The 259,945-nt window shown below is 39.2% G+C and overlaps 2 protein-coding genes, 4 long non-coding RNA genes and 3 pseudogenes across 24 annotated transcripts, besides 23 other annotated features; 5 read left to right on the forward strand and 4 right to left on the reverse strand.

Moving 5' to 3' along the window:
* Positions 380-45,402, reverse strand: STAT1 (signal transducer and activator of transcription 1). 15 transcript variants are annotated; one of them, NM_001384881.1, is made up of 26 exons: positions 45,249-45,402; positions 44,756-44,909; positions 41,598-41,680; positions 41,107-41,235; positions 40,194-40,338; positions 38,794-38,892; positions 32,305-32,394; positions 30,857-30,935; positions 29,448-29,539; positions 29,087-29,238; positions 26,292-26,450; positions 22,459-22,551; positions 20,846-20,905; positions 18,270-18,299; positions 18,085-18,178; positions 16,850-16,891; positions 15,541-15,624; positions 14,873-14,971; positions 13,614-13,749; positions 11,851-11,900; positions 11,003-11,097; positions 10,087-10,232; positions 8,071-8,256; positions 7,043-7,118; positions 6,061-6,163; positions 380-1,948 (listed from the first exon to the last, which is right to left on the reverse strand). In NM_001384881.1, the coding sequence occupies exons 3-26, from the start codon at positions 41,600-41,602 to the stop codon at positions 1,934-1,936; spliced, it is 2,259 nt and encodes a 752-aa protein (NP_001371810.1). In that variant the 5' UTR covers positions 41,603-41,680; positions 44,756-44,909; positions 45,249-45,402; the 3' UTR covers positions 380-1,933. The 15 variants fall into 15 exon arrangements, with proteins under 15 accessions (NP_001371810.1, NP_001371811.1, NP_001371818.1 ...); NM_001384882.1 differs by lacking the exon at positions 41,598-41,680 and having other exon boundaries at positions 18,085-18,172; NM_001384889.1 differs by lacking the exon at positions 41,598-41,680 and having other exon boundaries at positions 6,061-6,151.
* Positions 23,673-24,989, reverse strand: RAB1AP1 (RAB1A pseudogene 1; annotated as a pseudogene).
* Positions 27,792-27,911: a silencer, noted in NCBI's record as "silent region_12190". NCBI's record gives its function as "represses an Ori minimal core promoter by ATAC-STARR-seq in GM12878 lymphoblastoid cells {active_cell/tissue: GM12878}" and the evidence as "EXISTENCE:reporter gene assay evidence [ECO:0000049][PMID:35858748]".
* Positions 42,556-42,665: an enhancer, noted in NCBI's record as "active region_16869". NCBI's record gives its function as "activates an Ori minimal core promoter by ATAC-STARR-seq in GM12878 lymphoblastoid cells {active_cell/tissue: GM12878}" and the evidence as "EXISTENCE:reporter gene assay evidence [ECO:0000049][PMID:35858748]".
* Positions 42,966-43,055: an enhancer, noted in NCBI's record as "active region_16870". NCBI's record gives its function as "activates an Ori minimal core promoter by ATAC-STARR-seq in GM12878 lymphoblastoid cells {active_cell/tissue: GM12878}" and the evidence as "EXISTENCE:reporter gene assay evidence [ECO:0000049][PMID:35858748]".
* Positions 43,484-43,543: an enhancer, noted in NCBI's record as "active region_16871". NCBI's record gives its function as "activates an Ori minimal core promoter by ATAC-STARR-seq in GM12878 lymphoblastoid cells {active_cell/tissue: GM12878}" and the evidence as "EXISTENCE:reporter gene assay evidence [ECO:0000049][PMID:35858748]".
* Positions 43,584-43,643: an enhancer, noted in NCBI's record as "active region_16872". NCBI's record gives its function as "activates an Ori minimal core promoter by ATAC-STARR-seq in GM12878 lymphoblastoid cells {active_cell/tissue: GM12878}" and the evidence as "EXISTENCE:reporter gene assay evidence [ECO:0000049][PMID:35858748]".
* Positions 44,755-45,074: an enhancer, noted in NCBI's record as "active region_16873". NCBI's record gives its function as "activates an Ori minimal core promoter by ATAC-STARR-seq in GM12878 lymphoblastoid cells {active_cell/tissue: GM12878}" and the evidence as "EXISTENCE:reporter gene assay evidence [ECO:0000049][PMID:35858748]".
* Positions 45,165-45,364: a silencer, noted in NCBI's record as "silent region_12191". NCBI's record gives its function as "represses an Ori minimal core promoter by ATAC-STARR-seq in GM12878 lymphoblastoid cells {active_cell/tissue: GM12878}" and the evidence as "EXISTENCE:reporter gene assay evidence [ECO:0000049][PMID:35858748]".
* Positions 45,395-45,634: a silencer, noted in NCBI's record as "silent region_12192". NCBI's record gives its function as "represses an Ori minimal core promoter by ATAC-STARR-seq in GM12878 lymphoblastoid cells {active_cell/tissue: GM12878}" and the evidence as "EXISTENCE:reporter gene assay evidence [ECO:0000049][PMID:35858748]".
* Positions 45,685-45,884: an enhancer, noted in NCBI's record as "active region_16874". NCBI's record gives its function as "activates an Ori minimal core promoter by ATAC-STARR-seq in GM12878 lymphoblastoid cells {active_cell/tissue: GM12878}" and the evidence as "EXISTENCE:reporter gene assay evidence [ECO:0000049][PMID:35858748]".
* Positions 45,915-45,994: an enhancer, noted in NCBI's record as "active region_16875". NCBI's record gives its function as "activates an Ori minimal core promoter by ATAC-STARR-seq in GM12878 lymphoblastoid cells {active_cell/tissue: GM12878}" and the evidence as "EXISTENCE:reporter gene assay evidence [ECO:0000049][PMID:35858748]".
* Positions 46,773-46,822: an enhancer, noted in NCBI's record as "active region_16876". NCBI's record gives its function as "activates an Ori minimal core promoter by ATAC-STARR-seq in GM12878 lymphoblastoid cells {active_cell/tissue: GM12878}" and the evidence as "EXISTENCE:reporter gene assay evidence [ECO:0000049][PMID:35858748]".
* Positions 51,437-51,886: an enhancer, noted in NCBI's record as "active region_16877". NCBI's record gives its function as "activates an Ori minimal core promoter by ATAC-STARR-seq in GM12878 lymphoblastoid cells {active_cell/tissue: GM12878}" and the evidence as "EXISTENCE:reporter gene assay evidence [ECO:0000049][PMID:35858748]".
* LOC124900514 (uncharacterized) lies at positions 51,774-58,957 on the forward strand. The gene is made up of 2 exons (XR_007087796.1): positions 51,774-52,575; positions 56,874-58,957. It is a non-coding gene; the product is annotated as an uncharacterized LOC124900514 (long non-coding RNA).
* Positions 52,030-52,647: an enhancer, noted in NCBI's record as "H3K27ac hESC enhancer chr2:191885525-191886142 (GRCh37/hg19 assembly coordinates)". NCBI's record gives its function as "activates a minimal SCP1, AML or CMV promoter by ChIP-STARR-seq in primed H9 embryonic stem cells {active_cell/tissue: H9 hESC(primed)}" and the evidence as "EXISTENCE:reporter gene assay evidence [ECO:0000049][PMID:30033119]".
* On the forward strand, positions 52,757-63,545 carry STAT4-AS1 (STAT4 antisense RNA 1). The gene is made up of 3 exons (NR_136318.1): positions 52,757-52,786; positions 62,116-62,328; positions 63,403-63,545. It is a non-coding gene; the product is annotated as an STAT4 antisense RNA 1 (long non-coding RNA).
* LOC107985785 (uncharacterized) lies at positions 54,371-56,888 on the reverse strand. The gene is made up of 2 exons (XR_001739163.1): positions 56,534-56,888; positions 54,371-54,959 (listed from the first exon to the last, which is right to left on the reverse strand). It is a non-coding gene; the product is annotated as an uncharacterized LOC107985785 (long non-coding RNA).
* STAT4 (signal transducer and activator of transcription 4) lies at positions 60,807-182,827 on the reverse strand. 5 transcript variants are annotated; one of them, XM_047445604.1, is made up of 25 exons: positions 182,565-182,827; positions 182,178-182,245; positions 179,307-179,435; positions 177,844-177,988; positions 107,458-107,556; positions 104,329-104,421; positions 100,924-101,002; positions 97,661-97,746; positions 96,038-96,189; positions 93,993-94,151; positions 92,960-93,052; positions 89,941-90,000; positions 89,433-89,450; positions 89,249-89,342; positions 85,721-85,765; positions 72,296-72,379; positions 70,430-70,528; positions 67,395-67,530; positions 65,779-65,828; positions 65,142-65,236; positions 64,721-64,857; positions 64,189-64,380; positions 62,681-62,747; positions 62,203-62,311; positions 60,807-61,097 (listed from the first exon to the last, which is right to left on the reverse strand). In XM_047445604.1, exons 3-25 carry the CDS (start codon positions 179,432-179,434, stop codon positions 61,071-61,073), a joined length of 2,247 nt encoding a protein of 748 aa, XP_047301560.1. In that variant the 5' UTR covers position 179,435; positions 182,178-182,245; positions 182,565-182,827; the 3' UTR covers positions 60,807-61,070. The 5 variants fall into 5 exon arrangements, with proteins under 5 accessions (XP_047301560.1, XP_047301559.1, NP_001230764.1 ...); XM_047445603.1 differs by having other exon boundaries at positions 182,178-182,259; NM_001243835.2 differs by lacking the exon at positions 182,178-182,245.
* Positions 129,580-129,862: a silencer, noted in NCBI's record as "fragment chr2:191963075-191963357 (GRCh37/hg19 assembly coordinates)". NCBI's record gives its function as "represses an EF-1alpha promoter that drives an FKBP-Casp9 reporter gene in an ReSE screen in HepG2 liver carcinoma cells {active_cell/tissue: HepG2}" and the evidence as "EXISTENCE:reporter gene assay evidence [ECO:0000049][PMID:32094911]".
* RNU6-959P (RNA, U6 small nuclear 959, pseudogene) lies at positions 153,181-153,287 on the forward strand (annotated as a pseudogene).
* Positions 159,519-159,678: a silencer, noted in NCBI's record as "silent region_12193". NCBI's record gives its function as "represses an Ori minimal core promoter by ATAC-STARR-seq in GM12878 lymphoblastoid cells {active_cell/tissue: GM12878}" and the evidence as "EXISTENCE:reporter gene assay evidence [ECO:0000049][PMID:35858748]".
* Positions 165,039-165,539: an enhancer, noted in NCBI's record as "H3K27ac hESC enhancer chr2:191998534-191999034 (GRCh37/hg19 assembly coordinates)". NCBI's record gives its function as "activates a minimal SCP1, AML or CMV promoter by ChIP-STARR-seq in primed H9 embryonic stem cells {active_cell/tissue: H9 hESC(primed)}" and the evidence as "EXISTENCE:reporter gene assay evidence [ECO:0000049][PMID:30033119]".
* Positions 181,865-181,914: a silencer, noted in NCBI's record as "silent region_12194". NCBI's record gives its function as "represses an Ori minimal core promoter by ATAC-STARR-seq in GM12878 lymphoblastoid cells {active_cell/tissue: GM12878}" and the evidence as "EXISTENCE:reporter gene assay evidence [ECO:0000049][PMID:35858748]".
* Positions 182,385-182,434: an enhancer, noted in NCBI's record as "active region_16878". NCBI's record gives its function as "activates an Ori minimal core promoter by ATAC-STARR-seq in GM12878 lymphoblastoid cells {active_cell/tissue: GM12878}" and the evidence as "EXISTENCE:reporter gene assay evidence [ECO:0000049][PMID:35858748]".
* Positions 182,565-182,644: an enhancer, noted in NCBI's record as "active region_16879". NCBI's record gives its function as "activates an Ori minimal core promoter by ATAC-STARR-seq in GM12878 lymphoblastoid cells {active_cell/tissue: GM12878}" and the evidence as "EXISTENCE:reporter gene assay evidence [ECO:0000049][PMID:35858748]".
* On the forward strand, positions 205,434-206,353 carry HMGB1P27 (high mobility group box 1 pseudogene 27; annotated as a pseudogene).
* LOC105373804 (uncharacterized) lies at positions 209,101-238,489 on the forward strand. The gene is made up of 4 exons (XR_923707.3): positions 209,101-209,227; positions 231,359-231,422; positions 235,634-235,730; positions 238,405-238,489. It is a non-coding gene; the product is annotated as an uncharacterized LOC105373804 (long non-coding RNA).
* Positions 219,690-220,889: an enhancer, noted in NCBI's record as "BRD4-independent group 4 enhancer chr2:192053185-192054384 (GRCh37/hg19 assembly coordinates)". NCBI's record gives its function as "activates an origin of replication core promoter dependent on BRD2, P300/CBP, MED14 and CDK7 cofactors, and independent of BRD4, by STARR-seq in HCT116 cells {active_cell/tissue: HCT116}" and the evidence as "EXISTENCE:reporter gene assay evidence [ECO:0000049][PMID:35650434]".
* Positions 221,660-221,857: a silencer, noted in NCBI's record as "fragment chr2:192055155-192055352 (GRCh37/hg19 assembly coordinates)". NCBI's record gives its function as "represses an EF-1alpha promoter that drives an FKBP-Casp9 reporter gene in an ReSE screen in phorbol 12-myristate 13-acetate-treated (for megakaryocytic differentiation) K562 erythroleukemia cells {active_cell/tissue: K562(+PMA)}" and the evidence as "EXISTENCE:reporter gene assay evidence [ECO:0000049][PMID:32094911]".
* Positions 235,832-235,951: an enhancer, noted in NCBI's record as "active region_16880". NCBI's record gives its function as "activates an Ori minimal core promoter by ATAC-STARR-seq in GM12878 lymphoblastoid cells {active_cell/tissue: GM12878}" and the evidence as "EXISTENCE:reporter gene assay evidence [ECO:0000049][PMID:35858748]".
* Positions 252,016-252,185: an enhancer, noted in NCBI's record as "active region_16881". NCBI's record gives its function as "activates an Ori minimal core promoter by ATAC-STARR-seq in GM12878 lymphoblastoid cells {active_cell/tissue: GM12878}" and the evidence as "EXISTENCE:reporter gene assay evidence [ECO:0000049][PMID:35858748]".

Below are 259,945 nucleotides of genomic sequence, written 5' to 3' on the forward strand. Positions count from 1 at the left end.
ATACTTTTGTTTGTTTGCTTTTTATGGCACCTATTACAGCTGTTGCCAATAATATTACTCCTCTGACCTCTTCCATTGACATGTCTTAATCTGCCATAGCAATTCTGAATATGTGTAGGGCAGGTAAGGACAACATTTAGGAAAATAGTGTTATTGATCTTATTTTAAAATAAGGATTGAGGTACATGAGAAAAGCATCAAACCAATTCATAACGTCAGTAATTTTAAGAATCTTTATATTAAATACTATTAATGAGAGATTAATAGAATTTTAGAATTTTAATACTTCTTAAAAGTAAAGTCTCTTGGCTAGTGCAGTAAAATGAAACCATGCCGAATTCCCAAAGGGCAAAAAGAACTGACAGCTAAACCTCAGCAATTAGAAACAATATTGTTTTAATGTTGTCTTCTTTGTTTTTTAGTCATTTCAATTGTAAAATCAACTGAAACTTAGGTTCTCGCCATCTATATAAAAACTGAGAGAGGAGGCCTCAGATTGTATGCAGTGCCACGGAAAGCACTGTGTGCATATTATATTTAATGCAATACAGATACTTTAGCTTTAATTTTAAAACAAAACTCAAGAAATCTTTATCTCCACCAAAGAAGAATACAGCATTTGCATGATAATATAGTTGTGGTAGCAGTAGTGGAAAAACAAGATACAGCCACATAGACAGCAGTATGTAAAAGGGAAGAACCTTGTCAAACCCATCTCTTAATCTACTTTTTGTGTCAGTGATAAGGAAGGAAAAAGGTAAAAATACAGTATACTTCACGAAACATCATCCACTCAAAAAAGTGTCTGGAAAAAGTACAGGAGAGAGAATGGAACCATTCGCAAATGTGAAAAACACATATATCAGCGAAACATATGCAGTTCTCAATGCAGTTACATAGGAAATGAGTTTTGAAATGATCTGATTCTCATATTATCTCTGGTGTATTATTCAAGTTGTCAGTTACTGCTTTTTCTACTCCTTTCCCAATTTTGTGGCTAATAGACTAAATACCACCCTAATAACAAAAAGGACAAAGTAGCCCATTTAAGAAACATGAATTAAATTTCTGAGTTTATCTACATCTATGGTTAATTTCAACTTTTGAATGAGTGGTTGTGAATAGCCTAACTCCCTTGGGAGAACTGTAAAAATAATTGTATGTGACCAAGATGAAAGCAGAATGTATTCAGCTTTGGATATCAAACACAACTTGTGAATTTGGAAATGTACATCCTTCTATTGATATTAGCTAGTGTCATTAAGCCATAACAAACAGTAAAGCTAATATTCTCTTCTCAAGAAACAGAATTTGTCTTTGTCTTTAAATAGCCAATGTGAAAGATGTAATAAAATACACATTTTCCCCCTACCAGATCCATGATGGCTACCTTTGAAAGAGGACTGATATAATTGTATATAAACTTGGCTTTGAACTATTTCACAGGTAAACCAATGGAAAACTGCCAGTTACACTTAAAGCAAAGAAAACATGTAAGAATTCTCCCACAGAAATTTACCGTTCCTACGTCAAGCAGTTCCCTAAATAACCACTGATTTATCCAACAACCTATAACAGTTGGGCACTGACTTTATGCATAACATTTGCTAGATGTTGCTTAACTTCTCCTTTCCCAAAGGACCCTCATTCTCGTCCTGATACTTTGGGTGTATCTGGATGTTTTTCACTTGTGAAACCCACTCTTCAGAGAATGCCTTTCAATTTTACCTTCAGTAAGATGCATGATGCCCTTCAGAGTAACTGATGTTTCTGAGTTAGAGAAAAATTCACTTGCTATCAACAGGTTGCAGCGAATTTGCTGGCCTTTCTTTCATTTCCCTAGAAACACAGGATGTGAAGGAACAGAGTAGCAGGAGGGAATCACAGATGAGAAGGAAAACTGTCGCCAGAGAAGATGAAAAAAATTCATGCTCTATACTGTGTTCATCTGTAAAAAGACAAAATGTGGTTAAGTTTATTACACTGATCTTGTGAAATGCAGACTCATACATTAAACATTGCTTGTCTATTCTAGAATGAAGTAGTAGGAAGATACTTGCAATGGCAAATAAATACCGTGGAATAAGAGGGCCTTCAGCATGTACTATGTATTATCCTGGGCTAATCAAGACCTTTTATATCACCTAAGCTGACGGATTATTACTCTGCTGCCCACTGGCTTAATTTTGTGAATCCATCCAGACTGCATAAAGCTTTTTGCTGTTATGCAAGTCTGGGGACAGAGCAACGTGTCAAATCTGCTCATGTGAAACGGGTGAGGAAATGCTGAGCCATATGCCAGAGGGAGAGAGGAAGGAGAGGGAAATGATACACTTCCCCTAAAGGCCACTCAGTGGGTAAAATCAATGACTGTGTTTCAGGTACAGACTAAAGAAGCAGAATTACTAAGAACCCCTTCACCTTCCCCACCAGTGCCTTCTGCCCAGCTGCCTTGACCAGGACAACTTATAGTAAGTAAACTGTTCATCCAAAGGATACTAGCCTGCCAGTGACTTCCTGTCTGACTTCCACACTGGTCTTTCCCCTTAGACCAGATGCTTTCAATCGAGGATGATTCTGTCCCCTGGCAATGGCTGAAGACATTGCTGATTGTCCCATCTGGCTGTGAGGGTGCATGTGCTTACTGGTATCTATTTGGTAGAAGCCAGAGGTGTTGCTGAACCTCCTACGAAGCACAGGAAAGCTCCCCACCCCACCAATCCCCAACAAATAATTCTGAAGCCCCGAATACCAGTAGCACCAAGACTGAGACACATGGCACTAGACTGGAAAGCCTCTGGAGAACTTTTTTTTAATCCCAAGTGCTCAATAGTGTGTGGTACATAGTGGGCTCTTAGGAAAATTATTTTGGATTGAAAAGCACAGTGAAAGTGTTGCCCCTATGTTTCAGTCTAGCTTATGTTTCTCTTTTCTTTTTCTTTCTTTTTTTTTTTCAAATTGGAGACGGAGTCTTCCTCTGTTGCCCAGACTGGAGTGCAGTGGCACCATCTTGGCTCACTGCAACCTCCACCTTCCAGGTTCAAGCGATCCTCCTGCCTCAGCCCCCCTAGTAGCTGGGATTACAGGCACACACCACCATGGCTGGCTAATTTTTGTATTTTTAGTAGAGATGGGGTTTCACCGTGTTGGCCAGGCTGGTCTCAAACTCCTGATCGCAGGTGATCCACCTGCCCCGGCCTCCCAAAATGTTGAGATTACAGGCGTGAGCCACCGCGCCCGGCCTGGCTGATGTTTCAAATGTGTGCTTAATAGGGTGGACCGTGGGGGTAAAGAGAGGGAGGGAGGGGGAGATAGATAGATAGAGGAAGAGAGGAAGCCCAGATTCAGATCCTGTCACTGCGTGACCAGGGCAAGTGGCTTAACCTCTCTAAATCTCAAAGTCTTCATCTATCAAAAGGGGATTAATAGTACCTAGCAGATAGGCTTGTTAAATTAGATGGCATACGTAAAATGTTTAGTATAGTAGACAGAAAGTAGTAGACAATTAATAGCTAGTCCTATCATTATGAGCTTTGGCTAAAGGCCTCTTGGAGAGTAGACTGGTTCTATTACAGTCCCAGAGGAAAACACTGATTACACAGGAAATCCAGACTAAACAAATGCCCAAGTCATACTGCAGAGAACACTGGTGCTCTGGCTCTCTTGGACAATTTCCTCAGGAGCCTATGGTCCTGTTGCTCCTGAGGCTGCACCAGGCGTTGGCCCCTGGTACCACCCTCTTTCAGAGCTGCAACCTCCAGACTTGGCAGAAGACAGCCAGCTTGGGGAGAGCTGCTTCTGTTTCAGAGTATACACTCTGATTCTAAGAGTAGATGCTGGATGGAAGTCATGGCCAAGGGGCAGGACAGCAAACCATTGTGAAGTCAACCCAATTTAGAGACTGATTCAACCGTTGTCTAACCAGTGCCGTGCCTATATTATGAACTCTTTTTCTTTTCTTTTCTTTTTTTTTTTTTATATTATAGCCTCTTTTAGCTCTTTAAGTCTTCTATGGGTTTAATGGGAGGCTTTAGTGGTGTATAGAGGGTGTGTGTGTGTGTGTGTGTGTGTGTGTGTGTGTGTGAAATGGATTTATTTTATTCTACAAATGAAATGAATAAAATCACCTGAAATGGAACGGAATGGCTACAGCGAGTGTCCAAAGACCACAAAACTGTTTCCTGACATGTGCTTAGCATATTTAAATTGTTCTCACAGTATCATCCTGAGAGCAGAGAGAGCAGTCCAACTGCTCCACAGGACTGCAGAGAGGGAACCAATCCATCTATTTTCTCAATAATGGTGATGACAGAGATGGAATGCTGATTGCCAAATCCCAAACACATACGGGCCTCTCACCCAAAGGCCATGATGCCTTTGTCTTAATAACAGAATAAACCCAATCCTGTACAAACAGCTTCTTCAGGGTGCATGTTTTGAATGGGGCAAAGATTAGCTTTTTGTGGGAGGCTTTCCAGGATACCGGACAAAAGCATGCACTAGAGACTCACTAGGTAGATTCAAATATTCTTTCTACCATTTACTAACTGCTTGATCTTAGTCAAGTTACATAAAAGGGGCTGTGTGGGGAGGAGGGGCTCTGTTCCCACATCTGTCAAAGTAGGAATAACAATAACACCTAACTCAGAAGGTGGCTGTGAGGACTGAATGAGTTACTACCTGTGAAGTACATGGTATACTGTAGGTGCTTAATGTCACCTATTAATGGTGGTGGTGATGATGATGTAATTTGCTCAGGAACAACAAAGGAGGTATAAAAAATCCCCCCATTTTACAGTTCCTGTGATGTAACATATTTTCTGAATAGGGCTTTATATTTATTCCATTTTTGTGCCAGGCCTATAGCAGTGTTGGGAGCGAAACTCTAGCAGGATCCTTCTTACATGCAGAAAAGGTTCATTTTACACTTGCCAATAGGAATGAAACTATTTCGCTGCCACAATAGCTAACTGTTTTTCTAAATGGCCTATTTCGTCAACAACAATCAGGAAAGTGTAGGAAGGTACAATCTCTAATGATTGTAGCCCGTGCTTAAGGTGAGGAAAAAAGTCAAAAAATTACACATGAGAAACCTGAATCCAGGCAGATCTTACTGAGGCCTTATCATCGCATTCCCCAAATGTCTGAAGAGTGACGCCCTCTCATTCTCGCTCACCTTTCCCCTCCCTGCCTTCCTCTCTTTGTTGAGCACCTACTTTTTGCCAGGCACCGGGTATACAGTAAGGAAGAAAGGCCAGTAATAACTCAGGATATTTTTTGGAAGCATTAAATAAATTTTTAAAAATGAGCTGGAATAGCTCCATGTGGAAAAGAGCTTAAAATTAAACAGCATCAGCAAAAATCCAGCCAAGCAAGCACAATCTTTAAGAGGAAGGATTTTAGGCTGAAAGGCAAACAATACTAGTTGATATACTAAAAAAGCACCCTCCAAAAGGAAGATGTTCCCTTTTGTGGACAATCATATTCCCATTTCTATCACGAATCTCATTAACTATTTCACTCCTTGAACCTTTTACTCTTGGCAAGCCCTTCACAGCCCCAGGAGCTACTTGTACAAATTAGCTCTCAAATATAAGGCAGATGAAGTAATCTCATTGCTGCTAAAGTATAATTCTCTCTAATTACTGTAACTACCAAGCGTTAGTCCCTCCCTTTCTAAAAATAACACTCCCTCCCCTAGACACAGTGATGAAATCGCATTCCGAAGAAAAACATTTGCTTATCAAAGAAATCTTAGTTCCTTAATATATGAAATTTCTACATGGACAACTTTAAAGGGGAGAGGAGGAAACCTGAATATTAGAAATGTCACTTGTTTTTTGGAAGGTGCTGAATGCGAGGAATAAAAATCCCACTGATGATGTAGGTGGTTTAAATCCAGCAGCTCCAACTTGTCATGGCTCATCTGAGCACTGCACTCTCCTTGGCTCCGCCAGGGCTCCCTCCCGCAGACAGGCCCGGGATCTGCCATGGTGCGCTCCCTGCCTCTGAGCACACACACTTATTGAGAGCTACACACAGGCCAGCCGTGGTACTCACCATACTGTCGAATTCTACAGAGCCCACTATCCGAGACACCTCGTCAAACTCCTCAGGAGACATGGGGAGCAGGTTGTCTGTGGTCTGAAGTCTAGAAGGGTGACTAAAATGGGGAAAAAGAAAAGAGCAATGTCAACATCTGAGTGATGAAAGCACTAGTGCATACTTACACACTTTATCTTTTGTCTGTAATTGAATTATCACGTTATATTTTTATTTTGGGTAAGTGCATACACTTGTAAAATACATTTGCAAAAGTACAGCTCATGGGAGGCTCATGTCCCCAGCCCAGCCCCTTGGGAAATGTTTCACACTCCAGGGATGTGATAAGCAATAGCCAGACTGGAATCTGTGCCGCTTCTGCCTGGGTAAGCCTAGGTGTGAGCATGTGCGGTGCACTACCCTGAGATGACAATGCCTCGTGGCTTACCCTGGACAGAAAAGCACCAGAGAAATGTCTGGGGAGTCCCTCATCCCTACCTTGAGGTTTGAATGCAGATAAAGCTGCTCCACACAGTGTTTTTACATGAAGGCTACATCCATTCACCCCAAGACAGTGCTGCAGGCCAAATAACTGACAATGACATTTCCAAAATTTTTTCTACCTTTTATAAAATGAAACAACAAAATCAAAGCAAGTGGAGACAGTGTATCTCAATCATTACTTTGGCCTTTTCTAGATTGAAAAGAACTACTTTCCCACTCTGATCAACTTTTGCTCATTTTATTTATACTTTTTCAAAGGGTATCAGTTTTGGGAAAATTTATATACCTTAAATACAAATTTGGTTTTTGGCTTTTTTTTTTTTTTTAAAGTAGTAAAATGCTGATAGGCAGTAACACGGGGATCTCAACAAGTTCAGCTGTGATGGCGATAGCAATTACAATGGAAAAGTAAAATACAAGCATCTTCAACAGGCCCCAGCCAGGAGCAAGGCTGGCTTGAGGTTTGTAAACATGTCACTCTTCTGTGTTCACTTACACTTCAGACACAGAAATCAACTCAGTCTTGATATATCCAGTTCCTTTAGGGCCATCAAGTTCCATTGGCTCTGGTGCTAGAAATAAACACATTGTGTACGCTTTCCATCAACCGAAATTCCATCAGAATACAACATCAACTTTTCGGGGGGATTAAAGTTCTACTGTGTTTCTAGACAGCTTAGCCTCCTAAAACTTTAAGGAGCTATAACCTCCCTGCCTGAGTCACCTAAAATTCTAGTGGGAATGCAGAAACAACGAGAAGAAGGATCTGAATTCAGTCTGGAAATAAGCTAGTGTTCAGCAGGACACTAGCTAGGAGCTTTCTCTTTACACAACTTGAAATCTTACAAGAAGTCTGAGCCCAAAATATGCAAAGTTCTATCCAGTTTATTGGCATTAGCCTGGCTAATGAATATTCACAGCTGTCAAGGTAAGCTGGGGACATCTTCATTCCAAAGTAATTGTCCTAATATTGAGATTTCTGATTCTGAAAAACAGCTTTGTTGGTGTGTTCCAAACAAAACAGGTCTAATTCGAACCTTCTCAAATGCAATTCATTGACAACTGAGAAGCAAGAGACCTGTGTTCTCAGATGAGGCCTCCTCTTAATAATTATCTAATAAAAATAGGATCTAGTAAGTAATTGGGCCACCCTAAATGAACCACTTCACTTCTCCCAGGCCTCAGTTTCCTCAACTTTAACGTGAGCAAGATGCCTTCTGTTGGTTTACCACAGTTCCTTATTTAAACCCTTTTCATGTGGAAACAGTGATAGTAACAAATACACAAGACCAGCAATGGACTTTTCCAACATTCCTAAAATAGGAAATTGTCCATTCATTTCTTACTAGCTGTATCAGGCCAAATAATGCATTATGTTTCACCTGCACTGAGTTTATGCCATCTTTTGAAAGCCTACTCTTACCAATTCGAAAGCAAAACACTGCATGGGTGGAGTTTCAGAATAATCACCCCCTCATCAGGAAAGACTGTGCCACGCTGTTACCACCTGCTTGCCCCACTTACCTTCCTTTGGCCTGGAGTAATACTTTCCAAAGGCATGGTCTTTGTCAATATTTGGATACAGATACTTCAGGGGATTCTCAGGAATATTCTCAGCAGCCATGACTTTGTAATTGCGAATGATGTCAGGGAAAGTAACAGCAGAAAGTTCTTTCTTCGTGTAGGGTTCAACCGCATGGAAGTCAGGTTCTAAAAAGGAGAAAAGCTAAGTAAATCCCATAGAACATCCCAAAATGAAAGAGGACAGAGAAATAAAACACTGCAGAGTTGATGGATTTGAGTGAACCTCATAAGAACTAATCACAATCTAAGCATTATAACATATACAGTAGACTGCTTTATTTCTAAATAAATTATAATACTGTCTCAGGGAAAATAAAGGGAGGTATTATTCTCAATAACATTCTATTTGCCATTATTTGCTTAGATTTATAAATCTGGGCAAAAAAGATTTATTAAAAACCTTTAAAAGCCTGCATCTTCAATGATGTGCTGCCCATAGGCACATAAATAACTTACTACTAAGTGGATCATCTTGGCTTAAGCCACAGATTTAAATTACTAGAGATAAACTCACTTTGTTTTTCTTTTCATATTGAAAAATCTAATTTTTTATTAAAATAAATTATGATATATAGAAAACAACATTTCAAATTAAAAATGATCCTATTTGCTACATTTCCCTGTAACCCTTAACGTAATAAACCATGGTTTAATTTACTCCCGTTCTTATTCCCAGACTGAATTCAGATCCTTCTTCCTAGCTGATACAGAATCTCCCTTTGGGTGTCGACCTTCCAGAGGCCACGGTTCAGGTGTTCTGGGGAGCCTGCTGTGGAACATGAGACTATGCTGCCATCCTAACCCTTCCTGGCTGGTAGTGTCCTGCTTGACCTTTCCTGGTTGCCAAGGGTTTTCTTCATCTCTGCTTGGTCTACTATATCTGTCTCTCAGCTGGTTCAGGAAGGGAACAGGATAAGAGGAAAAGGGCAGGTTCTAATGACTACTGCCCACGCCAGACTCTCATCTCAGCCTCCCTGCTTTTTCCTCAGAAGAAAAATAGAACAAGAAAAGTATTCCAGAAAAACAAATAGAACAAGAAGAGTATTCCTGAAAAATAAACAGAACAAGAAAGAATACCGTTCCAGAAAAAAAAAATAGAAGAGTATTCCAGAAAAACAAACAGAACAAGAAGAGTATGGCAGAAAAACAAATAGAATAAGAGTATTCCAGAAAAACAGGAGAAGAGGAATATTTCAGAAAAATAAATAGAACAAGAAGAGTATTCCATTTTGTGTCTACCCACTGAAAGTATAAAAATTACTAAAACAAATCAGTTTTTCCTCCTGCCCTTCAAACAGACCAAACTCTAAACAACAGTGAAAAGTAATCAGTTGGTCTTTATGATTTTTTCATTTACGCTGTTGAGCTTCACCCTCAGAAACCTGCTTCATAACACCAAGGTTTCTGGAGTCTTTTAGCCATGGACTCATTTGATTAAATAGAAACCCCATATATGATAAAGATAAATTTGCAGCTGCTCTGTTTGAAGGCAGGGTAGAGGCTGCCACTCGTCCCAACAGGTCCTGCATCAACTCCCTGGCTGATGATGTGTATGAAGTCTTCTCCCGAAGCCTGTCTCATCTGCACACTCTACTCTGGGATGACCCTAAGAGAATGTGGATGCTTACTCCTGTGGGAAATGTGATTCCTTCCAAGAACGGGTTGCAGATTACATTGACTCACATCCTTGATCTGCAGATAACAAACCTGATGCAAAGGAAAGAATTGGCATTGTCTTTTCAAAACCATCATTTCCACAATATGTTCCAGAGAGTGAACCACAACCACAAACATTTGTGGTGGTTTATTAAATCCTATCGGGGGCTCATTTGGGGTAAGTATAAGATCTGCAATTTCATGTCCCAAACGCACTATCTGTATGAGCTGACTGGCGGCGATGAAGAGGGACTTCACACACATGGAATGGTGGGACTATGTGCTCAAACTCCCACTCACCGCCTCCGTTCTGGGACCGCTCCACCCATGTGAATGTGATGGCCCCTTCCCGGGAGCTCTCACTGAACCGCAGCAGGAAGGTCCCCGGCTGCTGGTCCTTCAACAGGGCACGCTCTCGCTCCTTGCTGATGAAGCCCATGATGCACCTGGATATCGAAGAGATGGACGGATGGGCTTTTAGTTCAATCATGATTTCCATTTTCATGCTAACTTACAAACCAAGAAAATGGCTGGAATGTGAGAAAAAAAACCTACGGTAAAAAACGTAGACTATTTTAAAATCTGTTCAGTTGACACTTAAGGAAGCATTTCACTTATACATGTATATACTAAGGTTTTAAAAAAAGCGATATGAACATGGTGTCAGTAGGATGCTACAGATGCTCAATAACACGTGTGGGATTAATGAGCCTTTTATTGTTCCTTTATTATTTTAAAGGCCATAACAATGTCTGAATGTATACATCTTTTTTACTGGAGAGGAAGACCTAGGCAATATATTTTCATATTTTAGCCCTTCTGATCAAGTTAAAGCTTCTGTTGAAATATCAGCCGATCCTGGCAATAAGTCAAGATAGAAATGATTTACCCAGTTAAAAGGGTTTTTCTTCCTTCCTAGGGGCCACATAGTAGGTGCTCAAAAAATTTTTGTTGAGTGAATGAATGCATGAATGGCACTCAAGAGTTGTTTTTTTTTTTTAATTTAGCTTTGCCAATACATATACTTGTACTAAGAAAGTGTAAGGTTAATGTTATGAGGTTCTACTCTTCTGAAGCCCTGAAGGGGCAGCCTATAAATGCGCACTCCTGTGAGATTCACACACGCCTAGTCAAATACTGAAGCTGGACTCAGGCCTTGTCTCAACCTCGCAGCACTAAAAATATGTTTCAAAATACATCTATCGGTGGCCCTTACCCATCATTCCAGAGAGGGAGCAGGTGTTTTTTAATGAGTTCTAGGATGCTTTCAATCCAAAGCCAGAAGGGAAAATTTTTATCATTTATATTTTCCTGAAAGTATACAAATGCAGACATTATGAACAAAAATCTAAAACAATGACTTACCATGGCCCCTCCCACCATCATTTGCAAAGACTCCCCAGGTGCCAAGGATGGAACTGTCCCATTCAGCACAGCAATGGGATCCCTCCCCTGGCAGGGAATATCAAGTTCCCTCCCCGCTCTTATCAGCATTCAGACCAGGAGCTCTCCAGAGCTCTCCACTTCCCTGGGCCGGGCTCTGCTTCCCTTTCCAAACAGTAGCAAGCTAGCCTGGGGGTGACCTCCAGCGTGACTCACGGAAACACAAGCTGCCCCACACTAGCAAAATCCAGCAGTGCAAGCTGGTCCGCACTGTCTGGTGACTCCAGCAGAATCTAAATGTTCCCCGCAGTGGGCCCCTCTGCTCGAGCAGGCCGTTAAACTCGTCTGGCTGGTCAGGCTGCGCCACCCAGCCCACAACATACATTTCACACAGAAATGGCTAAAACACTGCTGGGCAGGGGTCCAGCGTGAGTGAACAGAAGCCTCATTTCAGATATGAAAGAATGTTATCACTCAGGCAGGTGCTTCCTGTCAGACTCCTGCTCGGAGACCAACCTCCTGCACTGAAGAAAAGTAAACAACTTGCCCGAGGGGCTCCTTGGCCAGAGAAGAACACGCCAAAATAAGCAAACAGTTAAGTAACTATCACAGCAAGAAACATGAGAACCTCAACCAAGAGCAAAAAGGACTTAGAGAGCATAAAACCCAGACAGTCCTCACCTTACAAAACCTCGTCCACGGAATGAGACCATCGGGGCTGGCGTTAGGACCTAAACAAATAAAAACCAGATTTTTCAGCAAACAGAAACTGATTCTAAAGCTTTGGTTGGACGGATGGCTCTTGTATTTGCTCTCAAGGAAAAGAGCCAAACACCCAACAAAGATTGTATGTACACAGTTGACATTTTCGGATACCTTAATGCCAAATTAACTGAGCAATTATAATACGTGCTGTAAGAGGGCGGAATTTAAATGGTCTAAAATATGTATATGTTGGTTTGAGTTTAATGGCAGAAAGGAATGGATGGCAGATTCCTGGGCACCACGATATGAGAGTTTTTAGGGAAAGCGGAAACATCACAAAGCCTTACCATCTGCTCTCTCCCTCCCCAGCCCCCCTTTTCCCTCCCTCCTCTAAAGAGAGGACAGTCCTTTTAATGCCTCTTCATGTTACACTTCCTTCCAAGACCATCAGCTGACTTTGCCTTTTGCACTAAATCAAAGGTGTTCTGCTGGGCCTCCTAGAGAAGCCTCCCTATCCAGTGCCTCTTCCCACTGCCTTCCTCTGCTGCTCAGCAGAGCCCCCTCTCCCAAGGATCCTACAGAATTTTTTTCAAAGTTCAACCTAGGTGCCCAAGATCACCCCTAGATCTTCAATGTAACTGATACTTGACTTTACAAGTTTATTTTAGACATTATTTATGCATTTCCCTCAGCTTTCCTCCAAATAGGACATGGGCTCAGGCAGTCTGATGCAAATCAAAAACCAAGTGAGAGAAACGAGAGGAAGAAGCCCGGGGTTATTAGCTACACAAATTAAAGCAGCCTGGGCGAGAAGAGGCGGTAAGCCCATTATCGGTCTTCAAAGAGAACTACAAATGAGCCATTACAGCTAGAAAAGATATCCTTCTTAACTCTCACCAAATAAAGAAATGGAATAAGGGGATTTTGTACTTGTATTAAACAGCACAAGACCACCACTGTGACAGCTGCATATCCAAGAGAAGAAGGCACTGTTGAAAGTCACTGAGTTAGGAAGAGCCTACTGCTGTTTGGAGTAAATGCAGTGCTGCTCTACAGAAAGCAAATCTGGATACAAGTTGTCCACGGATTTTTAAAGAAATAGTTCAGATAGCCTCACTCACTGAAAGATCTGACCTTGAGACTAGTGGATCTTTGATTTGTTTAGTATGAAGGACTAATAAATGCACTGACATTAACCACTGAAAGGGAATTATCTACCACTGTCTAGACTCTGTCCAATCAGGCAAAACTGCAGATCAAAAGAGGCATCCTCTTGTGGGGACGGCATCCTCTGCTACCTGGGCCCCACCTGAGGCAAGGGCCCTGGGTTTATGCTGCAGTGGGCAAGCCCCAGGACTTTATTTCTCATCATGTCAGGGACTTCCTTTTTTCTCCCCAAGGTTAATGGTTAATAGGCCTTCATCTTTCTCATCCAGGAACTTATTTCAGCCACAAATAATATATTTTACATAATTCATAAAACTTTCCCTTGGGAATTCATCTCAGAAATCTTAATATGAGACAATGAGGAACGGATTCATTTAAATGTTATCAGGTCTATATTTCTTTCTAAGGTGACATATGATTCTCACTTAGCTATAATAAACTATAGCTTGAAAAGCTGACAGATTTTAGTACTTTTTTACCTTTAACAAAATAGCAGAGGGGAAAAGAGCAATTAGAGAGATATTTTTATGAATTTCAATTTTTATAAACATAACAAGTTAATATGCATATACCAAGAAGCTTCTCTCCCAACATGTTCAGCTGGTCCACATTGAGACCTCTTTTGGTGACAGAAGAAAACTGCCAACTCAGCACTTCTGAAAGCTGAGCCCATCGTGCACATGGTGGAGTCAGGAAGAAGGACAGATTCTAGAGAGAAAACACCCAAAATCTAAGGGTTACTACAGAGACACCAGTCACAAGTGTGGCACTAAAACATATGTCCATCCCAAAGTTCAATTCTAGTTTATATGACACACAGGTGCTTTCACAGTAGGGGAAGAGAAATACAGTCAATTTTCATTATTTACAGATGCACATTTGTGAACTTGTTTACTCACTAAAATTTACTTGTAACTCCAAAATCTAAATACATGGCATCTTTGGGGTCATTTGAAGACACACCCGTGCACACACAGCAGCACACAGCAGCAAAGAATTCGAGTCTCTTAACACGCTTCCAACTGAAGCCAAACAAAATGACACTCGCTTCCTGTTTCACCTCTCATAAGAAAAACGTGTCCTTTTTGAAGCCTATTTAGCGCCATGTTTTTTGCATTTTGTGACTGCTGTTGGTGATCCCTGTTTAAAATGGTGCCCGAGCATAGTACCACAGTGTGGTCTACTGTTCCTAAGCATGGGAAGGCTGGGATGTGCCTTATGGAGAAAATACATGTGTGAGGCAAGCTTCACTCAGGCATGAGTTACAGTGATCCTAGCTATAGGTGTAATGTTAATGCCTCAACAAGTGTATTAGATAAGGTGTCTTTAAACAGAAACACACATAAACAATGTTATGCATTGATGGGTTGACAAAAATGTTGTGACCAGAGGCTTGAAGGAACCTAGCCTCGTAGTTCCCTTAGGAGCAACAATTCATTATTTGCTAGTTAAGTGTTCCTGGTGACTTTAAAAAACATAAGTACTTTGAATAATTATAAATGACTGTAATTAATTAACAGTGAGTATCCACACTCTAAGAATGGAGCATGCTTGTTTAGTAGATGTATACATTTTAAAAATAATAACAATAAAGTGGTATGGAATCACTGACTGCCCTAGCTTACCCACATGGGAGAAAAAACGTAATTCTCATTTCAAATACATATCCATGCTTCATATTCCCAGATTTACTCAAAAGCCTTAGAAATACCACAGGAGCTTTGTCACTTCTCCCTTAACAACTGGCCATTGGGGCTATTTCAGAGATGCAGCAGTGAGAGCGTGGGGTCTCTGCTTAACCCTGGGACCAAAGCAAATGTGTTTTCCATACCCTGGGTTCCGCCACCAGCATGTTGTACCAAAGGATGGAGGCCCAACCGCTCGGGAGCTGGCTGACGTTGGAGATCACCACAACGGGCAGAGAGGTCGTCTAAAGGATGACAAAGACCTTGAAATCATCTGAATCACAGAAATGTCACCTTCAGATAACTGCTTAGCCTCAACTAAAAGCAGGGGATTATTTGTAAATTTGTACATATTTAATACTTGAAAATGAGAAGTGTTAAGTTCTGTTCTTCTGTCCAGTTTAACTTGTCTTTGATGTATCTTTCAGTTAAGAAATAAGTCCCTAAAAATAATAATAGCTACAATAATTAATTAAGGGATATGCAATATGAGAAGATGAAAACTGTCACAATGAAAACATAAAATGTGGGGGGAGGGCAGAGCAAAATAAATAAGTCCCAATGCTTAATGTAAAAAAAAAAAATTAACATCAGCGATCTCAACTGGAACTTTTAAGTTATTGAATTTGAAGGTTAATTCAATTGTCTAGCTTTCTGGACCATAAATTAAGGTTAAGATAGTATTAGCTGAAAAAGATCATTTTAAAACAATTAGGTAAATACCTCCAGAACAAACACTGAGAAATAAAAATACATGTAACAATTAAAAGTAAAAATAATGAAGTTTTCCAACTCGGGACCATAAAAGTCTTACCTCGAGGTCAATTACCAAACCAGGCTGGCACAATTGGGTTTCAAAACTAAGGGAGTGAAGCTCTTCAGTAACGATGAGAGGACCCTTGGAAGAGAAAAGGAAAGAAGAAAAGAATATAATTATTCACAGATCCTAAAACTTTCAAAAGCCCAATTAACATTGCAACAGGCCACAGAGATCCTGGGCCCAATCAGTGGCAAGTCTGAAGACTCAATATTCAATCTCTCCCAGATTTAATGATTCTTAGTATCTCAGTGTGCTCTGAAAGATAAGTGTCTGAAGTTACGGCAAGGGTTATAGATTCAGAGCAATGATTGTCAATGGGGAAAGAGCAACTAATGGCTTTGTGACCTAAGGCTTCTCGACCCTCAGCTCTGTCTGCCTGCCCAGTGTGGCTGCACATCTCAATGCAGATGGGTGGGGAGAAGGTGAGAGGACTGGGAGTAAGTGCATACTTGTGATTGTCTACTGCCTACCGGAAGGGCTGACTCACATCAACTTGGCAGGTCACAAGTTGTCTTGGTTTCGGTAGAAATGGATAGATTTCAAAGTGCCTTCATAAGCATTACCTCATGTGAGCCTCACAACTTAGAACTAGAGAGGTGCAACAGCTAGACCCAGGGAGGTCAAAACATAGTTCAGGCGCACACCAGGGCTAGAAGGCATCTTTGCACTGCCTGGGCCTGTGTTTGTCCCGCTGCTCCATGTGACCTCCACTGGTCCTGGTGTGGAAGGACTGCACACTGTGTGTGCATAAATGACGAAAGTGTTCTCAACCAAAACAACTCCAGATATTTCATCCTTTGTCCATAGTTCATTTCTGAATGCATCACAAACCCAACTCCTTAAGGATCACGCTGTAGGAAGGAAACTGATGCAAAGGCAATGCTTTTGGTAGGGGATGCAATGGCCGAAAAGCCCTCTTGGCACACAGCAAGGCAGTCATCAAAGTGGCCTCTCGTTCCAACTCTGACAGTAACTCTGTGCACCCTTAGCTAAATCCTGCAAACTTCTGTGAGTCAATTTCTTCACCCGTAAGATGCGAAGAATACAAAAGCCCACAACAGCTACTCCACTGAGTTGTCCATGAGTGTCTAATGAATTTGTGTGCAAAATCGTTTGACAATAGTAAAGCACAAATGTGGTGTTTTTACTGTTGTCACAGATATACCAAATACCCAGCTCCTTTGCTGCTCTTCCCTGATGGGTCTGAACTCCTCTGTGAGGTGTCCCCAGCCACCAACTGACCTGTCCTTGCTAGACAGACCTGCCTGATTTGGGCCCATTCACAACATAAAGGGACTCTCACCTCATTCGTTCTGGTGCCAGCATTTTTCTGTTCTTTCAATTGCTATAAAACAAATAATCATCTTAGTAAACACCATGGTAATGGTCAAAGTTGCTATCTTCATTTACAAATGAGAACAAAGTTAGGACTAGAAAGAATGACAGACGTGACTTTATCTTTAGAATGCAGAACATGGGACAAATTGGCCCTCGTTCAGGGTCCATGAGCAGAAGCACGTTTCCTCAGTGGCCTCATGGTGCGGACACCAGTCTGGAGGGATCTCTTGGAATCACAACCCGCTCCTCTCCTGTGTTCAAACTTTCCCTGAATGTTTCCCCATGCACCTTCGTTAACTGTTTCATGCCCTGAGGCTCGGGACAGCTTCTCCCTCCCCTTTCCCTCAGCAGAGTCCTCCAGGCTGGGCCCAGTGACTCCAGGTCCACCTGCCCTCAAGTGGACGTCAATCTCTGAGCTGTCAATCCCTGAGCTGACGAGGGAGCAGGCTGGGGCCCTGAGGGCGGCTCTGAATACCCTCAGGCACCTGAGTTGGGCTAAGCTTTCGAGTTAGGTAGAGCTTCCTAGCTACGAGGCTTGCTGGATCACAAAGTGGTCTCTAGTGAAAAAGGATGCCTTTAACCTCCTGCAGGTTCTGGGCCCAGGGAAAGCTTCGGACTCAGCACCCACAGAGCCTCACAGCAACTGGCAGCCCCCATGTTCACAGAGGAGGAAAGATGGTGCACCCACACAGAGCATCCTGCTGGGTCTCCACTGCCTGGGGAATGAGCCCTACTGCCCTGGAGAAAAGGTGGTAGAGTCAGGCTGGCGTGGAGGCAGGGGCTGTGGGCAGGGCCACCAGGAAGGGGAACACGGGGGCTGAGGAGTGAACCCTGGTGTACAGGACCACACTTGGATCACAGTCAGGACACGGGAGCCATAACCTTTGAGAAAACTGCAAGCGTAGGTGAGTGACCGTGGGGATCATGCAGGCAGCAAGTGCAAATCATTTACGTAAACACAGGCTTAGGAAATATTTTTACTGCAAGTGATACAGCCCAGAAAACAGAGTGAACAGTCGTGGGATAAGGAGGAGAAACCAAAATGCCCCAAGTACTGGCGACAGGAAGACACCAGCCACAAAGTCTACAAACCCCAGCAGGGGGGCGTCCTCCACATGGCAATGTGCCAAAAAGGGCTGCTCTATTGTCAAAAGTCCTAAGAAACCAGAGACAACATAGAGAGGAAACTGATGTCCCTACCAGGTGCCGAAATTCAGCCGCCAGACTGCCATTGGTGGACTCCTCCATGTTCATCACTTTTGTGTGCGTGCCCAAAATGTTGAACTTCCTAAATCTATACAATATAGGAAAGAAATGCTGAAAAGTCTTCCAACTATTAAATAAATAAAAATATAGCACAGTATAGCGTAAAGTACGTCACGTACCCTTTTACTGTATTTCTCTCATTCACATCTCTGCAAAAAAAATATATATAATCACATATGCGTATTTAAAATTTGAAATAAGCTTTAACAAAATTATAAGAGTATAAGAGCATAAGAGTGTAAGTGAATGATGAATAAAAAATAAATCTACACCTATGGATTTGCAGCCTTTCATTCACTCCCTGCTTCCATCTACCCATACTAGGTCTGGCAAGTATCACTGAATGACCTTTGGCAAATAAATGGTCTGGGCCTTACATTGTTCATTTGCACAACATACTAACAGTGCCAACATATAGGACATCATGAGGAATAAACTAGTTAATTCCTCACCAGTACACCCTCAATAAATGTAAGCACCAGCACCAGTACACCCTCAATAAATGTTTAAGCTATCGTTATTGTTTATTGAGCAGCTACTTGGTGCAAGGCCCTGCACTAAGCACTGGGGATCCAGCCAACAGCACTGCCCAGTAGTCACAAAGCTCAGAGGACTGCCAATGTGACCATTTAATTCTCATTTTTATTCTCTATGATCTTTAATGCTCTCATGAAAGTACCAGGAAAGTCAGTTATCTGGGGAAAGTGGCAAGTTTAAGTTTTAAGTCTGAGGTTAAAATTTTGAAAGACCTTGCACTTCTATATCCAGTGATTACTTTGTCATGTTCTGGCCAAATAATGTATCCGTGAGCGTCCTAGATGTAGACTAGAAATCATGGGCTCACTCACAGATCTATTAGTTCCCCTTCCTTTCCAATCTCAACCAGAAGTTCAATGCTTTTGTGAATGACAATCACCATTAGCTATGGAAGGGACCTATTTTCCCGTTTGGAAAAAAAAAGAATTTAAAATAAAAGGGATAGTATGATAAAAGCTGACTTGTCAAAGCTAAGAAGACCGTCAGAGCTGGAACCGACAGAAAAGACACAAGGGCCCGAAGCAGCTGAGAGGAGCTGAGCTGACGCAGAAGATGGTAAACTGCAATGGCAACACAACTCTTGTGCTTCCTCCGTTTAGGAAGTAGGATATACTTCCCCATCCCCCGAATCTCAGCTGGCCTTGATTTGCTTTTAGCAACAGGATGGAAGGGAGTGATGCTATAGATGTTCCAAGGCTAGCACTCACAGGCCTTGTTCACTTGGAACACTGTCACCATGGGAAAAGCCCAGGCTAGCCTTTTTGAGGTGCATGAAGAAGGACCTGGTTATCCCAGCTGAGTCCCAGTCATGTAATAAGGCCTTGCTAGAGCACCTGGCTCCAACCACACTAGCTCAGACCAGGACAACCTACAACTCACAGAATATGAGAAATAATGAGTTTTTGAGTTTTTAGCCACTAAGTTTTTGTTTGTTTGTTTTTAGACAGAGTCTCACTCTGTCACCCAGGCTGGAGTGCAGTGGCATGATCTCAGCTCACTGCAACCTCTGCCTCCCAGGTTCAAGCGATTCTCGTGCCTCGGCCTCCCAAGTAGCTGTGATTACCGGTGCACACCACCACACCTGGCTAATTTTTTGTATTTTTCGTAGAGACGGGGTTTCGCCATGTTGGCCAGGCCGGTCTCAAACTCTGGCTTCATGTGATCTGCCTGCCTTGGCCTCCCAAAGTGCTGGGATTACAGGTGTGAGCCACTGCACCTGGCCTAGCCACTAAGTTTTGGGAGTGGTTTGTTAGGAAGCAAAAGCTAACCGATATACCAAAGATGATGGCAGGGAAGACAAGGCACAGACCATGCTATGAGGAAGAATATTCTTATAGGAGTGGGAAAAAGCAAAAAGCCAGAGGAAAATGATCTGAATGATCATAAATCATTTTTGAAACTTGCCAAAACAGTATGTGACACAAGCTAACAAAAACATTAAATATGGGAGGGGTGGGGGGGGAGCCATCTTGTTCCTTAATGAGAGTGGCCAAGTTAGTGCCAGTCCAGGTCTAGGGTCTCAGGGCAAAATAGGATGAGGCTGCTCCACCTGGACCCCCAAGAGAGATGCCCATTCCTGGGTTCCCACTGCCCAGAAGAGACAAGAGTGAATCCCACAGGCTCCACACAGTCTCCCCAAGATGCTGCTGACCTCGCTCCAGAAAAAAACCCCCAAATGACCACAGAATCATGGCAGCCTGGACGTTCAGCCTCGGGTTGGATCAGGGGCCTCTCCTTTGGGGCTGACCTAGAAGGAGGGGGTGGCATGCCAAGTCCAGCCACTTTGAGACTTGCTGATTACAATCTCATATGCACAAAGAGACACTCACTCTTTTGTTCATTTATAGTCTAAAAAGGCACAGGAATGTTGATACCAGCTCCAGGGGAAGCTCCCAACATCCACCAAGGGAGCTGCTGATTTAAATCTGCTGGGGTCATTTGTGATGGCCCTGGTGGATCTGACTAGAAGTCTCTGCTCATGCGCAGCATTGTCAGGACTCTGGGTTCAGCCCTGGGGCCCTAGGGAGGCAAACTTCCACCCAGTATAGACCCTTCCACAGCTAGAAATCTGCTTATTTAGTGGAGGAATCTGTGCTTGAGTAACAAAATCAACATTTCAATAGTACATGTATGTTATATAATGTTAAAGATATCTTACTTATCAAATAAGACTTTGACTTTCAAATTATAATTCAGCTCTTGCAATTTCACCAACAGTCTGGAAAGAAAAATAAAAGCCATTACTTAAAAAAAATTATCTGTTACAATTTATTTATTATGCCAATTCCCTATTAACGTTTAGATAAACTACTCCCCCTCCAGTTTTAGGGTATTACCAACAAAAAAACTGACAGTTTTGTAGATCTACTTAAATTTTTGTAAGTGTATTTGTAAGAATAAATTCCTAGCTGTGGAACCGCTTAGGAAAAATTGTAACACTAATTCTGACAGGATGCCGCCCTGATTTTACATTGCCACCAAAAGTTAATGAGGGTAGCTGTTTACCTCTATAACCTTGCCAATATTCAGTTTCATCACAATTTCGACCTTTGGCCAATTTATATGGGTAAAATAGCAAACATTACTTTCTATTAAAACTTGTATCTAATCTTTGTCCTGTTGGGAGACAATAAAAACTATTGCCCATAAGCAGAAAAAATAGCGTCCCATCTATAGTCACCCCAGGGTAGCATGGAAAGATGGAGGGCAGGTGAGAGGGTGTACCTCTGCTCCACTGAGCTGGAGACTTTGAGAAGGAGACCCCGGGGCTCTGTCTGCTCCGTTCAGTGGAGCAGGTGGATGGGATCAGATTTCTACTGTCCCTTCCAGCTGCTGAGTTCTAAAATTCCACGAGGGCTTCAGTGTGACATTGTACCTACCAGCCAGGGAGGGTTAACCACAGACTTAAATCAGCAACACCCCAGAAAAAGGACCCGGGCCAACTATGAAGGCCAGTCCAGTTCTTCAGCGTCTAGCTACTCATCATAAGAAGAATGCTTAAAGCAATGCAGCCATTCAATGGAAGAAAGTAAAGCCACATATTCCTGGAAACACTTCTACAATTAGTATCGAGGAGAAAGACTACAAAACAATGTATGTAGCCTACTCCGAGTTTTTAAAAAAGAAATATGTCATATTTGTGTGTGTGTGTGTCTCTATATGAAATATTTGTGTAGACATGGAATCCTAATTTTTTAAAAAGGAAACATTATGTCATGTTTGTGCGTGTGTGTTTCCGTATGAAATATATATTTGTGTAGACATGGACAAAATCCTGGGAGGACAGACACTAGGCCATTTACTGTGGTGGTCCACAGATATTTATATCACGGACTGCTTTGAGAAACTGATGAAAGCTATAAATCCATCCATCAGAAAAATGTACATGTTATAAATCCACATTCATACAGCTTCTGGGGTTCATAAGGCTCAGGTTATGAGCCTATGCCCAAGAGGGGTGAGGCAGCCAGGAACTTTTACTCTCTATTACACACATTTCTGCAATTTGGAATTCTGTTTTCCTGTGAACACGCATTACATTTATGATTGGAAAAAAACCAGGAGTGTGTACATATATGTATATCAGTTACATTTCTACTATGAATATATTAATAAAAGACTCTCAGATATTCTCAGTAAGAGTTCATATTAAAGTGCCCCCTGAAAAATTATTTCCTCAAAAGCACCCTATATAACAGTTTTTATAAAAGGAAACTAGGGGTACAAACTACGTGACAGGTGATGTATGGGATGCCATCTTTCCCTTGTTACCTCAACTTCACAGTGAACTGGACCCCTGTCTTCAAGACCAGCGGCCTCTGAGGGTGCGTTGGCATGCAGGGCTGTCTTTCCACCACAAACGAGCTGCAAATACCCAGCAAAGGATAGATAAGTTAGCATTTCCATTAAGGTTGAGGCAATCACAATGATTTTCCTGAAAGAAAAAAGGGGGTTAGAGAGTACGATCTAAAAAATCATTTGAAAGATTCTGACAAGTTGGATGAACAAAGTGATATTTTCTAATTAGTAAAGAAATCCCAAAACCTAATAGGGACTTAACAGAAACAGAATAACTGTAATGATCTGTGAAACTATTACATTGAAACAAACATACAATGAAGGCTAGGCACAGTGGCCCATGTCTGTAATCCCAGCACTTTAAGAGGCTGAGGTGTGAAGATTGCTTGAGCCCAGGAGTTCAAGACCAGCTCAGGCAACATAGTGAGACCGTATCTTTACAATTTGTTTTTTTTTTTTTAATTAGCCAGGCGTGGCTAATTAGTCCCAACTACTGGAGGGTTGAAGTGGGAAGATCACTTGAGCCCAGGAGGTTGAGGCTGAAGTGAGCCATGATCACACCACTGCACTCCAGTCTGGATGACAGAGTGAGGCCCTGTCTCAAAAATCCAAAATAAAAAATAAAAACCCCGTATTTAATTATGTTCATTTACATGTCAGAATTAAGAATAAAATGTGCACTCAAAGTACAAGTAATGTTTTTAAATTTTAAAAAACCCAACATACAGGACTTCTTGTTTGAACATTAGCCATAGGGAACCAAGTACATTTTTTTAAATATTACTTCCAATAAGTACGATATTTATTAAACATATCTTCAGTTGTTTTGTTACATAGTATGCAACAAATTACAATATTCTGCAGCCACAAATTATATGCAGAGTATGAAGAAGCTATTAATCAGACAGTGTAATCTTTCCATTTATAACTCTACAAGGAAGAACTAGCAAATCAGATCTTACATATAACATCTCACTAAACTTTACGCATGGAAAGTGACAGACACTGCTTGTGCTGTTTGATATAAAATGGCTGAACTTCATCTTCAGAAGACTATACCTGACATCTAAACACACCAATATAAACATCAAAACAAAATATATTCTAACCAACCACGAGAAAACAGTCTGATATCAGGAAAATACATTATTTTATAAACCAGCACACAAAGGTTTAAGACAGTTCTGAAAATGAAGTTAGCTGTCTTGAGTCAAGAGAATAAAAAAAAAAAGTCAGTATTGACCATTTACAATCTCTGACCTCTGTGGATATGGTAAGAATCTGTTGTAGTGCAGCTACATACAGTACAATTCAGGCAATTTTGTTTCTTCACTTGGGTTCAGATTGCAAATTTATTACTGTGAGAAAAGGATGGAGGCAAATTTTAGCAGGAACCTCCACCTGACTGCTTGACCAGAGTGCTCTGAATTTTAACACTGGACTTCTCAGCACCACCAGCTGTTGCTCCAGGACCCATTAGCTTCTTAATCTCAGCTGCCATCATCATGGAACACAGTTCTACATTCATTGCATTCTTTCTTTTTTTTTTTTTTGAGACAGAGTCTTGCTCCGTCTCCTAGGCTGGAGAGCAATGGCGCAATCTCGGCTCACTGCAACCTCCGCCACCTGGGTTCGAGCAATTCTCCTGCCTCAGCCTCCCAAGTAGCTGGGATTACAGGCGCCCGCCACCATGCCTGGCTAATTTTTGTATTTTTAGTAGGGATGGGGTTTCATCATGTTGGCCAGGCTGCTCTCGAACTCCTGACCTCAGGTGATCCACCCACCTCGGCCTCCCAAAGTGCTGGGATTACAGGCATGAGCCACCGTGCCGGGCCTTGTTGCATTCCTAGCACTAGTTTCCAAAAACAGAATTCCAAGGGAATCAGCAAATTCCTTGGCTGTTGTGTAGTCTACTACTTTCTCTGTGGTCAGATCACACTTGTTCCCTACCAACAATTTGTTGACGTTTTCACTGGGATAATGATCTATTTTCTGCAGTCACTGTTTAATATTATTGAAGGACTCCTGATCTGTCACATCATACACCACTAGGATGCCATTGGCTCCTCTGTAATAACTGGAGATGACTGTTCGAAACCTTTCCTGTTCTGCTGTGTTCCATATTTGAAGCTTGATTGTTTTCCCGTCTAACTCTATAGTTCTTATTTTGAAATCCATACCAATTGTGCTGATGTAGCTTTCTGTATATGTTATCATCTGCAAACCTAAGAAGGAGGCAAGACTTTCCAACCCCAGAGTCGCCAATCAGAAGTAATTTGAATAAATAATCAATTTGGGATTCATGCTGGACATGTCACTGTAGCTGCCACCGCTGCCACGGCCACCCTTGCTGCTACAGCTGCTGCCCTGACTCTCTGCACCACGGGTAACTGAAGGAAAGGAATGAGATAGGCTGTTCTGGGAGAGTAAATGTCTTCCCCGACTCTGCCCCCTGGAACGCAATCAGCAGCCGCTGCCACTCAGCTATTGCTTCCACCCAAAATCAAGTACATTTTTATCATGTCAAGTTTGCATTAAAAAAAAAAAAACTTGCAATATGAACCCTTCTTTTCCACTCAGTGACATTTATCTATCTACTAAGTGTGTCTAGAGAGCCTACTGTTCACAAGGCACTGCGCTAGGTCCTGCTGGGGGAAAAGGGTGACAAAGGCATGTCTCTGCCTTCCAGAACTTTATGATATTCAAGAAATATAAAGAAATACATAACAACTATATAACAAAAGGCAGAGTAGGAAAGGAACGAAGGGTGACTGTAGGCCACGAAGGGAGATAACATCTGTTTGGGAAATCTGGGAAGATTAAATGATGAGATACAAGGTGAAGCTTTCGGGATGATACAATTTTGAAAGCAGGTACATGAAAAGAAGGCTCTGAGGAAGAGGAAGTATCCTCAGGAGAGCCACAGAAAAGCAAGTATGCGGCATGGCCCCTATAGGAATCAGCAAGAGGTCAAGTTTGCCTAGAAAGGGGCGTGTGTGGACGTGAAGCGTGGAGTGTTCAGCTAGGTCCAGGCTGCAGAAGGGGGGCCGTGAATGCCCAGCTGGGCATTCACTTGGATCAGCAGGTGATGAGGAACCAGAATGGAACTCTGCTCTGGGACAGCACTGGTCACAGGGAGGAAGGACTGGGAAGGAGGACTGGTGGGGAGGCTGGGGAAGAGTCCAGAAAGGAGGATTTGAGAGCCTGAGACATGAGGAGGGGAGAGGAGGAGGTGAGGCATGTTAGGGTCACGGCGGAGACTCAGCCAAAGGGGAAGGAGGAGTGGAAGGTTACTATAGCTTCCAGCCTAGCTGGCCACAAGAGTGAAGAACCACTGGTATAACCAAATAATTCAGGAAGAGTCATTGTCATTAAAAAATTTGAGGCCAGGCACAGTGGCTCACGCCTGTAATCCCAGCACTTTGGGAGGCCGAGGAGGGCAGATCACCTGAGTTCAGGAGTTGGAGACCAGCCTGGCCAACATGGCGAAACCCAGTCTCTACTAAAAAAAATTAGCCAGGTGGGGTGGCATGCGCCTGTAGTCCCAGCTACTTGGGAGGCTGAGGCAGGAGGATTGCTTGAACTTGGGAGGTGGAGGTTGCAGTGAGCCAAGATCACGCCACTGCACTCTAGCCTGGGTGATAGGTGAGACTCTATCTCAAAAAAAAAAAAAATATATATATATATATATATATATATATATAAAAAACACCTATTAAACCCTTGTAAATCATCTGAATTAACGGTAAAATGTTCCTCTGTATAGACCGATTACAGAAGGTACAAATAAATGTCCCTTGAGTTACCTCTGAATGAGCTGCTGGAAAAGACTGAAGGTGCGGTCCCATAACACTTGTTTGTTTTTTGTGATAGGGTCATGTTCGTAGGTGTATTTCTGTTCCAATTCCTCCAACTTTTTAAGCTGCTGCCGAACTTGCTGCAGACTCTCCGCAACTATAGTGAACCTGGGAAGACACAAGACACAGATGTCTCTATGAGAAACAGTCCAGAAGCAGCCTGGATTAAAGGGAATCATGGTATATTAGTCCATTCTCATGCTGCTAATAAAGACATACTCGAGACTGGAGAATTTATAAAGGAAAGAGGTTTAATTGACACATAGTTCCACATGGCTGAGGAGGCCCCACAATCATGGCAGAAGGCAAATGAGGAGCAAAGTCACATCTTACATGGTGGCAGGCAAGAGAGTTTGTGGAGGGAAATTCCCACTTATAAAACCATCAGATCTCGTGAGACTTACTCACTACCATGAGAACAGTATTGGGGGAACCACCCCCATGATTCAATTATCTCCACCTGGCCCTGCCCTTGACACATGGGGATTATTACAATTCAAGGTGAGATTTGGGTGGGGACACGGCCAAACCATATGGCATGGAAACCAACAAGTGGTTATATGCAACACAAAATGTCACCTAGGATGCCATGCTCTGCCCTCTAGGGAAAAACAAAGGGAACGAGGCTTGTGCCAGCAGTAGAAGCTTTGTTATTTGAGGAGTACAACTAACATGCACTGAATGATTACAGCCTACATCAAAAACTTCTACACACCACTGAGGCCTATGTGAGGAGAGATGGGTGGAGGCAGGGCTTCTAGGTGATCTGTGACTGGTGCAGGGCAAAGAGGAGGCCAGAGGCAGGGAAAACAGCAAAGCAGGTGCTTCCAGGTGATGCAAGAGGCAGCAAAGAGCCACTGCAGGTTCTGTCAAGAGAGTGGCATCAGCAAGCAGTGTCTCGGCAGGACCAGTCAGAGATGTGGGGCAGAGGGGCAGGAGGAGAGACAGAGATGGGAGACAAGGCCGGGGACAGGAAGAGAGGAAGGAATGATGATTCTGGTTTCACTCAACTGAAAGGAGAAGGCAGTATGCTCAGTCTAGACCCTAAACATAAAAAGCCAATGAGTAAACCCAGTGATTGCTCTTAGTCTTCCTTCCTTGCAGTCAACTGCTAACAGCAACACAGGCTGGGGAAACGCTGTTTTATTCACTTGCAGTAATGACAGAAGAAAACCTTTTAAAAGTGTCTTCTTCCCTGGGAAAAGTATCTACTTCACTTTCTGATTTTGCTCGATTCCAGTTCAAAGCCCTGGGACAGCAGCCCTTCGTCAGGAAAGGAGAAGGCAGGATAACGGCTGGCTGAGTTCCAGCGGAGAAGCTAAACCAGTGTCCCCAACTCTGCTTGCACACAGAGAAAATGACAGCACAGTGGGAAAACTAGAGGGCATGTGTGTCCCTACAAGAGGCTCCTGTGGTCTAGGAGGACCACTAGGGGGCTCTAAACACCCCAGGGCCTCCCTGGCCACCTGAAGGGCTTTAGGGTTGTATGTATCCCTCAAGGCACATGGGGTGCACTGGGCTCAGAAGCTCTGCTCTAACCCACAAGAAATCTGGGGTACCTACAGGCAATTCACAGAACAAAAATAAATGGCTGAATATTAATTGTGATTTTTTTAAAAACTGGCAATATAGAAAATAACCTCGTGAGATCTCTGGTCCTTGGACCCTTAGCAATTGTCCCAGGCCACCTTCCCTCATGTTCACTCTGTGATTCCAAGTTCAGCTCCTGTTGCCCCTCACCTGGACCACACTAATATGCTAATAGTATTCCAACTGGTCTTTCTGTCTCTATCCTATCCTCCAGGCTGTGGCCAGAGTGCCCTTTCTAAATCAAAGATCAGAGAAATACATCTCCTGCTTAAGAAAAAAGCCTGCCTTGGCTCAGCAGTACAGCTGCGTACATCCCCCATTCCCAGCATGGTGCTGAGAACCTGCACCATCAGGCTCCAGCATCTCCCACCGGGTCCACTTTCCTTCCCATCTCCCTGGACACCCCACTCTCCAGCCACCCAATACAGCCCCTGCAGTCTCCCACATGTGTGCCTTTGCACACGCTGTGCTCTGTGCTGGAAAGCACTTCCCCTTGATCTACGTGGAGTAATCCTAGTGACTTTTGAGTCAGCACAAGGCCACTTCCTCTATGAAACCTTCCCTGGAGATGCTTTCCTTTGTCCTCCACAGAATTCTGATGGCCTTTTGCTAGAGCACCTGGATACTTTTACCACACGAATTATTACCATGTCTACATCCCCCCCTCCACACTGAGAACTCCTTGTTGGCAAGGGCCAAGAATCACTCATCCTTGTGTGCCCAGGTCCTACAGTGCCCGGCACACAGTAGGCATTTAATAAGTATTACTGGATGGATGACTGAATGTTTCCTAAAAAACTATTCTGTAAGCCTAGAAAAATGCCTCAAGCTATCTTGTTTTTAAGGAAACATTAAGAGTCAAGTCATTAAATGTGTTCTATAACGACCATGTCACTGATGTTTTGTACAGTCAAACGACACCCCATGGTACAGGAGTGCTCCAAACCAAGCAGACGTGGCTGAACGTGGCGAGAGTCATGAATAACACTGTGCTTTCCAAGGGAGTGTTTCCAGGGTAAGCAGAAGCTGGACTATGTCAAACTCTATACTAATGTTTTGACAGGGTCCATTCAACTAACACAGCTCAAAGGTACATTTATGTGTTTATGTGGTTAGCCAGTCAGCTGCCAGTTTTCTGCTTTGGAGAATCTTACCAGTTCTGCAGCTGATCCAAGCAAGCATTGGGCGGCCCCCCAATACAGGCGCTCTGCTGTCTCCGCTTCCACTCCACTAGTTCATCATTAATCAGGGCATTCTGGGTAAGTTCAGTGACATTCAGCAACTCTATTATTTTGTGAACTACTTCCTAAAGGCAATAGAAGAAACAAAGTGAAATAAATTCATTTTTAATCACTGAATTTTAAAATATTTTTTAAAAGAAAAGCAAATATCATTTCATTCTCAACTGGGGCTCTAAGCCAGGTGGCTATAATTTTTCCTCTCTTCTAAACTTTGAGTCCATTATTTACAGTGTATAACAAAAGTGGCATGCTATTCTGGAAAGTAAATAACTACCTTTCTCTTATTGTCAAGCATTAAATACATCTTCTTGAGTAACAGCTGTTCTTGTTTCTGATCACTCTTTGCCACACCATTGGTCTCGTGTTCTATAAATTGAGAGACAGCCAGTAAATATATAAAGAAGACAAAACCAACAAAAGCCAAGATTCATATAAATTTAGGATAAATATGACACAAATGCTGCCTAGTGACAGGTCAAAGTTTGGCTTTCTTCGATCTTTAATGAACATGAAAAAAAGTCCTAAGTATAACAACTAGACACACTGAAACAAAATACTTGTTTTCAAAAATTAGCCGGGCGCAGTGGCAGACGCCTGTAGTCCCAGCTACTCGGGAGGCTGAGGCAGGAGAACAGCATGAACCCGGGAGGCGGAGCTTGGAGTGAGCCGAGATCTCGCCACTGCACTCTAGCCTGGGCGACAGAGCGAGACTCCGTCTCCAAAAAAAAACAAAAAAAACAAAAAAAAAACAAAAAAAACTTGTTTTCAGTGACCCATGTAAATCAGACATAGTAGTATCTGCCACTTAAGACACTGTCAGGTAATTACCTAAATAAATGTAAATAACATTAATAATAATGTTATTATTATTATAAAAATAAATGTAAATAATAAAATGTTTTATCTGAACAGAATTCAGATAAAAAATGTATACAAAGCATAGCTGTAGCTTTCAAAGAGAAGTAGATGAGTAGGAAGTGGTAGTTGAAGTTGCTGTCTCTTATACTTTCTACCCAAATCATACTGATAATCTCTGCCTATGAACCATGGTATACCCCAGATGATGAATAGAGTAACAGCAGTACCCTACGTGTCCTACACAATGTACATTCTTGAGATCTTTTCTGTTGCTACTCTCATTAAAAACACGCAACAGTAAGAAAATACAGTAAAACTGCTTTAAAACATGAGAAAAATACTGAGCTTATCTGCTGTGTATACACGTGGCCCTGCAACGTTTGAAGAAACCTGAGATATTAGGGCAGGGGAACTCCACATATCTATCGCTCTGTGTCAGTCAGTGGGCTAGGCGCAATAAATATGGTGAGTAACACATAACCAGTGGTTATCAAGTAGGGGTCACTGACCCCTAGGGGACTTTTGGCAATCTCTGGAGACAGTTTTGGTTGTCACTAGTGAGGGCTCCTGGGTAGTGCTACTGGCATCTGGTGGGTAAAAGTCGGGGATGCTGTTAAACACGCTACAATGCCAGGACAGCCCCAACAACAAATTAGCCCGAAATGTCAATAATATTGGATGTTGAGAAGCCCTGGCCTGGGTTATCAAGGAAGAATTCAGAGTCATAAAATACTCGGCAAATAGAAAGGAGTAATCATCTTCGTTATCTAGTGTGAACAGAAAAAATTGCAGCCAACGGGCACCACTTCAGTTGTGAACCCTTACCTCTGTTCTGCAAGGTTTTGCATTTGAAGTCATATTCATCTTGTAAATCTTCCAGGCTCTTGATTTCATGCTCTATACACTACAAACAAAGATGTAAACATGTTTTCTACTGATCAGCAACTTCCAAAGACTTTAGGCAACAGAGTATTGCTTCTATGGAACCCAGAGAAACACGAAAACAATTCCATCTCCCCCAAAAAGAGATCTGACTTGGACAGTTCTAATCATATACATGAAATAATTTCGGTTTCATTAATAAGTATGTCATAACATTTTTAAAAAAGCAAACGTACAATAATTCTCAAACTGATTTGTATGTCCTTAACCTGGTTCCAGCGCCTAAATTTTGATTCTTCCTCATCATTTTTGAGACTACCTCTGAGATATGATTTAAGAACTCCACTGTGAAGCCCACAGCAGGCGGGGAAAAAGCTCACAGAAAATTTCCTCATTCCTTCCAAGTAAGAAAAGTGACCATACATCCCTGCTTTACCGGGATAGACCTGGTTTCATACTTGCTGTAATTATAAACAGTGCCCTCTTGGCGGCTCAAATGCATCTCCATCTGGACAATAAATTGTATGTTCATTCTACAAATAAGCCTCATTTGTTTGGGATTTGGTCACATTTCCACATATTCTTCTCTGGATTTCCATGGCTATTTCTGGACTGGGCTCACTCGGTTTCTACTTTAATGAAATGTTTCCCTAGGAGACCGCAAGATGAAGTTGCTCCAAAGAATGTGGAGTTTGGAAAGATGCTGTCTGAAGCATGTAAGTCAAGGCCATACTGCTATTACCCAGAGATCCACAGAGGACCAAACCCCTAAGCTGGAAGGCCTTTTCCACAAACACAGGCCTCTGTGAAAAAGAACTCCTCAAACCCTCCCCACACCAGCCCTAACAGTGGAGAGGAGTAAATGCGCACCATCGAGGACGCCAGAGCAGCCCTCTGCTTCCATAAATTGACTTGGAAGTTGTATCCTAAAATTGCTGTGGATGTCTTAATCAGAAATGTATCCAAATTTCTTTCAATAAAATGTATTTTTGTTCCTCTTCCAAGTCTTAGGATAAAACAGATGACTGGGAAGGATGGGCCATGTTTATCCTGGGGCACTGTGATTTGAGAGGTGTGGACATAAAGGCCCATTTAGAGCAGCAACATCTCATTTACTGGGTACTGGGCAAAGTCAACATTTACTGCATGATCTTTCAGGGAAGAAAAAGCTAAACTCAATGTTTGGCAGTTATAAGAGGCCATTCAAAAAGTCTATCTGGTCATTGATTTTGCCAATTTGTTTACTTATAGCTTGAGACTTCTGCAAAATTTTTCTTCCCAACTACTTAAAAGACTGAACTCAGTTACGAGGTTTACACCCCAAGCAATTGAAACCTTTTTTCCCCTACAGAAAGTTTCAGAATAAATGCATGTGTTTACTCAATACTCACCATAACCTTGTCCTTCACATTTCTGACTTTACTGTCAAGCTCTTTCTGTTTGTCTAACATCACTGTGCTCTGAATATTCCCCGACTGAGCCTGTAATGGGAAGGGCATGATTATAGCCATCGTTTTCTTCAGGGTGTGTACTTGCTGGTTACACTCCAAAGTCAAGTCCCCACTTGCCTTCCAGATCTTCTGACATGTACTACAGGCTTCCTGCTTATGTGTCAATATGAAATTTTTCCCAAGGCCCTGGAAAATGCTGGCAAACTGTTAACAAGGTTACAAAAAAACTAGGCTCAATTCATGTCTAAAATAAACAGTATTTCTGGGAGTTTCCATTAATTCATACAGTTGCATGGTACCACGCTGGAATTTAGTTCACGGTTTCTCAGATACTATACACAAGATTACTCTCATTAACTCAGTCCTTATTTATCTTAAAGCTTTCTGATTCAAAGTGTGGTCCTCAGACCAGCAGCATCTCACCACCTAGGATCTTGTTGGAAAATCTCAAGGGCTAATATGATTAGGCAATCAGAAAACCCTATTTTAACACAATTCCGGGTGATCCAGAGGTATACTGAAATATGAAATCACTCCATTAAGGCCATCAATGAAAATCTGCTACTATAAAGTCAATAATGAATATAAACCCAGACTTGCCTGGGAGTATTCAGTCCTATTTTTGATAATCAGAACACTCAGAAGTGACAGGGTCTCTACTTGCTTCATACACCAGATGTACCCTGCACATACTAGGTACTAAGTAAATGTCAGGCAATGCTCTAGGCTCGGGTGTTAGAGTGGTAACCAGTGATCCCTGTTCTCATAGAGATTAAATTCTAGAAAGATGTTATTTTTTTAGAGTTAAATCCCCCACACAGCAAAAACTGTGCTTGTCAACCTTTCTTACACAGTGCCCTATACAGCACAGATTCTACGGGGGTGTTTTTATATGTGCAATTGTATCATCTTTTCTTCATGTCTGGAATTTTCCTTATATTAGAAAGCCTTTCCCTATTGACATTACATCATTCACTCATTTCCCTAGCACTTGCAAGGTTTCCTTTTTTTCTTTTTAACTTTTAGATCGCTGATATATTTGTTTATTCTCATGATCAGAGTGAAGTATGGGTCCACTTTTTGCTTTCACTTTTTTTCCAGTTAGCTTTCCATTTGTCTTAACAGCATTTACTGAAAAGTCCATTATTTTCCCCAGTGCTCTGAGCTGCCAACTTTATCACATGAATTTCCATATGCACACGGGTTTCCTTCTAGATTTTTCTCTTCTTTCCCATTGGCCTTTTTATTCATAAGCCTGAACCCTTGAAGGATGTTTGACTATAGAGGATTTATAGTCTGTCTAGTAGGGCCAGTCCCATTTCATTGCTCTACTTGTTCAGAAGTTGCCTCGCTACTCTTGCATGTTTATTTTTCATAAATTTCAGAACAAATTTGTGTAGCTCCAGAAAACAACTTGTTGGTATTTTTATTGGAATAACATTAAAATTACAAGTTAACTCAGGGAGAGCTAACATCTTTATGATGTTGTTTTTAATTCTTATGCTTCTAATGGTTTTCTCTTGTCTAATTGCATTGGCCAATACCACCAATACGATGCTAAATAGCAGTGGAAACACAGCATCCTTGCTGTGTTTCTGACTTACTGGAGTTTTCCCAGTTAGGTAAGATACTGTCTCTAGAATGGAGATATATATATTTTTTTGTGTTAAAGAGGTACCCATCAATTCCTATCTTATTCAATGTTTTTATGAGGAATGAGTATTGAATTCTGTTAGATCTTTTCAGCTTCTGTGGAAGGAAGTAAATGCTTTTTTCTCCTTGTAGCTATTAATTTAGTGAATTGCATTAATAGGTTGCCCAGTCATGGACTACCCTTGTAACCTATAATAAATCATATTTGGTCATGTCCTTTCTTAATGTAGTATTTAATTCTGATCCCTAATATCTTATTGAGGACTTTTATATTGATACTCATAAGTAAAATTGGTCCATAATTTTTTGTTTTATCTTTATCAGGCATACGTCATCAAAGTTATTCTCTCTTCATAGGAAGTTTTCCTTCATGTTACATATTCTCCAACAGCAGAAGTTCAAAGCATGTGAATTGTATCAGCTGTAAAGTGTGTATTAGAAATACATGAATGTTACTGGTATCCTCTGTAAGTCCAAGGTGCCACATATCACTCAGTGACAAAAGGGGTTTCTCTGGGCGGTTGGAATAAGTTGTCACTTTGAGGAGTTCCATACAGCTTTCTGCCTGTGCAGGGAAATCTTTGCTGTTGTCTAATTCTGACATGGTTTGGATCTGTGTCCCCACCCAAATCTCATGAATTGTAATCCCCATTGTTGGAGGTGGGGCCTGGTGGAAGGTGACTGGATCACGGGGACAGTTTCTCATGAATAGTTTAGCACCATCCTCTTGGTACTATCCTTGTGATCACGAGTTCTCACAAGATCTGGTTAAGTGTGGAGCACCTCTCCCCTGCTTCCTCCTGCTCTGGCCATGTGATATGTGTGCTTCCCCTTCACCTGCTGCTATGACTGTAAGTTTCCTGAGGCCTCCCCAGAAACTGAGCAGATGCCAGCACCATGCTTCCTGTAACAGCCTGCAGAACCATAAGTCAATTAAACCTCTTTTCTTATAAATTACCCAGTCTCAGGTATTTCTTTATAGCCATGCAAGAACAGACTAATACAACTTCTAAGCCAGCAGGATGTGGGCACGGTGTCCTGTGGGCTTTGTAACAGCTGGGACACTACACCTAGAGAGAGGGACCAGGCCACTGGAGAATTCTGACTTCCCAGGCCTCCTCCCAAATGACCAAGGCTCGGTTTAGAGAACAGGGATATAAACAATGGCTGTAAAACAGCAGCTACATCCCCAGCTTCTACATCCCCTTTCTACTGACTTGCTGGGAGATGCTTGGTGGAAAAACCTGGTGACTGTGGCAGGGCCTAAGAAATCTCCTGCTTCCAACTTGGGCAGTAGTCCCTCCAAGTCACTCAAACCCTTGGTGCTCTCTTACCCCTTCCACTCATCCCTCCCTGCTTCCCTCCACCCTGCCCCCATCTGCTAAGCAGATGCTTGGCTGCTCCTGTACACTTTAGTACTGATACCACTTTCACAGTGAGTCCTTAACTTTTTAACTTTCTAAGAAACCAGGAGTACTGAAACCACGGGAATTTCAAACACTGAAGTTGGAAGGGACTTCGGCTGTCATTGACTCTTACTTTCTCGTTTCACTACTGTACCTCTAGAGACCTTGTTTGGATGGGAACTTGGTTACTCCAGACCCCAGAGCAAAGAAAAGTCTTCTGCTCAGGAAGGGGGTCCTTTCCAATGGAGTGAGCAGTTGTCCAAGTAAGGGAATAGGCACTCCATGGGTGTGAGAAGTTCCAGCCAGAAAGCCCTCATATCCCATCCCACAGATTAGAAAACTGAAAAGTGACTTCTCCAGTGAACTAGTTTTAGAGTTGGACAATACTGGGTTTAAATTCCAAACCTACTTCTCATTAGCTCTGTGGCTCTGAGTGAAGTACCTGACCTCTAAACCTTAGTTTTCTCATCTTTAAAATGGGGATAAGAATACCTAACTTCAGTGATAGTTTCGAAAGTATTTACTCAAATGAAATAATGTTTATAAAGTGCTTAGCACAGGGCCTGAAACATGATAAGCACTCAGCATATGGTAACCATTAGTCCTTAAGAACACAAAGATGGAACAGCAAAGGAAGCTTAGAATCCACCTCATGTCTTTCCCTCCCACCTGAAAGAAATTCTCCCCATCCCTTCAGACCCTATGGACCTAAATTTTTGTCTAGACATGCAACTAGCTTTTTCACCACAAAGAAAAAAAGAAAGAAAAAAACTTAGTGTGCTGTAAGACAGCACACGAAACATTTATAGTCTACTACAGTGTGTATAGCATAATATTCTCTTAAATGTATTTTCTAAAAGCTCTTATATTAAAAAACAATGGGAACAATAATTTCCCATCTCGGCATGTCTATAGAATTTTGTGGTCTCTAAATGATCTGAACTAACTCGGAATTTTGCATGTTTTTAACTTGTTGAATCTGTTGAATCCCCATGTACCTATCACAGTTTCAACAATTAGCATTCATGGATGGCCTTGTTTCATCCCTATTCTCCTTACTCTTCTAGTCCCCAAATGGGATTATTTGAAGCAAATACCAGACATCACACCATTCCATACACATATACTTTAGCATGAATAGAATATACACAGTCATGTACCACATAACAATGGTTCAGTCAACGATGGACCGCGTATATGACAGTGGCCCCATAAGATTAGAATGGAGCTTTATGGGGGTACCACCTTTTATCTTTTACACACTATCTGTACTGTACCTTTTCTATGTTTAGATACACAAATAACATTGTGTTACAATTGCCCATAGCGTTCAGTACAACTTCATATTGTACAGGTTTGTAGCCTAGGAGCAATAGGCTTTACCATATAGTGTAGGTGTATGGTAGGTTATACCACCTGGGTTTGTGTAAGTGCACTCTATAATGTTTGCACAAAAACGCGATCACCTAGTGGTGCATTTCTCAGAATGTATCTGTGTCATTAAGTGATGCATGTCTGTATTAATAAAATAAAGTTACTTCAACAAGGGGGGAAATGGTGAAGAAATGTTTCTGACCTACCTAGCCAATAGTTGGCTGGATAACTTTGGAAAGGAGGCACCTATTGTGCCTTTTCCCTTTCCCTGACATCCCCAGACACCCAGAAACTTCCCTCACACCCCAAGAAGGCTTTGCAAAGGTGTTCACGGACTCAGGTGTCCTCTGAGAGGCTCAAAACAATCCCCAGATTACCTACATTTTTAATGGGGAGGGAGCTCAAAAGCTGGTAAACCTTCAAGATCCAAAGCCAGGGGATGAGGTTCATGTGGGAGAGCAGGGGTCACCTACTCTGCTGCCAATGCCATCTCTGGGCCAAGGGGCCAAATGTGAGGATGACATGCTTGCAGCTGGGGGAAACAGGTTGTCCTTCTGCCCATCTTTGCTCCTGGCTGTCCTTTCAAGTCTATTAGAAATACAGAGGAGGCCCACGCATACTACTTTTAGGATGGAAGCCCCATATAATCAAAACTGCCGGCTGAAAATCTCCCAGGTATATGCCAGGTTAGAGACAGGCACACCTCTTTCAGAGGAGACAACCTGGCCAGCTTCTCCTCCAGCGTTGATATACACCTTTGTTCCCTAGGCTGGGTACCAGATGAGCTAGCCAGCTTGAGTTTAGAATAAGCAATATGTATCTTTACATGCTCAGTTCAGCAAGATGCTATCAGTGTGACAAGAAGATGGGAACTATACGCCTAGGGAAGTGACAGGATTACAAGGACTGGGACAAATGCTCAGGCAGTGTGTGGAGAATGGCATCCTCCACCACACCTAAACTCCCTCCCTCTCCACTGTCACACAGTTCACTTCGGTAGTTATTTGTTGGTGAAATGCACACAGGATGCATACTGTGTCCTCTGGCATCCATATAGCAATGGGCTCCTCCAGAACAATCCATAACATGGTGGCTTCACACTGCCTGCCTGTTGGCTTGTTGTCACCACCCCAGTGCTCAAGAAAGGAATACTAAATGCCATAGCAAATTCAAAACTCTGCTGAACCCTGACAACTAGGAAGGTTTGTATTAGGATTAATAAAACAATGATCAAAAATCTTGATACTAGTACAACTCTGACTCATTTACTGTTTGATGCCTTGAATATTTAATAGGTATCTTGATGTTGCTCAAAACAAAGCCCTTGATTTTCCCATCAGCCTCCTTTTCTCTCCACAAACCTATTGAGTCCTACAAAACTCCTGCCCCTGCCCCCTCCTTGCCTTCCCAGCTCCGTGTACAGCATTACCATTTTTCAAGGGGTTCTAGTAGCTGCTGTAGAGCCATCCTTGACTTTCTGCTCTCACTCCTGCATCTAATCCTTCAACATAAGGATCCTTCTATATTGGTATCACATCCAAAGCATAACCTGAATCTGTCCACCTCTTCCTACCTCCACTGATTCTACTGAGCGCAAGCTTCCACTGCCTCTACCTTGGACAGCTGCAAGAACCCTCTATCTGCCTGCTTCCATTCCTGTGCCAGCAACTCAGAGGCCTTTCCTGACCCTGATCTAAAGGAACAACCCCACTCCCAGCCACTCCATGAATTCAGCATGTTATCTTCTCAGCACTTTATGCTACCCAGAAGTATCTTGTTTATATGTTCTCTCTCCTCGTTAGAACTTAATTCCATTAGATTAGGATCTTTCTTAAAGCCTGGTTCTATAAAATCTCTAAATCTGATTCTCCCACTTCTTGGGGCTATAAAATTAGAGAGATATTCATCATTGCTTTGACATGGGCCCTAATAGTATTTGATGAATGAATACATTTTTATTTTATTACAGTTTATGTGTTCAATGAGAAAAAAGTACCTGATTAAATCTCTGGGCGTTTTCCAGAATTTTCCTTTCTTCCTTCAGACAGCTGTAAATGATCATAGACATCTGGATTGGGTCTTCCTGAAAATTATCCTAGATTTGAGTGGTTAGAACAAAAATAAATTAAAATGCAGAATGTTTACTTTATTGTGTATTGTAAGTTGATATGAATTTGTTTATATTCTCCGGGAAACCTCATCTCTCATCTATTAAATTCTATATAAGCTATGTTTGTTAAAATCAAAATATTTCTTTCACGAATTATGACAAAAATTGCTTTAACTTTCTAAGTGCAGGTACCTAACGTACTTTTTGATTTAAAAACAAGTATTTTCACATATGGTTCACATAATATTTTTACTTTAATATCTTTCCATATTTCTTAAGGCCAATTATCTTTGGTTAGGATCCCGAGACAATGCAAATGATATAAAAACTATACATGACATTCCTCAATGAATGCATCTGTTGGTCTAAGCTTTGAACTAGACCAAAGATATTCATCTAGGGTTTTCTGTTGCCATTGTCAAAGCTAGTTTGCAAAACACTACCAATAGCAATAATGGCTCTTTATACAGGTACATTCATGCAAGGTCTGTATGAGAACAAATTTCTGTAAAGTTAATTTGATTTCCCCACTCGTAAATAAAATCATAAATACATTCACAAAGGAAAAAAAACAACTTCCAATTACCTAAGCTGAAAAGTTCAGTTGTATTGTATGAAAGAAGAAAATGATAGCTTTCACCTCCATTAAAACAGAAAAGTTCTGTTATTACACAACATAAATATGATAGCCACCCCAAGGGCATGCTGGGAGTACATCTGAAGAACCCCTAAAACTCTATAGCATGTTCTCTCATGTCTGGATCTTTCTTTGACTTTCTCTTCCAGGAGAGGCCAACTCCACCAGAAGCAAGGCAAGGTGGAGTCTAGTTCCTGAAGTCACCTGACTTCCTTAGGTGAAAGTCAAACCTTTCCTGTTTTATTCCTCATTTGCATAGCAAGGACCTGAACCTAACCACTAATGTTCCCTGGAGCTTTAATGTATTACTATAGATCATTGCTCTTAAAATGTAGCCCCTTTTCTTTGGTTTAAATATTGACAATTTTTAGTAAAACAAAATTATAGCATCACATTTTTCTCAGGATTACTGATACCTAAGAGGTGATACATTTAACCCTAAAAATTCCTTCTGTGTTTATAAAATAAATTGGTATCTTATTTTACTTATGCTATATTTACTGATGCTGTAGAAAACATAAATGGAGTTAGTCTCTATTACTTCTCTAAATACCAATAAGTGTGTGCTCAATTGTATTTGCTGAATGAAGAAAACTGCCTTCCATAAACATGAGAACATTTCAACTAAAATACAAAAACCAGGTCATACCTGAAGATTACGCTTGCTTTTCCTTATGTTATGCTGTAGCAAGAAGTTATTCTCCAAAGAAAAGCGACTATATTGATCATCCAGCTGTGACAGGAGGTCATGAAAACGGATGGTGGCAAATGAAACATCATTGGCAGCGTGCTCCCTAGGAGATTTAACATTTACACATTTCATTCTAGAACTAAATGTCTATGTAAAACAGACAAAACAAATGTTGGTTTCCTTATTGAAATTATTAAAAATAATTTAAGTATTTTCTTAGGTTTATTTTCTTCTTTTGAAACTGACATTGCTTTTAGCAGCAGTTTATGTGGTATTTCTCTTATGTGCAATTAGCACAAAAAATTCTAAACTCTAAGAGATTGTGCATGACAGTGTTCATGGTGACTATCTCTGAAGGGGGAAAAGTCAACAGGGGACCCTTCACTTTCTATGTCAAATACTTTCAGGACGTTTTTAAATTAGCAAATAATAAATTTTAAAGTAGAACACCTATCAGTTAAAAAAAATCCCCTTAATTTTACTACCTTCTTCATATTTCTAATCAATGTTTAACCATTAATTTGGCTTTATTTCTTTTAAATTACTTCTTTCTATAGTCTGGATCCTAAGTTGGAAAATAATCGGTGTCAGTATTCCGTAACTTGTCCAAAGCATTTAGGAATATCTATCATAAATTAAATTTGGCAAAACTGTATAAAAGTGCTTAATGACTAATATACTTAACTTTGTTGAGACACTTTTTGGCTCAACTTTGTTGAGTCATTTTTTAAATCAACAAACTTTTCTACAACAAATAATTCCAGTGGCCATTGATGGAATTCATCTTCCAGTAAACATGGCCCCAAGTCACTTAATCAACCAGTACTTTTAAGGTGTAAACTTCTTCTTCTGTCTAGTGAATTTTCCTTACCAGTCTTGCTTTTCTAACCACTGTGCCAGGTACTGTCTGATTTCCATGGGAAAACTGTCATCATAAAGCTGGTGAACCTGCTCCAGGAATTTTGAGTCAAGCTGCTGAAGTTCGTACCACTGAGACATCCTATAGGGAAAAAGAATATACATTCTTTCTATGTATATGGAAACCATAGCTCCAAAGAAAGCCTTCCTAGCATCAGGTTGTACTCTTAAATATCTTGCTTAATCCAAAACATAGTTTGTCCCAGGAATATTTTATTTAAATGGCATTTATAGTCTAAAGCCTGTTTTTAATTGAGTTTGGGGATGAACTTTTTTTCTCCTCCACGAAACACATCTTCATGTCTTTGCTTATTGTCAACATATCAGGGCAGCCTTCTCTGGCCTCTTTTATTTAAACTGCAACCACCTCCCACCCTGGAAACATGCTCTCTCTTTTCCCTGGTTTATTTTTCTTCATAGTACTTACACCACCATCTGACCTACCACATATTTTATTTTCATTATTGTCTGTTTTCACCACTTGAAGGGATGGATGTTGGTGGAGGATTCTGTGCACTGGTGTATCCCTAGAACAATGTCAACCACATAGTAGGTATCCAATAAATATGCCTTTAAAATGAGTTTGTGATTTTATCAAATAAATACATGAAAAACATTATTTTAATTAGACTTGCTTTAAGACAAATCACAAGACTCTCCCAAAATTGCTCTCCTACAAATCACAGTACATTTGTAATTTAACTCAAATATTTTCAAACTTCTGTTTTATATTTATGATTCATATGGTAAAATTCATTATTTTTCTTATACACATTTAAAAAGATATATTTTCTTCTTTGCCTACTACAAACAATAAATCTGGCATAAAGAAGTAATGATTTTTAAAGATTAAAACATCATTAAATGTAATTTAAAAGGATAAAGTAACACTTAGCTTTTTGGATAACTGTTAAGTCCATTTTTACATAGTGATCCTAAAGATTCAAAATCACAACAAAAACTTGATATAAGCAAGTCCTAAAATTCATTAGGAAAACGGAGAGTCTCCCATGACCATCATGTAACTTAGGATTTATATCAGCACACAGGTGGCAATATGCAGAGCAGACACAAGTGAATCTTGTCCTGCCAGACCTCTGGGGAAGGAGTCTGGATTTTCAAGTAGGGCATGGAAGAGTGTGTATGCATACTTGTAGCCGAGCACATGTATGCAGGCATGAGGTCACGCCTACTCCACAAATGTCCTTCCAAAGGAGTGTGAGGAAATGTCTGGCCTATAAAGCTAGTTATCCTCATATATACCAGTAGAAACGGACCCAAGCCCAGCCCCTTGGCACTCCTGCTGAAGCAATTTGATTTTTCAGTTCAGTTTTATTTTACCTGAGTGGAAAAATCTGTGGCTGTCTCCCTCCCTGCTTGGTAACTAATAAGGATCTACCTAAAGCAGATATGCTGGACCGTCAGGCAATGGGAGCTGCAACGCCTCTTATTAGCCAAGCGAACCCAGGTAACTTACTCCCCTATCAACAAGGTGTGTGTGTGTGTGTTTAGTAGACAGGAACTTGCTCTGTCATCCAGGTTGGAGCGCAGTGGCAGTGGAGCGCAGTTCACTGCAGCCTCCAACCCCTGGACTAGAGCAATCCTCCCACCTCAGCCTCCCAAGGAGCTCAGACTGCAAGTGATATGGTTTGGCTCTATGCCCCCACCCAAATCTTACCTCGAATTGTAATATAATTCCCATGTGTTAAGGGCGGGACCAGTGGAGGTAACTGAATCATGGGGGCAGTCTCCCCCATGCTGTTCTCGTGATAATGAGTGAGCCTCATGACATCTGATGGTTTTATAAGCCACTGGCATTTCCCCTGCTTGCATCTATTCTCTCTCCTGCTGCCCCGTGAAGAGATGCCTTCTGCCATGCAGAACTGTGAGTCAATTAAACCTCTTCACTTTATAAATTACCTAGTCTCGGGCAGTTCTTTATAGCAGCATGAGAACAGACTAATACAATAAACACGAGCCAAGAAGCCTGGCTAATTTTTAAATTTTCTGTAGAGACAGCCTCTCGTTATGTTTCTGAGGCTGGTCTCAAACACCTGACCTCAGGCAATCCTTCCACCTCAGCCTCCCAAAGTGCTGGGATTACAGGCGTGAGCTTCCGCACCCTGCCACAGTTGGTTCTTAAGGCTGGTTGAGCTAGTACATATGTAGCACCTGGCACAGAAGAGGTGAATTAATAAGCTCATGTTTGGGCTGGCCAGGTGGCTCACGCCTGTAATCCCAGCACTTTCGGAGGCCAAGGTGGGCGGATTGCCTGAGCTCCGGAGTTCAAGACCAGCCTGGGCAACATGGTGAAACCTTGTCTCTACTAAAATACAAAAAAAAATTAGCAGGGCATGGTGGTGTGCACCTGTAGTCCCAACTACTCGTGAGGCTGAGGCAGGGGAATTGCTTGAACCCAGGAGGCGGAGGTTGCAGTGAGCTGAGATCGCGCCACTGTACTCCAGCCTGGGAGACAGAGAGAGACTCTGTCTCTAAAAAAAAAAAACAATGAATAAATAAGCTCATGTTCACAAATCTGGAGTCAGTCTCATCTACTCACAAAACCTGTTACCAACTCAGGGAGTGGCATGGCCATCTCCCAGTCACTGAGCTCAAATCTCAGATTTAGGGTTGATTCCTTCCACTCCATCCCAAGACCTGCTCCTTCCTGTCTCCAACATTCTACCTTCCCAGTCCAGCCTCTGCTGCCCACAGATTGGACCACATCAATCTCCTGTGCAAAAATCCTATGATCTGTCCATTCCTAGGCAGATTTCCACCCCACCCCATCTTCATCCATCAACAAAGCAACCCAGTCACCAAATCATTTACTGTTTTTCAACTGTGCCCAACATTTCTGCTTTGCTCCAGCTACTCGCCCTTGGAAACAGCCTCTCCACAAATTTTTGCGTCTCTAAATCCTATAGCATTCAAAGCTATGTACAAAAGCCCCTTCTTTCATAAAGTTGTCTGAGACTTACTCACAATTAAGCTTTCTTTGACTTGCGTCTCACTGAATTCTGTACCTCTATTAGAGCATCGGTTCCAGTTTTCCTTGTAAAGCTCTGTGATGCCTCCAGAGTCCCCGGCGGGGGAAGGTGGGTGGGGAGGGGGTAGAGTAGTGGGGTATTTTGCTTTTTAACATCTTATGGACCTTGGACAGTGCCCTGCATATACTATGTGCTCGAAACAGTTTGTTGAATTGAAATTATGTATATTTCAGACGGAATTAGAAAGTAAAAAGCAAACCATATTATGATCTCACAAGTGTGAGTCCAGCATCCTCATTAAGCAATGGTTGCACAATGGACTGTGCTGGAGGCTCAAGTCCTGTTTCTGTTCTATGAAAATAACTCCTTATCTATACAAACAACATTCAAAGCACAATCAACCACACCTCTGCATACCTACCACAGAACTCTTCAGTACCGGCCAGAAATTTTTTTAAGACTATATTATTTTGGGGTGGGGGGTCTGCAAAAACTAAACATCACTTTTAAACTCTAGGAAGACATTAAGCCCTTCCATCTTTGAACATAGAAACATAATTAAGATTCCGAAGTCATGTACTCATTCATCTGATTCCATGAACATTTACTGACCTGCCACCTTGTGCCCCAACAAGGGCCTGGGGATTCAACCAAAGGAGCAGCTACGCACAGCACGTTAGGTGCCAAGACTGTCGAGGTTATATACACAGAGTGCGAACGTTAACCTAGACAGCTCTCGAGGATGGCATACAGCAAATGAAACTTTCTGCGAAAAGAAGAAAACGTGACTGATGGAAAGGGGTGGAAACGGGAGAAAGTGACGGTAAATGGGAAGGTGCAGTGCCTTCTAGAGGAAAATTATATTTCACAAGTCCTCTTCACTGCCAGAGCACGACTGGCAAGGACAATCGTGCTGAGCAGTGCCATCTCCGAGAACAGGTGGCACTGCTCGCACTTGGAATACTCAGGACGCGTTCTTCCTCTGGGATCACTATTCGCGGGTCAGCACAGACGGCCCGTCCTCGCCCGGCGTCCAACTGCACGGCCCGAGGACTCTGTCCCTGCGCGTCCCACCCCCGGCACCCGGAACCTCACGGCCACTCACTCTGCGCGCAGGATCCGGAAGGGCTAGGCGGGGGCGCGGCGGTGCAGCCTCTCCCGAGCGCGCTGGGTCGCCTCTGCTCGGTCTGGGGTCTGCCAGGCGCGATCCCCCCGGTGCAGCCGAGCCCCTCCGCAGACTCTGCGCAGGAAAGCGAAACTACCCGGCAGGAGAAAAGGCAGCGCTGGCGCCCGGCCCCCTTCCGCCCCCACCAATCACCGGGCGGCTCCGCGCTCAGCCAATTAGACGCGGCTGTTCCGTGGGCGCCACCGCCTCCCTCTGCGGGCCGCTGCTCCGCCCACGCGCTGGGGTATTTCCGCCGGCTTCCGGCGGGGGCCGCCGGCTGGGTGAGCTGCAGCCCAGTCCCGTGTTGCCACGCTGGGAACTGGCGTTCTGTTTACATATCTTAGAGAACGATCAGAAGGACGTGCTGTGTTTGCAGAAGCCCAAACTTGGAGGTCTCTGTAGTAGTTTCATCGCCGAGAATCCAGGCAGAGGACAGATTTGGCGACGTCGTCATTCTAGAAGCTCCCTTTAGCAACTGACCTCCGTGTTGCTAAACCCAGGGAACGCTTTTCTGTTTTTCTCACTTTACTTGACAGCTCGGAAGCATGGGGCAGAGTTGACGCCTTTGTTCTTGAAACACGTTTCTTCCTTGGTCATGATGATAACACATCCTTCTTGCTTTTTCCTGCCTCTGGCATTCTTTCTACATTGCCTCCACCTCCACTATCAAACCATTATATGTTAAGGTTGTCAGGGTCCAGACATTCGTCAGCTTCTTTACCTGGGCTTCTCCTAAACGCTGTGCTGTGATGACCTCACCCACAGCTTCAGTTTCCTTCTAGATGGAGGAGTCTTAAATGCTTATCCCGTCCACACCTCTCCTCTGGGCTTCACACCTACAACTCCCACTTGCCTCTCCACTTGTATGTGCAGTGAGCTCTACAAACTATGTTCAGAACCAAACATCTTTCTCCTCAAACCTGCTCTTTTTCTAGAAATGGCACATGACAGATACCTAGGATTCATAGTTGACATTGCCTTCTCCCTCACCTCGCAACACCTGATCCTCAAATCTTAATTGATTCTTCCTCCTAAATATTTCCCAAGTCTCATTTACTCTGCTCCATCTCTTCTGCTGCCTCCTTCTGCAGTAGATTCCCGAATGGCTGCCTCACTTCAGCCCTTATCTACCTTTTAATCCATTCTCCATACAAGAGTTTGAGTGTTTTTTTTTTTAATTGAAAAGCAGATCATGTCATTTGCCAACCTGAAAATCCTTCCATGGCTTTTCTTTGCTCTTATAAAATTCAGTTTCTTAATACATACTATAAAGCCCTGGTTGCCCGATCTCTTTGTCCAACCCCATAATGTGCCACTCTGCTTTGCTTACTTCAGCATTTAGTTCTTCAAATAAACCACACTCTCCAAACTCAGGGACTTCTCACCCTGAGTTTGGAAAACCCCTTGAGCCAACATCTGCTTCACCCAACTCTTCGCTGGCTAACTCATCTTTTAGATCTTAGTTTAAAAATCTCAGCTTAAATGTCACTTCTCCAGGTAGGCATTGCTGAAGCCAGACAAACTAAATCTTTTTGGACTATATGCTCATAAAATCAATTAGTTCCTTCAAGTAGACGGGATTTGAGTCAAGCCTTGAATAATTAGGCACTTTGGGGTAGGAGAAGGATCTGAATAATTTCCCATGGATATGCCTATATGTGTGTGTATGAGTTTTTTTTCTTTGCACATCTATTTGTTCTTCTTGTCACAAATGCACCCTCACAAAGCAAGTTAGCAGTGAAATTAGACTTCTCTGCCAAGAGATGCCACGGCACCAAAAGTGTCCCTTCTGCTCTTACTCACCCAAGAACCAAGACAATGTTTTACTGTTCTCTGAAAAAAGCTGTATTAATCCATTTTTAACGCTGCTAATAAAGACCTGAGACTGGGCAATTTACAAAATAAAGAGGTTTAATGGACTTACAGTTCCACATGGCTGGGGAGGCCTCACAATCATGGCGGGAGGCAAGGAGGAACAAGTCACATCTTTCATTGATGGCGGCAGGCAAAGAGCTTGTGCAGGGAAACTCCCATTTTTAAAATGATCGGATCCTCGAGACTCATTCACTATCACAAAAACAGCGCAGGAAAGTCTCGCCCCCATAATTTAATCACCTCCCACCAGTTTCCTCCCATGACAGGTGGGAATTGTGGGAGTTATCATTCAAGATGAGATTTGGGTGGGGACACAGCCAAACTATATCAAAAGTTGACTCTAGGAAGGGTAGATTACATGTTAAAAATTTTTTTTCTGGTACTATAAAACTTGCACAGATATTAGCTTCAATATTGATGAAGGAATGGAATAATCCTAACATCTGCAAATAGGATTATTTGGCACTCCAAATCCCAATTTGGATCATCAAGATCTGTGGATGCTTCCTTCCCTACCCCCCTTTATTTTAGCATCCACAGCAATACCTACCATAAGCCTTCATCACTTGAGAATTGGAATGCTATGCTAATCTCTAGGTATACTACCTTTTTCTTGTCTCTTTCTCCTTCACTATATTTGCCAAATTCAATTCCTTAAAATACTGCATTGATATAGTCATTCCCTGCTCAAAAGCCTTAACAACTCTCCTTGCACATATGATAAACACAAATGTTGTCTGCTAGTCTGGATCCTCCACAAAATGTTTCTTTCCTTCTTTCCAGCCTTTTCTATCATTGTCGCATTTCCCAACTAACCTCGTCTAGCTCCAGCACTCCCCCCATGCTTTTAATTTCCTGATTTCTGCCCCTTTGTACATACTGAATGGCAAGTCTTGCTCCTCACTCTCTTCACTTACCAAATTCTTATTCACCTGTTAAAGCCCAGCCCAAATACTATATTCTCTTTCTAGAACCACCTCAACCTGTAGCAATTAATCTGGGGTCTCTGAATGACCAAATAATATATGTGTCTCTATTTATTTGGACAATAACTATACACTCTCTAATATTATGGTTTTTGAAGTGTCCAATCCTTATGCCTCCAAGATTCAATATTCCTGAAGGATAAACTATTTATATTTTCTTACTGTATAACATATTGACTGCTTCAAAAAGCAATCAAACCAAAGCCAAACAAAAACCTAGAAATCCAGAATTTGACAGATACAAATGTGTGACGGTTGCCTTATAACAGTCAGCTTGGAAAGCTATATCTATATATCAACAATGTCAGATTTGCAAAAGACACAAAACTAGAAAAAACAGCTAACACTATGTCTGTAGATTGTACTATTTTCAAATCTCTTCTGTCCCTTCCCACTGCTTGCCATGGTTCACTAAGGGTGGAGTATACCTCTCTGTGTGCTGTAACTCTGACCTTGGCTATGTGACTTGTTCTGGATAAAGGAATATGAACAGTTGTGATGTATATACCATCTGTCCTGAAACTGCGTGTTCTTTGTAATCAACTTGTTCTTGTGTGCTCCTTCCCTCTGCTAGGAGACAGCATGCCTCAGGTTCCCACGCTAAATCAAAATTCTAAATAATCTAAATATTCTAACGGACTGCTGCTGGTCTGAAACCAACTGGATACTATGTATGTATGTATATATGTATGTATGTATGTATTGATGACAGAGTCTCGCTCTGTCGCCCAGGCTGGAGTGCATTGGTGCAATCTCGGCTCACTGCAACCACCGCCTCCTGAGTTCAAGCGATTCTCATTCTTTAGCCTCCCAAGTAGCTGGGATTATAGGCCTACATCACCAAACCCGTCAAATTTTTTGTATTTTTAGTAGAGTCAGGGTTTTGCCATGTTGGCCAGACTGGTCTCACACTCCCGGCCTCAGGTGATCTGTCTGCCTTGACCTCCCAAAGTGCTGGGATTACAGGTGTCAACCACTGTGCCTGGCCTCAACTGGATAACTTTTTTTTTTTTTGAGACCAAGTGTCACTCTGTCGCCCAGGCTGGAGTGCAGTGGCGCGATCTTGGCTCACTGCAACCTCCCCCTCCTAGGTTCAAACGATTCTCCTCCCTCAGCCTCCCATCAACTGGACAACATTTAAAACAATAAATGCAACTACTTGTATTGGATTTAAAAGAGCAACAAATGACAGGGTACACTGTCACCAGCAATCAATCAGAAGCAACAGGTAAGGTGAAATTTCCTATTTGCCACCCCTGAACTGGTGTACAGACAAAGGAGAGTCAAGGACAGTGAGGAATCCAGAAAATACTATTATATGATGAGTAACTGATGTGAAGTCACCGGAGTAACTCATAAGTTCACATGATGTTACAGTAGAAAGACTTAAGAACTACTCCACACTTCCCATTTGGAGGAACTGTATTTTGCTTGGAGAAAAGACAGTATCATTCCTATTCTTCACTCACTGTTTCTTTTATACCCAAATCATCCAGTTCTATTTACTTAGTTTATCTGCCTTGTTGCACAAAGCATTTTAAAGCAACTTATAGCAGAAATATCTACAATAACTAGATAAAGAATACAGTACAGCCTGCAAACCAGGGCAAAAAGATATCAGTTACGTAGTTTTCATTATATGAAACTGAAACTAAGAAGGCTCTCCTGATCAATGATTTTCAATAATGGCCAGATTATTCCCTGCTCTGTTATTTCCCCACCTTGCAGCAGATGTGACATTGTGACATTTAGAGTCTAGGCCTCAAGAGGCCTTACACACTCCGCTCTCAAAACCCTGCCCAGCCTCCATGAGAAGTCCGGCTAGCTTGCAGGAGCATGAGAGACCACACAGACCACAGTTGAATCACAGTAGTTGTTCAAGTTTAGACCTCAGATTTATGAGAGAACCCAGGCAAGATAAAGTGGGGGCCTGACCCAGGTGAACTGAACTCCCCAGCATACCCTAGACTCACAAGCACTGATAAATGGTTGATGTTTTACCAAAGTTTTGGGAATAGTTTCGTCTGTTATGCAGCAATAGATCACTCATAAAGAATTTATGAAATGAAGCAAAACATCCTACAACTGAATTCTAAAACAAGTAAGTGGAACTTAATTAAGTGGAACAGGTCCATTGCCCTTCCCAACCATGGGAATTTCCCCTGGAGTCTCTCATCCTTAAGGAATACTTTATCTGTGTCCTTACCACATTCCTATTAAAAAAAACTTACTGGCTCTGTGCTTTCTTTACAGCCTTGATCTATTTCAAAATGACAGCTACAAATCTGATGAACCAATCTGTAGTAATATGTTTTAACTTTCCCTCTCCTTCCAGCTACCATTTTGCATTTCAGCTATATTGTCCCAATGTTTCTAATAATGTTATAAGCTAAATATCTGATAGTAGGAATTTCTAAAAATTCCAGTCAATGCCTCTTCACCTCTCCTCCTTTCTGTAAGGCTTGCTATTATACTGTGAATGTCACTTCATCAGTGTAAACTGTATTTGTTCATCTGTAATATAATAGAATTGAAATAAAAGATTTCTATCATTTCTTGTAGTTCTCTGGATTTGGGTTTTGTACAGTCACTTACCTGTCTTGGTGTGTGTATTTTCTTTCCAGTTAATAAGTACAAGAGGCCTCCTACATAGCAGCTGGTTAAAATGCAGGGATGCATATCACGGTTTGAACAAAACTGCAATATGTACATGACATATTTCATCCCAATATGGAGGAAAGCTATGAATACTTTTAGGAAAATGGCCATATGCAAGCAAGCTGTGTTCTTTACATGAAGGAAAAATAACACATCGACCAGAATTATATTGACGATTATAATGTAGGGAACACAATCTTTTTTTGGAAGTTTTTATAATATTCTTGAACTTACAGAAATCTGCTATAAGGAAGTGATCAGATATAGATGAAAGATTTATGCAGAATGATGTTCATAGCAGCTTCATTAGTAACAGTGAAAAATCAGAAACTGAATTTTCCAACTGTCAGTTAAAGCACAATTCATATAGTAGAATATCAAAGTTAGGCTCTCAAAGACTATTTAATTTCACATTGGAAAATATCCACGTATAAAATTAAATGAAAATGAAGGAAAGAAAACATAGACAGTATTATCCTATTATTGTAATAATATATAGAAATGTAAATAAATGGAAACAGAGAGGGAGAAGGAAAAATACTCTAAAATGTTAATGTGTCTGGGTAGTAAGATATGTCTATGTAATTTATTTTCAGTGTTTACCATGAGCACTATCACATTCGCGGTCAAAAACCGCTCAGGAACGCTTTGGAGCCCTAGCTTTCCGAGCGCAGGTAGAGCAGCCCGGGCCCGCCCACGCCCCTGGCTTTGCGCGGTGCAGTTTGAACCGCTTCGGAAACAGCTGGCCCGGCGCGCGCGGCGGGAGGGACGCGAGTGCTCGGAAGAGCCGCCCCACGTGCTTTCGGGGAAACTGCCCGGGAGCGAGAAGGACTGGGATTGAGAGGAAACCGAAAAGCGAAAGTTAGAGCCTGCGGGAGCAGTACGCAGGCGCAGCACGCAGGCGCAGCGGGGCTTTCCCGCAGCCCGCTTCCTCCCAACGGTTTCTCCCTGGCGGCGGGCGCACTGCTCGCACGCTCGCCCTGGGGCTGCAGATCGGCTTGCGGGACGGGGTCCCAGAGAGGCCGGTCCACGCGGCCCGCACGCGCGAGTGTTAGCTCTGCACACGACGGAAGGCGGAGGCGCGGGTGGCTGCCGTTTCACCTTAGAGGGAGGGAGGGAAACGTGTCCTGATTTCTGCACCTAAGGTGCTGGAAACCTTACCCTTGCACTTCCACCGTTTCTTTCCTTGTCCTGAAAAGGTCTCTTTTACCCGCTTCACTTCGCTATCTACACAGTTTGCACTTGCACTGACTCAGATCTTGTCCTGTCTGGTAAGCTGTGACCCTCAGCCAGCCTGGGTAGCTGCCCTTGAACCAGAGGTTGGGGTCTGGCAGTTTCTATAGGCGTCCTCAGGCTCGGTCTGCAAGGGGCTTGCCTCTTTCTTCTGGGGTCTTCTCGCCCCCATGCCTTCTCAGTTGTGGTGATTATACCAGAAGGAACGTGGGAGAAGTATAATGGAGAATGCTTAGTCACTGGACAATGATTTCGAAAGTTCGGCTGGCTGAGGAAACAAGAGTTTTGTGTAATGTCTGTGACTTACTCAATGGTTCTAGGAGGCACGAGACTGAGTTTCTTTGGGCTCTGCTCGCCTACTCTTAAGGGGCTCTACCTTCTTAGGGTGAACTCGGCACCCACCTAGAACCTCCAGTGTGTGAAAGGGCCTACCTACCTCATTGGGCCCCAACCTCCAGCCTCTTGTGAGAGTGACGACCAGCCCCAAAATGGCTGCACACAAACAAGACCCTAAGGTACAGAGTCCTACTATGCAAATAGACGTTTATTTTCCCCTGTTAGAACAACACAGGACCAGCTATGTAATTTGCAGGGAGGGCCCGTTGCAAAATGAAAATGTGGGGTCCCTTACTCAAAATTAATGAAGAATTTCAAGAAGGCAACAGGAGAGCATGAAGCCAAGCGTGGAGCCCTTCTGAGTGCCTGCCCTGTGGAAGCCAGACCTAGGTGGGGAATTTGGGGGCATTTCTTGTATAGCAACCTTGTTCGATGTTCACTTAAATGAAGAAACAAATTTTATAACACCACTCACCTGTTTAAAAGCCTCTGCTGGCTTCAATTTGCAATAAGAATCCAGGGCCCGCCAATTTGGGCTCACCTACCCCTCTTACTCATCTTATCTCACCCCATACTTCACTAGGCTCCCCTCAATCCCCTTAGCCTCTTTCTGTTCCTCAGATACCCCAAGTTTTTACCTGCCTGAGCCCTATGCATACATACACTGGTCTTTTGGGATGCTGTTTTCCTGACTGTGTTCATGGACTGCCTCCTTCCCATTCTCTAGGTCTCAGTTCAGTCATCATCTCCTCAAAGACACCCTCATTGATTGCTTCTTCCAGTGACTGTATCACACTTGCAATCCTCATAACACTTGTTAAACCTATCCCTGTTTATTATTTGTCTGTTTTCATCTCTCCTCGCCAGCGTGTAAGTTCACAACAGGAGGGAGTTTGTTCTGTGTTAACAGCCTTTTCCATCCAGTATTCCATGAGACAATTCAGTCTAATCCCCCAGGGTATCTATGTGTGTAATGAATTCCCTGCTCTCCTGTATATCTAGAATGTCACTGTATGCCATCCCTGGGAGAACTGAGAAAATCGTCAAGCAAATCACTTTCTGTGTCTTGTGGTTCAGAAACCCTGGTTAAGCAAAGCAATGCCTGATACAGGCATTTTCAAATATTTCAAAAATATTTTTTGAATGAATAAATGAACGTCACTGACCAACACTGAGATCAGGAATCACAGGTTAATTCAGCCATTCAGATCTCAGCACTGGCTCTAAGACCTATCGAGCCACAATTGAGGGGGGAAGAGAATAATGAGCATGCATAGCGCAAAAAACTTCCCTAAAGGACTTTTAATGAGAGCTCTACTCCTTCACACCCCTTCCAACCTCTCCCCTCTCTCTGCCCTCTCTGGACGGCAGAGTTCTTTCCGTTTGCGGCAGTCTATCAGTCTGTGAGATGTCTAAGAAGATGACTGTCAAGCCTGACATAAGAGTGTTGTGGAGGACTTTTTTTTTTTTTGAGTCGGAGTCTTGCTCTGTCGCCCAGACTGTAGTGCAGTGGTGCCATCTCGGCTCACTGCAAGCTCTGCCTCCCGGGTTCATGCCATTCTTTGTGGAGGACTTTTACTAGGGGCAGAAGTAGTAATGCCCTTGAGTGTAATGGAGAGTTTAGGGGAAATTTCAGGAACACTTGGTTCATCTATGAGTAGGTAGATGTCTAGGATGTTAGGCATGCATGAGATAATACCTAGCATCAAAGGGAAGTTAGAGTGAGCTTATAAACTGTAATTCTAGACAATGTCTATTGGAAGTTCAGGGTGAGGTAGGGAGGAAGTCCTCTCTGTGTGATCAAAAGCAAGTGTGTTTTGGTTAATCAGGATGAAGCATAACATTGGGGGCTGTTTCATGATTTTAGAGTTTGGAGCTGTTAGGAAGAGAATTTCAGCTTAGTTTTGCAGGCAGCCCAAGGAGCAAAGGAAAGGAAGGAACTAATGACTGTTCTTGATGTGTCCAAACACCAAATCATTAATAAATATTTATTCAGGGCCAGATTGTACTAGATTCCAGGGATATAACTGTGAGCAGGGCTGTCTTGGTCCATGTACATACAGAGCTTGCTTAGAGTCTATTGAGGAAAATAGATGATATCATTTACACCAAAGGAGATAAGCACTGTGCCGGGGATGTAGAGGATGCTATGGAGGAAGCGTGGCATGACCTGAGCCATGCGCACACATGCGTGTGTGTGTGTGTGTGTATGTATGTGTGTGTGTTTGGCAGGAAGGCTTTCCAGAGCCTGAAGAATGCGTAAACATTATCCAGGTGCAGGGATATATGGGATGGGGTTGGAGAATTGAGAGGATGTGGCAGGGGAAACAGAGAGAACATGGGCCATCAAAGAAACTGAAAGTAGTTCAGTCAGTCTTGTGTGCAGATGTTTTGGTGGATAAGAAGCTGTTGGGGAGGAGTGAAGAGAGATGAGTTGAAGACTAAGAGGGGACTAAATAATACGTGACTTTGGAAAGATCTGTTGCGAATTGTGGTCTTTATCCAAAGCTGGGATTCTTAACTAGTTTTTGTGACATGGACCTCTTTGGCAGTCTGATGAAACCTGTAAGTTTTTCAGAAAATAATGTTTTTAGTTGAATAAGATAAGATGCATAAGATTCAAAAGAAAACCAATTACATTGAAATACTGATATCGGGCCAACTTTGTGATATATTAAAACCAACTTTGTGACATAGTAATATAAATGATTCTTTTTTTTTCTTTTTTTTGAGACAGAGTCTCACTCTGTCACCCAGGCTGGAGTGAAGTGGCATGAGCACGGTTGGCTGCAGCCAAGACCTCCTGGGCGATCCTCTCACCTCAGCCTCCAGAGTAGCTGGGACCATAGGTGCATACCACCACACCTGGCTAATTTAAAAAAAAATTCTATATATATATATATATATATATTCTGAGTAGAGATGGGGTCTCCTTGTGTTTCCTGGACTGGTCTCAAACCCTGAGGCTCAAGTGATCCTCCCACCTCAGCCTCCTAAAGTGTTGGAATTACAGGCATGAGCCACTGCACCTAGCCATGCACTTATTTACTAATGGCATTAAATAATAGGATTTAGCAGTGGGTCCAATTAATGCAATTTCAAAATTGTGCTTAGCATAAACAATATTTTGAGATGACTTTAATAATTATAATATGATATAAACGTGGTATGGGTTATGGTTTGCTGCCCATATAATTGAAGGAAATTAACTGTAGTTAGAAGTTAGTGGAAGTAAAACTGTAACTTTTGCCATCTAAATTCATGAGCCCTTTGAATTCTGTCCATACACCCCAGACAAGAACTGCTAATGCAGAGCATCATGAGCCATTCAAAAATTTTAAGTAGGGAGTGAAATTATCCAATTTAAGTAGAGCCCTCTGTCTACATATGAAGCTGCATGAAATTGTTTTTTATATTTACTGTAAGGAAAGAGAGAATGTCCTTCCCCATGTTTTTATGGCATCCTCTTTGTGAGTGCTCTTGTAGAAATCTTCTGTCTTATAGTGGTGGTTATACAACTATATGAGTTTGTCAGAATTCATAAGCTGACACACCCAAAAGGGTGAATTTTACTGTATGTAAATTATATGCCAATAAACCAGACTTTAAAAAGTGCATCAATAAAATCAATAAATGTTCCTGGTCAATTTGGAAAAAAAGATATCTTTACTCTGTGTCAGAAATTGGAGTATGTGTGCACAGAGGCCAAATGCTAAGCGTGGACTGTCTGTCTACAGCTAGAGCAGAATACTGGGATGGCTTGACTTTTAATTCTGTTTCTTTTACTGTGGAGAGTTGCATGGGCCTCCCAAACTGCATGAGGTAAAGAAAAATCCCTTGAATTTGCCAGAGGTATATTCATTCTTTATGATTCTTTGGTGGGGTGGGGTTCTTGCCACCTTAGATTTTGATGAAATTCATTGGCTAGTTGCCTTCTTTCAGCATTTATTACAGATGAAGGCATTGATAATCAGAACAATTAGTTAAAGTGATTCTTTAAAATAAATTTGAATAGTCATTAGCAAAATATGTATCTGTGATTGATCTGGGATGAGTGAAAGGAGAGGTGAAAATGTGATTAATATTTTGAAACTAAGAAAACCACGTGCCTTCCCTACTCATTGCTTCCTCTCTCACCATGTGATCTCTGCATATCCCAGCTTCCCTTCCCCTTCCTCCATAAGTGGAATCAGCCTAAGGCCTTCATCAGATGCAGGTACCAGTGCCATGCTTCTTGTAGAGCCTGCAGAACCATAAGCAAAATAAAGCTCTATTGTTTATAAATTACCTAGCTTTGGGTATTCCTTTAGAGTAACACAACACAGACTAAGACAGAAAATTGATACTGAGGACTGGGGGTTGCATTAAGGATACTTGCAAATGTGAAAGTGGCTTGAAACTGAATAACGGGCAGAGGTTTGGAAGAGTTTGGAGGACTCAGAAGAAGTTTGGAACTTCTTTTTTTCTTTTTTTTCAGATGGAGTCTCGCTCTGTTGCCAGGCTGGAGTGCAGTGGCACGATTTTGGCTCACTGCAACCTCTGCCTCCTGGATTCAAGTGATCCTCCTGCCTCAGACTCCCAAGACTGAGACTACAGCTGTGTGCCACCACACCTGGCTAATTTTGTATTTTTTAGTAGAGACAGGGTTTCACCATGTTGGCCAGGATAGTCTCGATCTCCTGACCTCGTGATGCACCCGTCTCGGCCTCCCAAAGTGCTGGGATTACAGGTGTGAGCCACCGTGCCTGGTTGGAACTTCTTAGAGATTGATTTAGTGGTTGTGACCAAAATGCTGATAGAAATATAGACAATAAAGGTCATGCTGAGGAAGTCTCAGATGGAAATGAAGAACTTATTGAAAACTGGAGCAAAGGTCACCCTTGTTAAACAGTAGCAAAGAACTTGGCTGCATTGTGTCTAGGCCCTATGGCTTTATAGAAGGCTGAACTTAAGAATGATGACCTAGGGTATCTGGCAGAAGAAATTGCTAAGCAACAAAGTACTCAAGAAGTGGTGTGGCTACTTTTAAAAGCCTATGCTAAATTATGGGAGCTAAGGAATGACTAGAAAGTGGAATTTATAATTAAAAGGGAAGCAAAGTGTAAAAATTTGGAAATTTCATAGCCTGGCCATGTGATAGAGAAGGAAAGAGCATTTGTAGGCAAGGAATCCAAGAGTTTGAGGAATCTGAGGGTGCTACAGAGCAACCATTGCTAAAGAGATTAGTGTGACTAAACCAGAGCCAAGTGTTACTAGTCAAGACGATGTGAAAAAGGCCCTGAAGGCATTTCAGAAAACTTTGAGGCTGACCCCTCCATCATAGGCCCAGAATCCTAGGATGACAGAATGGTTTGGGTAGAGGACAGGCCTAGAGACTGCTCCCCTGTGACCAGTCTGCTGCTTCCTGTATCCCCACCACTCCGGATGGCACAGCCATGGCTCACATGGCCTCAGTGGCCCCAGGTGTGAGTCATGTCACAGCTCTGGAGGGCATAAGCCATAAGTCTTGCTGGTGTCTACACAGTATTAAGTCTGCAGGTGCCCAGAATGCAAAAGTCATGGAGGCTTGGCAGCTTCCACTTAGATTTCAGAGGATGTATTGGAAAGCCTGGATGCCCAGGCAGAAGTCTGCTGCGGGGCAGAGCCAACACAGAGTGTCCTCTCTGGGGTAATGCCTAGGGGAGCCATGGGATTGGGGCTGCTGCTGCAAGGACCCAAGAATTATAGTCATCAGCAGTGTGCAGCCTCAGCCTGGAAAAGCCATGGGCATTCAACTCCAACCTGTGAGAGCAGCCAGTGGCCTTGGGAGTAGGGCTGCTTGAGACTGTGGGAGTCCACTCCTCATACCAGTGTACCCAGGATGCAAGACATACAGTCAAGGATTATTTTGGAGCTTTAAAATTTAACATCTGTCCTGCTGGGTTTTGGACTTGATGGGGACTGTTACTCCTTTTTTTTTGGAATGATTTCTCCCTTTTGGGATGGGACTGTTTATCCAATACATGTACCACCATTGTATCTTGGAAGGAAACAACTTGTTTTTGATTTCACAGTTAATTCGCCTTGAGTCTCAGATGGGACTTTGGATTTTGAAGTTGATGCTGGAACAAGTTAAGACTTTTGGAACTATTGAGAAGGGATGATTATATTTTGCAGCATGAAGAAGACATGAGTTTTGGGGGGCCAGGGGAGGAATGCTATGGTTTGGATGTTTGTCTCCCCAAATCACATGTTGAAATTTGATCCCAATGTTAGAGGTGAGACCTAGTGGCGGGTGTTTGAGTCAGAGGGTGGACTTATGAATAGATTAATACCCTCCTATGGTGCAGGGCATGAATACAATTCTTACTCTGTTGGTTCTTTTAAGAGCTGGTTGTTATAAAGAGCCTGGCACCTCCCCACTCTCTCTCTTGCTTCGCTTCTTGCCATGTGATCTCTACATACACCGGCTTCCCTTTGCCTTCTGCCATGAGTAGAAGCAGCCTAAGGGCCTCACATGCAGATGCAGGTTCCATGCTTCTTGTGCACTCTGCAAAACCAAATAAATCTCTTTATGAATTACCCAGCCTCAGGTATTCCTTTATAGCAACACAAAATGAAATAAGACACCCCCACAAAAATGATTTTTGGAGTACAAGATTCACAATCTTGAGAAATAACTCTTAACTCTGGGGTCAATAATTTAGTTTTGATTTTCTGAATCTAAATAAAAATAGCCACTTATTGAACTTTTATAACGTGGCCATTGTCCATATTATGGAAAATGAACTACAGATGTCCTTCATTTTGTACCCCCAAATAACAATGATGACTGTGATCACATAGAAAACCTTGGCATTCTGCTACCAGGCTCTAAATTGACAAGTTTTTAAAACTTCTGTGAAATAGGTAGGAGTCCATTGTACTTTTGATAAATTCCAGGGAGCAAAGAGCTTCTGCAATCTATTTTGTCTAAATCCAATTGTTTAAGAGCACTTCCTGGTAGGAAATTACTTCTTTAAAGATAAAACTGTAATAGTCATGCTCCAGTTTAAATTATTTCATCCAATTCTGCTGCCAGTTGATACACGTGTCAGGCAAATTTTAGAAAACCGGGTTTTGTGGAGAGAAGTAGAGACTGGGAGGATGCACCTCCAGTTAGATGCACCCTTCCATCAAACAGATGCCTCCACCCTAAAAGCATTTAGGCGCTCACAAAGGAGTAAAGGAACTGGCCTTGGGGCAGGTGGAGAGTTTGTTCCATAGGAATAATCTAGGAGCCAGTTGGGCACATGTGGGTGGGATGAGATTGCTCAGATGGAATCTCTCTAAGGGAAAGGGCAGGTTATAGTAAAAGCTTTTATTCCTTTGAACTCTTTTCCATCAAACATTAGCCTCTGCCTATTTGGTTTGCCTGGAGGACAGGAGGTGGGCAGAAGGAATGAAATAAGAGCCCTTCAGAGGGGGCTGCCATCTCTGACTCTGCAGTCAGGGCTCATCTTGAAACCTGGTTCTGGATTTTTCTGCAGCTGGCATGGCAGATGCCTCAGTAGCATTACTTGCTCAACAGATTCAGCAGCATCCCCAGGGCTCAGCAGGCATAGAGAGCTCTCCAGGTCTTGAGCACTGGAGAGCTCCATGCTATTACTAAGGACAGCAGCTGGGCAATGGCACCACTAAACATCCAGTAGGGGTGAGGCAAGGACCAAAATAGACTTGCAATTCACATACATTACTATCCAGGAAACCAACTACCCTTCCTCTTTACTAGAGAAAATTGAAGGAATGGAACATCTCATCCTAAACCTCTTTCCCCAGTCTCAGGTTGGATTCTTAGGACCAGAGAGACTATTAGAGCTGGGAAAGATCATAGAACCCACATAGTCTTACCTCTTCTAGAGATGAAGAATGAGCAACCTATGAATAAAATCAGTTACCCAAGGCCAGAGTTGTTATTCTCCTAGTCCTCATTTCATCCTCCTAGTCCTCATGAGTTTTTTTAAATTATTATTTTTTTAACCCATGTGTCTGCTTACAATACCTGTAAAATCAGTGCAGTTTGCCCAAGATACCACCAGGAATGACTCTGGATCCCTCCTCCTTTGGAACCAGCAGCTGTTGAACCCCATAGTTGGAATAACGTTGACATGGCACTAAGGAGGCTTCATAATTCAACCCTGGATGCCCCGTGAATTTCTGCTAATGTCCCATCACGACTTTCCTCTTGGATCTACTGTGATCACCATGCCTGCTAGCGTTCATCATACTGATTGGCTTATTTGGCTTTTCCCTCACGCCTTCTTGCTGAGGTGTAGGTGTGACTTTATTATTCTTGACCTACCCTGAAACATTAACACTTACATCTTCTAGCTAAAATCGTAGTAACACCAGAGAGACAAAATGAGAAATAAACCAAACACAGGCAAGCGAGTCTTCTGTTAATATTGTTATTAACACTGGTTTCTTAAAGTTGTCTTATCTTGCAAGTTTATCTGAAGCTTTGGTTTCAAGCATTTCAGTCACAACACTCCCAATTGAGGAGTGCCACGGGAGTGTGAAGAGAGCTTCAGATGTCAAACATTTCCTAGAACCTGGTATTTACAAAGCTGAAGAAATAAAATGTGGTTATTGGGCAAAGAACAGTCTTTAAACTTTTTCATTTGCTTCCTTTCTTGGTGCGTCAGAGTTTATCCTGTCATTCAGCAGAATAAGGAGACTTCATCTAAAATTAAAAATGAAAATAATCTTTGAGGAAACTACTGGTTTTCAAATCAATCACTATTTCTTGGGCAAATAAACGTCCTCTTTTCTACGAATTACTCCATAATTTTTCTATTACCTAGTTAAAATACTTAAACTAAGTATTTGCAAAAGTAATTGGGGTTGATCAGTCTAAAATAAAAGGTACCTTTCAAGGAGACAGAAAAGTGTTTTAAGAAAAAGGCCTGTTTATCCACCAAAAACATAATGAGGAAATGGGTGCAAAATGTAGCAAATGTTCAGTTAGACATAAATAACTTGACGATTTAAGGGAACTAACATTAGAATAAGCTATCAAAGTAAAGTGAATTTTTCATCTATGGAAATCTTCAAGAGAAGGACTAAAAGCCAGCCAGATAAAAATTTTTTGAGGCTTAGGGTCTCTCCAAGTTTCTATTATATTATTCTGATGTATGTTCACTTTCATGTAAATTGGGGGTTTGAACCCATTGACAGTATTGGTGGATAAGAGCAAATAGCATGCATCCCAAATAACATTATTGCATTAAAGATTATGACTCATTTCTCAAAAAGGAGAGCATTATTATGCCATTGACTGTTATTCATATATTATTGATGAGGCTCCGGGTTCTAGAAATGCAAGTCACAATCAAGAAAAATTGCAATTTGTGATGTTTGCACTGTTAAGATAGCAAACTGGGTTTACTAGATAGTAAGTAACTAGTAAACTAGATAGTATACTAGGTTTATAAATATTGACCAATAAATGGTGTTTGCTAAAGTAGAGAGTGGTGGGGAGTGAGGGGGCCCATGGTGCAAGCAGCGATAGTGTGCTTGAGTAGGGTATAGGAATATTTTGCCCTCTGGTGGTTTCTGGTGGAAACAACGTAAAGCAGTTTAAGTAACTGAAGGTGTCTGCTTTCAATACGCATAATATCAGCAACACGCAGGACCATCCAGACACCTTTTGTGTTATGCTCATGAATTTGTTCCAATAAATGTGTTTTCTCCCTACCCAGGCAGTATTTCAGCCCCTTTGATTCACACACCACCTTTGCATCGTTGGAAACACCTTTGACCAGCAATGGAAAATAAAGGGAACATACTGCAGTTTCAATTGTTGTGGGACTCAGGTTTTCTCTCAACACCGCATACACACTTGGAGACATGGGAAGAAGGTCTGATGGAGAATGTGGCTCTGTTGAATCACTTCGGCTTAAAGAGATAACAAGGTCAATATGGACAAGGATTAAAAAATAATAATAGTTCACGGTGACTTACTATGTCAGGAACTCATTTCTAGGGCTTCATCTATTTGTGACATTGAGTTATCTAATTCATCATTTCATATCAGAACACTCAACTTACTGTGGCATATATGGCATATAAAAGGGGAATTTTATAATTTTAGGCACAATAGATTGTGGTAAGTGTGCCCTGAAGGCTAGCCTTATGTATTAAAGGAAATGGGACATTGCACATTACAATGCTTTGTTCTCAGTTATGTGTACTCTGCTCTACCTTTAAATCTCCTATAGGAAAGCTTTTTATAAAAATATTTCACATGTGACTAACATTACTCACATTGTTGAGATGGGGATAAAAACAGAAGGAACATAACCTTTGTCACCCCTTTCTGTTGGTCTTGAAACTGGAAAACAAAAAGGCACAATGTTGGGGAAAAAAATGTCAATATTATCAATAAAACTGGGGAAAAAAGAGTCTAGAAAAATATTAACAATGATAAGAGGAAGAGAGATAACGCAGTTGTTCGGTGATACACAGAAATGTTTTGTTAAATAGGGGACACAATCTTTTAGATAAGCATAAAATGTGCAAGAAGAGAAAAACAAATCTCTTGGCAGGCCTAATCTGACTTTACATATTAATGCCTCTAAACTGTGTGGGAAAAATTGAGAATCAACTCTATTACCTGTTTTCTACGTTTCATTTATGTTTGATTATAAGGACTGATTGAGTCATGTTTTGGGAGATATAATAACCCAGTTCTTTTCATTAAAATTGACACCAATCAGAATCTTATGATTGCAAACGTTCTTGAAGTACAGATGTCAGTGTTCCCAAAAGTATCATTGTACTGTAGTAACAGTCATGTGCAAACCTCACCTTGGAAAAATTCCCCAAACTTCTCTGGTATACCATGTTGAACTAGTATTTGTTCCAATTTTCCAACCCTAATTTGTTGCATTGATATTTGTTATTTCATTTTTATCAGTTGTTGAAAGTCACTGAAAAGCCACAGGTTTGTTTGATTTTATTTTCTTTTGTATTTTTGTTTATTTCAGAGGGCATGAAGTCAGGTGGCTGCAAGTCTGTGAGTGACAACTGTAGGATATTCTACATGATGGTGCCCAAAGATTTAGTGCTATAGATGAAGATTTTTATGGATTGTATACACTTTCATTAAAGAAACAGAATGGTGAACGTACCTTAAAATTGCATAGTAATTTAACAAATTTTCTTTTATGTATTCAACAAATATTTACTGAATCCCTCTTTTAGCCAGACATTGCTCTAGGTCCTAGGATACAACCAGGAAAGGTAGGCTGGGAGTGTGGGGGAGGGAGAGGATGAAGCAGAGATCCACAGGTCCCCTCCCTAGCAAATGAACAAATACCCTGAGTTGTAAGACTACAGTAAGGTTAAAAATATAAAACTTATAAACCCTGGGGTTCCTTTGCAATATACAGACTTGTTTTACTATTAAAAGCTTCTCATCATTACCCCCTCTTTCTTTTCCTTTCCCTCAGTCATAGACATGAAGCCTGCACCACTTCTGTCTTACAAAGGAGAAAACTGAAGCTCTCCAAGTGGCTATGAGAGGCCCCCATGGCCATGGTGAAGTTTAGTTACAGCTGCTTATTACTCGCTAGTGTTAGAAAGCCCAGCGGTCCCTTTTCAGGAACTGCTGACATACCACTTCATTTCTAAGGCTTTGACCTCCACATGCCCTTAGATCTTACAGAAATCAGAGTAAACAAGAAGGGGAACTTCATTTACTTTGCTCCAATATGAGGTTATTTTCCAAAATCTTAAGGAAAAAAAAACAAAAACAAACAGAAAAACCTAACCTTCGCAAGGCTGAGAGCTGTAGTGTTTACCGAAGGCTTTGTCTTTGGGAATGTCAGGATATAGGTACTTCAGAGGGTTTTCAGGAATGTTTTCAGCCATAATAACTTTGTAGTCTCGCAGGATGTCAGCGAATGGCAGAGCAGACAACCGGCCTTTATTGTAGGGTTCTACAGAGTGGAATCTCACTTCCCCTTGAAAAACAGAAATTGGAGAAATATACAGGTTCCTGTACACATTCCTTGTGACCATTTCTTCCCTGCCCACATTATCTTCATGCCACTGGAGTGACTTGTCAGTTCATGTCACTTCAATGTCAGACCTTCTGCTGTCTGGACAGTATAGATTGTGCATACGATAGACTTTTTGGAATTCATAGGTACCCTGTTCTGAGACAACTGCAACTACTAATATTCAAGCCCACTGAATACATCACAGACAGATCAACACACCATACACTTCCAAAAACTGAAATCCCAGTAACCAAATTTAAGAAAACTAATTTCACATGAATAAACATTAGTGAGTATATACCACTTTCAGAATGGTCCACCCAGGTGAAAGTTATTCCTCCGAGATGGCTTTCACTGAATCTTAATAAAAAGGTGCCAGGCATTTTATCCTTTAGCAACAGCCGTTCCTTCTCTTTGCTAACAAAGCCCATGACATACCTAAAAATAGAACATGCATTATTTCATCTGATCATTATTGGATTTTCACTTATTGCATTTACAAAGACCTACAGTTTGTTTTGAGTGTAATCAAAAGTCATTCTTACCTGAAATACTCATATATAGATTAATATACATAGTGCCACTCCACAAAGAATAAGAAATTGCAACTATTTTTTTCTGTGGTACTAAACATGCTTAAGAGAAAAAGAAAGAAGAAAACCAATAACAACAGAAAAAAAGAACATAATTAACTCATATGAAAAATATAGCCTATAACTTACCCATCAATCCAAAGGGGAAGAATGTGTTTCTTAATTAGATCCAATATTGCTTCAAGCCATGTCCAAAAGGTAAATGATTTACCAGGTAAATGTTCCTACAGGAATAGACAAGCACATTAAGACAATGATTATTTAAGTAATAATGTTGATATAATAATTTAAGTTCAATTTTTCACCAAAATATTATCTTTAAACTGGACAACACCTTAATTTCTTTAAAAAATATTCTTGGCCTGGTGTGGTGGCTCATGCCTGTAATCCCAGCACTTTGGGAGGCCAAGGCGGGCAGATTATGAGGTCAGGAGATTGAGACCATCCTGACTAACACGGTGAAACCCCACCTCTACTAAAAATATGAAAAAATTAGCCGGGCGTGGTGGTGGGTGCCTGTAGTCCCAGCTAATCAGGAGGCTGAGGCAGGAGAATGGCATGAACCCGGGAGGCAGAGCTTGCAGTGAGCCGAGATTGCGCCACTGCACTCCAGCCTGGGTGACAGAGCAAGACTCTATCTCAAAAAAAAAAAAAAAAGAAAAATTCTTATCTGGGAAATTCTCAAAACCCCATGTAGTAATAGACTTAGAAAGGAACATTGTATTAAAAAAATGTATCTAAATGATGTTTCCCCGACCGTTTGTACCTTGCAGAACTTGGCCCAGGTGAGGTGACCATCACTGTAGCTAGATTGGACTGAAATGAAAGAAAAGAATGAAATTTTTCACTGGACAATGAGATGCTTCAATTTTGTGCTCAATTTAGATATTTTGCCTCTTCCCTTTCAAGCATTTCTTAAGCACTTGATATGGGTTTGCAATGTACTGAGTGCTAGGTACAGTACAAATACAAGACATCATCCTTGTTCCTAAGAAATTTATTATCTAGAAAATAAGCTTTTTGGTGGAGGAGCTAACAATGGCTTTAGAAAGCAGGTGGGTATCTAGGATATGTATGGGTAGAATATAAATTGTCAGAGGAGATGAAGGAGGCCACTCCAGAGAGCAAGAGTAATATAGGACGAAGCATGATGGACATGGAGAAGGCTCACGTTGGAGACAGGAAGAGCTGCCTAATGTCGGTAAATGAACATTATAAAACAAATTTGTGTAAGTTAGGTATAGCTAGATTACCAGGAATGTTGCCTATTAAGATGGAAAGAATGGACTAGAAATCTATTAGATAGTAGCCATTGGCTGTTTTGATCCAGAGCAGTGAAAGGATGCAAGAGTTTCCATCTAAATTTTTAAGGACATTATACTCATAAGAATAATTTGATAAAGGTCTGAAAGGATATGGTTTCTATCTATACTACATGTTTAAAAGCTTTAGTCACTCTAACAAATGTTTATTGAATGCTATTGCTGCTTATGAATTAAATAAGGATCAAAACATGTATTTCCATTAAGTAAATTTTGTGATGTTTTCCAAAGTCCTAATGTATTTAGGTACCTATTGATCCAAGAGTAGATGCAAGTGGCAAGCATCCCAGCACCATGTGAGTCAAGCTTAAATCACACATGATTCTACTTCTGCACAAATGGATCTTTGGCCCTAATTTAACTAGAAACGCATATAGATCTAATTTTAACTCTTTTTTTGGTGTTAAATATGTTAAACCCTGACTTGTCAAAATACAGATCTCTTAGAGACTTTTTAGAAAATGTTTGGATTATAGTTGGCACATGTAGTACCAGTGACTCTATTTTGCAAACTTTAGAAATCTCAGTCAAAGCTGAAACTTTCTTGGTATGCAGAATTAAGTATTGCCCAGGTAGTTTAAAACTTCTATTACATTTCCTAGACCTAGTGAAGAAATCAGTCATTTTCCAGTTGGTTAATGTCAATTGAGACGTTCGTATGAACGATCATATGAGGCACCATTAAGGGTTCACCTCATATTTAGTGGAAATATACCCTGGAGACTGGGGTGGGGAATAGACAAGGAGGGGCTTTAGACCTGGACAGGTCTGGCCTGTGGCTTGGTGCTGCTGTGTACTAGCCATGCAGCCGTGGCAAGTCACTTGACTTCTGCACTCCAATCCAGTCATTTATAAAATTGGTAGAATAAGCTGAGCTTTGCAGGACTTTCCTGAGAATTAAAAATAATATAACACTTAGTTCTGTGCCTGGCAATATAGTAGGCATTGAATAAATTATGATTATCATCTTTATTATTAGTAGTAGTAATAGCGTCCTGGTTATTTAAAATGCCTGAGGGCCAAAAACAGAGGCAAATCCTCTCTATCTACCAGCTCTCACCTGTAAGCTTCTCTGCCAGCATATGGAGTTGATCTGAGTTAAGACCACGACCAACGTACGATGAAAACTGCCAGCTCATCACCTCCAGTAGTTGACTCAATGTGGCAGGTGGAGGATTATTAAAGAAAACCAAGTTCTGAAATAGAGTCAAGATGATAATTTGTTAATTATCTTACAGTGGGTAGCTAGTGAGGTGTGAGCAGGGCAAGAGAGGTCTCCCCCTCTCCCCACACACATACTAGGAGTGTTGGGTGACTATTAGGTGATAGTCAGGCAGTTAACTGTTTCTCTAAAGTCATAATTGGTCACAGCTGGTGCCAGGGAACAAGCGTGTCCTAATAGAAAACACCTAAAACTGTTCAGCAGCTTCCCAGTATGATCTCAGGAGTGGAGAGAAGTAACAAGACTTCTGAAGAATGCCAACCCCAAATCAAGAGGTCAAGCTGCACACTTGGCTTCTCAAGTTGCCCGCTTGGCCCTCTTCCAAGTTGTACTTTCCTTTCCTTCCTTTTCTTACTGTTCTAAAGCTTTTTAATAAACTTTCACTCCTGCTCTGAAGCTTGCCTTGGTCACTCCTTCTGTCCTATACTCCTCAGTTGAATTCTTTCTTCTGAGGAGGCAAGAATTGAGGTTGCTGCAGATCCATACATATTTGCCACCAGTAACAATTACGCTTATGACACTGTAATTCAATATATAGGATTCCTAATTTAAAGTCTTTTGGCCAACCTAAGTAAACATAAAATATCATCTCATCTCTGTTGTTCTTAAGACTGATGTGGTCTTTTCCTAAAAGTCTCCTTGTTCTTTGAGTATAATATAATCAGGGCTCCATCTTTCTTCAGAAGCATCGCTTGACATCTCTTTAACTTTTCCGTATCAGTCTACTCATGCAAGAACTTAACATTGTCCAAAAAGTAATTTGACAGATACTCTTTTCTAAAACAATATTCATCCTAAACAAAACTTATATCATATTATTTAATTGGTTTATCGTGGGGTTGGCACAAATTTTACCTTGACCAGACCAATCATCCCAAAGTGCTAGAAATGGTAAAGTCCCAGGCTAGGGAAGGTGACCCTACAATATTATGATTAACCTCAAATACCTATTTTATGGACACCATAGTAGTCTTTTCTTATTTGCTCTACATAATTAAAAAAAACAAAAACAGAGAAATGATCTCGCTCTGTTGCTCAAGCTGGACTTGAACTCCTGGGTTCAAGAAACTCTCTTGCCTCAACCTCTCAAGTAGCTGAAACTACAGGTGTGTACCATTGTGCCCAGCTAAATAAGAGAATATTCTGTGTGATCGACTACAAACGAGATTGTGCCAGAAACCAGGTCAACAATAGTGAAACATAAGACTCTGTCCCAGATTACTGGAAAACAGATGTGTGAAACTCAAGAAACATGTTTCAAGAAGAGGAAAGGAAGAATTCAGAAATCCAGTGCGGTGCCTGGAAAAGGCCGTTGTGAACAAGAGCTAAATTGGGCTTAGATTAATCAAGAAAAAGAACCAATTCAAGAGATTTCAGAAGGTGGGAATGAAAGAGGACACAGCATCCAACAAGGAATGGGCAATAGGAAGAGGAGGAATGAAGAGAAAGAATTTCTAGGGAGATGGTTTTTTGTGAACCTGAGAATGGTGCCTGGAAAAGTGACCAGAAAGCACAGAATACAATCAAGGCCTAAGGGCTTAGGTTTCAAAGCAGGATAGAATTAAGAGGAGAAACCAGGATTAGTTGTTTAGACTGGTTCTGTAACTAGGCTGTGAATCTGTGTTTTAGGAGCTGTATATTATCTATAGCTCTAGATTCTCATCCTAGAGCCATGTAAATTTGGGATGATGGGTGTGACGACTTTGGTGCCTTTCTTACAGAAGGAGGTTGCTGAAGAAAGCTAAGTGCAGCACTTCTCTGTGAGGCTGGAGGACAGAGAAGTATCCCATCACTCCTTCTACTCCCTGGAGTTGGAAGAAAGCTGAACATGTGTAGATCTAATGGGGATCAGCATTTAATCTCAGGGGCATTGGCTGTCCTTTGCCTTAAAGATCAGGCGATTTCTCTGGTAAGTTCTGCTCTTTTTGGGGCACCCTGCACAGTCTTCCTCTCTGCAATTAATTTGTCTCAGATGCTAGGGCACTTGAGGAGGAGAAGGAGTAGGCCTGAGTCATTTTCCTCGTTGTTTCCTTATTAGAACATTGAATCAAAGAGAAAGAACACTAACAGCTGATTCATTATGATCTTGTTCTTACTACTGGGATCTAAAGTAGAAGAATTCTTCCCTTTGGAGGGAACATTTGCTCTGAATTAAGAAGAAATGTTGTTATTTACATCTGACCTATTTTCTCTAGACCTCAGTGGTTTCCAGGACAACACACTGAGGTTTTGAAGGAGGGGTGCAAGGGGAAGTGCTGACTCATCTTTTTTGCCACTCCCTTCCCTGGTTGTCTTATAAGAAGAACACCTATTCACTGCTTGCTTTGTGACTTGAGGCCAATTTTGGGTCAGTGTCACAACGACCAGATAGCATTAAAACCCAGCTTGAGCCTAGGATGGATGAAATCTGTAATCCACTTGAAAATGTGCACTGTCAGAATACGATTAGGCAAGATTGATGAATATTCTACTTACTTACTTGGAAACCAATTCTCTACCTTTGTAGAAGAGACTGCATGGACAAGGTGGGACCAGAGCAGCTGGGGAGGTAAGAAGTTTCCTTCAGCTTAGTTAACAGAGTCATAGGATGGCCCTGGAACTCTCTGGTACGCACATAGTTGGCAGCTGACCAGACCCTCAGAAATAACAAATCCCTGTTACTTTTGCTAGCAGAATTCTCTCAGGGTCCACATATATCAGAACATACTACTTTAAATATGACATGAGAGGAAACATACAACTAGAAATACTACAAATAAAGCAACTCTCACCCCACACCCCACTGGCACACACATGTTTTGATGCAGATGTGTTTGTTGGCAATAAAACAAATCGAATAGCATTAAAGAAGTTGAGGTAGAAATAGAGTCTACCTGGGAATCGTTGGTTGACACGTTGTACCAAATGATGGATGCCCAAGCATTAGGTAACTGACTGACATTGGAAATCATCACCACAGGCAATGAGCTGGTCTGGTTTGGGGGGAAAAAAGCATAGTTATTACAGGTAGTCCCACCTTACATTGATCTTATGCTTGACCCTCGCCTCTAAAGGGCCAATCTCAAGCCAGCCCCACACCTCCAGTCCTGATGTCCATGGTGCCCTGGTCACTGAAATGACTTGTGAAGGCCATGGAACTTTCTGAGCATGCATAAGTAAGGGCACAGAGAGGAAAGAGCAGGAATCCTTTCAGAGTGCTCAGTCAGGCAGCTTCCCAGTATCTCCCCTGACATTGCGGACACATTTATACTTTTTAAATGTCACCCACTGTCTCAAGTGCAATATATTAGAGAGTCTATTGAATTAGCAACAATCTTCTCTATAAGTTAAATAAAAGAATCTATTTTAAGTTTATCTCTGGAATGAATCAGTACCTTCAAATTATGACCTAACACCTAATTAACATAAACACTGGAAGTGGGAGGTTTCTATTGTAAAAATAGGAGAGATAAGCTATGGGAGATAGAGCCGTCTGTGCTATTGTTACAGAACTAACTCAATTTAATACTCTTGGTTCTGTGGTTTTCTACTTTATGAGATAAACAGGCTTTTACAAATTAGCTTGGGAAACTAATCAACTTACAGTACTCTTTTCCCAATAACAGACATCAGATTCCTGTAGATGGTAAAATACCCATTTGAGGAACTTTAACAACTCATAAAAACAGAGGTTTAGGGAAAGGAGGTGAGGAAGGAATCTATGAAAGCTTTTGCAAACATATTACCATCATTAAGATAAAAGAGCAAAGGCAGAATTCTAAAACAATATACTCCACAATAGGATCATATTCAGGGTGTGTGAGATTGTGTTTGTTCATTCATGCACTGATTCATTCACGGTGTCCTGCCTTCAAGGAGCGCATAGTCAATTCATGTTCAATTTAATTCCAAAAGTTTCTTTATTCTTTCTTTGAGTTTAGTGGTGATTGTTTTATGAGGATCAAAGCAACATACTGTAATGTTCCTATTATTTGTCTTTGCTCATTATGTTAGATAAATCTTCCTTCTGTGAGTTTTTATGTAAAGTTAAATTTTTGAAAATATATTACTACAAAAAAAAGAAAATATATCACTACATGACATAAGCTCAAGGATACTTATTTCTCTTTAGGCTTTCCACTGAGTGTTCATGACTCAGGAAATCCCAGAAAACAAACAAACAAGAACTTGAGCAACAAATTATTTAATGTATATAAAGTTCGTAATACTCTTGAGCTTTTTATTTTCTTTTATTTTTTATTTATTTATTTTTTTGAGACTAGGTCTCACTCTGTCACCCAGGCTGGAGTGCAGTGGCATGATCAGCACTCACCGCAGCCTCCACCTCCTGGGCTCAATCAATCCTCCTGCCTCTGCCTCCTGAGTAGCTGGGACTACAGGCACATGCCACCACACCCAGCAAATTTTTGTATTTTTAGTAGAGGTGGGGGTTTTCACCCTGTTGCCCAGGCTGGTCTCAAATTCCAGGGCTCAAGCAATCCACCCACCTTGGCCTACCAAAGTGCTGGGATTACAGATGTGAGCCACTGCACCCAGCTACCCACAAGCTTTTATCATATATATTTAACCAAAATATTATGTTAACTAGTGAATATTTGACATATTGACTTTCTAAATTAAAACAAAATAATGAATATGGAATGTACTAAAACCTAGAAAAGACTGAGCTTACATCTATTAATGCTGACCAATTCTTGCAAATGCCATTAGTAAATAGTGTATGTTCTTGAAACACCTACCTCCAAATCTATGGTCAGGCCATAGAGGCAGATCTGTGTTTCAAACGTTATGGAATGAAGTTCTTCAGTCACCATGTGACAGCCCTAAGGAAGAGAGAAATAAATTGTTACCTCACAAATGCATACTCACTATCTAATAGAAGACTTGTTTCTATATAAATTAATATATTTATTAATAAATTAATAAAGTAAATACCCCCAAACAGTCTCTATTATTGAACATTCCCTCTTATTGTTTTAAAAGTTATATACAGTTTGGAAAATCTTCATTTCCCCAAACAGAATGATTTTAAGTCTTCAAAACAAGATAATTTCTGGCTTTAAAAATTCTGGCATAGTTTTTTTTCAGTTGAAATTTAGACAAGTTTTTCCTTATTTTAATGTTTGAAAATTGGTACTTTTGATTTACCAAATGTTAATAAAAGCAATCCATATATGCATAGGTATACAGATACAAGTCTTAGTGTCACAATGAATCTGTTCAAAAAGAATGCAAGACCTCCTTCTGGTTTAACATGGTAGGTGGAGTACATGTATTTTCCTCTGTTCCCTCCAGACACTCCAATAAGGTAATAGCTGGAGTTTTATTCACTTTCCAATAAAGTAAAACTGTAATCTAGATCCCTGAGTGAAAGGTAGGGGAGTGTAGAGTAAGGGTAGAAGAAAGAACCCAGAGGTTGAAAGCACTGAGCTCCCTGAGGCTGCAGAAAAGAAGACTGCAGACCAGGATGTGCTGTAAGAGCCCCAGCTCAGGCAGTGAGGTCTCCACCCCTCCAGACCTGGGCACAGGAGGGAGGTTTGCTCTTTGGAGTGGATGAGTCAGAGGAATTACAGAGGCTCTCTACATTCTGGGAACAAGGTCAAGCTGCAGTCAGGGGTTAGGTGCTGTGTGTGCTAAAGAGTGGAAGGTCCTGTTAAAGTTTACGGTTAAGCCCATGCTTGCCCCTTCTCCGACATCTAGAGCCAGGCTTAAAAGCTCCTGGAAAGGTATCTGGGAAGTTTGCCAGACCAAGGGAGGTAACATACAGCTACTGCCTTCTATACCCAACACCGTCCTCCAACACCCCTTTGAAACAGCCAGATTCTAATAATCACCCTAAGTCTACAGTTCTCAACACGCACATAGAATTTTCAGGCTGTTTTTTAATGCCCTTCTCTTAATTATTAACAGCAAGCTAATGATCATCAGGCATTTGACAAAGACTTTCACATGAAATAAGAATGCAAAAACAAAAAACTCAGAGGAAAAGCAAAAAGTAAAAATAAATAAATAAATAAAAGAATAAAAAAACAGTGAAAAAAGTCTACTGTATTCAGCTCAGTTTATTCAATAAATATATGGCATGTTGAAGGCGCAGATCAACCGTTTGTAATGGGAAGATAGTGCTTAGATACTGATTTGAACAAACCAACTGTCAAATGGCCTTTTTTGAGACAATAGAGGAATTTGAACAAAAAATAGGATTTTATTAAGGAAGCATTTTAAAAAAATTATTATTTTGGTTTTTGTGATAAGTGTATTGTGGTTAGGTTTAAACATTTCTTATATTCTAAAGATACCTGCTGAAGTATCTATATTATACTGTACTATCTAGAATTTGAGAACTCCAGGAAAAATGTATGTATAGGTGAAAAATAGGTTAAATAAGATAGGCAAAATATTAATCATTGTTGAAGTTAGGTGATGCTTAAATTCATTCATTGTATTCTCTCTTTTTTTTTTTTCTTTTTTGAGATGCAGTTTTGCTCTTGTTGCCCAGGCTGGAGTGCAGTGGCACAATCTCGGCTCACTGCAACCTCCGCCTCCTGGGTCCAAGTGATTCTCCTGCCTCAGCCTTCTGAGTAGCTGGGATTACAGGCATGCGCCACCATGCCTGGCTAATTTTGTATTTTTAGTAGAGATGGGGTTTCTCCATGTTGGTCAAGCTGGGCTCGAACTCCCGACCTCAGGTGATCCACCCGCCTTGGCCTCCCAAAGTGCTGGGATTACAGGCGTGAGCCACTGCGCCCGGCCGTATTCTCTATTCCTGTATATATTTGAAAATGCACATTAAAACACTTTTTAAAAACTATATAAAACAAAGATTACATCAGTGTAACAAGAATAGAATATTATTGTAAGAAACATTCTGAAAATAATAAAGAACCACTTAAAATATAATAAGAGAAATAGACAAGTCAGTAAAAAGATTGGACATAAAGTAGAGGAAATTTCCCAGAATGTAAAACAAACAAAAAAATCCCACAAAGACGTCAAAAATAGAATAGAAAAGATAGCAAATAAAGAATTAATATATGAACTGCAGCAACAAACTAACACAAGTTCTGGAAAGAGAACAGAGAAAATGGAGTAGAGGAAATGTCAAAGACATAAACAAATTGTAATTCTTATATACCACTTATGCAATTGTTACAATCACTTTGGAGAACAATTCCTCAGTATCTAGAAAAGTAGAAGATGCACATTACCTATACGTAACAATTCTTGTTGAATCATCTGATTCTGACTCATCTGCTACCAAATATATATAGGTCAAAGATTTTTTGCACTCATTAAAAAAAAAAGACATGTAGAAGAATGTTAATTGAAGAATGTTTATAGTAGAACTGCTTAGAATGCTAAAATGATTCATCAATAGGAGAATAGCTAGCTATACTGTGTATATTTATAGAGCAAAAAACTATACAGCGTTGGAATAAATGATCCACAGCAACATGAATCAACGTAGGAATGAGTCTCAGAAAATATTTTGTTGAGCAAGAAAAGCAAGTTGTGATAAAATATATACATAAGGATGCCATTTATGTAAAATCTAAATTTATAATACAGAATAATATAAAGTATATAGAAACATATTCATTCATAGAAAAAGTATAAAGGCATTCTTGAAAACAATAAACATCAAAATTCAAGGCAATGGTTATTGGGAGGTGGGTGGGTACAGAGAGGAAAAGGATTAAAGGCGGGGGTGGGGTGGGGGTACCAGGTGTCTTCAACTATATTTGCAAAGTTTGAATTTTTAAGCTATTTGATGGGTGTTCATGCTATTATTCTTTATGTTTTTACATGTTTTCAATAGTCTATAAAAATGAATAATACAAGAAAACTTCTCAAAGTAAAGGACATGAATGTTCAAATTGGAAGGACCCATGAATGGCTGGCACAATAAATAAATGAAGGACCACACCAAAACTCATTGCTGTAAAATTGCAGGAAACCAGTTTAAAAGTTTCAGGAGTGCAGGAATAAAAAGGCATTTATAAATGATTAAGAATCAGAATACAAGATAAGTAGAAGACAATGGAAAAGTGCTTTAAGAATTTGGGGGAATAATGATTTCTAACCCAGAATTCTATATCCAGCCAAACTATCAGTCAACTATGGATGGGAAACACTTTTTCAGATATGCAAGTCCTCTGGAAATTTGGCTCCCTAGTACTTTTTCTCTGGAAACTACTGAAAGAGTCTCTCCAATAAAAAGGAGACAGTAACCTAAGAAAGAGGAAGACATGAACCCAGCCAGGAGAAGGGGGTGGGACTCCCTAGGATAACGGTGAAAGGGAGTTTCAAAAACAAACGAACAAAACAATAAACAAAAAACAACTACCCCACAATTGCACAACAGGATCAGAGGGCAAGTAGCCAGGACTGGAGCCAGAAGATAGAGTGCTCCCAGAGCGATGTTGCCAAGAAAAAAGGAAGAAAGGAACTCATAGATGGACATGTTTGACCAAATTGTAAGGAGTTTTCTAGTTCTGATGGAAAGTTTGGGGCTTAATTAGTGACAAGTATGTAAATTAATCAAATAAAAAACTCAGGGAAACTATTAAATCCAGAGAAAACTAAAAGTAATACAAGAATGGAAATACAATCATAGTATGCTATATGGCTTAGCTGTTAACAATTTTTATATAATCATAGTAAGGTAAACATCGAATACATTGAGTAAACGAAAATATGTTATATAATGATATTGTGAAGATGGGGCAGAATTTCTACATATGGAGAGCTGTAATAAGAAAGACATAGCTTAACCTTTTATAGAAAATCAGAAGTTAGACATATAAAATTTAAAAAAATCAAGAGATATCAGTATTAGCATGATATTTACAGCTCAAAAAATAATCACCTCTGGGGAGGAGTTTGACATAGAAAGAAGTAGGAAATTGCAGTTAGTCCCTGATGAAATTTTATAGTAGGTAAAAAAGGACCAGCAGTATTGCCATCGCCTAAAAGTTTGTAAGAAAAACAGGATCTCTGACTTCATTCCAGGCTTACTGAATCAGACTCTGCATTTTAACAAGAATCCTGGGTGGAATTTGGGAGGAATTATTCTCAATGTGTGTATCCTCATTGTGTTTAATCTCAAAAAGGAGGTGGAAAATTTGGAGATATAAAGCTTCAACAATTTATAAAATGAGCCATGGGAACATGTGAACAAGTAGGATTATCTACACCAGAAAAGTCAGGGTGGGGGGTTGGAGGTGGCAGGGTCACCTGAAAAGAAAGGAAGGTCAACACTAAATATGCATTACTAAGTCAGAATCCTGTTTGCATTTGAAATCAGAAATAATAAAAACAGTCTAATGTGATGATATGAATAACAATTCTGTGATTATGTGGGAAGACTTCCTTGATAATGAGAATGCTACATTTAAGATTCGTTATTGAGAAGGAAGTAGATCTTTGTGATACCTTACATTGCCTGCAGATAGTTATATTGACAAGGGTGGAATCACTTCTTACTGGGTTAGTAGAAAGTTATGTTTAATAAACATTCTGCTTAAAAATCCCTAAACCACCCCTAAAAGTACTCCCAGCACGTCAACACATCAAACAGCCAGTTCCTCTTCCTCAGCCCCTTTATGTTAAATAAGTTGCTCTTTCTTTGGTTGCGCTTGAGACGGACTAGTTGTCTTGAGTATAGGCACCAAGAAGGTGTATTTTTGAACAATAGAAAATCTCACTGCCCACTAGGGAGGGGATGCTTACACTATGCAAAACACGAGACAACTGAAGAATCTACAACTTCCACTTCATGTTCACTAATGGGGGTGCCTTTCACATTATCTCTGAGTTCAATGGTGCAGAACATTTGAGAGGCCTCAGGCAAGTGCACAGATAGAGACCCAATACTGTATATAAAACATTTAACCATTATCAATCAAGTTAACAAACTGTTAACATATGTTCTAGCCTCCTGCCTTGACATATCCTTCACATAACCGAATTGGCCAGGTTTTAGCTCCTTGAAGTCTTACTGGAACATGGTGGCATGGGTAAAGATAGCACAGCCATCTTGAGCCATTGCCTGTCCCCTTTGCTTCTACCTCTGTGAAGGGCCTCGCATGACCAGTGTGGCCTCTAGGTCTCTCCTGTGCCTAGATATGTTTGCACTGAAGGTGTCATCTGTGCTTGGGAGAGTAGACCTGGAGAGGCCTACACAGACCCTGGAAGTGGGCTTGAGGTCTTCTGGGCTAAGAATTCTGGGGTCCTGGATTCTGGGTGAGCACATTGCCTTAACCCCACAGAAGACTTTCTTTGTAGGGAGGACTGCAGCTGGAGGATGGTTGAAGGAAAACTTTCGGAGTGAGGTGCTATGATATTGTGATATAATAAGAAATCTATATTTGGTCCCTGCACCTGGTTACTGAGACAGAGCTCCTAAGACCTTTCTAGATGGAGATGCCAGGTGAGTCTTCTGTTCTAAAAATTTGGTCTTTGATCCTGGTTCCTGACACGGGTTCCTAAGACCTTTGTAATTTCCTTAGTGATAGGATTGTCTGACACAGAGCTCCTAAATTCCTGGAATTTTCTGGCATTTTCTGTCCTAATGAAGTGTATCTTGGTGGGCTTCTAAATAGCCTCAGGATGAGAGTTGGTTGCTAGGGGAACCAATCATGTGATTAGGAGTTGGAACTTCTACCCCACTCCCTGACCTCTGGGAAGGGGAGAGGGATTGAAAGTTGAATTCACCTACAATGGCAAAGGTGATCAACTTTGTAATGAACTGTATGTAATGAAGCTTCCATAAAAACCTCAAAGAACAGATTTTGGGAAGCTTCTGGGTTGCTAAAGACATGGAGGTGCTAGGAGGGTGGCGCACCTGGACAGGGCATGGGAGCTCCACACCCCTTCTCCATGCCTTGCCCTGTGCATCTCTTCCACTTGGCTGTTCATCTGTATTCTTTGTACTATCCTTGATAGTAAACCAGAAAATATAAGTGAAATGTTCCCCTGAGTTTTGTGAACTGCTTTAGCAAATTCATTGAACCTGAGGAGGGAATTGTGGGAACCCTCAATTTATTGCTGGTTGGTCAGAAGTGCAGATCACAACCTGGGACTTGCAATGGGCATCTGAATTGGGGGCAGACTTGTGGGACTAAGTCCTTAGCCTGTGGGTTAAGGTAAAGAGTGTTAGAATTGGGTTAAATTGTAGATGCCCAGTTTGTGTCTGCTGGAGAACTGGTTGTTAGTGGAGAGAAATCCCCACACATATTTAGGTGACCAGAAGGGAGGTATGGAGAGTAAGAGTAGAAAAAAGTTTAGTGTTTCCTCTTATAGGTCCCATCACTCTCACATTCCAGCCTCTATAGTTTAATTTCTTTTTTTCTTTTTGAGACAGAGTCTTGCTCTGTCACCCAGGCAGGAGTGCAGTGGCATGATCTTGGCTCACTGCAACCTCCACCTCCCGGGTTCAAGCGATTCTCCTGCCTCAGCCTCCTGAGTAGCTGGGACTATGGGCGTGCGCCATTATGCCCAGCTAATTTTTGTATTTTTAGTAGGGACAGGGTTTTATCATATTGGCCAGGCTGGTCTTGAACTCCTGAGCTCAAGTGATCTGCCTGTCTCGGACTCCCAAAGTGCTGGGATTACAGGCATGAGCCAACACGCCTGGTCTATAGTTTAATTTCTATGAATAAATATACATACGATAATTCAGTACTGATAGCTTCCTCAGCTCTTTGAGTTATGGAACCTGTGTGTTCACCACCAAATATCAGGGTCTTAAAAGTGTGAGAAACCAGGATTCCACAGACAGAGCAATGACACTCAGTGTTGTCCATTACCTTTGGAAAAAGACTTTACGCTTTATATAATACTTTACTGAACTGAAATGTGGGTGGTGAGAGGGTGATTATTTTCTCAGTGATTCAAAATAATGTCTAATGTTTACTTTAAATCTCTGATGCAATTGTGAGGCACATTTAGAACAAAATCCAGCAAGGAAGCTGACATACTATACACAAGACTGGAGGAAAGACGCTCTGACCAAATAAAGCATTATTAATTTTCACAGCTTGCATGACTGTCATAGTCTTCATTATTTCATCAGTGTAGTCTAAGCTAGAACACTATTCAGTCTCACATTCGCAGGTTCCATTCCTCACAGAATGGAAAAACATCATAGATAAGATGCACCATTAGGGCCGGGCACAGTGGCTCACGCCTGTAATCCCAGCACTTTGGGAGGTTGAGGTGGGTGGATCATCTGAGGTCAGGAGTTCAAGACCAGCCTGGCCAACATGGTGAAACCCCGTCTCTACCAAAAAAAAAAAAAATGCAAACAATTAGCTGGGCATGGTGGCGGGCGCTTGTAGTCCCAGCTACTCAGGAGGCTGAGGCAGGAGAATTGCTTGAACCCTGGAGGCGGAGGTTGCAGTGAGCTGAGATCACGCCGCTGCACTCCAGCCTGGGCAACAAGAGTGAGAAACTCCATCTCAAAAAAAAAAAAAAAAAAAAAAAAAAAAAAGATGCACCATTAATGTTTGTATCAAAGCCATCCTAATCATCCAAGATGATTACAGATACAAAATATCCATATTAATGATATTTACATTATATGGTACATCACATTATATGACACTGAATATAATAGCTGGATTGACTGTATTGTACTTCTAAAGAAAAATACCCATTGGAAAATCTGCTAAGAAACTAGAAAACTGGACAACCAACTTAACCAGGGCTTCACTTGGAAAAAAAAAATACAATCCGATGAAAGGTAGGTCTAGATGTCACCATAGTCTTCTCTGTCTCCTCTGCTCAGTGTCTAATAATACACCTTAGAAACCAAGAATATATTAACAAATGGTAATAGCTTTTTTTTTTTTTTTTTTTTTTTGAGAGATGGAGTCTCGCTCTGTCACCCAGGCTGGAGTGCAGTGGCGAAATTTCAGCTCACTGCAAGCTCTGCCTCCCGGGTTCATGCCATTCTCTTGCCTCAGCCTCCTGAGTAGCTGGGACTACAGGCAACCCGCCACCACTCCTGGCTAATTTTTTGTATTTTTTAGTAGAGACGGGGTTTCACTGTGTTAGCCAGGATGGTCTCACTCTCCTGACCTCGTGATCTGCCCACCTCGGCCTCCCAAAGTGCTGGGATTACAGGCGTGAGCCACCATGCCTGGCCAACAAATGGTAATAGCTTTTAACTTGACAGAAACCTCTGCTAAGAAAAATATGACTGGGATATAGGGTGATTTTCATCCAAATTTCTTGGTCATCTCTTAACAATCCATAATTTATTGTAATGTCCCCCATGGAAAACTATGTGGAATAGAAACAATTAAAATAACCCTTTCATTTAGTGAATATTTATTGAGCATCTATTATGTGCTAGACAGTGGGTTAGATCCTGGGAAACAATAAGAAGAGAGGGAAACAGTGGTCTAATCACATGAGAGATAGCCTTTAATCACAGAATCACAGAATCAGAAGAGAGGAATGTAAAATGACAGCACTGCTTAGCTCATAAAGCCCTCTGCTGCATTCTACAAAGTCTAAGGTTTTAGTAATATTTTTGTACAATTTCTCCCTCAAAAAAGTGTTGCAACTCTTTAAATTAGTTCAGCGAGAAATCAACTTGCTGTGCAAATGCTTGGGCTAGCTGGGGTGTGAGTAGCGCGTCTGTGTTTGAGAACACTGAACCTTGAAAGAACATCTGTTTGGCTATTTTGTTAAATGAAACTCAAGTCACCCAGGCTTTACTAATAGCTTCATTGTGCTTCATGACTTTCCACCACATAAACAAAATTACCTAACACCTCAGTCTGTGGCTAAAACTGTCATTTATCAGTTAAAGCCCACTGACAAAGAGCAAACTGGAGAAACTGCAATTCCAGCTTCTCTATTCAAACAGTTTTCACATTTCAATAATCACTCTCTAGCTGGCTCCCTGCTAGATAAGTACCTCCAGGGAAAGGTTGCTTCCTGGGAATGTTTATTTTACAGGAACAGATTGATGGCCTCAAAGTCTGGCCACTTTCTAGGTGATGAAATTGTTTATTCACATTGACTCTTCCCAGGAGAGAATAGAGTGGAGAGAAAGGCAGTGATTGCTAAAGTTGATTTTATGATAGCGTGTCTACAGATTCCTCAAGGAATGTTGTGAAATTCCAAAGCAAATTCTTAAAGTTAAATTCATTTTTAAAAATCTAAAGCTCCTACCCTATGTTGCACTTCTGAGGATTAAAGAATCTTAGTCAAAGGGACTTCAGAGATTGTCTAGTCCAATGAGTCCAAATGTTTTTTTTTTTTGACCTTGGTACATATTCTTGAAAGTAAACTTCCCACCAGAGTTTCCATCTGTAAATATATAAAATAAAGCTGCCTTGATAGAAACAGGCATGAGGGAGCCAGAGCTCCACATTTCCCCAACCCCCAGGGCAAATGGGGTTCCTGAGGTACCTCTTTGGCATCTCTGGGTTTTCTGGGAAGAAAATGGGTCTTGTGCAACTTCTTCCTTTCACCCAATCCTAAAGCCAGGAGCCCCTGTACGTCCTGACAGCTCAGCTCTTCTTGGGTAATCTCAAACAGTCACAGGGTGCTGCAAATCTAGGGAGGTCTGGAATGGCAACTTAGTGAAACTATCATTTATGACATCTTTGTCCATTGTCAATCATTTAATAACTATCTGATACAAAGTCTTACAACCAAAAAGTAGAATGGAGCGACCCAAAATTGTGTGTGTGCGTGTGGGTGTGTGTGTGATGGAGGTGAAGAGCATTGGAGTGGTAGCAGGAATTCCAGACATGAAATCCCATAAAGGGGCATACACAAATGGTGACCTGAGGTTTCAAGGAACTGGAGCTGGAAGAGGGAAGTGCCAGGGTCCCCTGAAAGGGACCACATCTCCAGCAGAGCACTTGACAGGTGAGCAGAGAAGGAGAAAGATCAGCAGTTGTCTGAAGTTAGGTATCACGTTTTAGAGCCCAGTTTTCCCATCTGTGTAGACACCTGCTCCCTCGAGAGGAGGCTGATCTGTAAATGCCATCACCAACATCTACACAGCCCACCACCACTGACTCACACACAGCTCATTCAGTCCTCACAACAACCCTTAGAAGTGTAGGTTAACATTAGCACCATTTTGTAGATAAGGAAATTGGGAGTTAGAGAGGCTAAGTGGCTTGTGCAAGCTCAGATTGCCTGAAGAGGCAAAAACCAACACTGCTAACTCCACTATGCCACTGAGGCACGACACAAGTGCAAAAGGAGACACAGTAGACAAGAGAGGTCAACAACATTTTCTGAGGAAGCATTATTTTAAATTATGGTGTGAGACAGACATGATTTCGGAGCAGGTGGGTGAGGTGCAGACACTCTGTGAGATAGATGGGGTGAGGTGACGGGGCAGTAGGAGTGCCAACCAGCTCGCCTCTCCCAGGGAAGGTTCTGCGACCCAGAGGCAGCATAGCAGAGGGGCCAGGAGCAGGGACACGGGATCAGACTGCCACGGTTTTATCTTGGCCCTGCCATCAACTGCCCCCACTATCTTGAGTAAGCTGTGTGACCACTCTGTGCCTCAGTTTCCATAACTGAAATAAGTATGAAGCTAATAGTACCTACTTCACAGTCTTGTTGCAAGAGTTACAGAAATCAGTATTAGTGAAGCTCTTAGTGTCCAGTATATAGTAAATGCCACACGAGGATTGTTGAAGACATTCTTAGCAGGCTACAGGTGCTCACAGATAAGCAATAGCAACTTTTTGAAACTTGAAAACGAGGTTACGATATTCTAGCTTCCTGTTTTCCTGTAATTTGTGACCACAATCCCTGGCCTCATGACTTTATGAACTTCACTTTATTGCCCGTTCTTTCCTCACTCTTTCCTAACCTTTGTGTGATCATCCCTACTGAATGGCCAAGCCCCTGATTCCCGGTTTATCTTCCTTCATGTACTTCATGACTAGTCAACTGTTACTGCTGCACACAAGACACGGTTCAATCTGTGGTTTGTTTTTAAATGTACCTAGGAGTCATACTAAAATTCTGCCAACAGGTGGAGCTCAAAGAATAGCTTAAAATAAAATTAACCCGATTCGGCAAACCTGGAAAAAAAGGGAAGAAATAAAATCATTCTGATACGACTGTATGATTTTGCTATTCATCAGAAAATAAGAGGAAATAAATTGAAGGCAATATAAGTAGACAGTGTTAATAACACAGTGGTTGGTTTTTCTACAGTGGAAGATGATTTACCTAGATTTCCGTCTCTAGGGAAATTCAAGTGAAGATTTTCATTTTACATTCATAAAGATGACAATATACTACAAGAGTTGAGCTATTTGGATTTATTTGATTTGCTTTACTTAAGACAAGTTCAGGATAATGATGCTTAGTCTGTTCAGATTCATAAATAATACTCAAGATGTCAAACTGAATGAAATGTTGCAACTCTAGCCAGAATTCCAAGGAGATGTGTGAAATGAGCTTTTATTTAAAATGTGCCAATGTTTAACTAGGAAGTTTAGAAAACCTTTATGGGTTTCTATAAGCTGGGAAGAATATCTTCCACTCAATCGTTTTACTAGAATCTCCTTAAACCCCAAAACTCTGCTCCTGTGATTTCTTTGACTGCAGAGACCTGCTTAGGGAGCTGTGCCCTGAGCAGCGATTCTACCCTGGAAGACTGAGCTCATCTTTGGTGAGGCTATGATGTTTGGCAAATGATCTTTAAGACACAATTAAGGGAATGAAGAATTCTTGGAGGGCAAAATGGTAGGGCATTAAATCTTTTGTGATGGATCTTTATGGTTTTGTGAGGTGTGATAAATTGGATGTCATTGGATGCTGGATTTATAAAGTGCTTTTCCTCCAAACAATTCAAAGATCTTTTTCATGGGAGCTGTGACTATAAAGCCAAGAGTTTGGATCCATATGAACCACCCCAGAAATAAACCTCACTGCTTCAAAACTGCATCACGTAGGTGGTTTTACACCTGCAGCACCTCTGAGCACGGGCTGTTGAGCATGACTATCCTGCTCTCTTAGAGGAAAAAAATGCAGTATTTCCTCATCAGTTCATTTGCCAAACGTCACATTTTCAGGCCCTGGCAGAGCATGTACTCAAACCCAGGTTTTCTAGTTCCAAATATATAGGTCATTGACTTATGCCTTAGTTTCGAGGTCAGCTCAATAGATGTTCTCCAAGGTCATGTCCAGTTCATGATTTGACTACTCTATCATCAACTCAACGGAGTACTCAGACTGCATCAGTTTGTTCTTTCATTCAATTTGTCTAGTGAAATGCAAACATTAGAGAGCGAGGTAATTGATATCTCAAAATAATAGGGTTGTTTTTTACCCCACATATCATAATTTTTCAGCCTGACTTCATATATGTGAGAAAATGAGTGAACAAAAATGAAGAATGACAAAGATATTTCTTGATAATGGACTGACTAAAGAAACTATGGCACACCTATAAAATGTAATGTAATGCAAGCAATGTAAATCATGTTCTCCAAGAGTATTTAAAATTATGGAAAACTGTTCTCCGGGCTGGGCACGGTGGCTCACGCCTATAATCCCAGCATTTTGGGAGACAAGGTGGGTGGATCACTTGAGCCAAGGGGTTCAAGACCAGCCTGGGAAACATGGTGGGACTCTGTCTCTACGAAAAATACAAAAACTAGCCAGGTATGGTGGCACATGCCTATAGTCCCAGCTACTTGCAAGGCTGAGGTGGGAGGTTCACTTGAGCCTGGGAGGCGAAAGCTGCAGTGAACCAAGATCTCACCGCTGCACTCCAGCCTGGGCAACAGAGTGAGACCCTTCTCAAAAAAAAAAAAAAAAAGAAAGAAAAAAAAGATACATTGCTATGTGAAAAAAGCAGGCTATGAAGCAATGAGTATCATATATTTTTAAAGTAATATATAGATAAATAAAAGACTGGAATGATGTATACCAAGATGTTAATAGTTATTTTCTTTGGAGGGTGTTGATAACATATAATATGTTATTTTCATTTTCTCTTTTTGAAAAACTTCCTCATATTGTCTGCAATTATCAAGCTTTACATCTATAATGAGAAAAACATGAATTTGATTTTATATGAAGTCAAGCAGTTTAAAAGCTTTGTAAAAATAAGATATTATAAGATCTGTTTCCAGAAAAATTCTATAGGAGAAAACATTTCCTACCTCATTTCCTTTACCTCCAGCACTGGACTTCATTTCCTTTGGTTGCTTTGTAAAAGAAAACAACAATATTTAGATGGAAAAGCATTATCAGCTACATATTAAGTTGGTCGTACCTGTTGCGGTCATTTTCTTGGCCACAGTTTTGACTTCTAGAACAGCAACATATTTTCAAACTCATTGAAACCTGACACAACTGCCCAGATTTGACAGAGAGGAGTTTCCTGTCTCACCCCATGGGATGCCACTTTAGAAACTTGGAGTTGGCATATCACTAAGACTTTAGCTTTCAGTCAACATTTTCGAAAAAGGAAATCATGCTGGGAACTTTCAGAATCTATACAGCACTCCTTGGCGCCTGGAAAGCATCATTTTAGCTAAGCTGTAGGTGATGATTCCCAATCCCTGAGAAACCAAGTCTAACGAAGACTAGAAAAATAAACTACAGGGCAGTGTGTACCATATAGCATAGTAAGCTATTAAATGACATTACAGGGGAAGAAGACTTACTGACACAAAATAAATGTGCATTGATGTAGATTACTGAATGAAAAAAAGAGGCAGAAAACAAATTTTATAGTGTGTATTATTTGATCCCACTTTTAAAATACATATATAATTATTTTAGAAAAAAGAATGAAATTATAAAAATGAAGAAGTTAATAGCGTTGCAAAGTGGTGGAATTATAGGTGACAATTTTTAAAATTTTTCTTTTTTTTCTTTTTTTTTGAGATGGAGTCTGGTTCTGTCACCCAGGCTGGAGTGCAGTGGCACAATCTCGGCTCACTGCAAGCTCCACCTCCAGGGTTCATGCCATTTTCCTGCCTCAGCCTCCAGAGTATCTGGGACTACAGGCGCCCACCACCAAGCCTGGCTAATTTTTTTTTTTTTTTTTTTTTTTTTTTGTATTTTTAGTAGAGACGGGGTTTCACTGTGTTAGCCAGGATGGTCTCGATCTCCTGACTTCGTGATCCACCCGCCTCGGCCTCCCAAAGTGCTGGGATTACAGGCGTGAGCCACTGCGCCAGGCTAATTTTCTGTATTTTTAGTAGAGACGGGATTTCACCGTGTTAGCCAGGATGCTCTTGATCTCTTGACCCTGTGATCCACCCTCCTCGGCCTCCCAAAGTGTTGGGATTACAGGCGTGAGCCACCACGCCCAGCTGATTTTTATTTTCTATATTTATTTTTGTATTAAAAAGCAAAGTTATTATGCAGAAGATAACCAATGTGAAAACGCTTTGCAAGAGCAAAAGACCACTGTAAAAACTGAGGTTTTGTTATTTTATATATTGTACCTGCTGAAATAAAGACCTAACTGATTTTTGGTGTGTTCCTTGTTCTTCCTTTTCCATGTGACTTTTTTGGGAGACAGACATTTCTAAGTTAAGGGCTCTTCCTACTTTACTTATTACTAAACATGGCCCCTTGTTGAAAGTTCCTGGATGGTAGGAATTGAGCCTAACAAAAAAGAGTGCTAGTTACAAGGATGTTTATAATACATTATTCTTTATTACATTTTATTTATTTGGCAGTTTATTTGACAGGAAGGATTAAAAACAAAACAAAACATACTCCTCAATACTAAAAACCAAACATTTTATCTTTTAGAAAGTAGACATTTTATCTTTTAGAAACATTTTATCTTTTAGAAAGTAGACTTTTATCATTTTAACATTTTATCTTTTAGAAAGTAGACTTTTTGAGGCAGATTCAGTGGCGCCCAAACATTCAGTGAGGCAATTGCTAAATGTTAATAAGCAGAAGGAGTAACATGGTTTCTGGCGAGAAAAATAGTAGGGTCTTTGGGAATCTTAAGAATTATGCAGAATTAGAAAGAAGGCAGAAAGAGAACTCTAGGTCAAGAGGAAGTGGTAAAAGCAAGAAGCAACAGGATGAGGCTGGGTCAGAGCTTTCTAGACATGACAAGGTGAACTGTGTACAGCAGCTATACCAAGGAACATCCTATTTCCCCAAGCTAGCCTCCTAAAATGAAAGCGCTTTTAGCCAGACATGGTTTTGGAGATGTAAAAATGAAACCAGGAATGCCTATCCATTATTGCATGTGTGTATGTGTGTGTGTGTGCCTTTGTACTTCTGTATTTATATATCATAGTTGTACATATTTTTGTGGTACATGTGATATTTTGATACATGTATACAGTGTGTAATGATCAAATTTGGGTAATTGAGATATCTGTAACCTATCTTTTCTTTGTGGTAGGATCATTACAATTCTTCTCTTCCTGCTATTTAAAAATATACAATAAATTATTGTTCCCTTCTACACTATTTTTTTTTTTTTTTTTTTTGGAGACTGAGTCTTGCTCTGTCACACAGGCTGGAATGCAGTGGTGCTATCTCAGCTCACTGCAAACTCCGCCTCCCGGGTTCAAGCGATTCTCCTCCCTCAGCCTCCTGAGTAGCTGGGATTACAGGCAGTTGCCACCATGCCGGGCTACTATTTGTATTTTTAGTAGAGACGAGGTTTCACCATGTTGGCCAGGCTGGTCTCGAATTCCTGACCTCAGGTGATCTGCCTGCCTCAGCCTCCCAAAGTGCTGGGATTAGAGGCGTGAGCCACCGTGCCCGGCCCCTTCTACGCTACTGAATATCAGAATTTATTCCTTTTATCTAACTGTATCTTTGTATCCATTAACCAACTTTCTCTTATCCCCCTGCCCTGCTTCCTTTCCTAGCCTCTGGTAACTACCATTCGACTGTCTGCCTCTAAGAGATCTACTTTTTTAGTTCCCACATGAGTGAGAACATGAAATATTTATCTTTCTGTGCCTGGCTTATTTCATTTAACATAATGACCTCCAATTCCATCCATGTTGCTGCGTATGACACAATTTCATTCTTTCAATGGCTGAATAATATATTCCATTGTGTAACACCTCTCCATTTTAAGACAGATTATCTTTGTAATTATCAGCAAAATATACTGACCAACTACTATGTATACTTAGGTACTATGTCTTCATTGTTTAGAACTCAGACCTTCTGAGTCAAGGTTCAGTGCTCTTTCTACCATTTTAATTCTTCACTGATGGCATGTTTTATTTCTCAGCATGGTTCCTAATTTCTTTTCTTTTTTTTTTTTTTCTTTTTCTTTTTTTTTTTTTTGAGATGCAGTCTCGCATTGTGGCCTGGGCTGGAGTGCACTGGCACGATCTCAGCTCACTGCAACCTCCGTCTGCCGGGTTCAAGTGATTCTCCTGCCTCAGCCTCCAGAATAGCTGGGATTACAGGCGCCTGCCACCATGCCTGGCTAATTTTTTGTATTTTTAGTATAGACGGGGTTTCACTATGTTGGGCAGGCTGGTCTTGAACTCCTGACCTTGTGATCCACCCACCTTGGCCTCCCAAAATGCTGGGATTACAGACATGAGCCACCGTGCCCGGCCGGTTCCTAATTTCAAATAAGAAATATTTAAGCACAAAACATACTGAATTATAAGGCGTATTAGTAAAGATGTCTGATTTTGGGGAAAAAAAAGCCTGTTTAACTTTACTGCCAAACTTACCAAATGTCGAAATTCTACTGAGAGACTCCCATTGGAAGATTCTTCAATAGACATGGCTTTGACATTAGTTCCACAAAGTACAAATCTTCGGTTGCTGGAGAGGAAATCTTAGCTATTTACATGGTCTCAGGTAAAATAAATTTACAAGAGCAGCAACAAAGTTTCCACAAAGTAAATGTCTTACCTTAGAGTTGAAACATTCCTGTAAAACCAAGAAGATTCTTTAAAACAAGCTATTTAATAGATCTAGGAATAACTTTCTATGATAGTTTATTTTATTTATTTATTTATTTATTTTGAGACAGAGTCTCGCTCTGTCGTCCAGGCTGGAGTGCAGTGGTGCAATCTTGGCTCACTACAACCTCTGCCCCCTGGGTTCAAGCGATTCTCCTGCCTCAGCCTCCTGAGTAGCTGGGATTACAGGCATGAGCCGCCGCACCCGGTCTCTATGATACTTTAAAGGATAGTATATAAAATTGATTTCAAGTTTTTATAGTAAAATTTTAAATTTAGGATACCATTGAATTTTGTTAAATGTTTGAACTTCAAAGTCAAATATTTGAAGTACATTCATTATATAATGTTAGATAAGTAAATTTAAAAGTTCAAAATTATTCTATAAAATAAAGGCCATTCATTTTTAAAAGTCTTACATTTGGAATTGTAATTCAAAACGAAATTAGAAAACTTACTTGTCAATTGATGCCTTAACCTTTACCTGATAGTTTAGTTCTGGCAATTTTATTAGTAGCCTGGAAAGAGATATCAATAAAAAAAATCAAAGATAAAAATTAAAAGTGTTTAAAAACCCTTTTTTATATTTAAACATTTAAATATACTATGAAATATGCATATAAATAAACCTTACATTATCTACAGTTATATGTTAGTGTGTTTTAAAAATGTATAATGCCTCTTTAGTTTGCCATGTAACTAATGTTGACATCAGTCACTTAATAGCATTATTGGCAAACATTTGGAAGTGTTTCCATATTGCTTCAGTTGATGTTTGCTGGATAATACGTTGGCCAGGTCAGAAAAAAAAAAGCTATATATTTTGGCTAAAGCTCAAATGTGGGTTAAATGTACAGATATAAAAAAATTCTTATATGGCTTCATTTTATCCTCATATTACAAAAAAGCACTTTGTGAGCTTTAATGATAAGTGTTTTATGGTGAACATACTAAGACAGAACTGTAGTAAAATATGGAAAATCCCAACTTGAATACATTTGAAACACTTTCAAAACACTATATTTAAGTAACAGCAAAAACGTTCATTAAAAAAACAAACTTCAAATGAACAAGTAATTGAAGTTCAGTATAAAAATTCCTTTAATTCCTTCTGGTGTCAGCCCATCCTTTATTCTTTTGCTTTCTCCAGCTCCTCAGATTTCTGTCCTGTGATGTAACCTACCTGTGGGTTCAGTGCAGTTTCAGAGATAGTCATTCAATCCCTCACACATTCATTCATTTACTCATGCCCTCATCCTAAACTTTGCTCATTCACTCAGCATGCACTGAGCTCCTCATATTTATGCAGTACACCCTTAGGTACTAGAGAACTGATGTAGCAAAGACTGCAGAAGGGAGAAACGTGGACGTGGCTCTACATAAAAGGAGGGAGTCCAGGCACACAAATGGAAAACAGAGAATATGGCGATAAGCAGCTCACTGGCATTAGAGAAATGAAATCATAGCTCATGGGCAGCCCAAACAAAAGGGTGGGTAGAATGTTGCAAAGGCTCTTTAAAAGTCCTGTACAAGGCACAAGATTGGTTCAGGATCTGGAGTATGTTGAGTGTGCAGTCATTGGTGGTGAATGGTGAGAAGGGGGCATAGTCACATAAAATCAGGCCAGATGTTTTTCCTCTCCACCTTCCTTTTTATACCACTTCAGGAAGGATCTGATTCACTGCAAGATGCTGACAAGTGCCATGGAGTCCAAGGTCATTCTTCCTTTTGAAACAGGAGGATGCAAAAGTATGGCAAAGAGGGGTTTTAGGAAAACCTTGAGTAAAGGATCACCTATCAAGATGGTGGGGAATAGGGTGCAGAGGAGGAGGATGGGTACCCAATAGGTAGAAGAGGAAGACAGAGCCTTCAACCAGGGGCTAATGTTCTATGTCCCTGGCCATCAGTTCACACAACATGCAAGTGGTGCTGATTCAGAGTGCCTCTTCCACTTAGAATTTTTTTGCTAGGCAATCCCTACTCATCTCCCCTTTTGTCCCAGAGAGCATCTTAGACTTACTATATCATCTATAGGAGTGTCTCAAGGAAAAGTAGAATGTCCACCACTTCTCCATCTTATTTCACTCTCCTCCGAGTTATACAGAGATGTCGGAATGAGGAAGGAACAATTTTTGAGAAGAATGCTTATTTTTTATTTTACTTTATTATTCTGTTTTATTTTTTGAGATGGAGTCTTGCTGTTGTTGCCCAGCCTGAAGTGCAGTGGCGTGAGTGCAGTGTACTGCAACCTCTACCTACTGGGTTCAAGCGATTCTCCTGCCTCAGCCTCTTAAGTAGCTGGGATTACAGGCATGAGCCAACATGCTCAGCTAATTTTTCTATTTTTAGTAGAGATGGGGTATTGCCATGTTGTCCAGGCTGGTCTTGAACTCCTGACCTCAGGTGATCTGCCTTCCTCAGGCTCCCAAAGTGCTGGGATTATAGGCGTGAGCCACCATGCCTGGCCAACAGTGCAATTTAAAAAGGAACCTGGCCTCTGCCTTTTGTTTTCAGTTCTTAAATCTTGGTGCAAAATTCATACAAAGAAACTGATTAAGAAGTTAATGGTGTCTTAAAAATGCAAACCGAAGACAAATGCCTTCTCTTTAAAAATGGAGTTCCAATAGTGATATGTGATCAGCAACCTTATCATAGAACCCTAAACTGCTCTGTACCATGGCATCACCACCTCTTGACCTGTTAGTCTGTGGTTTCAGCTTTCCAGAGGTGACCTAGTGATTAGGCCTTTAAAACTTTAGTGCTTGGAGTTTCAGGCATGATGAGAACCTTTGAAAGTAAGAACTCAAACTCATTGTTCTCAGCATCATTAGGGAAAACTGTAAGTTTTGACGCTAATGCTAATAGGATCAAATTCACAGAGAAAGCAACAATAACACAAAAGTTATGTCTTTAAATCAGGTACACAATAGGGACATATGGAAAACTGTGGTATTGGGAGTTTTTGTGGAAAGTCTAATAAGCCAGTTACTGGGTAATCTCAGGAGATGAATGTGCCACTGTGTTTCCTGGATAGGATATTCAAAGCCTTCCAGAATCTGTCCCCAATCTGTCCTCTCAATTCTGTCTCTTCCCTGCTCCCCACGATTACCAGACAGAGCCAGGAAGCCATTATTTCTGTATTCTCACTCTCCTACAATCCTCCTCCCCTCTCCCAATCTCTCCAGTCTTTTCTCAAGTCAACCTTTTCAGCAATTAATTTCATTGTGCCTGATATTATGATTCCATACTTTCAGGCTAATATCCCTTATGTCCTCATCTGCACTGTCATGCTCTTGACAAGCAGGGCTCTCATCTTCACATTTCTGTGGGTATTTCCCCAAGCTCAGAGCTGGGCACACAGCAGATGGTTCAATAAAGAACAGCTGAATGCAAGCCACAATGAGAGAAATTGGCCTTGATCATCCAGAGACTATAGCTCCACAAACACACGAAATAGTAGAAAATGTTTTTGCCTACCTTAGTTTTACAGTGAACTGAATTAGGGTTTTAAGTACCAACGGCCTCTGAGGGTGGGTTGGCATACATGGCTGTCGCTCAACCACAAATGAGCTAGATGAAAAGGAAATAAAGCGCATCATTTGAAAACACTGAAAATATTGAGACTGAAAACCACAGAGGAACAGGATGCTATCCACTCAAAGTCCAAATTTTCTACACTTAGAAGATATTCAAACCCCCAATTAAACTCAAATCTTTACAATGACTTTTTATAAATCATTTCACAGCAGTAAATGATTCTTAATTGTTATAATTGAGTCATGAATAAAAGCCCCAGTCCATTTAGTAATTTTTTTTTCTTTTGAGAAGGGTCTCCCTCTGTTGCCCAGGCTGAAGTGCAGTGGCACGATCATAGCTCACTGCAGTCTCAACCTCCTGAGCTCAAGTGATCCTCCTGCCTTGGCCTCCTGAGTATCTAGGACTATAGGGATGTGCCACCATGCCTGGATACATTTTTTATTTTTCTGTAGAGATGGGGGTCTTTTTATGCTGTCCAGGCTGTTCTACAACTCCTGAGCTCAAGCAACCCCTTGCCTCAGCCTCCCAAGGTGCTGAGATTACAGGTGTGAGCCACCATACCTGGCCAAAAATAAATTTCATGACTTTTTTTGGACTAAATATTAGGATTTCTGGTACATATTAGTATTTTTTCTTTAGCTTATAAACATGAAAATGTTCTCCATCCTTCATTTCATGGATATGCACATAAGAAAAAACCCTTGAAATTTTTTCTAAGATGTGAAAACTGAGCTGTAGGTGAATGACATGACTTAGCTTGTGGAAAACTGAGCCAGTTGGTGAGAGAAGTGTTGATGAATAAATAGTGAAGAGTAGAAATGTGGTTTCTAAAACTTTCTGGGGTTCTATTCACTTCTCCCTGAGGCTCGTTGTTGAATACTTCCCTGCCACTCTTCCACCTAAACACCAAAACCTTAGGAAGGGTGTTCTTACTTCACAGAATGGAGGATGCCATTGATAGCACTTCACTTACTTCTTGAAAAGGTTGTAGATCAAGAAGGTGACTCTTTCTAGCATGTGAGTTCTTTGCATTGGAATGGGATCACCTTCATATGTCATTTTGGTAGATTGCTCCTCTAGTTTCTCCAATTGCCTTCTCAGTTGGAAAAGACTTTCTGCCAATAGTGTAAAGCTATTGAACAGAAAATGAAAATCAAAGATAGTTTTTCCACTTAATAATAAAAAAGCATTGTAACAATGGGTCATAGTTAATAAACATTAAATTATTAAGTAATTATTAAATTAATTAAATGAATCACTTAATTTGATTTAGGTTAGAGACAGTTTTTATTTTTATTTTCCTAACCCATTTTTTTCTTGAATATGCATATGTTAAATGTTTTCAATGTTTTCTTATTTAAACCTTCAATTATATATGTCATCATTTATGAAATTTTATCAACATTTGGAACTAAATCCCTTTTAATCATTCTTTGTTTAAGCTTATTAAGCATCTATATGTTAAAAATGTGGCGCTCACTAAAGGGCAAAAAAAGAGCAAATTTAAAGCCATAAAAAAATGCCATGATTAATGTTTTCTTATGTAAGCATACTGAAAGAAAAACATATGTAACCGATCTTCCCACACAATATATATTTTTACAAGTCCTAAGTACTAGCCAAAAGTGATCAATGACTCTCTTTAGAGTAAGGTATATTTAGAAATGCTTGCCTCTGATAACTGCTTGGAATTTTATTCACTATGTGGTGATCTCACCTCAGAAACGGAGGTGGCAGTGTGGGCCAGAAGCCTAGGAAAGAGTAAGATTGAAATGGACACGGAAGGGACTTCCAACCACAGGAGACAGAACATCTTATCAGACTTGGAAAGTCCACCTCGCCATACAGTAACTCTTTCTACTTTAAGTATTCCACATATAAGACTATGGCAAGAGTGGTTGAATCCCTGCTGATTTGGGGTATGAGCTCCATTATAGGTTAAGATCTTTATTGCTCCCTTTATTATTGTTTTCACAACAGAGTACAGTGAGTTGTAAAATCAAAGTGTCTTCCCAAGGAAAATCAATGTTTTAAAATGAGTCAAACTCCTTACATTTCTTGACAAGTAGGCCTGGCAGGGCAGAGCTTTTAGTGAGGGGGTCCCCAGTTACTACATATTCCATTGTTTTGACTTGTTCTCTTAAGAATCAATTTTAGATTTTAACTGAACAGTTTCTTTCTTTTTCATATTTTCCAATTGTTCCTTCAATCAAATAGTTTTATTTTGCATTTATGACATGGAAAACCCTATGAACATTTTAATCTTCTAATGCAAAGGATAGTATCTACATTTCATTGCATGTGTGCATACATAGATCGGGAATGCCAGCTTGTATTAACCATTTGTGATTTTTAAAAATTGACACATAAAAATTGTATATATTTGTGGTATACAACATGATGTTTTGATGTATGTAAACATTTGTTGAATAGTTACATCAACGGAATAACATGCATTATTACCTCACATACTTACTTTTCTGTGGTAAGAGCTATTAAAATCTACTTTCTTAGTAATTTTCAAGTATACAATAAATTGTTATTAACTACAGTCACCATGATGTACAATGGATCTCTTGAACTTATTCCTCCTGTCTAACTGAAATTTTCTATCCCTGACCCACATCTTTAACAAAAGAAATCACTATGTTGAAAACACAGAACTAACATTTAAAGTTGAGATATCTATTTTCAAGATTTTGAAACTAGTGCTTCTTTATTCTGTCCTTAAAGAAAGTATATTGCTGGTTTCAAAATTTATTCGAGTCTTTTACGATTGATATCTTGCATGTGAAAATTAAGCATTCAATGGACGCTTTCCTTGATTTCCCCATGAGAATGAAAACTAAGAACACTTATACTATTTGTTTTCAACTGTAGATTTCTCAGCTGCTAATAAGCCATCAATAAACTGAATGAACTGATGTTGCAGTCTAAACCTGCGTTCTCTGGCTGAGTGACACTGAAGTTTTGTGTTTCCTGTGGTTTTCACTAGAAACTGCAGTCGATTCGTTTTACCAGTTCTGAAGCTGGTCGAGCCCATTGTGGAGTGGACCCCCGATGCAGGCGATTTGCTGCCGCCGCTTCCAGTCTTGCAGCTCTTCTATGAGCATGGTGTTCATTAACAGGTCTGTCTCATGGATGATTTGGGTCATTTTACTGAGAGCCTCCTAAAAACAAAGGGGACTACTGAAGAGAGTTTCATAAGAAATAAGTCACTTAGAATTCAATTTACAAAACTATTTGACCTGGTAGACAAAGGCTTGGTTAAAATTTTGACCAAATATTTTACTAAATGCTAGCTTCTATTTGCCAGGCCTTTTCAAACAATTAAATTATTGACAATAAATGATGTCATGAGAAAAGAAGAATGGCCACAGTTTAACATTCTCATCGTGTTTCAGTATAAATATATTGAATGTGTAACTCCTGCGGCAACAATATTGAATCTTGTAGTAACAAAACTGTATAGTTGCTTATTAAAAGGATATTTATATATGTAATTTATTTTTTAATAAAGATGGTTATTCATTTATATTAAAATGAGCTGACTAAAATTTGAGCCTTTCTGTGTTAATTTTTCTTAGGACTTTTTCTGGGTTTTGGGAGGCATAATGGAGAATTATAACTTTCAAAGGGCTAGGGGTTAGAAGATATGAATTTCTGTTCTGGCATTATTGTAAGCTATATGAACATGAACAAAGTATTTAATCTTGCTTAAACTTGGTATTCTCATTTATACAACCAGTTGAATGAACTGAATTATTGTCAAAGTTCCTTCTCTTTTTAAAATGTTATTCCTAAAGTAGAATAAGATGTCATGCATAAAAATATATAGCATAGATTTATTATGCATAAAAACATTAAATTTTTTCTTGGATTAACTACTTGCATACTTAAAATCTGATATATAACTAAGTTTATAATTAATTTAGGGTGAAAATAAATGTTATACTTGTTTGTGCTCACCCAAATTCCTGCACAAAAAATTGAGCCGAACTTTTAGAAATGAACTACTGATTTATCAGTGACTGGTTAAATTTCAATTGCATGTATTTTTCAAGAGAGGTAGAAAAGTGAAATAGAGATGTTTCCCCTCCCTAAAAATATTTCATTAAACCAGAAAAAAAGTTCTTGCTCTCCTTGGAAGAAGTTAGATTGAGTATGTTCAGTTGCCAATGAACTATTTTGAAATCTAGGAAATTGCTTAACACTACGTCATTTCTCAGAGTAGAAACTAGAACACTTATTTTTCCAATAAAATTTTAGTAGTCATCAAATACTATATTAATTATATATGTGCAGTGGAACCCATCTCAGCATATTAAGTACAGCAACTGAAACAGCCACGTCTGAAATAATGACAAATAAAAATTGGGTAAAATTTCCACCTTGAAATTAATGTTAGCTACAGTAAATGTATCACATAAGCAAGATAAATAGGCTCTAAAGGGGTCCAGCATTGTAAACTCATGAAGAGAAGCATGGCAAACAGCGTGGGACTGTTCCTAGAAACCTTGCCGTTTCTTCATTCAGTAAATGGAACTGATAAAATCTGACAGCTTGATTATTTTCAGTTAGTCTAAGTTTAGAAAAAAGGAGAAAAATAGGCAAAAGCCCAAATTAAAATTCTTCACTAACCTTTCTCTTGAAATCGAGGCTGTTAAGCATTTCCTGCAGTGTCAAAACTTCCTGATTCACCATGGCACTATTCTTGTCACTCTGATCTGCAAAGGTAAAGAGATCAGATTTAGAGTTCTCTCTATTCCTGAAAGTCAAGTCAGCCTCAATCCACCATCCTAAAACAGCCCTGGCCCGGAGAACTTATGTGGTAAGAGACTAATTGGGTTCACTAGAGGTGAGCTTGGAAGTCTGTCTGCTCATTTTGCCAGGGAGAATCACATCCAAGCATGCAAAAAAGGACCTCTTTATTTTAGAGCTTCAGGAAAAACCATTCTGCACTGGGTGTTTTGTTTTGTTTTGTTTTGGTGGTGGTGGACAGAGGAGATAAAGTTGCTGTAATGGATGCCTTACTATATACCTCCACATTAATTATATACTTGGTTATTTGGTAAAAGTAAGGAAAGCAGGGATCACCCTTTGTGCCCCTGATTAAATCATATTTGACTCTCTGTTGCCTTCACATACCCCTCCCTGCTCTGCTTCATATGCAGGTTTTATGAGAAACTGCCTGATAGAGTTACAGTCTTATCTACCTAGTCTCATGAACTAATAAAGACTAAGTTCTTTACTTTCCCCCACTTTTTTTTCTTTTTTTTTTTTTCAAAATGCGCTCGCCTCATCGTAAAACTAGCAGTGGGCCAGAGTTGTAACTTAGAAAAATATCTGACTGAAAAAAAAGATTTATCCTTTTTTACAGGGTGATACATGCAATAAATAAACATTATATTATTTAATTTGAACATTAAACTTTATTGACATAGTGGTGGGGCTCAGAAAATGACACCCCAAAATAATGGAACTAAAGCAGCAGCCTCAAGGTCTCTCTCAATCTTTCGTCTCTCCATAGCACACGTGAAGTGCTCGGAAGCTCCCTGATCTACCTAGAAACTGGACCCCTAAGAGGAACACAATTGCCTTTGATCCCTTCCCTGAAATTTCATTAACCAGAGAAACTTAAAACTCATATCACAGAGGAAAAGTCTGAAAATTAAACACCACACCTAGAGCCCAAACTTCGTCCCAAACCGTTGTTTGTTCTCCAGTCAGTTCTCCAAGAATACTATTTATTAACCACTGCCTGAGCATTGGGTCCATTCATTAACTTTAAAAATAATTTGCTTCTACATTTCCAATCTCCCTTTCCCTTATGAAGAAGGGCATATAAGTATCTGTACCTCACTGGATTACTGGGTAACCACTCTCCTGCTATTCTCCCATGCTGTGCATGTTAAATTAATTTGCATGCCTTTTTCTCCTACTGATCTACATTTTATTAGTCCATATTCAATCAACCTTCAGAGGGTGAAGGGAGAAGATTCCCTTTTTGCTCCTACAATGGCAAGTGCCTGTTCATACCAACCATTCATGTTCATGAAAAATGGGGGCTGGGAATGCTGATTTGACTTGTGTAATTGTGAAAAAGAGGCCCCAGAACAACACTGTGGCAAATTTCTCTACAAATTAGGACTAATCTCCAGGAACTCATTTCTGGTTGTAATGATTCACAAATTCACTAACTCCTAGATCCCATACATAGCAAAATCTTGTTTATGTAGCATTTTGGCAACTGAAAACTTCTTTAGCTAACCTTTCCCGTCTTCACCAAGGATATAATAGCTTGTTTCCCTTGTATTTTTCTTTTCACTTACAACTGGATGGGACAAACAAAATAAATATTTGTGGATTCAGGTGATAAAAATGATCATTTTAATTCATAATGGACATGAAGCACTGAAAAAGTGACTCAAATCATAACAAATTAAGTTCAAATAATCTAATTCTTAAAATTAGTAGTTTGCATATAAAATTTGGAATAAGGCTGCCTTCAATGAACATCACTTGATTAAATTTACAGTTGTTCTAAACCCTTTTAGGGTTATGGACTCCCCTTTGATAATGAAACCCATGTTTGTGCCATTTCTTCTGAATGGAAAAGTTGTATGTACAAATAATTGTGAACATTTTGAATAATATTTCCTGGAAGTCAAGGCATCTTAAGTATATCAGGAGAAGAACCCAAAACATCTCATCTTCATGTATGAAAAGTTAAATGTTTGGCCACAATCATTCATATTTCCTTCAAGATACATTTTAGGCCAACATTTGAATAGTCGAAGATGATTCTGTAAATGGAAAGTTTATATCTGATTATTTTTTTGAATTATTTTGAAATAATTTTAGAGGTACAAAAATGTTGCACAAATAGCACAGAGTTCTCATATATCCTTCACCTAGTTTCTTCTGTTCTCTTACATAAACATAGTAAGCACAATGATCAAAACAAGTAAATTAACATCAGCACAATTCCATCAACTAAACTAGACCTAATTAGAATCTTGTCAATTGTCCCATTAATTGCAACATACTTTAAACTATTCTTCTATTATTATTTGTAAATCTTAGGACTTGTAAATGTTCTCTTCCCCTTCATTTTTAAAAAACACCTAGTTGTAAACAATTTCAGTGTTTAACCACAGAAAAAATAGTAAAATAAATTGCAGTGACCTTACATTTTGACATTTATGCAATTACTGAAATTATGTTTTTGGAGACTTTTTGACATGAGGAAATACTTAAAAAATAAAACGTTAAATGCAGTACACAAAATTATATACAATATGATTTCATTTTTTGAAAATAAATACATAGATGTGTATGTGTGTGAACATACAGAGAAAAGGCTGGAAGGAAATATATTTTGACAGTATTTATCTGTAGATAGTGCGATTTCACGAGATTTTTATTTTTTTAATGCTTTTGCCTATATTTTAGGCTTTCTCCTATGAAACACATTTCTATTTTATAATCTTAGAAAATTATATTATTAAAATACTACTTGTAATTCTCTGATCATGTTAGGCAATTATTACTTTTGTTTCTGTGATAATTATATTTTGATTCTATAGGAGAAGGTTTTTATTTTTTAGAGACCTATGCTGAAGTAGGGGTAATTCCTCATGCAGTTTGAAATTTATGTTGAATTTGTTGGTAATTTACTTGGAATTGGTTGGATATAGATGGGTACACACACAGTTAAACACGCACACACAGACATATTTATATGCAGAGATAAGGAAGAAGCAAAACAAGAAAATACTCCCTGTATTTCCCTAGGCTCACCTAAGGAAGTAGATCAAATTTATCCACTCTGTCAGTGAGAAAACTCTACTCAAGATGCCTTTTTGTCTCTATGCATAATTATAGAAAAAACAAAAACTTACCCATTGTCTGAATTGTTTTATACCTGTAGTCAAATTCGTCTTGCAGATCTTCTAAGTATTTGGTATCTTGTTCTGTCATCTTTTCACAAAAGAAAACATACTCACTCTGCTGTCACAATTAAGCATGTCAATCAAACAACATCATAAGTATTTTAAAAAACTGCTTGGTGCTTCCAATCTCCAACAGCAACCAAAGACCATAATGAACGCACGCTTCTAAAGAGCTAATTCATATAAAAGTTGGATAATGTTGGAAGAACCAGATTGAACTTGCCCTTCCAGCTATTCTCTCTTTTTACTTGCCTGGAAGTCTTTCAGCATCTACCTGCTCATTTCTTAATTACTTCCAAATGATGCTATGCATATAATCTTTTTTTAATTGGAGAATATGAATATTTTTGCCCTTTTAGAACCCTTGGGTATTTCATATAACTCTGTACTAATGTATCAATGATCACTTTTTGCTGAAATCTTCATTTAAATATGCTGTAGCTTATGACAATTCAGCTTAAATATTTTTTTCTTTCTATTTCCTGAAATATGCCTATGCTTCTTCTGTGTCTCCCGTTATTCTGTCTTTGAGATTTTTACTTTACTTTTCCCCAAACCTGGTGATGTTTTCCTGTTCAGATATAATAGTAAATGTCAAGATCTGGGCTAAAGGCTTTTTTATATTATCTCCTTTAGTCTTCACAACACCCATGAAGTGGGTTATCCTCACTTTTACAGAGGAAGAAGCAGAGGCCACGAGATGTGAAGTAACTCACTTGTCCAAGGTCACTCAGGTGCTCAGTGAGAAGTCTGTGGGAAGTCCAGCAGTTTAACCTTGACCCCACCCTTAACCAAAGATAGACCCACTGCACTTCCTAGATTCAGACTACTGTACTTCCTTTTCTTCTTAGAAAAGTCAAACTTTCTACTGCCTGCTTATTCCAAGAAGTCTTCTCTAAGGAAACATATATCTACCACAGCAATGCTCTCATCACAAATTTTAAATTTTAATCAGAATAACATTTAATCCAAATTTTAAATGATTGGTTACAAAAAGTATAGAATTTGGAGGAAGAGAGTCTGAATTTGTGTCCCAACTCTATGACTTATTAGCTGCATGGACTTGGGCAAATGTCTTTGCATTTTAGCTTCTTTGCCTGTAAAAAGGGGTGTGGGGGTGGGACGAAGAAGGATAACAGTATCTACTTCAAGGAGTTGTTATAAGGATTACATTAGTTCGACTGCTTAAAACAGTGCCTGGTACCAAATATATGCTTCATAAGTAGTAGCTATTATTACTCTTCTAATCCCTGTTATCTCATTCTCTTAATGACATTCTCCATACTTATAAACCTTAGAAAAGAAACAAAGTAGTAGCTATTGACTACATGATACACTGTCTACCCACCCGTAGTAATAACAGCTACCAATTTTGAGCAACCTGTGCTGTGCCTATACCTTACATAGATTATCCTTTCGGCAACCTGCAAAGTAAACTATTTCCATTTTTCATGTGAGGAAACTGAGGCCCAAAGTCATATAATAATACATACTCAAGCTAGAATTCAAATCTAGTCTAGTCTAGCTTCAGTCTTTACTCTTTCTTTTCAGTATACCCCAATACCACTTGTAGCATTTTACTTTGATGCTAAGTTTCTGCAGAACAAAGTCTCATGGAAGGCTCTGAGCTACTAAACTCATGGAACCTACATGCATGAGAAAATGTACAAAATAAAATATGATAGCTTTAAAGCAGAGATATACTGTGGTTCCATCTTTTGATCTCAAAATTAATTAAAAGCTAAAAGAAGGCAGTATCTTGCAGAATCTTCTAATGAAAAGTGTATTAAACCAATGCCAGATCTCTGAAAAGTCAATGCTATGGTAAGTAATTAAGGGGCTTCTAGAGTATATTGTCATCAGTAATTGCAAAAGGTGAAAATACCCAGCAATAATCTTCAAAAGCTCTCTGAATGATCTGAGAGCTACATTCCAAATGTTCCGTAGAGAAACTGAGGTTATGGCATAAGTGGGGGAATTACATTGATTGAAAAGCATTGCTTTGCCTAAAAGTCAGGCCAGGCTTCCTGGAATCAGGCCCTGGGACAGGGATCAGCTACAAGGGATTTGTTGAAGGAGTCCTCTTAGCAGAAAGGACATACAAGAGAGGGAAAAGGAAGGGGATGGAGCTAAGTGAGCATGTGGTCTTCACTTAGGTCTAACTTTGGTTTGAGAAACCCAGGAGCATAACATGCACCAAAGGTTAACCCCAACTTGAGGCAAGATGTCGGGCCTCTCTCCCCACAACCCCCTGTCACTCAGTCATTGTCTGAAGGCAGCCAAAGTCTCCCCGTAGAGTCAATTCACCAGAGAAGCCATTGGCTGTCAATACTCAAAACAGTTGGGGATCCATGTACAGGCCTGGTAAAGATCTGCTCGGGGGTCCAAAAAATGTTGGCCTCTGCTGCATCCTACTCCTTAGGATTTTAAAAGGAATTTGTGCTGGATGCAAAACCCATCTGTGCACTTGATTAATGTGCTTAAGTATTCTTACTGTAGTAAAATAATAATCTCCTGCCTTGCATGGCAGATTATTAATAATGGTAGATTATTAATCTACACACTTGCAGAGTGAGTAGAGCCATTGGTTTTGACATTATAATGTGCCAAGGTATTTTGTCCTAGGTCTGTCTGATTCTTTCTCACAACAGTGTAAGCCCAGACTTTTGCATTCATGTTTTACTTGTTATGGAGGATCACTAAATCAGAAGTCTGAAAATAAATTTAAACCCTCTGCCTACTATTCAGATAATATATGGGACTGTTGATCTTTAAATATTTATAGTTTATTTTGATGGAATTATTATTTTTATAAATGGCAAGGAAATGAATGCTATGTAAGTTTTGGAAGGGAAATTAACATCCTATTTTATATACAACATGGCAGAAAGTCTTATTTAAGACATCTTCACTAGATCAATAAAATTGATAAATCTCTAGATAGACTGATTATGGAAAAAAGAGAAAAAAATTTATCAATATTAAATGAGAGATGTGATGTTACTACGGATTCTACAGATATTCAAATGACAATAAACATTATGAACAACTTTATGCCAATAAAACAACTTAGATCAAATGCACACATTTCTGGAAAAACACAAATTACCAAAGCTCATTCAAGAAGAAATAGATAACCTGAATAGCCCCATATCAAAGAAGTTCAAGGTGAAGTTAAAATGTTTCCCATAAAGAAATATTCTTATATAAACATAGTATGTGAGAGATATTTATCTTATTAACAAATTGCCCTATGATTTCTGTATACATTAACTTTGGGTGCATGGGAGAATGGTGCATAGTTATATGGGGACAGTATCTAGACTTTCTAGGTATCTGTATAAAAGCACTTACCTGCACACTGTTTTTAATGGCAGCCACTTTGTGCTCCACATTCCTCTGTCTTTCTGAAACTGAAGAACTTTGTAAGGATTTCTCTAGAGGCCCCTGGAAAAAGAATGTCTTGAAATCTCTCTGGTTTTGAAAAGGTTTATGATGAATGCAATACATACCGCATACAATTCGACCTGAGGTCTGGATCAATGTGATATGGATACTCTATAGTCATTAAAAAATCATGCTGTAAAAAAGTATTTAATGACATAAAATTTAAAGGGTTAAAATTTGAAGACTAGAGCAGATTATAAAAATACCTTATATAGGACAGGCACAGTGGCTCACGCCTATAATCCTAGCACTTTGGGAAGCTGAGGCAGGTGGATTGCCTGAGCTCAAGAGTTTGAGACCAGCCTGGGCAACATGGTGAAACCCTGTCTCTACTAAAATACAAAAAAAAATTAGCCAGGTGTGGCAGCGTGTGCCTGTAGTCCCAGCTACTTGGGAGGCTGAGGCAGGAGAATCACTTGAACCTGGGAGGCAGAGGTTGCATTGAGCTGAGATCGTGCCACTGCGCTCCAGCCTGGGCGACAGAGCGAGACTCCGTCTCAAACAAACAAACAAACAAACAAGCCCACCATACATAAATATAAACATATATATATGATCTCTATTGCTTGAACATATATGCGCATGTATGTATAAATACATTTGCAAGTACATGGACAGATGTATAGATATGTAAACTCAAGTACATGTGACTGGGAGAATATATACACCAAAATCTTACCAATGTGTTCTCTCTGAATAGTGAAATTACAGATAATTTGATGATTTTAAAAATTTTGTCTCTAATTCTCTATAACATCTATATAACTTTTGAAATTGTATAAAACCAATATGTGTAATTTTTAAAATGGTATAACGAAACTACATTAAATTGGCCCTAAATTTAGAATTGGGGATGTTGAATCTGCTGGGATGAGATTTGTTTTTACTTTAGAACAAAGGGAGTTTATGAAAGAAAACATAAAAATGTTAGCCTGGTTAAGCAAAAAGACAGTTCCTCCAAGCAGAACGTCTTAGCTACTCTAATAATCTGATACTGGGTGTGTTCCTTAGATAAAAAGTTCTATAACTATTAGAGATGTAAGCAGCCCCTTCATCTTAAGTTGGGTGGGGAGCCATGGTTAGAAAGGTTGATAAACTAAAATCCGCAGCAAATTCAGTGCAGTAACCTCAAGTAGAGCCCATGTCCTTGACTCTTGATCAGATGTTCTTCCAGTATACCACACTCTTACAATTGGTAAAGCCTTTATAAAATTCTCTTTCTATCATCAGCCTCCATTATTTGTCTACCTAGTTGAAATTTAATAACCAGCACTTCTTTTGTGGTAGTATGTGGTATTAGCAAATTATTTTCAGAGTGACTTTGATGAGCATATACTCAAACAAACATTTTGACTGATATCTGACATTGGAAGAGAACACGCTCTCTCACACACACACGTGCACAGACGAATAACTAGATATAAGAAGGGTTCAAAAAAGGACAGCTGAGAATACATGTGAGAATACCATATATTCATAAAAGTATCTTAATTTTTACCCCAAAGGCACTAAATCAAACTATATGTACTTTAGAAACTTACTATAGTTTTAATATTAAATAAAAATGATACCATCCTTCTTCATCTAAAAAATAAAGTTGTCAAAACTTCAAAGTCCTCCCAAAACAGCCATAACCTGACAATAACTAAACATGAGAATTTTTTAAGAGTTAAATAACAGATACTTTTGGCCGGGGGCGGTGGCTCACACCTGTAATCCCAGCACTTTGGGAGGTCAAGGTGGGAAGATCACTTGAGGTCAGGAGTTCAAGACCAACCTGGGCAATGTAGTGAAATCTGTCTCTACTAAAAATACAAAACTTAGCCAGGTGTGGTGGCAGGTGCCTGTAATCCCAGCTACTTGGGAGGCTGAGGCAGGAGAATTGCTTGAACCTGGGAGGCAGAGGCTGCAGTGAGCCGAGATCACGCCACTGTACTCTAGCCTGAGTGACAGAGCAAGACTCTGTCTCAAAAACAAAACAAAAAAAAAACTTTTGTTGGACCTTCAAAAATAAATATAATGGTATGATTTATTGAATTATGGAGGATGTCACTTGGAAAATTAATTACACACCCTTTCCTTTTTGTAAGGATTAACTGAAAAAAGTATTCATTAAAGACTGCATTGATTCCTCTACTTGTTTTTAGTGGGAACTCTGAATTCATCCAGGAAAATGGGATAAAATATAATCTAAACTATGTTAGAGTAAAGTACACTCACACAATCAACAAGCAAGTATTCATGGAACTTCTGTAAGACAAAATTCCTGCTCACGGACTGGTTTACACTGTGAGGTAGGAAATGGAAGCAACTGACAGCTGTAGAGCAAGACCAGAACATACAGGAAGAGGCAGAGTGGGAATGACAGAAATTCAGCTTGGAGGTGATTACTATATTTCTAGGCTAATATTGTAGGACTCTGGAACAGAGTGTGGCCAGTACAAATGGGAAATGATGTATAGATAAGATTCCAGACATACACTCTGGAAAGACATGGTAATTGTCTTAGCATGGGGGTGAAGAAAAGGAACTACGCAAAGATGATACTAAGACCTTGATTGCAAGTGACTGGAAGGATGGTGGCACCACTAACATAAGTAAAAGAAGCTGGAAAAGATTCTTTAAAAATGTCTCCTTTCTTTCTTTCTTTTTTTTTTTTTTTTTTTGTTTTGTTTTAAAGACACAGAGTCCCTTTCTGTCACCCAGGTTGGAGTACATGGTGTGAACATAGCTCACTGCAACCTTGAACTGCTGGGCTCAAGTGATCCTTCTATCTCAGCCTCCACAGAGCTAGGACTATAGGCATGTGCCACCATAGCCAACTAATTTTTAATTTTTTTTTTTTTGGAGACAGGGTCTTGCTGCATTGGCCAGACTGGTCTCAAACTCTTGGCTTCAAATGATCCTCCCACCTTTGCCTCCCAAAGTGTTAGGATTACAGGTGTGAGCCACTGTACCCTACCAAAGATAATAATTTCTGTTTCAGAAAAATTGAGTTCAAGGTGATAACAAGATCACAAGGTCAGAAAATATTACCTGGACAGGCATGTTGGCTGCAGCCAATATTCTCCTCTCTTCCCTTAAACAGTTTGAAATAACCACAGCTACATGCATTGGATTTCCATGAAATTTTCCCTGAAAAAAAAAACAATGAGCAAAAATAACTAACGTAAAGCTTAAATATATGTATCATAAGAAAATATCACCTCTTGAAAAACAACAACAATCTCCTATTAAATATGTGAAATTACTTGGGATTTGTTCCAATACTCTGTTCCATTAGAAAGTTAGAGAAACTCATACTGTAAACGTAGACCCCTAAAGAGAGCATATTTATCTCTTTGTCCTCAAAAATAACTTTTAACAATGAAAAATGGTTCTCGAGCACCTTTTTAGGAAAGATCCTGAACACACACTTAGGAGGGTCAGTTTACTTTAAGTTTTGGGCAGGTTTTTTCTTTTTTTTTTTTTTTGAGACAGAGTTTCAGCCTGTTGCCCAGGCTGGAGTGCAATGGTAGAATCTCAGCTCACCACAACCTCCACCTCCCGGGTTCAAGTGATTCTCCTGCCTCAGGCTCCCAAGTAGCTGGGACTACAGGGATGCACCACCATGCCCAGCTAATTTTGTATTTTTAGTAGAGACAGGGTTTTTCCATGTTGGTCAGGCTGGTCTCGAACTCCCGAACCCAGGTGATCCATCTGCCTCAGCCTCCCAAAGTTTGGGCAGGTTTTACATAAAAGTTACTTTCCTATAAATTATCATGAATGAGGTGGTCTCAATTTTTCACTTGTTAACTGTGTGTCATGGTTTGCTTAAAGCATTTGTTTCTGTCCCTATTTGGTACTGTTTGTGTCAACTAGCTCATAGCTGCATTAGTATACTAGAGTGAAACTATATGATACATTGTTTCAGCAACTATATTTTTATGACATCTAAGCATATACATCTTTTATTACCAAGGTTAATGATGCAGATACTGTAAATTGGCAGCCTGTGGGCCTAATTCAGCCATCAGTTACTTGGTGCAAATTAAAATACTGGAATCCCTTTGGAGAAAGTATGTACTACCCAGGGTTGACACAGTGCCTACCAGTGAGTGTCCCAAGCACTCATTTACCTTACCTGCAAGGCCTCTGTAGGTGTCTGAGTTTTCTAACCTTAATGGATAGAACTAATCTGAACAACACTATCAATTTAGTCAATAGTATTAAATTTCTTTGTTACTGGACTTTTTCCAGGGCAGGATTAACAGGAAGCACAGTAGAAAAATGCATTTATTTAGTTTCCCTCAGCCCTCCTCCCTGAAGCTGGTGTGAATATATATGAAATGACCAAAAGGTTAGCAGCAGAAAAAATAAAACAAAAATCCACAAAGTGGAAAATTAACAATAAAAAATAGACTATACAGATATAAACTAGAAGATTTTTCTAGAGAAAAAATAGGTTATCGGTTGTAAACTTTTTTGACTTTGACTTTGCTGCCACAATTTTATTAAATGATGTCTGTTAATTACTTCTATTTGTTTTATTAAATGATGTATGTTAATTACCACTTCTATTTGTAAAACAAGAGTAAACACCAACTATCTGAATTCCTGCTCTTACATATTTTACAGTCTTCCAAACTCTTTCTTTTTTCTCTTTAAATCAAAAGTCTCCAAATGAAAAAAACAAAAATAAATTGACTGAAACTCAAAAGGTAAAGAAATAAAAATGATCCTATTTATGAAGCGGGGATACCATTTTTTCCATTTCCGTGTGTCGACAATTTCAGATTCTCTCTAGTTAGAATTTGTTCCTGATGTTAATTTTCCCATGTATTATTTTTTTCATGTAACCTATATTCAACTCTCCAAGAAAAGCTATGTTTTCTCATTTTTCTCAATTTATTTTAATATTATTCCATTGTTAAAAAAAGGGCTTCTCCTAGGGCTAATTTGGAAGCTCTGCTATTCATGTAAACTTGAAAACTCTTGCCATCCAAGATTAGGATCCTTTTTAGTTCTCAGAGTTCCTCTAAGAACCCAAGAATTACCATTATTTGCCTGTTTTTCTCACAGTTGCAGGAATATTTCTATGCCGATCATTCAGATACTACCTTTCAACATTTCTCAGTTGTGTTGTACACTTTTTTCATTTTCCTTTCTTACTTGAACTTCTTCTACCTTCCTTTTCAGATTCAGTTTCCCCCATACTTTGTATGGTTAAATTACTCACTTTTTCTTCTTTGTTAAGAGCCAGGAATCACCGCTGTTTTCATCCAGGATATCTTTTCACTTTCCTTTTGCATTTTTCCTAAGTCCCTCACTTAAATGTATGAACAAAAACATCTTATGGAAAATTGATCATTATAGATTCAGTAACAAATGAGCACTTCTATTTTCCTAAGTATCAAAGACATACTCATATTTACCTTTCAGCAGTTACTAAGTACGTGAACCTCAAAATAACAATAAAACAAACCCTTAAGTGTGTGTTAGTGGGAGGAAGGAAGCAGCATGCCAGAAAAAGAGAAACTGCTCATTTTCTGTAGTGTATCAGTTTCTCATGCAAATTTATTGCAAATACCTTCTACTCTATGGCTTATCTTTTTCCTATCTTCTAGTGTCAATGAAGAGGTTTTAAATTTTAATAAATCATTTATTAAACTTTATGCTTCTTATGATTTAAGAAATCTTTCTGTAAGCTGCAGGCATGGAGATTTTTCTTTGTGGTTTTGCACCATTGATTGTAATTAACTTGGAGCTTGTTAATAATGAGAGTTTTCTTTCATTTTTTTCCACATGTCTACCAAATTCCAATAACATTTACTGAACATCTTATTCTTTTACCACTGCTCTGCTGGGCCAGCTCTGTCATAAATCAAGTGTTCCTTTGTGGGTGGGCTTGTTTCTGGACTCCATTCCATCTTATGGTTCTCTCTCTGCTTCATCAATAGATAATCTTTTTGTGTTTTTTACTACAGCTTTATAGTAAGTCTTGATGTCAAGTAGAATAGGTCTTCTTTATATTTCTATATACATTTTAGAATCAACTTGTCAAGTCACGCACACACACATATGCACACCCTGGTTGAGAATTTGAATGACACTAAATCTTTAGGTAAAATTTAGGGAGACTTGGCATCTTTATACTTGTGTTCTAATCTATTTATTTATGTCTTCTTTAATGTTTCTCTATTAAACATTATAATCTTATATGTGTTTCACTGGGTTTATTTCTGTAGATGGTATTTTTTGATACTAGAATAAATATCTTTTTCCTCATTGTTTTTGCTGTTATATAGAAATATAATTAATTTTTGTATATTGATTTTGAATCCAGCAACCTTGCTAAACTCTGATTCTAATGCTTTTGTAATATCTCTTATTAATTCTAAAATTATATCTGTATATTCTTTGGAATTTTCTGCATATACAAATCATATATCATGTGGATATTGATAGAATTTTCCTCCTTTTTAATCATCTAACTTCCATCAGGATTTCATCTTTGTCCTAAGGTGACTTATTTAAAAATGTATTTGTTAATTTCTATACATAGGGATTTTCTATTTATCTTTTTTTTACAGATTTTTAGAATAATTTAATTTTAATCAGAATACATTCTCTGAATGACTTCAATCATTTTAAATTTGTTGAGACTTGTTTTATGACCCAGCATATTAATATCTTGTAAATGTTTCATGTGAGCTTGCAACAAATATGTATTTTGCAGTTGATGGGTACAAATGTTTCATACAGGTTTATTAAACCATGTTTGTTAATTGTTTTGTTCAAATTTCTGCATCCTTGCTGATTTTTCTTTGCCTGATAGATTTTTGCAGTCATTGAAAAAGGTAAGTTAAAATCTACTCTGTGAATTTTTCTTCTTGTGCTACTGTCATACACATTTAGACTTTTATATATTAGTGGTCAATGAAATCTTTTATTACCATGCACTGACCTTTATCTCTAGTAATGCTTTTTGCCTTGAAACAAAAATACAAAGTATACCACAATGCTTTTTATCACTTAGAATTTTTATTTTTTCTTTATTGGTAAAACTCTTGATTTATTTCAACATAGATATATATATTTACTAATATATCAGTATTGTGTACATATATTAAAAGGGAAGTATATGTGTAATAAATTGGCTAATGTCTTCCTAAAACTACTTCACTTTAGAGTTCAATTTTTCTGAATCTCCTTTAAACTTAGATTTATTGGCACTCATATTTTTCCATAAAATAATGTCTTCTGGGCCATCAAGCATGACAGCAATGCATATTTCTGTAGAGTGTGCACAATTATTGTCTTCATTTTGTAAGTTTTGATGCTGGCACTTTCTTGATCTCTCCAAAATTTCTCAGTAGAAGGTTTCAGACAAGAACCAGGACTCATATTTTTTCTACATATGGTTAAATGGTTTGTTGACTGAAACATTAAAGAGTTGTAATAGTCTAGTCATACCATCATGATAAACAACCACATCACTAATAGATGAGATTCGTATTTAACTTTTCAGGCAGATGTCCATGGAATCATTGAGAACCAGAATATATGGTAGATTCTCAGATGTCTATTCCAGAAGACTTCTAATCAGTCGTCTGTCACCACAGTCATTATCCATCCACTATCGTGTTTCACTCTTAATAATACCTTTGAAAAAGTTCTTTAAAATTTTTTTTTGTTATACTTTAAGTTCTGGGATACATGTGCAGGTTTGTTACATAGGTATACATGTGCCATGATGGTTTGCTGCACTCATCAACCTGTCATCAAATTAGGTATTTCTCCTAATGCTATCCCTTCCCTAGCCCCCCATCCCCTGACAGGCCCTGGTGTGTGATGTTCCCCTACCTGTGTCCATATATTCTCATTGTTCAACTCCCACTTATGAGTGAGAACATGCTGTGTTTGGTTTTCTGTTCTTGTGTTAGTTTGCTGAGAACGATGGCTTCCAGCTTCATCCATGTCCCTGCAAAGGACATGAACTCATCCTTTTTTATGGCTGCATAGTATTCCATGGTGTATATGTGCCAAATTTTCTTTATCGAGTCTATCATTGATGAGCATCTGGGTTGGTTCCAAGTCTTTGCTATTGTGAACAGTGCCAAAATAAACATATGTGTGCATGTGTCTTTATAGTAGAATGATTTATAATCCTTTGGGTATATACCCAGTAATGGGATTGCTGCGTCAAGTGGTATTTCTGGTTCTAGATCCTTGAGGAATTGTCACACTGTCTTCCACAACGGTTGAACTAATTTACACTCCCACCAACAGTGTAAAAGTGTTCCTATTTCTCCACATCCTCTCCAGCATCTGTTGTTTCCTGACTTTTTAATGATTGTCATGCTAACTGGCGTGAGATGGTATCTTACTGTGGTTTTGATTTGCATCTCTCTGATGACCAGTGACGATGAGCATTTTTTTCACATTTGTTGGCTGCATAAATGTCTTCTTTTGGGGAAGTGTCTGTTCATATCCTTTGCCCACATAAAGTTCTTATTCTTAGACATTGTTTTACAGTTACACAAATTAAATATGGTGGTGACTTCAGCAATCAGCAGTTAGACATAAGATCATAGTGACATGCTGCTTTTGATACCCCAAATTCATAATCCTGGACTCCTTGAAGTTCCATTTGTATTGGCAGTATGATTTTAAGTCTTGCCAAGGAAAACCACTCCCTCATCCCTAGCATTACCTCTTTAATTAAACACATATTATCATTTTTCCTCACTTGCATCATGCTGGAAGTTAAGTGTACCCTGCTCAGTCAGCAGGATGTTTCTGATAAATTGATGTTGTACATCTTAATGATAATACTGTGCAATGCATGAATCATTCACTCCAGGGTCTTATTGTGCTGAGATTTCTTTCATCTATTATGAGGAATTTGGCAATTTCTCTTGCCACTGTTGCTTTGTGTATGACAGGCAATCTTTTTTGCATTAATTTCAGTAACAAAATATAATACAACTTTATCTACTTGTGAGCATCTTCCTTTCTTACATCCTATAAAGGATTTTATTGTTGCTTTCCAAGAAAACTTGGAATTTAGGGTCATCCATCTAGTGACAAATGGTTGCTTCACAAATATCAAATTTGTACCCTGCTGATTTGTTCCCGTCCCTTTCTGCATACATAATAACTATTTGTTTGAATCCTAAATTATAGTGTTATATTTTGATGACATTTTAAACAGCAATTAAGATCAACATATGTTGCACCAACAGTGCACATAATTCGATTGAAGTGACAACAACATGATAGCTTTGACCCAGTTTCACATCACAGGCAATGACAACGATGTTGTGATTGCCACATGGCAACAGCAATTAAGAGGTGTTATTGATTATAATATGCATTCTATTTCAGAGATTTAAAGATGTTAAAATGTGGAGAACAGTGTCATAGAATCCATGAACATGCTATTTATTCTTTTTGCTACTTTATGCTAAATTTCTTGGCTTTCCTTCAAATTCCCCTTCCACAGCCTTTCTATCTAATTTCCAAATTTGACTTGTCATTAAAGAGTAACTAGTTCATCTGCTCTTTTTCTTCCAAATGGTCCAAGAAGTTCCAGAGTCAGAAGTAATAGATGTGAGAAGCCCTGTTCAAAATAATCTTCTTCATACAGGCGACATGGAGCCTGAAACTTCACAATTAGGAATTCACTCCTCTGAGTTCTTTTCCCAGTGGCCCTCTTAAAAATGTAAACACATTTGGAGGGTTAATACCACATTTAACAAATTTCTTCTGTATTGTGAAGGATTTTTCAGATGATGTTCTCTGACTGTAGTGACCTGGCAACTGCAGGATGAGAATGATAGGTCCCAGGTCAAATAAAGGGAGAATTTTCTAGAGGGCCTGAAACAGGAGGCATTAGTGACCAAAGGGGATATAGGATTCTGAGGAAACACATAACCAACAACTGTCCTAGCTTGGGTTTCTTCAGAAACTGACCTTGAGACAAGGATTCCAGTGCAAGTCGTTTAAGTGGGAGTTGGTCCCACAAAACACTGTTATGGGAGTGGGCAAGTGAGACGAGGAAGAGAAGGGAGCCAGTAAGGGTGTGCTGTTAGCCATTTGCTAAGATGGGCTGAGAACCCTTGAAGTTGGTATGGAATATGTGACAGAGTTATCTACTCAAGGACTTTGGGAACTGGAGTATTTTCACATCAGCTCTTGTCATCTATCATTAGCAATGAAAAAAGATGGGATACTGGCCGTTGGATTTCTACTTGACTAAACTAAAATGATAAGGCCAAGAAGATGTGAACAGGACAGCCCCACCTCTGCTGTACCAGCTCTTCTCCTAACCCCAATTTGAGAACTTTTTGACTTCTCATTTTTTTAACTACCTACAACCATACTTCTCTCAAATGTAGATATTTATTCTTTGTGGTATCTCTGGGATATGAAGCATTTGTCTCCATTTACAGAGTAAAATATTTTCATTCACATTTTTGAATTAGAAATGTGCAACCTACTGCGTACTTCTGGTTGCCAACTAGCTCTCTCTCCCTTTGCATCACAAATACTGCTGTTGAGTCATTTTTATCTTTATTCCTCGCCAATGTCAAACACACTGGCCTGTGTGGGTATCAAACTGACTTACTCATAAATTAAGTAAATAAGCCCAAATGCCTTTCAAGTTCGCATGATTTTAGTAATCTTTGATGAAAAAAAGACAGTTTTAAAATTATTGCTAAAATAAAACAGCAATGTCTTCAGAATTTAGACATTTGGCCTAAATTAGTCCGTCTTTGATAGGTGTTTTAAGATATAGAACTTTGTGGCTGGGTGTGGTGGCTCACGCCTGTAATTCCAGCACTTTGGGAGGCTGAGACAAGCAGATCATGAGGTCAGGAGTTCGAGACCAGCCTGACCAACAAGGTGAAACCCCGTCTGTACTAAAAATACAAAAATTAGCTGGGCATGGTGGTGCGTGACTGTAATCCCAGCTACTTAGGAGGCTGAGGCAAGAGACTCGCTTGAACCCAGGAGGCAGAGGTTGCAGTGAGCCGAGATCATGCCATTGCACTCCAGCCTGGGTGACGGAGCAAGACTCCGTCTAAAAAAAAAAAAAATAGAACTTTTTTTCTGACACTTGCTTAACCTGTCTATAAGCTTATGTTCTTAGAGTTGAGCCATTAGGATATGATGAAGCCTAGTTCTAGGGATGGTTCTTTGATCTGGGCTCTGCACCTGGTACATAATTAAAATTACTTACGTCCTAAGTTTTTCACTAAAAATGAGTTATTAAGAATTGACATTACAATTAATACATGTAATTAAAACTACTAAATACAAAGTACATAAAAAAAGGTAAAGTGTATTTTTCATAAAGTTACAAGAAGGCATGGGGAGGTGGTTTTATTAAAGGAAAATTAATTTTCTCTAGTTAAAAAGTGTTTAAGGATTGTTTTAAGTTAAAATAAGGAGAAAACTGAAGGTTTAAACAAGTTGTGAAAGGTTTGAGAAAAATTAATCTTATAAAAAAATTCTATATGTGAGCAAGTTAGCTAAATTTTAAATGGACTTTTTTAGTTTTTCTATAAATTAAACATTAAAATAAAAAGCATACTGACGTAGGGCCAGAATCTAGGCCTTTGTGTTAGAATCACAGGATTTTCTTGGAGCACTGATCTACTCTTTAATAAAAAATTATAAAAATATAAAAAGTTTATGAAAATCTTACCTTATGGCTCAACTGATTAAGGTTTATTTATTCATAAGGTTTTATTAAAAATAGCTTTAGCATTAATAATATACTATACAAAGGTAAAAAAAGTAGTTTTTCTCTCGAACAAGATTTTTGTGTAATATTAGAAAATAGTAAAATATTTTTATCTTTTGAGTAAACTACCAAAAAAAAAAAATGGGAGAGAGAAAGATTTTGTTGGCCTCATGCTATCTTTATTAGATTTTATTGTTTGGGAAAGTAAGTCTCCTCTCTGCCAAAGAGTAAATGTTTCTGCTCTTTTGAAATCTTTGAATTATCATTTTGGCTAAATAAATTACTTATTTTATAGTGACTTGTGGTCCTATTTGTGATATGAAGTATTTAAAACCTTTCATATTTGACAATTCAAAATCAAATTCTAAATTCAGTCTTTTGTCCTAAAACTAACTTTTCAGAAGTCCAAGAGAGACATATTGATCTTACTTGATATGTTAAAGTCATATAGGAAACACTCCCAAATATAAAATGGTGTTTAACTTTCTTTGGGTTAAATATTTATATTTATATTATATTTATATTAATGTGTTATTAGTATGTATTCCAAATTGTATGAGATTCTTATGATTCTGATATGTCTATGTTATCAGTAGTAATTATAATTATTATGTAAAATTGTTGAAAGCCACAGAAATAACCAAATTTCCTTGGCAATTGTGTCTTTAACTGTGGATGTTCTAAAACTTTTGTCATCCACAAACAATTGTTTTATGTTGATCCTTTCAAAATTGGTTCAAAGTCATCTCAGGATTCTGACAGGTGCTCTTGAATGCAGGTTTCTGATAACTTTGGAGACAGTGCCAATGGAATAGAGAGAAAACTTCCAGGACTCTCAGGGAGAGCTGATGTGTTCATGAGAATTGCTGACCCAATATCAAGTAGAACAGAAGTTAATTGCATGGACTGAACTAATAGAAAATTTAAATAATTTTATTACTTTTTTTGTTTCAAACTTTACTGATTCTTTTTTTGTTTTTCAAAGTCAAGAAAACCTTTTTTTCATTTGAACTATTTACAGCTTTTAACAACTGAGTAAAATATATTCTTGTGAGCAAAATTTGAAACATATTTCTTTCTCCAGAATTTGGAAACTATTTGTGAGTATTCTTAATTTATGGCAATAGTTATTTTCATAAGTTCAATAATAATAATCTCTTTTCTTCTGTAAGAGGACACACTGAAGACACTGGCTATTTTACCAAGTCTTTGGTTGCAACGATATTTTCAGATATGAACAGATGGCTTTGAGGAATTGGGATTGATGTACAGAGCCCATAAAAGCCCTTTGGAAAAACTGGCCTTCTATCTTGTCCTTCACAGGGTTCTTGACCTGTGATAAGTAAAGATTGTCACTTTCTGACAGGCCCGGGAACCTCATAGGACCTCAAGAAGAGAGGAATTCACCCAATTCATACAACTATCTGCAAGCATAGATAAATCCTTGGCTGGGCTTGAGGCTTTTAAAAGGTCTAATTTGAGAGTCCTTATTTTTAAATAAAAGTTCCAGCAAAGCTAATTTTAAAAAGAGCCTGTATAGCAAATAATTACTTTCAATGCATTTTATACAAATAATCAGACCAAGTATAATTAAACTAAAACTTACTGTGCAAATAAATTACTCCTGCTATGATGTTGTCTTTAGTAAAATTGGGGGATTGGAAAGAGAAAAATTATGTTCCAAAAGAAACTGTAGTATACTTGTTATCAGATTCTAGCCTTGTCTATTCTTTTTCAGTTTTTAGTATTTGCTACAATTTAGATTGAGTTCTGAATTTTTCTCCTGGCTATATATCTCCAAACTAATATTTTCAATTTTTTTCTCCCATGTTTCTGACTTGAAATTGCTAGAAATTAGAACTGCTTTTCTTAAAGCTTCTCAAACTGAAGCTAGGCAATTTAAACCTCAGGAGAAAATAACAGCAACTGTTATTTTAACAACCTTTGTATCTGCCTGCTCATGTTTGGACTTCTCAGAAAGTTCACTTGAACATCTGGTTTGAACTACAATCCAGAAGAATCTGGATTGCAGTGGCAATCTGAAGTGCCTCAGAGGCTCTAGAAAACTAGTATAGAGACTGATTGCTCTTGACATTCACCTTTGTTTTTCTTATGTTTCTATAGAAATGCCTCTTATTAGAGATCTGATTGTCTACCTAATATAGAAGCCTAACCCATCTGCAATGTCGCCTCCTGGAATGTGACACAACTGTTTAACTGAATTGATCTATTCTCAGGACTAATATAGTGATGAAAGAAGATATGAAACAATATATTTAAATTTGCTCTTTTCTATTTATCCCAATTTTTCTTTCACTCCATTGTCTGTCTCCATTTAACAACCTCTAAACCTAAATCTCTCCAAAGCTATCAGCTTGCCTTTTAATGCGTGAAACCTGTTTTAAGTTTCAAAGTGGGGACTAAAGGAAATTAAAATATTTTACTCCCAAATATATTTCTTTGATGTGTTTTAAAATGGTTGCAGCTTGGCCAGCTAACAGAAGTGGCCTTGCAAAGCTCTTTTGTGGGAAAAATTTGCATCTGTAGAGAATCTCCATTAATGCAACCACGCTCCCTCCCCTTTCCATCCCACTACCCCATCCAGGACAGAGTAAGAGTCTGAGGCCTTTAAAAATCTGAAATGAAACATTTACCATCTACTCTGAGGGAGGCTTCATTTACATAACAAGGCCACCTTTGCTGGTCTTGTTATGACCAGCTTCTTATTATTTCCTTCTCTTTATTCTGAGTATGTAATTTTTCTTAATGGCTTCTACCTAATCTTTCCTCACCAGAATCAAAAGGTTATGTCTACGGTGAAAAAAACAAACCCACTAAATTGAAGAAGAGCTGAACTAGTTGTCTTAAAGCTGATTAAAATAGAATGGCTAGTCTAATAGGTTTTAAAAAGCAATTGACTTTCATGATAAAAACTCTGAGTATACTAGGAATAGTGAAATTTCTCAACTTGATAAAAAAAAAATGTACCAAAAAATCTACAGGTAATATACTTAATGGTCAGAAACTAGGTGCTTTTCTGCTAAGACAAAGAACAAGGCAAGGTAGGCTGAACTCACCACTCCTATTCAGCATCATATTGCAAGTAGTAGCTTAATACAATAAGGTAAGAAAAGGAAATAAATTCTATACAAATAGGGAAGGATGTAATAAAATTTTCTTTGTTCACAGGTGAATTGTCCACATGTGTCCATAGACACAGTGACTGTCTATATAGAAAATCCCAAAGAACAACAACAAAAAAAGCCTCCTGGAACTAATAAGCCATTAGAGTAAGGTTATAGACTGTAACATTAAGACACAAAAGTCAATTGCTTTCCTATTGAACAGGAACAAATCATTGGAATTTGAAATTGAAAGCACAATGCTACTCATATTAGCACAAAAAATGAAATACTTAGGTATAAATCTAACAATGTGTGGATAAGATATGTAAGGAAAATGATAAGACTAATGAAAGAAATCAAAGAAGAACTAAATAAATGAAAAGATATTTCATATTCACTTTAGGCAGAAATAAGCAGAATAAAGACTGTATTGTCAAGATGTCAGTTATTCCCCACTTATCTATAGATTCAATGGAATTATCTACAGATTCCAATCAAAATACTAGCAAGTTATTTTCTGGATAATGACTAATTTTAAAGTTTATATGGAGAGGCTAAAGAGCCAGATAGCAATGACATTGAAAGAGAAAACCAAAGTTGAAGTGACTCCACTCAACTTTGGGACTTAGTATAAACCTATAGTAATCAAGACAGTGTGGTACAGGTAAAAGAATGGACAGATAGATCAATGGAACAGAATAGACAGTTCTGAAATGGATCCACGTAAATGTACTTAACTGACTTTTGACAAAAGGGCAAATGCGACACAACAGAACAAAGGTGGTCTTTTCAACAAGTGGTGCTGGAATAGCTGGATATTCAGCTGGATATGCAAAAAGTGAATCTAGACACTGACCTTTCACCTCCCACAAAAAATAAGTGAAATTAACTCAAAGTGAACCACAGACTTAAATGTAAAATGCAAAACTATAAACGTCTTAGAAGATAACAGAAAATAATCTAGATGACCTTGGATTTAGTGATGACTTTTTAGATACAACACTAAAGGCAAAATTCATGAAACGACAGATTGATTAGTGGAAAAATTTCTGCTCTGTGAAAGACACTGTTAAGAAATGAAAATGAAAGTCACAGGCTAGGAGAGAATATTGGCAAAAAACATATCTGATAATGAATTATTATCTAAAATATTTTTAAAAAGCAAGAAAACAAACTCAATTTAAAAATGGGCCAAATACCATAATAGATGTCTCACCAAAGAAGATATATAGATGAAAAATAGGCATATGAAAAGATGCTCCACATCATACGTGGTCAGGGAAATGCATACTAAAATAACAATGAGATACTGCAATGCATCTATCAGAACAATCAAAATCCAGCACACTGATCACACCAAATGTTGATGCGGATGTGGAGCAACAGAAACTTTCATTTGTTGCTCGTGGGAGTGAAAAATAATACAGCCATTTTCAAAAACAGTTTGGCAATTTGTTATAAAACTAAACATACTCTTGTAATATGATTCAGCAATTGCACCCCTTGGTATTTATCTAAAGGAGATGAAAACTCATTTCTACATGAAAACCTACACATGGATGTTTATAGCAGCTTCATTTATAATTGCTGAAATTTGAAGCAACCAAGATATCCTCAAATAGGTGAATAGATACACTGCAGTCCATCTAGACGATAGAATATTATTCAGCACCAATAAGAAATGAGCTATCAAGTCAGGAAAAGATATGGATGAAATTTACATGCATATTACCAAGTAAAAGCAGCCAACGTGAAAAGGCTACATATTGTGTGATTCCAACTATATGACATTATGGAAAAGTCAAACTATGGAGACAATAAAAAAGTCAGTGGTTGCCAGGAGTTAGAAGAAAGAGAGGGAGTGGATGATGAATAGGTGGAGAACAGGGGATATCTAGGGCAATGAAACTATTCTGTATAACACTATGATACTGGATACATGATATTACACATTTGATAAAACACATAGAACATATAGTGAGCCCTAATGTAAATTATGGGACTTTAGTTAATAATAATATAATATTGTAATAATATAAAATTGTAACAAGTACATCACACTAATGTAAGATATAGGAGAAACTGGTGAGGGGTGTGAGAAGGAGACTAAGGGAGTATATGGGAAAGTATTCTCTGTACTTTTTGCTCAATTTTTCTGTAAACCAAAGATTGCTCTAAAAAACAAATCCTTTTTATTTTCTGAAATTGTCTTACTAAAAAGTTTCAGTTCTCATATGCCCTCCTTATGCTATTCCTCTCACCAGAAATGAATGAATTCGAATGAATGAAGTTGCTCGCCTCCTCACTCAAAGTTAGCTTTAAATTCTCTCATCGTCGCAAAGGTTTTCTTGATAAAAGAAAGGTACAGTATAGGCTGTTGATGGATCTAAATTAACAATGCTCTGTTATTATTTATAATAATAATAATAATACATCTATCTTAAACTAGCTAAAAATTAGCTGCAGGTATATATAGCTTGTCTTACCTTATTTATTTATTTTTAAACTACTACTTGGTTTGTTTGTTTGAGACAGAGTCTTGCTTCTGTTGCCCAGACTGGAGTGCAGTGGCGCGATCTCCGCCCACTGCAACCTCTGCCTCCTGAGTTCATGCCATTCTCCTGCCTCAGCCTCCCGAGCAGCTGGGACTAGAGGCACCCGCCACCATGCCCGGCTAATTTTTTGTATTTTTAGTAGAGACAGGGTTTCACCGTGTTAGCCTGACACCGTGTTAGCCTGTTCACCAAGACAGGGGATGGTCTCGATCCCCTGACCTCGTGATCCACCCACCTTGGCCTCCCAAAGTGCTAGGATTACAGGCGTGAGCCACCATACCCGGCCTTAAACTACTTCTTAAAGGTATCAAGTATGTCTTCTACAAGGTCTGAGTACATTTCCTGCAGAATGATCTATGTCTACGAAGACTTAACCCTTCTAGACAATCACTCTGAAAAGCAGCTGGAGAGCCCTTTGTACAAAGTCAGAGGACCTGGGTTGGTGGCTCAGTAACCTTTACTCTGTGATAAGAACAGATATCTCGTCATCATTAGAAAGTGTTTAGACAAGATTATAAGGACAAGAAAATGAAATAGTAAACGTAAATATTGGTAAAGGGGGTATGCACATATCTCTCTTGCTGATGATAAAATTATATTTCTAGAAAAAAAGAGACTCATACAAATTCTAGAATGAATACACAAGATGACATGATTTTCTCTACATTGGCAATAACCATCTAGAGCTAGAAATAAAAAATAAGAAATAGAAAATAGATTCAAAATAAGAAAAATAATTTAAAAAACAGGAACGAATTTAACAAAGAAGATACAGGTCTTACATGAATTAAATTAAACTAGGGTCACACTGAAAACTTTAAAATCTGAGAAGACACATTAAAAACATAAATTCTAAATGTGAGAGACTTGTTATTATAAAAATATTAATTGTCTCAAAATGAGTATGTGTGTTTAATGCAATTAAAGTTAGAGTCCTAACTTTTGGAGGGTTTGAGGTTGAAGGAAAGAGTCAATGAAGTGATCTTAAAGTTCATATGTGACAGAAAATGTCTGACAACAGCTATGATAGTCACAAAGGCTAATTTCTTACTGCTTGAAATCTGTCAGGGAATTTTCTAACTGCTCTGTTTAGTTTCATTTAATGAACTCTCAAAACTGTTTGTGATAAATGCTGTCATCCTGAGTATACAGCTAGGTAAACTGAGATAAAGAACTGTTAAGTAACTTTAAGCCGGTATTCACTTTGACTCCAGAGTGTTGACTTACTTTTAACCAATTAACCATCAAGTTCATTGTCTCTAAGCTGAAGGGAGGAGAACTTGTCTTATAATATATTGAAATATACCATAAGGTCATTGTATCCAATAGTAATGACATATAACTAGATTAGCAGAGCATAATAGAGAGTTGTGGAATAAAATATTAAATAAGAAAATTAATGTATGAAAAGATGGTTTTTCAGTTCAGTAAAAAAGTGCTTATTTTTTAAAATCTTGCTTGTATAATTGTCAATCCAGAAGTAAAAGTTGGATCTTTATATAAAGAATTCCATGTAGAAGCCCGGGCGCTGTGGCTCATGCCTGTAATCCCAGCACTTTGGGAGGTTGAGGGGGGCAGATCACGAGGTTGGGAGTTAGAGACCAGTCTAACCAACATGGTGAAACCCTGTCTCTACTAAAAATACAAAAATTAGCCAGGCATGGTGGCATGCGCCTGTAATCCCAGCTACTGAGGAGGCTGATGCAGGAAACTTGCTTGAACCCGGGAGGTGGAGGTTGCAGTGAGCTGAGATCATGCCACTGCACTCCAGCCTGGGTGACAGAGCAAGACTCTGTCTCAAAAATAATGAAATTTCATTATTCATGTCTCTGCTTTCCAAATTTTACGTAACAGATATCCCTTCATTTTAATGGTAGGAAATGGTCCATAGTGTGAATGTGCTACAGTTAAAAAAAAAAAAAAGAATTCTAAGTAGATTTTTAAAGATTTTAACTTTTAAAAACTCTTAGAGGTTCCAAGATGGCTGAATAGGAACAGCTCCAGTCTGCAGCTCCCAGTGTGATTGATGCAGAAGACAGAGATTTCTGCATTTCCAATGGAGGTACCTGGTTCATCTCATTGGGACTGGTTGGACAGTGGGTTCAGCCCACGGAGGGTGAGCCAAAGCAGGGCAGGGCATTGCCTCACCCAGGAAGTGCGAAGGGTCGGGGGATTTCACTTTCCTAGCCAAGGGAAGCTGTGACAGACTGTACCTGGAAAATTGGGACACTCCCACCCAAATACTGCACTTTTCCAATGGTTTTAGCAACTGGCACACTGGGAGATTATATCCCACACGTGGCTCGGTGGGTCCCATGCCCATGGAGCCTTGCTCACTGCTAGTGCAGCAGTCTGAGATCCACCCGCAAGGCAGCAGCATGGCAGGGGAAGGAGCATCTGCCATTGCTGAGGCTTGAGAGGTAAACAAAGCAGCTGGGGAAGTTTGAACTGGGCGGATCCCACAACAGATCTGCAAGGCCTGCTGCCTCTGTAGACCCCATCTCTGGGGGCAGGGCGTAGATGAACAAAAGGCAGCAGAAACTTCTGCAGACTTGAACAACCCTGTCTGACAGCTCTGAAGAGAGCAGTGGTTCTCCCAGCACAGTGTTTGAGCTCTGAGAATGGACAGACTGCCTCCTCAAGTGGATCCCTGACCCCTGTGTAGCCTAACCGGGAGACACCTCCCAGTAGGGGCTGACTGACACCTCATACAGGTGGGTGCCCCTCTGGGATGAAGCTTCCAGAGGAAGGATCAGGCAGCAATATTTGTTGTTCTGCAATATTTGCTGTTCTGCAATATTTGCTGTTCTGCAGCCTCCACTGGTGATACCCAGGCAAACAGGGTCTGGAGTGGACCTCCAGCAAAATCCAACAGACTTGCAGCTGAGGGACCTGACTGTGAGAAGGAAAACTAACAAACAGAAAGGAATAGCATCAACATCAACAAAAAGGATATCCACATCAAAACCCCATCTATAGGTCACCAGCATCAAAGATCAAAGTAGATAAAACCACAAAGCCGGGGAGAAACAAGAGCAGAAAAGCTGAGAATTCTAAAAATCAGAGTGCCTCTTCTCCTCCAAGGGATCACAGCTCCTTGCCAGCAACAGAACAAAGCTGGACGGAGAAATGACTTTGACGAGCTGACAGAAGTAGGCTTCAGAAGGTCAGTAATAACAAACTTCTCCGAGCTAAAGGAGGATGTTCGAACCCATCGTGAGGAAGCTAAAAACCTTGAAAAAAGATTAGACGAATGGCTAACTTGAATGAAGTATAGAGAAGACCTTAAATGATCCGATGTTGCTGAAAACCATGGCATGGGAACCATGTGAGGCATGCACAAGCTTCAATAGCCAATTCAATCAAGTGGAAGAAAGGGTAACCGTGATTGAAGATCAAATTAATGAAATAAAGCAAGAAGAGAAGTTTAGAGAAAAAAGAGTAAAAAGAAAAGAACAAAGCCTCCAAGAAATATGGGACTATGTGAAAAGACCAAATCTACATTTGATTGGTGTGCCTGAAAGTGACAGGGAGAATGGAACCAAGTTGGAAAACACTCTTCAGGATATTATCCGGGAGAACTTTCCCAACCTAGGGAGGCAGGCCTACATTAAAATTCAGGAAATACAGAGAACGCCACAAAGATACTCCTTGAGAAGACCAAATCCAAGACACATAATTATCAGATTCACCAAAGTTGAAATGAAGGATAAATTGTTAAGGGCAGCCAGAGAGAAAGGTTGGGTTACCCACAAAGGGAAGCCCATCAGACTAACAGCGTATCTCTCAGCAGAAACTCTACAAGCCAGAAGAGAGTGGGGGCCAATACTCAACATTCCTAAAGAAAAGAATTTTCAAACCAGAATTTCATATCCAGCCAAACTAAGCTTCATAAGTGAAGGAGAAATAAAATCCTTTACAGACAAGCAAATGCTGAAAGATTTTGTCACTACCAGACCTGCCTTAACAAGAGCTCCTGAAGGAAGCACTAAAAATGGGAGGGAACAACCGGTACCAGCCAATGCAAAAACATGCCAAATTGTGAAGACCATTGATGCTAGGAAGAAACTGCATCAACTAATGGGCAAAATAACAAGCCAGCATCATAATGACAGGATCAAACTCACACATAACAACATTAACCTTAAATGTAAATGGACTGAATGCCACAGTTAAAAGACACAGACTGGCAAATTGGATAAAGAGTCAAGACCCATCAGTGTGCTATATTCAGGAGACCCATCTCATGTGCAGAGACACATACAGGCTCAAAATAAAGGGATGGAGGAAGATCTACCAAGCAAATGGAAAGCAAAAAAAAAAAAAAAAAAAAAGTAGGGGTTGCAATCCTAGTCTCTGCTAAAACAGACTTCAAATCAACAAAGATCAAAAGAGACAAAGAAGGCCATCACATAATGGTAAAGGGATCAATTCAACAAGAAGAGCTAACTATCCTAAACATATATGCACCCAATATAGGAGCACCCAGATTCATAAAGCAAGTCCTGAGAGACCTACAGAGACTTAGACTCCCACACAATAATAACTTTATTTTTAAAGTTGGAGACTTTAACACCCCACTGTCAATATTAGACAGATCAACGAGACAGGTTAACAAGGATATCCAGGAACTGAACTCAGCTCTGCAACAAGCAGACCTAACAGACATCTACAGAACTCTCCACCCCAAACCAACAGAATATACATTCTTCTCAGCACCACATCGCACTTATTCCAAAATTGACCACATAGTTGGAAGTAAAACACTCCTCAGCAAATGTAAAAGAACAGAAATCACAACAAACTATCTCTCAGACCACAGCGCAATCAAATTAGAACTCAGGATTAAGAAACTCACTCAAAACCGCACAACTACATGGAAACTGAACAACATGCTCCTGAATGGACACTGGGTAAATAATGAAATGAAGGCAGAAATAAAGATGTTCTTTGAAACCAATGAGAACAAAGACACAACATACCAGAATCTCTGGGACACATTTAAAGCAGTGTGTAGAGGGAAATTTATAGCACTAAATGCTCACAAGATAAAGCAGGAAAGATCTAAAATCGATACCCTAACATCACAATTAAAAGAACTAGAGAAGCAAGAGCAAACAAATTCAAAAGCTAGCAGAAGGCAAGAAATAACTAAGATCAGAGCAGAACTGAAAGAGATAGAGACACACACAAAAAAATCCTTCAAAAAGTCAATGAATCCAGGAGCTGGTTTTTTGAAAAGATCAACAAAATTGATAGATTGCTAGCACGACAAATATAAAAGAAAAGAGAGAAGAATCATACAGATGCAATAAAAAATGATAAAGGGGATATCACCACCAATACCACAGAAATACAAACTACCATCAGAGAATACTATAAACACCTCTACACAAATGAACTAGAAAATCTAGAAGAAATGGATAAATTCCTTGACACATACACCCTGCCAAGACTAAACCAGGAAGAAGTTGAATCCCTGAATAGACCAATAACAGGCTCTGAAATCAAGGAAATAATTAATAGCCTACCAACCAAAAAAAGCCCAGGACCAGAGGGATTCATAGCCAAATTCTACCAGAGGTACAAAGAGGAGCTGGTACCATTCCTTCTGAAACTATTCCAATCAATAGAAAGAGAGGGAATCCTCCCTAATTCATTTTATGAGGCCAGCATCATCCTGATACCAAAGCCTGGCAGAGACACAACAAAAAAAGAGAATTTTAGACCAATATTTCTGATGAACATTGATGCGAAAATCCTCAATAAACTACTGGCAAACTGAATCCAGCAGCACATCAAAAAGCTTATCCACCACGATCAAGTTGGCTTCATCCCTGGGATGCAAGGCTGGTTCAACATATGCAAATCGATAAACATAATCCATCACACAAACAGAACCAGTGACAAAAACCACATGATTATCTCAACAGATGCAGAGAAGGCCTTTCACAAAATTCCACAGCCCTTCATGTGAAAAACTCTCAATAAACTAGGTATTGATGGAATGTATCTCAAAATAATAAGAGCTATTTATGAAAAACCTACAGCCAATATCATACTAAACGGGCAAAAACTGGAAGCATTCCCTTTGAAAACCAGCACGAGACAAGAATGCCCTCTCTCACCACTCCTATTCAACACAGTGTTGGAAGTTCTGGCCAGGGCAATCAGGCAAGATAACGAAATTAAGGGGATTCAATTAGGAAAAAAGGAAGTCAAATTGTCCCTGTTTGCAGATAACATGATTGTATATTTAGAAAACCCCATCGTCTCAGCCCAAAACCTCCTTAAGCTGATAAGCAACTTCAGCAAAGTCTCAGGATACAAAATCAATGTGCAAAAATCACAAGCATTCTTATACACCAATAACAGACAAACAGAGAGCCAAATCATGAGTGAACTCCCATTCCCAATTGCTACAAAGAGAATAAAATATCTAGGAATCCAACTTACAAGGGATGTGAAGGACCTCTTCAAGGAAAAACACAAACCACTGCTCGACGAAATAAAAGAGAACACAAACAAATGGAAGAACATTCCATGCTCATGGATAGGAAGAATCAATATCGTGAAAATGGCCATACTGCCCAATATAATTTATAGATTCAATGCCATCCCCATCAAGCTACCAAAGACTTTTTTCACAGAATTGGAAAAACTACTTTGAAGTTTTTATGGAACCAAAAAAGAGCCCGCATTGCCAAGTCAATCCTAAACAAAAAGAACAAAGCTGGAGGCATCATGCTACCTGACTTCAAACTATACTACAAGGCTACAGTAACCAAAACAGCATGGTACTGGTACCAAAACAGAGATATAGACCAATGGAACAGAACAGAGGCCTCAGAAATAACACCACACATCTACAACCATCTGATCTTTGACAAACCTGAGAAAAACAAGAAATGGGGAAAGGATTCCCTATTTAATAAATGGTGCTGGGAAAACTGGCTAGCCATATGTAGAAAACTAAAGCTGGATCCCTTCCTTACACCTTACACAAAAATTAATTCAAGATGGATTAAAGACTTAAATGTTAGACCTAAAACCATAAAAACCCTAGAAGAAAACCTAGGCAATACTATTCAGGACATAGGCATGAGCAAGTACTTCATGACTCAAACACCAAAAGCAATGGCAACAAAAGCCAAAATAGACAAATGGGATCTAATTAAACTACAGGCTTCAGCACAGCAAAAGACACTACCATCAGAGTGAACAGGCAATGGGAGAAAAGTTTTGCAATCTACCCATCTGACAAAGGGCTAATATCCAGAATCTACAAAGAACTTAAACAAATTTACAAGAAAAAAAAACCAACCAACCTATCAAAAAGTGGGCAAAGGATATGAACAGACACTTCTCAAAAGAAGACATTTATGCAGCCAACAGACACATGAAAAAATGCTCATTATCACTAGTTGTCAGAGAAATCCAAATCAAAACCACAATGAGATACCATCTCACACCAGTTAGAATTGCAATCATTAAAAAGTCAGGAAACAACAGATGCTGGAGAGGATGTGGAGAAATAGGAACACTTTTACACTGTTTGTGGGAGTGTAAACTAGTTCAACCATTGTGGAAGACAGTGTGGCGATTCCTCAAGGATCTAGAACTAGAAATACCATTTGACCCAGCGATCCCATTACTGGGTATACATCCAAAGGATTATAAATCATTCTACTATAAAGACACATGCACACGTGTGTTTACTGTGGCACTATTCACAATAGCAAAAACTTGGAACCAACCCAAATGTCCATCAATGATAGACTGGATTAAGAAAATGTGGCACATATATACCATGGAATACTATGCAGCCATAAAAAAGGATGAGTTCATGTCCTTTGCAGGGACATGGATGAAGCTGGAAACCCTCATTCTGAGCAAACCAGCACAAGGACAGAAAACCAAACACCACATGTTCTCATAGGTGGGAACTGAACAATGAGAACACTTGGACACAGGGCGGGGAACATCACACATGGGTGCCAGTCTTGGGGTGGGGGCCGGGGGAGGGATAGCATTAGGAGAAATACCTAATGTAAATGACGAGTTAATGGGTGCAGCAAACAAACATGGCACATGTTTACCTATGTAACAAACCTGCACGTTGTGCACATGTACCCTAGAACTTAAAGTATAATTTAAAAAATAAATCTTAGAATAGAATTTAGGAAAACAAAATATCTAAGGATCGAGGAGATCTTTTAAGCCAGGATAGAATCCCTAGAAACTATACAAAAAAGATGCACTTTCACTACATTTAAATATTTTTGTGTGGAAAAAGATGTCATAAAGCCTAAAGACATATTATAGACTTAGGAGAACATTAGTAATTCATAAAAAATAATTATTAATATATAAAATATTCTTTTAAGTAATATTTTTAATGTAGATAAGAGCCCTTTGAAATTGATTTAAAATGCCTGATAGAAGGAAGTGAATGGGAAATTCACAAAAGAATACATCCAAATGACCAATAAATGTGGGAAAGGATGCCCCATCTCCCAAATAGTTAGGAAAAAAGCAAATTTAAAATAAAGACAGAGATAGTATTTCCCAAAAAGTCAGGTTGACAAAAATAAAAAAGAATGATAATATCTATTGTTAATGAAGATATGGGGATGAGGGTCCTAGTACACTTTGCTGATGGAACTGTGAATTTTACAACCTATTAGGAAAGAAATCTCAAAATATCAGAATTTAAAATGCTTATATTTTGACTAGCAAGTCCATATCTAGGAATCCATCCAATAAAAATAAAAGCACTGGCCCATAATAATATATGTACAAGATCGTTTGTTTCAATCCTGTTTATAGTGGAGAACCAAAAGTAAAGTAATTTCTCATCTAACAGGGATGGTTCAATAAACTGTAACACATTTCCTACCATTAAAATGGAGGGATTTCTGTTACGTAAAATTTGGAAAGCAGAGATATGAATAATAAAATTTCATTTTTGTAAATGACAAAATATTTCATCATTTACAAAATTTCATAAACAACACACATGTACACATTATATTTTTAAAAATATCCACAAATTATATCTTTTCCATTTTTTTCCATTTTTATTTAATTAGGTAAACATAGATACACATATGGAAAGGTTCACACTTGACTGTTAATACGGATGTCTTTGAAGGTAGTGGTGTGGATGGAGGTAAGGAAAAAAGAAGTGGGATAAAAAGAAGTTTGTAATTAAAAAGCTACATGTATATTATGATCTACTTTATGGAAAATTACATGAGTGTGTATGCAGTAAAAGTATGAAAAGTTGGTGACCAAAATGTTAATAGTGGTTATCTTATTTCAGTGGAATTTCAGGGGATTTTTTTTCTTTCTTCTTAGACTTTTCATTATCATTTGACTTTTTACAAAGATTTGCATTATTTAAGCAATCAGAAAGAAATTATAAAGCTATTTTCATCATAACAAAAATTCCATTGGTAAAAAATTTTTAATTAATTTACATAATGTGCAAAAATTAGAAAATTAGAACTCCTAAAGCAAGAAGTGGAAAAATTATTCCAATCTGAAGAAATAAAACCATTCTCTGATGACTGCTGACATTTACGAAGCAACTCTCAAAGTGTCCCTGTACATTTTCCATGGAACAAAAATCTGAAGTCTATTTGAACTATGTGGCGGAAGTATTAATACCGTCCAACTACTGAGAGAAATGGAAACTGAAGGGATTGCTAATAGCTCATAAACAATAGGTTAGCGCCTAAATGACCCGTAAGTCAACTGTGGGCATGAGGATGGCCCAGAACCACTTCCAAAACTGTGAATCCTGGATTTGACTTGCAGGTACACAGAGTCATACCGCAAAGTAGTCTTTGGGCTGGTCTGAAATGCAAATCACTGTCATGTTTATATTTAAAATGACCTTTTCTTTCAGGGCCACTCTGGAAAAGATGCTAACACCTACAGGTGAGATTTGTTCCCCAAGCATCAGAGCCTTTTCTGCTTACTGGTTTTGGCTTCCATGACTATTTCTACCTCCAGCTTCCATCAAAATGTATTTGTCTCATCCCCTCAGTACCTTGCTCATTTGGAGCTAATTAGTCAGATATATCAACCTCTTTCTCCTATCATCTTGGATAAAAATCTTATTTATATATTTGATTATATAAATATGTAATTTTTTATATTCACATATAAATTTTTATATTCATATTATATAAAATATATGTGACTTTATATATTTTATAACCTCTGGGCTTGATAATGGACTTGACACCCTGAATCAGCAGCATGTCAACAGGCTTTTGTGGTGACATGGTTTACCCAGAAAAATGGACTGGAAAGTCCTCAGGACTGGAGGTCCGAAGTCAAGGGTTTTAGAACATGTACTGTCATTAACTATGACATTTTTTTTTAAGCCACTTTTACCTCTTTTAGCTTTGATTTCCGCTCCTGTCAAATCTCTACCCTGCCTTTCTCTCCTAAGGGGTGAGAAACAAGTGGGATGTTCATAAGATCATAATCATTAAATAAAGGTCAATTATATTTTTCTCTGATTGCAGAAGTAAAAATGTTCTTTGCAGAAAAAATTTTAAATGCAAAATCCCTAAGATTGATAAAAATAACTGAGAAAAAATCACCCACAATCACAAGATCTGGAGATAACCTATGTTAACATTTTTATATGGACCCATTTGGTTTATTATCTCTGTGTGCATTTTTATAAACACTTATGTACACTTTAAAAATAAAATTCAGAGCATACTCAATGTATCATTATATATCTGCTTTTTCATTTAATTGGTACTTAATACTTCAATGTCATTAAAAATTGTTCGACAACACTATTTTATTTTATTTTGTTTAAAAGGAATAAAAGAATGGCCACTCCATAAGCCAACAATATTTTAGCCCTAGTCTAATTTAATAAATTATCCACTGTTGATGTTTAGATTACTTATAATTTTTTTGCCATCAAAATGCAATGACATATTCTTGGTTAAACCAACCTCATTAAATTATAGCATTAACATCTCATTCATTTATGGTTTTCATATTTGATGTCAGAAAACTGAGAAATGTGTTAAAGTGTCCTACTACTGGTCATTTTTTTTTGTATTTATAATTTTTACTTTATATGTTGAGTTAATATTACTTGGTACATACTGACCCATGAGTGTTCAATTGAAATTGTCACTTTATAGTATTACAATATTTGTTCTGGTTATTGATTTTGGGCTGGAATTTGACATTATCTAACAACCTCATAGTTATGAGCATTAACTGAGATATGACATGTCCTTAGGACTAAATTAATGTCAGCTATTGTATCTCATTTCTATTTTATTATTATGTCATTATTACATAACATATAGTGACCATATTTTCTTTTTGTCTTCATTAGTTTGATATATCTTTGCCCAACCTTTTTTTTTTTTTTGAACTCCTCTAATACCTCATTTTAGGTGGTTAGTTTTAAACAGAATGTGGTTGAATTCTGTATTAATTTTAACCCATTTATGCCTGAGGTTGCAATTTTTTGAATTTTGGCAATCAGACATTGGCGATGACCTTTAGCAGCAGGATATAAATAACTCCCACATGCTTACCGTTCCAATAATGGAACACTAGGCATAAATGGGCTATGTGAGAATTTTCTTATTTTTAACAAGAGCACTTAATCCACTCACATGCATTGCTATATTTAATTTAGTTTTACTTCGTCATTTGTTTTATTATTATTGTCTTTGCTTGTGGTTTGCTATATAGTCTATTCCTCTTTTGCTCTTCTCTACTATTTTGGAAGGTATTTATATAGTTGTTCATGCTTATAGCAATTACCATTGAATTTATTGAAATTATTTTTGCACCCAGTGGTTCACAACCTTGTTTTTACAACAACTGCCAGGTAGATAACCTCACATTCACTACAAGCTCCTCCCGCTGTGGGCTACTGTGCTAATAGAATGAGCTCTGCTTTATGCACAGTTCCCACTTGCACTATCTCCAATTTCACCGTTTTTCACTTGCACCAATCACAATTCACAATGAATGCATGAAACTGCCATTGAAACCTAATTTTTGTTGTCTGGAGTAAAAGTTAAGCTTTTGAAATTTCCATGTCAAGATAAGGCATTGAACATACTTTAATTGAATCTCTCAAGTCGACAGTGACAGGCTTTCTTTGTTAACTCAGGAAAGTCTTCCAAAATATACTTTCAGTTGTCATTTTTGTTCCTTCCATTCGCTTTTGTGTCCATCAATTATCTGTGTGTTGGCGCTTCTGTGTCTCATTTCCATATACTATTTTCTTTCATATCACTACATGATGTGCTTTAACTGTGACATCCATGTATCATCCATGTTCCATGGTATCAACTATGCCCAACATGGATTTAATTCTACTCCTGTTTCTTTCTTTCTCACCATAGAATCCTTTCCTATCCTAGTCACAACCTCTCTCTTTTCACATCATTCTTTAAAATTTTTCATTTTAACCCATTTGCTCCTTTTAGTTTTCTGCTCCTATTTTAAACACACAGTTTCCTGGAAATCCTTCATAAGATGGAGTAGATCATTTTCAGAAGTATGTTGTTCTTCTAATTTTTAAGCTATGTTTGCCAGTCTCTTGTTACGTGGAATTTTTTTAGGTCCCAGGCATGTGTCTTTAGGTAATGTTTTCGTTAGAGGAAAGTGGGGTTGACTTCCTGACTTAGTTTTACTTGCCTGATATTGATGTAGATTTCACTCATGTTCTGGCACTTAAATTCCCAGTATTCTTAGGCTTTAATGCTGTGTGTGTTTGCCTTTTTGTCTTCTTATGTATTGTATCTAAAAGTCTGGAGAAGAAATTTTTATATCCAATTATAAACCTGAAGTCCTTATTACCAAAGTCAAGAGCATGAATTCCAGGCACTGTGGCAGAAAAAGGATATCTTCAGGGAGCTAAATCTCTTATCAGAATCCATAAAAGCAAAATTTAAAAGTCCAAATTCTCTTAATCATAGAGTTGGTCCTATTTCAAGGAGAAGCATAATTTAATTTTTAAAAAATGGTAGTCATTATTATGGTTACCAAGAAAAACAAATTAGATTTTAATATATGGTGTCCTCTTCATTTTTATGAGAATTAAATAAAAAGAATATACAAGTACTTTCCCTATTTCAACATACACTACAGTTTGTGGTTTTCTATATTTCCCTTTTTCATATTATTTTAATTCTTTGACTTTTAAAAAGTCTCATTGAGCTACTAATATGTTTAATGTCTATTATTCTCTATTTTAACTTGAAGGAAATTGCTCAGACAATGGGACATCTACAGTTTTTTCCCTAGCTTATCTACATTTATCATCACCCTGGTCTTTAAAAATAGATGTAGCTTCATTTGCACATTTCTGATGAGCAACCAAGGTTTGAGACTATGAGTAATAGGTTGCTAAGTGTTCTAGGTATCAAGGCCTTTGTGATAGCTTTTTGATGTACAATACTGAAGAAATAACCATATAATCCCCGTTTTGTGAAAAAATATATCTATTCATCTCTAATACTTTTAAAAAGACAAGAAAAAATATACTAAAGTATCAACAGTGGTTGCAAATCTGGATGATAGAATTATGGATAAATATTTTTTTCTTTTTGTCCTTCTTCATTTTCCAAATTTCTTGTAATTAATTTGCATTACTCGTATAATTTTTAAAAACACTCTTTTTTAACTGAACAAAGCTTTGATAATAAAGAAGTTAAACTAATGAATTAGTTTTTCCCACGTTTAGTTCTCACTAACATTTATTTTCTAGGAGAAGATGAGGTAATATTGTAGATAAAAAGCTTTAGAATCAGTGTTCATTTTTTGTTCAATTACCAAAAATATTAAATTCACAATAGGCATATGTGAAGAAGATTTTGCCACACAGACTCACACTGTGTTTTTAAATTTGAAGATTTAATAGACCAGAAAACTGCCATAGAAGTCTTTGAAGCTGAAATAAAATTGTCAACTTTTGATTTTGCTAAATAAGTATATATTAAACAAAGGTCCATAACCACCATACACATCATCATCATTTTATAAAACATAAAACACTCCTCCCCATATGATTTGAAAGGATATATATTGTCAAAGAATAAAGAATGATCCTTTTTAAGTGAATTTTGACTTTGCAAAGATTCTCTCTATTACTCTTTTATTTTGCTGCCAACTGGTAAAAACTTTATTAAGGATGGGTCCTGGCTGGTGTTTGAGACCTTCTGGACTAAGACTGAGACCACCTGGTGCTTGAGCAGAAAAAAGTCCCAATGGCCCATCTTATCTGGCCCCACAGAGACAGGGTAACTGTTGGAATAGGGGCAGCTGTTTAAAAAGGAAAGGTATAATCAGAGTTGGCATTATTTTCAGGGAGAAGACCTGCTATACCCAAGGCTTTTTAGATTCATCACAGGTTCTGTGGATAAAAATACAAAATAAAAGACATATTTAAATCCCCATATAATAAATAACAGATCGTGGGAAAATAGTTTTCAAAGTCTAACACTGTGATAGATAACTAGCTGGAATCCAACTCTTCTCAGCCCTTGTACCACTACCCTCCTTTGTAGCCTGGCTTGTCACCATCTTCCTCGTTCCCTGCTTTTGCCCTTGCTCACCAGAAGGTTACTCTCGACATGGCAGCCAGGGTGATCCTGTTGAAATCCAAGATGAATCATGCCATTCCTCTACCCAAAACCTTCCAATGGTTTCTCATTTCAAAATAAAAGCCAAAGCCTTTACATTGTTCTACCCACACCAAATTCATGAAGGGATGACACATACAGTATGCAACCTATGCATGTTTGCTTGTTCTTTTTAAAAAGGTGGTCTTTACAGCTATAGACTCCTCTCTCCTGATTATGAGTACATCAGATTATCTTAAACAGTATTATTTGTCTTTTACATTATATTGTCTTTCAGAGTACTAAAATCCATATCCACTGTATAAAATACATAAAACACAGCAAAAGCATAAGTAGAAAAATAAAAAGCCAGTCTTCATTTTACCCACTAAAGATAAGCATTGGTAACATTTTAATATATTTCCTTCCAGTTTTAAAAATTTAAAATCAGGATAAAGTTTGTATTCCGTAGTTTTCACTTAATGTATTTCCACATCATTAGTCTTCAAAAACACAATGCTGAATAAATGCATGGTACTGAATTATCTGGCTTGGTCAGATGAACCTATGAAGTCATTTCTCTGTCATGGACAGTTAGGTAGTTCCTGATTTCTAAGTATAGTATTTAATTATCCTCGCCGATGGATATGAACAGAAAATAAGTAACCCCAAGTTCTGTAGCGTGTTGGCATCAGCACAGGGGCCTTGTGGAGGATCTGAGATTGTGGGTGCCTCACTGGGATTTGCTGTGAAGACGACAGGGGAAAGAACAGGGGCTGAAGAGGGACCTTGCGGTGGCTTTTCTGTTACTAAGGAATTTTGGTCAGGTCATTACCGCCTCAACTGAATCATCAGTAATATTAAGAGTTGAATTAAATGTCATTAGAATTCCTTCTGTCTTAATTTTTCTGTTCTGTTGTCAGCCTATCTCATGCTAAAAATAAATTAGCCATCCATCAGAATACAGACGTTACAAAAGAAACCGTAACCCTTGGGATCTCATTTGTGCTTTTGTGGCTTTTTTGGCAAATAAATCACTAGGTACTTGGAAGTTTTCGAACTTGGCAGAAGACAAATCAAAACACATGCCTAATTCTGTTTAAATGTCATGGTGTAGTGTCTGCTTAGAAAAAAAAAAAATTAGGCTGGGCACGGTGGCTCATGCCTGTAATTCCAGCACTTTGGAATGCTGAGGTGAGTAGATCACCTGAGGTCAGGAGTTCGAGTCTGGCCAACATGGTGAAATTTCGTCTCTACTAAAAATACAAAAAATTAGCCGGGCATGGTGGCGCATGCCTGTAGTTCCAGCTACTTGGGAGGCTGAGGCAGGAGAATCGCTTGAACCTGGGAGGCGGAGGTTGCAGATGGTGCCACTGCACTCCAGCCTGGGCAACAGAGTGAGACTCCATCTCAAAAATAAAATAAAATAAAATAAAATAAAATAAAATAAAATAAAATAAAATAAAAAAATGTACTCAATTTGAATAGCTCTCTGGGGAAAAATGTGCATGAGTCAATAAATCATTTTAGAAAAGTGAACATACAGCCTTCAGGGACAGAGGAAGACTGCACAATCCTGTAAAAGTGCGACCTATTAGAATTAGGGCAGATCCTGTTGTTAGGAATCTTATAGTATGTGGAGAAAACCTGTTTTCATAAGGTAATATTTCTGTAATACTCTAGGTGAGAAGGATACTGTAAAGTAAATTGAGCAAGAATGTTGCTGTCTGGGGAGGTGAGATATTGTATGTTTGGTGATACATTTGGATTGTCAGTCAAGTGATATTTGGACTTGATAGACACATGTATGAAATTCAAGTACTCTACACATTAATGTCAGCAGTAGAAACGTATGGTTGCGTGAAATGAAATATAGATGTTTCTTACACAGTGTCCAGTGAGATTAGTAAGATGAAAAATGGTTAAAAGCTTCAGGGTTTGAGGTGTCTTGTTTTGTGAGGTCTTTGGTATGATAGTAGTCATTTTATCCCCAGGGTCAAACCTAGCATGCTGACCTCAATATGTACTTGAAGCATGTTTACTGACTGAAATCCAGAGTCCATCTTTATTTCTTCCTTACAATTTTCCTGCCTGTTAACAATCTTAAAGAAAAATATTCATAAAATAATATTTATTGAGCACTTTCTGAGTGTCAGGCACCACACTAAGCCCTTAATTGAATTGTCATTTGGTCCCCACAACAGCCCTATAGTAATGGGCATAATACTATTACTATCCCCATTTTACACAGAAGATAAAGAGAGCAAGGTTCAGGGGAGGCTGGGTTTATGTAACTTGCCCAAAATCATGTTGCTAATAAATCTGAGGCAGGGTTTTAACCCCAGGTATCTGATCTGCAGACCCATGTACAGTTAAACATTATGCTATTACCCTTAAATTCTGTGTCCATCTTTTGGTTTTGATATAGTGTTTTGTTTGCAGGGTTAGCAAATATGGCATCAGTTTACAGGCCAAGTGAAAACATTCAGGACATAATTTATTTTTTCAACCCAGATTACTACCATACCTTCCTGATGTCCTAACGTATGGTCACAGGAAGAGAATCTCGATGATAGTTTTAGTTTTTCAGCAAGTATTTATTATGTGAAGAAGTCCTAACATTTCTATAGGATGAAGGGCCCAAAGTTTCTACAGAACATTTCTTTCATTGATGCCCATATTTTACAAAATGGAGTAATTTTCATGATCTCTGAAAACTATTACTATAATCCTTGAAGCACACCAAGAATGAAAGAAAGACATTATCCATTGTTGGCCGGGTGCGGGGGCTCACGTCTGTAATCCCAGCACTTTGGGAGGCCTAGGCAGGTGGATCACCTGAGGTCAGGAGTTCAAGACCAGCCAGGTCAACATGGCGAAACCCCATCTCTACTAAAAATAGAAAAATTTGCCAGACATGGTAGGGGGCATCTGTAATCCCAGCTACTTGGGATGTTGAGAGAGGAGAATCTGTTGAACCCGGGAGGTAGAGGTTACAGTGAGCCGAGATCGCGCCACTACGCTCCAGCCTGGGTGACAGATTGAAACTCTATCTCAAAAAAAAAAAAAAGACGTTATCATTGTTTACCTTACAGAGAAGTAACAGAAAATAAGAGAACTTAGTGAGAAAAAAGTAAACATTATAACTATAAACTCGATAGTGACAGTCTTGTTCATTAAAGATGAACATCCTTTTGAAAACAGATTCTTTCACTTGCACATATGATGCGTTGAGAAACAGATTCAGAAACTGACTGTGAAGTGTTCAGGACACATAAGTCAAATATGAAATGAAGAGGAGGTGGTGGTGGGGGAAGAAGAAAAGGGACAGGTGAAACATTGCTTATTTCACTTCAGCACTTCATGCATGCAAGTTATACAGAGCTTAAAAGCACATGGATTTTTCTTACTTAGAAAAGGAAACCTTTTGGTCAACATCAGCAAAACGGTGATGAATAGGTTAAAAGGAGAAAACAAGTGCATGCTCTGGGACCGTGATTCTGTGGTTGGGCCTGACGGATTTAAACCAGCTAAAAGGTCAGAGCCAAAATAAGTGCTATTCCCTAATGGAAACCTCCCTAAATTTCTAAAACACTGTGTACATGCCCTTCAAAATTTGATAAAGATTCACTAACAAAACAGTTTTTCTTAATTGAATTTTCCATGTCTACTACACTTTCTGAAAAATAAAACTGTTTGTGTGACAAACCTTTTTTCCACTTGGCAAAAACAGAAACCTCTTGGTTTCTACTGGAAAAATTACAAATTATTAGCTTTATTTACTTTCCTATTTATCAAAGGCACTTGCCAACTATCTGAATTGCAATGCACTATTAAGTGTATCTGCTACTGAGAAGAGAAGCATTTTAGATGTTTGCTGAGTGCTTTCACTGATTTCCTGTGGGTCGCAGGGCATCACTAGGAGGCAGGGGGAATTATCTCCATTTCTACAAGCGAAAAACAGAGGCCAAAAGGAAATTCTATTCATTTTGATGAAAAATCTCTCAACTTTTCAAAGAAACTTATAAAATATAATGACAGGTTTTTTGTTTTTTTGTTTTGTTTTGTTTTTTGTTTTTTTTTTAAAGACAAGTGGGGAAGCCAGAGTGATGAGTTCCATTTGTATAGCTAAGAAGAGAATGTCTCCTTCAGGCATTCACTCAGCAAATATCTACTGAACACCTACTATATCCAAGGCTCTGTGTTCGGTTTGTCTATTCCCACTCTTATCTCATGTAGTCTCCCTTCAAATAATTCAGAAACATAGATGCTATGAATTCACCAGTTCACACACGGGAAAATTGAGGATTTGTGAAATGAGGTGGCTTTGTTGGGGTCATATGCCTTGTTAAAGGCTGACCTGGAACTCAAACCAGGTCAAAGCCCCTCCAGAAGGCTTTCAGTAGTGTAGGGAGAAGTTTAAACATTTTAATGATCCTTCCTTAATGTTTTAGCTTGCATTAGATTTCTCTTATTCCAGTGGTACTTAGAATGTTTTCATTCTATTATTTCCCATGTCTATCCCTCAAAATGAATCCCACTGTTGGTTTTATGTGATCATTTTTTAACTCAACATGGTCAATTTTCTAAGCACTTCAAGTCTCCAAGGGTCCCATGATGGGGCTCCCTGGCAACTGCGTTGGGCAACTCACAACTGCAGGGTACTTGGTTTACTAATTACCTCCTTTGAGGGAATATCAACGCTCTAGCTAGTCTAAACAGTCCCTTAAGGCTGTTAGGTTTCTCAGGGGCCCCCATTCATTAAGAAAGGCCACAATATGCAAACTCCTGGTTTCCAATATGAGTTGTCACCTCCCACCTAGGATCCAACCACTGCACCTTCCACAGGGCCCTGCATCAGATGCTGGCCGCACAGCAGCCTCAACCACTTGAGGAAACACTACTTCATGTCCCTATGGAAACATGACCACAAAACCATTCCTCAGTCTGCACAAACATAGATTTGTGTTGATGTCAGTGCTAAGAAGAAAAGGTCTTCTTCAGGCCTTTATTCAACAATATTCAGGTTTCAGCTATGTGTCTGGCTCTGTGATCGGTGTTGGGAGGCATATGAAAGTTCCCAGGGAGGCTAAAGTCTTCAAAATAAGGGACATGGGAGGAGCTAGCACTGGGGAATAACATTTGTAAATGTCTTCTATATGCCTTGTGCTCGCACATATCATCTCATTCAAAGCCTACTGTAGCCCTAAGATAGCTATTATTCCTATTTTACGGGCAGGGCAACGGGCTGAGGGAAGCCAGACTTTAGCCTATCTGACATCCACGGGTATCTCTAACACACCATTTGGAGCTGGGTGTCATACTAATTCCAATCTGAAAGTCTGAAAAAGACTTTTCTTTTGTCTTTAAAGTGCTTTTTGTTTCGTGGTATACATGTATCCAAGATGGGGAATTTATTGGCCACTTATAACTATATTGCCAAGGAGAAAATGCATGAATTTCAGTTGATACAACTGAAGTACCGTATCACTGAGTTTCTAAAATTTATAGCACTACATTGAATTATATTTTATTTTTAAATTTTTGTTTGTTTGTTTGTTTGTTTTGAGATCAAGCCTCCCTTTGTCATCCAGGCTGGAGTGCAGTGGCGCAGTCTCGTCTCACTGCAACCTCTGCCTCCTGGGTTCAAGCGATTCCCCTGCCTCAGCCTCCTGAGTTGCCGGGATTACAGGTGGGTGACACCAGGCCCAGCGAATTTTTCTGTATTTTTAGTAGAGACAAGGTTTCACCATGTTGCCCAGGCTGGTCTTGAACTCCTGAGCTCAGGTGATCCACTTGCTTCGGCCTCCCAAAGTGCTAGGATTACAGGCATGAGCCACCACGGCCAGTGAATTATATTTTAAATATAAAATTTCAAATGTAGAATATTACATATAAAAAGCAAAAATATAGATTTTATATGCATGCATGCAAGAGTCAGGTTTCAAAATTAATTTAAGATGGGAGTGATGTCATATCTGGGGTACAATGCCTTATCCTTTTCCTCTCCTCTACTTAACTTCTTATCCCATTCTTTTTCAATTTAGAGATATAGTTAACATTTTAGGAAGACACGCATAACAAGTTTTAAAGTAAATATAAATTAAGAAGCAGAATATTAACAATTTAAGAATATAATTTGCTTTTTCAGTTCTTGAATATTTCGGAGTATAACTTTTTTTCAAATGATCACAAATAAACAAGCTGTAGTATATCCTTACAATGGAACACTACTCAGTAACAAACAGAAATGAACACTTGATTCATGCAAAAATGTGGATGAATCTTGAAATAATTATGCAGAGTGAAAGAAGCCTGTTAAAAAGAAGTGCATGGGGCCGAGTGTGATGGCTCATGCCTGTAATCCCAACACTTCGGGAGGCTGAGGCATGAAGATCTTTTGAAGCCAGGAGTTAGAGACCAGCCTGGGCAACATAGTAAGACCCTATCTCTATGAAAATTAAAAATAAATAAAAAATTAACCAGGAATGGTGGTGCTCGCCTGTAGTGCCAGCTCTCAAGAGGCTGAGTGGGAGGAGTGCTTGAACCCAGGAGTTTGAGGCTGCAGTGAGCTCTGATTGCATTACTGCATTCAAGCCTGAGCAACAGGGAAAGACCCTATCTGTTAGAAAAAAAGAAAGAAGTGCATACTGTATGATTCTAATTGGATTGAACTCTAGAAAATGCACCCTAATCTATGGTAAACAAGAGCAGATCAACGGCTGCCTGGGGCTGGCAGGCAGAGCACGGAGAGGTAGGAGGGAGGGATTAGGAAGGGACATGAGGAAACTTTCAAGGGTGCTGGATATTTTTATTATCTTGATTGTGATAATGGTTTCATGGGTATACACTTATGTCAAAACTTGTCAGATTGTACACTTTAAATATATATATATTGTATGTCATTATACCTCTGTAAGGTTGTTAGAAATTATCATAAACTACATGTTTTTGGAGAAATAAAAAGACAAAATTTGGAGAAATTACCTACATGTATGTAACATTTGGGGTGTAGACTCTGGATTCAAAGAAAACCAAATCATATCCAAATTGTCTCATTTCCTAGCTATGTGACCTTGGGCAACAGCGTGACCTTTCCAAGCCTCAGTTCCCTCATCTGTAAAATGGAAGAAATAACATTACATACCTGCCAGGACTGTTGTGAGGATATAATGAGGTAATGAAAGTAGCACTGTGTACCAGTGTATCTAGTAGTAAATGGTCATCATTGTTCTAAGCCACATATATGCAAATGGATGAATACATATGGGTATATGTATGCATATATATTTTTTACTAAAACATGCCCTGTGGCACAATCTATATGTAGTATAGGATAGTGATGAAACCAAAAGAAGCAATGAATCAATCTAAGAAAAAAGAAGCTTTTGTTATTACTGTTATTACTTTCCCAAGTACGACCTCATTTTTGACAACTTTGTGAGGTGTTATTATTACTCCATTTCTGCAGTGAGGAACACTGAAGCCTAGGGAGGGGAAGGTCGCCCAGTTACAAATGGTAGATGTGGAAGCAGAACAATGACGCTCTGTCTTCAAGTCTAGAGCTCTTTGGACAAACTACAGAAGGAAAATTCAGGATAATTTCTTGAAAGCAATAATTATTCTGTGACTCAGAATTAAACATACAACGTTCAGTCCTATAATAGAGCAAATATATTAAGAAAAAGAATCTTTTAGCCCTGCACTGTACTACCAGTTCACTTTGCTCCCTAGCAGGAAGGGCATTCCCATAGCTCTCTGCTGTTCTTGCCCATCTGGGAATACTCACACGAGTAGGGCAAGTGGGCCCATCAGTTGTGCTGGTCTAAGCTCCCCATGTCTCATTGCTTTCCTGCCTCTGTGTCTTTGCCTACATGGTGTTGCCCACTTGTAACACCTGCTCACACCTTTGCTTATGAAGATCCTGCCCATACAATTACAGCCAGTGCTGGCAGACATTACTGGTGCCACTCATTCATTTGTTCCACAAATTTGTACTGAACAGCAATTATTGCCAGGCACTGATCTCACTGCTGTGAGTAATCACACCGAACAAGCATTATCTCTCCTATTTTTTCCTTCTTTGCATCTGAACTTGTCTCTTAGTACCTATATTACAGTTGTTCCTTTGATCTTGAGAGCTCCAACAGGGTTATAGTTCAGAGCTTGGGACACAGGAGAAAGCACTTTTTCAAATTTATTGGATTGAAGAGAAGGAAAAGTGCTGAATTTGACAGAATGAAACAGCATTGGATATAAATATGCTCAGAAACTTATACAAGGTAGTCAAACTTGAAGAAGGCTGAATTGGTTTAAGAGATTCAAGGAAACTTTTGGCTTCACAGGGAGATGTAAGAAGGCAATTAGGTACCATTAGGGCCAAATTTGTCTTTTGTCATCATGCGGAAGAAAGATTAAAAAGGTTAAAGATGAAATTTAGAGAGTGTTCCGAGTTGGAGTTTCATCAAAAGGAGCAGGGAAATAGGATAGAGAAAAAATAATTACGGAAACCAGTATAAAGAAAATCTGTGAAAATTCCTTATTTTTTAAAAGTACACTTTTTGTACAGGGAGTACTCCCAAGAGTAGCAGAGAACATTACAGAAATGTTACAGAAATAGAGAAAGTGATTTATATAAAGAACATGTTTTCATATGTATCATTTTTGATATGCCTCTCCCTTCTGCTCAACCACCACAGACAGGAGGTTCCCCTAGAGTTTATGGCTGATCAAATCTGATGTTTAAAATACATTGTTTCTGAAGAAAACTGTGGTCTGATCTAAGATGTGATATACAGGAAGCTGCTGTTATAATTTAATCTGGGCCATAATTGTTTTACAACTTAGGTAACTTTTTAGACTTAGTGTATCTACCTGAATTGTGGTAGAGACAGGAATAATTTTCAGTGAACGTAATGAAAAGCTCAATCCTTAAGTGTTATAGTATTCAATACTCAACTGCTAAAATAATTTTAAAGTTGGCCAAGGCATAAAATTTATAGCCTGAAGTCTTGCCAAAATCACGGTAATGAGACCATAAATCAATAGAATGTCCCTAAAAATAAATTTTGCTGGTTATTTGTTGCATACATATTATTATTAAGGTTCCTTGCATATCTAAAATATTATTTTCCTTATGCATATGGTATATAATAAATGGATACTGTGGTACATTTTGTGTGCAGTATAGAATAGTGGTGAAAGCAAAAGAAGAAACGATATATTTAAAAATAAGCATTTCAGTATCGTTTTTCTTACTGTTCTATTCTCACCTCCTCCGTTAAGTTTAACAGGAAGTCACAACTCTCAGTTGCATAACTTGTGTTTTCCATTCTCTGCATATTTTTCAGCTGAGCACTTATTAGAAATATGAAGTCACTTCAAGTGACAACACCATCATGACACCTCCTATCAAAAGTGACGTCACTTTTGTCTATAATCAAAGCACTGGGGCTCTCCTACCAAATCATTTCACTTGCCATAGGGCTACTGCTGTAGATCATGCTTCTTTACGGGCTGCAGAGCTGGGGGCTGCCTTTGGAGTGGAGAGACAGCAATTACAAACGTTGAAGAGGATGGAGTTCTGCTTTCAGTTCAGCTCAGCAGCCACATAATGTATTGTTGAAGCAGTGGGAAGGTATGTTCCTACCCTCGCAGGCAAAATTTCACAGACTTTTATGTGTTGTCATTATTGCCATTGTTATTTTTTTGTTTCCAGAACTGATGTACTGAATCGCATATTAGTTTATGTGATAAAAAAGGTAAATTTGTTTTTTCCCTCTATATTTGGTATTTTGATTTTTTTTACAACAAGTATGAAAGTGTGTTACTTTTATAAACAGAAAAAAGTATCTGTTTTTCAATTCTACCAACACTTATGGAGGGTCTGCTATATGCCACACACTGTGCTGAGTATTGGGAATCCAAAGTTGAAAGAGATAATTCCACCTCCAGGTCATTTCATCAAAAACCCATTCACCAAGAACCCATTTGTCAAGGTGATTCCTGGTCCTTTGTTCTCAAAAACTCACAAGCTAAAAGAAAACACAGACATGTAAGCAGTCATGAGATGTCTGCTTCATTGGTGATGAACAAAGCTATTGTTCAAGGCTCAGAGAGGAAAATAATTCTTTGGAGGTTAGGAATGGATCCAATGAAATAAAGCAACCTTGGTGTCTCACCCTAGGAGACATAGCTTCATAAGAGGGTTGTGGGTTGGATTCCATCACCCACTTGTCCTTCTGTCTGGTTCATTTGTGCAAGACATAACCTGTCAACCACGCTTCAATGCCTTGGAGAACTCTACTGTTTTGAAAACATCTGCTTTGGTCTTGATGCTATCTTATCAGATTCTGCAAAAGCTGACCAGCCATTTCCGTTGTGTCTCATCAGGTCCTTAGTCACCTATGACAATTGGACCGAATGCTCCTCCCACAAGCAAAATCACCATAGCTTGTTTCCAATGAGAATCTTAGGTTACATTAAGTATCTGGGTGATTCAGCTGGTACCTGACCTCAGTCCTCAGAAATACTGACTTTCTGTCAATGCATAGACAGTGAAGAATAAATTTTGTATTTTCCTGTATATGTTATGCCAGGATTATATTCATCAATAAACTTCAATTTGGGAGGTGGAGAAGAGTCCAAAAATGTACTCTTATTCTAAATACTAGGTCCTCTTTCTGACTATTCAAGTAGGGCTACTTACAGAAGGCCAGATACAACTATATCTATTCTACATTACTGCTTACTTCCTGCAGGAGTAAGGTATTAGTCATATGGTACGTTTGGTTGAAATGAACATTATGACCACAGAAAAAACTTAGAATGTGTTGGATTGTCAGAAAAACTTCATTTGCTTGAATTGTGCTCTGATCATTACATGTAATGCTTTGGTAAGGGCCGTGATGGACAAAGTCAATGGTACTCTTCCATTCCCAATGTGAAGCTAAGATCACATATGTACCCTTTGTTCACTGATGCTGACAAGAGGGAATTGGTTTGATAATACAGTGCTTTTACACCTATGATACGACACCACCTTCTCTGCAGAATCATATCACCTGTACATTTCATCCTAAATTAATGCCCTTGTCAGCTGGTCTTGTGGCTGTGCAATTACTTTGCAAGCTAAAATTTAGATAAAGAAGAATCAGCCTAGTTATAATAAAATAGCCCAAGGAAAGTTGAGAAATGCTAATTCAAGTTAGAAAGAAATACCCGAGTAGCCTAGAAAATAATCTTCTAATAAAATCAGTGTAGATTTACAATAAGTTAAAAGGAATAACCTTATAGATTTAGAATTTTTTTAAAAGCATATTGCATGAAATTTAGACAAAGGTGGCATGCTTTGGGAACAGTCCATCCCACTTAACTTTCTCGGTTAAAGCAGGACACCACTGAAGGCTGCTTGAAGACTCAGCTCCAGTATAATTACTTGCAATTACTTAATTACTGTCCTCTTTGGTTCATCACATACCTCATGGGCAGGAGACACCTCTGTCTTACTGCCTGTTGTATCCCAACATCAGAAGTGTTCCTGGCAGAGAAACTCCCCAACATAACTTGTTGAATGAATAAATGACTGAAAGTAAATTTACTCAAATGTCTCAGAAATGACAAGATGCTTGAGGTGGACAGTAAATAAATCTTTGGGAATCCATCGCTTCCACTAAGAAAGCAACTCAAATATCCCTCCCGTTGGAGTGGCAAAGAATAATGAAATATACGTGAGATCTCCATGTGATTCTTTTTGCATTACTTTGAGCAGAGTCTCAATCTTGGCTACATCTTACAATCACCTGGGGAGCTTTACAAAATCCAATAGGAACAGAATCTCTGGAGTGGGGCTGCGCATGGCTAATTTTCAAATGCGTCATTAGGGATTCTAATAAAGCAGGCAATGTTGAGAACACTGAGTGTGGGGTATTCTTTCCCAAACTTGTCTGATTATTAGAATTACCTGAGCTGCTCAGTCCCACAACAAATCAAAAATGGTATCAAGGGATTTTCATCTTTGCCAGTTTGGAAGATAAAAAGTGCTCTTATTTTAGCAGAGAAATACAAGTTTCTAATAGCTTAAGGCTGTTCTGACTTCAAATTTCAAAGACTTGCCATTGCATCTAATTTAGTGCCAACACAAATGTAATTTATTGCATGATTATCTTCCAGAACATCCTCGGGCATTTCTTCTTGTCCTAAAATAATACTTCTACAACTCCCATTAGACTCTATCTTTATTACTGTAAGTCGATTCTCATCTATCTAAAGTAATTGCAGCATGTGATTAAGTGTCAGGATGAGTTGTTTGGACACTAAGTGCTGTGGGAGTGCAGAGGAGAGAAAACTCGATGTGGATTTTAATGACACATAGAGAAGGACATGGGCTGCAACTTGAAGGATGGTTGGGGGAGTAGGAAATTGCATCCTGGGCAGAGGGCATTGCAAGCAATGAGTAGAGTCCATTCTAAGAATACAAAATACCCACATCCTAAATCCACCATTGCTTATTTTTCTTCCGATGCCTGGATGCATCCCTCCTTTGTGAACTCCCTGAATCCTACCTCTCCGAGCCACATTCCCAAATTCCACCTTTGACCTATTCAGTGAGAATTGGAAATGGGGGCTGGAAATCTACACTTTTAACAAGTTCCCCAAGTGATTTTTGTAATGAAACACAAACTGAGAAGGATGTATCTATCTACACTGTTCAAGAGGAAGATAGATGGGACACAGTATCCTCCAAAGAGAACCAAATGCAACAAACCAATGCTTCTATCAAAATAAATCAGACCTGGCGTTTTTCATCTATCAAACTGGCAAAGATTAAAACACTTTATACCACTCAGGTTGATGATGGGATGAGATTTTACGCACTGCTGGTGGGAATGTGAATTGGCACGTTACTAAAGGACAATTTGGCAATTCTTATAAAAAGCCTTAATATTTTTCACACCCTTTGACATAGCAATTTCACTTTTAGAAATTTATCCTAAGGCTGTGGTCTCAACCTTGGCAGTTTATCAGAATCACTTGTGAAGCTTTATGAACTGCAGATTTCTGGGTCACATTCCTTTGAGATTCTGGGATTGAAGTCTGGGAATCTGTTGAATCTGTTTGTTTGTCTTTTAATACTAATATAATTGGGGCCTATTTTTTAAAAGTTCAAGTAATAGAAAAATCAAAAATTGGTGAGATCTTCATCTTTCACTTCCTCCCTTGATTCCCTGCAGGTAATCATACTAGACATTGTTTTGTGTTTTTTCATTTGATAACATAATATAGTCATTATTCCATTTCAGTGTGTTCAGATATAGTTTTTTAATAGTGCTATAAGTTGCATGGAGATACTTCAATTTATTTAATCAATGTGGACATTTAAGAATAGACTTTTTAAGATCATTTTTGCATTTTTATTATGAATAATAATACAATGATCTTTCTTGAATGTATCCTTTATCTATGTGAGAATTTCTGTAGGATAATTATCTAGAAATGGAATTGCTTTGTCACATTAAACTTGGATTGTTATGATCGTTTTTTGAGTTGGGGTCTCACTCTGTAGACCAGGCTAGAGTGCAGTGGCTTGATCATAGCTCACTGCAACCTCAAACTCTTGGGCTCAGGTGATGCTCCCACCTCAGCTTCTCACGGAGCTGGAAGTAAATGTGCATGCCACCACGCCTGGCTAAGTTTTTCTAATTTTTGTTTTTGGAAATATGAGGTATCACTATGTTGCCCAGGCTGGCCTTGAACTCCTGGCCTCAAGTAATCCTCCTATCTTGGCCTCCCAAAGTGCTGGGATGACAGGTTTGAGCCACGATGCCCAGCCGAACACAACTGGTTTCGATGCACAGAGTTAAGACCTATGGTTCTGACAAAATAATCACAAATATGAAAGAAATTTTAACAACAGGTATGTGTACTTCACCTGTGTATACTGGTGAAAAACTAAAAAATTAATAAACGTCCAATTAGTAGGTGAATTAAAATATGCTAAAAAGGGTCCCGAAAGATGGGACACCCTTGGGGTCATTCTTTGCCCTTTGACTTCTTGCTGGTTGATCAGAATATAGGAGAGGAGAATGAGTTGTTTTAGATATCAATTATGGCACTTTAAAATAATTTAAAGTACATGTGAGGCTTTTAATTTCATTGTGCTTATAAAGATAGAATGGAGTAAGAATGGAAAAGGAATGCCCATTTCCAGAGGGCTAGTTAAATTATGGTACATTCATAAGACATGAAAGACTTACCTAAGAGCACTGTAAAGCATTGCTAAGAGAAATTGAAGACCTGAATAAATGAAAAGATGTTTTGTGTTTAAGAATTGGAAGATTCAAAATTATTAAGATGTCATTTTTTCCCCAAAATTATCTATAGATTTAGTGTAATCCCAATGAAAATCCCTGCAGGTTTATTTGTTGAAATTGTCAAGCTACTACTAATATTTATATGAAAATTCCAAGGATCAAGAAAAATCGAGGCAATTTTGAAGAAGAACAAGGTTTCTAGACTTTTACTATCATATATCAAGACTACAAATCTATGGTAGTTATCTATAATGTGGTATAGGTGCAGGGAGAGACAAATAGACTAACATACTAGAGACTCACATAAATAAAAGTCCCCAGATTCATGTCAAAAACACCACTGCAGTGCAATGAGGAAGGGATGATCATTTCAAGAAATGGCTCTGGGTCAATTAGATAACCACATGGATCACTTATTAGCCTTTTGGCTAAGGTCAAGTGTAGTATCCACATGGAAAAAGCCTACTTTACCCCTATCTCGTTCCAGATATAAAAGGCATCCAATGGATCATAGTCCTAAATGTAAAAGACTAAAACACTAAAGGTCCCAGAAGAATACCTAAAAGAATGTTATGATCTAAGGCAAGCAAAGTTTCTTTAAAAAAAGACACAAAGAACGGTAACATTTTAAAAAATTGAAAAATTGAGCCTCAATTAAAACTAAGAACTGTTGTTCATCAAAAGACACCATGTAGAGGAGACTGAAAAGGTAAGGCACAGTGCAGAAGACATTAGCAATACATATATCTGACAAAGACCCACTTGGAATATGTAAAGAATTAAAAATTAGTAAAACAGAGACAGACAAAACAATTTTAAATGATCAAAAAGCCTAGGCAACATACGGAGACTCTGCCTCTACAAAAATAAAAATAGAAAAATAAAAAAATTAACCAGGTATGGTGGCATGCTAGTGAGCCGTGATTGAGCCACTGCACTCTAGCATGGGTGACAGAGCAAAACCTTGTCTCAACCAATCAACAGGCAAAGGAATTCAAGAGGTACTTTAAAAAAAGAGGATATTTCTGAGGGTTCTGTTCTGTTACATTGGTCTATATCTCTGTTTTGGTACCACACATCTACAACCATCTGATGTTTGACAAACCTGAGAAAAACAAGAAAAGGGGAAAGGATTCCCTATTTAATAAATGGCACTGGGAAAACTGGCTAGCCATATGTAGAAAGCGGAAACTGGATCCCTTCCTTACACCTTATATAAAAATTAATTCAAGATGGATTACTTAAATGTTAGACCTAAAACCATAAAAACCCTAGAAGAAAACCTACACAATACCATTCAGGACATAGGCATGGGCAAGGACTTCATGTCTAAAACACCAAAAGCAATGGCAACAAAAGCCAAAATTGACAAATGGGATCTCATTAAACTAAAGAGCTTCTGCACAGCAAAAGAAACTACCATCAGAGTGAACAGGCAACCTACAGAGTGGGAGAAAATTTTTGCAATCTACTCATCTGACAAAGGGCTAATATCCAGAATCTACAAAGAACTCAAACAAACTTACAAGAAAAAAACAAACAACCCCATCAAAAAGTGGGCGAAGGATATGAACAGACACTTCTCAAAAGAAGACATTTATGCAGCCAACAGACACGTGAAAAAATGCTCATCATCACTGGCCATCAGAGAAATGTAAATCAAAACTACAATGAGATACCATCTCACACCAGTTAGAATGGCAATCATTAAAAAGTCAGGAAACAACAGGTGCTGGAGAGGATATGAAGAAATAGGAACACTTTTACACTGTTGGTGGGAGTGTAAACTAGTTCAACCATTGTGGAAGACAGTGTGGCAATTCCTCAAGGATCTAGAACTAGAAATACCATTTGACCCAGCCATCCCATTACTGGGTATATACCCAAAGGATTATAAATCATGCTGCTGTAAAGACACATGCACACGTATGTTTACTGTGGCACTATTCACAATAGCAAAAACTTGGAACCAACCCAAATGTCCATCAATGATAGACTGGATTAAGAAAATGTGGCACATATACACCATGGAATACTATGCAGCCATAAAAAGGATGAGTTCATGTCCTTTGTAGGGACATGGATGAAGCTGGAAACCATCATTCTCAGCAAATTATCGCAAGGACAAAAAACCAAACACCGCATGTTCTCACTCATAGGTGGGAATCGAAAAATGAGAACACTTGGACACAGGAAGGGGAACATCACACACCAGGGCCTGTTGTGGGGTGGGGGGAAGGGGGAGGGGGGAGGGAAAGCATTAGGAGATATACCTAATGTAAATGACGAGTTAACGGGTGCAGCACACCAACATGGCACATGTATACATATGTAACAAACCTGCATGTTGTGCACATGTACCCTAGAACTTAACGTATAATACTAATAAAAAAGAGGATAATAGTGCTTGCTTCAGCAGCACATATACAAAAATTGGAAAGATACAGAGTAGATTAGCATGGCCCCTGATCAAGAATGACACACAAATTTGTAAAGCATTCCATATTTTTTTTGTTTGTAACTCAAAGGGGAAGTGCTTGAGGGGATGGAAATACCTTATTCTCCATGATGTGCTTATTTCACATTGCATGCCTGTATCAAAACATCTCATGTACCCCACAAATATATACACCAACTATGTACCTACAAAAATTTAAAAAAATAAAGAGGATATCAAAATGGCCATCAAGCATAAAATTCTCAACATTATTAATCATCAGGATAATGGAAATTAAAATTACAATGATTTACCACTAGACACACCCTGAATTCATAAAAATGAAAAAAAAAAAAAAGACTGGCAATAACATGTGTTGACTAGGAAGTAGAGCAACTGAACTCTCATATACTTCTGTGACAGTGTTAATTACCACAACCACCATGGAAAGTTGTGTGGCAGCAACTCCTAAATCCACACATCTTAATGCCCTATTACCCAGCCATTGTACCTCTGGGAATATGCTCAAAAGAAATGAGTGCTTATGCCTACTACTAAAAGTTACAAACAAAAATGTTCCTGAGTTTCATTCATAATAAGCAAAAACTGGAAATAGTCTAAGTATCCACCCACAGAAGAATGAATAAATAAATTGTACTATAGTTATACAATGGAATACTAAGCTGTAATTAAAAACAAAACAAAACAAAGAAAAATACACATTAAACAGCATGGATAAATCTCATAACACAGAGTGAAAAAAGTCTAACTCCAGAAAATTATTCTGTGAAATTTCACTCACATGAAGTTCAAGATAGTCAAAACAAATCTACAGTGATGTAAGAATAGTGGTTACCTTTGTGACTGGTGTTGACTAGGAAAAGCATGGGAGAGACTTCTACATCTGGAACTGGTGGTAGTTATATGGATGTATATTAAAAAAATTCATTGAGCTATACAATTAAACTTTGTGTGTTTTACCATATGCTTATTTTGCATCAATAAAAGCATCTTTAAAAAGTGATGCACAAAAGTGATGCACTTTGCTCTAAGTGCCTTGTATTAAAATATGACATAATATTTGACCTCAGTCTACACCTCTTTCAGTTTGACTGTATAATCTTCTCATGAAACAGAGTGTGCAGTGAAAAGAAATGGCTCTCCTACGCAATTTCTAAGTGAATCTCGACCACTTTGTCATTGTACTGTGTTTTGTTTGAGGAACTTCAAGATCTTCTGTATTCCTGGAGTCCAGAGTGTCAGAGCTCCTGACTTAGCTCCTGGGGAGTTGGGGATGGTTCAGAAAGACCACCTCCCCCGCTCCCTAGGTGAAGGCTAGTTCTAGGTGTGTCTTGGACTCCCTTTCACTTTAGTCCTTTCTCCTCTCCAGAGTGGGTACATTTTCTCTCAGCTTCCAGAGGTTTAGTGTCTCCCTCCTTCTGCTAAAAGGTTTCCTCTACCCTTCCTTCTTCTGGTCCCATCCAGCCTGACCTTCTCTCACATGTACCATATTCTCGAAATACAGATGCTTCTCCACTCATGAGGGGGCTACGTCCCAATAAACCCATCATCAGTTGAAAATATTCTAAATTGAAAATGTGTTTAATACACCTAACTTACTGAACACCATACCTTAAACATGCTCAAAACACTTACACTAGCCTCGAATTGGGCAAAATCGTCTAACACAAAACCTATTAGGTAATAAAGTGTTGAATATCTCACATAATGTATTGAATATAGTACACTGTAGAATATTGGTTGTTCATCCTCATGTTTGCTTAGCTGGCTGGGAGCAGGGGCTCGCTGCGACTGACCAGCATCGTGAGAGTATTGTACTGCGTTATTATTGCTAGCCCCGGAAAAGATCAAAATTCAAAATTTGAAGTATGGTTCCTACTGGGTGTGTATTGCTTTTGTACCATCATAAAGTTGAAAAATTGTAAGCCAAACCATCCTAAGTTGAAGACCATCTGTACACTTCTTTGCAAAACCAATTCCTTCCATCCTTAGAAACTGCTGATTTCAGCAAGGAAAATCTTAAAATCTAAATTGCTCTTATGAACTCTAAACTGAATTTGCAATAATGACATGACATTTGATCCATTTAGTTAGGAATATTCATTGCAATAAGGCAATATTCATATTTTCAATGTTAACTCAACTTCTCATTTATTAAAAAAGATACTGAGGCCGGGCACAGTGGCTCACACGTGTAATCCCAGCACCTTGGGACGCGGAGGCTGGCGGATTGCGAGGTCAAGAGATGGAGACCATCCTGGCCAACATGGTGAAACCCCGTCTCTACTAAAAATACAAAAATTAGCTGGGGGTGCTGGTGCATGCCTGTAGTCCCAGCTACTCGGGAGGCTGAGGCAGGAGAATCACTTGAACCCAGGAGAAGGAGGTTGCAGTGAGCCGAGATAGCACCACTGCACTCCAGCCTGGCGACAGAGTGAGACGCCGTCTCAAAAAAAAAAAAAAAAAAAAAAGACACTGAGCCCTTGCTATATGCTGGGCTCTGTGTTAAGCAGTGGAAAACAAAGATGAATGCACTCAAAGAGCTCACAGTCTTATGCAGGAGGCAGGCAAATATGTAGACACATTAGTTCCAGTTATTTCCCATTATAATAACTTCCTACTGTAAATCACGTAGAGTTTATCAAACTCATCTTGTTGTCCCACCTCCCTCCCTAAACCTAATCTCCATTGTGCATCAATATCTGTGTCTATCTATGTCAATAACCCAGGATAAAACCCTCAGCCATCTCTTATTTTTCACTTTCTCACATTTACTCATTACATGTCAATTCTTTCACCAAATTCTCTCACAAGTCCAGAACATATTCTTCATTCCTATGCCACTTCCTAGATCAGAATCCTAATTTCCTTTTCCTTGCACTATGACAATAATGTTCAAACAGGTCTCCATGCCTCCAGTTGCACCACTGCTATTCTATACTCCACAGTGTTGCCAGAGAAGTCTCTGTCTCTATAGTTCTATGTCTCCACCTCTAGGAAGACTTCTTATTTGTTAGGAATACAAATGTAAGAATCCGAGGGAAAAGATTTGGTGAGTTGATGATTTGCTTAGCTACAGAGAGCCAATGAAATATTAATTATTTCTAACATAAATCTTGACATATAAATAATGGAAACCTGGTAAGCTGTGAAAGGCAGCTGTTTTTTTAAAAGTTTGATATGGTACAGATTATCTTCCCATTCCCGTATCTTTCTACTGAGGCAGAGGTCACAGATTAAACGATAGAAATCAGGCAGGTTCTTGATGTCACAGGCATTTACGAGGTTCTCATTTTTTAGGCGCCAACACAGATCTTGGCTACCTGCGTAACTTTACACCTCATTGTGCACTTAAAAGCCCACTGGAGGTGAGATCACTATGTTCTTGACAGAAGTAGCCAATCAGAGCATATGGTAATAGACAACTGGAAATTGACTATCTACTGAGCCATTGGCTGTGGATCCTCATTATTTATTATTATTATTATTATTATTATTATTGAGACAGGGCCTTGCTCTGTCACCCAGGCTGGAGTGCAGTGGTGCAATCGTAACTTGCTGTAACCTCAAACTCCAGGGCTTAAGTTATCCTACCACCTCAGCCACCCAAGTAGGTAGTACTACAGGTGTACGCACGCTACCATGCCCAACTAATTTTTTGTAGAGATAGGGTCTCACTATGTTGCCCAGTCTGGTCTTGAACTCCTGGCCTCAAGCAATCCTCCCACCTCAGCCTCCCAAAGTGCTGAGATTACAGACATGAGTCACCATGCCGGGCCTGGATCCTCATTATTGAAAGGGAGTGCGGGGAGAGTTAGATTTAAGTTGAGCAAATCTTTTGTCCCCAGGTCATCTCTAGGAAAGGCAGTAATGAAAGGTCAGAGGGTGCCTGGTGACTTGATGAAAAAACCAACATCCTCCCTGAGTCATGAACTTCTTGTTGGTAAATTAAAATGGATACATTTGAAGTTATTTGTTTGGACCCATTAAAGGAAGCTGTTCAATGCCTACAAATTAAATTTAGAGATCTACTAAGTTTAGATATCTGCTTGACCGTTGCTCCCTTCAGTCACAATTTTAAAGCTAAACATAAATTAATTTTGAACTGATTTGGATTATACTGACAAACTTGTTTTCAAGCAGATCTATTTATTTTTGCTCCCATTTTTATGCTTTTGCTTATTAAACCTACTTTAACAAAATTTATATTAAAATATGTTAGAGGCCTATTTAAGGTAAAAAGTCTTGTGAGCTGTCTCGGTTTTGATTAAGTATCTCTTTGAAAGTTTCCAAATCACAATGGGTTTAGAACAGTGTAGATGGCTTTCTTATAGGTCTTCATCTCCATGAAATGGGGACAAATAAACATTTTCTAAAAACTTAGTTGAAAGACACAATTATCCTACTTTTTATGTGATTATCTGCCCAAATTTTGCTTAACAACCACCATGATGCTCCTAGCCAATGAAGCAATAGATAGTGAAAATCAACAGCTGACTGTGAACACCTTCATGTCGTCTTTCTCTACCAGCATCTGTATCTCCCCACCCACTTCCTCAGTGGTACGGTTAGTTGTCACACTAGAGGCTGTAGAAATCTCATTTTTTTTTCCTGGCCACAGACTGCCCTCTGGGTTGGCAGCTTCTCTGCAAGCTTCTGTTACAGCTGTCAGGCCAGCAGATTCACATGCTGGGGTTTCCATGTCAGCTCCTGGACAGATTGGGTGGGTTTCTTCTGTAAGTACCCAGGATGACATGGGTCTTGGACTTGACTTTTCATCACATGAAATAGTTTCCCCTCACCTTGGTATATTACAGCTAATCTTGTTTGTTTGTTTGACATTCTGGCTCTGTCATCCAGGCTGGAGTACAGTGGCATGATCACGGGTCACTGCAGCCTCTGCCTTCTGGGTTCAAGTCAGCCTCCCACCTCACCCTCCCACGTAGCTGAGTCTACAGGCACACACCACCATGCCCAGCTAATTTTTTAATCTTTTTTGTAGAGATGGGGTCTCCTTATGTTGACCAGGCTGGAGGCTAACTTTTGTGTTATGGAAAATAAAATCCATCCAGTCTCTGGATGATTTGATGAGAGGGAGAACAGAGGTTAGAATGAGAAAAAAAAAACCAAAAAAACTCAGTGTCAGAATTCTCCAATATTCTTTTGCCTACAGCAGACAAGGGGTGGGTCTTCCTAGAGAGAAAATCAGCTCTGGATATTTTTCAATAAAAACATATTGAAACCTTTGATGGTTCCCTATTAAGTCCAAACTGCTTAGCATGGCATTCAAGATCTTCGCTTAAAGTGCCTCGCTTGTTTGTGAGATAGGAAATCTCATGTTGTCATGTTCTTGCTCTTGCTGTACCAGATACTCTTTTTCTTCTACTCCTCTTCAGAGAGTCCTGAACTATGCTTTTATAACCAACCCATGTGTTTCTAACTGTGAATTATGATTGCATATGCCTCTACCACGGTGCTTACCACACTACATCATAAATATTCATTTTCACTTTGTCTCCATTCTAGGTAGCAAACTCTTTCAACATAAGAATTTTATCTAAGCACTCTTCACTTTATGCCTTTGCCAGTCAACACTATCCTGATGTTAACATCCATATGATGTAATCAATATTCAGTCAACAAATATCTGGAGTAGATAGCCATTGTACCCCAAAGTAAATCATATGAGCCCTACTTTTAAGAAATCCAAGCTGTCACTGGAATAAAAATGATGTTTCATCATCCACAAAGTAATTATTGCATAAAGAAGCCCCATACTCTGGCATCCACTTTACAAAAATAAAAAATCAGGGAAAGGATGAATCGTCATGGACTCGAGTACTAAATTGTCAAAGAAGATTTAATCAAGAGGAAGATCAACCTAGGATAAAATAAAGGCTTGGAGGGATATGCACAAAATGACTCACGAATGAAATTTCAGGTGGTTGGAGTCTTCCGTTGATCATATTGGATTTCAACTTAGTGCGATATGCACAAATTGTGATGCACACCATCCACCTTCTGTTGATGATCCCATATTAGGCATCAAACAAAGTCTTGACAACTAATTCACATTTCGTCTTAAACAGCACTAACCTTTCGAAATATGAGTGTTATGATATTGACATCATGGTATTATCTTAAAGGGAGACAGATTTTGAGGGTGTGCGTTGGGGAATTGGGGAAATAACTGTGGAGTGCTTGACGAATTGACTGCTACCCATGTGTGGCAAAATGGCATGAATATTGATCCCTCAATTGAGAACTCCTTCAGAGTTAACACAGAGTGGCTACACATTCTTCTCAGGTCTCAGGTTGAGGTCATCTCTTTTTTTCTCTTTGTGTGTGGTGTATAGAGGGGAAGGAAGAGGAGGGAACTGAGAAAGCAACATGAGTTAGAAGAGAGGATCTGACAGACTCAGAGCAGCTCCGCGTTTCAAGCCACTTTTCTTTCCTCTTTGGTATTGCAAAATGTGTTTCTAATGCTTTACCTTGTCATTAAAAATCTCACTTCGTGGGATATTCAGAACTGAAAAGACATTTTTTACAGACTAAACAAGAAGGAACTCACTTATGGCTTGATTTTTGAGGTACTTTCAGCTCTAACATATTTTCGTTCAGCCATACCCAAATGACCCCTAAGAAATAGGCCATGGTGGTTCAGAGAGTAGAATATGTGAGGTGCAGGTGACACCCATGCCCCCTCACTCACTGAGTTTAAAACTCTCACTAATAGTCATTACCCTGGCTTGTGAAAAATACTGTATAGGCAGTGAGATTACTAACCACAGAGTTAACACCAAAACGCTGAGCAGAGCTTTCTAATTGATAGAGATTTTTTTATTTTTCTAATATCAGACAAGATGGCCTGTTCCCTCTACTTTCCTAACACTACGTTTTGAGGAATAGCCATAGAAGTTCCCATAATTTAAAAAGCAAAACATAGGAAGCATGAACTTTTTACAGTACCTCCTAACTGAAAGGCTGAGAAGCAATTAAATGTGAATTTTTTCGACTGTGAGCTTCATGACTTCCTCCATTTGTCTTCTTAATGCTTAAAATGTGATTGATAACATAGAGAGTGCTCTTTAAATATTTGCTGACTAAATAAAATTTGCTGCATGATATTTACAAAAGGCATACCCAGTAAAAAAAACACAGAAAGTGTAAAAATGAAGACATGAATTCATTTACCAGTTAGTAAATGATAATAAAAATAAAAGCATGCAATGAAATTTTAAAATAAAAAATAGTAAATGGGTCAAAGGAGGACGCTTTAGATGGACTTTTAAAAATGTCAATGCACAGGCATGGTGGTGCATGCCTGAAGTCCCAGCTACTTGGGAGGCTGAGGTGGGAGGATCACTTGGGCCCAGGAGTTCAAGTCCAGCCTGGGCAACACAGCAAGACCCCATCTCTGAAAAAAGAAAAGAAAAGGTCTCTTTTAAAAAGTTTCAATTCACCAGTAAGATGTTAACTTCTACTTGGGCTGCTTACAACATTGTATCAAAACACATAAAGCAAAAACTCCAAGAAGATTAGGAGAGGTGATAAATCCATGGTAATAGAAAAAGACTTTAACATGTCACTTTCCAAAAAAAAGGCGATGGAATTTTCTAACACATCTCCTTACTTCTTTCTTGACTCAAAACAGTTCATTTAACCGCCAGAATGAGCTTTTTAAGACAAAAATCAGTTCATGTCACTCCCTTGCTCAAACTCCTCAGTGGCTTCCCACCACACAATAAGTCTCAGATTTCTTATCCAGGTCCACAAGTTTCTTTATGAGACAGCCCCAGCTCATCTCTTTGACCTCATCACCCTTTTATTACTTCATGTTCTGGGTGCACTCTTACCAAAAAAACATAATTTGTCTTATAACTGAGGAGTTTTGTCAATTTAATATATATTATTTGGATTTTTTGACATTTTCGTGCTTTTAATTTCTTATGTAGTCTATTTCCACTTGTTTTAGTGGTCTTTTTGAAATTTTGCCAAGTATGCTTAGTTTCTGTGCTAATTAATTTCATTTAGGAATTCCTTCCTTGAAGGTATCTTTGAGGTGAAGTTTCAATCTTGTATAATAACTGGGAATAGAATTAGCTAATAGAATTAGCTGCGAATAGAATATTGATAGATAGTGTATTGAAGTTCTGTGAAGAAATTATTCTACCCTCTCCTCACTTGTTACTGTTTTGGCTTTCAGTCTATCTCCCTTTTTTTTTTTTTTTTTTTTGAGACAGAATCTTGGCCTGCCGCCCAGGCTGGAGTGCAGTGGCACAATCTCAGCTCACTGCAAGCTAGGGTTCCTGGGTTCACGCCATTCTCCTGCCTCAGCCTCCCAAGTAGCTTGGACTACAGGCACCTGCCACCACGCCAGCTAATTTTTTGTATTTTTTAGTAGAGACAGGGTTTCACCATGTAAGCCAGGATGGTCTCGATCTCCTGACCTCGTGATCCGCCCGCCTCGGCCTCCCAAAGTGCTGGGATTACAGGCATGAGCCACGGCGCTTGGCCTATCTCGCTTTTTTAAATAGATAATATATTTGTTATCCTCTGTTACTTTTAGAATATTTTCTTTCTAGTGTCCTGCAGTTCATTTGCTTTTTAAATTTATCATGCTGGGGACCCGTATTTCTAAAATCTAAGAATGCATGGAAGCCATCATGTGAGCTCCTACTTAAATTTTGTTTTACAGGTTTTTCTTAATTTTTGTTTCCGTGATTTCTTTTAATTTGTGGTGAGCTTATCTGTGCATTTAAAAGCCTGTTATAATTTATATCGCATTTCTATGTGTTTATAGTGGAATGGTTTTTTAATTTATCTAGCCAGAAATAGAATTCAAAACTGGAATAATGGATTACTTAGATATGAACAATGAGAGCACTACATATGAAAGCATACAAAATCACCTCTCAAAAATATCAAAAATTAAATGCATTTATTAAAAAAGGATGAAAATTAAGTATCTGAGTAAAGTTAGAAAAAATTAGAAAAATAATAAAAAGTAAAATGAGGAAATAAGGCAGATATACCACCAGATTGTATGATCCATGACCATAACAAGTGTAGATGAGAATATTGAGCCAGAACTCCAGCCCTATAAGGAAAGTGTAAATTGGTATAACCATTTTTAAAAAACAATTTGGCATTATGTAATATAATTAAAGATGTACATAGTGCATGATTCAGCAATTCCACTCCTAGGCATATATTCTAGAGAATTTCTTACATATGTGCCCCAAGGGACACACCATAAGAATGTTCACAGTAACGTTGTTTGCAATAGCAAAGAAATACAGGAAATAACGCAAATGCCCATCAACAGTAGAATGAATAAATTGTGATAATTCACACAATGGTATACTATGCAGCAATGAAAATGAATAAACTACTGCTACGCACATCTGTATGGATGAATGTCAGGAACCACGCTGAGTGAAGAAAGCAAGTTGCTGAAGTATAAATATAGTGTGATCTCACTCGTGGATTTAGCAGCTTTCAAACCTAGACACTTTATTGTTTAGGGATGCAAATGTATGTGGTAAAATGGCAACAAAAAGAAAAAAAATGACAAATGCAAATTTTGGGTCAGTGGTTGCTCCAGGCGGAAAGAGAGCAGAGTGGTGTCAGGGAGGAGGCACAAGAGGCTTCAAAGGTAATGGTAACATCTGGGTATAAAATGTCAACAACAGTTTGCAAAAGCCAGAATTCTCCGATGTTTTGTATTAGAAGGAATAGATGGGTACTAAATTCCTGTATCTTGGTTTCCTCAATTAGTATCATCTGAATGTCCCAGGTGAAGAAGCTAAGTCCTAGGGACAAGATTTGGACCTTTGAATGCAGGTTTCTCCATGTCGATCCAAGGGCAGCTGTGCTGTAGCCAACCCTGGGGACTAAAGCAAATTAGAGGTCTGTTTATTCTCTACACTTGTGGAGGTGTGTGTTATCTAGATTTACAACTATTCCTGAAGAGAAGACAGCATGAAACACGCCATTCATTCCACACTAAATTACAATTGGAACATAACTGAAGAGAAACGTTTCTTAAGAAACGAGGGACTTTCATTCTTCACATTAAATCCTTCTGTTCTCTTTGACTTTTCACTATAAGCAGAGCTTATATTCAGTGGGTATGCATCAGTAGGGCTAGTAAGTTGTTCGATCCTAATCTTTTCTGATTAGTTATTGCTCATACTGTCTTGGTTGTAAAATAGCTTCAACATCACTCCTAACTGCAAACAAAAACTGCAGGTTGGCCTAATACTTCTCCCGTATTGATAGAGCAATGTCTACAAATAGTTGAGAGAAAGAAAAAGTAAACCAAGAACTTTATAGCAAGTCAGGGTGTCCTTTACAGTACCAGATATTCTTAAGCATGAACGTCCTCAAAGATTACAGCATCATTGAGAGCTTCTTGAAAAACTACTTGATGAAATCTAGGCAATTCAGAATGAAGCAAAATTTGAAACCTCAGGAATGGAGAAGTAATGGTGAAAGAAGTGGTGATGAGCACTGAATCTACCTATACACAAAATTAAAGAAATGTGTGGAATTGCCATGATACAACAAGGATAATGTAACTAACAAAATATAAATGATGAAAATTGGCAGGTGGGGATGGGAACGAGAAGTGGAAGCAAATTTAAGAACGTTAATTTCTCCTCATATTTAATAGCATGGAGTGAACAGACAACTGCCTAGAAGTGAAATATGTGGTTTCTGTATCTCATCATCTCTTAATGGTTTTCTTTTTTTTTTTTTTTTGGAGACGGAGTCTCGCTCTGTCGCCCAGGCTGGAGTGCAGTGGCGTGATCTCGGCTCACTGCAAGCTCCGCCTCCCGGGTTCACGCAATTCTCCTTCCTCAGCCTCCCAAGTAGCTGAGACTGCAGGCGCCCGCCACCATGCCCGGCTAATTTTTTGTATTTTTAGTAGAGACGGGGTTTCACCGTGTTAGCCAGGATGGTCTCGATATCCTGACCTCGTGATCTGCCCACCTCGGCCTCCCAAAGTGCTGGGATTACAGGCGTGGGCCACTGCGCCTGGCGGTTTTCATAGTTTTAAAAATTAACTTGAGTGGAATTTCTTTTGGGAAAAAATATTTCTTATGGTAAGGAAACATTTAATATTTTAAAATAATATTTAATTGAATTCAAATAAAAATAAAATTTTATTTTAAAATATATATTAATAATATGGTTTCATTTTTTGATCCGATATTCCTATGTAGGTATTCATTTATTCATAAGTCACTTATTGAGCACCTAGTATGTGTCTAGGCACACTGTCCAGGCACTGGGGATATAGAAGTAAACCAAACAAAATCCCTCCCTTTATGAAGATGGTCTTCTAATGGCAAGAAAAAGGCAAGTAAATATAGAGGAGGTCAGAGGTTTATAAAAGCTATGGAGGAAAATAATGTAAGGTAAGAGATATGGAGTGTTCCTGGTGTGTGTGTGGGTGGGTGGGGGCAGGGGATGGGAGCAGCAGTAGTAATTCCACCTTCCATCTGCATATATACATGTATAAGGGGATGTCTGGAATGACACCTATCAAATATTAATATGTTTATTTCCAGGCCATAGATTTTTTATTTTTTCATACTTTCTTCTTTGCACTTTTTGTGTTGCTTTAATTTTAAAAAATTATGAATATGCACTATTTTTATTTTTCTTAAGTCATTCTATCTGAGGGAGAAAGACAAAAAGGAAGGTGAATAAGGAAAAGGGTTTTGCAACAGTAAGTCCAATAATAATGATTCAGAAATCATGCTTCTAGATATTTATCCAAATGAGTTGAAAACTTACTCCTACACAAAATCGCATATGAATGCTAGTAGCAGCTTTATTCATAATAGCCAAAAATGAATAAACAAACTAGGGTACATCTGTACAAAAGAATATTATTCAGCAGCAAAAAGAAATGAGCTATTAAGCCATGCAAAGACACAAAGGAACCTTAAAAACATATTGCCAAGTGAAAGAAGCCAGTCTAAGAAGGCCACGGCCTATATGATTCCAATTACATGACAGTCTAGAAAAGGCAAACTGTAAAGTGGGGCTCATACAACACAGTCTACCACCATTCACACCTGAGCAATCCTTCCAAAGTCTAAGGTTGGGCCAATCCAACCTGCTGCTACAACCACAGCTGGCACCCACCCACATGTGCTACCTATAGGCCTGGGGACTGGCCCTCCCAGCCCATCACAACTACTTCCAACATCAGCATAGCCTGCATGGGAGCAAATGGTTGTCCCATCACTGCTACTGCCATTGCCCATGCCATACTGCCTGCCCGGGGGTCCAAGAACCCACACACCTGCCTGGCCTACTGTTGCTATATCCAGCACTTACGAAAGCCACCTAGAGGCTTAATATTTGGCCCACCTGGACTTGCTAACACTGGTGCCAGCATACTCCACACTGGGTCCCAAGGACAGACATGGTCAGCCCACTGCTGCCACCCCTGGGGCCTAAATACTGGCCCACCTGGTGTCCTAGTCCCCAGAAAAACTTCAACACAGCCTCCACTAACAAATGCACCCTAAGCCATCAAGGAAATCATAGACACCACTGATGTTGTTTATAGCCAAAGAAATTACACAGAGACTACACTACTGTACACACTCAGAATCAAAGCCAAAGTATACTACCCAATCAAGATCATAGGACAAAAGGCAAGTCTCAAAAATTGTTCTAAAAATCAAAATTATATCAGATATCTTCTTAGACCACAATAGAATAAAACCAGAAATCAACAACAAAAGGCACTTTGGAAACTGTACAAATGCATGAAAATTAAACATGCTGCTACTGGATAATCATTGCATCAAGGAAGAAATTGAGGAAATAAAAAAATTCCTTGAAACAAATGAAAATTGAAACAACATATCCAAATCTATGAAAAAGCAGTGCTAAAAGGGAGGTTCATAGAAATAAACACCTACATAAAAAGATAAAAAAGTCAAATAAACAATCTAATCATGCACCTCAAGTAACTAGAAAAGCAAGAAAAAAAAACCGAAATTAGTGGAAGGAAAGAATTAATAAAGATCAGAGCAGAATAAAATGGAGACTAAAAAAAGATACAAAGGATCAACAAAATGAAAAACTAGTTGTTTTGAAAAGATAAAATCAATAAACAACTTGCTAGACTAACCATAAAAAAGAGAGATGACCCAAATAAATAAAATCAGAAATGAAAAAGGAGACATTACAACTGACATCACGAAAATATAAAAGATCATCAGAGACAATTATGAAAAATACACTAACAAGCTGGAAAACCTAGAAGAAATGGATAAATTCCTGGACTCATGCAACCTAGCAAGATTGAATCAGGAAAAAAGCCCAAAAAGACCTGAACAGACTAATAATGAGTAAGGAGATTGAATTAGTAAGTCTTCTGACAAAGTCCAGGACTGGATGACTTTACTGTCGAATTCTTTGTTGTTGTTGTTGTTATTGTTTTTGTTTGTTTGTTTGAGATGGAGTCTCACTCTGTCGCCCAGGCTGGAGTGCAGTGGCGTGATCTCAGCTCACTGCAACCTCCGCCTCCCAGGCTCAAGTGATTCTCCTCCTCATGAGTAGCTGGGACTACAGGTGATCACCACCACGCCCAGCTAATTTTTTGTATTTTTAGTAGAGACAGGGTTTCACCATGTTGGCTGCACTGGTCTCAAACTCCTGACCTCAGGTGGTCACCTGCCTCAGCTTCCCAAAGTGCTGGGATTACAGGCATGTGCCAACACACTTGACCTTTACTGCCAAATTCTATCAAACTTTCATAGAAGAACTAACACCAATTCTCCTCAAATTATTCCAAAAAATTGAAGAGGAAGAAATTCTCCCTAGCTCGTTCTATGCCAGCACTACCCTGGTACCAAAACCAGACAAGGACACAACACAAAGAGACAACTACAGGCCAATATCCCTGATGAATACTGATGCAAAATTTGTCAACAAAATACTAGCAAATCAAATCCAACAGCATCTCAGAAAAAAAAAAAAAAAAACCAAAAAACAAAAAACCAATGTGATCAAGTGGGATTTATCCCAGGGATGCAAGGATGGTTCAACATATGCAAATCAGTAAACATGATAAATCACATCAGCAGAATGAAGAACAAAAATCATATGACCATCTCAATAGATATAGAAAAAGCATTTGGTGAAATTCAATGTCCTTCATGACCAAAACTCTCAACAAATGAGGCATAGAAGGAATATACTTCAACATAAAAAGGCCATACATGACAAACCTACAGCTAACATCATACTGAATAAGAAAAAGCTGAAAGTCTTTTCTCTGAGAGCTCTGAGAGCTGGAACAAGACAAGGATGAACATTTTTCAACTACTCCTATTCAACATATTGCTGGGAGTCATAGCCAGAGCTATTAAGCCAGAGAAGGACATAAAAGGCACCCAAACTGGAAAAGAGGATGTCAAATTGTCTTTCTTGGCCAGGAGCTGTGGCTTACGCTTGTAATCCCAGCACCTTGGGAGGCCAAGACCGGCAGATCATTTGAGGTCAGGAGTTCGAGACCAGCCTGGTCAACACAGTGAAACCCCATCTCTGCTAAAAATACAAAAATTAGCTGGGTGTGGTGGCATGTGCCTGTATCCCAGCTACTCAGGAGGCTGATGCAGGAGAATTGCTTGAACCTGGGAGGCGCAGGTTGCAGTGGGCCAAGATCACACCACTGAACTCTATCTAGTCTGGGTGACAGAGTGAGACTCTGTATCAAAAAAGAAAAATTTGTCCTTCTTTGCTGATGATATGATTTTATACTAGAAAATCCTAAAGAGTCCACCAAAAATCTCCTAGGTCTGATAAATAGGTTCAGTAAAGTTGCAGGATACAAAATTAACATACAAAAATCAGTAGCATTTCCATACAATGAAAATGAATTAGCTGAGAAAGAAATCAAGAAGACAATCTCATTTATAATACCTATAAAAAATAAAATACTTGGGAATAAATTTAACGAAGAAAGTGAAAGATCTCTACAAGGAAAACTACAAAACACTGATTAAAAAAATTGAAGAGGGCCAGGTGCGGTGTGGCTCATGTCTGTAATCCCAGGACTTTGGGAGGCCAAGGTGGGCGGATCACCTGAGGTCAGGAGTCTGAGACCAACCTGGCCAACGTGGTGAAACCCCGTCTCTAGTAAAAATACAAACATTAGCCAGGCATGGTGGCACACGCCTGTAGTCCCAGCTACTCTTCTCGGGAGGCTGAGGCAGGAGAAATGCAGAGGTTGCAGTGAGCTGAGATTGTGCCAAGGCACTCCAGCCTGGGCAACAAACAAGGCTCCATCTCAAAAAAAAGAAAAAAAATTGAAGAGGACACAAACAAATGGAAAGACATCTCTATGTTCATGGATTGGAAGAATTAATATCATTAAAATGATCATACTGCCCAAAGCAATCTACAGAATCAAAGCAATCCCTATTAAAATACCAATGTCGTTTTTCACAGAAATAGAAAAAACAAAATAGTAAAATAGAAAAAAAATTTGTATGGTACCAAAAAGAGCCTGAAGAGCCAAAGCAATCTGAGCAAAAAGAACAAAGCTGGAAGCATCATACTACCTGACTTCAAAGTATATTATAAGACTATAGTAACCAAAACAGCATGTTACTGGTATAAAAACAGACACATAGACCAATGGAACAGAATAGAGAACCCAGAAATAAATCCACATATTTACAGCCAACTAATTTTTGACAAAGGTGCCAGGAACCTACACTCGGGCAAAAACATCCTCTTCAATAAATCGTGGTGGGATATCCCTACACCGAAGAATAGAACTGGACCCTATCTCTCACCATATATAAAAATCAACTCAAGATGGATTAAAGATTTAAATGTAACACCTAAAATTATAAACTGCTACAAGATAACATAAGGAAAATGCTTCAGGACATTGGTCTAGGCAAAGATTTTATGCTTATGACCTCAAATGCACAGAAAACAAAAACAAAAATAGATAAATAGAACTACATTAAACTAAAAAGCTTCTGCACAGCAAAGGAAACAATCAGCAGAGTGAAGAGACAATCTGCTGAATGGGAGAAAATATTTGCAAACTATTCATCTGACAAAAGGCTAATATCCAGACTATAAAAGGAACTCAAACTATTCAACAGTAAAAACCAAATAATCCCATTAAAAAGTGGGCAAAAATATGAATAGACATTTCTCAAAAAAAACTAAATCCAAACCCAGCATAACACAAGAAATAACAAAGATCAGAGAACTAAATAAAATCAAAACAAAAAAATACAAAAGATAAATGAAACAAAAAGCATGTTATTTGAAAAGATAATATTGATAGACCATTAGTGAGATTAACCAAAAAAAGAAGAGAGAAGATCCAAATAAGATTTCATTTCGCATCGAGAAATGAAACTACAGCCAATACCGCAGAAATACAAAAGATTAGCTAAGGCTATTATGAACACTTTTATGTGCACAAACTAGGAAATCTAGAGGAGATAGATAAATTCCTGGAAATATAAAACCCTCCTAAATTAAATCAGGAAGAAACAGAAACCCTGAACAGACCAATAGCAAGCAGCAAAATTGAATCAGTAGTTTAAAAAAAATTGCCAACCAAAAAAGTCCAGGACCAGATGGATTCACAGCTGAATTCTATCAGACATTCAAAGAAGAATTGGTACCAGTCCCACTGAAACTATTGCAAAAGATAGTGAAAGAGGGAATTCTCTCTAAATCATTCCATGAAGCCAGTATCACCCTAATACCAAAACCAGGAAAGGGCATAACAAGAAAACTACCGGACCAATAGCTCTGATGAACATAGATGCAAAAATCCTCAACAAAATGCTAGCTAACAAAATCCAACAGCATATCAAAAAGATAATACATCATGATCAAATGGGTTTATATTAGGAATACAGGGATAGTTTAACACACGCAAAGTCAATAAATATGATACATTACATAAACAGAATTAGAAACAAAACCATATGATCATCTCAATAGGTGCAGAAAAAGTCTTTGATAAAATCCAGCATCCCTTTATGATAAAAAACCCTCAACAAAATAGGCATAAAACGAACTTAAAATAATAAAAGCCATATATGACAAACCTACAGCCAACATTATACTGAATGGGGAAGAGTTGAAAGCATTCCCCCCGAGAGCTGGAACAAGGCAAGAGTGCCCACTTTCCCCACTTCTAATCAACATAGTACTGGAAGTCCTGGCCAGAGCAATCGACAAGAGAAAGAAATACAAGGCATCCAAATTGGAAAAGAAGAAGTCAAATTGTCACTGTTTGCTGATGATATAATCGTATACCTAGAAAACTCTAAAGACTCATCCAGGAAGCTCTTAACTCTGATAAAGGAATTCAGTAAACTCTCAGGATACGAAATCAATGTACGCAAATCAGTAGCTCTGATATACTCCAACAACGACCAAGCTGAGAATCAAATCAATAACTCAATCCCTTTTACAATAGCTGCAAAAAAGAAAGAAAGAAATACTTGGGAATATACCTATCCAAGGGGGTGAAAGATCTCTACAAAGAAAACTGCAAAATACTGCTGAAAGAAAGCATATATAACATGAACAAATGGAAACACATTTCATGCTCATGAATGGGAAGAATCAATATTGTGAAAATGACCACTCTGCCCAAATCAGTCTACAGATTCAATGCAATTTCCATCAAAATACCATCATCATTCTTCATAGATTTAGAAAAAACAATCCTAAAATTCATATGAAACCAAAAAACAACCTGCATAGCCAAAGCAATACTAAGCAAAAAGAACAAATCTGGAGACATCATATTACCCAACTTCAAATTATATTAGAAGGCTATAGTTACCAAAACAGCATGGTACTGGCATAAAAGTAGGCAGGTAGACAAATGGAACAGAATAGAGAACCCAGAAACAAAGGCAAATATTTACAGCCAACTGATCTTCGACAAAGCATGCAAAAATATAAATCAGGGAAAAGACACCCTATTCAATATATGGGCTGGGAAAACTGGCAAGCCACATGTAGAAGAATGAAACTGATTTCTCAGCCTATACAAAAATCAACTCAACATGGATCAAAGATTTAAATCTAAGACCTGAAGCCATAAAAATTCTAGAACATAACATTGGAAAAATACTTCTAGGCATTGGCTTAGGCAAAGAATTCATGGCTAAGACCCCACAAGCAAATGCAACAAAAACAAAGATAAATAGATGGGACCTAATTAACTAAAAAGCTTCTGCACAGCAAAAGAAATAATCAGCCAAGTAAACAGACAACCCACAGCGTGGGAGAAAATATTTGCAAGCTATGTATCTGACAAAGGACTAATATCCATAATCTGCAAGGAACTCAAACAAATCAGCAAAAAAACTAATAATAATCCCATCAAAAAGCGGGCAAAGGACTTGAATACACAATTCTCAAAAGAAGATATACAGTCAACAAACATGTAAAAATGCTCAACATCACTAATTGTCAGTAAAATACAAATTAAAAACCACAATGAGATACCACCTTACTCCTGCGAGAATGGCCATAATGAAAAAGTCAAAAACCAATAGACGCTGGCATGGATGTAGTGAAAAGGGAACACTGTTAGACTGCTGATGGGAATGTAAACTAGTACAACCACCATGGAAAACAGTATGGAGATTCCTCAAAGAAAAGCAGAACTGCTATTTAATCCAGCAATCCCACTACTGGGTATCTACCCAAAGGAAAAGAAATCATTATATAAAAAATACACACGCACAACCATGTTTATAGCAGTACAATTCACAATTGCAAAGATAAGGAACCAACCTAAGTGTCCATCAACCAATGAGTAGATAAAGAAAATGTGGTATATATACACTATGGAATACTACTCAGCCATAAAAAGGAATGAAATAATGTCTTTTGCAGCAACCTGGATAAAACTGGAGGGCATTATTCTAAGTGAAGTAACTCATAAATGGAAAACCAAATATCATATGTTCTCACAAGTGGGAGCTAAGCTATGAGGATGCAAAGGCATAAGAGTGATATAACGGACTTTGGGGACTTGTGGGGGAAGGTTGGGAGCGGGGGGTGAGGGATAAAAGACTACATATTGAGTGCAGTGTACACTGCTCAGGTGACAGGTGCACTAAAATTTTAGAAGTCACCACTAAAGAACTTATCCATGTAACCAAAAACCACCTGTACCCCAAAAACTACTGAAATAAAAAGAATTTAAAAATTTAAAAGACATACAAATAGTCAACAGATATAAGAAAAAATGCTCAACATCACTAATCAGGAAAATGCAAATTGAAACCACAATAAGATATCATCTTACCCCCGTTAAAATGGTTATTTTATACATACATGTATATATATATCATATATATACATATACATATGTATATCACATACATACATATACATATGTATATCACATATATACATATGTATATCACATACATACATATACATATGTATATCACATATATACATACACATATGTATATCACATATACATATATGATATATATATTTTTATATATACCATATATGATATATATACATATACATATATATGTGTATATATACACACACACATATATATATATATGATTATATATATATATTTTTGAGACAGAGTCTTGCTGTGTTGTCCAGGCTGGAGTGCAGTGGCACTATCTCGGCTCACTGCAGCCTCCATCTCCCGGGTTCAAGGGATTCTCCTGCCTCAGCCTCCTGAGTAGCTGGGATTACAGGCGTGCATCATCACATCTGGCTAATTTTTGTATTGTTAGTAGAGACAGGGTTTTGCCATGATGGCCAGGCTGGTCTCAAACTCCTGACCTCAGTACTGGAATTACAGGTGTGAGCTACCACGCCCAGCCTAGAATGGCTATTTTTAAAAAGACAAAAAATGACATGCTGGTGACAATGTAGAGAAAAAGGAAGTCTGTACACTGTTGGTAGGAATGTAAATTAATACAACCAGTATGGAAATGTCTCAAAAAACTAAAAATATAACTACTATAGGCTCCAGCAATCCCACTACTAGGTATTTATCCAAAGGAAAAAAAATTAGAATATAAAAGAGATGCCTGCACTTGCATGTTTATTGCAGGACTATTCACAATAACAAAGATTTGGAATCAACCTAAGTGTCCATTGATGGAAGAATGGATAAAGAAAATAAAGAAAATAGATATATATATATACACACACACACACATGCATACACACATATAATAGAATACTATTTGGCCATAAAAAGAATAAAATCATGTCATTTGCAGCAACACGGATCGTACAAGATGTCATTATGTTAAATAAAATAAGCCAGGCACAGAAAGACAAATATCGCATGTTCTCACTCATATGTGGGAGCTAAAGAAGTGGATCTCATGGAGGTAAAGAGTAGAATATAGATACCAGAGGCTGGGAAGGGTGGGTGGATGGAGGGAAATGAAAAGAGCCTGGTTAATGGGTACAAACATACAGTTAAATAGAAGGATTAAGTTCTAACATTCTATAGCAGGGTTAATATAGTTAACAACAATGTAATGTATATTTCAGAGTAGCTAGAAGAATGGGTTTGAAATGTTTCCAACATAGAAATGATAAATTCAAAGATGATGAATAATCCAAATACCCTGACTTAATCATTACACATTCTATGCATGGAATAAAATATTTCATGTACCCCATAAATATGTAAAGTATTGTATATCAATAAAAAAAGAATTATCACATGGGAGAAAAATCCAGAGAGTGAAAAGATCGGTAGTGTTCAGGGGCTCCGTGGGAAGCGAGAGAAGGATGAATATTGGAGAGGACAGGAGATTTTCAGGGGCCATGAAACTCTCTAGTATGATATTGTAATGGTAGATATATGACATTATGCATTGTCAAAACCCATAAAATTATACAACACAAGGAGTGAATCTTAATGTAGTCTTGAAATGTAAGTTAATAATAATGTATCAATATTATTTCGTCAACTGTCACAAATGTATGCTACCAATGCAAGACATGAATAATAGGTGAAACTGGGATGTGGAGCTGGGAAGGAAGTATATGAGAACTTCACTTTCTGCTCAATTTTTCTGTAAACCTAAAACTACTCTTAAAAATAAACTGCACTAATTTTTTTAAGGTCCATTAATTTTCTTAAAGCAAAGCATTCTTGAATTATCTGGGGCAGATATTTATTTTTAGCAAACCTTTAGCAAAAGACTATGGTTCTTGCTGCAGGTTTTAGAATCAATTATCTCCATACTCCTAACATTTCTGTGAGGAAAGTACCAGTGTGATTGCCCCTTACACTGCTGAGGAAACTGAGGCCAGAGTGTGTGAATATCTTACTCAGGGCCACATTGCAAGTGGCAGGGCCAGGATTCAAGTAACCCTTGCTCCTGGGTGTGAGTCTGCCTCCCCTTAAATAGGCCAAGGGCTGCTGAACGATGGTGTTTATTGCTTCCACCTTGGAGCTTCTTGAATTTGCCATCGGGAAACTGGTTTTGTTTTGTCCTTTATAGCAAGCCATTCCAAACTGTTATTGGAAGTAGGTGTAATATAAATAATAAAATACTGAAACTAGAGATCTCAGCTGTTCTATAAAGAACCAAAATAAATCTACCTTATACATCCCTTAGTTCCCCAGGTATCATATTGTTTACTCCTTTTTGCTGTAATTGTCAACATGGTTTGTATTTAAAATCCCAGAGGATGAAAATATTTAAACCAGATAAGCACAGCGTCAACAGCCTTTTGATAGGGAATTTTTTTTTTCTTTTTTGTGGGGAAGAGAGGATCTTATTTTTTAAAAAAGACTCATCATACCACCCTTCCCCGCAAAAAACACACACAACTTAATGGGATTATAGTAGGTTAAAAAGAAGCATAAAACTCAGGTTTGTTTAGGTGTAAAACCATAGCTGACAATGATTTTTACTACTAGCTTCTGTGTTGTTAATACAAATGCCCAGTAAGCACAATTTATAAATTGATATATATGGAAGCACAAGAAAGAGCAAGTGTTTTTTTCAACTCAAATATCTTAATTCACCAAATTGTTTTTTGAATTCCTAGTGTGCACTAGAACCATATTGAGTACTGAGGGTGAGGGAGGGGGGTCAGAAAAGGAGATCAGCCTTTTACCCTCAAGGACCTTGTGACCTGGTTTGACACACATGCAACACAGATGAAAGGGACAGAAGGAGATGCTGCTTACCTTGTAGTTGTTGCTGGAGGGCTGGAGGATGAGAACACAGACTAAAGCATGTGGTGAAGGTTTTCTTGTTGCACTGGAACCTACATAGATTCTTTAGGGATGGATGGGAACTAGACTGGTGGAAGAGGGATGGAAGAGCATTCCTGGCCATAGGACCGTCATGGACAAGGCTGAGTCATTCAAGAGTGTGTGTGACGTGTTCAGGAACAAGTAGTAGATCTATTTTTCTGAGGTAGGGATGTGGAGGAGCTCAAGGAAGATTGTTGGGAAAGGTCTAAAGAGGAAAGATGCTAGAGGGCCAATTAACACATGCAGATGAGTTTGTGCTCGAGCTGAAGCGTGACTGGGGGTAACTGCAGGTTTTTGAGCAGTGGCGTAGTGAAATAGAAGTGATGGTTTAACAAGGTTCGTCTGATACAACTGGCCAGAGGAGAAGCTTCCCTCACAATCTTATCCTCCAGCCCACAAAAGATGGGTTGTTTTCTTACCCCTGATTTACACTGAGAAAATCCTGCTATTTTACCTACCAACAATAAGAATCATTTATTGAATGCCTACATCTTGCCAGAAGAAAAGCTCCAGACTTCCTCACAATTCCAAAAGGTAGATAATAATTATCTTTGTTTACATTAAAAGATACAGGTCAGAAGATTAAGTGATTTGCTCAAAGCCACATTTGAGAGTCAGATTTTTAACCCAGACCTTCTTGGTTCCAAAGACCATGCATCATCTATTAATATTTTCCCCATCTGTGCTTATCTAGCAAAGTGACCTATGGACTCTTTACTAGTAGGCTAAGAGTTAGCAAACTTTCCTATAAAAGGCCAGATAAATGTGATATACATATATATCATATGTAAATATGAGACACATATATACACACATATATAATACACACACATATTTTTATTTTAGGCTGTATAGGTCATGCTGTCTCTATCACAACTTCTGCCATTGTAGTGTAAAAGCAATCATAAACAATATGTAAACCAACGAGTGTGGCTGTGTTTCAATAAAACACAGAAATTGGAATTTCATATAATTTTAATGTGTCAGAAATATTATTTTAAATTTTATGATCTATTTTATTTTTATTCTTTTCCAATCACTTAAAAATATAAAAACCATTCTTAGTCATGGGCCATATGAAAATGGGCAGTGGCCTTTTGACTTGTGGGCCATGGCATGCCAATCCCCATTTTAGGTTTATAGATTAGATCACTAAGCTAATAAAGCCACCATTAAATGATTTGTCTCCATAAAAGACAGATTGCTGTATGCTGCCAAAAATCCTGTTTTGTCGGCAATATGCTATTGTCCTGTTTTTAGTCAAGTGTCTTGCAGATTTACAGGGGATTACAAGGGCAAAGATAGCTCAGCGCAATCCAAACAACAATAGGAAAAACAATATATTTGTCCTTCTCACAAATGTAATGTCAAGAACATTTCTATTATAGTCTAGTTAAAATGTTCTAAAAATGTGTTAATTGTAGGTTTTGGATTCTAAAAATGTCTCCATGAAGAATGGCACAAAGCACTTTTTCTGTTATTTAATACGTTGTATGCACTCAGTAAATATTATAGCAGTCCATGGTCAGGGTTTATTACATTAGAACTGTTGGGTTTAGCTCCATATTAGCCTGCTTTTAATTCTTTAGATCCCTGATTCACTTACTTGATTTACTCACCCCTTAATCAGTAAACATTGCACATCTACCACAAGTCCAGACTTATGCTGGGTGCTGGAAATTCAAAGTTGAACACTAAAGTCCTTGCCTCAAGGAACTCATGATAGGGAGAGAAGTCAAACACATAGAAATAGCAATAATGTCGAATATACTAAATGCCACAGTATCGATGTGTTCTGGTGCTGAGGAAACACACAGAGATGGGCTCTGCCTGGGTGAACCAGAGAGTACCAAAGAACACTTTTAAAGGAGTGTGAGATCTGAACCAAATCTGTAAGAATACATTCACTCATGATGCTCTCATTTAGGAATGAGAACAATACTAACTCTAACTTGTTACCTAAGAGACAAAGGCAAGGGAGGGCTGCTGGAGAGCCGTGAAACTGTGGTCTGGTCAGTGTTGTTGAACTGAATCATAGCTAGTAAACAAGATACATGCAAGTCCCACATGCAACACACTTGTAATGTATTTTATACACTATACTTTTAGTGTATTTTATTTTCAACATTTCATGAAAAATGTTAGGTAATAAAATTGAGCACAAAATTTGTAAGTGGTAAGACAACTCAATTTTCCCCTAAATTTCATTTGAAAATAATATAAGGGTACATATTTAATTTTTAACTAAATTTAAGACTCATATATCCAAATATTTTGGAAAAGTAGAATGCATTCTTACCTGAAGGACCTTCCTAATTCTTTTTAGATTGTGTATCAAGAGTAGGTTTTTCTCTTTGGAAACACGACCTAACTGTTCATCCAGTTGTATTAACAAGTTTTGAAGAAGAATCGTTGCCATGGTTTCATTGTTAGAAGCTGCCTCCCTAAAAAAAAAAAGGATTATTACACAACAGAAAACAACTTTGTAAAATGTCTACTTTTTTACCATACTAACTTTAAAACAATAAACCTATTACATGGTGATAAGCATTTAAAAGTTTTAAAAAATTAAATTGTTAACATGAAGAGATGCTCAACATCACTAATCATTAGGGAATTTCAAGTGAAAATCAGAGTAAGATACCACTTCATACCCATTAGGGTGGCTATTATAAAAAGGAAAAGAAAAAACAGAAAATGAGTGTTGGTGAGGATACAGAGAAATTGTGCAATGCTGGTGGGAAGGTAAAATGGTCAATCACTGTGGAAAACTATATGACAGTTACCCAAAATATTAAACATAAAATTGCTATATGACCCAGCAATTCCACATCTGGATATATACCCAAAAGAATTAAAAGCAGGGACTCAAACAGATATTTGCATACCAATGTTCCTAGCAGGGTTATTAGCAATAGCCAAAATGTTTGAACAACCCAAATGTCCATTGACAGATACATTTATAAAACAAAATGTGATATATACAAACAATGGAATATTATTGAGCTTCAAAAAGGAAGAAAATTCTGATATGATACCTGTTAAACATGAATGAATTTTGAAAACATTACACTAAGCAAAATAAGTCAGTTACAAAAGGAAAAATATTGTGTGATTCCAATTATCTAAAGTACCTAGAGTAGTCAAATTCACAGAGACAGAAAATAGAATGGTGATTGCCAGGGGTTGGGGGTGGAGGACTAGGGAGTTACTGTTTAAAGAGTACAGAGTTTCAGTTTGGAAAGATGAAAAAGTTCTGCAGATGGATGGTGGTGATGGTTGCATAATAATGTGAATATATGTAATGCCACTGAATAGTACACCAAAAACAATGGTAAATTTTATGTTATGTGTATTTTACCACAATAAAAAAGATGGCTGAAAAAAATTAAATGGTATAAGGTGAATAGAGCTTTGAAGAGTATAAATCTTACTGAGAAAAAAATATTGATTTACATTGAGTCTGTGATAGAGAACTGACAATCAATTGATTTGCTTCTTTTTTTAATACATGAAAAATTATTTGGGTTTTTGTTTACAGAGAAAAGAAGCACTGGAACCATTAACTTTTCATTTACAATGAATGGAACCAGAAAGGACAATTATTCCCCTTCTTTGGGAAGGCTTTCAAATCCTTGAGAAAGTTCTTTACCTGAAAAGAATGCATCTACTGAGTAAAAAGTGGACCATAAAATAAATTCACATGGATAGAGCATCAGACATTTGTGCATCAACTTCTAGGGAAAATATGTTTGATCCTACCAGTCTTGATTTTCAATCCATTGGGCCAACAGATGCCGAATTTCCATGGGAAAGTTGTCATCATAGAATTGATCCACCTGCTCCAAAAACTTGATTTCTAACTGTTGGACTTGATTCCACTGAGACATGCTATAAAAGAAGGTGTAGAATTAGAGTTTTAAAATATTGTTCATAGCCCTAGTACATATTTTCTTCTTTCCTTAGAATTAGTCAATGTTATGACTGAATTCCAATATATCCAAGGATACAAAAATTTCACTAAGGTTTTTTTTCATAATTCAACCCTAATGAAGGGAGCAGCCTTCTTTCTGTGCCCCTAAACTACAGCCTTCCTTGCTCTAAAATGAACTCCTGTTCTACCTGCTCCAAAAAGTTTTCACTCCCACTCTGCCAAACACCCCACATCCTGCCCACAGCTGTCTATGTGAATTTCTATTATCAACAAGCTCTTTCCCTATCTCTTGTCCCCTCAACATTTAGACTTGGAGCAACTTGAAGGCAAACGTATTTGACATTTACTATACCTCCTAAAACCCTCTAAGACTTTATATGTGAGGAACAACCCCCCAAGAAGCTTCTTTTATATGAAATTGCCAAATTTCTTTTTTCTTTATTTCAGATTTGTCTGGCTTCTAGAGTCAGCTTTATGTTCTTGACTTCTAGTCCAATTTTGTCTTAGCTTCATGAAGAATTTTATGTATGCATTTTCGTAGGCTCCAGTTTTTTAAATTAAAAATATTTCTGAACCAGTGAATGTGTTTCATTTCTCTCTGTGAGGATCCATTATAGATGGGCAAAGCTCTTAAAGGATGTAGTCTTTTTGTCTCTGAGAAACATCTGATAGTGGTTAAACCCTCAAGTTACTTAAGGAGTAAGAAACCACACTTGATACCTATTTGGCAGCCTGTCATAAAAGAAAAGTACGCATTTCCCCCTTGTAACCCCACTCTGGCCAATTTAGAAGCTGTAGACATATTTCCTAACTCAGGAAAATTAGTATGACGCTGCCTCCTTGAAATTACAGCATTTTATGTTTTCCAAAGTCAAATTTTTGGTTGTTTTCTCAGCAATTCTAAGTCAAGTAAAAACACCAAACCCCCTTTTACATGATTAATCACCATAACATTTCAACATATCTCATAGATAGGCTAAGGTTTCCTTTTGCCTATAGAACACCAGGGTAATTTCATATATTTCATATACATATTCTTTGGGTTTTAAGTAGAATCATTTTGAGCACCTTTTCCCTGAGCTCCTGGTAAATGACTTAAAATTTATAAAAAAACGTGTTGCCAATGTTTTGCTAAAGAGAAAGCAAGTGGGAAAAGAAGTAATGTTTTATTTGCATATCATTTTATATTTATGAAAACCTTTACACTTTACAATTCTAGGCATATTGTAAATGCTCAATCAATGCTTGTTAAATGAAGAATGAGTGGCACTCCTGACATTGCTATGAATATGGTAGGTGGATATAAGTAGTATGTCAACTTTAAAAAGGAAAAACTTGAAGATCAAATAGGCGAAATGACGCCTGCCTAATGTGTGAGGCTTCTAAGGGACAACCTGAGGTTTCCTGAGTCTGAACCATTTGTTTTTCCAGATATCGGATGTATATATATTCCATCGGATGTGTATATATTCCACACAAAATTGGAACATTTGTTCTCATGCTACTATCAACATTGTCCTATCTATCAATTTATTTTAGTTAATGACAACAGAGAACATGAGTTGAAAATAGCATTACAGTTTTTCATCATACTATTGTTAAACCCCCGCTATGATTTGGATGAAAAATCTATTTTCTAACTAAAACTTACAGGTAGATGGGAGGAATAAGTTCTAGTGCTGTAACACTAGGATGAATATGGTTAACAATAACTTAGTGTATATTTTCAAAAAGCTAAGAGGATTTTGAATGTTCACAACACAAAGTAATGATAAATGTTTGAGGTGATGGATATGCTGAATATCCTTTGATCATAACACATTGTTCATATTTATTGAAATATCACTGTATATTCCATAAATATTTACAATTGTGTGTCAAATGAAAATAAAAGGAAAATTAAAAAAAATAAAAATAAACACCGAAAAAAATCACTACTAAGATCTGAGTCTTTCGGAGAGCTGAATTCAAAGCTGAAAAAAGGAAGAAGAAGGAATACATAGTCCTAGGACATTTTCTATTGCAGCCTCTGGGAACGCCTTTAGACATCCTTCAGCAGGTTTCTTTGCTTTCACTCTCTAGGGGCTACTTCTTTCTCATGAAAACTGTGACGTTGCTTCTGAAAACTCAGTGCCTGTCTGTCCTTTTTGCGTGCATTTCCTAGAAGATCCCACTAAAGGGGCATTTTGTCCCACCGTCTGTGAGCTGGTGGTGCCGCTTTGGCTCTGTGGCCTGTAGCTTGCAAAAGGAGATGACCTGCCCTAAAATGTCACTCGCGCCCATCAAAGCCACAGTCACCGGCTGCCGTAGCTGCAAGCTTTTTTCTGAAATCCAGGTACGCTAATCTAAAGTCAGACATCACAGCTCTAGAGAAGCTGGCTAAGAAAGTGAAGAGGGGCTCACTTTCAGCCTCCGCGAGGACACACCTCCGCAGCCGCCGCAGCTCCCCTGGCCCCCGCAGGGAGATTCGCCCGGGCACCGTGGCGCGGGCCTGCGGAGCGGTTTCCGCGGAGAACCCGTGCCAGGGCGCATCTGTGGGTCGTGGAGTCGGGCGCTTCCTTCTATAATAAGCCTCCTCAGGAAGGTTAAAATGAAGCAATTGTCAAAACGCCAAGGGAAAGCAAAGCTTCAGAGTATCCTGCATAATAAGCATGTCCTCCTTACAAGAGGCAGCCAGAAGGTGTGGTCTGGCCACTTACCTAGCGCTCTCTCAGCACAGGTCCCAGGCAGTGCTCAAGTCCAAAGTCAGAAGCGCCCCTCACAGTCCCTAGGAGAAAGCCGCTGACGCCATCATCAGTAGGGGATTTGCATTTCTCCTCCCACTTGAGGCTTTCCTGTGCGTCAGTGTTCGAGTCTCTGGGACTTTACTTGGGTCAGTTCCCACCCACTCTATTCTAGAAATGCTAACACGCAGAAACTGCCAGGCTGGAGCCCCTTCACCGGGCGTCCTCTTCCCTCTTATCCCTCCCAGCGGCTCTCGCAACTGCAGGTGGCTCAGCAGTGCCAGGAAAAAGGGGAGGGGCGGGGCATACATTTTCTTCAGTGGTTTCCTTAGACAATCTGAGATCCTCTGCAGAGTTACTTACCTGGAGCCCAGTTCTTCAGCTTCCTCTCTCCCTAGTATAAGGCTCCACTCAGCCTGGTGAACCACCCCTGGGATGGAAGGGATGGGTAGCCAGGATCAAAACACCAAACTCATAGACCTTACTGGGCTCCAATTCCAGCGGGGTCCGCTCACTCCGACGAGGGTGACCTGACCCAGAGGGTTGGGCCAAGTCCTGGGTAGGCCACCAGTGCTTGCCCTTCCTGACCTAGCCTCCTCCTACTCTCCTTGAGTAGCCTTGCCCCTGGTTGCTACGGTGCGTTCTTCTCCCTTTGTGACATCAGCCTGTTCTAGAATCACAGAGTTGGAGGAAGTCTTGGTCCCATCTAATGCTAAATCCTCTTTCATATCTGAAGAGACCCAGTGAGGTGACCAAGAGGACTCAATAAGTTAGCCACGGAGCCCGATAATAGCCCAGGTGTTTCCCTTCCCACTTCAGTGGTCTTTTCATTTCATCTCCTTGTAGTTAGCTCTTAACCCCTTGATTCACAGTAGGGGTTCAATAAAATAAAGAGAAGTCCAGGCGTGTGGCTCACACCTGTAATCCTAGCACTTTGGGAGGCTGAAGTGGAAGGACTCCTTGAGCCCAGGAGTTTGAGACCAGCCCAGGCAACACAGTAAAATCCCACCGTATATTAAAAAATCAATAAAAATGTTTAAGAAAGTAAAAATAGTAAAACAAAGACAAAAATAAAGACAGACAGACAGACTGAAAGAAAGGTAGAAAGTGTCACTCAATTTGGTTATACACATGCTTAGAGCAATATACCAAGGTGAAAGGCCTGCCTCCCTCTTCCCTGACGGGTTTCACACAGGTACACCCTCTGGATTCTTCTCTCCCAGGTGACATTATCATGTGCTTAAACTTACCACCCACCCCCAAATAGGTCAATCAATCCAAAGTCACACTTTCCATATCACTGTAAATTTCCTGGTTAGGTAGGCCTGGTCCCCACTGCTTGTTGAGCAGGCAGTTTCCAGGAGCTTATGCTGCTCTGACCCTACATAAGAAAGTGCCAATTTCAGGCTATTCCATAAGCTACTAAGCAAAGTCTGATTTTCTTCTGGAGAAGCTGTCACTGCCTATAGGAAAAAAATCCAAATTCTTGGCAGTTTAAGTTCTGTACAGTTTGGTCCCAACCTATCCAGGAAACTTTTCTCCCCTATAAGAGCCCATGATGTGACCCAAGCAGTCACCTCAGCTGCCCAGATTAACCTCATATTTCACTACCGAGGCTTTCTTCAACTGGATATTCCTCCCTGAGCCTACCTACTTAGTGAAATCCTATAGTTCTCAGTGAAGACTTCCCGATGACCTGAACCCACAGCAATGTTTCCCTGCTCCAAATTCTTCATACTTCCTGTCCAAACCAGCGCTCTCCAAGAGAAATAAAATGTAAGCCACATATGTAATTGTAAATTTTCTCATAGCCATATTAAAAAGGAAAAAAGCACAGGTGAAATTAATTTTAATATTGTAAATAACCCAATATATACAAGAATCTTAACATTTTGGCATATAATCAATATAAAAAATTATCAATAAGATACTTTGCATTCCTTATTTCATACTCAATCTCTGAAGTCTGGTGTATATTTAGCACTTACAGGGCATGTCAGTTAGGACTAGCCACATTCCAAGCCACATATGGCTAGTGGCTGCCGTGTTGGACAGTGCACATCTAGACCACTTATTTAGCACTTTTCACTTCCTGCCTCATAGTGTTAGTCACACTGGTTTTACATGTCCTTATCATTATCATATTCAATTGTTGAGTGCCTGCTGTACAAAACAGAGTTTGTTCTCCTCCTCCTTTTCAGGGCCTTACCTTGCGGCTTCCACAGCAGTTTTTAAACCTTTTGTTCTCAAGATACCATTATTCCCTTAAAAATTGTTGACAAACCCAAGGAATGTTTGTGTATTACTGTTCTGGATGAAATTTTTATTTACTGTGTTAAAACTTAAATCTGAGAAAAAATTAAAATATGTATTTATTCCTTCAAAATGACAATAATAAACCCACTCCATGTTAAACATGTTTTAAGAAAAACAAATATATCTTCCAACATGAAAAACGTAATGAGAAGAGTGGCATTTTAAAAATCTCTTTAATGTCTGGTTTGAGAGAAGACAGCTGGATTCTCATATCTGTTTCTGCATTTAATCTGCTGCAAAGTATTATTTTGGTTGACATATTTGAAGAAAGTATGGACTCACACATTTATGTAGTTGGAAAAGGGGAGTATTATAATGACCTTTTCAAATAATTATTCTTCTTTGATACCACATCAAAACTCAATGAGTGGTAGTTTCTGAAGGGCTAGTTGCATTGTGAAATCTGAAACCTTATCAACATATACTTTATGTATACTTTATGTAAACATATACTTTATGTATACTGTTACATTCAAATCTTTTGTTGTATATATTTTGAATGAAACTATTACCCACAAATTATTTTGCAATGTCAGACACTGGTCATTTAAAAAACATTGGTCCACTGAAGTATGCAGATTTTCTAAATGCTGCCTACTTCATCATACAATGAATACAACATTTCATCATACAGTGTTCAGAAATTCATGTCAGGTAATATCAATGTTGATCTCATCATGTAAGTATTTTAAATACTGGGAAGCAGTCAAGCTCAAATTCTAATTTTTGCTTGAAAGCTCAGTTTTATTATTGGCAGCAGATACTACCAGTTGTTTTCCTTAAAGTGACAGGCTCGTCTTGGCAACTCAAACAATCACGCAAGTGCTTTTCCTCGAGATGACCATCATCCTTTAATATGTGCCTTTTCCATTTCATCACAAAGAATATTAAAAAGACGTGTACTTAAGGTCTGAGATTTAATAAAATTAATAATTTTTACTGCTTCATCAAAAACATTCTTAAGTCAAACTGGCATTTTATTGTAAGTGCATGGTGGTGAAATATACAACTGCTAGTATAATTTGGCACCACTTCCTTGCTTTGTGCTAAGGCCCCAACAGTTTCACCCACCTTTGCTTTGGTACCATTGGTGCAAATGTCAGCAGGGTGAAAAGACAAAACTGTATTAGTATTATTATAAAAATAGTTTAACCTTGCAGATGCTCTAAAAAGATCTCGGGGACCACTCCCAGGGATCTGCAGGTAACACTTAGAGAACCTCTGCTCTATTTGCCATATGCTGCCAACTGTAACTCGTTTATCCAGAGATGTCTATCATGAGGGACTCTCTGCCCAAATACGCACTTTTTTCTTGGTTAAATCTTCTGCCTTGAACCTCTGTCTTCCTTCTGTATTTCATGAGTGGAGGAAGACATCTAAGAAAGGGCGCTTCTATGTCCAATTTGTTTCTCTTTTTTAGAATCAAAACTAAATAAGCAGGTCTGCAGTTTCTTGACCCTACACTGGCCCTGGCCTTGTCAGTCCCTCAGAGACAAAGACATAAAAAAATTCGAAGTAAAATGAAGAACAAACCAAATGCTAAAATGAAACCCCTGGAAGGTTTTCCAAATTCAAAGGCCCCCACAGATTCCTGTCTCCTTTCTCAAACAGCCACCCAGTTGCCCTGGTGATAAGCCCTATATCTAATTTTTTGCTGCATCATGCTAAGAAGAAAATCCCAGATTAAAGACTTTCAGAAAAGTAGCTTCTAGTTCTGGTGTGTCAATTTCTAGTGGCACAAAGTTATATAAGTTACCTAACTTCTCTAACCCCAAAACTCCCTGTCTATAAAAGTGGGGATATTATGTCCCACCTGAAATTGCTGGGAAAAGTCAAAGATATAATGTAAGAAATGGGATCAGGTTAAATGCTGAATCAATAGCTGTTAATAATAGAATAATAAACAAGTTATGGGTAACTTTGGCACTCACCAGGTTAACCCTCCAGCTTCCCTGCCACCTTGCTGTACAGAGCGGAAATGGAGATGAAGAGAGTCTGGGTGGGATAGGCAGGTTCACAGTTGTAAATAGAAGATAGGGTGGATTCAAAATCGGTTCTGATTGTGCTTTTCCCACTCTGCCCAGTGGAGCTGCTTTTGTGGGAAACAGAGAGAGGAAGAGAGAGGATATCACTCTTGCCGCTGTAAGGGAGGTAAACCAGCTCCACCTTCTCCCAATTTTTGTACAAAGAATATAAACATTTGCTAGTTTCAGTTTTGTGATATCACCATACTTCTCCTCTCCCCTCTTAAGTGTTCTGAGGAAACTGGGGTGAGCTGGAGTTGGAGGTTGGACAGACAATATGTACACGCAGAAAGATGCGTTGAGTTCCCTGGTTGCATATGCTAGTACCACATGAGTGGGACAGCAAGGATTATTGGGATAAGATGGCCTGGTGTGAATCTCATCGACTCATCTGTGTGCAGGTTGCTCTAGCTCCATCAGAACAGGAACATTGTCTTGTAAAAGGGTTTAATATCAATCTTGCTAATTTTCTGAAGTCCAGTTCCCATTGACTCTGCTCCCTCTACTGCCATCTCAGAAGCATTGCAATTTACAAATCATAGTCATATACCTCCATGCCAGACATAGTGCCAAGAACTTCAAATGCATTGTTTTAGTTAATCCTCACAGCACTCCATAGGATTAAATATCATGATTATCTCCAATTGGCAGATAAGGGGACAGAGGTTTAGTGAGCTTTAGTGAGGCTTATCAGAGGTAAGGACAGATTTGGGATTCAAACTAAGGACTGTCTGAGCTCCAGAAACAAAGCCCATAACCATTCTGCTTTACTAAAAATCTTATCTGCTCTTATGAGAAAAGCAATAACTTGCTCAGAGAGCTATAGAGGAAATAAGTTTGATGACTTAAACATGAATTCCAAAAAAGAGAGGATCATTGCATAGTCCAATCTTTTGGCTTCCCTGGGCCACATTGAAAGAATTGTCTTGGGCCACACATAAAACACACTAACGCTAACAATAGCTGATGAGCTTTAAAACAATCTCATAACGTTTTAAGAAGTTTAAGAGTTTGTGTTGGGCCGCACTCAAAGCTGTCCTGGGCCATATGCAGCCCATGGGCTGGACACACTTTGTCTACAGTTTTCTTTTCTTGTAATGTCTTCTGGAAGCTTGGGTAGAATTGGTATTATTTCTTCCTTAAATGTTTGAAAAAAAAATCACCAGTGAAGTAATCTCTGACTGGAGTTTTTTTCTGGTGGGAAATTTTTAAACTACAAATTCAATTTATTAGATCTAGGACTACTTAGGTTACCTATTTTCTCTTGAGTGAGCTTTGCCAGTTTCTGTCTTTCAAAGAATTTATATATTTCATCTAAGCTGTTATTATATACATAAAGTTGTTTATAATATTCCCTTTTAGCAAGTTATTCTTTTAATTCCCTTTTATCCCAGTTATTCTTTTAATAGCTGGAAAATCTGTAATAATCTTACCTCTCTCCACTCTGATATTGGTAGTTTGTGTCTTCTTTTTCCCCCCCCAGGACAGTTTTACTAAAAGTTTATCAATTTTATTTATATTCTCAAAGAACAAACTTTTGGTTTCATGGATTTTTTTCTATTGTGTTTCTGCCTTCTGTTTCATTGACTTCTACTCTTCGTTTCCTTTTATTTACTTCTGTTTCAGTTTGCTTTCTTTCTCATATATATATATATTTTTTTTTGAGACAGAGTCTCGCTTTGTCACCCAGGCTGGAGTGCAGTGGCACAATCTCGGCTCACTGCAACCTCTGCCTCCCGGTTTCAAGTGATTCTCCTGCCTCAGCCTCTGAGTAGCTGGGATTACAGGCACGCACCACCACGCCCAGTTAATTTTTGTATTTTTAGTAGAGACAGGGTTTCACCATGTTGGCCAGGCTGGTCTGGAATGCCTGACTTCGTGATCTGCCTGCCTCGGCCTCCCAAAGTGCTGAGATTACAGGTCTTATATATTTTAAGGCAGAAACTTAGGTCATTGATTGGATCTTTCTTCTTTCCTGATATAAGCATCTGCATATTTCTTCCTTTCCATTGCTTAAACTACATCAAACAAATTTTGATATGCTGTATTTTAATTTTCATTTATTCTACTTAAAATTTCCCTTGTGATTTCTTCTTTGATTTATGTTTGGGTTTTAATTAATTAATTAATTAATTAGAATTGTGACTTTTGTTTTCCAAACATTTGGATCATTTTCCAATATTTTCCTCATATCCATTTTTAATTTAATTCCATTGTGGTTAGATAACATACTTTTTTGTTATTTGAATTATTTAAAATTTATTGAGTCTTGATCTATGGCTGAGAATGTTTTGGTCGATGTTTAAGACACTTAAAAGAATGTCTTCTCTGCTCCTGTTGGGTGAAGAGTTTTTGCAATCTCAGTGAGGTCAAGTTGGTTGATAGTATTATCCAAGTCTTCTATATCATTCCTGATTTTCTTCCCATTTATTCAATCTATTATCAGAGGAATATTTAAATCTTCAGCTATAATCCTGGATTTGTCTGTCTTCTTTCAGTTCTTTCACATTTCATTGCATGTATTTTGAAGCTCTGTTATTAGATGCATAAACATTTATAATTGTTTTGTCCTTTTGATGATTTTCCTTTTATTTTTATGAAATGACCCTTGTTATCTCTGTTAATATTTTTGGCTCTGAAGTCTACTTTGTTTTATATTTATATAGCCACTGCAGGTGTCTATGATTAGTGTGAGCATGATATATCATTTTCCCAATATTTTACTTTTTACTTATTTATTTATATTTGAAATGTGTTTCTTGTCTGTAGTATATAATTGGGTCTTGCTTTTTTATCCAATTTAACAATTTCTAATTTCTGCTTTCATCAAGTATAAAGAGCTTTTTCCACTCTGGCTGTTGAGAATATAAATTATGCCTAGCCTTGTGTGAGCTCCAGAAATTTTTCCACCTGCTCCTCTTTAGTGAGTCCTCCCCACATCTTTGAGTAGTTCCTTTGCAAACATGGACTATTCAGTACTCAGCTGAAGAATCAAGGGGAGCCCTTTGCAGTCTTCTTCCTGGTACTCTGCCCCGTAAATTCTGACCAAACTCTCAACTCTGCCTCTTCAACTCTGAGAGAATGCCAGGCTCTATTTGAGCTTCCTCTTTCTGTGCTGGAGCTTGGAAACTTTCTCCAGAAAGTAAGCTATGAGAATCATAAAGATTGCCTCATTTGTTCACTTCTCTTGCACTGCCTATTTGTCAATTTCTGAAAAATCATTGTTTCACGGTTTTTGTTTGTTTGCTTAGCTGTGTGTTTAACATGAGCAGGTAATCCACTAGGGAAGGGTTGCCAGATTTAGCAAAACAAAATAAGACTGCCAGTTAAATTTGAATGTCAGACCAATAACGAATAATTTTTTCAGTCTATATATGACCTGCATTTATAGTATAAGTATGTTTGAAATTCAAATTTCAGTGGGCTTCCAGGATTTTTATCTGGAAACCCTAATCCCTGTTAATCTATTATGTCCAAAAGCAGAAGTCCCCTGAGACTCTTTTAGGTGCTAGAGCTTGTAGTTGTTGGAAATCTATTCAATTCAGTGTGAAATATTTACTGAGCTCATACATCACAATGAGAATAATTTAGGGTTGAATTGGCAGAGAAGACAAAATAAGCATATGAAATTAATAATGCTCAGTTGAATGGCAATGCCAAATGTAAATGCCACAGGAATTCAGAAGAATGACCACAATGAACTGAAGTGGTCAGAAAAAGCCAGAAGATGAGATTAATAAAAAAAGTGAAGGATGAAAGAACTGTATTCAGGTATGGAGAAGAACAGTGATGCTCAGCCTGCTTAAAAAAAGGCCGATCCTGATCCAGGACTAAGATCGGCACCCTTCTAGACAGGGAGAAGAATAACCTAAACCAAAGATTTATAGAGGGTCATTATAAACAAGATTAGTTGGTATCAGTGTCTCTAAGAATAGCTGTTTAGTTTGCTCATTATGCAAGAGTGACTGGTTGAGGGGGATGAGTGAGGACTGAAATCTAAACTGAACTTCAATTCCCAAGACATAAGCATTGGTGCAGGGCTGCAGCCAATTGGAGGAAGAAATGATTTTTCTAACTTGAATGTACCTTGTGGGGCATCTGAGGTCTTGGTGGGAACTTCAGTGTCTTCCTTCTGAGTAGCTGTGATATGATGACTTCTGTAACTTGACCCAGACTTTTTAGTGCTAGAGTCACTACGGGGAGAGATGGGTGGAGAAGTTAGAAGATACATCATCTCTGAACTGTGAGCATTCTGTACTGGGCTATTGTGCAGAAGAGGGTGAGAAGGGACAGGATGAAATTGGTTTTATAGTTGGGGGGAACAAAGTAGGTGAAGGGAGATGGAGCTGATAGGGCTTTAGATGAATATGTGATAGAACACCTCCGAAGTTCGGCACCAGCACCCAGAGGTCTGAATATCAATAGTCTGAAATATTGGTGCCATCCAATAAAGAGTGGCCCCTAAATCAAACACTGTGAACTCAAAGCCCTCCTGGGACAGCCAGATGATGGGTCTGTAGAGAATCAATCTTTCTTTCTTTCTTTCTTTTTTTTTCTTTTTTTGACAGAGTCTCACTCTGTCACCCAGGTTGGAGTGCAATGGCACAATCTTGGCTCACTGCAACCTCCGCCTCCCAGATTAAAACGATTCTCCTGCCTCAGCCTCCCCAGCAGCTGGGATTACAGGCCTGCATCACCATGCCTGGCTAAATGTTTAAATATTTTTAGTAAAGATGGGGTTTCACCATGTTGGCCAGGCTGGTCTCAAACTCCTGACCTCAAGTGATCCACCTGCCTCAGCCTCCCAAAGTGCTGGGATTACAGGCTTGAGCCACTGTGTCCAGCCAGAGAATCTCTCTAACAGGAAACTGGAAATCTGGATGTTTAAGAAAAAAATCACCTGAATTTCAATTGTTAGTATAATTCAAAGAACTTAACCACATGCACATACACACATGCACCAAAACACAGTATAGACCCACCACACTGTTCTAACTAAATAATACACATCTATAGGTGTGAATGCTGCTAAATTTCCTTCTCTGTTTGAAAGCAATATTTCCCAGCCCTAATCATCCTGTGCACTGTCACTGTTATCTACTGGGAGTCTCCCAAAAATTGGAAAGAAAGGGAAGAGGGAGGAAGAGGAGAACTAAACCAAATATTACTCTTTAGAGCCAGGTGGGTGAATGTAAGTACTTTGGAGGATGTGAATCCGAACAGTTACTTTCACCCCTCTTATCATTCAGCAGTTTGATCTTTTTAAAAGGATGAGGCAGCATAGGAACAGCTCCGGTCTATAGCTCCCAGCGTGATGGATGCAGAAGACGGGTGATTTCTGCATTTCCAACTGAGGTACAGGTTCATCTCATTGGGACTGGTTGGACAGTGGGTGCAGCCCACAGAGGACAAGCCGAAGCAGGGTGGGGCGTTGCCTCACCCAGGAAGTGCAAGGGGTCAGGGGATTTCCTTTTCCTAGCCAAGGGAAGCTGTAACAAACTGTACTTGGAAAAATGGGACACTCTAGCTCAAATACTGCGCTTTGCCCATGGTCTTAGCAACTGGCAGACCAGGAGATTCTCTCCCATGCCTGGCTCAGCAGGTCCCACACCCACAGAGCCTTGCTCATTGCTAGCACAGCAGTCTGAGATCGACCTGCAAGGCAACAGCCTGGCAAGGGGAGGGGCGCCCACCATTGCTGAGGCTTGAGTAGGTAAACAAAGCGGCTGGGAAGCTCAAACTGAGCAAAGCCCACCACAGCTCAGCAAGGCCTCTGCCTCTATAGACTCCACCACTATGGGCAGGGCATAGCTGAACAAAAGGCAGCAGAAACTTCTGCAGACTTAAACATCCCTGTCTGACAGCTCTGAAGAGAGCAGTGGTTCTCCCAGCATGGCGTTTGAGCTCTGAGAACGGACAGACTGCCTCCTCAAGTGGGTCCCTGAACCCTGTGTAGCCTAACTGGGAGACACCTCCCAGTAGGGGCTGATAGACACCTCATACAGATGGGTGCCCCTCTGGGATGAAGCTTCCAGAGGAAGGATCAGGCAGCAAAAGTGTCTGTTCTGCAATATTTGCTGTTCTTCAGCCTCCGCTGGTGATACCCAGGCAAACAGGGTCTGGAGTGGACCTGCAGCAAACTCCAACAGACCTGCACCTGAGGGACCTGACTGTGAGAAGGAAAACTAACGAAGAGAAAGGAATAGCATCAACATCAACAAAAAGGACATCCACACCAAAACCCCATCTGTAGGTCACCAACATCAAAGACCAAAGGTAGATAAAACCACAAAGATGGGGAGAAACCAGAGCAGAAAAGCTGAGAATTCTAAAAACCTGAGTGCCTCTTCTCCTACAAAGGATCGCAGCTCCTCTCCAGCAAGGGAACAAAGCTGGATGGAGAATGACTTTGATGAGTTGACAGAAGTAGGCTTCAGAAGGTCAGTAATAAGAAAGTTCTCTGAGCTAAAGGAGGATATTTGAACCCATTGCAAAGAAGCTAAAAACCTTGCAAAAAGGTTAGGCAAAAGGCTAACTAGAATAAACAGTGTGGAGAAGACCTTAAATAACCTGAAGGAGCTGAAAACCATGGCAGGAGAACTTCATGATGCATGCACAAGCTTCAATAGCCCATTCGATAAAGTGGAAGAAAGGATATCAGTAATTGAAGATCGTATTAATGAAATAAAGCGAGAAGACAAGGTTAGAGAAAAAAGAGTAAAAAGAAACGAACAAAGCCTCCAAGAAATATGGGACTATGTGGAAAGACCAAATCTATGTTTGATTGGTGTACCTGAAAGTGACGGGGAGAATGGAACCAAGTTTGAAAATACTCTTCAGGATATTATCCAGGAGAACTTCCGCAATCTAGCAAGGAAGGCCAACATTCAAATTTAGGAAATACAGAGAACACCACAAAGATACTCCTTGACAAGAGCAACCCCAAGACACATAATTTTCAGATTCAGCAAGGTAGAAATGAAGGAAAAAATATTAAGGGCAGCCAGAGAGAAAGGTCGGGTTACCCACAAAGGGAAGCCCATCAGACTAACAGTGGATCTCTCGGCAGAAACCCTACAAGCCAGAAGAGAATGGGGGCCAATATTCAACATTCTTAAAGAAAAAATTTTCAACCCAGAATTTCATATCCAGCCAAACTAAGCTTCATAAGTGAAGGAGAAATAAAATCCTTTACAGACAAGCAAATCCTGAGAGATTTTGTCACCACCAGGCCTGCCTTACAAGAGCTCCTGAAGGAAGCACTAAACATGGAAAGGAACAACTGGTACCAACCACTGCAAAAACATGCTAAATTGTAAAGACCATCGATGCTAGGAAGAAACTGCATCAATTAACGGGCAAAATAACCAGCTAACATCATAATGACAGGATCAAATTAACACATAACAATATTAACCTTAAATGTAAATGGGCTAAATGCCACAATTAAAAGACACAGACTGGCAAATCGGATAAAGAGTCAAGACCCATCAGTGCACTGTATTCAGGAGACCCATCTCACGTGCAGAGACACACATAGGCTCAAAATAAAGGGATGGAGGAAGATCTACCAAGCAAATGGAAAGCAAAAAAAAAGCAGGGTTTGCAATCCTAGTCTCTGCTAAAACAGACTTTAAACCAACAAAGATCAAAAGAGACAAAGAAGGCCATTACACAATCGTAAAGGGATCAATTCAACAAGAAGAGCTAACTATCCTAAATATATATGCACCCAATACAGGAGCACCCAGATTCATAAAGCAAGTCCTTAGAGACCTACAAGGAGACTTAGACTCCCACACAATAATAATGGGAGACTTTAATACCCCACTGTCAATATTAGACAGATCAATGAGACAGAGGTTAACAAGGATATCCAGGACTTGAACTCAGCTCTTCACCAAGTGGACCTAACAGGCATCTACAGAACTCTCCACCCCAAATCAACAGAATATACATTCTTCTCAGCACCGCATCACACTTATTCTAAAATTGACCACATAGTTGGAAGTAAAGCACTCCTCAGCAAATGTAAAAGAACAGAAATCACAACAAACTCTCTCAGGCCACAGTGCAATCAGATTAGAACTCAAATTAAGAAACTCACTCAAAACTGCACAACTACATGGAAACTGAACAACCTGCTTCTGAATGACTACTGGGTGAATAACGAAATGAAGGCAGAAATAAAGATGTTCTTTGAAACCAATGAGAAAAAAGACACAACATACCAGAATCTCTGGGACACATTTAAAGCAGTGTGTAGAGGGAAATCTATAGCACTAAATGCCCACAAGAGAAAGCAGGAAAGATCTAAAATTGACACCCTAACATCACAATTAAAAGAACTGGAGAAGCAAGAGCAAACAAATTCAAAAGCTAGCAGAAGGCAAGAAATAACTAAGATCAGAGAAGAACTGAAGGAGATAGAGACACAAAAAACCCTTCAAAAAATCAATGAATCCAGGAGCTGGTTTTTTGAAAAGATCAACAAAATTGATAGACTGCTAGCAAGACTAACATAGAAGAAAAGAGAGAAGAATCAAGCAGATGCAATAAAAAACGATAAAGGGGATATCACCACCGATCCCACAGAAATGTGAACTACCATCAGAGAATGCTATAAACACCTCTACACAAATAAACTAGAAAATCTAGAAGAAATGGATAAATTACTGGACACATACACCTTCCCAAGACTAAACCAGGAAGAAGTTGAATCCTTGAATAGACCAATAACAGGCTCTGAAATTGAGGCAATAATTAATAGCCTACCAACTGAAAAAAGTCGAGGACCAGACGGATTTATAGACAAATTCTACTAGAGGTCCAAAGAGGAGCTGGTACCATTCCTTCTGAAACTATTCCAATCAATAGAAAAAGAAGGAATCCTGCCTAACTAATTTTATGAGGCCAGCACCATCCTGATACCAAAGCCTGGAAGAGACAAAAAAAGAGAATTTTAGACCAATATCCCTGATGAACATCGATGTGAAAATCCTCAATAAAATACTGGCAAACTGAATCCAGCAGCACATCGAAAAGCTTATCCACCACGATCAAGTCGGCTTCATCCCTGGGATGCAAGGCTGGTTCAACATAAGCAAATCAATAAACGTAATCCATCACATAAACAGAACCAATGACAAAAACCACATGACTATCTCAATAGATGCAGAAAAGGCCTTTGACAAAATTCCCCAGGCCTTCATGTGATAAACTCTCAACAAACTAGGTATTGATGGAACGTATGTCAAAATAATAAGAGCTATTTGTGACAAACCCACAACCAATATCATACTAAATGGGGAAAAACTGGAAGCAATCCCTTTGAAAACCAGTACAAGACAGGGATGCCCTCTCTCACCACTCCTATTCAACATAGTGTTGGAAGTTCTGGCCAGGGCAATCAGGCAAGAGAAAGAAATCAAGGGTATTCAATTAGCAAACGAGGAAGTCAAATTGTCCCTGTTTGCAGATGACATGATTGTATATTTAGAAAACCCCATCGTCTCAGCCCAAAATCTCCTTAAGCTGATAAGCAACTTCAGCAAAGTCTCAAGATACAAAATCAGTGTGCAAAAATCACAAGCATTCCTATACACCAATTACAGACAAACAGAGAGCCAAATCAGTGTAAAAATAATGAACTCAGTCTTAAAAATGAAGGGTTGGCATCATCTTTCTCTTGAGAATTGTTTGGCTTCACAGAGTCACATCATTGTTGATGAGCTGGAATAAATGCATGTTTTCCATTTGACTACTGCTTCCATCTTTCTGGGTGGAGTACAAATTCTCTGTTTTATGCTAGATGAGAGCAATGGTGAATAGTCTTACAACAAAGAACACAGTTTTAAAATGGAAAAGGAAAGCGCTATTTGAACGATAGTCAGTCCTTTTGCATAAATTGTTAATGTTGGTCAAATTGCAAAGGACTTCTTTTCCTTAGCCAGTTCTGGAGGCAGGAACTTTAAAAAGCACCAGAGGGCACTATTCTCACGTGAAAGCCAACTAAAAACCGAAGCTTCTTTTGAGTTTACTATAAGAGAGTGCCTTTCACATTTAAACAAGACCAGTATTAGTCTCTAGCCTTTTGGCATCTGTGATTGTGTAATCACTTGTCCTGAGATGTCACAAGGTTTATAGGATTAATAAACTAGACCCCTACCAACTTGCTCTATGGCTATCGCAAGTGTATCAGTCTTACTTTACACCAGGATGGATGTGGAAGAAGGAGAGAGGATGCAAGCAATAGTACTCATGTGAAAGGATTGTGAGGATTTATTCTTGGCTTTGTTTAACCTGAGTACCTGAATGGTGACATTGGTCAGATTCATACCTGAGTATTTACTTACAATTTAGATAAAGCCTTTGTTCCTTAGGTATTTAGGTATGTCAAACTTACACAGGGTGGTGATGACAAGAGATGGCTCAGAGGTCTCTTGCCTGTCTCCAAAATCCACCCTACCACCCCATATTATCTAGGTAAAGGTGGTTTCTTTGCTATACAACTTTAAGACAAATTCCCTGGCTGTCCCAATAAGTTGCCCCGTTTAACTCCTTTATAGAAATTCTAGAGCCATGACTGCTTGCTGGTTGGTTTTCCAGAGAATTTTCTCTAATAATCCAATTCATTTCCCATACAAAGGCATAAACTCTGTATTCACTTCCTCATTGCTTCAAGGTTTAGAAAAATCCACGAGGAAATCACAAGGGCAGTAGTCATCTATATCAAGTGCTGCTATATATATAAAAGATTAATAAAAATCAGGGACAAAAAGATCCATGGTAATGTATCAAAGAGCTATCTATTTAGGCTCCCTTTTAGATGGCATTCAGTCTGCAGATTCTCTCAGAATGGAGAAGCTTGTCATGTTTGGCCCTGTCAGAAGCAGCCAGTTAATCAGCTGTAACATGAGACTTTGACAGAACCAACTGCACAGTGGTAGCTTGTACTGTGAGTGCATTGTCCTCTCACCCACACTCTGCAATACTGCCCCATTGTAAACAAGATGTCTGGCTTAAATGGGATATCCTCTAAAAGTATTTAGGCTAAAACAGAAGCTGACATCATACGGGAAAGCTGCGTTCCCTCTGTTTGTATTTCTAACTTCCTATACTATTCCCAGAGAATTCCAGTGGATGTTGCTTAATAATGATAACAATGGATTACATACAGGTTGGCAAAGGGGGCAAAATTATTAGATCATCCAGTCAATTGGTCTTTCCAGCAAAGGGCAGAATCTCCAGATAGGGAATCTAACACTTCATTTAAGGCAACGGGCCAAGTAGTAGGAACCACACTGACTTTGTTGTCTTCTCTGCAATACTGCCAGAGCATTGAATCTATTTTAGTTGGCTGTACTTGTGCCCTACTTAATTCCTTAAACACGAGCTTCCAACACAGTGTTGCTCTTTCCTTTGGAGATAACCAGTGGAGTAAATGCTATCTGGTGGAAGGCAATTAACTCTTGTAAATGATGCCTGTGCAAAACCCAAGGTCTTGTTACCACTGAGAACACCTTGACAAGACAAGGCCAACACAGGAGAAAAGTCCTAAAGAGTCGTCCTGTGGAGAGTCTCTCACCTTTGCTGTGTACTGTATTGTATAAAACCTGGCTCAGAAAGGGCTATTGTTTCAGGCTTATTTATTCACCTGATGGAATTTATTCAATAGCACAGCTGAAACACTTCGTTTCTCACCTCTGGGTTTTGGTCTTTATAATAACCTTATTCCTGGATATATTTTCTTCTTATGTTCAAATATATGGCTAATTCAAATTCTCAAAGTGGATTTTATAATATCTGGGAGTAAGACACAAATTATCCAGAATGGGTGCTGGATACCTACTTCACTTTGGTCTTTGTTGTCAAGAAACCAGAAGTCTCAATCTAGCACTTTATTCTTACAGTGACTCATACTTTTGGACCGGTGTTAGGACCCAGTCTCTCTGACTCTCTCTCTTTGGGAATTGTGTACGGTAAAAACCATGTAGGCCTGAAGCTTTCAGTGGCCTCTTCCCTTGTCTATAAAAGACATTATTGAGTAAAACCCACATATGTCACTAGATCTAGTCATATCTTTGTACCCTTGATTAATACAATGTAAGATAGTACCAAACTATGGGCCAGATACGGTGGTTCATGCCTGTAATCCCAGCACTTTGGGAGGCAAAGGCAGGCAGATCACCTGAGGTCAGGAGTTCAAGAACAGCCTGGCCAACCATGGCCACCACGGTGAAACCCCGTCTCTACTAAAAATACATACATTAGCCAGGCACGGTAGCAGGCGCCTGTAATCCCAGCTACTTGAGAGGCTGAGGCAAGAGGATCACTTGAACCCGGGAGGCGGAGGTTGCAGTGAGCCGAGATCATGCCACTGTACTCCAGCCTGGGTGACAGAGGGAGACTCCATCTGAAAAAAAAAAAAGAAAAAAAGATAGTACCAAACTATGGACTAGAGAGAAGGACAGAGAACCCCAGAAAGAGAGCAACAGACAAACAGTAGAGTGGTTATAAAGAAGCTGTGTTCAAACTTATGAGGAGTATGACTTACTTCACAGAGTACTTGATGAATTGGTTGAAGCCTTTGCTGGGTTACATCTGTTACTCTTTAGCGTTTCTTGGGGAACTAAGGAAGTGCCAGGACACTGGGAAAAGAGCCAGCATAAAATGGTTGTGTAATAAAAGGGTAAAAGGTTTAGTTCTGAAAATTAAAGACCTCTAAGCTCAACTTTTATAGCAAGGGAAAAAAATTGTCACACTGAATAAATAATGGGAATAGAACAAGATACTGACTTCACATGAACAACATTTCCCGTCAGACTAATCTAACAATTTAATCTATTGACAAAGGATAGGTAAATTGTATCTGTGGATTAGAGCTGGGACCAGAGGTATCTGGGAGCACAGATACAGAGCTAAGCCTAAGAAACCATGGCAAGACTGGAGTCTCAAAGCAGGAACAAAGGAGGTAGAGGTCAGAGATGGGGACAGACCTGGAACCAGGGGCCTAATGCCCAGATAATAAGATGATGTAGGGGTCAGGCGCGGTGGCTCAAACCTGTAATCCCAGCACTTTGGGAGGCCAAGGCAGGTGGATCACTTGCAGCCAGGGGTTCGAGACCAGCCTGGCCAACATGGTAAAACCCCGTGTCTACCAAAAAAAATTTTTTAAAAATTAGCCTGGTGTGATGGTGCTCACCTGTAATTCCAGCTACTGGGGAGGCTGAGGCAGGAGAATCGCTTGAACCTGGGAGGTGGAGGTTGCAGTGAGCCGAGATCATGCCACTGCACTACAGCCTGGGCAACAGAGTAAGGCTCCATCTCAAAAAAAAAATATATCATCTAGGATTTTGTGCCATTTTCTGTTCCTTAAAAAATTGAATTTCCAGGCATGAGCCTGTGAAGATTGTTTAATTCCTTTGAGAACCTGAGCCCATCATTCAAAGAACTGTCACTCAGTGACAGTATCATTTCTTCATTCTTTATTCATTCATTCACTCATTCACCAAATACATATCAAATGCCTTATTTTTGTAAGGTAATTTACTAGGAGTAAATAAAATAAAAATGATGGACATTAGTTTGTTATCTCCCGAGTCATAATAGAAGAGTTGAAAAACATTTTGATCATTATCTAATCACAACTGCCTTTTCTATTAAAAAAAATTATCAAAAGAATAACAGTTAAGATGTAACTAAGTCCCGACTACTTTGAAGATTTGGTATAAATTAGGAAAAAAATTCAAATAAAATTTAATGTTTTAAAACAGCCCTTTTACTAAAGACTTGGCTTCTTTTTTGGCTTTTTAAAAAACTTACAGTTGCAGCCTTGATTAAAGACCTCAGGTTTCCTAAAGTACTTTTAAACTCATTGCTTTATATAGTTTCAATATATTGCTGCTAATCAGTGCCCTGTTCTTACCAACTAAAGGTGCTATCTTTTATCTGCAACTTCGTTTGTGTCATGTCCAGAAGCAAAAGCAAACATAAAACAAAACATATGGAGGAAAAATGATTTCAGTCTTTTCACTGTTCACTTCTATTTTTTACTCTTCTTATAAATCAGTAAAATGTTACTCTTGAACTACCATCACACCCACTTACTGTGGTTTTCCATTGTTGTATAGGATTTTAAAAAATAACTCATTAAATAAGCTTCATTTGAAGATCTCTGACAAGCTTGCTTTTCACTTATGAACCTAATGTAAAACATCCAATTTAGATACATTTTAAGCAGTTACTAAATAATTCCCTTACAGCTATATAGGGGTGCCTATAAGATGAGTCAATGGGTGGTTTATTTAGTCATCTATTTATTCAGCAAGTTATAGAGTGCCAACATTGAACAATGAGCCATCATAGGTTAAAATCAGGTAAAATACCAGCTTGTGCAAGAGGTGTGCCTGCCATCACATTTGAACCCAATTGCTGGAAGAGACAAGTCACAGTATGGAACATAAATACCTCAATACAAGGTAATTTATGAATCATATTAGGTAATTTGAACAAACTAAGAAAGACTGAGTGAAGAAGATGGACCCTAAAAGAACGGTTAGGATTTTTGATAAGGACTAGAGGAATATATAAGTGAAGAGAAAGACATAAGTACGGGCTGAATAGGCAGGGAAACCCAGTGTGTATTCAGGGAAGGTCAAACAGAACATATTGGCAGGAGCAGAAGCTTCATACTGGAAAATAGAAGCAGGTAAAGCTGGTGATGCGTGGAAGTGCTGTGGTGTTTTAAATGCGAGGTGCCTGAGTTTGAAGTATTTCTACGATTCAATTGCCACTCCCTTGTCATTCTTAGCCACTCCAGCCTATCCTCAAGCTGCTGCCAACATGATTCCTCTAAAAGATAAAGTTAACACATAACTCCTCTGTTGAGGATTTCTCAGTGGATTTTAGAAGGGTATGGGTCCCTAAGCCCACTCAAGTATGGGGGTCTATGAGACTGTTCAGAACTGAGCACCAAGACACAGGTTCCCTCTGGCTGAGCTCAGCTTGGAGGGTCACCACTGGCCCTGCCTGGTCTCATAGGGAGCTGGATAAACAAGAGCCCTCTTTGATCCAAGCAATGGTCTCAGACAGAGGTGAAATTGCACCTGGCAACCCATTATGCGATGGCAAATAATGGCAAACAGGCTGAGAGATCTCTGGGTTCTGATTAAATTCCAGGACACTTACACAGTGGAATTTGATGTTACTGGCTTACTAAACTCAAACAAACTTTCAAATTCACTGTGTAAATGCATTTAATTTCAGCAAAACAGCATCCATTATCTTAAGTTTACATTCAAATATTATAGATTATATTTTTGTTTTAATTTTATTTTAAAAATTAGTGCTGTGTATGGTGGAAAGTAGGAATATAGATATAGATATCATACGGCATTATCTAATTTAGTTTTAAAATGATCCCTGCAGCGTAGTTATTATTATCCCATATTATAGATGAGGAAATTGAGGGTTAGAGGGTTCAATAACTTATGCAAATTCAAACAGCAATTAAGTAGCAAATTAGGGATTTTAAACCAGTTCTATTCAATGCCACTTCTTCTGCACATGCACATTCAGATGTCATCTTCAGAGACATCAAAGTAGAATTTGTAAATGACAGAAGCTGAGAAGTGCAAGGACCCAGACTCATCTACAATATCTACTTCCTGGCCGTGACTCATCAGAGGAAAACTACGAATTATGGTTTTACTAAATCAAGGAGTTATATTCGATGACTTTTCAAATCTTCTCTCATCCCCTTGAGTCTATGATCCCTTATCAAATTTCTACTGCTCCCTAAACATTTCAGATTTCAAGAGCTCAGTTGAATCAATGAGGAACTCTTACCCATATTGAAGGAAATGTCTTTTATAGTGATATGTTCCTGTTTCCCTAAAACACCACGAGCAAACTTCAAATACCATTCCAACTTTTGCCCTTTTTTTTTTGTCCACACCTCTTTCAAAAATAAGTAACAGCATTAACAAAAACCAACAAAATTTGGCCCTAGCCCATCTGAAGTATCAGCCAGATTTGCATTTAGTTCCCCAGACCAAAGTAGGAGAAGCAGTTAGCTGGTTACAAGCCCTTCACAGTGCTAAAGAACAATGAATGGAGGGCTTCAAAATCAAAACCATACGTTTGGTAGGAAACAGCTCCAACTGGTGCTTGATTACTAACTAGGCGTTCTGCTTCTAACATGATTAGGACAAACACAGAAAACCCTGTAGGGTTTGAACTGATGGACTGATGTTTCCCTCCCAGGAAGAAAAAGAGCAGTATCCAATGGCATTGAATCACTGTGATTCTGGATACCTTCAAAAGCCAGGGCTTTGAGGGGGTTCTCATTTCTATGCCACACAGTGAGCCCTTCTCTTTCTCAGGAATCCTCTCCAGAGAGAGAGGCTTTGTGTAGAATTTTCCTGAATGCAATGAATGTCAGCACATTCCCAGCTAGAATGTGCATTCTATTCTTATCAAGTGAAACTGACCTCCCTGCCCCAGCATGCTCTCCTTGTTCAACATGATGATTAATTTCAATGATGCAGGTTTCTAGATGAATTGCACTAGAATTTGCATCCACTCCAGATGGCAAATATGTACCTCTGGAATCTCCTCACCCTTAGGAAAGAGGTCATGTGCTAGCTTGCAAGAATGAGGATTTTTAAAATAGTTGGCTTACAATCAAATCTGTGTCCCACAAAATGCTCTGTCCAGACTAGCCTCTCTCCTTTTAGTTGGCAGCGATCCTCTCCTTCCTACTCATTTTCCATCTGATACCATGTGACTCAAGTAGGAGTCACAACCAAAATGAATTTTTTTTACTGCAAAATTCAAGATTTTACAGTATTTTTTCAGCCAATGGAAGCAACCAGGATTCATAAGAGTCTGCAAGTTGATGTTCAATAGGCCCCTGAATCATGCTTATTCACAGATTTCCAAGTTAATTGCCCTGATACATGCTACTGAGCTTCTTCTAGTGAACAAAAATCTTACTCCATTAGTCATCACTGTCAAAAGGAATACAGTACGCAAAATAAAAGCTGGTCCTCTTTTTGTGTGCATTTCTGCATCAGAGTGATTGTTTCAACATTGATTAAATACAGATTTCCCCCCAAAGCTTTGTTGGAAGCGCTAAGTGGTTCAGGTGATGGAAAGTGAGTTAATTCATGTGCTCCCCTAAGTATTTTTTATTGAGGCATTTTCTTAGGATTCAAAGCAAAAAGGAAGGAAATTGCTCTTATGTGTATCAAGGAAGTCCAAATACTCACATGGACAAATAGCTGCCCCACTTCATTCGCCCTTCTTTGCATCCCAGAACTGTCACCTCCAGGAGCCTCTGCTGAGGTTACCATGGAGCTGTGGGGAAAATTTTGTTTGGAGCTTTCAGAGGATCTGTGGGGATAAACGTGGATGAAGACAAAAACCTGAAAATCTAGGGGCTGGCTCTGGGTTGGGGCAGAATCATAAGAGCTGGCCCACCCACCCAGCAGTGTCCTGGCTCCCTCATTACCTGAAATTCCACAAATTTAGTTCAAGACAACGCACATTTGCTGTGTCCTGGGAATTCTGAGATAACTAAAAAAAAAGCTCACGGTATAATGGGAAAGGTAGGAACTTTGTTATAAGATAACTCTGCCTGAAAGAGGTGAAAAGGCATTACTGAGGTATTTTTGAGCCAGATTTTGAAGGCAGGATGGAAGATTGCCAAATGCAGAAGAGAAAGCCAAGGGAATCCCATTTACAAAGGTCAGGGCCTGATTTGCTGTGGCAGAAGAATGGGATCTGGAGGAACCTAGCACTCACAGGAGAGGAGATGAGGCAGGTTTCGCCAGGCCCGAAGACGTGGCCACCAAAGTGTAAGATAGTGTGATCTGCAACAGTGCTGGAAATAGACTGGGGTAGGGAGAGACCAGTTGTGAGGTTTTTGCCATAGTCCCAGCAAGTACTTATGAAGATCTGGACGGCAGTGACAGCAGGACTTAAAAAAAAAAAAAATCACATCTTAGAAATTTTTTTTTCTTTTTTTTTTTGAGATGGAGTCTCTGTCTCACAGGCTGGAGTGCAGTGGCTCAATCTCACTGCAACCTCTGCTTCCTGCCAGAGTGGCTCACTGCAATCTCTGCCTCCTGCCAGGTTCAAGCTATTCTCCTGCCTCAGCCTCCTGAGTAGCTGGAATTATAGGTGCTTGCCACCACGCCCAGCTAATTTTTTGTGTTTTTAGTAGCGATGGGGTTTTACCATGTTGGCCAGGCTGGTCTTGAGCTCCTGAACTCAGGTGATCCTCCTGCCTCAGCCTCCCAAAGTGCTGGGATTACAGGCATAAGCCACCGTGCCCAGCCCTTAAAGACATCTTTGGAAGGTAGAATTGACAACATTGGATGTGGGTGATAAGGGAGATGTCTGCAGAGGTTTCTAGTTTGGGGGATTAAGCTGATGGTGGCAGTTCTGAGTGAGGTTTCTATCTACCTCTATCTCTTCATCTGTCTGCTTCTCTCTCGGTCTCTTTCTCTGCCTCTATTTTTTCTATTTCTGTTTTTCTCTGAGACATTCTATACCTGTCTTTTGTCTCTTGCTTTTTTATGTTATCAGCTTCGTTCTACACATCAGTTCCATTCTCCTCTCTATAATGACCAACTTCTTCTGCCCCCTGGTAACTCAAGATGACACATGCCTTTGACTTTCCATAGCTTTCATTCCCTTGAAATTCTCTCACTTCCCATTCCACTGTTCATTATAAAGTTCGTTCCATATTTTTCTGTTCAAATTTCCAATAAAGAGAATCTAATGAGAGGCAGCATCTGGCTCCCACTGTCATGGCTATTGCAGTACATTGAGCTCCATAGAAATAGTGCTGGGGAAAGTGAGAATTGATAAGCACTGGGCCACTCTGTTGGTGGCTAAGGAAAAATTACTAAACATGCGCAAAGGAGATCCTAAGAGGCCATGGGGCAACATGTCATCATATGCATTCTCTGTATAGACTTGCTGGGAGGAAGCACAAGAAGCAGCATCCAGCTCCTTCGGTCAGCTTCTCAGAGTTGTCTCAGGAGTGCTCAGGGAGGTGGAAGGCCATTTCTGCTAAAGAGAAAGGAAAATTTGAAGACATGGCAAAGGCAGACAAAACCTGTTATGAAAGACAAATGAAAACCTAATCCCTCCTAAAGGGGAAACAAAAGAGGAGTTTAAGGAAACCAGTGCACCCAAGAGGCCTCTTTTGGGCTTTTTCTTGTTCTGTTCTGAGTATCACCAAGATCAAAGGAGAATATCCTGGCCTACCCATTGATGACATAGCAAAGAAACTGGGAGAGATGTTAATAACACTGCTGCAGATGGCAAGCAGCCTTATGAAAAGAAGGCTGCTAAGCTGAAGGAAATATGCGAAAAGGATATTGCTGCATACCGAGCTAAAGAAAAGCCTGATACAGCAAAAAAGCGAGCCATGAAGGCTGAAAAAAAGCAAGACAATGAAGGAAGAATAGGAAGATGAGGAAAATGAAGAAATGGTGAAGAAGAAGAAGATGATGTTGAATAAGTTGGTTCTAGCACAGTTTCTTTTCCTTGTCTATAAAGCATTTAACCCTCCCATACAACTCACTCCTTTTAAAGAAAAATAAAACGGAAATGTAAGGCTGTGTAAGGTTTGTTTTTAAACTGTAAAGTGTCTTTTTTGTTTAGTTATACTATCAATTGTGTAGTTAGATAGCCCTCTTCTAGTGGTATTTTCAATAGCCGCTAACCTTGCCTTGTACAGTATGTGGGGTTTAAATGGCATGGAAATTTAAAGTAGATTCTTCTTGGTCCATAGCACAAATTAGTTATATATGGGGATGGTCATTTTTTCATCTTCAGTTGTCTCTGACGCAGCCTATATGAAATAATTGCTGCTCTGTTAACTGAACATCACTCTGTAATTGCAAGAAAAAAAAAAGTTGTAGCTGTTTTGTTGACATTCTGAATGCTTCTGAGTAAATACAATTTTTTAAATTAAAAAACCTTTTTTAAAAAAGGGAATCTAATGAAATCAGCTCTTCTTTCCATGCTACTTCAGAGAGTCATTTACACTGGCTGCTTATCAGAACCACCTGAGGGAGTCTAAAAAAATACCAATGCGTGGAACCATCCTTGACTTAGTGAATCAGAATCTCTGAGGATGGAAAGCTCAGCATCTGTATTGTTTTAAGTTCCAGTGGCAATACTGATGCACAAATCGGACTGAAGCCACTGCCATTAGTGACAGGTCATACATAGGTCATGGTTCCTAGAGAAGACCTTGGGTCAGCCACTCATAACTACTCTGGTCAGTTTCAATCAGAGGTGGGAGATAAGGGGCAGGTAGGGCCACACTGTATGCAACATGGCCAGCCAGGGACCTGCGAGTATCCTGGCCATAAAGGCACCATGAAATGTTTGCTACATTAGTCTTGTGAGGGGTAAAATATTTAAACATAGGTTTACAGTGCTCTGTGATGTGTTTTGTGGACAAACACAGATGAGGGGCCTCTAATCCAGATGCGGAGAGGAAGGGAAGATTTTTTCCCAGGTAGGAGACATCTGAGCTGAACCTTGGGGGAAAGCCAAAGATTAGTCAGGTGAAGAAAAAGAGAAATGAGACCACCGGTGAATGAAACAGCATATCCCAGGCAGAGAGGAGATGTTTGGGCAGCATGGTAGCATGGTATTACAGGTTCACACTTCAAGCATCCTCTGCCACCCTTCTGCAAACTATAGCAAGGCTTCAGAAAATGTCTCAGTTATTTATTCTGGAAGTGATTTAAGTCTCTGCCAGACATTTAAGGGCTACCCAAACCAAAATAAAGTGAACTGTGAGAGGATATTGAGAGATTAGACCAGAGAGGTATGCCGAAGCACAATTGTGAAGTTTGGTGTTCAATATTCTAGAATAGTAGCTGCTATTTATTAGTTATCCACATACCAGGTACTTTATTGCATTATTTCATTTAATCCTCACAGAACCCATAAGGTCAATATTATTGCACTCACATTATACATAAGGAAACAGAAGCTCAAATAGCTTCATTTTACTTGCCACAATCATAAAGCTGGAAAATGCAGAGCTGGAATTTGAACTTAACAGTTAAAGTTCTCAGACTTTAAATTTAGAAAAAGGGGAGAAGGAGAGTTCTGTATTTGAAAATGAAAGAAAAAGATACCAATGTTTATGTGGTTGACGATTTGCATAGTGGGATCATTTCAGTACTCAAATGGTTTAAAGAATTTATAAATACATTTATGCAGGTAAATATTCTGTATCCTTTATTTTAGTTTATTTAAAACATTACAGCAATAAAAAGAACACAATCTAGACAAAACCTGGTGTGGATGCCCAATATGTAAGATAAATGAAAGGGAAGCTGCTCAGTTCAACAGGAGGTGGGAGGTTCATAAAGCATCAACATCACCCCATCTCTCCTCTCAGTCTTTTCAAAATTCAAGGACCCCATGGCTCTCATATATGGCCCCAAATAATTTTTAGACTCATAAACTTTTTTTCATACCACAAGCAAATGGCTCCAGGAAGCAAGCAAATGTTATATGAGGTGACAGAGGTGTTCTTTGCCCTTGTGGAAAATTGTGGCTGTGCAGGAGGGCTCTGGCCACCTATTGAACCCACTCCTGTGCTGTCATGGGTGCTCCTATGACCTAGAGAAGGGCAGAACCGATCATGGACAGGGTTTAGTGTCAGCTGCAAGCCACCTTCATAGAGAGGCCCTGACCTTTAGTCCACAGAAACAAATAAAGAGATTAAACCTTATTTTGGAAGGGAGATTGCCAAGACTGTTTCTGGCAAAGTCTGCCCACAGGAGATGATAAAGTCACCCAGGGATAACGCCCCCTTGCTGGTCCTCTGCTTATTTTAAGGTTCCTTCCAAGGGGCAATAGAAGGCATCATAAAGTGATTCACACCTGTTCAAACACAGATCATTTTAGGGCCAGCACTGACCACTCCTAAATCCCTGCTCATTTAGGGAAGTAGGAAGGATTTTAGCACAGCCCATTCATTATGGCAATATTTGCCCTGGTTTTCCCAGGACTGAAAGGTCTTGGAGGGCATTGAATTTTCAATACTAGATCCAAGAATGTTCCAGGAAAACCAGGACAAATTGGTCATCTTACTACAACCCAACACACCACAAAACTTCAGGGTGTTAACTGATCTATAAAACTTAGGGCCAGACGCTGCCATAGGAGTTCACAGAGTACAAATAATTTTTGTGTATTTTAGATGTGCTCTTTAACAACCAAGTCATAGCATTTACATTCTTCCTGTTACAAACTCAATAAATATACTCATTGTCTCAATGCAAAAAACCCAAGTGTATAATCCAGTTAAATATACATGAATACTCACAGCTTGTGATGGTTAATTTTATGTGTCAACTTGGCTAGGCATGGTAGATATTTGGTCAAACATTATTCTAGATGTTTCTGTGAATATATCTGTAAGATATTAATATTTAAATCCAAAGACTTTGAGTAAAACAGATTACCTTTCATAATGTGGGTGGGCCTCATCCAATAAGCTAAAGGCCTTAATAGAAGAAAAAACTGACCTCTCTTGATGAAGAGAAGATTCTGCCAGCAGACAGCCATCAGACTTGAACTGCAACTCTTCCCTGGGTCTCCAGCCAGCAGATTTTGGACCAGCACTGCTACAATCATGTGAGACAATTCCTTAATATTTATCTTTCTATCTATCTATCTATCTATCTATCTATCTATCTATCTATCTATCTGTCTGTCTATATCTATCATCTATCTATTCATGTACCTATTACTGATTAAGAAAAAGATCTTACTAGAAACCAATAACCTGATAAAGTTGTTTGTTTGGACTTTTAAAAACTTAGAGGGAATTTCCAGCATTACCCCATAATTTTGCAATAACCACTTTTATTCAATATTTGTTGAGTCCTCCTGTAGCTGATCACACACTTGTGTATTTAGAATACAAATCCAACATACTGTATGAACAGAAGACATGGGGGTACATACTGTGCAGGGACGTCCTTTACAGACACCCAGCTTACTTCACTGAATCTTGACTCGTCACATAGACTGGGTTATTTCTTGGCTCCTTAGGTTCATAATTTCTACTTTCTTAGTCCCAGGTACAGCCCCTTTCATGGCCACCTGAATCTCAATCCAGTGGCTTATCAGCTTAGATTAACAATGATTAACAGAGCTCTAGCCCTTCTTTCCTCCTCTTCTTTAGTTCATCATTAAACTGATGTGCATTTATTATCTTCCTGGAATCTCCCCAGTGTGTTCTTCTGGATTCTTCTGAGAGGTAAAATTAAAGTTTTCTTGCCTTTACCCTGTAACACTATTGTATATGTATACAGACACATAGACACACACTATTTGAGTTTTTATTTAATATGAACAAATGTGGAAAAGCTTTCTCCTCATTTTCTTCATTCCACATCCTGGTTCCGAGGCAGCTGATCTAGTTGGCAGGGGCTGCTCTTTCCTCAATGACTCTGTCTTTCTTGGAGGAAACAGGATGAGCAGCCTCAGAAGAGTCTGCCTCACTGTACATCAAGAACACGAGAATCTTAGCCAATATACACCCCTGGGGCAGCACGTGCAGGCTGTTCCGAGAATCAATGTTGGAATCAAGATGTGGCTCTTGAATCACCGCCATGCCCCAGTGCTTTTGCTAGTTACACTTCATCATGACGTACTCTTTGGACTGGTTTCACAGAAATGTCTTAGTTCTCCCCTTGAGGGTGGAGAGACATCATGATAGAGCCTGAGGGCCAGTGTGATTCTTGCACCATGAGTACTGTTACCTCACAGGGAGCCTGAAGAAGAGCGGGGGAGAAGCTTGTCAAAATTTCTTTCTTGTGCCACTCAGACCTGATATCTAGATCTCATATGATGACAGGAAGTTCCTGGCACAAGTCCAGTCCTTCGAGGTAATGGTCAGTTGCAATCTCTGTAAAGGCTTAAGGAAGGTTAGCAGGCCAAGGCACAGTCTTACTGCTGCAGCTGGTCCCAGGGCACTACTGATATGCATTTCCTTATCACCCGTTCTAGACTTTCCTCATCCTTGACCAATATTTTCATCTGGTTTGCATTCTTGCCCTGTGTGGTGATAGAGACCTTCATCCCTGAGGAGTTTCAGCCTTTAATTGTCTTATTCCTGTCAAGTCACTTTTGATACAATTTCCCTTTATTTTATTTATTTATTTATTTATTTATTTGAGACAGAGTTTCGCCCTATCCCCCAGGCTGGAGTGCAGTGGTGCAATCTCGGCTCACTGCAACCTCCGCCTCCCGGGTTCAAGAGATTCTCCTGCCACAGATTCCGGAGTAGCTGGGATTACAGGGGACTGCCACCACACCCACCTAAATTTTTTTGTCTGTTTTGTTTAGTAGAGACAGGATTTCACCATGTTGGCCAGGCTGGTCTCGAACTCCTGGCCTCAACTGATCTGCCTGCCTCGGCCTCCCAAAGTGTTGGGATTACAGGCGTGAGCCACTGTGCTCAGACACAATTGCCTTTGATCGATGAGACTGGACACAGAAGAACTAAGAGAAGCCCGTGAATCCTGTGGGTTCTAGACATACTTCTCTCTGTTGCAGCAACCCTCATTCCTCAAGGGAATCATCATCAATTATGCCTGACAGTACGGTAACTCCTTTTTTTGAACACTGGCATATAGAGTCCAAGGTGGCTTCAGTGGATGTCATGGCAGAAGAGTTTCCACCCTGGGAACTAGGATCACTAATCTAGCAGAGACTAAGTTTGTGAGAGTGAGGAGCCCAAATTCTGAAAGTGGATCATTTGGAGTTACAGTGGAACAAGGTTGATCTTATATCCTGTATCTATCATCCTTCTAGCACCCCTTTGTCTGTCTACCAATCTAGCTATCTAACTAATATGTATTATGTATTACATATGCAATCTATCTGCCTAATATATATTATCTATCTAATATTTTATTTATCTATATATTATCTCTTATCTATCCAATCAATCTTACCATGAAGGGCAGCACCCCAACCCCACAAGGTGTGATCTCTTTGCAGGTACTTATGCTGAGCCTTCCATGGGCCTTTCATTAGTCTCTCAAGCTAGTTGCTTCTGAGGAATAGAGTACACTTTAAAACTCATGACTCCATAGCCATGAGCCTGTCGCTGCACTTCCTCTAGTTCTTTACTCTGAGGAAATGTCATGTGTACAATGTTAGCAGATCAGGCATTTTGCAGGTCCTTAGATGGTGGTGTTGGCAGAGATAACACCGCCACTTCCCTGTGGCAGGGAAGACAGATCCTTCTCCAGAGTGTCAGTTCAGGTAAGTGTGAATCACTGCTCTTCTAAGGTGAAAGGGGTCTGATGTATTTGACCTGCCGGTAGCTGGCTGGCAGGTCTTTCCAAGATTGGAGCCATATCAAAGGCTCAGCATCAGTCTCTGATCCTGGCAGGGAGGGAATTCAGCAGCAGTAGCTAGAACAGCCTTAGTGAGAGGGAGTCCATGTTGTTTGATCCATGCTCAGTTTCCATTCTTGCCACCATAACTTGCAGCCCCATTGCACAAACACTGGGATGACTCAGTAGGAAGCTGGCTGACATTCACAGGGCAGGTCATGCTGCCAACTTGGTTGTTGAGAACTTTGCATGAAATTGCTGTTCTCTAATGGGTATTCATATGACATAAAAGGTCTGCATGTATTGTTTCCACTCCCTAAGTCTCTGTACATGAATATCTGCTAGACATCCTTGTCCCATGTCCTTGAGTCTTGACTATTTGATCAAATCATTTTCATTGCTCAGGACTCAGTATATATTCTTTCCTCAGGCCACTTCTCCTTCAACATGAAATGATAATCAATTTTATTGCCCAATTGGAGAATTTCTCTCAATTACTTTTCTTCAGGGTCAATCTTTGGTGAGACTTTAGTACAGCAAAAGTTCATTTCTGGCTAGCACCAACATATTTCACCAAACTTTGTGTAAACCAAGCCCTTTGTCCTTCTGTCGGTCGGTCACAGGAAATCCTCAGTGATGACATAGGAATGGATTGATGGAAAGATGCTGGCACAAGAGAGATAGATGAAATGGGCCTAGGCTACCTGCTGATACAATTTACAGAGGTGTCCTGCATTGACATCAGTCCAGTCCAGTCCAATCCTCAATGTACCTTGTCCATCATGTAATAGATTGCTGCCATAGCCCCCCCTGCCCATATGATTTGGTAGATCTGATCAACTCAGCTCATGATAAGCAGCTCTGGTTTCACAGAGACTTGGTGTTCCATGATGGGAACTAAATTTTTATTTGTGACTAGTGTCATGCTGTTTTTCAAAGGGAAATTTATTCTGTTATATATATTTCAAAGCCATATAGATATGTCTTCACTCCAGAATCTCAGTGGTCTGTGCTATGATTTTTCTAATGAGATTTTTTTCAGAGATTCTATATAGCATTCTTACCCCTAAATACCTTGAAATGCTTCAAACTAGATGAGACATATGGCTCAAGAGGCAGGGCAGCTTGTATTGCAACTTGGTCTTTCTGCAACTCCCTGTCTTCCTCTGGACCACATTTGAAGCTGGCTCTGGTCTACACGTGTGTGTGTGTGTGTGTGTGTGTGTGTGTGTGTGTGTGTGTGTATAGAGAGAGAGAAAGAGTGAGAATCCAACATTTAGTTGGCTGTCTCTCCAACTCACTCCTAGTAATGTTATAATTCATTATCCATCACTACAGTCTCTGTGACTCAAAGCACGCCCCTGGCAAGATTGTTCTGAGATGTTACCATGATCATTGGCCTGGAGGCAATGAGATGTGGTGGTAGGCAGATTGTGAAGAGAACAAGTACTGTCTTATAGTACATCGAGTGATATAACTGCATAGTCTCCTACTGAGGAGACTGCATAATCTCCAGAGAGGCAGGGAAATTTGGACATTCAAGATTATTAGATTTGTCCACTCAAATGTCCACCTTGCAGGTTTCAGGTTCCTACTCTTTCCCTATCAAAGCCTTCACATTGACACAGGAGACATTTTAAGGCTGTGAATTTTTTCTCCTTTGTAGGTTTGCAACCCTATACCATGAAACCCTGAACATGATTTTCTTCCTCCATCATTTGCCCTGCAGCTGCAGTAGATAAGAGGATTTGGAAGGCTACCATAGAGGCCCTCTGACTTTCACAGCATATTTTAAGTGGGCAATTAGCTTTCCTGAGTCTGTTATGCCTTTTTGCAAATCTTCCAAAGCCATCAAAGGCAGCCACCATGTAACACAATCCTTATGATTATCGTTCCCTCTGTACTGATCAAGTACACAGCCACTTGATATGCCAATACCTTGCCTTCTGCCTATACCACATAACATATTGGCAATTGTACTATCACTGCATGCCAGGAATCCGGGCCACCCAGTTTGCCACCATCGGTGGAGACCCAAAGTTCTCTTTTGGAGGTCTGCTTTCTAAGGACACCCATTGAACCATGTCTTAGCCTGGCTTCCCTAGACAACAGAACTTGAGACAAAAATTTGTGTGCTATTACTTCAGTGTAGGGTAGAATCCCAGGGAAAAGGAGACATGAGACAAGGAACGAGGAAGAGCAAATACAAGGAAGTGCATTACCCAGCTAGCCAGAGCTTCATAGCAACACATTGGCTGCTCAGTCTAGAGAAGACATCTCCAGAAAGACCATAGGAGAATGACTGCATCTTGGAACAGTCCATCAGGCCAGGAAGTCTAAAGGGCAAGCAATTTATGTGCAGGCATTCCCTCATGTCTTGTCTTCCATTGGTAAGAGTTCACGAATTTTGTCTACTTTCTCTCACATCTGAGTTGCATCAACTCAGCACCACCTCAGGCAGCCCCTGGAGCTTCTGGAACTCCATTCCAGGCAGTGTGTGGCTTCAGTGGTTTCTTCTTTAGTTGGTGATGTCTGTTGAAGCTTCTCCTCTGTGGGGATGACCCGAGCAGAAACAGACTTTGGACTGCAGCAATGGAATGAGCTATTGCTAGGATATTCCTGGTTAAGGGAGAAGGACTGTAAGTAAAGCCAGGCTCTGGGGGCAATAAGTGAGAAAGAGTGGATCTGAATGGCACATAAACTGGGCCTGGTATATTCATTTTCTCTTTAAGGAAATAAAGCTGAATGTTAAAGTTAAGCCCACTTCCTAAAGGTGTAACAAGTTTGTGCTCTACCTCTCTAAATAAGAGCTTTCCCACATTTTAGAATTTCATAGACTCACAGGACTGGAAACTTCTGTGCAAATCATTTGGTTCAGCCTCCATATTTTTCAGATGAGAAGCACAAAGTTTAGAAAGTTAAGTGACACTTTCAAGTCAAACAGTAAATGGGGAAGCAAGAAGGCCTGCCTTCATTCCAGTCCTCATTCCACAATATCACACTGATAAAGCAGATGAAGGGGGAGTCATTTGCACTCCACTTTTGCCTTTATTAAAGTCTTTTGAAGGTGTTGGTTTAGTGAGGTAATGTCTCAAAGCAGTTTTAAGAACACTGAAGGAAAGATGTTATGTACTTTTGAAATGCAATTGTTGGTTTTGGAACAAAAATGTTTAAGACAATGCCAGCCTACTTTGTTGATGAACCAGAGTGAGTGTTACAAGCCTCTACATTTCCAGAGGCAGAACCTCATCTTTGGAAGTGAAATAGAATACAACACAAAGAAAGAATGCCAGCAAACAAAAGTGAGTATGTCAGATCACAACTACCTCCCTTTAATTCTGAATCTATTAGGTTGGTGCAAAAGTAATTACGGTTTTTGCTACCATGTTAAGCAATTCACAAGGATTGGCTCAGAGATCTTCCTGTGATCTTTGCATTCACACCTAAGTGGAAACCTAGTACCCTATGCCCTCTTTAGGACAGCTATCAAGGTGACATTTGTAGCTGTGGTAAGGATCAATAAGCAGCTAGAGCAGAAGCTGCCTGTTCCGTGAAAACAGCCTAATTTCTAGCAAATCTAGTTGCTTTGCTCTTGGTGGACACATTAACGACAGTGACATCTGGAAATTCTTGCCCTCCTGACACATGTGCTAAAGGGTATAAAGATGTGAACTCCACCTTCTGACAGCCTTGATTTCTGTGGCTACTGAAGCTGCAATAGAATGAACCAATCTTCTTCCATGTTCCAAATATTATCCTAGAAAATGTCTTGTTTTTGTTTTCTGTCTGAGAAAATAAAACAAATCTGGCTTGTTAAAATCCATTTCCTATCATGTCTTAAATTAGCCTGGGACCAATTTGTTTGAATATCTGCTCCACCTCTGTAGGGGAAAACTGATGAGCAGGCTTCGAATTTCCACAAGTGGGTGCCAACCACGGTGTGCCCTGGCACTGGCTTGGGATGCTTTCTGCCAAAGGCAGGGTTTCACTTCTGATTTCATGGCAAATCAAACCCTGAATGAGAAGACAGCTATAGACAGGAGGGAAAACAGTCTCTTCAGTCTGTCAGCTCTTCTCCTAATATTCCTCTCCACCCCAGAAGAATCCACTGATATGTAACAGGAAAAATACAGACTACATGCAATTCGGGGAAGTGTGAGAAAACACTTAGGTAGTTTCCAGGCAAGACTATCATATCAGCAATGCAAGTAAAGCATTTGAAATAGTGATTATACTGTGGAAATGATACTCACTTCCAGGGCCTGCCAGGTGCTACTCTTGATGCTGAAAACAACCTCTCCTGGAATGGAGGTAATAGTGCACTTACTTTTGTGTATGTAGATTAACCTATTTTACCCCTTTTAGATGGAGAAAGGCTATTGCCCTCCTGTGGTACCATGAGGCTGAAGACTGACAAATATATAATCACGCATTTTTTGTTGTTTCCTGAATTATGCAGGATGTTTTCTCCAGTGAATTCTACTGTGGAGGCTTTCTGAAGTGTCAGAGTCTATTACCTGCTGCCCAGGAAAATCTATTACAGGCATGCACAAGTGGAGCTGAAAAATAGGTCTTTACTCACTAACAGAGACTGAGCAAGAACTGCTAAATTGTACCCTCCAGCAGTGTGTTCTCGGCTTTTTCTCTCCTTCTTTATGTATGCTTAACAAGGAAACTTGTTGAATGCACATGCTTCTCAAACCTGGGCTTCCCTGGAGGTGCAGTAAAGCCTACAGAAATCCAGAAGGGGCAATCTCCAAGTCTTTAGTAAGTACTGGAGGACTTTCTGCCTCTCCTTTAAGATACATCCTTAGTAGAGCAATTTGAGTAACAGCACTAGCGATATTCCTGGCATGTCTGATATTATAATAGTTATTGTCTCTGAGTGCACGTTGAGGGTCCCAACCTCCTACACAAACATGGATGCAAAGTTATCACCAAAATGAGGTCCAGGAATATTTTTAGCACTATGCATTGAAGTAGAGAAACCATGTCTAGCACATGTCTGTATAAATGCAGAAATGCAGAACTGTAGTATAATATCATAATGAGGATACTGACATTGGTACAATCTACTGATCTTACTTATATGTATAGAAATCATGTCATTAATAAAATATACATTCTTTAAAAATAATAGATTCTAAGAAACAAAATCTCAGCTATTCATGAAAGCATATGCATGGGTGCATTAACTATAATACAAAAATGGCTAAAAATAAATTATGTCACACCTCTTAAAGCATACTATTCAAATTATTATTGGCTGATGGAATTAGCATGATCTTTGTTTTATTTTACTTATTTTGATTTCTACATATTTTCAGATCTACCATTTAATACCTCTTTTATGATGAAGACAAAAATCTTTTTAAAAGAAAAGAAAACAAAAGGTTTCTTTTGGCATGCCATGAACACACAGCCTGAGAGTAAACATTCCAGTAGCTAGAATGGGCCAGGCATGGTGGCTCACGCCTGTAATCTCAGAATTTTGGGATGCCCGAGGTGGGCAGATCACTTGAGGTCAGGAGTTTGAGACCAGCCTGGCCAATATGGTAAAACCTCGTTTCTACTAAAAATACAAAAAATTAGCCAGGCGTGGTGGTGCACACATGTAATCCCAGATACTCGGGAGGCTGAGGCAGGAGAATAGCTTGAACCCGGAAGCCAGAGGTTGCAGTGACCCCAGATCTCACACCACTGCACTCCACCCTGGGCAAGAGAGTGAGACTCTGTCACAAAACAAAACAAAACAAAACAAAAAACAACACAAATCCTGAATAGCTAGAATGGTCAGAATTACCTTTAAGAGGGGCTGGTTTAGTTGACTGACATGTGTTGTTGATTTGGTTGTTACTCCATCAAACTATAACTCCATCAAACTATATATGTAAATAAATGTTATACACATAGTTTATACACAATGTTTATATGTATATAGATAATTTTACATATTTTGTATATAATTATGTAATATACAAAAACATAATATAATTCTATATAACTAAAATAATTATAAAATAATATCTAATTAAATTATTATAATTATGGAGTTATATGAAGTTGTATGAAACCAGACAGAGAGATTCTTAGTACACTTTACCCAGTTTCCTCCCATGGTAACATTTTGTTAAACTGTAGTCTTTATATAATATCACAACCAAAATATTGACATTGATAGAATCTACTGATCTTATTCAGATTTTCCCAGTATTCCCATATTCATTTGCATGTGAGCACGTGTGTATTAAATTGTATACAATTTTATCACCTGTATAGGTTGGCGATCACCACAGCCAAGACCTGAACAGTTCCAACATAAAAAGGGTCCCTTATGTTACCCTTTTATAACCACTTCCACCTCTTTTGTGTTACTCCCCCAGTCTAATCCCTGGCAACTACTAATCTGTTCTTTACTTCTGAAGTTTTGTCATTTCAAAAATGTTATGCAAATGGAATAATGCCCTACGTAGCCTTTGGAGACTGGCTTTTTCCACTCGGCATACATCCCTGGAGATTCATTCAGGTTGTTTTAGATATCTCAAGGGTCTGTTTCTTTTTGCTGTTTTGTTGCGCTAACATGTTATACTTGTACCACGGTTTAACCATTGACCTGTTGAAGGACACTTGGGCTGATTCCCATTTTTATAAGTAACAGCTATTTACTTTTATAAGTCAAGCTGATTTACTTGTAACAAACGTTTGTACATGGGTTTTTGTGTAACCATACGCTTTCATTTTTCTAGGATAATGACCCAAGAAGTGCAATTGCTGCTGGATTATACGGTAGTTGCATGTTTAGTTTCATAGGACACTGCCAACGTGTATTCCAAAGTAGCCATATCATTTTACATTCCCAGCAATGTGTAAGTGAGCCAATGTCACCACATTCTCCCCAGCATTGGGTATTGTCACTCTTTTTCCTTTTAGTCATTCTGATAGGTGTGTAGTGATATATTACTGTGGTTTCAATTTGTACCTCCCTAGTGACCAGCGAGGTTGAATATCTTTTTATATGCTCATTTGCTATCTCTGTGTTCTCTTTGGTGAAATGTCTAATTTTCTAACTGGAGTGTTTGTTTTTTCAAGTCCTGCATTTTGAGAATTCTTATTATAGATACCAGTCCTTTGCAAGATATGTGGTTTGCAAATATTTTCTTCCCAGTATATAGCTTTTTATCTTCTTACATAAGCTTTCGCAGCAAGTTTTACATTTTATTAGGTTCAATTTGTTGATTTTTTCCTTTTATGAATTGTGCTTTTAGTGTCACATCTAAGATCTCTTTACCTAGTTCTAGGTCCCAAAGACTTTCTACTATGAGTTTTTTCTGTAAACATTCTATAGTTTTATGTTTTACATTTAAGTCTATGACCCATTCTGAGTTTTTGTTTGTTTTGTTTTGTTCAGAGAGGGGATCTCACTCTGTTGCCCATGCTGGAGTGAAGTGGTATGATCTTGGCTCACTGAAGCACATTATTTTGAGTAAATTTTTGTGTAGAATGCAAGACTTTTGTCAAATATCCTCTTGTGTGTGTGCTGATGGATGTTCAGTTGCTCCAGCAGCATTTGTTCAGAAGTTACCTCCATTAAATTACTTTTGCAACTTTATCAAAAATCAGTTAAATAAATTTGTGTGGGTCTATTTGTGGATGTTAACAGCCTTTTGCCACAGCATCTACTTCCCATGGAGAGGTGGAGAATGGAGAGTTACTGTCATGAAAGAAGAGAAGTGGAGTTATTCAGGTAATTGATCCAAATGGAGAAGCAGTGAGTGAGCACAGACCCTGGCCCTTACAGCAAACATCTGTCTGGCAATTGTTGAAACATCAGGCCTGAGCTTTTTAAAAAATCATTCTTGTTTAAGGCATGCAGCAGGAGATTGTAGTGAAGTCTCTGCCTCCCAATAGTCTCTCGCTGTTTTATCACTTAAAGGAAACAGGGCTCTTTTGATTCCCTACTATCTTCTGTGACAGATAATCAAAGACTAATTTTTAGTCTTTGAGCTTTCAGTGTTTGCCAGATGTCTTAGTCTGTTCCAGCTGCTATAACAAAATACCATAAACCGGGTGGCTCACAAACAACAGAAATTTATTTCTCAAAGCTCTGAAGGCTCAGAAGGCTGGGAAGACCAAGATCAAGGCACCAGCAGATTTGGTGTCTGGTGAGGGGCCTCTTCCTGGCTCACAGACAGCTGCTTTTTGCTGTAACCTCACAGGGCAGAAGGGGTGAATAAGCTATCGTTCTCTTGGATAACAGCACTTGAATCTCTTGGATAACAGCATTAATCCCATTCAGGAGGGCTATATTCTTGTAAACTAATTGCCTCCCACAGGCTTTACCTCTTAATACCATCACATTGGGGGTTAGGATGTCAACATATGAATTTTGGAGGGACATGACATTCAGACTATTGCACCCGAGACTACAATTACCACCTTCGAAGTACTATTTCCCCCACCCCAACTCCCGGGTGCTTATGTGTTTGCACGTGCTCAGACTGGGTGTCTGAGTGGGATGCCTCTTAGGTTTTTCATGCTGAGAGGTCATTATGAACCAGAAGAATCCCATAAATCATTTTCGTGAGGAGTAGTCCTGACTCACCTTACGTCAGGCAGGTACTTCACTGTATTTTCTCTGAATCAGTATGATCAGATGGCTTCCCATATTCTTTGATCATTAGGAGCAGTGTTTGGAGGATGAACTGACTCTAATCTGGAATTCTCCCCAACCACAGTTACTTTCACTTTCACTCTTTCCACCTTTACCTTTCTCTTAGATACTAAACTCTTTTTAATCAGAATAATCTACAACATAGATGGGTATACACAATAAACACTTAAAATGGCTTGGCGCGGTGGTTCATGCCTGTAATCTCAGCACTTTGGGAGGCTGAGGTGGGCAGATCACAAGGTCAGGAGTTTGAGACCAGCCTGGCCAACACAGTGAAACCTCGTCTCTACTAAAAATACAAAAAAATTAGCCAGGCGTGGTGGCGGGCGCCTGTAATCCCAGCTACTTGGGAGGCTGAGGCAAGGAGAATCACTTGAACCTGAGAGGTGGAGGTTGCAGTGAGCCGAGATCATGCGACTGTACTCCAGCCCGGGCGACAGAGCAAGACTCCATCTCAATAAATAAATAAATAAACAAACAAACAAATACTTAAAATGTTCTTAATTAATCTTGAGAAAATGAATCACCTCTTTCTCCTCCTGCTCCGTAAGGTATTTATCCCATTCTGTCCTCTGATGTCTCCCACGGCAGCCTCTTACTTCCCATGGGAAAAAAAATCTCATTCTCATTCTGTCTCTCTCTCTCTCTCCCACTTCATGTCTTCCTCTTCCTCATTATATTTTAATCAAATTTCTTCTTGTCCTTCTTTCAGTTGTAGGAATCAATTCTAATTTTTGTAGTTTGAAATATTTGTGAAGACCAAAGCACCTATTTTCATCACAGATCCTTGAAATTTTAGCTTCTTAGACTACATGAAAATAGTTTCCACATGCAATAGCAAATCTATTCTCAAATTTTTTTTTAATTCAAACTAAAAAAAATTTTTTAGAGACAAAGTCTTGCTATGTTGCCCAGGCTGGCCTCAAACTTCTGGGCTCAATCATTCCTCCCACTCTGGCTTCCCAAGTAGCTGACACTGTAGGCGTGAGCCACCACACCTGGCATATTCTCAGGTTTTTGGCAGTGGTAAATAGCATATGTTTATTCTGTCAGTCACCTAATAAATATATACTATCTACCTACTATGTACAAGATACAGTGCTGGCACTGGATGCTGTCAACAGTTTCTGTGCATTTTTGACTTATCACAATCCAGGCCAGGTTCATTGCCGTAAGCAACATGCATAGAGGCCAGTGAAGGACCCACTCATTAAGGGGCACTTCAGGCAAAGTGTACAAAAGAGCTCCTTGCTCACACAGGAAAACAGCTGTGTGGCCCTAGGCCTTTCTGCTTAGACCACATAGTATTTATTTTGCTTTCTGAATCACGCCCTATGGTGATACCTGCAGAGTTTCTTTGCCCCCCATAAATATGCCCACCAGTCAAAGGAGCAATTATTTCTCAAGAGATAATTTTCAGTCCATAACAATTAACATGCTAAGGGCTTTAATACGTAATCTCATTTCATTTAATCCTTACAACATCCCTCCAAAGCTGTTATTATTATTATCCCTACTTTTACAAATGAAGAAACTGAAGCTCAGAAAATGTGGAAATAAATGAAGATCACCCAAATGATAACAAGCAAAGACTGTTTACTGAGAACTTGCTACAGTGAGGAAGTTGGCCACCATCACTTGCACTGGGCAGAGATTCTAGCAGGCAGAGGAGTGGGAAAGCTTTATAGCAGAAAAAAGGGAAGTCTTCAGGTACGCCCCAACTGGAGGCTATTGGCATGGGGAAGCTGTAGGTGAGACAACTAGAAGTGGGACATCCTATGTGATTGTTGAGATGTACATAGTTGGCTTTCTCTAGTTGGTCCTAAGTCGAAAGCCGGGGTGGGTGAGGGGCAAAAATGTGGAAGTTGTCAGTTATTAATCAAACCCTGGCCATTTTGGGCCAATGAGAGTTATTGTTTATTTCATGGACTGCCTGCTAGACATAGTAGTCTGACTTCCTGAACTGGTTACTGTAGATAGTAGACTGACTTTCTGGACCGGTTTCCTCGGGTTGTGGGTCAGAATTTTATTTTCTATGTGTGGTGTGGCCATTGTCCTTTTGTATATCTAGTCTCTCAAGTTTTGAAACAACTTGCTCATGAACAGATTTCAGAATTAATATTGAAATTCATGATGCAATGGACAGTATGAATTTTACCATCTCAAAACATTGTCTCTGTGGAAGGACCCCAAGGAAAAGGGTAGCAGAAATAACCAAGTTGGCAGATGTGATCATGCTTCAGCTGAATACCTGCCAATAGTGGACACTGTCCATTATTTTCCCATCAAACTTCATCCTCCTTGCTAACCAAAGGCTGACTTTATTCAGTTATTAAATCCCTTAGTTAGCAGTAGGATTGACTCAGGAGAAATTTACCCTTTCTCCAACTCTAGGAATCTTGTTTTTTTCTAAGACAAACAACATGTGACATTGCCCTGGTTTCCTTCCCCTCCACCCTCCAGGCATGAACACGTGACCTGATTTGGCTCAGAAAGAATGGAAGAGGATAGGAGTATTTCTCTTTCTGGCTGGGTAGCAACAAAGAAGAATACATGTGCCCCTTGTTTCTGGTTGCTATTATTGACCATAGGGCAACCAGCCTTAGGTGAAGTCAATGCTGTGGATAACAGAATCAAAAGGCAAAAAAGAACCTGGGTTCTTTATGACATCAATAAATCACTGATTCAACCAATTTTGTAGCTGTCCTTCCTCTGGGCTTCTGTTCCATGAAATAATACATTTTCTCATTGTTTAAGCAAGTTCGAATTGGGTTTTCTGATACTTAGAGCAAAAAGCACCATAGATAACACAGCAGCCTAGCCATGAGTCTTTGCCTTCATACTGTGTCCCAAGTCCAGTGGTAACACCTGTGAACATTCAATGGCGCAAGGTGGTTAAGAGACATTGCACTAGACTCAGAATGCCTGCATTTGAACCCTGCTCTACCTCTTTTAATTGCTGACTTTGGGCCAGCTACTTAGTTTCTCTGTGCTTCACCCCTTTATCAGTAAACTGGGGAAAATGATAATACCTAACTTATAGGGTTAGGATTATAATAAGGGCTAAAATATGTCAAGTGCTCAGAAGAGTGCTTGGAACATTATAACAGCATTAAAGTGTTCGTATTATTATTAAACACTTAGCAAATATTTTCTTAGCTTTCTTCCTTCCAGAATTTAAAAAAAATATATTTACATCGTTGAAACTTCATTTTCATTACTGAATAATTACATAATGATTCAAAAATCATTTTTATTACTGAAGCCACTTAAGTCCAGTTTTTTTTTACCTCTGATTCAAATGCATAGCTGGGCTTCAGCATCACAGAAGCAATCATAAAAAAAGGATCACTCTTTGCCTCCTTTCTCTAAACCCCTCGTGTTCTGACAATTGACATTTCCACCCTGTGTGGAACAGACCCATGTTTGCTTTCACTTAGCCTCTTCTAATGTCTTTTAACCATCTTTTTTTTTTTTTTTTTTTTTTTTTTTTTTTTTTTTGAGACGGAGTCTCACTCTGTCACCCAGGCTGGAGTGCAGTGGCGCGATCTTGGCTCACTGTAAGTTCTGCCTCCTGGGTTCAAGCCATTCTCCTGCCTCAGCCTCCCAAATAGCTGGGACTATAGGCACCCAGCACTATGCCTGTCTAATTTTTTGTATTTTTAGTAGAGACTGGGTTTCACTGAGTTAGCCAGGATGGTCTCTATCTTCTGACCTCACGATCCACCTGCCTCGGCCTCCCAAAGTGCTGGGATTACAGGCGTGAACCATCTTAATAACTGCCATGTCAATATCTTCTTTTAAAATTGTTGAAAAGCTACTGCTATAGTAGCAGTGGCAATGCATTCTGAGGGAGCTGCCACATAGCCCATTCCTGATTGCACCTGTGGTCTGCACCCCTCGTCTGTGATGATATCGAACCAAGAAAAGGAAAACTTACTACCCAAGAACTTGCTCTGTGTTTAGTACTATCCTAGTTGTTTTCACTAGTTCTTGAAGAATATTTCTATTAATAGCATGCATACAATTTAAGTGATTTTTAAAGAGTTTTGTGTCAGTCAGAATAACCTAAGTTATATACAAGTAACCAAAAAGCCCCCAATTTTTGTTGGTATAGAGTAACAAAGGCTTGTCTTCCCCTTCAACCTACATATCCACTTGAAGTAAGCGGGGCTGGGGGATCAGGGTCTATATAAGGAGTCTGCAAATGTTTTCTTAAAAGGCCACTTAGTGAATAGGCTTTTAGGCTATATGGTCCCTGTTGTAACGACTCAGTTTTGCCATTGTCATTTCAAAGTATGCATAGACAAATGGGTACGGCTATGTTCCAATGAAGCTTTATTTACAAAAACAGGTGACCACAGGCTGTAGTTAGCTAACTCCCACTGCATATCATCCTCACTCCAGGACCCAGAGTGTGAACGCACCATCATTTGGAAAACTGTCGATCATGGTGGCAGAAGGGAAAAGGATCATGGAGAATCTCTCACTAGTTTTTAAATGTTTCACCTGGAAGTGACCCCTGTCACTTCCACTCACATTTTACTGACATGGAAAATCATATGACCACACCTAACTTCAGTAGATTGGGGAGGAAGCTGTCCTCCTTGAGCCTAGAAGAAGAGAACAAGAAACACCAGTAAGCAGCCTTAATGTCTATCGCATGTTGCATCATTCTTCTGTTCATCTCTTTCTGTGGCTTTTTGTTGAACTTTATGTTCCTAGTTAAGGAAATGAGTTGCAAAGTTGTGGTTTACTCAATGTTCTTACAGGTGTATTGCTCAGTTTCTGGATAAGCTGGGCCTCTTTACCTCCTTTTTCTGCTTTTCTTGTCCAGGCTGTAGGCTTGTTATTACTCTTCAACCAGAGCACTACAGAGTTAGAGGGAAAGTGAAGCATAATGCAAATTCATTCACCTCAAGTGTGGTCTCTGGGCCTTGCCTTACCACACAGGAAAGTCCCTTCAGTGGGCTTATTGTCAGACTTGTCTGAAGTTTTCATATTATTGACTATTAGCTAATTCACACAGTCTATTCAGGGTAACTCTTCTTAGGGGCCAATGTCTGGCCCGTGTTGGACAGCTATATATATATATTAGAACGGCGTGTGTGTGTGTGTGTGTGTGTGTGTGTGTGTGTGTGTGTGTATGTGTATGTGTGTGCGTAGGGATGAAGATTAGAGAACCTAATTTGGTCAACCTTTTCCATAGCTTCAATTGCATCTCATTACAGTTTTCTGCTATTTCCTCTTTACATTTTCTCTCCTTTTCTTCCCAAGGAACCCCAATGTTTTCAGAGAATAAAAGTTAGGTTGAAGAGAGTAAGAGATAAAGATAACTTTTTGGTTAAATTTCCTTTGCCTATTATATGCCTAATCATACCCTCCTCCAAATTCCTTTCTTGCTTTCTCTCTCCCTCCCTCCCTTCCTTCCTTCTTCCATTTATCTATCCATCCAATGTCCAAATGAGTGTCTATTGTTTGCCAGGCCCTGTGCTAGGCAAGTCATGGGTATATATAAATGCGGCTGACAGAGACTCAGTCCTTTGCTTTATGGAGCTAATAACTTTAGTGGGCAAAAATTATGATAATTGATAAGACACCTGAAGAATACTGGAAACTGGAGGATTCCAAGGGAGTAGGTGGTGATGGCATCTACCTTATGGAAGGTCTTAAAGCATTGGAGGGAAGGGTTCCTGTTGTTTTGCATGAATGAAGATAGTATGAAGGGATTTTATTCAAATGTTTTTGTTCTTCAATCTTTTGCTTCCATTGTTTATGCTCCTGCCATCTTTAGTCTTGTTCAGAGAATGGCAAACAGCCAGCAAGTTCTCAGTAGATTTCCCATTTGTCATAGGTTTCTCATGTATCCGGGTTTGGCTTAAAGATCAAATTGCCTTTAGGTTGACTTCTGATCCTTGCCAGAAAGAGCTGACCCTTTCTCCACTCATCTGTGCAAACCTTTACTCAGGTGAGACTTTCACACAATTTGAATAAAAGAACAAAAACTCTCCAGTAACTAAAAGGAGTAAGAAAGGCATAACTGTTTTATTTTGTTGGCTCCAAAGCTCAAGCCTATTATTTGAAATTTTTATGTTCTCTTATCATTTTGGTTTTATTTCATTTTAATTTTTTATGGAAAAAATGTATGTCTAATTGGAATGCAGACCAAAATAAAATTATTAGAGTGGAAAAAATATTTTAAGAAAATAACGTTTACATAAAATCAGCACAATGTCCAAACAAACAAAACCATGTATGTACAGTGAAAACACATTTATTTTAAATACTGAAAAAAGTGCTACTTCATATTATAGGATTTCCAGAAAGTATGCTCCTTTTGTTTGCTCATTAGGAAAAATTTTTGTTTTAAAATAAGATATTTTGATTTAAACTATTTCTATGTACTCTCTTAAACCAAACATAACTTGCTTTTTTCTTGATGACTCCGAGCCATGATTATTAATTCAGGTGATTCTGATTTTCTATTATGTATTGATGCCTTCATTGCCTACGAGAGAGTTGTAGGACAATTTGCCTTAATAGGAATAACAGAATGCTATCCTTTAAAAGTGTTTCCATGAAAACTTATTTATAGGTTTGGCTGTTTGGGGGTTTTGTTTTATTTAATGTCTCCTTCATTATTAAGGATGTCAGACATCCTTCCTCCCATATATTATCGTTTCTAGTAACCAGAAAGCTAACAATTTACTATTTTTTATTTATGTTGAGCATATTTATTAGGATAAACTTGTATGCACAGGTAAACATTTAGAATAAACTAACGTGGCTAAAACAAAAAAAAGAAACTTATTTACGTGCCATGCATAAGAATTCCAGAGATATGTAGCACAAGACCAGTATGGCACATTTTGAATTTCATAGGCATTCAGGCTCCTTTAGCTCTCTGCTGAAATATCCATAGGGTGTAACTCATGTGTCCAAGATGGTTCCTAGAGACAACAGACCAGAGTTCCAGACAGCAGACTGGAAGGCAGGAAGGCAGGAAGGCAGAGGGCTGGGTCCCACCATGGTGGGGTATAACCTAGACTTCCTTTACAACAACATTTCTGCTTGTATCCCATTGCTCAAAAGTTTGTCACACTTATAGCTTTAAGAATACTGAGAAGTGTAGTTTCTACCTGAGTACATGAGTTCCTTGAATAAAATTGAGTTTCTGATAACAAGTAAAAATAGAAGAAGGGCTGTTGGGGTCAACCACTAGCAGCTTCTGCCATATTCCAATATCAAATATCCAAACCTATTAGAAAATTATGGGCCGGGCCTGGTGGCTCACGCCTGTAATCCCAGCACTTTGGGAGGCCGAAGCGGGTGGATTACAAGGTCAGGAGATCGAGACCATCCTGGCTAACATGGTGAAACCCCGTCTCTACTAAAAAATAGAAAAAATTAGCCGGGCGTGGTGGTGGGTGCCTGTACTCCCAGCTACTTGGGAGGCTGAGGCAGGAGAATGGCGTGAACCCGGGAGGCGGAGCTTGCAGTGAGCCGAGATTGCGCCAATGCACTCCAGCCTGGGATACAGAGCGAGACTCCATCTCAAAAAAAAAAAAAAAAAAAAAAAAAAAAAAAAGAAAGAAAAGAAAATTATGTAGGGATTTTGAGTAATGTGGATTTCTTCTAGGAAGTAAAATGAATGGCATTTAGTGCATGGACTTACATATTTTAATCATTATAAGGCCTTCATTTTTTTTTTCCAGATTCTCTGGGTTCTGAATACATTTGCTACATAAACGGCATTTGAATAACTGAGGTACTACTGTGGCTGAAATGAATACTTCTATATAAAATCCTGTAGCAGAATTCAAGCAATTCTACTTTGCCATATCACGCCGATGCATTCCAAAGTTTCCTCTCAAAATATGTGCTTCCAGTATGTGCAAGAATTATATATGGCCTGAACAATTTGGATTGGATCCTTACATTCAGTTACATCCACTTCCTTTATCACTGTTTCTCAGCTTACACAATTTATGCCAGGACTTACTAGAAATAATTTTTTCACATTACATTACATAACTCCTAGAGTATAAACAAAACCTTCTATTTGGAGTATTCCCTAGATCTCTCTAAATTGATTCCTTGCAATGTTTGAAAGCTTGGAGTGAAGAAGGTATTCATGAAAATAAGATGTCAATTTGTGTGTTTGATATATTTGTGTTTGGCAAGGATTGCTATGGGCATTATTTCTTTGGTTCCCCAATATTTGGTTTAAAATCAGAAGCAACATTTGCATTAGTTAAACATGTATCTGATTTAGAGCTGGGTCTTTTGCCGCCATCTTCTTAAGTGAATTAGTTCTATGGGTAACTCTCATGGTGGCACTCATAGACCTTTGATGAATTGCACAGGCTGGATTTGAACTGCCCTGATCTAGCTGTGCCCACGAATGTGGCTTTTGTGTCTGAAGCAAATGGGAAAATTGGAAATAATGTTGAGCTCACTGCAGAGCTGATGAGCAGCTGTTATGAACTAATACAGCTGCATGGGTTGTGAACAACTACCTTACCAGGTGTCAGATATTTTGAGTATCTTCCTGCTAAGGATGGGTAGATCATTCTAGTTAAATGTCAGGGACTCCTGATGTAGGATTTCCAGCCTTCTGAGAAGAAAGTGGCTCCCTGGCCCTCCTGCCCCACAACCATCTCCTGCATCTCAAGCTGTCCACCATAGTAAGAGTCTGCAATCCCAGCCAAGCATGAGGAGACAGGTGCCTGAGCTGGGGCAGAGGATGCAAAGTTCTTTGTCTTCTACATTTGACATAATAACCTGTGTTCACTCTGTTTTGCTCTGGCATCTTAGCCATTCCTTGCCTTAGTGAATTCACATGATGTTTTAGCAGTGAGAGTAGATGCTTTCTTAATGTAGCATTAAAAGTAAAAGGGGATGGACACCCTAAATACCCTGACTTGATCACTAAAATTATACACATGTAAAACAATTTTTATATAGTCCATAAATTTGCACAAATATTTTAAACAAGTAAAAGTTGAAGTAACAAGAATAGCACAGGGGCTCCCCTGCCGCACCCTCTACAGCCATGCGCCATCACTGTGCACTCACTCATGACTGCAGGGGAAGAGCCTGCTCAGCACTGGGGCATGATGAGAGTGGCTGAGACCCAGTCCCTGCCTCACGTGCTATAAGCTAGTGGTGGAGATGGGAAGAAGCTATGGTGAGTACCACGAGGGACTTATCTTGACCTGATCCAGCTCCAGCTGTGGAGGAGCTTGGGTTGACATGGGGCAAGAAGGGAAAGGATGGGTGTATTAGTTTGCTTGGGCTGGCATAGCAAAATGCCACAGACTGGGTGGCCTAAACAACAGAAATTCATTTACTTGCAGTTCTGGAGGCTAGAAGTCCTAGATCAAGGTTTTGACTGATTCAGTTCCTGGTGAGAGCTCTCTTCCTGGCGTTCACTTGGCCTCTTTCTTACCATGTCCTCACATGGTGAAGCAAGACAGACATGTCTGGTATCTCTTTTTATAAGGACACAAATCCTGTTGGATAAGGGACCCATCCTTAAGACCTCATTTAACCTTAATTACTTCTTTAGAGGCTCCATCTCAAAATACAGCCACACTGGTGATTAGGGCATCAACATATGAATTTGGGGAGGGACACAGAAATTTAGTCCATAATAACAGGTTTGAGATGAAATGCCCAGATGGATCAATCCACCTCTGAAATTTCATTCTTGTTGTCTGAAAGATTTACATAAAAACCAATGGCTTATTCACTTCAATATTCTGACTGGCATGGCTCCCCCACCTCCTAGCTTAGAACCTCAGCCTCAGACCTACTTCCATATGAGGAGACGGAGGATGCTCATGCCAGTTCTAGAAGGAGTGACTGCCTGAGGGGGGAGTTGAGATAAAGATGTCCTGATTGAACTCGAGACTGCACTCAGGAATGACCCCATGTCCAGAGCTGGAACCAGACAGACCTTGGGACTCAGATAATAATATTTAAAATAGGAAGTTATCCAAAAAATATGTCATATGTGGTTGCTGTAGAGTGGGTACAGGGGACATAAAAAAAAATAGAGGGCTGTGTAAAGGTAAAGATGTAAGGAATAAAGGAATCTGGCTGAAGAGCAAGATCCAACTGAAGAGCAAGACTTACACCCTACACAAAGACCCCCTGTCTGTCTCTCCCCTAGCCATCAAAGCTGCCATCAGGGTTCACCCAACAAGATTTTTCATGTCTCTTTGTGCATGTGAACAGACACCATGGGAATTTCTTGTTCTCCTCATTCCTCCTGATATGGTTCAGCTGTGTCCCCATCCAAATCTCATCTTGAATTGTAGCTCCCATAATTCCCAAGTGTTGTGGGAGGAACCCAGTGGAAGATAATTGAATCATGAGGGTGATTTCCCCCATACTGTTCTTGTGGTAGTAAATAAGTCTCATGAGATCTGATGATTTTATAAAGGGTTTCCCCTTTCACCTGGCTCTCATTCTCTCTTGTATGCTGCCAGGTAAGCCTTCCGCCATCATTGTGAGGCCTCCCCAACCACGTGGAACTGTCGGTCCATTAAACCTCTTTTTCTTTATAAATTACCCAGTCTCAGGTATGTCTTTATCAGCAGCATGAAAACAGACTAATACACCTCCCCAGCGGGTCATCCAGAGCCAGCACCTGGAAATGGGGGAAGCAGGTGTGGTGGACTGAACCAACAGTGGACGGAACTTTGACCTCTGGACATGTGTTATAATGCTTTCTAGGTCCTGGTTCCTAGAGAGAGGTTAAGAGTTCTACAACTCCAGAAGAAATATAGCCCTCTCCCAGGTAAGCCATGTAGCACAGCTCCAGAGGGTGCAATTCCCACTGAAGTCTGTGAATGATGCCCATGGTGTTGTGCAGTGTGCATGCTGCATGACCATTCACAGTGACCCTGCCTCTCCCGGTGATTCCTAGTCCCAAAGGAATCAATCACTGTACTCACCATCTCTGGCAATAGGAGGAATGGAAACAGTGCTAATAATGACAAGGCCAAGATTTATTCAGGTGCTTATGCAAAGATACATTATTTTGCATACCGTTTTATTGCACATATTGGAAGTGACTTTCACGGATCTCCACTTTTCAGATTCCTTCCAGCTTTGCCAGGGGTAATTTGCCCAAGAAGCACAATTATTTATTCCAATTAAATGCTAATTTCACTCCCTTGAATCTAAATCTAAATCTCCTCTAGGAAAAAGAGGTTAATAATTCTTCTATTAACAAGGATGACTTGATCTAGTCTACAGTGGGCTCAAAATGTGCAAAATTATTTAAATTAGGGCGGGAAGCTAAAAAATATCCATGATGTCTTCAAAGCAACAAGATTTTTCCTTAATTATTTAAAATTTAGCAGTGGTGTGTACTATTATTGAGTCTCTAAACCAATGGTTCTTAAAGTGTGGTTCCTAAAATTGTATCATCAGCATCACCTGGGAACTTTGTTAGAAATAGAGTCTCAGGTCCTACCTAAGACCTGCTGAATCAGAAACTCTGGGAGTGGGCCCAGCAACCTGTGCTTTAACAAGACCTCCAGATGATTCTGATGCACATGCCAAGTTTGAGAAGCAGTGTTCTGGATCTAAGATAGTGATGCTAGTCTTGGCTGTATGTTAAGATCACTTGGAAAGTTCTTAATATGATGCCCAGGCCACAGCCCAGGCAAATCAGAATCTCTGGGGGTGGAGCCCAGATGTAATTTCCCCAGGTGATTGCAATGTGCATCCAAGGTTAACAACCATTGCTTTACAAGCAATAATTCTAAAAGTTAAGTGTGTGTGAAAAAGACTTGAGATACTTGTTAAGGATAAGACGTGCTCCTGGAGATTCTGATTCAGTAGATCAATGGTGAGGCTCAGGAATTCATATTTTTAGCCAGTAGTCCAGGTAATGCTGCTGCACAAGATGCATGGGCCACCCCACAAGGAACACAGTATACTTAAGAGCCAGACCGCTTAAATAGTCTTGAGGAAGGACTGTGCTTACTAGTGGGAAGTCAGAAACCGTAGCTCTGAGGAGTTAGGGTTGTATGTCAAGAGACTTTGACAGATGACTGCATGAACAAGGTAGGAAATGGAACTGTAGGTGCAGAAAGGTGATGAGGCTGTTTAATTGTGATGTACTTGTCAACCAGTACCTTTATTTGTCTTGGGAGCTCATGAGCTCTCTTTGTGAGAGAGACTGACCCAAATTACCCCTTCCATTGTATGGTTCTGTGCTGGACACCTTGGCTGGCACACCCTAACAAAGTGAATCCAAAAACAAGAAGCAAAGTAGTCACATGAAAATAACACAGATGGGTGGGGCATGGCAGCTCATGCCTGTAATCCCAACACTTTGGGAGGTCAAGGTGGGTGGATCACCTGAGGTCAGGAGTTCGAGACCAGCCCGGCTAACATGGTGAAACCCCCATCTCTACTCGATGATACAAAAATTAGTCAGGTGTAGTGGTGGGCGCCTGTAATTCCAGCTACTCGGGAGGCGGAGGCAAGAGAATCGCTTGAATCTGGGAGGCAGAGGCTGCAGTGAACTGAGATCATGCCACTGCACTCCAGCCTGGGTGATAGAGTGAGACTCCGTCTTGAAAATAAAAAATAATAATAAATAAATAAATAACACAGACTTTGGAGTCAAGCAATTTGAATTTGGATTTAGACTTGAATCTGCATGTCACCACTTGCTGTCCATGTGGCCTTGGAAAGTTACTCCTCTCTCTGACTCTGTTCTGATCTGTCAAACGAGAATATTGATAACTACCTTACAGAGTCATTATGAAGATTAACATGAAAAGCACTCAGCACCCAGTTGGCTCACAACAAAGGTTGATTGTTATTTTGAAGTGTTAAATGTCCCATCACCATTTATCAACCAGAGTCTGTGTTCTAATTTACTGTACCGGATGCTGTCCAGTAGTTGTGACATCTGGGAAATTCCTCCAGCTCCTCTGCATTGACTCACAGAATTCACAACAGGAACAGACATGAAAACTCACCATAATCTTTTAAACTAAGTAAAAACAACTAAGACTGGATAATGTAGGCAATGTTTTTTATCTACATAAGCACTGCACTCGATTAAGTCCTCTGAACTATTCTCCTAGCATCAGTTGAGCAAACTATACCCATAGCAATTTGGCTGGTAAAAAGTTAACTTGGGAAAAGAATCTTAAGTACCTTCCCAGCTGTGTTCTAATTGCATGTTTAGAAAGAGTATGCATACATTTTTTAGTGTGGTAACATCAAGGATAGATGTTGCTAAAGAGAATTTTAAGTGATTCATGCCCTGTTTTCTTATTCAGGAAAGCTTTTTCTAACTTTCTTCTGATAAGCCTACAGAAATAAAAGAGAATATGGCAGAGGAAGGCATTAAGAATTAAAGTCGGGAAAGTATTCAAGAAGTTACCCAGTTTATTTTTTGAGTTTCAGACAGAAGGGTCTAGCCTGACCCTCATAAGGATCAGATGAGGCAGATGGAGGCACCTCGTCTCTCAACCTAAATTCTTAGTGAAGTCCCTTATGGCTCAGCTGCAAGCCTCCTGCCACAGGACACGCACATTTCCTCTAGTGGGTTTGGGGGTGGAGAGCAGCTGGTATCACTCTCTTCATAATTACCCCGTATACTTAAAGAAGACAATTGAGTCATCCTTTATCCTCTTTTTTTCCAGGAAAACATCCAGTTCCTTAAAACTTACCTCATAGGTTCTGTTTTCCAACACTTTAATCATTGTGTCTTTTGTGTGCCCTGGCCAAGTCCCCTGCTTCCTCTTAGACCTGGACCTGGTCCCTGAACAAGGACCTGACTGTGCTGACAGGAATAGGAAAGCCCCCCTGTTTCCACACTCACTTGTAAGCCAAGAAAGTAGGGAACAGCCATCCCTGGCATTATTCCAGATGTGGGAAACTCTGCTGTCCACAGGGACAGGCAGGAGCATACACAGCATGGGTGAGGATCGTGTCAGAAGGAAGAATGTGCACAGCCTGGCCAAAGAGGCCGGCCCTGCTTGGTTACAGTGGTCTGCTGCCCTGAGGCACATTGTTGCCAGGTCTTCTGATTTTTCTAGAAAAGTTCAAAATCTGGACTTTAAAAGTATCTGCTTTTTTTTTTCCAATGTTGTCTACCCTCTCAAAAATATTTAAACAATCTGTGGGCAAATAAAACATGTCTGGAGGCTGAATCGGGTTCCTGGGCCTCTTAAGAAATTCTATTCTATGGCTGCATAGTATTCCATGGTGTATATGTGCCACATTTTCTTAATCCAGTCTATCATTGTTGGACATTTGGAATACTATGCAGCCATAAGAAATGATGAGTTCATGTCCTTTGTAGGTACATGGATGAAATTGGAAATCATCATTCTCAGTAAACTATCGCAAGAACAAAAAACCAAACACTGCATATTCTCACTCATAGGTGGGAATTGAACAATGAGATCACATGGACACAGGAAGGGGAATATCACACTCTGGGGACTGTTGTGGGGTGGGGGGAGGGGGGAGGGATAGCATTGGGAGATATACCTAATGCTAGATGATGAGTTAGTGGGTGCAGCGCACCAGCATGGCACATGTATACATATGTAACTAACCTGCACAATGTGCACATGTACCCTAAAACTTAAAGTATAATAAAAAAAAAAAAAAAGAAATTCTATTCTAGTTAATGTAGTATAAACAAAGGCCAGTCAGGTGTGGGTGGGAGCCTGGGGACAGGTTAGGAACACAGATAGAAGGGCAACTCATGTTTAGCAAGAAACAACCATAATAATGAACAGCTGTAAACACTCATTTAGATGAGGAAAAAAGAATTATTAATAAAGTATTGAAATAATTACCATTTTAATTCAGTGCCTGGAGTATAGTAAATGTTCAATAAATGTTTGCTAATAAATACCTTGCTTTTTAATATTGTTTTGCCGTTATGAAATACTTTATAATTTCTCTGCTTCCTTAGAACAACCTGAGAGGTAAGACTATTATTCTTCCCATTTTCATTACCTGCAGAGGTCATGCCCCTAGGAGCAGCAGAATGAGAGCTTCAATCCGCATGCTTGATTCACTATTTCTCCCTCTTGGATCTTGTCTTCCCAAAACCTTACAGGTGGGTATCAGTGGACACCTGGGTATGTAATGTGATCTGAGAGCCCACCCTCCCCTCTTTCCTACAAAGAACCACTTCTCACACGTAGTTAAAAAACAAAAACAAAACTGAAAGCAAATAAAAGGATCATGAAAATTAGGAATTCCCCTCTACTCTCCTCCAGCCACCAAGCTCTACAGGAACTCTCTAAAGACAATCCCCTTTTACTTTTCTTTATTATTATTATTTGTACAGACAGGGTCTTGCTCTGTCGCCCAGGCTACAGTACAGTAGCACGATCATAGCTCATTGGAACCTCAAACTCAGGGACTCAAGGATCTTCCCACCTCAGCCTGCCAAGTAGCTGGGACTACAGGTGCTCACCACCACACCTGGCTAATTTTTTAATTTTTTGTGGAGACGAGGTCTCACTATGTTGCCCAGGCTGGTCTCAAACTCCTGGGCTAAAGTGATTCCCACAACCTTGTCCTCCTAAAGTTCTGGGATTACAAGCATGAGCCACCACACCCAGTAAAGACAACTCTTATAATCAGCCTGTGTAAATGTATAGGTATTTTATGGGGTGTATGTATGTGTTTCTGTGTGTGTGTTGGTACATAAACGGTAAGATTTTATAATTTATTTTTTTTCTTTTTTTCTTTTTCTTTTTTTTTTTTTTTTTGAGACGGAGTTTTGCTCTTGTCACCCAAGCTAGAGTGCAATGGTGCGATCTCAGCTCACTGCAACATCCGCCTCCCAGGTTCAAGCAATTCTACTGCCTCAGCCTCCTGAGTAGCTGGGATTACAGGTGCCCACTGCCATGCCCAGCTAATTTTCATATTTTTAGTAGAGACAGGGTTTCACCATGTTGGCCAGGCTGGTCTCAAACTCCTGACCTCCTCTGAAACATGTGCTGTGTCCACTCAGGGTTAAATGGATTAAGGGCGGTGCAAGATGTTTTTGTTAAACAGATGCTTGAAGGCAGCTTGCTCGTTAAGAGTCATCACCACTCCCTAATCTCAAGTACCCAGGGACACAAACACTGCAGAAGGCCGCAGGGTCCTCTACCTAGGAAAACCAGAGACCTTTGTTCACTTGTTTATCTGCTGACCTTCCCTCCACTATTGTCCTATGACCCTGCCAAATCCCCCTCTGCGAGAAACACCCAAGAATGATCAAAAAAAAAAAAAAAAAAAAAAAAAAAAACTCCTGACCTCAGGTGATCCGCCTGCTTCAGCCTCCCAAAGTGCTGGGATTACAGGCGTGAGCCACCGCACCCGGTCTCTTTGCTTTCTTTTAAGTTAAGACTGTAATTGGAATAACTTTCCACATCAATACATATGGAACTGCCTTCTTTTTAACCAAATCCTTGATGGATTTAGGTTTTAGTCTTTTATTAATAATGTTTCAGTGAATAACCCTCACTGTGCATCATTTCACACATGTGGAAGTAAATCTATGGAATACAGTTAGAATTACTAGATTCAAGGATGTGCAGGTTTTTAGTTTTTAAAAACTAAATTGCCAAATTGCCCTTCATAAAGCCCACATTATACCCTCACAATCAATGTATAGAGTGCTATCATCCTATTTCATAAAAACTTTACTTTTCGGTTTATTCATCCACCTCCACGCTCACACACTCAATAGCCCCAAACTGTTCAGCTTCTGAAATGCAAAATTCAAACGTACACCTCGTCCATAACTTTTATCCAACTACTCCCATTACACCCCCACGCCTTCCCCAGTAGTTGGTTGCTGCATTCCCTTCCTCTTCCCATCACACCTAGCTCTGTGATCTGTCACTTCATCCTGAATCAGGCCAACCATTGCCACCTCCAAGCCAACATCCTAGCTACCAAGTGCTCCTAGAGAGAAATTACTCCACCTGGGCTGCTCCAAATTCATATTCCCCAACCTCACCTGGGCCCTCCGCACTGCTCCTTGTGATCAATGCTCCCTTCCCCGGAAGAGTTTTCAAAGCTTTCCATTCTCCTCGGAACTCCCTCCCCACCAACGGATAGCCACCCTTCCAGCTTCCTCGGGGAAATGATAATCCCATTTTTCTTCCCCCTCTCCTCCACTCTTCCTCTCTCCCTTCTCCTTTCCCTTATCATTTAAGCCTCTTCTAGCCTCTGTCATCTAAAAAGCCTCTCTCTTGACTCTGCTCTACCTCTTCCTGTCACTCTCTCGCCTCTCGCCCTGTTCACGGCCTCACTTCCTGTGAGAGAATCCACGCCGTGATTATTCCACCCCATCTCACATTAGTCTCCAAACCTCTGAAGTCTGACTTCAACCATCACAATTAAACTTGCTCTCGTATGCACCCAGTAAGCTGACAGTAATTACTGTCAACCTTCTGCCACTTGACCTCGCTGCAGCATTGGACACTCTTCCATCCTCCTTCATGAAACGGCCTTTTGTTCCTTTAGCTTCTGGCGCCTCATCTCTTGCCACTCACCACCTCCTGTCTGTGCTGCAGCCTTATTCAGCTCTTGACACTTCCTCATGTGGTGGATGGGGTGTTGACTCCTCAACTCTCCGAGTGATTAGTCTAAACCAAACATAGTGATCTCACTCCCCTAGCTAGCAATTTGATCCGGAAGAAGTATGTGACCCAAGCCTGGCCAATAAGACATGAGAAGTTGTCTGCTTGGGATCAAAAGAGATTTTTTTATTATTATTATTCCTAAAGGGTCATGTGGGAAAGACAATATATCTTCTTATGCCGAGGATGGAGCAGAACACAGGGAGGAGGGAAGAGCCAGGACAACACAGAGCAGAGGAGCTCAGCCATGTGGACTCTGCCTGAGGCCACACTGCAGAGGACCTCTTGTTATGTAAGATCCTAAATTGGCTCATGGCTTAGCCAGCTTGAGTGAGGCTTTATTTGCTTGAAGGCATTTGAACCTATACACCATATTCACCTCTCCATTTGTATGTGTTGTTTCTTCTGCCTGGAACCTTTTTACGACCATTTATCTCCTCTTTCCTACTCATCCATGAAGCCTCAACTCAGGCATACTTCTACCAGGGGGCCATCTATGGTCCCTCAAGAGAAGGCATCTTTCCTTTGTGCTCCTATAGTACTGCGTGAGAACAGAAGTATAATAACTTACTTGGGCCAGTGTGGTGGCTCATGTGGGTAATCCCAGCACTTTGAGAAGCCAAGGTGGGGGAGAACTACTTGAGACTAGGAGTTCGAGACTAGCCTGGGCAACAAAGCGAGATGCCCCCCAACCCTGTGCATTTCTATACAAAGTAAAAAGAAAAAAAAATAGCCTAGCACAGTGGTGTGCACCTATAGTTCCAGCTACTTGGGAGGCTGGGGTAGGAGGATTCTTTGAGCCTATAAGTTGGAGGCTGCAGTGAGCTATGATTGTGCTACTGCACTCCAGCCTGGGTGACAGAGCAAGATACTGTCTCAAGAAAAAAAAAATTACTTGAATATAACTCCCACTAGACTGTAATTCTTTGAGGAGGAAGATGACTTTTAGCACCCAACACAGTGCCTGGCACATAGTAATTGCTCATTAAATATCTGCTAAAAGAATAAATATTACTTTCATTGATCTAACCATCACTTTTTATGGTAATAACAATATTGGCAAAGACTCATGGAAATGAGCACTTCCCACACTCATAGCTGATGGTAGAATTTTTCTAAATTGCAACTTGACAATATGTTTTAGAGTACAAAAAAAAGTATGCCAGAATGCCACTTCTAAGAATTTATCATTACAAAATAATCAAGATTTATTTATATATATGTGCAGGACTGTCTTGTTCTTAATGGCGAAGCATCAAAAGCAATCTACAACAGTAGAGTGGACTGGTTAAATGAATTCTAGTATATCCAAATACTGCAATACTATGCAGCCAACATTTTGTGTTTCTGAAAAATATTTAATCATTTGGGAAAATATTTACATTATATCATTAAGTGAAAAAGCATGTAACAAAAGCTATAACCAAGTGTGGTTCCTATTTTTAAAATGTACATGAACAAAGAAGACTAAAGTAAGGAAGAGTGGCTGACACCTGTAACCTCAGTTCTTTTGGAGGCTGAGGTGAGAGGATCACTTGAACCTAGGAGTTTGAGACCAGACTGGGCAACATAGTAAGACCCTATCTCAACAACAACAAGAACAACAGCACAATCAGCCAGGCATTGTAGTGCGTGCCTATAGTCCCACCTACTAGGGAGGCTGAGGTAGGAGGATAGCTTGAGCCTGGGAGGTCAAGGCTTCAGTGAGCCATGACTGTGTCACTGCACTCCAGCTTTGGTGACAGAGCAAGACTCTATCTGTGAAAAAGAAAGAATGAAAGAAAAAGACTAGAAACTGTGCACTAATATTTCCATAGTGGTTGTCTGAATGGTAGGATTGTAATTTTAATTTCTTCTTCATGCTTTTCTAAATTGTCAATAATAAATATGTATTTTTAAAAGCTGTTAATATTAAGAATAGAAAAGAAAGGTGAGAAGAAGGAAGGAAGAACAGAGAGAGGTGAGAAGAGAGGAGAGAAAGAATAAGATGGGACTCTGAATCAGGATAATTGAGTTTTAATCCTAGCTTTACCATTAAGAGGCCATCCAGTTCAGGCTAAGTCATTTAGTCTTTATCCCTCATATCTCACTCAGCAAATGGGAATAATAATATTTACCCTACCTTATGGAATTTTTTTCAATACAAAAAAGTATATGAAGGGGCTTTGAAAAAAATGTATATATTTTGTAATATCAGATGGCATTTTTATTCACACAGATACTGTTTAATCACAGCTACCCTTTCTATAATTTAAGCCCTTAAACACATTTTTTATCTAAATATGAAATCTAATCCATTATTTCCTATGTGGTTTTCCAAGCATTTGAGAGATGTCAAGAGTTTCATTCAGTCAATAAAGGTGTCTGTTTTATTGAAACAAAAAAATAAAAATTTCTTCCACTTACCAAAATGTCTGTAATCCCCATCTTCCTCATTCCTTTAAGTTGAAATACTGATTGTTGCATGCCAAAATAAAAAGTTATATAAAAACTGGAGCATTTCTTTCATGCTTTACATTCTGTAAGATAAAACATGTGACCAGTGGTTTGTAAAGAGAATAGAGAAGATGCCTTGAAGAGCTAAGTCATAGATCACCACTTTGGGGAAAAGTACTTTCCATTTCAACGAGAGAATCTGAATATCCAGAGGTTATCTTACAACCTCAGGTACTTGGAATTACACAACTTAATAGCATTTAATATTCTCTATGGGTTAGCCTCAAACTGCTGTTATAAGATTATTATGTAAAACACATACTACCCTTCAGCCAAACTGGAATACATTAGACTCTTATTGCTTGAAAATATAACATTTATTTTGTATTTTTGCCAATCAAATAGGTATAAAATGGTATCTTATTGCATTCTTGATTGGTATTTCTCTCATCACTAATGATACTAAACATATGTTTGTATGTTTGTATTTGTTTCCTTTTCTGATAAATGTCTTTTATTATCATTTCTTTTTCTTATTTTGTGTATTTTTTCTTGTCGATTGGTAGAATCTATGTATTCTTGATACTAATAATGTGTCTATTGCAAGTATCTTTTCTCAATTTGACATTTTTCTTTTTATTTTAAGATATCTTTTGATAAACAAAATATATTAATTTTAATACAACTGATCAATGTTTGTAGCAGACATTTTTGAATAATCTTGCATATCTTTCCCTATCCTAAGGACTAAATCATATTTATTTATATTTTCTAATATGAATTTTAAGGTTTTATTTTTCAAATTTAAGTCCTTAATCCATCTTGAGTTGATTTTTGTATGTGGTAAGAGTAGGAATATAATATCACTTTTTTGCATATTTTTATTTTCCTACTGACCTGATATACTACTTCTGCCATCATCAAATTTTGATTCACGTGGAGGGATGTTTCTAGGCTCTTTATTCCACTGGTTAATTTGTCTGTCCCTTCACAAATACAAACTTATCTTAGTAACTGTAGCCTTATAATATAATCCTTATATCATTTTTTTAGGCACCTTAGGGTTTTCTATGCAGACAGTTATTGTGCATGTGTGTTTTACCATCTTCCTTTGATATTCTGTAGCCCTCTGATTTTCTTTTCTTCCCTTATTACATTGGCTAGGACCTCCATTATGATATTAATTAGAAATGGTAACAATGGACACCTTTACCTTGTTTCCAATCTTAGTGGGAAAGTATTCAGTTTTTCACCATTATGAATGATGTTATCTATAGGTTCTTTGTAGATGGCCCTCATCAATTTGAGGAAGTTCCCTTCTATTCCTAGTTTGCTGACTATATTTATCATGGCCCGAAGGTGAACTTTTTCAAATGCCTTTTCTGTATCTATTGGGACAGCCATATGGTTTGTTTTTTAATACACTTATGTGGTGAATTGCATTTATTGATTCTTGAATGTTACAGTATACTTACATTCCTGGTATAAATTCTACTTTTTCATGATGTATTATCTTTTAAAAATATGATTAAAATATGACTGAATGTAGTTTACTAATATTTAAAAATAATTTTACATTTATTTGTCTTTGTAGTCTATTTATCCCATCTGTTCTTGGATTCTTTTTTTCTTCTGCCTAGAAAACTTCCTTTAACAGTTCTTGTAGAGAACATCTATCTGCTGGTGATGAATTCTCTCAGGTTTTGTTGGTCTGATTTTCTGGATATAAAATTTTACACTGACAATTTTCTTTTTCTTTCAGTACTTTAAAGATGTCAAATCATTTTCTTAGTCTTATGTAGTTTCTGACAATGAGTCAGTTGTTTTCTATCTTTGTGCTTCCATGTCTTCTTTCCCCTCTATGCTTACTCTTCTTTTTTTTTTCTTTTTTTCCTTTTTTTTAAAATTATTATTATACTTTAAGTTTTAGGGTTTTCTGTCAGTGATTTTCAGAACTTTATAATGTGCCTTTGTGTAGTTTTTTGTTGTTGTTGTTGTTTACTCTGCTTGTGTTTGATGCAATTTTAAAATATGATTGTTTATACTTTTCACTATATTTTATATTTTTTAGTCATTGTTTCTCTAAACTTTTTTGTCTCTCCATGTCTCTCCTCTCCTTCTGGAATTCCAATTGCATATATTTTAGAAAACTTGATATTGTCCCACAGATCAATGATACTCTGTTATTTTTTTCTTCAGTCTTTTTGTTCTCCATGTAGTTCATTTTGGATAGTTCTGTCTTCAAATTAACTAACCTTTTCTTCTGAAGTATCTTGTCTCTTAGTAATCCCATGCAGTAATGTGCATTTCATGTATTATAGTTTTCACTCCTAGAAGTTTAATTTTGATTTCTAAAATATCTTGTATTTATCTTCTTATCATTTTAATGTTCACATTGGGGACTGCATTTGGAGTCTCATACCACAAGGCTCAGTTTGGGCTTTTTCTCCCCACACTATGGCCTGGAATCTCGTTCTGAAATAATCACAGAGGTTACCCTGACTATTGTTCAGTGTCTAAAAACCATCAAAGTATATATATTTGCCTGTTTTTTTAGTGATTTAATGCAGGAGGGCAACCCAGTCCCTGTTACTTCATTATAGCCATAGCCATCATTTGGGAAATATATTTTTGCTGGGTATAGAACTCTAGGTTGACAATATTTTTGCTTTCAACATGTTAAATTATGTTTTGATTTTCAGCAGGTTAGAGATGTTATCTTCTGGCTCATGGTTTTGACAAGAAATTAACTATTATTCTGTTTCCAGTGACTTTTATCCCTGGGAATAGGCCAAATTTTCCTGCTGCTTCTCATGTCTAGTATTTTTTATTGGATGCTGGACATTTTTGTTCTACATTCTTGTATGTCTGGATTTTGTTTTCTTTCCAATTTCTGTCTCCTCAACTTCATGAGATCTTTGTACTTTGTTTGGATTCTCCTACCTGTGGCATGGTCCAGAGTGTGTCTCCATATAGAAAGCCAGAATGATCATAGGACCACTTTATTTGATTTCTTTTCCTCAGGGATCACTTACATGTGCTGCTTATTTTCCAATATCTGAAGGTATTGTTTTTCTACATCATGTTCAGTTTTCTAGTTGCTCACAGTCAGAGTGCAAGTTCAGTACCAGTTACTATGACACTTTTGCCAGAAGCAGAAATTTCATTACATTATTAAAAATAACTATCCAACTAAAAGCAAATAATAAATAAGAGTTTCCATACATTAACCAAAGAAGAGTTTGTCATGAAGCATGAATTATCATTAATCCAATCCCACACCCCTGAAGTCCTTTTCAAAATAAGTTTTTTAAAAAGCAATTTCACATTTGTGTTTCCTAGTATTGCACACAATGCTGAAAGCCCACATCTTTAGCAATATATAATTTTTGCTACAACACACAATTGTGGGGCTGGTATACAACCTTTATTTTTCTCTGTCATGGCCTAATTCCCCTAAGTATTATAAAGAGGTATTATATAGAATAAGAGTATTTGTTATTTGGGACAGACTCAACGATTTCTGGACTAACTCTTCCAGAAGGATAAGGGTGTACTATGAACTAAGTTTTCAGAATTTACTCCATGCTCACACTATTCTTTCTCCCTTGCACATCTCATGTCATTCTACTTCTGTTAAAGTTCCATCCCTTCTTCAATATTCAGATAATATGTCACCTCCTTTATCTATCCTTTTCTTGTCAATATATTTAAATCAAGACTTAGCTTTTTCTCCTGTGTTTCCAAATCTCTTTGTTTGTGCTTCACATGGGATATTTATCACATTCTAATTTGTTTTGTAATTATTTATGTACATGTCAAGTTTTCTCCCCAGTAGGTTGTGAGTTTATGAAAGGCAAGGACTAAATCTTAATTTTTAGGCTGTTCCAGCACTTGTACTGTGCCTGTCAACAGTGCTCAGTAAGTCATTATTGAATAAATGATGGAGGAAAATAAAAGGGCCTACAAGACAATCTTCCCTTAATCCACTGCTTTTTCCTAATCCATTGAGTCTAGTAATGCAGGCATCACTGTTCTCTGAATGTGTGCTTCAAAGGTCAATGCTCCTGATGTGGCTGAAGCTCATGCCAACTTCTCTTACTCTGCATTGCTGTGGAGAGTGACTATTCACTGCATTGGTGGTAAGCCTTCATATTTTTTTCTCCCTTTCTTCTGTTATATTTCTCTGCTAGTCCCCTACCCCATTTCCAGTATCCCTCAATCACTAAGGGTCTGAAAGTTTCTATAAGCTAAGGTTATAGATGGCAGTTTCCAGTAGTTTCTGTATGCATACCTACCCATGGAGAGTGGGAGTGTGTGCGTTTCAATGATATTTTTTCAGTCCCTCTTTGGTGCAGCTTCTAGCATTGAGCATGCTGGGCTCAGTGGCATTTTGTTTCTTTAATCTTTCTTCTCTTTAATGTGCTTGTTTACTTGTCTTTGACCACACTCTGATTATTCTTTGGAAGGCTAAGTGAGCTGAGGGTCATGAGTGCAACTCAAGCAGAGGAGGGCTTATTAATGCACTTTAGGCTATTAATTGAAATCAGTTCCTCAGCTGTTTATGGAGAAACACCTTCCCAATATCATGTTCTGTCCTACATACTGGACATGCCAAGTTGAGTAAGCATCGGTTTTAAGGAATTTATTGTTTAAATGGAGAGATTGATAAGCAAACAGAAAGTGAACATATGGTGCCAGAGTACAATAACAAAGGGTGGGTAACAAAGAGGATGCCCTGGAAATGTAAAGCGGAAATAACTCTGCCTGAGGGAAGTAAGTATGGCGTGTCAGTATCTTGGAGAAGGTTATGTCTAAGCTGGGTCTTCTAGTATTAGTAGGAGTCCATTCAACAGAGAAGTATAGATAGTTCAGTAAGAAGATATAGAATGTGCAAAGGCACAGAGGCATGAAAGATTATGATTTGTGTGGTATGTTTGGGAGGATGGCAGTGAGAGGAAATTGTTGGGAAAGTGAACCTGAACCAGACTTTGCACTTTTTATGGTCTAAGAAATATGCATTTGTTCCCATAAGCCAACCTTTCCTAATTTTTGGTCATATAATTTCCACTTTCACATATTTGTACAATATCTGTACCAATGTTTACTTAACACTTTAAAAAATCAACTTTAACTCACTTCACTTAAAATAGTTTATCAGGCAATATTGGATTATTTTTAAAAGGATGGATATCACATATATGAATCAGAATAGTAGAACGAATACTTGCAAACTCATTATTCAGTATAAGAAGTAGAACGTTATTATCCAACTTAAGAATGAAAACATTTCATTGCTTTATTTGTATGATTCTTCCCTGTGTCATCTCCTTGTCTCCCCTAAAAGGTTAGTACAATCCTATACTTTGTATTCATTGTTCCCTTGCTTTTTGAAGAATTGTCTTATTTCATATGAATATATCCACTAACAGCATATTGTTTAGCTTAGTTTGGTTTTGAATTTTAGATTTTGATTTGTGGCAGCCTTGTGGAAAAAAAGATGGGTACAGGAGCAAGCCTGGAGGAAGGGACACCTTGCAGATGATTGTCAGAATTAGAATCTAGAAAAGACTATGTTTTGAAGCATTTAGATTAAGGAGGGGAGAGCGATTAAGCAGGGAAAGTGAAGAATGGCTATGATCTATTTCAAAGGCAGAATTGCTGAAATCAAGGAATTATTTTAAAGTAATATATTTTATTTAGTAAGAGCTCCTTTAGAAACTGCCCTTTATAATGTTTCTTATGGCAGAAATATGAAAGTGTTTGTTTAGTTTATTGACACAAATAGTTTGTATTTTGACCTTTGTTGTGCTAGTGGTTCCCTGTGTTTTCCAGGGAACAAAGAAAAGCAACTCATAGGTCTTCATCCTAGAAGATCTGCACGGTGACTTTTAAAGACTAGTAGGTAAAAGCCATCTTGTGTACTTTTGAAGAGTATTCAAGGTGTGGTATTTTATGATCCAACTAGGCAGCTGAACCAATATGCAGATCTTGGTTTTTTAACTATAAAACAAGTCTTTCTCCCTAGGCCATGTCTTGAATTTGTTTTTTAAGCTCACCACACCCAGCTTTTCCCCATATTTAGTTTTAAACAAAAATCTCACCATATTTCTGTAATTAATCTGTACAATATTGCTACTGTTTTCAGAGTAACTTTGGAAAGCCCCAACACTTTGGGCAATATCTGCAAAATGCAGTTAATTTAATGCTATCTACATTAAGGGAGATTTTAAACTTTAAAACAAGAGACTGAATTAGCCAGTTTTATTGAGACTAGAGCAATTAACTTGTAATTTATGGTTGGCTCAAAAAGGTCACTCACTAGAAGTGGGTGTCTGGGTACTCCCCAAGTCCTCAAGCTGACCTGGATTGGGCAATTTGAGCAAAGCAGAATGGTTTGGAAGAAGCATTCTCCAGCCAAGAGGACACTCATGTTATTGCCAATTAGACTTGGAAACTGGTTCAACTTGCTGGGTCAAAAACAGCTAGACAGCAGGAGTTTAAAAAATACAAAATGATCACTTGTGAAAATGCAGGTGGAATACAATAAATGTCAGGTTAATTTAAGCCATCTTTGGAGAGTCAATACTCTTCTCACTTCCCAAAATCATTATTTAATTGAGCAATTTCTTTAGTTCAAACCAGACTGGTTGTTGAACAAACTGTCTTACAGACTAGGAAACCCAGTCGCTAGGAGATAAAATGTCTAGGATAAATTAGCATCATTCAGCAGTAGTGGGATTCAAACAGGCCCCAGTGGTTCTGCATATCATCACTTGGCTGTAGGCCTCTTAGACTATTTAATTCCATTAAACTAACATTTATTTAGTGCCTATTATGTAAAAGTTCTGTACTCAGCACCCTGATAATGCCACAATGCTTTCCTAAGGGACTGGGCAATTTGGGGAAATGTCAAACAGTTTATAACAGGGTCCTCTATCTATTCATCTCCCCCAAAGCTGAACTGATTGGAAAAAGGAGGGAGGGTGTGGGTCACTGTGATCAGAGAACTTGATGGTTGTGACTCCGTTGTCCCATTCTCCCCCGTGGAAATTTTCAAAAACTTGGGGTGGGGAGCCTAGTGAAGAAAGGGATTTGGTGGTTTGAAGGATTTTAAAAAATGAGATCTTAGCATCTATTATTTGATCCTAGATCTATGACCTAATCCTAACAAGACATAATGCATTCGGGATTTAGTGGCCACTTTTATGGGTTGGCACATATTTCTTCTGCATCCCTATTCACCCAGCCATTAATTTTATTTTAATATATACTTGTACTCTGGCATTTTCTCCTCTGAATATTTTATTTGTATTTTAAAATTTTTTAACCTCCCGATGATTGATGGGGAGGAGGGGAAGGACAAGACACGAAGCAGACAGATAAGCTGACAAAAATGACAAAAAAACCATTTTAATGTTTAAATCAGAACAGAAAGCTGTTTATGAGTTGTGATCTATTGTTTGGTACTGAAAAGTAACAGAGGCATAATTAAATCTTTTACCCAATGCTTTATCCAGAGAGATCTTTTCAGAAATTTGGGCAGTATTTATCTTATAAAAGCAACCCTGTTTTTTTTTTTTTATGGAAGTCATTTATATGACTTCTATGATTTATATGACTGGTCATTTATATGATTGTTTAGCTTAGTTTGGTTTTGAATTTTATTATAACCATGATATCTGGACCTAAGGTCCCAAATTGAACCTCTCAATATCCATGGCATTGCAAGCATGACTATGCATGCAGTGGGGAAAATAATATAATGTATTTGCATAGGTTTTTTTTTCCTTTTTAAAGCCCTTTCACATCTACTAGTACATGAAATTGTGCCACTTACTAAAATTCATTGTTAATTTCATTTTTCTAATGAATATTTGGCCACCATCCTGTAGACCAGGTTATAGATGCTTCACCTATTACCTGAGGGTTTTGTTTGTGTATTTGTTGAGCTAACTTTTTAACTAAAAATTTTAAGGTCAAAAAGTACATTTGGTGGTCTTTTTATTGGGAGCCCAGACTGTGAGAAACTCTTCTAGAGTCCTCTCTTAAAATCCAGATACTCTTTTGAAGGATTATGTAACTAAGTAATAGCTTAAAAGGTAATAGTTAATATCTTGGCATGTATTAGTTGGCAGTTGTTGAAAAGGAGAGGAATTTTAGGTGGTAAAGTAAATTACCTGGAAAGGGAGGATGCCTCTGGAGGAGGGGGAGCATTAACCACGACTACTAGGAACAAACTCCACCTCTCCAACTACAACTGTGACCTCATCTCTCACTAACCTTCCCCATAAAACTGCTTAGTCACCTCTGGTGGCAAATAAAATCTGTCTCTAGACTCTAAGTTATTTGGGGGGATGAACCCTTGTCCCTCACCATTGCTTTCCAGCCTGTCTTAGCATACAGTAGAGAATCAGGAAATATATGTAGAATAAATGAAAACTTTAATCCATAATTTGATGCCTAGTTGTAATATTTAAGCTTCTCTCTTGTGCTATCTTTGTTTTCAAAAGGAATAATGCTGGAGCATCCCAGAAATCGAAATGTTTATCTTTGTCTTAACCTCTAGAAAGGAATCCCATTTTTCTGTGGGATAATAAAAATAATAGACAACACTTACTGAATGCTTATTGTGTCCTGGGCACTGTCCCATCATTTTATACAGTCCCTCACTACCAGCCCATTTTACAAATAAAGAAAACATGGCAGATAATTTAAGTCTACTTGCTTATAAGTTTCCTCTCTTAGTGTTAAAAAAGACAAAGGTGCTGAATGGCGATGACAAAAAAAGTCCCTTCTATTTGTTTTTAATTAAACTTCATTGTAGACTCAACAAAAATTAAATGCAAACAGAAAGAGAAAAAAAGAGGAATTCATCCCTCAGAAGCCCATCACAGTGCCTAAGTTTATCAATGCATAACAGTCTATTTAGTTCATTCCTACGTGGATGTTTATGTTGGAGCTACATTCACAGTTAAATACGTCGTATTGTGGAGGAGTTAAGATAGCGCAAAACTATGTCCACCAGGTGGCACTCATCCCTCTAGATGAGGGGCAGAAGTTGAGGGGGAAACACTTCTGATTGTGTTGTCAGCACCCTTGGCAAAAAGATTCAAGTACTGACCTTTAGTTTCCTGGGCCTACAGCTTTTTATCCAGGGTGAGTTGAGGAGCTGTCAGACACCCACAAGTGCATCCTGCCTATTTTGCTATAAAGGAGAGGAAGTTCTCAGCTGCATAGCAGTACGGTGTAGTTGATGGATGTAGGGTTCTGTTTCAAATCCAAATTCAAATACAGGTTTCTTCAAATCCTAGGCCTACCAGTCACTAGTTGTATGACTTGGGCAAGTTACTTAACCTTTCTGTGCTCCAAGATCCTCATGTGTGAAATGGGGACAATCACTATACCTACTTCATTTTCAATTGCCTGGTTTAACAGTCCTCTCTGCTCACAGAGGGCCCAGATAAATGTTCTATGAAATGGAATTAATTATGTGACCCTTTAGTAGCTGGGCATTAAAATGCAATTAAAATTTTACTTGGCTCAGAATATATGATCAAAGAGATGAACTTGAGTTTCAGGCTTTTTTGTTGTTATTGTTTTTTTATTTTCTAGAGATGGGGGTCTCACTCTGTTACCTGGGCTAGACTGCAGTGGCACAATCATAGCTCACTGTAGCCTTGAACTCCTGGGCTCAAGTGATCCTCCCACCTCAGCCTCCCAAGTAGCCAGAACTATAAGCATGAACCACCACACATGGCTAATTTTTATTTTTTGTAGAGATGGGGTCTTGCTATGTTGCCCAGGCTGGTCTTGAACTCCTGGCCTCAAGTGATCTTCCCACCTCAGCCTCCCAAATTGCTGGGATTATAGGCATGAACCACTGCACCCTACCAAGTTTCAGTTTTAAATGGTAAAGTAAAGCTATGACTATTTACTAGATGTAGATTACTCATAAGAGCAAGAAATATTGATTTAGCCTCTCCAGTGAGCCAGTTTAGTCACTTCTCTAGGTGCTTTTGCTGCAAAGATGAGCAAGACAGGTCCTATCCCCACTCCCATTAAGCATATAATGTAGCAGGGAAGATAAATAAATAATGACATAAAAGTAAACAATTACAAATGTACAAAGGAATGTAAAGTAGATGGACCTAACCTAGTATGGGGGGTTAGGGAAGGCTTCCAAGAGGAAGTGGTTGTAGAGAATCAGGTAATGAAGCAAAAAGAAAGTGGGTAAGCATTCCAGGCAAAAGAACTGGCATTTGCACAGGTCTTAAAGTGGAAAAAAGCCTGCTAAAATCAAATACCTGAGAAAAGTCCAGTGTACCTGAAGGGGAGAAAAAGTGGGACAGAGAGGCTGGCAGATGGAGAGGTTACTTACTGGGCAGGAGGAAGTATTAAAGGGTTTTAAATGGAAAAGTGACATCAGATGCTGTTACTCTAAGAACTGCACTTTTCAAGAGGTCATTATGCAACTTGGGAGGCTGCGGTGGGAGTATAGCTTGAGGCCAGGAGTTCAAGACCAGCCTGGGCAACATGATGAGAACCTATCTCCACAATTTTTTTTTAAATTAGCTGGGTGTGGTGCCACATGCCTGTAGTCCCAGCTATTTGGGGTGGGGGGCTGAAGTGAGAGGATCGTTTGAGCCCAGATGTTTGAGGCTGCAATGAGTTATCGTCATGCCACTGCATTTCAGCCTGGGTGACAGAATGAGACCCTGTCTCTAAAAACATTAAAAGAAAAGATCATTATGACTGAAATGAGGAGATAAAGAGGCTAGTTTGGTGAGGTAAGACTGTATTGAGAGCGTCCAAGGCAAAACCTTTTGTATTATTTCAGCCTGATTATGATGGTAGCCTGAACCAGTGTGGCAGGAAGTAAATGGCTTTGAGAGACTCTTAAGGCATGTGGACTTGACAAGATTTGTTGATTAGATGTGTGGAAGGGAGGAATCTAGGTATCTGACTTAAACAAGAGTGTTGATGGTATTACCATTTCCCAAGACCCAGAGAACATTGGAGAAATAGCAGTTTTGGAAATTTAAGTTAATGTGCTCATTTCAGGATAGGATGAGTTTGAAGCCAAAGACATATTCAAGAGAAACTGTTAAGAAAGTACTTCTATGTATGGAGCTCGAAAGGAGACTGGGGTTGTTTCAGTAGATTTAGGAGTTGTCACCATAGCTATAAATTGAAGCATGATGAGACCTTCTAGGGAGAAAGTGAAGAGTGAGAAAAGAAGATGTCCTGGGTCACAACTCTAGGGAACCTCACCATTTTCTACATTAGTAGAGATGAGGGATCAATACTCAGTAATGAAAACAGAAAGAATAGTCAGAGGTGCAAGAGCAAAATCAGAAGGCTCAGTGCCCTCCCCCAAAAATAATAAAGAAAGAGGAAGTGGTCAATGGTATTGAAAGCTCCTGAAAAGTCAAAGATGATGAGAACTAAAACATATTCTTGGTCTTGGGGACAAGGAGGCCATTGGTGACCTTAGCAAGATCAGTTTCTACGGAACACTAAAGGCAGAAGCCAGATTGCAATGAGTTGAAAGGCTAAATGTAACGTGAGAAAATGATGATGATAAATGCTGAATATAGTTGGATTCATTCACTGACACATTTTTATTGTGTGTCTGCTCTGTGCCAGATGCTCTGCTACATACTGGATTTGATATGGTTAGGCTTTGTGTCCCCACCCAAATCTCATCTTAAATTGCAATCCCCAGGTGTTGAGGGAGAGACCTGGAGGGAGGTGATTGGATTGTGGGAGTGGTTTCCCCCATGCTGTTCTCGTGATAGTGAGGGAGTTCTCATGAGACCTGATGGTTTTATAAATGGCAATTTCCCCTGGGCTTTTCACTCCTCTCTCTCCTGCTGCCTTGTGAAGAAGGTGCCTGCTTCCCCTTCCGCCATGACTGTAGGTTTCCTGAGGCTTCCCCAGCCAGGTGGAACTGTGAGTCAATTAAACTTCTTTCCTTTATGAATTACCCAGTCTCGGGTAGTATCTTTTTAGCAATGTGAAAATGGATAATACAGAGTTCTTCTGGGTGGATGTCATAGAAACAATACTGGGACAAGGTAATTTCGGATATTAATGAGAGTGGTTTAAGTGATGGCCACAGGATCTTAGCTAGATAGAGAGAAAAGTGAAGGGATCAGGGACTGACGAGTATTAGACAATAGAGTGAGGAAGCTACTGGAGGTGTCAATAAACTTAAAGAACCAGAACTCCTGGAGTAATTGCTACAACCATGGAATAGGAGGTTGTGTCCAGAGACTAAGATTTCTGAGTTCTTGATGTGAAATGTTGATGTGGCTCTAAGAATGGGTGGCTGAAATGAAGGAGAAATGATGACGCGGCAACCAGTTATCTCTTAAAATGCAAGTCTGGATATGTCATGCTTACATATAAAACTTTCCAGTTGCTCTGTGGAAAAAGATTTTTTAAATCCTTAACATGGTCTATAACGCCTGCTCATTCCTTCTGGCCTCGCCTCATGATGCTTCTTTCCAGTCACTGGTCTTTTCAAGGGCTGTTTTCTTGGCCTAAAATACTAACGCCCTCACCTAGCACAAAAGCTTTATCAAGTTAACCCCTACTCAACCTTCAGTCTTTAGGTATCAGCTTAATGTCACTGCCTCAAAAAGAGCCTCCTTTTCCCTCAGAGTGGCTCCATGAACTTTTCCTTCACAGCAATCATTATAAGTTATTTGTGTTTGCGTGATTTTTAAAAAAATATTTTTGTGTTTCTCCCACAAATGTATAAGCCCCAGAAGAGTAGCAGTTATGTAGGTTTTGCTATTTGTTATTTTCCAACAACTAGCACTGTACCTAGCACATAGTAGGTGCCTAATAAATAATTGTTAAATGAATGGACAAATAAAGGGGTTAAGCAATTTGCCCAAAGTCATTAATTGAACCTACTAAAAGTAACATTAATATTTATATTAATATTTATAAAATATATTCATTAAACTTTATGCTTCTGTGACATTTTTCATGTATGTCATAATGGGTGAAGGACACGAACAGATACAACAGGTAGTGAAGAAGACAAAAATTTAAAGAGATGGTGATAGAAAACAGGAAGGAACACATCTTGGAGGTTTGGAGGTTTGCTACGCCCTGAAGTCTCCCCTGGGGTTTCTGCCACGGAATGAGTGTTGTGCCAGAGCCAGATGGCCTCTTCCACAATTACAAGAGGCCTTATTCTATTCCGGTCTCTCCTTCTGCCTGACCATTGTGGAAACTCTAACCACATGCAAGCCTGTACACAAGCAGTGAGTGCAGAGCAACCCCTGCACTTTCTGAGTATTGGCTGCCAGACTAAGTGAAGAGAAGGTCAGTTTCTCAGCAGGCCCGAGCCTGTCTCAAGTCTAGACCTGCCCATCTCTTCTGTGAGTATATTGAACATTCATTGGTATCAAGATGGCTTAACCTACTAGCTGAGGATTTTGTGTGTATTTTCTTGTAACCCTATGGCCTTTCTTCCATTTTGCAGCTAGACGATGGGCCATCCACTGGCTCAGAGAAAAAAAAGAAGTGTTTCTCTGACTTGAGTTCAAATATATAAAGCCTACAGGGAACAAGGCATTCTCAGGAGAAGTTAGTAGATTTGAGAGGATACGCAATGACGCAGGAACAAGATTTCCCACTGCAAAGGATCATTTGATGGGTCAAGAGTAGTAAGTGTCCCTGACTATCAGAGGGGAAATAAAAACCATGAGCTGCTGGTTTGTTTTGGCTGGGAGACAACAGTAATCTCAGGAGGGAAGTAGAGATTGCTGCCCCTAGTTGCACAGAGAGCTTGAAGAGGCTTCAAGATGTCAGAATAGAAATGGCTATGGGGTGTGGCTATGGAGTTTGTCTAGATGCATGGGCCTGAGGCTGCCTCACAGAGTGCCCCCAGCCCAACTTGATGTGCATCTAGGGAATGATTCCTGTATGCTCATGAAGAACACAGAATTGCTGAAGGCCCTTGGATAGCCCCTCAAACCCCACCCCAGGCCCAGTGACATGCTGGGGCCTCAGGAAGAACTTTGTCAGCAAGGACAGTCACTGGACCAGAAGGAGCCCTTTGGATGGGTGCAAGGCCCATCCAAGCAGCAGTCTGAGTAGTTCAATCCCTGCAGGCCAATGGGACAACAGATCTCAGTAGATGCCAACTTGGATACCTGTCTATTTTTCCTAGCATTTGATCCCCTCAAACTTAGGCCTGACACCATGGAAAAAGAGAGAGGGAGGTCTTTAAATTGCCTAGGATTACATTTCTGCCACTCAGATGAATCTAAACCTGATATGAATTGTAGACATTCACTATTTTCTGTATTAAAGAAATGCACCTTTTTAAAATTAGAAATGGACTCATATTTCTTGCCCACTTGAGTCTGTGGACAGAGATTAACATTCTACACACATATTGCTAGTTATTTTTTCCTGCATTCATGTCTGGTCTCCAGAGCTAGACTGCAAGATATTCAAGGCTCCAGAGTAGCCCTCTTTTCTTTCTACTAAGCACTTTGTACATAACAAGACACATTTTGAGAGAAATCCTATGGAATAGGATGTGAATAATTGTTTTGTTTATACATTATTAACTAGAACATCAGTTCAAGGGTTTCTCAGCTCTGATTTCATTTATAAGTTGTACAGTTTTCCCCAAGTATTCATTTTTCACATTAAGAAATAAATATTGTCAAGCACCACCACAGGCAAGGTCTTACTTCTACCTCTTCCTGGGGATGTAGTCCTTGTCCTCAGGGAACTTGTTATTGGAGATGTAGACAAGTTGTAGCTGATTGCATTGAACATGCATTGAGTTTAGGACAACACCTAGGAGGTTTTGTTGCCTGTTTTGAAATACATGGATAATCTGATTGCAAAAGTGATAAATGTTTAATTGAGAACACTTGCAAAATATAGAAGTAAACAATTGTACCCATAAACTCAGAACCTGTAAAATTAGAAATAATCAATGTTAACATTTTGGTGTATATCATTATATATGCCTCATAAAAGTGTATCATGATCTATTGGAATTTGTTATTTAAAGAAATCCCTGATATACTACAGTGAATGAGTGTGTGTGTGTCTGTGTGTGTGATTTTCATTTTCTCCTGAAAATGGGAAGATGTTATTATTAGAGTTTCACTGACCAAGTGTATACCATGACCAAATATAGTACACAGGTGAAATAAACTTGAAAATGTATTGCAATTAAAAAAGGTTGAAATTCAGGTTTCTGGCAGCTGGGTAGGGAGGGAAACCAAATAAAATATATACTTGAATCTGATCCGTGATATATCCATGAAAATAGTTCTGTTGATTAACTCAAATGTCACATCCTCACTGACGATCTCCTATAGTCCCTCAGGCAGAATTAGCCAGCTAGTCCTTCAGTGCTCCCAAATATTTGTGCTATCTGTATACAATAATATATTCATTATTTTAATAAAATAATATATATTATTATTTATATGTAATATTTAAGGGAAGAAGAGTAGTGTTATGATTAAGAACATAGATTTTGGATTTAAACAGCTGAAGTCTAATTCCAGCCCTGCCAGCCAGCTATGTGACCTTGGACAAATTATTTAGCCTTTCTGAACCCATTTCCTCATCTGTGAAACAGTAATAATAACACCTACTTTATGGAGTTGCTGTGAGAGCAAAGTAGGACAGTATTTGTAAAGTGCTGACCCACCCCAAGACAGAAAGTCAATAAATAATAAGTGTAATTACTATTATTACAGAACTTGCCATATTGCATTTCAATGACGGGTTTAGGAATGACTCCCTCTTTGGACTGTGAACACCTAGACAGCAGGCCCTGGATCCTGGCCTCTGTCTTTCCTAGCAGAGTAGCTCATAAACAGTAAGCAATCACAGGTGTTTGCTGGAAGATACAATAGCTATGGAAAGTGCCAGACCAAATGCTTCCCCCACCCCCAGAGTCTTGTATAATTACTGAGCTATCTAGAACAAATTCTAACAGCAAAATATTAATTCTTACAATCAACATTATAGAAGGTCATTTCTATTTTTAACACAAACTAATATTTACTGAGCACTTAATATGTGCCAGGTTTTGTTCCAGGGCTTTACGTTTTATTTAAACTACTTTATGAAGTGGATATTGCATCTTCTTTAACAGATTGGGATACTGAGGCCCAGAGAGGGTGCTGTGAACTCTGTGATTCCTGAGATTTTGTTAAGGTAAAGTCCTGGCTCTTTGTCCTTTCCTTTAACTACCGAGGCAGGAGGTGAGGTAGAAAAGCAACCATATATTTTTTTTTTTCTTTAGTAAAACATTTTGCAGAGCATCTCTCTTTTCTTTTCTGGAAAAACAAACAAAAGAAATTCTTGCTTCACTCATAATTTTACCCCTGCTGAGGGTTCCAAATGAGGTCCCTGGAAGGATTTCTCTCCTGCAGAGCCCTGTTCAAGGATGCAAATGAAGGTTACTGTACTCCACTGAGAGTCAGAACCATCCCAAGCAGTAACTATTTTTATTGAGAGGGATTTGAAATAGGCTTTTAATACAACATTAAAAATACATAATTCAAATCTCATCTGTGTGCATGAAAACAATGAAATCACCTGTGAAACCATAACATTATCAATAAGCTAAATAAAATTGAGAGTAGAGGACATTAAGAATTTAAAAACAAACTTGCTCTCAAAGAGAATATTTTATCCCATATGATCCATACTGCTATGTTCATGACATTTATCAATTATTGTCCATGTTGCCTACATGAGTGAAAGATATGTTTTTAAAATTAGAAAAGCCTTGGAATTACTTCAAGTAAGCTGATTGGAATCCTTCCAGATTCCACATGTGTTCCTATTGACCAGAAGTCTTCTGCCTTGGGAAAGTATTTTTATTTCCCTCTGCCGTTCTAGATGTCCTACAAAGACCTGTATTAGGATGGGAAGCATTTTCTGAATCCCAAAGGAGTCCCCCCATTTGCCTGAAAGAGACAGCTAAACCATGTGTTGAGAGAGGCCATTCAAGAAGATGATGTCTCAGAATAATTTTTTCAAACATTCTATGCATACTTTCTTCATTCAGAGTAACAGTTGCCATATGATAGATAAAATGTGGTTCTAAAGCGCATCATATCATTTTTCTTCTTCATACATCACAAAAGATGCAAAAAAATAAAAATGTCCCGTTTAAGAGAACAACTGCCTGGTACCTAGCCTATTTATTCTTTAAAATGTTTTCTTAAAGTTTACCTCCAGAATTAGACACAGAAACAGCAGAGGCCACTACACTGGCTTGAGATCAATTGCTACTCTTCTCTGGGAAAGTAAATTAATTAAAAGGAAGTGGGGAAAGACTAGGTCCTTGAAATATGAATTCTGCCTGATTTTCACTAACATTCCTGTAACAATAATAACCTAAAACACATTAAGTAGAAAAACTACTTCCATCTAGTGAAAGTATCTTCTGATGTACTAATAAGAATTATATGTGAACTATATGGTAAATTTTTAGGCCAATTAATCATAAAGGTAGTTGGTGCCTGCTCAGGAGTGCTTTCTGTAGTAAAACAGGCAGCCCTTCCCTGGAAAAATACTTTGAGAAATACTAACATTGTGGAACTTTGTTCTGGAACTGAGAACAGGATTTCTCCGGCTGCAACTTTTGGAGGGAGATGATGTTTGAAGGGACGAAATGAGAAGTGGAGTGCACTAAGAATGGCAGGTAATGCCTTCATTACACGCAAATAGTAGGCACTCATTAGATGTTTGATGAATTACATGTTGGAGAATGTTACTAGCGTTGTGTTTAGAGCCATTAGGGATACTCCAGAAGTAATGAGAATCATTTAATTCCCTTAGCTGTGAGTTTATCACTTCTTTCCTTCATTCATTTCATAAGTATTTATTGATGCTTACCATGTGCCAGGGTCCATCCCTGGGGCTGAGAATACACTATGAACGTCACGGACACTGGAGCTTATGGAGCCGACAGGCTAAAAGGTAGAGAGAAACAGGCCAGGCGTGGTGGCTCATGCCTGTAATCCCAGCAATTTGGGAGGCTGAGGCAGGTGGATCACTTGAGATCAGGAGTTCGAGACCAGCTCGGCCTATGTGGTGAAACCCTGTCTCTACCAAAAATATAAAAAATTAGCTGGGCGTGGTGGCAGGTGCCTGTAATCCCAGATACTCAGAAAGCTGAGGCAGGAGAATTGCTTGAACCTGGGAGGTGGAGGTTGCAGTAAGCCAAGATGGCGCCATGCACTCCACCCCGGGCAACACAGCAAGACTCCGTCTCAAAAAAAAAAAAAAAAAAAAAGGTAGAGAGGAGCAAAACAAAACAAAAAAGCACAATCATAAGCTAGTCAATAACCACAAGTAGTACAAATCTTCCTGGCTCTGGTCCTGTCTGCACTGAGATTAGGACCTGCACAATGTGAGAAGCAACAAAGAAGGCTTCTCTTGGGAGCTCTGCCCACCCTGTTCCCTGTCTTATGGGGCTGACCGGCCCAACCTTCAACATCTGAAGCACTCAGTTAAAAAATGAGATTTAGAAGAGGACCACAGCACTGGGTGCGGGAGGGGGGGGACCTGTCAGGATAATAAACACATGTTTTATGCTTCTGTTGAAAATACTCATTTAGGTGTATTAGGTTTTAGTTATACTTGGCCATATCTGCTATCAGAATAATCAGACAATTTAAAGTGAATTGGTTTCCTTGAGAACAATGGATTTATGACTGGTTCTGTAGAACAGTGATGATCATACAGTTCTCCTGACTTTCCTCTCTCCCCTCCTCCCCACCCTTTATCATCACTCTCCTCTGTTTTGCCTTATATAGTTTAGTGAAAAAACAAAGTCTGGAGTCGACATTTTCAATAAGCTTAGCCCATCTTATTCTCAGATATAGATAACTTCCACTTCATTTGTGGTTCTGTTAAAAGGGTGCCGTATTCCTCTAATTTTCTATGTTAAAGTGTAATAATTTGCTTTTGATATATAAGGTTTCTTTACCATGCAGAAGGAGGAAGCTTAAGTTTGGCTGCATCTATTCCCTGTGGTCCTGGTTAGGCATGCCCTTTGGGTATTATATATGTATGTTGAGGGAAGTCCCCGAGCAAGGGATTGCTTGAAACACTCTGAAGAGGTTTAAAATTAATTTTAACATTGCACCACATATTGGAGGACATAGGACATACTTTTTTTTTTTTTTTTTTGAGACAGGATCTCACTCTTTCACCCAGGCTGGAGTGCAGTGGC

Source organism: Homo sapiens, chromosome 2 (assembly GCF_000001405.40).
Source record: "Homo sapiens chromosome 2, GRCh38.p14 Primary Assembly".
Lineage (NCBI taxonomy): Eukaryota > Metazoa > Chordata > Mammalia > Primates > Hominidae > Homo > Homo sapiens.

Excerpts from the sequence above, each read along its gene's own strand:
- STAT1 (NM_001384891.1), bottom strand. The coding sequence starts at position 41,234 with ATGTCTCAGTGGTACGAACTTCAGCAGCTTGACTCAAAATTCCTGGAG. Across the intron at positions 11,901-13,613 it reads GTTGGGAGAGAAGCTTCTTG|GTCCTAACGCCAGCCCCGAT; the intron begins GTATATGCATAT and ends TTATTTGTTTAG. Across the intron at positions 11,098-11,850 it reads CGTGGACGAGGTTTTGTAAG|GAAAATATAAATGATAAAAA; the intron begins GTGAGGACTGTC and ends GTATACTTTCAG.
- STAT4 (NM_001243835.2), bottom strand. The coding sequence starts at position 179,434 with ATGTCTCAGTGGAATCAAGTCCAACAGTTAGAAATCAAGTTTTTGGAG. Across the intron at positions 85,766-89,248 it reads CAGTAGAATTTCGACATTTG|CAACCAAAGGAAATGAAGTC; the intron begins GTAAGTTTGGCA and ends TCTTTTACAAAG. Across the intron at positions 64,858-65,141 it reads CTTCCCCTTTGGATTGATGG|GTATGTCATGGGCTTTGTTA; the intron begins GTAAGTTATAGG and ends TTCTATTTTTAG.